At 49.3% G+C, this 282,796-nt stretch overlaps 5 protein-coding genes, 1 long non-coding RNA gene and 1 other non-coding gene across 16 annotated transcripts; 2 read left to right on the forward strand and 5 right to left on the reverse strand.

The window, feature by feature from the left end:
- Nucleotides 1-357: 357 nt before the first annotated feature.
- On the reverse strand, nt 358-28,262 carry Ncmap (non-compact myelin associated protein). Of its 2 annotated transcripts, none has more exons than XM_070036986.1 (4): nt 28,190-28,262; nt 6,731-6,816; nt 4,722-4,806; nt 358-1,949 (listed from the first exon to the last, which is right to left on the reverse strand). In XM_070036986.1, exons 2-4 carry the CDS (start codon nt 6,807-6,809, stop codon nt 1,814-1,816), a joined length of 300 nt encoding a protein of 99 aa, XP_069893087.1. In that variant the 5' UTR covers nt 6,810-6,816; nt 28,190-28,262; the 3' UTR covers nt 358-1,813. The 2 variants fall into 2 exon arrangements, with proteins under 2 accessions (XP_069893087.1, XP_069893086.1); XM_070036985.1 differs by lacking the exon at nt 28,190-28,262 and adding an exon at nt 11,988-12,074.
- Nucleotides 28,263-48,940: 20,678 nt separating this feature from the next.
- On the reverse strand, nt 48,941-71,885 carry Rcan3 (RCAN family member 3). Its single transcript, XM_070037621.1, has 5 exons — nt 71,657-71,885; nt 62,849-63,079; nt 58,313-58,486; nt 56,880-57,051; nt 48,941-55,775 (listed from the first exon to the last, which is right to left on the reverse strand). The coding sequence occupies exons 2-5, from the start codon at nt 63,038-63,040 to the stop codon at nt 55,591-55,593; spliced, it is 723 nt and encodes a 240-aa protein (XP_069893722.1). The 5' UTR covers nt 63,041-63,079; nt 71,657-71,885; the 3' UTR covers nt 48,941-55,590.
- Nucleotides 69,447-69,553, reverse strand: LOC138838465 (U6 spliceosomal RNA). Its single transcript, XR_011375604.1, has one exon. It is a non-coding gene; the product is annotated as a U6 spliceosomal RNA (small nuclear RNA).
- A 15,954-nt stretch (nt 71,886-87,839) lies between the features above and the next one.
- Nipal3 (NIPA like domain containing 3) lies at nt 87,840-128,003 on the reverse strand. Of its 3 annotated transcripts, none has more exons than XM_070037622.1 (12): nt 127,885-128,003; nt 123,103-123,397; nt 114,697-114,765; nt 112,887-113,058; nt 111,569-111,628; nt 108,501-108,646; nt 106,867-106,963; nt 103,109-103,244; nt 99,694-99,782; nt 98,219-98,282; nt 95,396-95,490; nt 87,840-91,422 (listed from the first exon to the last, which is right to left on the reverse strand). In XM_070037622.1, the coding sequence occupies exons 2-12, from the start codon at nt 123,205-123,207 to the stop codon at nt 91,226-91,228; spliced, it is 1,230 nt and encodes a 409-aa protein (XP_069893723.1). In that variant the 5' UTR covers nt 123,208-123,397; nt 127,885-128,003; the 3' UTR covers nt 87,840-91,225. The 3 variants fall into 3 exon arrangements, with proteins under 3 accessions (XP_069893723.1, XP_069893724.1, XP_069893725.1); XM_070037623.1 differs by lacking the exon at nt 127,885-128,003 and adding an exon at nt 127,756-127,839; XM_070037624.1 differs by lacking the exon at nt 127,885-128,003 and adding an exon at nt 126,845-126,863.
- A 148-nt stretch (nt 128,004-128,151) lies between these two features.
- On the forward strand, nt 128,152-170,595 carry Stpg1 (sperm tail PG-rich repeat containing 1). Of its 4 annotated transcripts, XR_011375581.1 has the most exons (11): nt 128,152-128,306; nt 129,448-129,686; nt 133,645-133,784; nt 134,397-134,515; nt 143,309-143,410; nt 148,703-148,873; nt 154,606-154,714; nt 158,336-158,501; nt 165,232-165,422; nt 169,505-169,729; nt 170,256-170,595. XR_011375581.1 is itself a non-coding variant. In XM_070037625.1 (10 exons), exons 3-10 carry the CDS (start codon nt 133,718-133,720, stop codon nt 169,579-169,581), a joined length of 1,002 nt encoding a protein of 333 aa, XP_069893726.1. In that variant the 5' UTR covers nt 128,152-128,306; nt 129,448-129,686; nt 133,645-133,717; the 3' UTR covers nt 169,582-170,595. The 4 variants fall into 4 exon arrangements, 3 of the variants coding, with proteins under 3 accessions (XP_069893726.1, XP_069893727.1, XP_069893728.1); XM_070037625.1 differs by having other exon boundaries at nt 169,505-170,595; XM_070037626.1 differs by having other exon boundaries at nt 129,520-129,686; nt 169,505-170,595.
- A 1,966-nt stretch (nt 170,596-172,561) lies between these two features.
- On the reverse strand, nt 172,562-205,427 carry Grhl3 (grainyhead like transcription factor 3). 2 transcript variants are annotated; one of them, XM_070037628.1, is made up of 16 exons: nt 205,171-205,427; nt 191,968-192,154; nt 190,044-190,105; nt 188,315-188,660; nt 187,745-187,818; nt 187,143-187,296; nt 186,875-186,986; nt 186,004-186,098; nt 183,793-183,951; nt 183,281-183,359; nt 183,021-183,154; nt 181,319-181,353; nt 180,329-180,414; nt 179,583-179,668; nt 177,243-177,307; nt 172,562-173,408 (listed from the first exon to the last, which is right to left on the reverse strand). In XM_070037628.1, the coding sequence occupies exons 1-16, from the start codon at nt 205,185-205,187 to the stop codon at nt 173,294-173,296; spliced, it is 1,806 nt and encodes a 601-aa protein (XP_069893729.1). In that variant the 5' UTR covers nt 205,188-205,427; the 3' UTR covers nt 172,562-173,293. The 2 variants fall into 2 exon arrangements, with proteins under 2 accessions (XP_069893729.1, XP_069893730.1); XM_070037629.1 differs by lacking the exon at nt 205,171-205,427 and adding an exon at nt 202,669-202,717.
- A 5,620-nt stretch (nt 205,428-211,047) lies between these two features.
- On the forward strand, nt 211,048-236,238 carry LOC138838299 (uncharacterized). 3 transcript variants are annotated; one of them, XR_011375582.1, is made up of 12 exons: nt 211,048-211,146; nt 211,998-212,067; nt 216,200-216,476; nt 217,720-217,794; nt 217,960-218,082; nt 219,992-220,142; nt 221,193-221,319; nt 226,527-226,741; nt 228,035-228,194; nt 230,048-230,112; nt 233,893-234,041; nt 236,000-236,238. It is a non-coding gene; the product is annotated as an uncharacterized lncRNA (long non-coding RNA). The 3 variants fall into 3 exon arrangements; XR_011375584.1 differs by having other exon boundaries at nt 233,919-234,041; XR_011375583.1 differs by having other exon boundaries at nt 219,992-220,070.
- The last annotated feature ends 46,558 nt before the right edge of the window (nt 236,239-282,796 follow it).

The following is a 282,796-nucleotide window of genomic DNA, read 5'->3' on the forward strand; positions in this document are numbered from 1 at the left end:
TCTGGGCCTGAGCGCTGTCCCTCAGCTCTTCAGCTCAAGGCGAGCGCTCTACCACTTGAGCTACAGCGCCACTTCCGGTTTTCTGGTGGTTTATTGGAGATAGGAGTCTCACGGTCTCTCCTGCCCGGGCTGGCTTTGAACCGCGATCCTCAGATCTCAGCCTCCTGAGTAGCTAGGATTACAGGCGTGAGCCACCAGCGCCCGGCGTCTTTTAGCTTTTGTCTCAGTCTCTGGCTGTCAAAGAACAGTTAGGGCTTCTCAGAATCCAAATAAAGAGGAACCGGGTTATTGATAATTGCTACCATACCAAGCTCTTGTAACTTTTCTTCTTTCCCTCTTTTCTTCTTCTCTCCTTCCCCCTCCACCCCTCCCCCCCAGTACTGAGATTTTAAACTCAGAGCCTTATGCTTTGCTAGGCAGGGGCTTAGCTGCTCTACCCTTTGAACCAAACCCCTAACTCTCTTGTAACCTTTTTTTTTTTTTTTTTTTTTGTCAGTCTTGGGGCTTGAACTCTAGGCCTGGGCTCTTCAGCTCGGCCTGGGCTCGTCAGCTCGAGGCGAGTGCTGTACCACTGGAGCCATAGCACCACTTCCGTTTTTTGGTTGTTGTTGGTTGTAAGGTTTGAGCTCAGGGCCTGCGCACTGTCCCTGAGCCTCCTTGTGCTCAAGGTATCATTCTGCCACTTTGAGCCACAGTGCCACTTCCAGTTTGTTTATTTTAATATATTTTTTTCTCTTTTCATTTTCTTTCATTTATGTGGTATTGAAGAATTGAACCGAGGGCTTCATGCATGCTAGGCAAGCACTCTATCACTAAGCCACATTCCCAGCCCTCACTTCTGATTTTTGAGTGCTTAATTGGAGCTAAGAGTCTCACGGAGACTTTTCTGTCCTGGTTGGCTTCCAACCACGATCCCCAGATCTCAGGTTCCAGAGTAGTTAGGTGTGAGCCACTGGTGCCCTAGTTTGTAACCTTTTTTCTTTCTTTCTTTTTTTTTTGGTTGTCATGGGACTTGTACTCTGGGCCTGGGCACTGTCCATGAGCTCTTCAGCTCCAGGCTAGCCCTCTACCACTTGAGCTACAGCACCATTTCTGCTTTTCTGGTGGTTAATTGGAGATAAGAATCTCACTTTCCTTCCAGGGCTAGCTTTGAACTGTGATCCTCAGATCTCAGCCTCCTGAGTAGCTAGGATTATAGGTGTGAGCCACTGGTACCCAGCTCGTAATCTTTCTTAAGGGGGAGAAACAGGGTGAACTGTCAACTCAAACTAGCTGTAGTCATCTTGTACTGCACCAGGTTAAACATGACCATGTTTGTTTTCTGAGTAGTTAGCTCAGGTTAGTTCTCTGGGCCCTGCTCCCCGCCACAGGATCAACTAACTGTCTTGCTCTGCATAGCTGGGCAGATGGCAGATCCAAGCTGGTCCCTCTGGCAGACCCGGAGTGCCTCTCTCAGGAGTGTTTGCTGACTCTTGAGCAGGAGAATCAGGACAATGTCTATCTGTCTTTCTGTTTGCCTGTCTGCTTGGTTGTTTATCTACCTATAGCATTTGTAGGGAGAGAACCAAAGCCATAGCCCCCACCTCATCAGATGACAAAAGAGCATTGTACAGCAGGGATGTGGACATGGCTGGGTAGGGTGGAGCAGAACCAGGTTAAGGGATGCAGTGATGGCATGAAGGATGCTTTGGCACAGCTGAACAGAAGGAACTCGTATGAAGCTGCAGGCAGAGAAGTATGCTTCGGGGTCTGACTGGAGAAAGCTCTTCGGATAGAGGTGGGGTGGGAATGAAGGGTCACACTGGGGCAGAGGTCACCGAGTCTCCGAGGGCAGGTCTACAGGACTGAAGGTCACAGTTGCAGGCTGCTGTTGGCTGTTGGGGTCTACGGCGGGAGGGGTAGCTGGCTTGGGGCCCTTGGGCTCCAGTTCTCGCCTGGTCCTCATTCTCCTGTAATGAGACAGGAACACATGGGTAAGTGTCTTCCCTCCTGGGTGGTGGGAAGCAGGCTCAGTGGCTACAGGGCTGGTGACAAGATTAGTGTAGATCCCTGTAAAATCACATTGATTCAATGTCACCCACAGAATAGTACAACTGTGAAGGATGGTGGGTGTCTCTAGTGTGACTCCTGCAACTATTTTTTTCCTCTCAAATCAATAGAATTATTGCATTGGTTTTTTTTGTTTTGTTTTTTGTTTTTTTGGGTCCGGTTGTGGGGCCTGAACTCTGGGCCTGGGCGCTGTCCCTCAGCTCTTCAGCTTAAGGCTAGCGCTCTACCACTTGAGCCACAGTGCCACTTCCGGCTTTTTTTTCTGCTTATGTGGTGCTGAGGAATCAAACCCAGGGCTTCAGGCATGCAAGGCAAGTGCTCTACCACTGAGCCACCTTCCCAGCCCATCTTATTGCATTGTTGTAGTACCACAAATTGGTATCAGGATCCTAAATGGTATTTCTGAAGCCAGGTTAACTTATGTCTTACTCATCAGCCCACTGATGAAACCATCCCACATTTTTCTGATAGCCTTGTTTGTAACTGTTGTTGCTTGCTGAATCAAAGCACCTGGGTTTGAAACAAGTTCAACCATCATTTCTTTTAAGGATGAATTCATCTTTCTGGGATTGAGTTACTACTGGACAAGCCACATCTTTCCTTATGCAAACTCTGTGGATATATTTCTCACCTAAGAAGTTTTGGATTTCAACTAGAGACTCATTCTCCTGAGTAACTATATAGATGGGGAAGCGAGCACACCCAGACCTCATTTTGTAACGGAAGCCCAGTGGAACACTGGCGGTTGTGTTGTGTACATATCTACAGAAAACCAGTTCCTTTTAAAAAAATTTTTTTTCTCTATTTTATTAAAGAAGGAAGGAAAGATAGAGGAAGGAAGTTAGGGAGGAAGGAAGGAAGGAAGGAAGAAGGAAGGAAAGAAGGAAGGAAGGAAGGAAGGAAAGGAGGGAAAGAAGCAATTTCCTGAAGTCTTTGTGAATGCTCTAATGTTGGGCTAGGTGGGGCAGTGGAACATCTGTGGGAATATATTTTTGTTGTTGTTGGTCATAGGGCTTGAACTCTGGGACTGGGCGCTGTCCCTCAGCTCTTCAGCTCAAGGCTGGTGCTCTACCGCTTGAGCCACAGTGCCACTTCCAGCTTTTTCTGCTTATGTGGTGCTGAGGAATCGAATCCAGGGCCTCATGCATGCCAGGCAAGCACTCTGCCACTGAGCCACCTTCCCAGCCCTTTTAAGATTTTTTTTTGGGTCAGTCGTGGGGCCTGAACTCTGGGCCTGGGCGCTGTCCCTCGGCTTTTCAGCTCAAGGCTAGGGCTCTACCACTTGAGCCATAGCGCCACTTCTGGCTTTTTCTGCTTATGTGGAATCGAACCCAGGGCCTCATGCATGCAAGGCAAGCACTCTACCACTGAGCCACCTTCCCAGCTCCAACAAGTTCCTTTCTTTCTCACCATTTTGTCAACCTGGAGGCTCTTCTTTTTCTTTCTAAGGGGACTGAGTTCCACATTGATGTGGTTGAAATACCTCTGGAGGGTTTTTCAGGGGCCTTCTTGATCACTGTGTGTCCCTTTAGAGGGAGATCATTTTCTGGAATGTGGACAGTCTGCTGAGAATAGAAAGAGGGCCTACAACTTTTTGTCTGAGATTTGTTCTTACTCAGGAATAAACTATCAGAAAAATGGTTGTATTCAAAACAGAATGAAGTTGTAATATTTTTGTTTTGTGCCTGTCCTGGGACTTGAACTCAAGAGCCTGGGAGCAAATCCCTGAGCTCAAAGCTAGCGCTCTACCACTTAAGCCACAGCTCCACTTCTGGCTTTTTGGGGCTTAATTAGTGATAAAAGTTGCATGGACTTTCCTGGCTAGGTTGGCTTCACACGGTGATTCTCAGATCTCAAGTAACTACAAGTAACTACAAGTGTGTTGAACCACCCGTCCCTGGCTTATTTTATTCTTTATTCTTTCCCTTGTTGGTCATGGGGCTTGAACTCAGGGCCTGGGTGCTGTCCCTGAGCTTTTGTGCTCAAAGGTAGCGCTCTATCACTTTAAGCCGCAGTGCTACTTCTGGTTTTCCAGTGGTTAATTGGAGTTAAGAGTCTCATGGACTTTTCTGGGTTGGCTTCAAACCATGATCCTCAGATCTCAGCCTCCTGAGTAGCTAGGATTACAGGTATGAGCCATCGGCGCCCAGCAATTTTATTACTTTATTCATATGTGTTTACTTATTTACTGGGGGGTTTGAACTCACCACTTCACACTGGCTAGGCAAGTGTTCTACCATGAAAGCCATGCCTTCAGCTAAAAAATGTTTAAAAATAACATTTATTATTATTAATATTATTTTGTTGTTGGTGGTGGTGGTGGCGCTTGAACTCTGGGCCTGGGTGCTGTCCCTCAGCTCTGCAGCTCAAGGCTGGTGCTCTACCACTTGAACCACAGTGCCACTTCTGGTTTTCTGAGTGGCTTATTGGAGATAAGAGTCTCAGGGACTTTCCTTCCCCAGCTGGCTTTGAACCATGATCCTCAGCTCTCAGCCTCCTGAGTAGCTAGGATAACAGGTGTGTATTATAATTAGTAGTAGTATTTCTACTACTGCTACCTCATGAATGATGGCAGTTTTTTCTCTGAAACCAGGTGGGTTTGAATCCCAACTCTGTTGAATAGGGCTGGATGACCAGACCAGACGGATCCCAGGCCCCATGGCCTCCCATACCTGTTATACAGCTTGAGCAGGATCAGAACCACGGTGAAGATGATGATGACAACCACCACAATGGCAGCAACGATGGCTCCTGAACCTATGGAGAGGGAGGAGCGAAAGTGTGGACAGGGAGGGGCCCCACTGTGCCATCTGACATTGTTTGGATATCAAGTGTCTCCTCAAAACTAGCATGAAAACTTGGTCTTTCACTGGTGGATCTGATCCTTGAGAGGTGACTGGATCATAAGGACTCTGCCCTGATCAATGGATCAATCTACTGGTCTATTGATGGACCCTCCCTGGGAGGGAGTGAGACCTGGAGCGTGGGACTAAGTAGAGAAAGTAGGACAGAGGGAGGGGGGGTGGTTGCTCTCAAGGGCTGAAGAGTTCATCTTTTTCTCGTGCTAGTACTGGGGCTTGAACTCAAGGCCTAAGCACTATCCATTAGCTTTTTAGCCCAAGGCTAGTGCTCTACTACTTGAGCCACAGCTCCACTTTCACCTTTTTTTTTGGGGGGGGAGGGTGGTGGTTAATTAGAGATAAGAGTATCACAAACGTTCCTGCCTAGGCTGTCTTTTAGCCTCCATCCTCAGATCTGAGTCTCCTGAGTAGCAAGGATTATAGGTGTGAGCCGACTTTTCTTCATGACTTTGGACGGCCACACAGTATTGTAATTGTTTGGATGAACTATAATCTATTCACTTCCTGTTGATGATGTTCTTGTTGTTTTCAGTTTTTTACTCTTAAAAACTAGCAAGGTAGGGAGTGGGGATGTGGCTTAGTGGTAGAGTGCTTGCCTAGCATGCATGAAGACCTGGGTTTGATTCCTCAGTACCACATACACAGAAAAAGGCAGAAGTGGTGCTATGGCTCAAGTGGTAGAGTGCTAGCCTTAAGCAAAAGCTTGGGGACAGTGCCTAGGCCCCGAGTTCAAGCCCTAGAACTGGCAAAAAAAAAAAAGAAAAAAAGAAAAAAGAAAAACCTAGCAAGGCAAGCCAGGCACTGGTGGCTTACACCTATAATCTTAGCTACTCAGGAGGCTGAGATCTAAGGATCCCAGTTCAAAGCCAGCCCTGGCAGGAAAATCCATGAGACCTTTTTTTTTTTTGGTCCTGGTGCCTGAACTCTGGGCCTGGGTGCTGTCCCTCAGCTAGTGCTCTACCACTTGAGCCACAGTGCTTATGTGGTGCTGAGGAATCAAACCCAGGACCTCATGCATGCAAGGTAAGCACTCTACCACTGAGCCATCTTCCCAGCCCCGAGTCCATGAGACTCTTATCTCCAACAAACCACTCAGAAAACTGGAAATGGCATCGTGGCTCAAGTGGTAGATCTCTTGCCTTGAGCTGAAGAGCTGAGGGACAGCGCTCAGGCCCAGAGTTCAAGCCCCATGACTGACCAAAAAATAAAACAAAAAGAGAGAGAGTGAGAGTCAGGCAGGGCACTGGTGGCTCACACTTACAAACCTTGCCACTGAGGAGGCGGAGTTCTGAGGATCACAGTGTAAAGCCAGCTGGGCAGGAAGAGTTGTGAGACTCTTATCTCCAATTAACCACCTAAAAACTGGAAGTAGAGCTGTGGCCCAAAATGGTAGAGCACTAGGTTTGAGCAAAAGAACACAGGGATAGTGCCCAGGACTGGCAAAAAATAATAAAATAAAAAGAGAGAGATTCAGATTTCCATTATCTTTTAGATGCCCAGATGCTGTAATGAAAACAACAGTAATAGCAGCAGCAGCAGCAATAATAATGCTTGTCGGTGCTTAGTGTGAGCTAGTGTCCATCTCCACCCTTCCCCTAGGTTACTTGGGTTCCCATAGTCCGTTGGGTGGCAGCATCCTTAAAACCCATCTCACAAGCTCAAAGCAAAGAAGCCTTGCATTCAATTCAAGGTCATGCAGTTGGCCAGTGGAAGAATTCTAATCAAACCCAGTGCTCTATGTTCTTGGCCTCTGCACAGCAGCAGCTGATGTGGCACTGACCTGTCCACCCACCCCCAGTGCCCTGGCCACACTGACATACTCTTATACAGGAAGTCTTCTCCCCTGGTGGTCATGTTCAAGGAGAAGACAGCATCTCCCAAAGTTGTGGCTGTGGTCATCTTGATCCTGGTGAGGACAAAGAAGAAAGCACTTAAAACCTTGGTAAGCCTTATTGACTCTTTTGGTGTCTGGCTTCATGACTGAACTATTCAAGACCCAGGCTGGTCTCATACTCGATCCTCCTGTCTCAGTCTCTCAAGTGTTGGGATTATAGGTGTGTGTTACCATGCCTGGCCAAGCATGTTATAGGAAATATAAGACCCATTCTTTGTAGATATTGGAGTGTGTGGGAGGGAATTGGAAGTAATACCTCCGATTTTAAAGAAAGCTGGTTCACCAAAGCGGTTTAGGTTTATCCTTTCCTCTAGGACAGGTTCGAAAACGCACAAATCTTCATGTTACACACGAAGAAGGGTGACGCAGAAGGTGTGTAGTTGGTGCGTTGTCACACCATTGCAAGGGAGTGTCAAGATTCCCCACCTCGCACAATACGCTCAGCACTCTGGTGCCGCGAAAAATGCTCGGAACGACAAGGAACCAGAAAAGAAGGGAAACAAACCAAGTTTTCCTTCACTATTTTGGGAGGAAGGGCTGCAGCTCACTGTAGAATATGGGCTTAGCATACATGAGAGCCTGGCTTCACTCAGGACCAAAACCAAATGCAACTCATTGTTCCTGAGTAGCATTTTTACCACAGCTGCTAACAATCTGGAGGCTTGGGAAGGATCTACAGCAAGTGTAGGTGGAAGCCTAGAGGTCATAAGGCCTCCATGAAGCCACACCTTGTGCAGACGGGACCTTAAATATACACTAAATAACTGTGCACAAGGCCCTGAGTTCAACCCCTGGTTTGGTTAAAAGAAACAAAACAATTATGTATATATATATTTTTTTGGGGGGGAGGGAAGGCAGGGACAGGAGGGGTCAGTTGTGGGGCTTGAACTCTGGGCCTGGGTCCTGTCCCTAAGCTCTTTAACTTAAGGCTAACTCTCTACCACGTGAGCCACAGTGCCACTTCTGGTTTTCTGGTGGTTTATTGGAGATAAGAGTCTCACAGACTAGGGCTGGGAAGGTGGCTCAGTGGTCGAGTGCTTGCCTTGCATGCATGAGGTCCTGGGTTTGATTCCTCAGCACCACATAAGCAGAAAAAGTCAGAAATGGCGCTGTGGCTCAAGTGGTAGAGCTCTAGCCTTGAGCTGAAGAGCTGAGGGACAGTGCCCAGGCCCAGAGTTCAGGCCCAGGACTGACCAGGAAAAAAAAAAAAAAAAGAGTCTCATGGACTTTCCTGCCGGGGCTGGCTTTGAACTGGGATCCACAGATCTCAGCCTCCTGAGTAGCTAGGATTACAGACATGAGCCACCAGAGCCAGGCATTTTTTTTTTTAGGTAAGAAATAAGAAGAATCAGGTTCATATAAGAGGAGTTCAGGGCTGGGAAGGTGGCTCAGTGGTAGAACACATGCCTTGCATGCCAGAGGCCCTGGGTTCAATTCCTCAGCACCACATAAGTAAAAAGAAAAAAGCCGGAAGTGGCGCTGTGGCTCAAGTGGTAGAGTGCTCGCCTTGAGCTGAAGAGCTGAGGGACAGTGCCCAGGCCCAGAGTTCAGGCCCCACGACCGGACCCCCCCCCCCAAAAAAAAGAGGAGTTCATAGCCGGGCGTCAGTGGTTCACGCCTCTAATCCTAGCCACTCAGGAGGCTGAGATCTGAGGATCACAGTTCAAAGCCAGCCCAGGCAGGAAAGTCTGTGAGGCTCTTATTTCCAGTTAACCGCCAGAAAACCAGAAGTGGTGCTGTGGCTCAAGTGGTACAACGCTTGCCTAGAGCTGAGGGACAGCAGCCTTAGAGTTCTTGGCCCACGACTGACCAAAAAGAAAAAAGAAAAAAAAAATACTTGCTATAGGAAGATCATATAGTAATGAGAGAGAGAGAGAGAGAGAGAGAGAGAGAGGGAGATAGACTAGATCTGATCTCATGGCTCACAAAGCAGTCCTTCCCCACGCCCCATGCACGCCTCCATCTCTAGTAGAGAAAGTCCTTTGATGGCTTTCGTCCTGTTTCTACCGCTCAGCCTCTCCCCTCTGCAGAGCTGCAGTGACAGCGGACCCATGCATCATCCCATGAAGCATTCCACTCTACATCAGACCATGGCTATCTCTGGCAATCTTTGGCATCTACTCTCCATAGTTAAGCTCCCTGGAAACTCATCTCTGGGCTGTAACTCCTGGCTCTCCCAGCGCTAATGTTAACGGAGATCCACATCCAGCCTCAGATGTCCACGGGGGTCAGACTGGGGGCTCTGCTGGCTGTGACCTGCCCCCCTCTTCCCTCCCCGGGACCTCTCAGACTCAGAAGGGTCCTGTGGGGCCAGATCCTAATGATTCATAGGACAGGCTCCACCTTCGCTTTCTCCAGTCCTGCCTCCCCCTCCCTAGTTCTTTCCTGTCCTTCCTCCCAGTGGGCCTTCCATGACTCAGGAAATCCAAATCTGTCTGACCTCCCTCCATCTGCCAACCCATCTTCCAATCCCTGGCGGGCACCTCTGCCACTTCCCAACCGTGAGAAGACACTCTTCAAAATGCAGCCAGCCTGCCTCATGTGACTCTCCCCCAGACAGACCTAGAGATCTGGCCCCTGCCTTCCCACAACCTGGACCTGCAGGAAACTCCCTCAGCAGGTGCGCTGGGCTCTGTCAGCTCACCGTCAGCTCATTGGGAGGAAGAGACTTTTCTGGCTCTTTTTCAAATCCATCTACCTCCCCAGATAAAAACGTCTGGGTCTCCTCATTTGTGCCACTGAAGGACTCCATCAAGGAACTGAATTCTTCCTGGCCCAGCCTTGTCCTGAGGGCGCTGAGTTTTAACGAGCTCATTCACTCACTGGAAGACCCATAGTAGCTATCTGTAAATATTTGCTGAACTAAATAGAGATAGGGGTTTAGATCTCAAACCAAAGAAAAGTTCTTTCCATAAAAATAAGCCAAGGCCAGGCACCGGTGGCTCACGCCTGTAATTCTAGCTACTCAGGAGGCTGAGATCTGAGGATCACAGTTCAAAGCCAGCCTGGGCAAGGAAAGTCCATGAGACTCTTATCTCCAAGAAACCACTCAGAAAACAGGAAGTGGTGCTGTGGCTCAAGTGGTAGAGCGCTAGCCTTGAGCAAAAGAGCTGAGGGACAGCGCCCAGGCCCAGAGTTCAAGCCCCACGGCCGACCAAAACAATAAATAAATAAAAATAAGCCAACCACAATGGCTCAAACTTGTAATTCCTGCTGCTTGGGAAGCAGACATCAAGAAGACTACAATTCCAGGTCAGCCTGAGCAAAGTGTTAGTGACATCCTGTTCCCAGCTCAACAGAAAAAGCTGGGCATGGTGGCGGGTTTCTGCAGCCTCCCTTATGCAGGAAGCCACCCACCCATAGGTGGAAGGATCCCAGTTTGAGGCTGGCCCTGGGCAGAAACAAGAGACCCTTCCTGAAAAATAAGTAAAGTGGGGAAAGGCTGGGGAATAGCTCAAGTAGAGCACCTGCCTAGAATTCATGAGGCTCTGAGTTCAAATCTATGGACTGTCCTCCCCCCCAAAAAAAAAAAATAAAATCCCAAAAGTGTGGTTAAGGCTGGGTGTGATAGCACACATCTATAATCCTAGCACTCAGGTGGACCACAAATTTGAAGCCAGCCTTAACTACACAGCAAGATCATGTCTTAAGAAAAGGGGAGGCGGGGCTGGCAATATGGCTTAGTGATAGAGTGCTTGTGTAGCATGCATAAGCCCTGGGTTCCATTCCTCAGTACCACATACACAGAGCCAGAAGTAGTGCTGTGGCTCAAGTGGTAGAGTGTTAGTCTTGAGCAAAAGAAGCTCAGGGACAGTGCCTAGGCCCTGAGTTCAAGCACCATGACTGGCAAAAAAAAAAAAAAAAAAGTCATGGAGAAACGAGAATTTGGAGAAAAGTCTTTTCAGCCCTATTGTCAAGGGGAGATGTCCACTGTCCATCTTAGCATACTAATAGTGCACCAGTTCAAACTGGCTTCCACCCCTCCAGTACCAAGGCCAGGAGGCTCTCCAGTGATGCTTTTTTTTTTTTTTGGTCAGTCGTGGGGCTTGAACCCAGGGCCTGGGTGCTGTCCCTCAGCTCTTTCAGCTCAAGGCAAGTTCTCTACCACTTGAGCCACAGCGCCACTTCTGGTTTTCTGAGTGGATTTTTGGAGACAAGAGTTTCATGGAGTTTCCTGCCTGGGCTGGCTTTAAACCAAGATCCTCAGATCTCAGCTTCCTGAGTATCTAGGATTACAGGCTTGAGCCACCAGTGCCTGGCTGCCAGTGATGTTTTCTTACAATCCTTTTGAAAATGAAAGGTAGCTGGGTGTCAGTGGCTTCTGCCTGTAAATCCTAGCTACTCAAGTGGCTGAGATCAGGAGGGGTAGAAAAGTTGACAAGACTCCATCTCAAAAATAACCAGCAAAAACCCTGATTGGAGACATGGCTCCGGTGGTAGAGCACCACCTGAGCAAGCACACTGAGCAAATGCAAAGCACTCCGTTTAAGGCTCAGTGCCAGCAAAACAATAACAATGCAAACCAGAAATGCAAATAGCCTCAGACCAAGGTCAGCTTAGCAAGAAAGATATACAATCACCAGATGACCTACACTGTACCCATGGAAACAGTTAAAGCAACATGTTCAGGGATGACGGAAGCCGCCCTGCAAGCCTTAGCCATATGCCACATCATTCTTACTGTGCACTGATCTAATTAGCAAAATGCCATGTTCCACAGGGGTTTCTGCAATGACACTGGGCTTTGGGGCTGCAGAACCTCCGGTCCAGAGACACGCTTGTAAACTGCAAGGCGTGCGTTCCTCTCACTGGGCCTTCTGGGCCCCCCTCCCCCAAGACGTACCTAGTGAGGTCATGACCAGTCTCTGCAAGAATACACAAGCAGCCTGGCACTGGTGGCTCACGCCTGTAATCCTAGCTACTCAGGAGGCTGCGATGTGAAGATCACAGTTGGGGGCCAGCCCAGTCAGGGAAGTCCATGAGACCCTTATTAACCAGCCAGTTCACCAACAAAAAGTTGGAAGTGGAGGTGTGGCTTAGGTGGTGTTGTGCCAGCCTTGAGCAACAAAGTTAAGAGGCATAAGAGACAGTGACCAGGCCTTGAATTCAAGCCCCAATATTGGCACACACACATACACACAAATTATACATGCACACACACACACGTGCACACACACACTGACCAGTAGTAGGCAACTCCTAAGGCCACAGGTCACAGCACACTGGTTGCTCCTGAGTGGCCGCTGAGTGCCAGGATCCAAGCACAGACTCCCTTTCCGCTGCCCCGGTCAGTCTGCTTTTCGGGAGAGCAGTGAGTGGCTGTATTGCAGGTCTTGCCTCATCTCGGGATGGAGGACTCTCAATTACATCTCTGTTCTGCTCCTACAGAGACGGTGGGAAGGTGGGCGGGCGGTGGAGCATCAGCGGCCAAGATTGTGGGTGTTTTCATGTGTGTTAACCAAGTGAGGGCCAGCAGGGAGGCTTCAGTGCCTGGGGCTGGCGGCCATGGCGACAGAAAAATGCAGAGTCCAGGGAGCGTGAGGCTGGTTTACACTGCAGTTAATTTCATCATCATCATCACCATCATCACCACCACCATCACTATCCTGTGTGATCAGTTGGGTGCTGCACTCAAGGCTTTTTGTGTGAAATCTCATCTTAACATCCTCCTCTTTATCCAGTGAAGTGGATGCAATCTTTGGGCCCTTTGACCCAGAGGAGGCAACTGAGGCTCAGAAACAGAGAGGAAACCTACTCAAGTTCACAAAGCTAGCATGAAAGCTGTCCTCTGGTTTAAGCTGATTGCAAGGCTTTTTTCCCCATACACTCTCACCAGATTGCCTACCCCAGGCACGCACAAGTACAGAGAGCCTGAATGAACATGGGGCTTTGCCGGGTGCTGGTGGCTCACGTCGTAATCCTAGCTTCACAGGAGGCTGAGATCTGAGGATCGCCATTCAAAGCCATTCCAGGTAGATAAAACTATGAGACTTTTTTTTTTTTTTTTGGTCAGTTGTGGGGCTTGAACTCTGGGCCTGGGCACTGTCCCTTAGCTATTCAGTTCAAGGCAAGCAGTCTATCACTTGAGCCACAGCGCCACTTCTGGTTTTCTGGTGGTTTATTGGAGATAAAAGTCTCACAAACTTTCCTGCCCAGGCTGGCTTTAAACCATGATCCTCAGATCTCAGCCTCCTGAGTAGCTAGGATTATAGCGGGGAGCCACCAGGGGCCCAGCACTATGAGACTCTTATATCTCCAGTTTACCAGCAAAAAGCTGGAAGCGGAGGTATGGCTCAAGTGGGGTAGTGCTCAGCTTTGAGCACAAAAAGCCAGGCATGAGTGCAAGGCCCTGAATTCAAATCCCAGTGCTGACACATGACAGAAATCAACCCCCCCAGCAAACCATGGGCTTTGATGAGAAAGCCCACACAAGCCAAGTAGGGTTCAGCAGACAGAGCCAGAGCACCCCGATCCTGGCTCCCACAGGATTGGCTCCTGCCCTTGGCCTCCCTCAGAACCTGGGGCAATCACATTTACAGTCTACAAGGATCCGTTGTTCCCGGGTTGTTTACAATGGCCCCGTGGGCAGGTCAGCCTGGGAGGCAGTGGACGTTTACTTATTGACTCATCCCTCTCCTGTCTCCCTGGGTCAAGTGGAAGAGCTGTATTTGAACACTACATGCTGCTGGCTCCCCTTGCCCTCATCCAAAACAGCCATTCTGCACCCCTGGGGCCCCCATCTTCCTGCTGTCCTGGCTTACAAACTCCTCTCTGGATAAGAGAGACACCTCCACAGACACCTCCACAAGTGACCAACCCTGCAAGCAACTTGTGAGAGACTTGAACCTAGTCAAGCACCGAGACCAATTTCTGCCAGTCACCCGTGGAATTCAGGATGACTTGATTTCCTCCACAAATAAGAGCCTCCCTTCCAAGCAGCCTCTCGAGTTATGAGGATAGTTTAGTCAGAAAGTTGACCTTCCTCTTGGCACCTTGTCAGTTTTAACAAATGTTCCTGATTCTCTTCTGCCATCTCCTCCCCATGACAACCTGCAAGGCTTAAGGGCTGTCTGGGTATGGAAGACTGAACTCACACAAGAGATGTAGAAGCTAAAGAGTAGCTGAAGCCAGGCACTGGTGTCTCATGCCTGTAATCCTAGCTACATAGAAGGTTGAGATCTGAGGAAGACTGTTCAAAGCCAGCTGGGGCAGGAAAGTCCGTGAGACTCTTATCTACAATAAGCTGCTCGGAAAAAGCTAGAAGTGGTGCTGTGGCTTAAGTGGTAGAGTGCTAGCCTTGAGTAAAAAGAAGCTCAGGGACACAGTGCAGGCCCTGAATTCAAGCCGCAGGACAGGCCAATAAATAACTAGAGTAGCTGATATCAGCCCAGCAATACTCTGCCAGCAGGTGGCGACAGCATTCATCTATTGGATGAATCTTCTCAGGTTCTTTATGATTTTTCATATCTGGGTTGACCTTCCCTGAATGTGCACATTTTCCCTCCTGTTCCCTTTGGCTTTGCAGGTTCATTTGTAAAAGGTTTTAGGACAGAGAAGAATTTTGGGACACGTGCTAGTGGCTTTCACCTGTAATCCTGGCTATACAGGAGGCTGAAATCTCTGAGGATTGTGGTTCAAAGCCAGCCTGAGCAGGAAAAGACACCCCAAACAACAAAAAACACAAAAACAACAACAAAAAACACCCCAAATCCAAAGTAATAGAAGTGACATTGTGGTTCAAAGTGGTAGAGTGCTAGCCAGCTTTGAGCAAAAAAAGCTAAAGGGCAGTGGAGAGAGGGAGGGGGCGGGGAGAGACAGAGATTACCCTTGGAGGCCCAATGTGCTTGTACTCTTAGCTACTTGAGACCGAGACTGGGCGGGCCACAGTTTGAAATCAACTCAGGCAATAACTCAGGTGTCTGTGACACCACTTGTTTATATTTTTGCCGGTCCTGGGGCTTGAACTCAGGGCCTGAGCACTATCTTTGAGCTTCTTTTGATCAAGGCTAGCACTCTACCCCTTAAGCCACTGTGCCACTTCTGGCTTTTTCTGTATATGTGGTACTGAGGAATCAAACTCAGGGCTTCATGCTAGGCAAGCACTCTACCACTAAGCCACATTCCCAGCCCTGTTCTTTTTTTTTTTTTTTTTTTTCTGTGTGTTTGTGTGTGTGTGTGTGTGTGTGTGTGTGTGTGTGTGTGTGTGTGTTCTGGGGCTTGAATTCAGGGCCTGGGCATTGTCTCTTAGCTTTTCCACCCAAGGCTAGCTAGCTCTCTACGGCTTGAGCTACAACTCCACTTCTGTGTGCATTACCCTCACATGTGACATTCTTCCTGAAGCTCACGTGTCCCCCTCCCTCCCTTGCCTTTCCCTTGGAAAGCCTGACAGCCAGGACCCCTGGGCTGGAAGTGAAGTGTCCTGGATTCGAACCTCACTTGGATTACTCACTTGCTGTGTGACCACCAGCAGGTCATTTGCTCTGTCTGGACCACCACTGGCTCTCGTTGTGACATGCACAGCTGGGTGCAGGGACCTCCCTTGGGCCAGTGACCATCTGTGCGGTGGCTGAGGACATGGCCTCTCACTTCCAAGGCCAGCTGTCTGCCACCCCGTCCATTCCTCAAGGAGCCCCGCACTCCCCTCGGGGCCCTGGCAGGCCTGCACTGCAGAGCCCGGGTGGGGAGCTGCCGGAGTGAGCTCTGGCCAGGGGCCAGGCACAACAGGCCTGACACACAGAGGGATGTTTGTCTGGGGTCCTCAGGCTCCATGGAACCTGCCGTCTCCCCTTACGGTCTAACTCCCTCGCCCGTGGGCTCAGGGCGCAGTGCCAGCTAGGCTCCATCTGAGGTGAGTGTCCGCAAGAACCGAGGCCCCTCTGGCAATGGACCTGGACAAAGGAGGAGGTGGAGAGCCAGGCTAGGGGCTCTGTGCAGGGGCCAGCAGTGAGATGGGGACAGTGGGGGACAGGAAAGGCTTTGCCCAAGGCAGGGGGGCCGCTTCCCAACCTCCACAACCTACAAGACCCCCAGCACCGGAGTTCATAAAGCTAGGACTAAGAAACCAAACCAAGCCAGGCTCCAGCAGCTCCAGCCTGTAATCTTAGCTATTTAGGAGGCTGAGATCTGAGAATCATGCTTCTGAAGCCAGTCTGAGCAGACAATTCTGAGGGACTCAGCTCCAATTAACCAGCAAAAAGTCACAAGTAGAGGGGTGGCTTAAGTGGTAGAACACCAGCCTGGATTAAAAAAGCCAAGTAAGGGGCTGGGAAGGTGGCTCAGTGGTAGAGCGCTTGCCTTGCATGCATGAGGCCCTGGGTTTGATTCCTTAGTACCACATAAGCAAAAAGAAAAAAGCCAGAAGTGGCACTGTGGCTCAAGTGGTAGAGCACTAGCCTTGAGCTGAAGGGCTGAGGGACAGTGCCCAGGCCCAGAGTTCAGGCCCCACAACTGGACCCCCCCCCAAAAAAAAAAGCCAAGTAAGAGCTCCAGGCCCTGAGTTCAAGCCCCAGTAGTTACACACACACACTCATACACACACAGGTCAAGTGTCAAGTACCTTGTCCAAGGTCCCCACAGAGGTGGAATAAAAGCCAGGAAACAGTCTGTATAAAGTTAAAGGTGGAGGAGGGGATGGAACTGGTCATTTCATCTGGGGAGACCCATGGAGGCGGCATCAGACAACCACATTCAGGAAGGGAAGGGCAGGATTTGGGGAGGGGAGGAATCACTAGGGTCCCAGCCCAGAGAAGCCCCAGAGAAGAGTGATGTGTTGGGAATCTAGCCTCCACAGCAAGAAGCCGGCAGGCTGATAGATCCATCGATCCATCCATCAATTGATCAGGGCTTTCTCAGATGATCGACAGCAAGTGTCAAACACAGATTGGCCTGGCCCATCAGCTGGGTGGCACAGAAAAGGTTCCTAAACCTCTCTGTGCTGGTTTCTCTTTTTTGATAAATCAAGGTGATAAGGCAAAGTTCTTCCTAGGAATGCAGTGTGGGAAGGGTTGGATTAATGTAAAGTAGCTCTTAAATCCATCCCATGTCCCTTCCCTTCCTCATTTCTAGAAAGATCTGCCAATCTCCAGTTACATTCGAATCAAGACAAAATCAGTGAGGGCCCCAAGGTGAGGGAAATGTCAGCTTACCCTGTTTCAAATTGTGCCTGACTGAGGAAGAAAAAAAAAAAAGAGTAATTTAATTTATTTCCTTCTTCCTGCCCTGTCAACTCAGGGTTATATAAGTGAACTCCTGGGTGAGGTACCTTGGGGGCCTGGGGAGGCAGGGCTGGCTGTGACATAAATAAATCCTCTGTGCTCCCTGCCCAGCCCTGGCCAGGGAGGGAGGGAGGGGGGGGTGCAGCGCTGGGGGGAGGAGGGGCTGTTCCACCATGGACCACCTGGAAGGAGAGGGACTGGCCTTGTTTACTAGGCTAATGTGACATGGAACATTCCAGTATGGCAGGGATCAAGGGAGCCCCTGGGGCAGGGGGAACGAAGCCCACACCAGCACAGCTCCCATCCCTGCCCTGTCCCAGTGCCCCAGTGCCCCAGGCACGGGAACACCCATATTGCCCCCTTCTATGTGGCCAATGGCTATCTGGATTTGGAGCATAGAGCTCTCTCTATATATAATTTTTTTCTTTTTGGTGGGTCATAGGGCTTGAACTCTGGGCCTGGGCGCTGTCCCTCAGCTCTTCAGCTCAAGGCTAGCGCTCTATCACTTGAGCCACAGCACCACTTCCGGTTTTCTGAGTGGTTTATTGGAGATAAGAGTCTCAGGGACTTTCCTGCCCAAGCTGGCTTTGAACTGTGATTCTTAAATCTCAGCCTCCTGAGTAGCTAGGATTAAAGGCTTGAGCCACCAGGCCCAGCTAGATCTATCTATCTGTCTATTTTTTGGGGCCGGTCATGGGTCCTGAACTCTGGGCCTGGGCGCTGTCCCTCAGCTTTTCAGCTCAAGGCTAGCGCTCTACTACTTGAGCCACAGCGCCACTTACAGCTTTTTCTCCTTCTGTGGTGCTGAGGAATTTTTGTGTGTGGTACTGAGGAACATATCTGCTTTCTGATTAGCTGGGATTATAGGCATAATCCTGCTACCTCTTCAAGTAGTTGTTAGATCAGTCACAATGACCTCGTAATATTCTTTTTTTCCTTCCTTCCTTCCTTCCTTCCTTCCTTCCTTCCTTCCTTCCTTCCTTCCTTCCTTCTTTCCTTCCTTCCTTTCTTCCTTCTTTCTTTCTTTTGGTGGTACTGGCCTTTGTGCCTGCTAGGCAGACATTCTGTCTCTTGAATCAAACTCCATGGGGCTGGGAAGGTGGCTCAGAGGTAGAGCACTTGCCTTGCATGCCTGAGACCCTGGGTTTGATTCCTCAGCACCACATAAGCAAAAAGAAAAAAGCCGGATGTGGCGCTGTGGCTCAACTGGTAGAACACTAGCCTTGAGCCGAAGAGCTGAGGGACAGCGCCCAGGCCCAGAGTTCAGGCCCCACTACCAGACTAAAAAACAAAAACAAAAAAAAACAAACCAAACTCCATGGTAGTGTAGTATGGAAAATCCTACTCCTATCTTTGCTTTACAACAGCGTGTAATTCATATATATGTTCAGTTCAGCATGTGCATACTTTATTTTTTTTTTTAATAAAAGCTCCTCTGACCAGCAAAATAAAATAATGTGTAAGATTGTTAGCAGAAGTTTTCTTTTTCTTTTCTTGGCAGTGCTGGGGAATTAAACCCCAGGGCTGGGCTGGGAGTGTGGCTTAGTGGTAGAGTGCTTGTCTCACATGCATGAAGCCCTGGGCTCGATTCCTAAGCACCACATAAACAGAAAAAGCCAGAAGTGGTGCTGTGGCTCAAGTGGTAGAGTGCTGGCCTTGAGCAAAAAAAAAAAAAAAAAGCTCAGGGATAGTGCTCAGGCTGAGTTCAGGCCCCAGGACTGGCTAAATAAATAAATAAAGTATATTAAAAACAAAAACATGCCAGGCACCAGTGGCTCACGCCTATAATCCTAGCTACTCAGGAAGCTGAGATTTGAGGATCACCGTTCAAAGCCAGCTCAGACGGGAAAGTCCATTAGACTCTTATCTCCAATAAACAACTAGAAAACCAGAAGTGGCACTGTGGCTCAAGTGGTAGAGCACTTGCCTTGAGCTGAAGAGCTGAAGGACAACACCCAGGCCCAGAGTTCAAGCTTCACTACTGACAAAAACAAAACAAAACACAAACACAAAACAAACCCAGGTCTAGCTCATGCTACTGAGCTATATCCCAGCCCCCTAAACAGAAACTCCTTCCGAAAATGGAAACCCAATGTCTCATCATTCAGTAATAGAAGGTAACAAGAAGTCAGGGCATGCCCCACTAGCTAGACGAGTTAGTTCCCAAAGTGTCTGAGGCTAGGCACTCTCCCTCTCTCCCCACTCCCCCCTGTCAGTTGTGGGGCTTGAACTCAGGGCCTAGGTACTGTCTCTGAGCTCATTTGCTCAAGGTTAATACTCTACCACTTCGAGCCACATCACCACTATAGTTTTTGTTTTTTTTTTTTGTATGTGTGTGTGTGTTTTTAGTAGTTAATTGGCAATAAGAGTCTCAGGAGGACTTTTCTGCCTGGGCTAGTTTCAAATTATGATCCTCAGGTCTCAGCCTCCTAGTAGCTAGGATTACAGGCATGAACCACCAAGGCCCATTTCTCCCCCACCCCACCTAGAACTACTGGAGCTTGAATTCAGGGCCTTTTACCTTTGCTTAGCATTTCCATTCAAGGCTGGCTCTCTACCACTTGAGCCACACCTCTACTTCTGGCCTTTTTGGTGGTTAATTGGAGATAAGAATCTCATGGATTTGTCTCTCCTGGCTGGCTTGAGGCACAATCCTCAGATCTCAGTTTCTGCACAGCTAGGATCACAGGTGTGAGCCACTGGTGCCAGCTCGGTGCTGGCTCACCCTCTATTTTTTTTTGTCCGTGATGGGCCTTGAACTGGGCCTGGGCGCTGTCCCTCAGCTCTTCAGCTCAAGGCTAGCGCTCTACCACTTGAACCACAGCACCACTTCCAGTTTTCTGGTGGTTTATTGGAGATAAGAGTCTCATGGGGGCTGGGAAGGTGGCTCAGTGGTAGAACGCTTACCTTGAATGCATGAGTCCCTGGGTTCGATTCCCCAGCACCACATAAGCAAAAAAGAAAAAAACCGGAAGTGGCGCTGTGGCTCAAGTGGTAGAGCACTAGCTTTGAGCTGAAGAATTGAGGGACAGCGCCCAGGCTCAGAGTTCAGGCTCCACGACCGGACCAAAAAAAAAGTCTCATGGACTTTCCTGCCCAGGCTGGCTTTGAACCGAGATCCTCAGATCTCAGCATCCTGAGTAGCTAGGATTAAAGGTGTCAGCCACTGGTGCCCAGCTTCACCCTCTATCTTGACAAGATGAGCAAGTGCTTTGGTGCCATTGGTGCCACAGGCAAGCAGACTGGGTTCCGGGATCTGGAAAGGACAGCGGGGGAGCTCACTGTCCTCAGGAGCTGGCCGATGTCCTGAATTCAGCAGCCCCACAGTTCCCCAAAGTCACTGTTACAATCATCCTCCCTCCCTCATCCAGCCAGAATGTAGGGAAGTGCCTGATTTTACAAAAATTAGCTCTTGGGGCTGGGAAGGTGGCTCAGTGGTAGAGTGCTTGCTTTGCATGCATGAGGCCCTGGGTTGGATTCCTCAGCACCACATACGCAGAAAAAGCCAGAAATGGTACTGTGGCTCAAGTGGTAGAGAGCTAGCCTTGAGCTGAAGAGCTGAGGGACTGCGACCAGGCCCAGAGTTCAGACCCCACAACTGACCAAAAAAAGAAGAAGAAGAAGAGGAAGAAGAAGAATTAGCTCTTTCCTAAAGTGCCAAACACACCATTTCTATCTGTCTGAGATTTGTACATCTCAGACATTTGAGCAGCTTGCAATGCAGTATCGGGTTTGTTTCCTATAGTATCTAGATATTTCCTCTTGGAGGGTTTTCAATGCAGGTTTTTGTGTCTCCGCCTTGAAGGCTTTATTTGCTTAGGAATGTTTTTATTCTGACCTCATCTTGCAGTACTGTGTGGCCGCTCTAGGATTCTGGATTGAGAGTTCTTTTCTTCCCATTCCTAACTGTGTGGTGAGAGGTGTGGGAATCTGATTGTGCTCCTTTTTTTTTTTTGTCTGTTGTTGGTCTTGAACTCTAGGCCTGGGCGCTGTCCCTCAGCTCTTCAGCTCAAGGTGCGGCTCTACCATTTGAGACACAGCACCACTTCTGTGTTTTCTGGTAGATAATTGGAGATAAGAGTCTCATGGGCTTTCCTGCCTGGGCTGGCTTTGAACTGTGATCCTAAGATCTCAGCCTCCTGAGTAGCTAGGATTATAAGAGTGAGCGCCCAGCGCCCAGCGATTGTGTTCCTTTCTAACCAATGCTCTGGTACTTTACTCTGGTTTTCCTTTGTCATCATTGATTCTTCTTCCTCCTCCTCTTCCTCCTCCTCCTTCTTCCCTCTCTCCTTTCTCCTATTCCTTCCTTCCTTCCTCCCCTCTCCTTTCTTTTCATTTTTTCTTTTCTTTTCTTTCTTTTTTTTTTTTTTTTTGGTCAGTCGTGGGGCCTGAACTCTGGGCCTGGGTACCATCCCTCAGCTCTTTGGCTAGCTCTGAAGGCTAGCAGTCTACTGCTTGATCCACAGTGCCACTTCTGGCTTTTTCTGCTTATGGGTGCTGAGGAATCGAACCCAGGGCCTCAGGCATGCAAGGCAAGCGCTCTACCACTGAGCCACCTTCCCAGCCCTTCAGGGGCAGTCTTAAACCTCATTCATCCTGGTCTCACCTTCATCAGTCTTTTTCTGATCAAGGCTAGCACTCTACCACTTGATCCACAGCGCCACTTCTGGCTTTTTTCTTTTTGCTTATGTGGTACTGAGGAATACAACCCAGGGCCTCAGGCATGCAAAGCAAGCACTCTACCACTTGAGCCACTTTCCAGCCCTTTCTTTTCTTTCTTTGACAGCCTCCTGCTATGTAGCTCAGGCTGGCCTCAAACTCCTGATATCATGTCTCATCTTACCAAGTGGAATAATGCTGGACTCATAGGCCAGTACCAGCCAGCTGCCTGGCTGGATATTTTTCATGTGTGTGTGTGTGTGTGTCATGGGGCTTGAACTCAGGACCTGGTCACTGTCTCTTAGCTTTTTCCCTCAAGGCTAGTGCTTTACCATTTGAGCCACAGCTTCACTCCCAGCTTTTTGCTGGTTAATTGGAGGTAAGAGTCTCATAGACTTTCCAGGCTGGCTTTGAACCACAATCTTCAGCCTGCTTAGTAGCTAGGATACAGGTGTGAGCCATCAGTGCCTGGCCACCAGCTGGATCTTTTTCTTTCTTGTCCATCAGCTGTATACAGATGGGTTCAAATTTCCCTGGGGAATGTGTATCATCCACAAACGTCTACCAGCTATCTGCTACTGAGCTTTGGGGAGTGGCCAAGGGGTCAGAAGAGGGGGAGGGAGGAGTCCCAGGGAAGAGAGGCACCCAAGCAATGCTGGCTGGCACTCTGTCAAATGTGCCTGTCTGCCTTTACCTGCAAGTCCCCAGGGAGAAGTGGGCTCACAGGATTCTGCCAGCGAGGTTGATGGGGCGGTGACAGGGCAGTGGATGCTGAGCCTTTGTGTCCTTTTGTAATCCAGGTTAGCCTGGACTTGGAGATTACTAACATTCCTGCCTGGTTTTTGTGGTGATGATGATGATGATGATGATGATGGTGATGGTGATGATGATGATGATGATGATAATGATTTGTGTGTGTTGGTCCCAGGGCTTATACTCAGGACCTGGGTGGGTGCTGTCCCTGAGCTCTTCTGCTCAAGGTTAGAGCTCTACCACTTGAACCACAGCTCCACTTGGGCTGTTTAGTGGCTAATTGGAGATAAGAGTCTCACAGACTCTCCTGCCCACACTGACTTTGAACTGCAACCTCAGATCTCAGTCTCTTGAGTAGCTGGGATTACAGGTGTGAGCCACGAGTGCCTGGCTTATTATTATTATCATCAATATCTAACTCCAACAGGACTTTCTGACTTTTGGACTGCTCGCTTGTAGTCTATAACTGCCAATTTCTACATAGAAGAGGCAGACACTGATGGCTGAAGGCAATTAGCAGAGAGCCAAGCAGGGAGGCGTCTCTAAAGCACAGGGCAGGAGGAACATTAAGAGCCAGGCCCTGGAGCCTGGTGCACATCCAGTCCCCAAGCAAAGCACATATACACTCAGGGTTGTGTACCTGCAGGTTCTGCGTGTACTGTTTCAAACAGTTATGAAAATATTTTGTGATAAAAGTACATCTGGCCGGGCACCAATGGCTCATGCCTATCAATCTAGCTACTCAGGAGGCTGAGATCTGAGGATGGCTGCTCAAACTCAGCCTGGGAAGAAAAGCCATGAGACGCTTATCTCCAATAAACCACCAGAAAACTGGAAGTGACGCTGTGGCTCAAGTGGTAGAGCGCTAGCCTTGAGCTGAAGAGCTGAGGGACAGTGCCCAGACCCAGAGTTCAAGCCCCACAACCAACAAAAGAATAAACAAAGTACATCTATTAGCTAGACACTGATGGCTCACACCTGTAATCCCAGCAACTCAGGTGGCTGGGGTCTGAGGATCAAGGTTCAAAGCCAGTCTGGGCAGGAAAGTCTGTGAGACTCTTATTTCCAATTAGCATTTTAAAAAAACCCTAGAAGTGGAGCTGTGCTCAAGTGGTAGAGCCCCAAGTTCAAGTTCCAGCACTGGCGCGCGCGCACGCGCACACACACACACACACCTATCCTAAGCATGTACAGACTTTCTTCTTGTCATGTTCCCTAAAGAACATAGTAGAACAATTTCCATGGCATTCACACTTAAGGATTCTAAGTCATCTAAACATCATTGAAAGTAGCCGGGAGGCTGTGCAGATGCTGCACTATTTATACGAAGGCTGGAACATCTGCGGTATAGATATCTGGGGGAGGTGGTGTCCTGGGGTTAACTCTCATGGATACAAGGGATGATTGCATATCCCAAAGTGCTGGGTAGTGAGGAGGCCATGGGCAACTGGGCATGGTCTCTGCACTCCAGCAGCTCATACTACAATCACAAACCGACTAAGACTCAAATCAAGTACTCAGTACTGCCTGAGTACTCAGTCTTCCTTCCTTCCTCCCTTCCTTCCTTTCTTCCTCCCTTCCTTCCTTTCTTCCTCCCTTCCTTCCTTTCTTCCTCCCTTCCTTCCTTTCTTCCTCCCTCCCTTCCTTCTTTCCTTCCTTCCTTCCTTCCTCCCTTCCTTCCTTCCTTCCCTCCCTCCCTCCCTTCCTTCCTTGTATGCCTGCTGCCTGCCTTCCATACAGTGCACTCAGACTACACAGCAAGGGTATGGGCTGGCCTCTCATCCTGGCCCCTCACCAGCTCCAGGACCAATGTCTCTGTCAGTCACTGCTGGTGTGGTACCTAGAAACGGCAGTATTTTTAGGTACTCTCCAAAATGTTTTCATTTCTTTCAACATCCTAAGGAAAAGGGGACTTTTAGGATGAGGAAAGTGTCTTAATATACCCAAGAAAGGCCACATGGCCTGGGACAGAGGAAAGCAAAATGCATCCCTGCTCATTGTATAACGGCCAATCAGGGGCCTCATCTCTCTGAGCCTGCTAGGGAACTTCACATGCCAAGTCTAGGGAGGCTGAGCGAGTCGGAGGGCAAAGTCGTGTGCTGCATTTGGCCTTTGGCTCCAGGGAGCCCTCCAGAATTTTTGGAGAGTTAGCCATTTGTTTGCCCCTGTGAACTGTGGACTAAAATCTCAGGAACTTCCAGAAGAAGGGTGGGCAGAGAGCAGGGACAGTAGCAGGGGGGCAAACTTTCATTGAGCTTTTTTATTGCAAAAGAAGATGAAGACACTTCCCTACACCTGAAACAGATGACAGCTTCAAAGCAAGGCTATTGGTCTAGACTGCAAAACTCCAGACAGGCAGTAGAAAGGGCTTCTTCTGGGTTCTCGGCACCCCAAGTGTCACATATACTGAAGAAACAGCCTAAGAGACCAATGAAGAGAGGAGGGGAGATGGAGAGGTGTGTGTGTGTGTGTGTGTGTGTGTGTGTGTGTGTGCGTGTGTGTGTGTGCGTGTGTGTGTGTGTGTGTGTGTGTGTGTGCCATTACTGGGGCTTGAACTCAGAGCCTTGCACTTTTGCTTGGTCTTTTCCCTTAATGTTGGTGCTCTACCTCTTGACCCACAGCTCCACTTCTGGCTTTTTGCTGCTAAATAGAGATAAGAGTCTCTAGGAATTGTCTGCCTGGCCGGGCTTTGATCTCCCAGCCTCAGATCTCAGCCTCCTGAGTTGCTAGAATTACAGGCAGGAGCCTCTGGTTTCTACTTTTGGGAGAGAAGAAATCTATTCTGTTTTCTATTATTCTACTTCTTTTCTGTTCTATTCATTATTTTGATGGTATAGCTCAGGCTGGCCTTGAACTTGAGATCCTCCTGCCTCAGCTTTCTTTCTTTCTTTCTTTCTTTCTTTCTTTCTTTCTTTCTTTCTTTCTTTCCTTTCTTCCTTTCTTCCTTTCTTTCTTTCTTTTTCAGTCGTGGGACTTGAACTCTGGGCCTGGGCACTGTCCCTGTGCTCTTCAGCTCAAGATGAGCGCTCTATCACTTGAGACACAGTGCCACTTCCAATTTTCTGGTGATTTATTGGAGATAAGAGTCTCACAGACGTTCCTGCCCAGGCTGGCTTTGAACCTCAGTCCTCAGATCTCAGCCTCCTGAGTAGCTAGGATGACAGGCGTGAGCCATGGGCGCACGGCTGGGGTCACAGCCACACACTCTGCTGTGTTTGAGAGGGATTTAAAACTCCTGAGGTTATGTGCACAGACACTGATATACTGACTCCTGAGGACTTGGTCACCTCTGGTTCACAACCAGGAAACTGAGGCATAGGTGAGCTGTGCAGTTTGAACTAGATGCCGGTTCCAAGACCCCAAGCGGGACAACTCCCCTAAGGCCCATTGGCTTGTGCGGGTTCCCGGAAGCCTCTGCTTCTGCCACCACACTAGCGCTGGGAGGCCCCTGGGAGGGCCCCACCGGCTCAGGTGTGTCTGGCCCAGGCAGGAGGCCCTCGGTGAGGGCCAGGGGACTGGCTGCAGAACAGGCCTCCAGTCTCAGAAACTGGCACACCCTCTTTCCTGTCTCCAGGCCAAACTGCTGCCACCATCTCCAGAACCTTAAACTACAGGGGCTGTTCCAGTGCCATCACCCCCACTTCCGTCCTCCACTTCAACCCGGCCCCACTCAGGAATCCAAGGAGCCCCTTCCCCCTCAACCTCCTGGGAAGCTTCTGCTTGGCTAGGTCTCCTTCCTGCCTTTCTGGCCTTGTGCCTCCCACCTAGGATCTATATTTCTCACCAGGAACTGTTTTCTTGGCAAACAAGGCAGGATCCATTCTACCAGACCCCCAGCAAAGAATGAGGTGCCAGGGCTAGGGATGGATGCCATCCACTATAGGAGGAGGCTGGCTGGGTGGAGATAGGCAAGAAGAAAGAGAAAGAAGTCCAGGTGTAGAGGCTTTGCAAGGCTGTGAACGTCCCCTGCTCTAGCCAGTGTTAGAGGTTCTTTTTTTGTCGGTTGTGGGGCCTGAACTCTGGGCCTGGGTGCTGTCCCTCGGCTCTTCAGCTCAATGCTAGCGCTCTACCACTTGAGCCACAGCAACACTTCTGGCTTTTTCTGATTATGTGGTGCTGAGGAATCGAACTCAGGACCTCATGCATGCAGGGCAAGCACTCTACCACTGAGCCACCTTCCCAGCCCTGTTAGAAGTTCTTTTTTTTTTTTTTTTTGGGTCCAGTCGTGGGGCCTGAACTCTTGGCCTGGGCGCTGTCCCTCAGCTCTTCAGCTCAAGGCTAGCGCTCTACCACTTGAGCCACAGCGCCACTTCCGGCTTTTTTCTTTTTGCTTATGTGACGCTGAGGAATCGAACCCAGGGCCTCAAGCATGCAAGGCAAGCGCTCTACCACTGAGCCACCTTCCCAGCCCTGTTAGAAGTTCTTATTTGCGGTCCTTGGCTTCAATGTCAAACATTTCTCTTTTAAAAACAAACATAATTTTATTGCTTTATTTTCAGCACAAAGTTTTTTTAAATAAAAATTTCAGTGTAGTTAGCTGGTGTGCTGGTTCACGTCTACAATCCCAGCACTCTGGAGGTAGAGGGAGAAGGATGCTGAATTCTAGGCTAGCCTGGTCTACAGGGTGAGTTTGAGGCCGGCCTGTACTGCACAGTGAGAACCTGTCTCAAACAAACCACAAATAAAATAAATTAAGCGGGCTTATTGGGCTACTTAAAGCCCACTTTACCTTCCTGTTTCTCCTTTCCCCACCATTATACTGGAAGACAGGATTTGCATTTGCAAATCCCAGAAAGGGCTGGGCTGTGGCTCAGTGGTGGATCACCAACTGGGCACACACAGACCCTGCGTTCTTTTCTGAAGATGAAATGCCTCCTAGGATTCATTGATGTGGAAGGGGGACGGTGCAGGTGGCTGACAGGTGAGAGGGCCAGGCTTCCCTTAAGTTGGAGGTGGATGACCACGGACCAATAGAAAATGTAGCTCCTGGTTGGTTTTGTCAGTCAGGAACTACTTTTCCAAAACCAAGAGCGGAGGGTTTAGGATCATCCCAGGCACTGGCTAGGGGGACGGGGCAGGGGACACAAAGCCACGGCGCTCCTGCCCCACCGCAGCGGCTCCGTCCGCAAGCGCCTTCACCCGGCCAGGCTCGCACCCGCCGCTCACCAGGGCCAGGCCCCACTCAGATGGAGGATTCCAGCAGCCGAGCCAGACAGACACGGTTCCCGTCCCAGGGAGCCAGCTCCGCAGAACGAATCGCTCGGCTGCACTGACCACGGACAGCAGACCCTCCGTGAGTTACCAGTCCGCGCACCGTCCCACAGGGGAATGAAGGGTTTGTCCAGGGCTAAGGCCGACGGAGGATGGACGGACGGACGGACGGACGGGACGCAGGGTCCGGCGGAGATCGCGACACCGGCCCGCAGGGGCTGATCGCCCGGGACCACTCGGACCCCTGCTCCCTTTCTAACTCCATTCAAACCCCACCTCCTCCGAGGAGCCCTCGGGATCCCCCCGCCCGGACTCCAGGCCTGGGTCTCCGGCCTCGGTCCTCGCCAGTGGCCGGTCCGGTGACTCCCTGCCACGGTCCCGACCCCGCCCGCGCGCGGACGCCGAGCGCTTCCTCCACAAGGTGGGGGAGACCCTGCGGGCCCCGCATCCCCACCCCGGCTCTCCGCCCAGCACGCGGGGCCGGTGGCAGCAGATCCCTCCGGAGCCCCGCCAGAGCCCGCCGCCCCGGCAGACCCGGCGCCGCCTACCTGCTCCGGGACCCCGCACCGCCTCCGCCAGCCGCGCGGCGCGCTACGCTAAGCGGGATCCGCGGCCGTGGCCCCCAGCTGCTGGCGGGGAGCCCCGCCCCGCCAGAGCCCCGCCCCTCCGGGCCCTCGAGGCCCCGCCCCCGCCCCGCCCTCGCAGTGCAGGTGATCCCGGGAGGTCCCGCCCTGCATACTGGAGGCCCCGCCCTCTCAGCGCAGGTGATCTCGGGAGGCCCTGCCCCCGCCACGCCTTCCCAGTGGCCCCGCCCCGCAGTCCTGGAGGCCACGCCCCGGCACGCCCTCGGGATTCAAGTGAACCCCGGAGGCCCGCCTAGCCCCGCCCTTCCCAGGGCAGGTGAACCCGGGAGGCCTCGCCCGCCGGGGGTCCCCCTCCCTTCCCCTCCCTCCTCCCCTCCCTCTCCCCCTGAGCCCCTCACAGGAGAGGCCCGCCCTCAGTACCCCCCACCCCCGCCCCGCTCGTTCTGGGGCCCCGGGCCTGCCGCCCGTTGCTCAGTCCCCGCGCACACCTTCCAGGTCAGGCCCTGCCCGGTCGACCAGGAGGGCCTCGGGGCACCGCGGCGGGTGACCCCGGGAGGACGGGACGAGGCCGGGTCAGAATAGCTCACACGGAGTCAGACCCCTTCCTCTCCCCCAGGGGGAGCTGTTTTGTTTTGCTTTTTTTTTTTTTTTTTTTTTTACAGGAGCTACCATGGTTTTAATGCCCAAGTATCACAACACAAGGAGGAGGCCCAGCTGGTGCTTACCAAGGCAGGACTTAAAAGTGAAACCAGGCTATGGGTGTGTGGCCAACATGGGGTCCCTATACAGAGACTAGGTTCCCCTGGGGCTACCTCACCCTCGAGACCAATGACTCGTGCCAGGCTTCTTCATCTCACCCATTCAGGAGCCAGCTGGCTGTCTGGGCTACTGGACACCATGGTTACTGAGGGGGCCTTGTAGAAGAACAGGTTCTCACAATACAGTGGGACCTTTGGATACAACAGAATCACAAAGCTGTTTCCAACCAATCCCAAAGGTTTTCACTTCAAATGCGTTAAGCCACATACACCTCAAAGCTGGCACACACAAACTCATTACAACACTGAACACTGTGTGGAAGGAAAGGGAGGTGGAGACCACATGGGGAGGGGAAACAAACTCAAACCAGTTTGCAAGCTTCCCAATCTCCCTCTTGCCTATAGCCACACAAGCTGATGGCAACACTGGGGAGGAAGAGGAGGAGAAGGAGCCACCAAGGAGAAGGCATGTTCTGGCATCTTCAGTGATGTTAAGAAACTTTGAACTCTGCTAACAACTTGGTGTCTGCTACTACTTGGTGTCCCTGGGGACAAGTGACTTGGGGGCTGCTAATGGGGCTGTGAAATTGCCCAGTAGAAATCATTTCTCTTAGAAAGAAGAAACCAGCTCTCTACTACACTGAAGTTCACATGACCCCCTAAAGGAAACACCATTCACAATGGTATATTTATAGCAGTCTATGAACCTGGGATGTCTTATATCACTGTCAAGAAAGAGACCTGAGGCAGAGGCTGAATCTAGGGGATCTGGCCCCGTGACCAGGGAGGGTTTGGAGGAGACAGATGTTTATGAAGGCCCTGTCCAGCCCTATGGTGCGTCTTTGGGGAAAGAGCTTGAAATTTAGCCAGACTTAGCATTAAAACTCATTCCAGATGGGTTCTGCAGGCCTCTTCTCCCTTTCTTCCAATGAAGTTCAAAGACATCTCCAGACAGAGTCCAAGGTATAAAAGCTAAGCATCTCTGCTTTGTGTTGGTTCAAGGTGAAATGGAAACCCCACAGAAACCCCAGAGCAGTAACACCCCACTTGCTCCAGACCAGATCCCTTGCAATAGCCCCATCCTCACCCAAAAGCCAACAGCATTCTGGGTTTCAAAGTAGACTTTTAATGAGACCCCCGAGTGTGTGTGAAGAGACTACAAAGTCATTTCTATGAAGCATATGAAATTAAGTGGGAGCGTCTTCGAGCTGCTGGCTATTCCTAGGAGGGGGCTACGTGACCCTTCTCAGTTGGACATCAGCTCCCAAATGGCCACACCTCCAACAAAAGCCCACATTCCAAACTTCAAAATATCAGCCAGTCAGCCCAGGATCAACCCAACCATTAACTTCATATTTTAAATCAACTTAATGCTATAAACAAACAAAAGAAAGTGCTGCCCAACGGAGCCTCTGAGGAACCCAGCTCCCTGAGGGTAGGTGGGAGGCCACTTAGACCCTCACCCCTGGGTGCCTCTCTAGAAGGTGAGCAGAGCTGAATCCTTGCCCCAGCTAGGCTAAGGGTATTGAATACTATGGGTGGTCATTCCCTGTGGAAAAGGGGTGACACTAAAGAATCTTCCCATACCCCCAAAGCTAAAGAAGTTAACACCAGTCCATAATTAACTGTCAAGGCCTGGTTTGCAGTGAAGACTCTTTCTGTTAACGCTCTCCACACTCCAAAGCCCTGTCACCTCTGTCCTCAGAGCTCTGTGTGAGAGCTTGGAGGTAGACTGGGAATCCTTAAAGAATCAACCGTGGCCAAAAAAGAAAGGAAAAAAAAAAGTCCTCCCAAGAAAGCAGGAGCAGCTCCTGGAAGCACTTCCTGTTTTTACCTCAACCTTGTAATAAGGGATAAGGGCAAGGTGCCCTCTGCAGCCAAGATGGCTGCCCCTGAACATCTGGTTTTGTCAGGAGCTCTCTCTGCAAGTCCCCAGAGGGCTCTTACATTCTAAGGCAAGGGAGAGGTAAGGAATTCCATCAGACAGGAGTCACCTGAACTACATGCTCCCATTTCCACAGGAACCTACATGATGCCTTCCCCAAGGTAACTAGACCCCTTCCTCTCCCCCAGGTGAAGCTGTTTTGTTTTGCTTTTTTTTTTTGTCGGTCGTGGGGCTTGAACTCTGGGCCTGGGCGCTGTCCCTCAGCTCTTCAGCTCAAGGCGAGTGCTCTACCACTTGAGCTACAGCGCCACTTCTGGTTTTCTGGTGGTTTATTGGAGATAGGAGTCTCACGGTCTCTCCTGCCTGGGCTGGCTTTGAACCGCGATCCTCAGATCTCAGCCTCCTGAGTAGCTAGGATTACAGGCGTGACCCACCAGCGCCCGGCTTGTTTTGCTTTTTAAAAGTCATTGCTGGGGCTTGAACCCTGGCCTCACACTCTTCCCTCGGCTTTTTCACCCAAGGCTGGCGCTCTACCGCTGCAGCCACGCCTCCACTTCCAGCTTCTCGCTGGCTAACTGGAGCGAAAGAATCTCAGGGATTTTTGCCAGGCGCGGGTGGCTTCTGCTCAGGCTGGCTTCAAATCTTCATCCTTCAGTCTTAGCGTGGGATAGCACGCGTGTGCGACCAGTGCCCAGGCCTGGCTTGAGTCGGGGGAGAAAGTGAGAGGTGGATGGGCAGGAGGATGATGGGCTCTCTCAGAGGAAGGCCTCCTCAAAGATGCCAGGGCCAGGGCAGCCTCCCCTGGGCACTCCCCTTCCTATGTGTCCTCGCATCCATTCCACAGGGGGTGTAAGGCCATGGGAAGGCATGGAGAAAGGCAGGACACTGTTGTGGCCAGTGATTTCAGCGGAACCCCCTGGCTGGCTGAGGAGGGCTGCACAGAGACCAGTGGTAGGCATAGGGAGGGGACAGTGGAAGCCAGGAGAAGCCAGCAGGTTGGAGATTTATCCTGGAGGAAGACAGACAGAAGGGGAGAAGAGGCCTGGCTGCTTATCAGCCAATTCCTGTCCCAGCACAAGGGACTTCTGGGACCGGAAGTCTGGAGACATCAGGGACAGTCAGTCTCCTCCCCCGAGCCTTGTGCCCACAGTCTGAGCCCAGAGATGCAGAAATCATGCAATGTCTCAGGCATAGCACGTAAAGTACTTCCAAGTTGTTACCAGATGCAGGTGAAGGTTAGTGAAGTTTCCCTTTAAAAGTAGGAACTCTAGGGCTGGGAAGGTGGCTTGGTGGTAGAGTGCCTAGCATGCATGAAGCCCTGGTTTCAATTCCCCAGTACCACATACACAGAAAAAGCCAGAAGTGGTGATGTGGCTCAAGTGGTAGAATGCTAGCCTTGAGCAAAAGAAGCTCAGGGACAGCCGCCCCCAGGACTGGAAAAAAAAAAAAAAAAAAAGTAGGGACTCTTTGATTGCAGAAAAAGAATTCCTGGACAAGTAACAATGGTAAGAAAACTTGGCTGTAAGTAAGCAAGCAGACAAGCAGTTAAGCAGACAAGCAGATAAGCAGGCAGGCAAGGGCACACTCACTAACCCAGTGTGGATTATCTCTAAGGGAGATAAAGACACACACAGCTCTTTATGGGTATTTCTATGATAAAGGCAAGGGGTCTGACTTCAAAGTTATGCAAAGATAGGTGTTTTATCTTTGCTCTAATTTCTCCTCATGTTACACTTTCTGAGTTTCTGGATGTTTTGGGCATTTCTTCCAGGTAAGAATGCATCCTTCTGCCAGGTGCTGGTGGCTCACACCTGTGGCCTGTGATCCTAGCTATTCAGGAGGCTGAGATCTGAGGATTGCAGTTCAAAGCCAGCCGGGGTAGGAAAGTCCGTGAGACTCTGATCTCTAATTAACCACCAGAAAACCAGAAGTGGCACTGTGGCTTAGGTGGTAGAACTCAGGGACCGGACATGTCCAGTCCCTGACTTCAAGCCCCATGATTAAAAAAAAAAAAAAAGCATCTGTTTTATGGAAGGATGCATGCATTTTTATTAAATTAATTTATTTATTTGGATCGTGGGCCTTGAAACTCAAGGCCTGACTGCTGTCCCTGAGCTCTTTTGCTCAAGGCTAGTGTTCTACCACTTGAACCACAGCACCACTTGCAGTTTTCTGGTGGTTTATTGGAGATCAGAGTCTCACAGACTTTCCTGCTTGGGCTGGCTTCTAACCGAGATCTTCAGATCTCAGTTTCCTGAGTAGCTAGGATTACAGGCGTAAGCCACCAGGGCCCAGCTAACAGATGCTTATTCTCAAGATAAGGAAGGTGTCCTGTTGTCTACATTTTGGGTAGGAGGTTGCTTACATTTTGGTGAGTATTTCTCTCAGGAGAATAGTATAAGCAATCTGGATGGAGGTTGAGGCAGGAGGATTAAATTTGAGGCCAGACTGAGCTACATGGTGAAACCCATTTTAAAAAGAGAAAGAAGGAAGGAGGAAGGAAGGATGGAAGGAGAAAGAAAGAGAAAGAAAGAAAGAAAAAAAGAAAAAAGAAAGGAAGAAAGAAAGAAAGAAGGAAAGAAAAGCAAGGAGGGAGGAAGGGTGGAAGGGAGGGAGGGAAAGAGGAGAGAGAGAGAAAGAGAGAGGAGAGAGAGAGAGAGGAGTGAGCTGCTTTGGCATGGGAACACCTAGGGCTGTATGATCAAGCTCTCTCTTTCTCATTAGCAGAGGCCATTACTGCAAAGCAGCCTGTAGGCTGCTATATTTTTTGTTTGTTTGTTTGTTTTTTAATCTCAGCCAGGATCGTCCATTTATGGCTTTGGAGATGGTTGCCGGGGAAACCAGTCAAATGTTGCGAGGATTAAAATGCAGTTTCTGTAGGAAGATGAGGCGCAGAGAAAGAGTCCTGAGAAAGTCAAGTCCACACGGATTGATCCAGTAGAGCAAAGAGTAGAGGCAAAGCTACAGCCGTGGACCCCACCCCTCAACTGAGGGGGTCAAAGGAGCTATTCATTTTTGTGCCCAGGACTAGGGCTTGAACTCAGGGCCAGGGCACTGTTGTTTAGCTTTTTCACTCAAGGCTGGCACTCTATCACTTGAGCCATAGCTCAATTGGAGATAAAAGTCCCATGGACCTTTCTGTCCTCACTGGCTTTGAATCGTGATCCTCAGCTCTCAGCCTCCTGAGTAGCTTCGATTACAGGCATGAACCACTGGTGCCTGACTTCCAGCTATAGCTCTTAGTTATGTATAGGTGCATCCTGTTGTGTGCCCAGTGGCTATTCCCACATGGGCACATGGCATATTGCCATGTGTGGCAGGCTGCCCTTCCCATCTGCACTCCACCTGCATGTAGTTAGCTTAGAGCATCTAAGGGTGGAGGATGAGGAGAAAAGAGGGTGGAGGACTTCCCACTCAGAGGTGGAACCCCCAGCCAGTTGAGTGCTCTCTCTGGGCCTCTGCGCTGTCATCTGCTAATGGCAGGTGGACTGCGTGGTCTCCTTGGCCTCAGCTGGCCTCATGATAAGTTTGATTCTCCCACAGCCCCTTTAAACAGCCAGCCCAGGGCTTCCTCATTTTTTATGATCTATGCTAGGAATCAGCACTAACCATTTTCAGGTAATCAAAGGGGGGGGGGGGAATGTCCATTCCCACAATTGAAATGAGAAGCTGTGAATGAAGTTAAGCCTTCAGCACTGAGGAGACCCTTCTCACTGATGTGGAATCTGTGTTTAAGCCAGGTGTGGTGGTGCAGGACTATAATCCAGGAGGATTCAAAGTTGTAGGCCAACCTGGGGCAACACTTATTACAAACAAACAAAAAAGCTGGGCGCCAGTGGCTCATGCCTGTAATCCTAGCTACTCAGAAGGCTGAGATCCGAGGATCGCAGTTCAAAGCCAGCCTAGGCAGGAAAGTCCATGAGATTCTTTTTTTTTTTGGGTCCGGTCATGGGGCCTGAACTCTGGGCCTGGGTGCTGTCCCTCAGCTCTTCAGCTCAAGGCTAGCACTCTACCACTTGAGCCACAGAGCCACTTCCGGCTTTTTTCATTTTGCTTTATGTGGTGCTGAGGAATCGAACCCAGGGCCTCAGGCATGCAAGGCAAGTGCTCCACTGAGCCATCTTCCCAGCCCCGAGATTCCTTTTTTTTTGGGGGGGTGGGTCCGGTCGTGGGGCCTAAACTCTGGGCCTGGGCGCTGTCCCTCAGCTCTTCAGCTCAAGGCTAGTGCTCTACCACTTGAGCCAAAGCGCCACTTCTGGCTTTTTTTCGGCTTATGTGGTGCTGAGGAATCGAACCCAGGGCCTCATGCATGCAAGGCAAGTGCTCTACCACTGAGCCACCTTCCCAGCCCTCCATGAGATTCTTATCTCCAATAAACCACCAGAAAACGGAAAGTGGCACTGTGGCTCAAGTGGTAGAGCGCTCGCCTTGAGCTGAAGAGCTGAGGGACAGTCCCTGGGCCAAGAGTTCAAGCCCCATGACCACCACCAACAACAAAAAATCCCCCCCCCACAAAAAAAACCCCGTGCTTACATCTAGAGGCTTCTAAGGGTACCCTCTGGTAGCAGTTGGCCCATTCATTCAGCTGCTACAGAGAGAATTCACAGGCACAGTTAATTCAGTAGCTTCTCATTTATCTGTTGCATGGCCCCAGGCAGGTTTCCTTTCTCATAATTTATTCACTGCTTCAATGAATATTTTACTAAATGCCTGTTGTGTGCCAGCAATAAATCAAAGCAGTGAGAATCCTTGTCCTGATGAAGCTTTCATTGCCATGGAGGAAACAAAAATAAATAAGCTGATGACACAGCCTGCTTCAGGGAGAGTAGTGACGTGTTCTGGAGGAAAACGAGAGGCTGGAACAGTGATATCTGCTTACGTCTCATCCCAAAGGATTGTGGGGAAGCCGGGCGCCGGTGGCTCACGCCTGTAATCCTAGCTACTCAGGAGGCTGAGATCTGAGAATCGTGGTTCAAAGCCAGCCCGGGCAGGAAAGACCGTGAGACTCCTATCTCCAATAAACCACTACAAAACCGGAAGTGGTGCTGTATCTCAAGTGGTAGAGCGCTCGCCTTGAGCTGAAGAGCTGAGGGACAGCGCCCAAGCCCAGAGTTCAAGCCCCATGACCGACAAAAAAAAAAAAACAAAAAAAACCCAAAGGATTGTGGAGAAGACCCATGTCAAATAGAAATGGCTGTGCAAATAGAAAGGGTAATTATAGCCCTGTAAATGGATATTTTGTTCATTGAACATGTCTGTAGTGATTTTGAAGGGCTAGAACAAAAGGTAGTGATCCAGGGAGACAGTTGGACAAACTTTACTATTTTTCAGCCCAACAGAGATATGTGTGTGCACACTCGTGTGTGTGTGTGTGTGTGTGTGTGTGTGTGTGTGTGTGTGTGTGTGTGTGTGTGTGTGTGTCCTGGTTGTCCCTTTGAATCCTCGAGACATTTCTACCAAGGCTGTAGGACATAGAAGCTGGGCTGTAGGATGGGTTCAGGGTGATGCCAATATAAGTTGGGTAGGGACCCTCTAATGGGGAAAGGACAACAAAAAAGTCATGAAAAAGGGGCCCCATTGGCTAGGAATTGTGGCTTAGTGGGAGAGTGCTCGCCTAGCATGCATGAAGACCTTGGTTCAATTCCTCAGTACCACATACACAGGGACAGTGCCTATGCCCTGAGTTCAAGCCCCAGGTCTGGCAAAAAAAAAAAAAGAGGCATTCTCTCTCTAGTTAGTCTCTTCCTCAGTATTTAGCTCTTCCTTTCCTTCCTTTCCCCTCCTTCCTTCATTCTACTGTTCTATACATTCATGCATCCACCCATCACCACCCATCCATCATCCATCCATCTGCCATCTACCACTCATCCATTGCCCATCCATCTACACATACATTCACCCATCCACCCACCCACCACCATCCATCCATATCCCATCTACAATCCACCATGAATCATCATCCATCCATCTGCCATCTGTCCATGTTTTCTTTTTGTTGGTCATGGAGCCTGAACTCTGGGCCTGGGCACTGTCCCTTAGCTCTTCAGCTCAAGGCTAGTGCTCTACCACTTAAGCCATAGCACCACTTCCATTTCTTTTTCTGCTTATGTGGTGCTGAGGAATCAAACCCAGGGCCTCATGCACGCAAGGCAAGCACTCTACCACTGAGCCACCTTCCCAGCCCCCGTCCATGTATCTACCATTATCTATCCATCCATCCATTATCCATCTACCCATCAATCCATCCAGCTATCCACTGTCCACCATGCATCCATCCATTCATCCATCTTCCAGAACTGACCTTATCAGAACCAGTATGGGCACTGAGGATGAAGTATAGTCCTAGTTCTAGAATTATAAACAAGTTACACTACTATCTAGTTCAACAGCACCAGATGATTTCCAGTGCCAGCTATGTGCCAAGCACCCTGGGAATATGGCAATGAACAAAAGAAACATGGCCCTGATGTAGTGGAACTTGGCCCCTTGTACCTTTGATAGATAATGCATGGAACTGAAAGAGGGCGGGGCAGAGCTATAGGGGTAGAAGCCAGAGGGATAGAGGCTAGCATGGTAACTAGGCCTGAAACCTAGCAATGGCAGTAGGCTGCAGGAGACTAGAAATGGTGCAAGCATGACAGCTTTTCAGAGTGAGACATCCTAATGATGTAGTTCTTCTGCTACTAGGCTGTGAATGGCCGGCATATTCACTGAACGGTTTAAACAATAGGAGTATATTGTCTCATAGTTCTGTAGGCTGGGGAAGTGCAAGGGTGCTAGCGGAGTTGGTTCTTATTGAGGGCTACAAAATGTCTGTTGCAGGAGATGGGAACGGATGGGAAGGGGAAACAAAGGAGGAGGCAACGATGCTTGATAAGAAATGTACTCATTATCTTGCCCATGTAATTGTAACCCCTCTGTACGGTATTTTCACAATTAAAAAAAAGTCTGTTGCATGCATTAGGCCTGGATTCTAGTGGTCTCTGGCAATCTGTGGAGTTCCTTAACCTGTAGAAGAATTATTATGGTCAATGCTGCCTTTATAATCACAGTGTGTGTGTGTGTGTGTGTGTGTGTGTGTGTGTGTGTGTGTGTGTGTGTGTGTGCGTGTGCGCACACACACATGCTAGTACTGGGGTTTAAAGTCAGGACCTCACACTCTCATTTGGCTTTTTTTGTTCAAGGCTAGCACTCTACCACTTGAGCTACAGCTCCACTTCCAATTTTTTTCTTTTGTCAGTTGTGGGGCTTGAACTCAAGGCCTGGGCACTGACCCTGAATTTTTCTGCTCAAGGCTGGCACTCAACCACTTTGAGCCACAGCTCTACTTACACTTTTCTTGTGGTTAAGTGGAGATAAATCTCAGTCTTTCTTGCCCACCTGGCTTTGAACCACAATCCTCAAATCTCAGCTTCCTGAGCAGCTAGGATTAAAGGTGTGAATCACCAGCCCCAGCCCAAGTATATTATTTTTCCCCCCATCCTGGGGCTTGAACTCAGGGCCTCGGTGCTATTCCTGAATCAATTTGTTCTCAAGGCTAACACTTTACCACTTGAGCCACAGTGCCACTTCTGGCTTTTTTGAATAGTTTATTGGATATGAGTCTCATGGGGGACTGGGAAGGTGGCTCAGTGGTAGAGCGCTTGCCTTGCATGCTTGAGGCCCTGGGTTCGATTCCTCAATACCACATAAGCAGAAAAAAAAGCCGGAAGTGGTGCTGTGACTCAAGTGGTAGAGCTGAAGAGCTGAAGGACAGTGCCCAGGCCCATAGTTCAGGAGTTCAGGCCCCACGACTGAACCCCCCCCCCCAAAAAAAAAAAAAGAGTCTCATGGGGACTTTCCAGCCCAGGCTGGCTTTGAATGGCAATCCTCAGATCTCAGCCTTCTGAGTAGCTAGGATTATAGGCATGAGCCACTGGTGCTATTTTTATAAGATGTGAGGTTAAGGGAAACTGAGGACCAGGCCTGAGTCTTAGGGCAGCTCAGAGATTGCTCACAGTGGAATTTACTGTATCTCTAGAGTTAGCAGCTGTGTTGGTAAATGCCTTTTACAAAGGAGATTCATCTTTGCAATCTTGTTACTACTTATATAGGTCATATTGGACATCAGAAGTCTGCTAAGGGATTTACAAGTGTTACTATGAACTCTCACCTCAAGGTGTTCTACTTGCACTTTGAAGATGAGGAAACTGAGGCATAAGAGGTCAGGATCCAGAAGCTTGCCCTCCTATATCACACAGTGCTAAATTAGCATTTGATCCCTGGGCCTGTGGAGTTATTAGAAATCCCAACCGTTATCAGATATTTCTAATGAGGCAGAATAGTCTCAAAAACAACTAAAGTAGTCATTAAGTAATAGAACACTTAGACAACTTGGTCCATAAAAGACTAGCTTCCTGGGCTTACTCTGCCAACCATGGAGAATGTATTTTTGTCTAATTTCCTTCTCTGGGAGCCAAGGAACTGATCAAACCTCCCAGCACGGTTGACTGTATAATTTCCCATTAAGAGATCTCAATTATTCAAAGGATGTTGAGGAAAGGTGGCACTGGGCCAAGAGTTAACCTAATTATTTCTTTGAACCAAAAAGGAAATTTTGACTTGAGTCAACTGGTATGCAGAGCTTATTCATTTGCAGCTCAGAGAGGAGTGAATAGTATGGTATGTTTTCTCCATCTGAGTAAGTTAAATAAATGAATAGTAAATAAAACAATAGTAACTAAAACCATTATATATACAGATCTAGTTGCAGAATTAGGCACTATGTAGTACATTTCCAAAATGTTTATCTTAAAAAAAATGGGCAAACATCCTCAATAAAATCTTGATTTCAGCTAAACATATCATAGCAAAATATTCTCCAGATTAACATATTTTCTTCCAAGGATCATTTGCATATTATTATTAATATTATTGCTAGTCCTGGGCTTGAACTTAGGGCCTGAGCGCTGTCCTTGAGCTTCTTTTGCTCAAGGCTAGCACTCTACCACTTGAGCCACAGCACCACTTCTGGCTTTTTCTGTTTATGTGGTACTGAGGAATTGAACCCAGGGCTTCATGCATGCTAGGCAAGCACTCTGCCACTAAGCCACATGTTCAGCCCATCATTTGCATATTTATATAACATCATTCCTAGGCCAAATGAAGTTTGGTCAAATATTTAATTATCTCACCTCTCACGTGATAGCTGAACTGCTTCTCTCTTGTGAGTCACATGATGTTAGCTAGTGAAATGTTGCTATTAGCAACTGTTTGTCTAAGTTTGGATTGGTCAAGAGGCAAGGGGTTTTTCTTTGTTGTTGTTTGTTTGTTTGCCAGTCCAGGGGCTTGAACTCAGGTCCTGGGCACTGTTTCTGAGCTCCTTTTGCTCAAGGCTAGTGCTCTACCACTTGAGCCACAGTGCCACTTTTGTTTTTTTCTGTTTATGTGGTACTGAGGAATCAAACCCGGGGCTTTGTGCATGCTAGGTAAGCACTCTACCATTAAGTCACATTCCCAGCCCCAAAGCAGCAAGTTTTGGAAAGCACTTCCCACAGCAGTAATTTGTTCTGAACACAGATGCATATTTGCGTGTACGGCTCCTGAAAATGGGAAATTCATTGTTGCTTATGTAATGTGTATAGAACTCGAGCAGTGGGAGGTAGTTGTACCTCAGTTCCGCTCATCCATGGCTGTGAAGCTGAGTGATTTTGTGTTACAGGGTATCAGGCACATCAGCTGGTTCCACAGGGGACTGTGAGGCAAAGATGTTCAATTCCATTTACTTACTTTTCACTTCATTGAATCTATCATTCAGTGCCTCATTAATTTCACATATTCACCGGTATAATCAAATGTCATAGAGATTTGTCCTTTCAGAGTAGGGAAATGCACTGTGTTATTCCTTTCAAGTTCCACTTTCCATAGCCTTAAATTCAGGGCCTGGGCGCTGTCCCTCAGCTCTTCAGCTCAAGGCTAGCGCTCTACCACTTGAGCCACAGCGCCACTTCCTGTTTTCTGGTGGTTAATTGGAGATAAGAGTCTCATGGACTTTTCTGCCTGGGCTGGCTTTGAACTGAGATCCTCAGATCTCAGCCTCCTGAGTAGCTAGGGTTACAGGCCGGTGTTAAGGTTCAATGAAAAGAGATCTCCGCATGGTTCAGGCAGAAAAGAGTTTGCTGGGGAGAGAGCAGACTGTTGGCCTGCACAAGATGGAGGGTGCAGGGGTGCATGGCATGCAGGGGAAGGGCGAGAGGGAAAAGGGGAAAGGGAAGGGAAACGCTGCAAGGGACAAGGGATAAAAAGGGGCAGAACTAATGATTGAGACTGATTTATCGTGAATGCGCAGGGAGGAGGTAATGCCCAGCGAAGACCTCAGAGCCTGGGGGACTTTCCACTGCTCCCAGTTGGGCCAGTTATCTAGGTTACAAATGCTGGGCAGGGGCTTCTAGGGAAAGGGCCACATATGCATGGGGGGGAACAAGGGAAGTGGCCATTACCTCCTCTCCCCTCCCCTCCCCCAACCCCCACTCCACCCCCCCTGCAGACCTAACAACATGAGACACTGGCGCCCAGCTCCACAGCCTTAATTTAGGTTCAGTGCTTTCACATTTGAAAGCAGGGTCTAGAAGCAATGTTGGAGCCGTCTTGGTCTGTGTAAGCACACACCATGTTCACACAACCACAAAATTGCCCTGTGATACAGTTCCCAGAACTCATTCCTATCATTAGCCACATATGACTGCATCTTTTTTTTTTTTTTTTTGTCGGTCGTGGCTTGAACTCTAGGCCCAGGCACTGTCCCTCAGCTCTTCAGCTCAAGGCTAGTACTCTACCACTTGAGCCACAGCACCACTTGTGGTTTTCTGATGGTTTATTGGGAGATAAGGGTCTCACAGACTTTTCCTGCCCAGGCTGGCTTTGAACTGTGATCCTCAGATCTCAGCCTCCTGAGTAGCTAGGATTACAGGCGTAAGCCATGGACTCCTGGCTCCTCCTCCTCCTCCTCCTCCTCCTCCACCTCCTTCTTTTATTGTCAAAGTGATGTACAGAGGGATTACTGTTACGTAAGTAAGGTAGTGATTACATTTCATATTCTAAACCCCACATGACTATATCTTGAGCCTAAGAATGTACATGTTTAGGGGCTGGGAAGGTGGCTCAGTGGTAGAGTGCTTGCCTTGCATGCCTGAGGCCTTGGGTTCGATTCCTCAGCAACACATAAGCAAAAATATAAAAGCCGGAGGTGGCGTTGTGGCTCAAGTGGTAGAGCGCTAGCCTTGAGCTGAAGAGCTGAGGGACAGCACCCAGGCCCAGAGTTCAGGCCCTACAACTGGACCCCCCCCAAAAAAAAGAAAGTACATGTTTAAACATTCCTAGTACACTGTAATCCAGAAACTTTAATTTTTCCCAAATATTTTGGACCATAATCCCTCCCCCCAAATTATATATACACATATATGCATATATATTCATATATATGCATATATATATATAGTCAGTCCTGGGGCTTGAACTCGGGGCCTGGGCTCTGTCCCTGAGCTTGTTTTTGCTCAAGGCTAGCATGCTATCACTTGAGCCACAGTGCCACTTCCAGCCTTTTCTGTTTATGTGGTACTGAGGAATTGAATCCAGTGCTTCATGAATGCTAGGCAAGCACTCTACCACTAAGCCATATTACTAGCCTTATATACTCTTTTCTTTCTTCCTTCCTTCCTTCCTTTTCTTTCTTTCTTTCTTTCTTTCTTTCTTTCTTTCTTTCTTTCTTTCTTTCTTTCTTTCTTTCTTTCTTTCTTTCTTTCTTCTTTTTTTTGGTCGGTCGTGGGGCTTGAACTCTGGGCCTGGGTGTTGTTCCTCAGCTCTTCAGCTCAAGGTTAGGGCTCTACCTCTTGACCCACAGCGCCACTTCCGGTTTTCTGGTAGTTTTTGGAAATAAGAGTCTCACAGATGTTCCTGCCGGGCTGGCTTTGAACCACGATCCTTAGATCTTGGCCTCCTGAGTTGCTAGGATTATAGGTGTGAGCCACTGGACCCTGGCACCCCATAAACTTTTGAAATACTTATCAAATGTCTGACCTAAGCCTGGAGCTATGGCTGGTGCTCCACCACTGGAGCCACAGCTCCACTTGCAGCTTTTTTTTTTTTTTGGTAGTCCAAGGGCTTGACCTCAGGGCCTGAGTACTGTCGCTGACCTTCTTTTGCTCAAGGCTAGCACTAGGGGCTGGGAATGTGGCTTAGTGGTAGAGTGCTTGCCTACCATGCACAAAGCCCTGGGTTCGATTTCTCAGTACCACATATACAGGGAAAGCTGAAAGTGGCATTGTGGTTCAAGTGGTAGAGTGAAGAACGCAAAAAAAAAATCATATATATATATATATATATATATATATATATATATATATATATATATATAATGACAGCACCTAACAGCCATTTTTGCTTCTGTATGAATTGCTTTGTACTGGATGATTGTATGGTTTTTGTATGATTTTAACTGTGACTGGTTTTAGTTACTTAGTAGTGGAATGTCAGCCTGGGAGCCTAGAGTTGCTTAGTAAAAGACTTCAAAGGGTTTACAGCCCTGACAAAGGGGGCAAAGTCCTCAGAATTATCCCCACAGCTGCAACGCCCCTCCTGGAGGCCAAGGCAGTAAGGCCCTAGGGAAGAAATATAATGTTTTAAGAAACCTAAGCAACTCCATTTTTGTTTAACACTCCATCTCAGTTCTACGACTTGACTCGTGACCCACTTTAGCCCCAATGCTTGGAATTTATGACAGAAAGCCATGCACAATTCTTGGAGCCATAGATGGCATTTGCTTAAGGCAGGTGTTAGCCCCCAAGTGGTGTTGCCCCCCCACCCACCTAGGACTAAGAGTTGTTAACCAACCCATTCTTCAGAGCCTGGGGCAAGACATGCCATGCATTCTGTTGGTCCGGGTGTGACTAGTAACCTTTTTCGGTCAAGCTATGGACCAAGGACATTTTTTCTGTAAAGATCGACCAATCATTATTTGCCCAGTTTAGCTTGCTTAAAATGTAAATGTTAACCAATCATGTAATTTCTTATGTAAAAGTTCCTTAAGTTGTTTGTTCAATACTATAAAAACGGCCCTGATTCTATGCTCAGGGCCTCTTAGCGTCACCAGTTACCATGTGCGCGGAGGACCAAGCTCGAGCTTGCAATAAACCGGCTCTTTGTTGCTTACATTGATCGTGGTCTCTGGTGGTCTTCTGGGGGTCCCCGAATTTTGGTATAACAAGAGTACTAACCTTGAGCAAAAAGAAGCTCAGAGAAGCCAGGTGTCAGTGGCTCACACCTGTAATCCTAGCTACTCAGGAGGCTGAGATCTTAGGATCATGGTTCAAAGCCAACCTGGGCAGGAAAGTCCATGAGCCTCATCTCCAATAAACCACCAGACAACCGGAAGTTGCACTGTGGCTCAAGTGGTAGCATGCTTGTTTTGAGCTGAAGAGCTGAGGGACAGCACCTAAGCCCAGAGTTCAAGCCCTACAACCAACAAACCAAACAAACAAAAAAGACTGGGGCTCTACCACTTGAGCCACAGTTCCTGAAAGATTATTAGACTTTTCTAGGTACAGATAACAAAGAAAGGCTTATTGCCACAAAAGGGGGCTGGCAAGACTCCTCACAAGGGAGAAGTGAGAAGTCCGGGATATGGTGACCTATATAACCTAGGAGGTTTAGAAGGGGCTAGAAGGGGCTAGGAATTAGAGACCCCAATGTGGACGTGTGGGTCAGGGGCTTCATCATGGTGGACTAGGATGTATGGCTGCCATCCAAATAGTAGATAAGGGTCCTGCAGCTGCCCAGACCTGAAGGTCACTCTAAGGGGCTCTTGTTGCCTACTATGGTGGTAGCTGCCCCAGAGAAGTGCCATCCCAAGGTAAAGGGGGTTGGAGGCTGATTATTTACTGCCTTTACTACATGGGCCTAGTGTTGCCTAGGAAGGGAGCATGCTCAGCTGTGGAGAAGGGAAGGAGTGGACTAAGCTATGGGAAGGGGGCTCACTTCACTAACAGTTCCACTTCCAGCGTTTTGGTAGTTAATTGGAGCTAAGAATCTCACAGCTATGAATCTTGCCCAGGCTTTGAACCGTGATTCTCAGATCTCAGCCTCCTGAGTGGCTAGGATTATAGATGTGAGTCACCAGTACCAGGCTAGTTTGCCATTTTAACAAAATCCTCAACTCAGCTAAAAGCGGATGTTAAGATTGTTCTGCACCACCCCTAAAGGAGGAGTTGAGTTAAGAGAGCTCTGGGCCCCAGCAGCCTGGAGGCTCAGCGCCCCCTGGAGGCGGCCCCGTCCAACACAGCTCTAACAGCATCTGGAAAAGCACCTCTCAGAGAAATGGCTCTAGCTGCTTGGCTTTCATTTCATTCAAAACAAAATGATCAAAAACTTTCCTCCAGAAAAAGATTCGAGCTTGTGAGAGGAGTGGAGAGTGGCAGAAAGAGCCGGGAACATCCTGGGCCTGGTTTTGACGTGGTCAGTGCTCATCACCATGTTCTTATACAGGTATGTTGGGGGCAGGGAGTGGGGGGAAGCCTTAGGCAGCTAACCAAAGCTCTCCCTGGTTGGAGGTTCTCTACCCCCCCCCTTGCCCTGAAGGGTCAAGGAGCAGCTGTGTGTGTGTGTGTGTGTGTGTGTGTGTGATCAATTTTACATTGGGTGTTATGTAAGATTTTATTTGAACAAAGAGAAGAGTTTGTTCTAGGGTTTAAAATAAATATTGGAGCTGGGCACTGCTGGCTCACACCTATAATCCTAGCTACTCTGGAGGCTGAGATCGGAGGATCATGGTTCAAAGCCAGGCCAGGCAGGAAAGTCCGTGAGACTCTGATCTCCAATAAACCACCAGAAAACCAGAAGTGGTGCTGTAGCTCAAGTGGTAGAGCGCTCGCCTTGAGCTGAAGAGCTGAGGGACAGCACTCAGGCCCAGAATTCAAGCCCCATGACCGACCCCCCCAAAAACTATTGGCACTGGGCAATATATACCTGCAATCCCTGCTACTTGGGAGGTAGAGGTAGGAAGATCTCCAAGTTAGTGAGACCATAACTCAAAACCAAAAAAGACAAAAAGACTGGGACATAGCTCTCCTAAGAATATCTTCTTTTGGTCTTACTGTGAGTATCTAGAATCCTGTATAATTTATTATATCTCAGTGCATTTTAGATCCAACTTCTGCATAGCAGAGAGAACATGTGCCATTTGTCTCTCTGGCTTGGTTTACCTCACTTAACACAATTTGTTCTAGTTCCATCCATTTCCCTGAAAATTACAGTATTCTATTCTTTCTAATGTCTGTGTAAAATTCCATTGTATATAGGTACCACATTTTTTGGATCCACTCATCTATTGTGAGGCATCTGGGCTGTTTCTATAACTTCATTATCATGAGTAGCGGGGCAATGTGCATGGATGTGCAGGTGTCCTTATATCCTGGCTCATGATGTTCAGGGTAGATGCCAAGGAGTGGTATGGCTGGGTCATAGGCAAGGTCTATGTTTAGCTTTTTGAGGAACCTCCAGACTGCTGTTCAGAACGGTTGTACTAGTTTACATTCCCACCAGCTGTGCGGTAGGGTTCCTTTTCCCCCACATCCCGCCAACATTTGCTGCTGTTTGAATTCACAGTATTGGCCAATCTTACTGGGGTAACATTGAAATCTCAGAGTTGTTTTGATTTGCATTTCCTTTATGGCCAGAAATGATGAGCATTTTTTTTTTTTTTTTTTTGCCAGTCCTGCTTGAACTCAGGGCCTGGGCACTGGCCCGAAGCTTTTTTTGCTCAAGGCTAGCACTCTACCACTTGAGCCACAGTACCACTTCCAGCCTGTTCTTGTGGCAGAGGAATTGAACCCAAGACTTCATGCATGCTAAACAAGCACTCTACCACTAAGCCACATTCCCAGCCCTAGTGTGTTTCTTTGTCATTCTTACCTCTTCTTCTGAGAGGTCTCTCCTTAGCTCCCTTGCCCATTTAGCGATTGGTTTGCTAGGTTTGGAAGGGGTTAGTTTCTTGAGCTCCTTGGATGTTAGGCCTTTGCCTGTTATATTGCTGGTAAACATCTTTTCTTAATTGATTGGCTGTCTTTCTAGTTTAGTAACTATCCTTCGCTATGCAAACCCTTTTTGTTTTGGTGTAGTCACACTTGTCAAGTCTCTGTTGTGCTCCTGGGACTCTATTCAAGAAGTTTCTACCTATAAGCTCTAATGTTTCTCCTACTCTGTCTTGCAGAAGTTTCGAAGTTTTGGGTCTGATGTTGAGGTCTTTGATTCACTTTGAATTGATATTAATGCATGGTGACAAACAGGGATCCACTTTTATGGTACCCAGTTTCCCCAACACCAATTATTGAAGAGGCTATTTTTTTCTACTGCTATGTCTTTGGCTCCCTTATCAAATATCAGATAACTGGAAGTATATGGTTTTATTTCTGGGTCTTCTAATCTATTCCATTTGTCTTTGGGCCTATTTTTTTTTGTCAGTTGTGGGGCTTGAACTCTGGGCCTGTGCACTGTCCCTCAGCTCTTCAGCTCAAGGCTAATGCTCTACTACTTGAGGCACAGCTTTACTTCTGGTTTTCTAATGGCTTATTGGAGATAAGAGTCTCACAGACTTTCCTGCCCAGGCTGGCTTTGAACCATGGTTCTCACGTCTCAGCCTCCTGAGTAGCTAGGATTCCAGGGGTGAGCCAGCCACCAGCGCCTGGCCTTCGAGCCTATTTGTCCCAATACTAAGCTGTTTTAATATTATGGCTCTGAGGTAGCATTTGAAGTCTGGTGTTATACCACTTACATTGCTTTTTTTTTTTTTTTGTCTAGAATTGCTTTGGCTATTCTAGGTCTCTTATTGTTCCATATGAAGTTTTATTTTCTGTCTCGGTGAAGAATGTCATTGGAATTGTGATGAGGATTGCATTGAATTTGTATATTATTTTTGACAGTACGGCCATTTTCACAATATTGATACTGCCTATCCATGTACATGGAAGGTCCTTCCATTTCCTGGTGTCCTTTGATTTCTTTTTTCACATTTTTATAGTTTTCACTATAAACATCTTTTACATCCTTGGCCAGGTTGATACCTAGTTATTTCATTTTTTTAGGCTATTGCAAATGCAGTTGTTTTCCTGATTTCCCTTTCTGCTTGTACACTGTTGGCATTTGGAAAGACTACTGATTTTTGTGGGTTAATTTTGTATCCTGCTACTTTGCCAAAGTGGTTGATCAGCTCTAGGAGCTTGGGAATGGAGGTTTTTTGGTCCTTTAGATATAAGATCATGTCATCTGCAAATAGGGATACTTGTTTTCTTCGTTGCCTATATGAATCCTTTATGTTCTTTTCTTGCCTTATTGCTCTGGCTAGGAATTCAGAACTATATTGAAGAGGAATGGGGGAAGTGGACACCCTTGCCTTGTTCCTGATTTTAGGGGAAATGTTTTTTCTCCTTTTTTTTTGTGCTTCTAGGGTTCAAAACCAGGGCCTCACATTTGCTTGGCAGGTGCTGTATCACTTGAGCTAGTCCTCCAGCCCATTTTGCTGTGGTTATTTATTTTTGGGTCTGGTCATGGGGCTTGAACTCTGGGCTTGGGTGCTGTCCCTCAGCTCTTCAGCTCAAGGCTAGCGCTCTACCACTTGAGCCACAGCGCCACTTCCGGCTTTTTTCTTTTTGCTTAAGTGGTGCTGAGGAATCGAACCCAGGGCCTCAGGCATGCAAGGCAAGTGCTCTACCACTGAGCCACCTTCCCAGCCCCTGCTATGGTTATTTTTGAGATGGGGTCTTACTTTACGCCTGGGCCAACCAGGGTTGTGATCTTCCAATTTGTACTTCCCATATAACTGGGTGTGCCACTGTCCCCAGTCACTGGGTGAGATGGAGGCCTCAAGAACTTTTCATCCAGGCTGGCCTCAGAAAACAATCCTCTCAATCTCCATCTCCCAAGTAGCTATGATTACAGGCCTGAGCCACCACCACCGGCCTTCTTGTTCTCAATATGTGTTGTTATGACCTAAATATAAGTGATATATATTACAAATACCACAAAGAACTCAGATCAATGGACTGATTAAAAAAAAACAACTAAACTTTATTTCTATTTTTTTAAAAACAAAACACATTACAAGTGATCACAAAGCTTTCCTCCAAATTACATTCTGTTTGTGGTCACCTGACAGGAGGAGGAATGTTCAGAGGTCCTCAAACCACAGGACAGTAAAAGCTGACAAAGAGAAGATTACAGTATGAGCGGTCACTTGCAGCACAGTAACAGTGGAGTCTGTGAACACAATTACCCACAGGTTTTCTGATGCATAGTGAGTACCTAGCACAGCTGACAATACTGAAAGGCAACATGCCCCAGGATAGGTACAAGATCACAAACATGTTCAGATAACGTGAGATAGTCAACTCCTGGATCCATCAGGATGGACATATTGACAGCTGAGAGAGAAGATGCCATGCCACACACAGGTGGGCTGTCGGCAGTGGGGGATTGGCACAGCATGATCAGTCACCTTCATCTCTCCTCTGCCCCCACCCTGAGTGACAAGATCAGGGCCTAGACAGGAAAACAGGAACGTGTATCTGTATATAGCTAGCTAGAAGTCTCCCTTGTGATGAGAAAGAGCCCTGAATCAAGGCCAAGCAGAGTTTTAAGTGTGTGCAGACTGCTTGGTTTCAGAAGAGAATGCAGGCTTCTAAGACAGAGCACAGGTGTGAGTTAGTAATAGCAGGCCTTTGAGTTGGACTCAGAGCCAAGTTAGTTCTTGCTTCTTGGTAATACTAGGACTTAGGGTTTTGTTCTTATTAGCAAGTATTCACCACTTGGACCATGCCCCAGCCCCAAGGTTAATTCCTAACTGTAGCTGGAAACGCTACTTAGAACATGATGGTTTTCATAATCTTGTGGTCAGGAACCTTAGCATTAGCTGCTGCTTCCCTTCCTCCCTGAACCTGCGTGGAATCCTAAGGGCTCCAAACTAGCCACTTGTCCCAGTCACCATCAAGGAAGCAGTGGGTACTGATTTACCTCACCACCCCAGGGGAGTTTAAGAAAACAAATGGTTCTTTGTGAATGGTTGGCCAAGGTCCTTCCGCCTTACTCTTTCCATTTAACTCTTAAAAAAGAGTCTCTACAACGTGAGCTTCCCCAGCTACAAGTAGGATTTTTCCTAGGTTTTTTTCCCCTTATAGTGTCACACTAAGTACATGTGTGCGTGTGTATGTGTTCGGAGTCAGGGTCTTACTATGTATCCCAAGCTGGGCTCCAACTCCCCATCTTTCTACCTCATCCTCCCAAGTTCTGGGATTATAGGTATGCACCATCACACCTTTAAGATGGGAAGATAGACATACAAATGTGCAAAAAAGGAAAACAAGAAAGAAGATGGACCACATCCATTTGACAGGCAGGAGGGCCAAGACTCTGGAGGAAAGAGAGAAATCCACCAGTGTACTTGATGCATCAAAGAATTTAGTACAAAATTTCCATTGCTTAATTATGTTTGAGTTTTTCCTTCTAAAATAAATTCATAGACTATAAAATAATCTATATAAAAGATTTCAATCTTGAAGAGAACTGATTTTGCAAGCATGGGGGGCAAGTATCATTATACTACAAACTTTAATTTCCAAATCTTATTAATCAGAATCACACTGTAACAGAGACCAAGCAAGACGCAGGATTTCAGTGCATGCCTGTAATCCCAGTTACTCAGAAGGCTGAGATCCAGAGAACTGAGGTTCAAAGGCAGCATGGACAGACACCTCTAATTAACTAGCAAAAAGCTGGAGGTTTAGCTCAAGTGGAAGAGTACCAGTCATGAATGCAAAGGCCTAGGTGAGAACTCTGAATTCAAACCCCAGTACTGGCACAAAAGAAAAAGAGAAAGAAGGATTTTCATATTTTAATTTCACTAACATTAAAATGTACAAAAGTCCACCTAATATATGCTAAAGTAACTGCTGGTTAGTGACATATTTTTGTTGTTGTTGTTGGTCGTGGGGTTTAAACTCTGGGCCTGGGCACTGTCCCTCAGCTCTTCAGCTCAAGGCGAGCACTCTACCACTTGAGCCACAGCGCCACTTCCAGTTTTCTGGTGGTTAATTGTAGATAAGAGTCACATGGACTTTCCTGCCTGGGCTGGCTTTGAACTGTGATCCTCAGATCTCAGCCTCCTGAGTAGCCAGGATTATAGGCGTGAACCACCAGACCTGGTACAACATAAAATTTTAAAGAGATTCTGACCCCCAAAGGACAATGGCAATGAAGACATAAAACATGGATCATCAAATTGATTAAAATTACTGAACTTATTAATCTTATTAATCAGATAAGTTTAAAAATCCATTTAAAAATTCATTAAGAAAATATCCATTTCTTTATTCATTGTATTCTGTCAAAGGAAAAAGGCTGCCATCCTCTCCCATCTCCGGCCTTTTAAGGGGCCAATGTTAAGAAGCAGAGAAGGAATAGGAAATGCGGAATTCTATCCCCTGCCACCCTGCTGGGGGAGCACAGCAAGCCCAAAGAGTGGAGTGAGCGCTAATCCGTGCAACAGGATTAGACTCACGATTTCCAGTCACCTTCCACTCTGCAATCAACATCCAAATCTTTTCACTTTATGACTTCTTTGGAGATCTGGTCTCACTAGTGGTAGAGTGCTAGCCTTGAGCTGAAGAGCTGAGGGACAGTGCCCAGGCCCAGAGTTCAAGCCTTATGACCGACAAAAACAAAACAAAACAAAACACTGCCATGATTATCCCGGAATGGCCGCACATGCTTGTCATGACAGGCGAGTGCTCTACCACTCGAGCCACAGCGCCACTTCCCATTTTCTGAGTGGAGATAAGAGTCTCATGGACTTTCCTGCCTGGGCTAGCTTTGAGCCACAATCCTCAGATCTCCTGAGTAGCTAGGATTACAGGTATGAGACACCAATGTCCAACTAATCACAGCATCTTTTTTTTTTTTTTGTCGGTCGTGGGGCTTGAACTCTGGGCCTGGGCGCTGTCCCTCAGCTCTTCAGCTCAAGGCGAGCGCTCTACCACTTGAGCTACAGCGCCACTTCCGGTTTTCTGGTGGTTTATTGGAGATAGGAGTCTCACGGTCTCTCCTGCCTGGGCTGGCTTTGAATGGCGATCCTCAGATCTCAGCCTCCTGAGTAGCTAGGATTACAGGTGTGAGCCACCAGCGCCCGGCTAATCACAGCATCTTTAAATGCTGTACTTAACTGGAACATTAAACAAAAAGGGCTGTCTGTACTATTAAAGAATGGATGTTCTGCCCCTGAGCTCCATCTCCTGTATCTCCTCAATTCAAACAGGCCACAGATCACCACCTCCACACTGGAGCTATGATGTGTTCTTAGTCACTGATGGTTTTCATGTGTGGCATTTTGAAGAAGGTGTAAAAGATGAGCATCTCATTCCCTCTCGGCTTTCAACTTCCACCTCCTGTGCCCCTTGGCACCTGAGACCTCCCACCTGCGCACAGGGATGCCTACTTGGTGCCATTGCTTTCATCCATGGGCGTGTTCAAATAGTTGAACGGAGGCTTTGAGCTGATGCACTGCAGTTCTGCAGCTGCCCTGGCTGGGCATCTGTTTTCCCTGTCCAGCCATGTCTTCCTAACACTGAGTACCATCACGTGGCCTCCCAAACTCATGGTTCAATTCCCAGGAAGAGGCTCCAAGTGCTAAAGAAATCACACTGCTCTCCTATCAGAGTTAATTCTGAGATAAAGCCCACTGCAGAGAAGAAAAATTTAAGAACTTTAAAAAAGATATAGGACACTCATCTCTTGTAAAATGGATATAAAATAGTCAAAGCAGACAGAGATCTTGAGATCCTGATGGATTAAGCATTAAAAAGTTAGGAGTATCCAGTAGTTTTTCTTGTAGAATTCACCTTAAGGAATACTATATTAGAAAGACAGTATATTAATACTTGCTATCTAGAAGTTTAAATAACTCTCCATATGCATGTACATTTATACTTATGCATGTACATGTGCACACACGTGTATATTGTCATATGATGTACACATGTGCATACAGATTCACACAATTTTTCATTAAAGTTTTCTTCAATTTATTCCTGACTACAAAATTTCTTTTTTTTTTTTTTTTTTTTTTTAAATTCAGTAGTTTGCTTGCCTTAAAGAAATTAGGAATGTTTTTGGTAGAACTGGGATTTGCAATCCTAGGCAGGCACTCTACTGCTGAGCCATTTTCCGCAGAAAATGTTCTGCCAGCTCTTTAACTGGCAGATAATGAAAGCTAAGCAAATATAATATACTGTGCGTTTTGATCACTTAGAAAATTATAGTGAATAAATGTTATACAATAGGAATTTCAAAATTTCGTAACTACTGAAAACATATACTTTTCCTGGCAGCTAGGGTCTATCATGCAATAAAAGAAAGAGAGAAAGAGTGAGAGAAAGAAAGAAAGGGAGGAAGAAATAAAGGAAGCAAGCAAGCAAGCGAGTACAGGTGGCTCACACCTGTAATTCTAGCTACTCTGGAGGCTGAGATGAGGATTGAGGTTCAAAGCCAGCCCAGGCAGGAAAGTCTGTAAGACTCTTATCTCCAATGACTCTCTCTCTCTCTCTCTCTCTCTCTCATACACACACACACACACACACACACACACACACACACACACACACGAAACTGGAAGTGAAACTGGTAGAGCTCAGTGGAATAGCACTAGCCTTGACCAAAAGAAGCTCAGGCCCTGAGTTCAAGCCCTAGGCTGGGCAGAGGAGGGAAGGAAGGAGGGAAGAATGGAGGGAAGAAGGAAGGGAGGGAGGGGGAGAGAGAGAGAGAGAATATTTAGAGCTGTGGAGTAGAAGTGGATGCAAGGGTATGCATCTGGAGTCCTTTGCTGGGGAGGACTGACTGAGAGCCGGGGTTTGACAGCAACCTGGCTGTCAAAAAGCCCACCTTAGAAAGAACTGTAAAATAAACATACCGAGTAGCTGTGGGTTAAGGTGACAAATGATGGTCTGAACTAATTGCATTAGATGTATTATAAATTTCAACTGAACTTAACACTGAGGATCACCAGTGGCAAACACAAGCCACCAGAAGAATTACTCATCTCAAAACTTCCCCTCGTCCTGGTCCTGGGGCTTGAACTCAGGGCCTGAACACTGACCCTGGGCTTCTTTTGCTCAAGGCTAGCACTCTACCATTTGAGAGCCACAGTGCCACTTCCACCTTTGTCTGTTTATGTGGTACTGAGGAATCAAACCCAGGGCTTCATGCATGCTAGGCAAGCACTCTACCACTAAGCAACATTCCCTGCCCCCTCAAGTTTTCTGAAGGCAAGGAAAATAAAGAAAGCGATTTTTCCTCTGAGCACAGTATCATTTGAATCCTCAGAAACAAACTCTACCATAATAAGAAGTAAATCAATCACAAAGCATGTTACTGAACACACAGACATCGTGGCGTCTGGGTTTTTCTCTGCATTTTCTTTGTGTTGGCTGCAGCCGAAGGGACAGGCAGCTGCTTTCTTAGGGTTTTACTGTAAGAAGGATCGCAGAATCTGAATAGACCACAAAGCGTTAAAGGTGCTGCTCTACTCAAAGAGGTTCAAATAACACTTTCTGAAGCCTGAGTTGGAAAACCATCTGTTTGAAGGGAAAGTGCCAACTTTAAGCCTAGGTAAAAATATTGCATCAGAAAGAAAAATGTAATCTACCTGTCATTATCCCCTATTTCATAGAAAAAATAGTCCCATGACTTTTCCTTCCAAGCAGGCTGGAAATGTTTCAATGGAAAAGTTTTGTCTTCTCACTATCTTCTCTAATTGAAAACTATGAAAGACATGTACCAATATACGCATAGCATAGAAAAACCTCAAAAACTAGCAGTTAACGCTGGAGGAGGTGGGGACAAAGGCTGGTGAGTGAGGACCGCTTGCCCCTGTGTCCCTACAGGTAGAAATGGTCACCCATGGCAGTCAAAGCTAGCCATGCCTCCTGGTGGTGGGCCTGCTCTTCTAAGGGAGCCCAGCTCAGGAGGGGCCAGGGAGGCACAGGCCCTGTGTGCACACTTCCCCACTTCCTGAGACCCAGGTGGAGGATGGGCTCTGATCTGTGCCTTACTTATGATAATCAGAGTAGATTTGGCATGTCTTCCCCAAGGTAATGAAAGAGATACTTGCGATAGAAATTATTCTGCATTTCAGGTTTCTTTTCATGCAAAAAAACATCATGTACACTGAATTACCATTAACCTTTGATCAGTGTGCTAGTTAGAAGCTATCATGGCTGGTATAAACCACCCCACACCAGATTAAAACTGTAGGAATATTTTAAAATCCGTAGAGATGGAAGTGCCTGGGTGCTATGGATCTGGGATTGGGTACCCATGCTGTATGGTCTCAGGAGAATTTAAGATCATTGCTAGAGGGAGAGGGCAGAGGTGGGAAGCCATGTTCCTAATCTGCTATTGACTGGAGCTGACACATCTTTGGGGGGAGAGGAGGGGCTGATTCTTTCATTTAAAGTGCCATTTAGAATACCACTCCAAATTCCAAACCAGTGGAATTCCAAACCACCTGCTACTCCTCCTGCGCAGGCCTGGTGAAGGCTCCAGCCTGGCTCCCTGGCAGCATGAGCACCCTGCGGCAGTGGGCATCAACAGGCTGGAGGGCCGGGCAGCTGCAGGCAGAGCGGTGGCCGGGCAGTGCTGGGCAGCGCAGCTCAGAGCGCACAGGGGAAGGTCTGCTGCTCTCTCAGCACCGCCGTGGGAGGGTCAGGCCGCCGCGTCTGGGTGATTTTCTGTTTGGGGTTTTTCATATCTTCTTCCTCCTCGGTCTCACTCTCGCAGACGTGAACCACCACGCTGGGTGTGGACTCTGTCCCCGCGTGCAGTTCATATTTCTCCCCTGTGAGGGTGAAGAAGAAAGGGGCAAAGGCTCACACGGGGGGCAGGAAGAACTAACTGTCTGGTCTCTAGGAAATACCATTTTAATTTTACAGTGAGGACTTAAACAATTCATTATGTGAACGACTACAAATGCATCACTATATTCAACGTACATCATAGAAACATTGAACTATTTCTTGAGGGTAGGGGTGAAGGGAAAATGGGAGAGACCAAGGGAAGGGGTGACACTGATCAACTTGCATTGTACTCATAACCTTGCTGTACAAGTATTTAATAAAATGTAACAGCTTCACATGCTATGATGTAACTTTATCTTGCTTTGGTGTTGGAGTTTGAGACTCTTCAGTCTGTCCTCCAGACTCTTGGGAGTTGAGTATAAATGCTAATTGCAGCTGGATGGATAACGGGCATGGATCTGCTTAATTTTATAATGCTTCCACTTTCCCTCGGGAAGAGCTGGTATGGCTGGAGGCAGCACTGGCTGGCTCTTCAGTCTGGGAACTCAGACATCTGAAATCTGCTCTAATGTCTAAAAACACCAAGCCACTTCTCAACTGCCTCTCTCTCAAGTCCACTACAAGAGACAGTCTGTGTTGGGCAGATAACCAGCAACAGCCAGCAGGGCATCAGCGTGTCAGGCTATCTTAAAGGATGAGAGAAGTAGAGAAAGGAAAGAGGAGGAAAATAAGAAACGAAGAAACGGGAGATAAGATCTGATGCCATGAATAATTCCTTGAAATATATTACAAGTGGTCGTCACCTGCTTGGTACCTGAAAGGCCAGGAGGGGAAACAACTTAAATTCACGGACTGCCTGGGTCAACTCTTAGTGCACTGTGTAATCATTATAACCACACACAACAGGAAATAAAGAATAAACCTGGCCGAGAAAACCGTGTCTGAGCAAGCTGCTGAGGCTCAGGTGGCCAGAAGACACCAGACTAGGATCTGTGCCCACCAGGCCAGAATCTGCTCTCAGGTAGAATCTGCTCTTGTTTAGACTGCGCCTGGGCTCACCACATTCTTCCCTTGATCATAGCACCGGCTCTGCCCAGATCACTCATGGCACTGGAGACAAACATAGGAAGGGGAGAAGTGGTTACCTGGCCCCAGCTTGGAGACAGCACAGAGTAAGTCGTAGTTGATCATGGGCATTGCATCTTCGCTCTGCTTCCACCCCACTGGCGGGGATGACGGGGGGGAGATGAGGAACTGCTTGGCAGGCTGTGGTGGCAGCAGGAAGGCCTTGCGCCGAGCCTCCCCTGCCGTCTGCACCTGCAGGAAGGACACAGCTGACTGGGTTTACTCATCCAAATGGTGATTATGTTTGGAGAGAATTACATTTCTCTTCAGTGCTCTAGGATTTCCTAGAAGGTGGGATTGGCTCTCTTAGCATACTGCACAGGGACCACACAGATCAAGTGCCGGCTCTATAAATACAAGTGAACAAAAGGGTAAGGGGATGCATGGAGGGACAAAGGAGTGAGTAGCTTTAACTTGGATGGCAAGTGTCCCCCAAAGATCCATGTATGAAGGCCTTCAGGACACAGGCCCAGAGGGGTATCACGGGAACACACTGTTAAGGGGCAGCAGGACCCTACGACCTTCCCTCTCCCTTCCACATGCCTCTGCCATGATGTGCTGCCTTGCCACAGGTTCCAAAGCAATGGCGCCAACAGACCCAAGTCTCAACAACTGGGAGCCAAAATTAACCTTCTCGCTTCACAGGCTGATTCTTTCAGATTAGCTGGGACAGTGGTAGAAGCATATTACTAGATTCTAATCCATGAGGAGTAAGAATAGTATCGTTACTTTAAACTCCATTGCCAAGAGACCACCAGGAAATGTATAGTTATCTTTCTTTCTTTCTTTTTTTTTTTTTGTCGGTCGTGGGGCTTGAACTCTGGGCCTGAGTGCTGTCCTTCAGCTCTTCAGCTCAAGGCGAGCACTCTACCACTTGAGCTACAGAGCCACTTCAGGTTTTCTGGTGGTTTATTGGAGATAAGAGTTTCACAGACTTTCCTGCCCGGGCTGGCTTTGAACCATGATCCTCAGATCTCAGCCTCCTGAGTAGCGAGGATTACAGGCGTGAGCCACCGGCGCCCGGCCTGTATCTTTCATTTGGAACATAAGACAACAAACCTGTCTTGATTCTCTTAAAAAGTGAAAGCGAGAGAAAAAAAATCTTTTTGAAAATAAAAAATGTATTTTATTCATGAGTAGAGATTTAGTATCTACATTTTTTCAATTCTTTTGAGAAAAAAAAAAATTGTTTTCACAAAGAGCCAGGCACTTGTAGGATTATTCTAAGGGCCTACGGGGCCCTCTGCATCTGATTTCTGAGCATTTTTGCGCCCCCTCCTGGCACATCTGGGACCTGCAGCGTCTTTTTCTTTTTCCACCAATCAATAAATAAAACTTCACATCTACAAGTCAAAGAACAAAACGTGCCCTCTCTGCTGATGAGTATTCACTCACAAAGCTACTGACAGCCTAACAGAGCGGGGAAGGGCAAGGTGGGGACCCTGATTGGTACCTGTGCGAAATACAGCTTCAGCTTCTTCCCGTTGAAGTCAGTCTCGTGGAGTTCTATCCGTGCTCTGGCCGCAGCTTCGGGTTTGCTGAAATTTATCCTGACTCTTCTAAAGCTTTTAAATAACTGAAACGTGGCTTGGTCATCGTAGAGGGTAAACAGTGCTTCAAATCTCTCCTGTCCGGTGAGGAGCAGGAAGGAGATGGTGGGGGAAGGAGCAAAGGTCACTTGCAGTTAACCAAAGGCAGCTGAAATCCCAGGTGAGCCTCGAGGCCTGTCACTCGCACGCGGACTGGCATCGAGGTCCACAGCAGCCAATTCTGTCCACTGGCAAGGCCAGTCTCTCCCCCAGTTACTTTCACTGTGGCTTCTTACTACTTTTTCTTAGAAATGAACATTAGCTGGGCACTGGTGGCTCACTCCTGTAGTCCTATTACTCTGGAGGCTGAGATCTAAGGATGGTGGTTCAAAGCCATTCCAGGCAGGAAAGTCAGTGAGATTCTTTTTTTTTTTTTTTTTTTTTTTTTGGGGGGGGGGGTCCGGTCGTGGGGCCTGAACTCTGGGCCTGGGCGCTGTCCCTCAGCTCTTCAGCTCAAGGCTAGTGTTCTACCACTTGAGCCACAGTGCCACTTCTAGCTTTTTTTTCCCTGCTTATGTGGTGCTGAGGAATCGAACCCAGGGCCTCATGCATACAAGGCAAGCGCTCTACCACTGAGCCACCTTCCCAGCCTGTCAATGAGATTCTTATCTCTAATTTGTCACCAAAAAGCCAAAAGTGGAGCTTTGGCTCAAGTGAAAAAGCACCAGCCCCGAACAAAAAAGCCCAGGCCCTCAGTTCAAGTGCCAGGACAGGCAAATAAATAAATAAATAAACAGCAAGAGAAAAGAAAAGGAATTTAACATTTGATCACCACTGAATATATCACCCAATTTAGGTGCATTCGCTAATTTAGTTGTGGGGTTTTTCCATTGTTTTGAGAGAGGGTCTTGCTATGTAGCCAAGGCTGGCTGTGAGCTAATCATCCCCTGCTTCAGCCTCCTGAAAGCTGGGATTACAGGTATGCACTACCCTGGCCAGCTTGGTTTCCTATAGCCATAGTTCTCCTATTACAAAAACTCCACAATAAAATGTTCTTATTTCTTTTAGGTCCAAGACCAGGACACTTTCACTCAGTGGCTGGTGCTCCACCAACCGAGACAGGCCTCAAACCCCTATACTAAAAATTTTATCTCAGGATTCATATTGGGCACTTGTCATCTCAAAGAGATAGCATTCTTTGGGAGTAGTAAAACTATATATAAATGTGTATATATTTGTGAGCATAAACTGCTAATAGGCACGTTGAGAGAACAGAGCAGGAGAGAGGGAGAGCAATATTTGAGTTATCTCATGAGGCTGAGGGGAAAAAAAAAAACAAAAAACAAACCACCTATATCTGCCTCTTCTTTCATGCCAGACTATGCAGAACACTCGGAACTGTCCGCAGCTCCTCTGCCTGACCAGCCCTCCTGTTCCCTCTGGCCAGCCCCAGCCCCACAGCTCCTCTCCAATGCCACCATGTTCTCAGGAGAGCCTTTCTTGTACTGGGCTGTGACTCCATCTCCTTGATACCTCGGTGTATTTACAAGTGTTTGTAAAGGCATGGAGGGTCCACATCATGGCCACCAACTGCTATCCCCCTACCACAGGTCTGCAGGCCCCATGGTTCACAAGCTATAGAAGGTGATTCTTGCTGTCCCCAAGCTGCTGGCGCAGAGCCTGACACATCTTACTCGCCACAGTACGTGCAAAGTCACATCTATGAGCGCTGCCTTCTGAAGTCACTGGAAGGAAACCATCTGGAGCATTAACCAGAAAACTAAGGGCTACCAGTGGACTTTGGGAAAAACTCTCACTATGAAGAATGTTTAACACATGGCAGAATACTTTAGCGAGGTCTGGGGATATAGCTGAGGGTTAGAGCACTTGCCTAGCACACATGAAGTCCTGGGTTCCAGCCCAGTACCACAAAATGAAAACAATACCTCTAGGCTCTTTCAGACCTACAAGGTCATAATGGAATGTCCTCTTTCACAAAAACATACCCATATGCAAGCTTCTTTCCAGATAAATCATAAATAAAGAAGAGGAACCTCAAAAACAAAAAAAAAAAAACCCTGCAAATCATTTTCCCATTAAGTTCTAGAAGGCAATGTAAGAAATGTTAACTGACCCTGTCATCACACGGAAGCATGATCTGTTCTAACAGGCTGCATGGTATTAGCCTCAGGGAAAAGCCAATTCCTTCTTTGGTAGGGAACAGGGAGTCAGGTGAAAAATCATGAGCTTTTCTTCAATTGCAGTCTCCAAAAATGAATGAATAAAAAATAGATTTAATAGGACTTAAGGGTTTGATAGAGCTGGTGCTGCTCAAACTCCGTGGCAGCCCAGCTCTCCAGATGGGAAGCAGGCCTTCCCTTTCAGGGGCTGAGAGCTAGCTGCCCACAAAAACCTGAGCAAACACTGCTGTCAAGGGTACAGCATGCCCAGCCCTTGCATGTGCTTTCATTATCAGAAGCAGCTGCATTCCATCATTCATGCTGGAGAACTCCTCAACAGGAAAGACATTCTTGGGACTGTGCATCTGCTGTTTCGGTAACTGCTGTCCATCTCCTATTATATTTAGCAGTGAGACACAATGTCTCCTGGGAGAGCGTTCATTATCACACAAGGTAAGGAGAGTTTAGAATGCTAAGCTGCTATTTTCTGTCTAGTTTCTCCCTTGGCAGGGTGTGTGCTAGACATGGACAGGGCACCACTAATAGTATGGAGGCTGCAAACACTTTTATTGAGGTTATCTTGTCTACCTTTACAACTGGTCCTTTATGTCTGTTAGGGACCGAACCCCAATGCAGGGCTGGAGAGCCACTATTTCAGAGTTGAGCCTGCAGATCACCAGTTTCTAGGGCGAGCATTTCCTGTCCTACTGAGATGGGAAATACATGGCAGGCATGGCATCTTCCTGACACTTGGAGTAACATGTGTCCTGGTTATGTTAGCATCCAGGATAGACTGGGACAGGAAGCAACTCATGTACCAAAGCACTTAGGAGAAGCAAAGGGAGAAGACAGTCCTCTGGGTAGGCCTGTGAGCACTATGCAGAAATGGGTAGGGCCAAAGCCAAGCACTTCTATTTATAGCACTGTTTTGTTTTTGTGGTATTGAGAACTGAATCCAGGGACTCACATGTGCCTAGCAAGTGTTCTATCACTTATGATGTGCCTCCAGCTATTTTGGGTTTTGTAATTTTGTTTGAGACAGGGTCTTGGTACCTTCTCCTGAGCTGGATACAAACACATGATCCTCTAGTTTCTGCCTCCTGAGTAGCTTGGATTATAGGTATGACCCCTGTGCCTGGTACAATGTTGGTTTTGTTGGTTTGTTTTGTCAGTCACAGAGTTTGAATTTACGGCCTAGGCACTGTCCCTTAACTCTTTTGCTCAAGGCTAGAGCTCTACCACTTTGAGCCACAGTTCCACCTCTGGTTTTCTGGTGGTTAACTGGAGATAAGAGTCTCATAAACTTTGCTACCCAGGCTGGCTTTGAACCATGATACTCAGATCTCAGCTTCTTGAATAGCTAGATTACAGGTGTGAGCCACCAGCACCTGGCTTTATTTATTTATTATTTTTTTTTTGTCGGTCGTGGGGCTTGAACTCGGCCTGGGCGCTGTCCCTCAGCTCTTCAGCTCAAAGCGAGCGCTCTACCACTTGAGCTACAGCGCCACTTCCGGTTTTCTGGTGGTTTTATTGGAGATAGGAGTCTCACGGTCTCTCCTGCCCGGGCTGGCTTTGAACGGCGATCCTCAGATCTCAGCCTCCTGAGTAGCTAGGATTACAGGCGTGAGCCACCAGCGCCCGGCCTGGCTTTATTTTTTTAAGTGTAGTTTCGATATGATATGACTGTAGGTTTTTAACTATGAACTCCCTGAGATATTGAACCTTCTGATTGAAATAAAATATTCACAGCAGACAAATATGTATAGTAGACAAAATTTGTGGAGTACCGATTTTCAAATATATCTTATCAGTTGCGAATTGATTTTTTTTGGGGGGGGGGGCATGAGGGAACGGTCCTGGGTCTTGAACTCAGGGCCTGAATGCTACCTCTGAGGTTTTTTTTTTTCCGGTCTGAGACTGAGATTTGAACTAAATTTGATACTTTCCACTCACTGGCTGACATTCTACCACTTAAGCCACATCTCCAATTCCTTCTGAGATTTTTTTTTCTCAAGGCTAGCACTCTACCACTTGAGCCACAGCTCAACTTCCACCTTTTCTATTGGTTAACTGGAGATGAGAGTCTCACAGACTTTCCTGCCTGGGACAGCTTTGAACCATGATCCTCAGATCTCAGACTCCTGAGTAGCTAACATTATAGGCATGAGCCACTGGTGCCTGGCTAGATTGATATTCTTTTAAAATACAATAAAAAGGTCTAAGTAACATACATTTTCTGTCTCATGCCAGAGGTGAGCAAAAGGCAGGACATGCACCTACCTTCTGCTCTTGGACCTCAAACACTGCTTCATGGACGCTGCAAGCAAAAAGTGAGGTGGGCAGATCGCTGAAATCCATCATCTCTTCCAAATCCTCTTCATTTTCACCAAAAACCATCTCCTCTTCCTCTTGGTCACTGCTACAGAGATCTGACTGGCTGTCATTCCAAGACTTCATGGTGTCCCTTAGCATTGTCCCGTTTTCAAACTTCAAGGTATCTACCTGTACCTCCTGTGATGGAAAGAAAAGAACAGAGATCAGCCCTTGAAGCCATATCATGTTGCCATCAGTCAGTTTCTCAGGACAGCAATTCATCAAGTGCAGCCATTTTATCCAAGAATGATCCATCAGCATTTAAATTAACTTACTTCAGTCCTCCTAAATGAATTCTTTATTGACAAGTTTGATTGGTGTAAGAATATTTTATGGGGTAATGACATAGTAAAAAAAAAAAGAGGATAGAATCAAATGAGATGACATCAATATGTACACTAGTTTACAAGCAGTAGGAGGAGAATGTGAGCCAGAACAGCCTTCACAGATTTGTTTTGCCTCCTGGGCTGCAAACACTGGAAGTGGCTCAGGAGAATGAAACCCACACACTTTGCTCACCATCTGCACCCCGGATTACGGTCTGTGAAGCACTCACTTTGCCTCTTGTAACCAACTTGTTCTTTTGGAGTACACTTTGCAAGAGCAAGTCACTTGGAACCAAAAGTTCTTCCCAGAGACAGTCTGTGTGAATACGTATTAGAAATATTGACAGCAGGCAAAAGCTGACAGAGAAGACAATCCAAATGACTTTTTTTTCTGATCTTCCAAACATATGTAATTTTAAATCCTAATTGTAAGAAGCAAAACCTCTCCTCGTGCCTGTGGATGTTCTGAGTGTTCCTGCTGGACATGGAGGAAGGAGCCCAGGTTCTTCATTGTCCTGCTCCAGGAGGAGCTACACCCACCACTTCCTTCTCCACCAGCTCCTCCTCTTCTGCAGGTGTGCATGCTCAAGATCCCCACATCTGGATGCCACAGGTGGCTCCTCCACCCACCTGCTTCCCCTTCCCCTTCCCTACTCTCATCTGGAAAGAGGAGGGCATTCTTGCCCCCTGCCAACTCCAGTCATCCTTAGCTTCATCACTCTGGGCTTCCGTCCAGCTGGGTTTCTGCCACCACCTCTTGGCTCCAATCAGCCTCATTAGAAGTGGCAATAGTTTCCTCCCAGTTGGAAGCTAATTCCAGGTGTGAGTCTGCCTGCTGCACCTGTGCCGGCTGCCCACTGTCATCCCAGGCCTCTCTGTGCTCTGGCTCCTCTTCCTCCCCCTCCTCCTTTCCCCTTTACAATCATGTCTCTGAGGATCCTTACTTGACTCGGACGGTCTGATTCACACTTCTTGGTCCTCAGCTCACTTCCAGCTCCCCTGTACCCCTCATGTGCTAATGCTGCCCCACACCACATAGGATCCTCCCTTGTTAAGCTAGAGGATGTACTAAAGCCAAGGGGGTTGAGGATGTATTAAAGCCAAGGGGGTTGCAGGACGCAGAATCTTGGCCATCCCTAAGGATAGGCAGTTTGGAAAAATTGCTGTCCCCAAGAGACTCAGTTGCCTCTGGGCCTTTCCTACCCATATACATAACCACTGATAGCAAATTGATGCACTCAGAAGAGGGCTGGGGCCTAGCTCAGCGGTACAGCACCTGTCCAACACACACAGGCTGTTCATCCTCAGCAACGAACAGATATTGACCATCCCCATCCCCATCCATCCATCCATCATCCATTCATCCATCCACCTATCCATCTATCCCTAGACTCTGTCCCTTTTCCTCAATTCTAGACATACTAGTAGCTTTCTCTCTTTCTTCCTCCCTTTCGTCTCTCTCTCTCTCTGGACACAGAATCTCACTATGTATCCCAGGGTAGAGATGGCCTTAAACTCCTGATGCTCCAGTTTCTACCTCCCTGGTGCTGGGATTACAGACATGCACCACATGCCTGGCAATTATGTACTTGGTTAGCTCAGGAGTCCTACAATTTTTTTCTTGCCAGTCCTGGGGCTTAAACTTTGGGCCTGGGCATTGTCCCTGAGCTTCTTTTGCTCAAGGCTAGCACTCTACCACTTGAGCCACAATGCCACTTCCGGTTTTTTCTGTGTATGTGGTACTGAGGAATCAAACCCAAGACTTCATACATGCTAGGCAAGCACTCTTACCACTAAGCCACAATCCTAGCCCCTACAATCATTTTTATCAGTTATGGGGTTTGAACTCTGGGCTGGGCACTGACCTTAAGCTCTTCAGCTCAACGCTAGTTCTATACCACTTGAGCCACAGAGCCACTTCCAGCTTTTTGTTTATGAGGAATCAAACCCAGGGCTTCATGCATGTTAGGCAAGCATTCTACCTCTAAGCAACCTTCTCAGTCCTATCTTACTGATTTAATTAGATTCTTGTGCCAGAATCTCCAGTATGCATAGGCTGGCAGGAAACAGTATCTCACTGTGGCTTTCATTATAAACTTTTCCTTTAGATGAAGATGTCAGAGTTTGAGCTTGCACAGCACTTTGCACATTTTTCTCCTCTATATTTATGAGTATTTGCTCACAAATCACTTGTAGCTCCCAGACTGGGAGTGGAGTGCCTTTGAATCCCCAGGCCCTGTCATGGTGTCCTGCCAGATGCTTAACAAGGCCTACTGACTAAAGCCAGACAGCACTGAGCACCAGCAGGCACAAAAGCAGTGCAACTCTGCATGGATTAGAGGCCAGCTCCTGAAAGCGGCAATGGAGGGGATGGTGAGTCTTGGATGAACAGTTTTAGCAGAAGAACGGGGTGCCCTGCAGGCAAAACTGGCAATGTAAGAAGCAAGTCAAAAAGGCAAAAGGATTAGCATCCCAGGCCCAGGCCCTGAACCCAGGTCTGTGAGCTGCAGGCCGTGGTGTATTGCTTGTAGGAGCAGGCAGGAGACCAAGTCAGAAAGGCAGGTGTGGCCCAGGCTGTCACGACAGCAGGGCTACAGATTTGATGTAAAAACCAGTCAGTATCACACGTGATGGTAGGTTTTCACACTGGGCAATGACAGAACCAACCCAATTTAACTTTTAGTACCATTACAAGTAGGCTGTCTAAACCAGGGTACTGGTGGCTCATACCTGTAATCCTAGCTACTCAGGAGGCTGAGATCTGAGGACTGAGGTTCAAAGCCAGCCCAGGCAAGGAAAGTCTGTGAGACTCTTATCTCCAATTAACCACCAGAAAACCAGCAGTGGTGCTGTGGCTCAAGTGGTAGAGTGCTTGACTTGAGCTGATGAGCATGGGGTCAGCACCCAGGTCCAGAGTTCAAGCCCCACCACCGACAAAAAGAAAAAAAAAGGTAGACTAAGACATGGGGATGTGGTCCAAGTGGAACAGTGCCAGATGAACAAGCACAAGGTTCTAAGTTGAATTCTTACTATCACCAGAAAAATAAGTAAATAAACATAAACTGTCTTTATATGGTATCTTTTAGAGACATGAATGTTTTTACTTCTCCATTTAAAAGAGATGAGGAAAATACTGGGGCTGGGAAGGTGGCTGGGAAGCGCTTGCCTTACATACATGAGGGCCTGGGGGTTCTATTCCTCAGCACCACATAAGCAGGAAAAAAAAAAAGCTGGAAGTGGCGCTGTGGTTCAAGTGGTAGAGCACTAGCCTTGAGCTGAAGAGCTGAGGGACAGCACCCAGGCCCAGAGTTCAGGCCCCAGGACCAGCAAAAAAAAAGAAAAAAAATACTGTGTCCAGTTTTGGAGGTTGGTGAATTGGGGAGCTATGAATGATGGAGTGAAATTAGAGTTAGTTCACACTGTGTGTGTGTGTGTGTGTGTGTGTGTGTGTGGTGCAGAGGATCAAACCCAGAGTCCTGTATACTGCTAATCACACACTCTACCATTGGGCTATGCCTCAGACTTTTTTTTTTGGTGTCAGTACTGGGGCTTGAACTCAGGGCCAGGGCACACTCCCTTAGCTTTTTTCATTCAGGGTTGGGACTCTGATCATTTGGAACACACCTCCACTTCTGGCTTTTTGCTGGCTAACTGGAGGTAAGAAACTCATAGATTTATCTGCCCTGACTGGCTTCAAACCTCAACCCTCAGATCTCAGCAAGACTTATAGCCATGAGCTACTGCATCTGGCTCCAGTCAACTCCCCCAGCCCCACCTGGGGCTCAAACTCTGGGCTTATACACTGTTCTTGAGCTCCTTTTTGCTCAAGGCTAGCGCTCTACTACTTGATCCATAGTGCCACTTCTGGCTTTTCCAGTGATTAAATGAAGAGTCTCAGGAACTCTGCTGTCCGAACTGGCTTTAAACTGCAATCCTCAGATCTCAGCCTCCGGAGTAGCTAGGATCACAGGCGTGAGCCACCAGCACCTGGCTTTTCAGTCAACTTTTGATGGGACTGTTTTGTTTCAAGTTCCCTCTTCCAACAAAATATACAGCACAGAAGCAATCTTTTACCTGTCTGAAAAATAAATTCTTACATTACACATTCACTTCCTGTTTTGTACCTTCAATTTGGGTGACATTTTTTTTTTCAGAAACTTCAAACAGAAGTTGTAAGACTTGCACAAGGAACTCCTGAATGTCTGCTTAGAGTTACCCATTTGCTCATTTGTTTTATCCATCTTTTCTGACATATTCATACATATTTTTAAAAAGGACTATATGCATATATACATATATGTATCCCTTTATTCCAAAATTACATCATTGTATAAGAACAGATCATTTTCTTACATAACCCGAAGTACCAACGCCAGCAAATTTAGCCAGGTGCTGGTGATTCACACTTGCAACCCTAACTATTTAGGAGGATCAAGTAGGATCAAGGTTAAAATCCAGCCCAGGAAGAATAGGCCTTGAGAGTCCATCTCCAAAATAACTAGCAAAAAGCTGGGCTGGAGGTATGGCTCAGGAGTAGAGCACCAGTTATGAGCAAGAAAGCTGAGTGAGGCACTGAGTTCAAAGACACTGAGTTCAAGCGCCAGCAAACCTCTTGCCCCCCCCCCAGCAAATTTAACAATTAATAGTTATCCCAACAATGTCTTCAACAACAATTTTTCTTTCAAAGTTTTAAAATTACCCTTCAGTTATTTGCATTCCCCCCGCAAGATATTTCACTCATCTTTATATTGCAGTATTGCTGCATTTCCTTCACTTAGACAGGTATGTCTAAGTGAACAACAAGTTTAAGCAGTGTTATCACATACCACCAAGATTCAGGCTCCAAAGTCAGTCTTAGATTTGAGCACTGACACCTCAGCACTCTACATTAGGAAAATTATTTTGCCATTCCCCATCCTTAACCATAAAATGACATAATAATAGTCCTTGCCCAATAAGGATATTGGAAGAATTAAATGAGAAATGACACTGAAATTAAGTGAGAGTCACTCATGAAGCTGAGATCTGGAGGAACACGGACAAAGTCAGTCTGTGTAGAAAAGTCTAAGAGACTCTATCTCCAAGTAAGCAGCAAAAAACCAGGCTGGAGGCATGGCTCAAGTGGCAGAGCACCAGCTGTGTGCGAGAAAGCTTAGTCAGTGCAAAGCTCCAAGCTCTAGTCCTGGTACCAACAAAATATTTAAAAACAATGTTAGATGGGAAGAGGCAATGGTGCCTTTTTATGGGTCTTACAGAATTTTATGTCATGCATATAGTTATCAGAGTGCCAATTTTTAAAAAAAAATTATGCCAACAATGTTAAAAATTTACTAAAAAATATTTTTGCGGGCTGGGAAGATGGCTCAGTGGTAGAGTGCTTGCCTCACATGCATGAAGCCCTGGGTTCAATCCCTCAGCACCACATAAGCAGGAAAAGCTGGAAGTGGCGCTGTGGTTCAAGTGGTAGAGCGCTAGCCTTGAGCTGAAGAGCTGAGGGATAGCGCCCAGGCCCAGAGTTCAGGCCCCATGACTGACAAAAAAAAAAAAAAAAGTTTTTGCTGTACTGGAAGGCATGGTTTCATAACTTTCTGATATCATAAATGCAGTCCAATTTGAATAGAGAACTACGTAAGTAGATCATAAAAGGCAACTTGGTGCTATTTAAAAGGGATCTTTGGTTTGATTACAGCACAGAAGGAAATGACAGAGGTGCACTGGACCTCCATGGCTACTACAGAAGTTGCTGCTTGCTGACACTGTCTTACTAGAGCACAGGCTCCCGCAGCTGACTTGGGAAAATCCTGGCCCAGAAGAAAAGGCTCAGCCCTCACACTTTAGCTTTGCTATGCAAAGGTCCGAGCTAATCAGGGCTCAGTATCATGCTTAACCTAACTGTGGCCGCAGCTGGCTTCTGGCAAATAAGTCCTTCATAGAAACAGCAGATGAGTGGAAAATCTCCCAGGAGCATAACCATCTGCTCTGCTCTGACCAGGAAATCATCAAGCAAAACATCAAGTATGTGGGGGAAAGGCAGATTCTCTCTCCTCCAGGATTGTTTAAAAACCATTTTAAAGAAGATAATATGCTGATCCAGATGCATTTGTATTTTTTATACATTCAAAATGCTACAAGAATACTGGAAGCAAGTGTGTACTTTGTTTGAATTTATAATTTAGACTTTTTTTATGGAATGCTTCACGAATTTGCGTGTCATCCTTGCGCAGGGGCCATGCTAATCTGCTCTGTATTGTTCCAATTTTAGTAGATGTGCTGCCGAAGCGAACACTTTTCTTTCGTTGTTTGTTTTTTTGTGGGTCATGGGGCTTGAACTCTGGGCCTGGACTCTGTCCCTCAGCTGTTCAGCTCAAAGTGAGCACTCTACCACTTGAGCCACAGCGACACTTCCGGTTTTCTGGTGGTTTATTGGAGATAAAAGTCTCACAGACTTTCCAGCCCGGGCTGGCTTTGAACCGTGATCCTCAAATCTCAGCCTCCTGAGTAGCTAGGATTACAGGCGTGAGCCACCGGCGGCTGGCTTAGACTAAGTTTTTATCAGAGCACTCAAGCCTGACTCTATGGGAGTTCTGAATGCCCATCATGCAGCCTCTATCTCCCATCTTCTCCTCATTCTCCATTTACAGGTCAAATTTGACCAGTTTTAAAAATAATCAAAAGCCAGCCAGGTACCAATGGCTTATGCTATTTAGAAGGCTGAGGTCTGAGGACCACAGTTTGAAGACAGCCCAGGCAAGAAGGTGCATGAGATTTATACCTCCAATCAACCCCCCTGAAAGCTGAAAATAGATTTATAGCTCAGATGTAGGATGTTAGCCTTGAGCATAAAAACTCAGATACAGTGCCCAGGCCCTGAGTTCAAACTCCAGAACTGGCACATACACACAAAGATAAATAAAAACCTTGGGGCTACAGTAAATAATTTTTGAATGTGTGTTTTCATGACTCATACCCTTTTAATGATAACCTAAAATTTGTTCTACGTCTAGGGTTTCTGCTCTACCAGGAGTAACATGTTGTGTGTTTTGGTTTTTTTGGTGCTGGACTGTCAGGAACTTAAATTCTCCTTTAGCTTGTTCAGCTCAAAGCTGAAGCTCTTCCACTTGAACTATACCTCCATTCAGGCTTTTTACTGGTCAGAGACCAGCAAATGAACTCTTTTATCTAGGTTAGTTTCAAACCACAATCTGATGATCTTAGCCTCCAGACTGGCTAGGATAACAAGCATGAGTTACTAGTGCTGTACATAACAGGGGTTTAGCATGGAGAAAAGGACAGAAATAACCACAATGACTGGTCAGAACATCACAGGACAAATCACCGGCTTCAAGAAGAGATAGAAGGAGAGCTGTAGAGACTGGTAATATTCGCTCTGCAGTCTGTAATTCATTTCCACCTAATCTCTGTTCCAGAGCAGAGTGACCCTCGGCCTGAGGCATTTACCTTCTGTGTGTGTGTCTAAGCAACAAACAACATTAGAGACCTGCCTATTCCACAGGCTGCAGACACCCCATTTTTTCATATTTTGCTTGTTTTCTGTAGAACATACAAAAACCGGTCTTATTTGTTACTCTAATACTCTCAATAGTGGGGGGGAGGTCCCACTGTTTAAAACAATGAAACGCCTTCCTTGGGAAATGGTTTGCAAAGAAGTCAAATGCAAAGCGGAAGGCCAGGCTTTTTCAAACGCCCCGAGGCGTTGGATCTTCCCGCAGGCTCCCCACGCCCGCAGTCCAGCCTCGAACCCCCAAAGGCAGGACCAGCACGGAGCCCCGGCGCCGCGGTCACAGCCCGACCGCACCGAGGCACCGGCCGGCCCGACACCTGGTCAGGGGCTGGCGGCGGCAGCCACAGGTGCGGCGGCGCCGGCCGCAGCGGACGGGGTCGGGCCCCGGGCCCTCCGCCAGCGCCGGGCCGCACACAGCCCCGGGGTGCGGCTTCGGTCCTCACCCCGGCTGGGGCCGCGCGGCGGGGAAGCGACCCGGACGCGGCGCCCAGGGCGGACGGAGGGAAGGGGCCGGCCGGGCCGGCCCGCACCGAGGGGACGCGGGGCGCAGGCGGGGGGCGGAGGGGCCGGGCTCCCACCCGCGGCCCTGCTGCCCTCGGCCCAGGTGATCCCTCGGCTTTCCAGAAAGTGCCGAAGAAGGTGGGGGGGGTGTTGGGAGGGTGGAGAGGGAGGGGGAGAGGGAGGGCAGTTTTCCAGGACGCCTGCTCGAAGGCAGCCCGGGGCGGCCCCGGACGCATCCCCGACGGCGGAGGCAGCGGCTTTAACTTTTCGGGCCTCGCCTCACTCCTCCTCCCCCGGCCCGGCCGAGGGCCGCGAACCTGCCCCGAGCAGCCGGGCGCCGGCCGCACCCGCGAACCCGGGACTCACCTGCGCGCTCCCGGCTTGCAGGACGGAAGTGGGGGGGGGGAGATGCTGCGCGGCCTGGGGCGGACGGAACCGCGGGGGCCCCGCAGCTCGAGGCAGAGCCGGCGCCGTAGCCCGCCACACCCTCGACCCCGGTGGGAGCGGCGGGGGAACGCGGGCGGCGACTGGGACCGAACCCGGCGGCCGGCGTCGCGCGCTCCCGAGCCCGCTCGCGCGCCCCCGCCCTCGCCGGATCCCCGCTCCTCCGGCGGCGCGCCGCGCAGGCGCACAGGCCGGGGCTCGGGGGCGCGCGCTGGCGGGAGCGCGCTCCGGGTGGAGGTCCCCCGCGCACGCGCGCTCGCTCGCCCGCCCCTCCCTGGGTCTTATCTCCGCCTGTGAGTTGGCTGGGCCGCCGCACGGGGTCGGGGCTTTCTGTGTCCCCGAAAACGGGATCGTAGGCCACCGTCTGGTCTCCCACCCTGGCTGGAAGTAATTCATCTGCTCTAGCCGCTGGCCCAGTCACTGGTGACAAGAAGAATGAGCTGGAACGGTATTAACCTTTGCTCAGGGCCGGTTATAACGTCCACCGCACGCCACTTGTCACCTGGCTCAGACCAGGAGGTTCCCGGCCGACGTTGTGCCCTCTCATCCTCCGTCTCTCTGGTCCCTGGAGCCTCAGGACACAGTGGGACATATTATGCCTGTTTTGCAATCGGGAGAACAAGGGTGGAAGGGTCCTGAGTTTCTCTGTGCAGAGATGGGTAGAGGTGGGTCATGCACTTGTATGGGCAGGTGCAATGGGAAGATGCTCCACATCATTGTTTGCAAAGCACCCAAGTCCAGCCTGGAAGGGACCGGGTGTGGCTTCTCTCAGAAGGGAAAGGGATGCAGAGCAGGAAAGACACTCAGAAGACACTCATAGGGAACCCAACAAAGTGAAGATCAGAGCCAAGGAAGCATTGTAGTCACCAAGCACCTGGTCATGGGGCGGGACCGAGGAGTAACGTGTAGCACACTTTTAATCGCAGCTAGATTGTGTGTGTGTGTGTGTGTGTGTGTGTACGCACATGCTAGTACTGGGGTTTGAACTCATGGCCTGGGTGCTGCCCCTGAGCTTTTCTGCTCAAGGCTAGTGCTCTAGTGCTTGAGCCACAGCTCCACTTCCAGGTATTTTGATGGTTAATTGGAGGTAAGAGTCTCATGGACTTTACTGCTTTGGCTGGCTTTGAACTGAGATCCTCAGATCTCAGCCTCCCAAGTAGCAAGGATTATAGGCATAAGCCACCAGTGTCGGGTGACTTCCAGCTTTTTGATGGTTAATTGGAGATAAAAGTCTTGTAGACTTTCCTGCCTGGGCTGGCTTCCAATATGGATCCTCAAATCTCAGCTTCCTGCGAAGCTTGGATTACAGGCATGAGCCACTGGCACCCAGCACAGCTACATTTAAACTACAGAAATGGGTGGGATTAGGACTCTAGCTGCTCTTATGACTGACACCCCCCACCCCCACCCCAAGCATGGGTTCAGAGAAATGCCCAACAGACCAGTTTCTCCTTCTGGCTTTGCTGCTCCCACCTCTGCAGCCCCTGCAGACTTAACTAAGTTCCACTCATTGACTGGTATATGTGGAGAGCCCCAACTTTGTCAAGATGGTCACTTTTCCTTCTCTAATGCAGCAAGAGGACGTTCTTAGATGAGATGGGTTTGGGAATTGCTTGGAGTTCTGTACCCTTGCCTAGGGGTTCCCAATGCCAGGGCACAGAAGGGGCTCTGAGCACTCCTAAGATAAAAGCCTGGCTTAGCCCTTTGTTTAACTCAGTTTCCCTTAGGCACAGTTAGGGGTTGGATTGCAAGGAACAGGCCAGAACAGATCTGCCACCAGAGAGCTCAGGGTAGCAGATCATGGTATTGTGTATGTGTAAAGGAAGGGTCTTGGGGACATTTGCAAAGGATTTGAGTGACAAAACAGAAAAGGAACAATCCTCCCTATGTGGGTCAGAAAAGGCATCACAGTTTTGTGTTTATGTGGATAAGAGTTTCAAAGATAAAATAGCTTGTAAAGAGCATTGCATAAGCTGGGCGCCGGTGGCTCATGCCTATAATCTTAGATACTCAGGAGGCTGAGATCTGAGGATCATGTTCAAAGCCAGCCCGGGCAGAAAAGTCTGTGAGACTCTGATCTCCAATAAACCACTAGAAAACTGGAAGTATCGCTGTGGCTCAAGAGGTAGAGCGCTCGCCTTGAGCTGAAGAGCGCAGGGACAGCACCCAGGCCCAGAATTCAAGCCCCATGACTGACCAAAAAAAAAAAAAAAGCAGTGCATAGAAATAATAGCCTAGAGACAGCACAGGTAATATAAATGCCTAGGACTGGTCTTTCCGGTCACTATTATAAAGTCTTATTCAAGATTCCCCTCTTTGTTTTTGCTCCCTACACAAACTGGGTTAAGCAAAGAATGGAATTCATTGAATGATAGAAAAAAAGCTTAGGGTTTCAGGAATGGCTAGATCCAAGGGCTTAAAGGATGGCCTCAGTACTGAAGTGTTTTCATTTCCTAACTCTGTTTTCCTGTGTGTTGACTTTTCATACTCAGGCTGCAATGAGATGGCAGAGTGGCAGCTTACAAATTCAGATTACGTCTTTGCTCAGCACTGTCATCAGATGTCCCAGATGTCTCTCTCTCTCTCTCTCTCTCTCTCTCTCTCTCTCTCTCTCTCTCTCTCTCTCTCTCTCTCTCTTTTTCTCTGTTTTTGGTCAGTCGTGGAGCTTGGACTCTGGGCCTGGGCGCTGTCCCTCAAGCTCTTCAGCTCAAGGCTAGTGCTCTACCATTTGAGCCACAGAGCCACTTCTGGTTTTCTGGTGTTAATTGGAGATAAGAGTCTCATGGACTTTCCTCCCTGAACTGGCTTTGAACCATGATCCTCAGATCTCAGCCTCCAGAGTAGCTAGGATTACAGGCATGAGCCACTGATAACCAGCTGCCTAAGGGATTTTCAATTGCTCCCTCCAGATCTATTTTTCTTCCTACTTGTACCTCCTGAGGGCAACCTGCATGCCCTGCTTTCCTAGGTCGCTGGGCCTCTGGCTCACTATTACATCCCTCAAGCAGCGGACACTGGGAGCAGCTGGGGTCTGGTGGAGGGGGAAGGGGCATCACTTGCCATAGGTTGGCATATATTCATGGAAGTCTCTGTCCGTGACCTTCTTCCTGCAGCTCCCCTCACCCAACTCTGGTAAAACTCTTGTCTCTCTGTCCCTAGAGGTGACAGTGTTTCCCCTCTGTGGCCAGCTTGGGTGTGCCACACCATGATCACTCCTGCTCCTTTGCCTCCACACACCTGTGTGTACCACCTTGGCCAAGTCTTCATGAGGTACCGTCTGATGGAATCCAATGGGGCATGTTTGCCAGAGGAAACCCAAACATGCACTAGCAAATGGAAGGGATGTACACAGAGTGGGTGACAGCAAGACAGTGGTCACGCTGGTCTGAGAGAGGTAAGACAAGACAGCCATGATTGGAGATGCCAAAGCCAGGAAGGTAGAAATAGGAGCGAGAGAAGGACCATAGGCTGAATCACAAAGATAAAGCTAAGGGCATCTACTGATGGGTGACCCGGACATGGTCAACAATAGAGAGCCTATGTGCTTGAGACCTGGCAGAGGGAGTCAGGAGAGGGCGTAGGGTCCCTGGATTCAGGGCTTAGATGGCAAACTGAATAATACTATTACTGCCCAGGATCTACCAACTCAACAATGAGCAACTTGAGAAGCAGAGGGCAGGAATGGAATCTTCCACATCCTTCCTTCCCCTTTCCCTCGGTGTCCAGCGAGGCTAAGGGCATGACGAATGCTGTGATGAATGAACCAGACATTGGTTCACCTTTCCACCATGCCTTCCCCTTCCTCATTGCTGGGAGTTTGGGTTACAGGCGGAGAGGAAGAGAGAGTGAAAAGGAAACCTGGTGGCTCAGTCCATTGAAACCGGAGCTAAGGTCAATAAGCGTGTTGCTGTCCTAGAAAACTCAAGTGGAGCTGGTCAGCTGATGCCAAGGACCTGAGCAGCACAGCGCAGGCAGGTGACTTCATTGCAGATTTTCCTGTTCTCATTTGTGTAGGAAGCATCCTTCTTAGGTGTATGCCAGAGGCAATTGAGGAAGCAGAAGATCGCTCCCTCCCATTCATGAGTTGCTGCTAGAATACAAAGGAACGTGGTTTCTTTGGGAAAATCTCCAGTGCATCAGGCTAAATGTACACCTCATTCCATTGTATGTACTCATGAGAAATGTAGGCAGATGTCCACCAAGAGAAAGGAGGGCCTTGCACAAGGATGCTTGATATCTTGATTCATAACATCCTCAACTGGAAATAACCCAAACATCCATCAATAGAAAAACAATAGCATGGGGCTGGGGGTTTAGCCCAGCAGAAGGGCGCCCGCCTGGCGCGCCCAAGGCCCTGGGTTCGGTTCTCAGCCCTAGTTTAAAAAAAAAAAAAGAAAGAAAAACAATGGCATATTCAGACAGTAGAAGATTAAATTATATTGAAGAAAGAACAGCCACATTCAGTGGCTCTCATTTGTAATCTCAGATACTTGGAGGTGGAGATTCAAGGCTAGCCTGGGCAAAAAAAAATAGTGAGACCCCCATCTCAACAGAGATATCTGTTCTCTGAGATACATAGGAGGCATAAAGAGGAGGATCATAGCCCAGCCTAACTTGGGCATAAAGCAAAAGAATTGGAGGTGTGGTGTATCAAGTGGTAGAGTGCCTACCTAGCAAGCACTAGGCTTTGAGTTCAAATTGAGGTATCACAACAAAATAACATGAAACAAATGAACATCCCCCATTACCCCCCCCACCACCACCCCCGCCATGGACTACTGATACATAAAACAATCAGCCTGAAAGAAAATTGTCAGCCTGGCTGGGAACCAGTGCCTTATACCTATAATCCTAGTTACTCAGGAGGCTGAGACCTGAAGATCACAGTTCAAAGCCAGCCTGGGCAGGAAAGTTTGTGAGACTCTTATCTCCAAATAACCATCACAAAGCTGGAAGTGATGTTGTGGTTCAAAGTGGTAGAACACCAGCCTTGAACAAAGAGAGCTGAGGGACAGTGCCTAAGCCCTGAATTCAAGCCCCATGATGGACAAAACTAAAAATAAAAAAAACGTAAGCCAGTACTGGTGGCTCATACCTGTAACCCTAGCTACTCAGGAGGCTGAGATCTGAGGATTGTAGTTTGAAGCCAACCCAGGCTGGAAAGTCCATAAGATTCTTATCTCCAATGAATTACCAAAAAAAAGCCAGAGTAGAGCTGTAGTTCAAGTGGTAGAGCACTACTAGATTTGAGTAAAGGCAGCTCAAGGATAGAATTCAGGCCCTGAGTTCAAGCCCAAGGACTGACGAAAAGAAAGAGAGAAAGAGAAAAAGAAAGAAAGGAAGGAAGGAAGAAAGAAAAAGAAAGTCAAGTTTAAGAGACATTCATGCCGAGCACTGGCGGCTCACACCTGTAATCCTAGCTACTCAGGAGGCTGAGATCTGATTATCACAGTTCAAAGCCAGCCCAGGCAGGAACGTCTGTGAAACTCTTATCTCTCATAAACTACTAGGAATAAAACAGAAGTGGCGCTATGGCTCAAGCAGTAGAGCACTCATCTTGATCTGAAGAGCACAGGGACAGTGCCCAAGCCCAGAGTTCAAGCCCCACAACCGAAAAAAAAAAAAAAAGAGTCATCTAGGCTGGGCATGGTCATGCACACTTGTAAGCTCAGCTGTATATGCCACAGAGGTGATGTGACTGTGGACAGAGCTTGAGTAGGTAGGTCAGGTGATCTCAGGGTAAGCTGGTCTCAGGGGCAGTTAGAGCAGCGGTCATAGCGAGATGAGAGCTGGTAGAAAGTCCATGGGAAATAAACCATGTGGGTCCCAGGAAGAGAGAGTTGTTGGCATGTATGAAGCCTAGCAGTTCATCACCAGCACCAAAACCAAAATCCAGTAGGGGAAACAATGTTGCACCATGGCCTAATCCCTAGCCTCTAGGAGCTCGGAGAGATTAATCTGGGTGTAAAAAAAGCATTATTAGCCAAACTCAAGACTTGCTGAGGCCTGGCTTCCAGCTGCAATACAGATTAGGTAGATTACTGATCTGTAATATCTGAGTTGCTATTCACTGACAGAAGTTTCCTCCTATTGTCTGTCCTCCGTCCCTCCTGCTGCTGGAAATTTACTCTCTCCCCTCAAACCCCCTTTTCCCTGGGAAAAGAATACCCATGGGAACAAATATGTGAAATCATAAAACACAACAAGATTATTGATAAAGGGCAAAATGTCTTGGTAAAGAAAAAACCCCTTCTCCATCCTTGCTAAAGAGCAAAAGAACATCTCTCCCTTACTCGTTTACCAAGCTGGCAGCTTTGCAGAAGGCTACTGACCACCGTGAGGCTTCTCACCAGCTGCACTGAGTTGCTGTGTTAGGGGCTTGTAATAAAAACCATTTCTGTAATAGTGTCAATAGCACTGATAATATTGGTCATGCTGACCAAATCAAGATTATGGTCTATGCTCCTGGGACTCAAGGCTATGTTTTTGCTATGTTTTGCTTCTGTAACCTTGCTGGCTTGCTTCAGTATCAAGGCCTTAAGCCCACCAGTTGAAGACTACCACCCAGTGGTCCCTTTATGGGCAGCCTATTGCAAATTATTATGTATGATATTTACTATACAGAACATATAACTATAACCAATGAAAATGTGCCAAACCTGCTTTGCATGGCTGTCTATGAACTCTACGTAACCTACCCTTTAAATACCCCAGCTCTAGGACTGCTCGGGGTCGCAGTCCCAGCTCCCGAGTCTGTGCTGCGTCCCTGGCTGGTCAGCTATCCTCTTCCTCACTAAATTCCTCATTTTGCATGAGACTATCTCTGTGTGGTGGACTCTGGTGAGACGTGGAATCCCCACTGGGAGGGACATGGAATCCCCTCCTCCAGACCCCATAACAGATCTGGGGGCCACTGGTATCATGAGCTATGGCTTCAGGTGACTTGGCATGGGGGAATCCACGATCAGGGTGGTGACATCTGTATTGTGTCACTTCACAAGCCCCCCCCCGCCCCCCCTGCCACCCAGGGTTTTAAAAATAGTCGATGTACCTCTTTTCCTGCTTGCCTGCCTGCCTTCCCTTCCCTTCCCTTTTCCTTCCTTCGTTCTTTCCTTCCTTCCTTCCCTCCCTCCCTCTTTTCTCCCTCCCCCTCCCTCCCTCCCTCCTTTCCTTGCCTTCTCTGTCACTTATTTTAATCAGAATTTACACCAGCAAGCCGGGAGCCAGCCAGTGTCTCACACCTGTAATCTTAGCTACTCAGGAGGCTGAGATCTGAGGATCACGGTTCAAAGCCAGCTAGGCAGGAAAAGTCCATGAGACTTTTATCTCCAATAAACCACTCAGAAAAACTGGAAGTGGCCCTGTAGTAGAGCACTAGCCTTGAGCTGAAGAGCTGAGGGACAGCGCCCAGGCCCATAGTTCAAGCCCCACGACTGACCAAAACAAATATTTTTATACCAGCAAGCTTCAGGAATTTGCTCCCTTTCAATGTGTTCCCCCCACCCCCAGTCTTGGACTTGAACTTAGGGTCTGGGCACTATCCTTGAGCTTCTTTTGCTCAAGGCTAGTGCTCTACCATTTGAGCCACAGCACCACTTCCAGCTTTTTTCTGTTTATGTGGTATTGAGGAATTGAACCCAGGGCTTCCTGCACACTAAGCAAGAACTCTACCATTAAGCCACATTCCTAGCCTCTCAATGACAAAATAAGGAGGTAGTGTGTGTGTGTGTGTGTGTGTGTGTGTGTGTGTGTGTGTGTGTGTGTGTGTGTGTGTGTCTGTCTGTCTGTCTGTCTGTCTGTCTGTCTGTCTGTCTGTCTGTCCTGGAGCTTGAACTCAGGGCCTGGGCACTATCCCTGAACTCTTTTTTTTTTTTTTGTCAGTCTAGGACTTGAACTCTAGGCCTGGGTGCTGTCCCTCAGCTTTTCAGCTCAAGGCTAGCACTCTACCACTTGAGCCACAGCACCACTTCCAGTTTTCTGGTGGTTTATTGGAGATAAGAGTCTCATAGACTTTCCTACCCAGCTGGCTTTGAGCCACAATCTCAGCCTTCTAGCTAGGATTACAGGCGTGAGCCACCGGCTCTGGCTTATCCCTGAACTTTTTGACTCAAGGTTAATGCTCTATCACTTGAGCCATAGCTCTATTTCTGGCTCTTGTGTGTGTGTGTGTGTGTGTGTGTGTGTGTGTGTGTGTGTGTGTGTGTGTGTGTGTGTGTTTTGTGTTTTGTGTTTTGTTTTAGGTCTGAGACCAGGACTTGAACTTGGTACTTGCCACTTTCACTCATTGGTTGGTGCTACAAACTGAGCCATGCCTCCAACCCTATTTTTTAATTGATATAAAGGTGATGTACAGAGGGGTTACTGTTTCATGAGTCAGATAATAAGTACTGTTTTTCTTTCCCTTCCTCCGTCTCTCCCTCCTTCTCTTCCTTCCTTCCTCCCTCCCTCCCTCTCTCCCTCTCTCTCTTTCCCTTTCTTTCTTTCTTTCCTTTCTCTTTCTTTCTTTCTTTCTTTCTTTCTTTCTTTCTTTCTTTCTTTCTTTCTTCCTTTCTTCCTTCCTTTCTTTCCTTCTTTCCTTCCTTCTTTCTTTCTTTCTTTCTTTCTTTCTTTCTTTCTTTCTTTTTTTCTTTCTTTCTTTCTTCCTTTCTTCCTTCCTTTCTTTCCTTCCTTCTTTCTTTCTTTCTTTCTTTCTTTCTTTCTTTCTTTCTTTCTTTCTTTCTTTCTTTCTTTCTTTCTTTCTTTCTTTCTTTCTTTCTTTCTTTCTTTCTTTCTTTCTTTTCAATTATCTTTAAGGAGTTGTACAAAGAAGTTCCCATTCTACAAAACAGTATAAGAGTACAATGTGGGGCTGGGAAGGTGGCTCAGTGGTAGAGTGCTTGCCTTGCATGCATGAGGCCCTGGGTTCAATTCCTCAGCACCACAAAAGCAGAAAAAGCCGGAAGTGGAGCTATGAGTCTAGTGGTAGAGTGCTAGCCTTGAGCTGAAGAGCCAAGGGACAGTGCCCAGGCCAGAGTTCAGGCCCCACAACCAAAAAAAAAAAAAAAAAAAAATACAAAGTGTCTGACAACATTGTCATCCGTCTCTCTTTTTTTTTGGGAGGGGGGGTCCGGTTGTGGGGCCTGAATTCTGGGCCTGGGCGCTGTCCTCAGCTCTTCAGCTCAAGGCTAGCGCTCTACCACTTGAGCCACAGCACCACTTCTGGCTTTTTTTTTCTTTTTGCTTATGTGGTGCTGAGGAATCGAACCCAGGGCCTCAGGCATGCAAGGCAAGCGCTCTACCACTGAGCCACCTTCCCAGCCCCCTCATCCATCTCTCTTAACCTGTCCCTTCTCTCACTTTTTTTCAATTGAGTTTAGGTGATTACATAAATTTCACATATTTCACAGCATTATGGAATAGTGATACTTAGAGTCGCAAGCACATTTTAACTTTCACAAGGCAAATTGTCATTATCATGGTCTACACAGTTTGTGAATTCTATGAGCTTTGACAATGCAAGTTATTTTTTTCCACATCAGGTGATGTTTACATTTCTTTCCTTCTGCTTAGTGCAGGCTGTTCCCACTTATTCTGTTCTTCCTCCTGGCTTCCCTCTGTTGTGTGCATATATCTACCATATATATGGTCCAGAACATGGAGTCATTTAGCAATGATATGACAAAATGGGTGGCTGTCCTTTGTTTCTAGAGTCCTGTTACTTTGCCATATCTTCTTGTATTTTGGCTTTAGCATCCACATATCCACCATGTGCTGTTTGTCTCTTTGTTCTTGGCTTACTTCACTCAAAATAAACTGCTCTAGTTCCATCCATTTCCCTGCAAATGCCATTATTTTGTCCTTTCTAATGGCTGCATAATATTCCATTGCATATAGGTACCACAATATTTGAATCCACTCATCAGTAGTGGGGCATCTGAGTTGTTTCCAAGTCTTGGCTATTGTGAACAGTGCTGCAATAAACATGGAGGTGCATGTGTCTTTGCATACTAATTCCTGTTGCTCAGGTTAGATGCCTAGGAGTGGTATGGCTGGGTCATAAGGGAGGTCTATATTTAGCTTTCTGAGGTATCTCCAGATTGTTTTCTAATGGTTGTATTAGTATACATTCCCACCAGCAATGCAGTAGGGTTCCTCTTTCTCTGCATCCCCTCCAGCATTTGTTGTTGGCAGGATTTAGGATGTGGGCCATTCTGACTGGGGTAAAGTGATATCTCAGTGTTGTTTTTATTTGCATTTCCTTTACAGCCAGGGATGATGAACATTTGCTCATGTGTTTCTTTTTTTTTTTTTGTCGGTCGTGGGTCTTGAACTCTGGGCATTTCCTTTACAGCCAGGGATGATGAACATTTCCTCATGTGTTTCTTTTTTTTTTTTTGTCGGTCGTGGGTCTTGAACTCTGGGCCTGGGTGCTGTCCCTCAGCTTTTCAGCTCAAGGCGAGTGCTCTACCACTTGAGCTACAGCGCCACTTCCGGTTTTCTGGTGGTTTATTGGAGATAGGAGTCTCACGGTCTTTCCTGCCCGGGCTGGCTTTGAACCGAGATCCTCAGATCTCAGCCTCCTGAGTAGCTAGGATTACAGGCGTGAGCCACCAGCGCCTGGCTGTCTCCTCATGTGTTTCTTTGCCATTTTTATCTCTTCTTCTGAGAAGTCTCTCTTTAGTTCCCTTGCCCATTTCATGATTGGTTTGTTAGATTTGTGAGGGGTTAGTTCCCTGTATATAATGTCTGATATTTTGCTGGTAAATATTTTTTCCTAACTAGGTGGCTGTCTTTCTAGTTTGGTTGCTATTTCTTTGTCTATGCAGAAACTTTTTATTTTAAGGTAGTCCCATTTGTCTAGTCTCTCTCCAATTTGTTGTGACCCTGGGACTCTGTTCAGGAAGTTCCTGCCTGTACTTATAAGTTCAAGTGTCTCTCCTACTCTGTCCTGCAGTAGTTTCAGAGTATCAGGTTTGATGTGAAGGTCTTTAATCCATTTTGAGTTGATGTTAGTGTATGGTGACAGGCTGGGGTCCACTTTCAGTTTTCCACATGTGGCCACCCAGTTTTCCCAGCACGAATAGTTGAAGAGGTTATGATTCTTCCACTGTATGTCTTTGGTTCCTTTGTCAAGTATCAACTGACTGTACATATGCTGCTTTATTTCTGGATCCCCTAGTCTGTTCCATTGGTCTTTGGGTCTCTCTTTGTACCAGTACCAAGCTGTCTTTGTTATTACGGCTCTATATTAGAGCTTGAAATCCGGTATCGTGATCCCTCCTGCGTTGTTTCTTTTGCCTAGAATTTCTTTGGCTATTCTAGGTCTTTTGTTGTTCCATATGAACTTTTGGACTATTTTCTCTATTTCAGTAAAGTATGTCATTAGGATTTTTTTTTTTTTGGTCGGTCGTGGGGCTTGAACTCTGGGCCTGGGCGCTATCCCTCAGCTCTTCAGCTCAAGGCGAGCGCTCTACCACTTGAGCTACAGCGCCACTTCCGGTTTTCTGGTGGTTTATTGGAGATAGGAGTCTCACAGTCTTTCCTGCCCGGGCTGGCTTTGAACCTCGATCCTCAGATCTCAGCCTCCTGAGTAGCTAGGATTACAGGCGTGAGCCACCAGCGCCCGGCTGTCATTAGGATTTTAATGGGAATGCATTGAATGTGTATATCAATTTTGTCAGTATAGCCATTTTCACTATGTTAATTCTGCCTCCAGGAACATGGGAAGTCTTTCCATTTCCTGGTATCCTCTATGATTCCTTTTTTTAGGCTTTTATAATTTTCATGAAATAGATCTTTTACATCTTTGATTAGGTTAATTCCTAGATACTTTATTATTTTTTTTTTGAGGTTATTGTGAATGGGGTTGTTTCCTTGATTTCCCTTTCTGCTTGTACATTGTTGGTGTACAGAAAGATGACTGATTTTTGTGGGCTAATTTTGTATCCTACATTGCTGAAGTGGCTTATAAGCTCTAAGAGTTTGGGGATGGAGCCTTTTGGGTCATTAGGTATAAAATCATGTCATCTGCAAAAAGAGATAGTTTAACTTCTTCCTCCCCTATGCAGATCCCTTTAATGTCTTTTTCTTGCCGTATTGCTCTGGCTAAGGATTCCAGAACTATATTGTATAGGTCTCTCTCTCTCTTTCTCTCTCTCTCTCTCTCTCTCTCTCTCTCTCTCTCTCTCTCTCTCTCTCTCTCTCTCTCTTTCTCTCTCTCTCTCTCTCTTTTGACAACAAATAAGAAATTTCAATAAGAATAAGACTTTCTCCAACAGATACAAAAACATATTGCAAGCTGGATGTTGGTGACTCAGGTCTGTCATTGTAGCTACTTAGGAGGCAGGAAACAGGAAAATCACTGTTCCAGGCCAATCAAGGCAGAGAAGTCTTTGAGACTCCATCTCAAAAGCAAGAAGCAAGGTGTAATGGTGTGGCCTGTCATCCTAACCATGCAGGGAAGCCTAAAATGGGCAGAATGTTGTCCAGCTGTATAACTGGGCCGGAAGTAAGACCTTATCTTAAAAATAATGAGGACAGCCCTGTGCCAGTGGCTCACACCTGTAATCCTAGATACTCAGGAGGCTGAGCTCTGAGGAATGCAGTTCAAAGCCAGCTAGGGCAGGAAAGGCCATGAGACTCTTATCTCCAATAAACCACCAGAAAACCAGAAATAGCGCTATGGCTCAAGTGGTAGAGTGCTAGCCTTGAGCTGAAGAGCTGAGGGACAGTACTCAGGCCCTGAGTTCAAGCCCCATGACTGACATACATACATACATACATACATACATACATACATACATAGCAAGTACAAGTTACATGCTTGTGCTATGAGCCAACTGTCATCCTAGCTAGTCAAGAGGTTGAGATCTGAGGCTCATGGTTTGAAGCCAGCCCAGGCAGAAAAGTCTGAGACTCTTTTATATCCAGTTAACTAGCAAAAAGCTAGAAATAAAGCAGTGGTTCAAGTGGTAGAGCACTAGATTTGAACAAAAGAAAGCCAAGGAACAGTATCCAGGTCCTGAGTTCAAGCCTCAGTATCAGCACAAAAGACAACCACCACCACCCCTACCGCCCCCATATGAAACAGCCATCACAGAAAAGGGCTGGAGATATAGCTTAGCAGTAAAGCACATCCTAGCAAGTGTGCAGCCCTGAATTGAAGCCCCTGTATCACCTTCCCCCACCCATACCCCTCTACATTGTAAAGCCTCAGTATCTTGAAGTATGTTACTGGTGAATAAGTGATGGATGGAGGGTGACGACCAATGGAACATCAGCATGTGGGAAGCACTCAGTGCCATGCATAAGGCAAGAGGCATCTGTGAGGAACGCAGGAGACATCTGCTAGCCACAGAACTGCACATGACAGGCACCTCTGTGGTATAAATAAATGAGCTTTAGGAGAGTGCGACAGGGGCTCTGTGGCTTCCTTTTTTTTTTTTTTTTTTAGTTAATTAAAAAGTGAGTCAGGCACCAGTGGCTAATACCTCTAATCCCAGCTACTCAGGAGGCTGAGATCCGAGAATCATGGTTTAAAGCAGCTTGGGCAGGCAGAAAAGTCCATGGGATTGTTACTTCTAGTAAAGCAGCAAAAAGCTGGATGAAGAGGTGTGGCTCAACTGGGAGAGCAACAGCCTTGAGCAAAATAGCCTCTCGGCCCTGAATTTGAGCCCTAGTACCAGCACAAAAATATTTCCAGGGCTGGGAAGGTGGCTCAGTGGTAGAGCACTTGCCTTGCATGCATGAGGCTCTGGGTTCAATTCCTCAGCGTCACATAAGCAGAAAAAGCCAAGAGTGGCGCTGTGGCTCCAGTGGTAGAGCGCTAGCCTTGAGCTGAAGAGCTGATGGACAGTGCCCAGGGCCAGAGTTCAAGCCCCACAACCAGAAAAAAAAAATATTTCCAAACCAAGAATTTAAATTTCCCATCTGTGCACTGCTGTGAGCCCAGCTGATGCTCTCAGCCCCACATCACAGCCATGTTTAAATCATTGTGTGACTTGAACGTTCTCTGCCCTTAATTTGGTGGAAATCTGCCTCTCCAGGGAAAGTTATGGAAATTCAAGCCAAAGAGAGCACACACTGTGTGCTTTATTTTAGCCATCAGTGAAAATTAAGAGATTTATTTGAGAGGTGTCATGTCTGTTGCAGAAGTTGGGCAGGGTTCCAGGAAAAATGAGTCAAATATCCACAGTCCTTGAGCTGAAGAAAACGAAGTAAGATCTAGTTTTTTGTTTGTTTTTGTTTTTTGGGTTTTTTTGTCAGTCATGTGGCCTGAACTCTGGGCCTGGGCTCAGCTCTTCAGCTCAAGGCTAGTGCTCTACCACTTGAGCCACAGCGCCACTTCCGCCTTTTTCTGTTTATGTGGTGCTGAGGAAGTGAACCCAGGGCTTCGTGCATGCAAGGCAAGCGCTCTACCATTGAACGACCTTCCCAGCCCCCAATCTATTTTTGTTGTTGTTGTTATTTTTGTTTTTATTTTGGTCATGGGGCTTGAACTCAGGGCTTGGATGCTGTCTCTGTGCTGTTCAGCTCAAAGCTAGGACTAGTTGTAAAACACCTGCTAGCTTTCTACCACTTTGTGCCACAGTGCCACTTCAATTTTATTGTGGTTAATTGGAGATAAGAGTCTCACAGACTTTCCTGCCTGGGCTGGCTTTGAACCACGATCCTCAGATCTCAGCCTCCTGAGTAGCTAGGATAACTGTGTGAGCCACCACTGCCTGGTAAGATTTAGTTGTTGATGAGCAGTGTGAATGTGTAGCCATTTCTGTGACAGAAACATCACCTACCCAGTGGCTGATGAATGCTCTGTCCTGCTGTATGTACAGTACAGGTGAACTCATGTAATTTTAGAGTACTGCACTCTGTGTATTCCAAGCATTTGTGGGCTTTCCTCATAGTTTTCTTGGGTCTGTATATACTCGTGGATATTGAGGGTTTACTGTTATTTACAAATGAAGACATTTTAAATAAAACATGAAACCAGTGCTTCAATATACAGTGTCCTGGAGGATGCTGATCATAGCTATAGAGCTTTGCATCTACTGACTCATCTGTTTTTGTTTTGTATTTTTGTTGTGTTTTTCTTTTTTGGTGCTGGAGTTTGAACTCAGGACTTTGAGACTGTTAGGCAGGTGTTTTACAACTTGATCCATGTCCTAGCCCCATTTTTGCTTGTAGCTCTTTTTCAGGTATTATCTCTTGGTTTTTCTTTTTGATTTTTTTTTTTTTTGGGTCCGGTTGTGGGGCCTGAACTCTGGGCCTGGGCGTTGTCCCTCAGCTCTTCAGCTCAAGGCTAGCGCTCTACCACTTGAGCCACAGCACCACTTCCGGCTTTTTTCTTTTTGCTTATGTGGTGCTGAGGAATCGAACCCAGGGCCTCAGCCATGCAAGGCAAGCGCTCTACCACTGAGCCACCTTCCCAGCCCCATATCTCTTGTTTTTGCCCAGGGCTGATCTCAGACCTTGGTCCTCCTCTCTATGGCCTCCTAAGGTGCTGAATGACAGGTGCATGCTACAGTGATAATTTACTGGTTGTGAGAGAGCTCACTAACTTTATGCCTGGTCTGATCTTGAGTCTGATCGATCCCATCTCTGCCTCCCCATTAGCTTGGATTACAGAGGTATGCCAGTGCACTCAGCTAATCCAACCTCTCTAGTAACCCTTAGGTATTTACTATTATTCCTGTTTCAAAGGCAAGGCACACAGAGGCTAAGTAGCTTGACATTTGCCACCCAGCTCATCAGCTGTATAGTGAGAATCTGCTTTCAGCCACTGCAGGAAAAACAAAAGTAAGTGTTCAATTCAGCCTAAGGTGAATCATGGCCACCTGTAGGCATATCCAGTTAATACAACACCCACTCACTCTGTGTGGAAGCATAACCTTAATTAAAATGAAAAAAATCCAGACTCTGGCTCACACGGGCCACATTTGAAGTGTGGGCCTATATGGGAGCTGCTATGGCAGGCAGCTCAGACCTTGGACATTTCTATCACCACAGGAAATCCCGCGAGAAGCCGTGTTCTAGGTAATGGTCCTCTAGACCTAGTGTTCTCCATAGCTAGTATTTCTAGTGTATTCTAGAAAAACAGTAGCCAGACAGAAGACTCACACTCAACAAGTACCGCATGGATAGACTTTAATTAAATATCACTTCATAACGTTATTTGCACACACTTTTGAAAAATAAGACGTGCCATGTTAGTTGTGATGTCCACAAAATAGAAGTATCCACACAGAATATGCTTTAAAGTGACTTCAGAGAAACACACAAACCACTCTTGCCTGTCAGCTTGCACTGCACCAGATTTGGAGTTCACCAAGTTACCAGGCTGGGGGTGGCCGTGTCCACAGAATGCCCATCCGCATAGGGTCCTGAAGCTGGCTGATTCCGTTGGGAGAGCAATGGCGACGCCAGGCCTCCTTTCCTTACCCAGCATCGGATTCCACACTGAGCTCTTCCCTGAGTAGCCCAAAGCTTAAAGAGAGGGCACCATCAGGCTGCAGCTTCCCGGGGGGGGGGGGGAGTTGGGGGAGAGGTTGGTGCCCTGCCCCTGCCTGCACTAATTCTAATGTCTAATGTTCTAATTTGAAAACCCAGAATCCTAGGATATAAAACAAGAAGAGCTACTGGGGTGGAAGATCAGAGAACAATTAAAGTTGAACCGAAGTCTGATGACTCTGAGGTGGAGACTTTCCATTTTATGCTGCGTGGAGTATTTAAGATGGCTTGGGTACCTGGGCCGAGGGCCGAGAATCAGGGTGTGTGACACTCTCCTTCCATCATCCTCACAGCTCATGCTGTCTTGTCATGGTTAAGACTCTCCATGTATCCCTGGGGTCAAAGGCCAGGAACATTAAGCCAGTCTGAACTCTGTGGGTCTAGCTCTCAGCTATTCCCTGGACACCCTAGAGACCTGCCCAGCCTCCACTTTGGAGGCTGTCACCCAGCCTTGTGCCGAGCTCTTGGTGGTACAGCTCTGCAGGATGAAGCCTCTGTCCCCAACCTGAAGGCAGGTAAGCTGCCCTAGCCCAGTGGTGGTTCCTGGGTGCTGTGGTCCCCTTGATCTGCAGCATGCCTGAAGTTACAGTGCAGGGCGGGGCTGCCCACTCAGCTGGCCAAAGCCACGTGCTCACAGCAACCCAGGAAAGGGCCCAGGAAGGCTGCCAGGGCTGACACAGCTAAAATGTCCCTGCTCATCTTGTTTTTGCCCACTCTCCGCTCACTTCAGTCTTAGGGGGAAAAAAATCACTAGAGAAATGAGTAGCTGAATAGCAGCACAACCTGATTCAATCCTAGGCTTGGAGCTTGACCATGAGAGGCACCTCATAACTCATTTCTTCCTCCAGAAGAGCTCCTTTCCAACAGGGGCTGATCCTGTCATCTCTTCCGCATGAACCATGCGGGCTCCTATGCCTTATACACTCCACTTTAAACTCTGCCAGGTATTTAAGCCGCTCTGTGGTTTGGCTTCTACCACTCTTTCTGTCCTATCTTGGTGCCTTTCCTAATGCTGGTCCCTCTGCTGTGTGTGTGTGCTCACGAGTGTACACTCACGCACACACTTATGTGATCACCCTATTCTCTGCTTTGCTCAGATCTTCACATTTGCCAATGTCTGTGAACAGGCTCAGCGCCCAGCCTTTGGCAGGACCTCCAGTGCTGTCCTTTTCTCTCCACTCTTACACTTCACACCTATGGTAGCCCACCTGCAGGAGATCTCTGGATATCTGTGCTTCGCCTGGAGCTAGGGAGCTATGTCGTAGGTTTGAGTTTCACCCTCCAATTTCTTAACACACAGTAATAAGTGATAACCTATCCTAAGAGGGGCAATCATTGTCCATTGCCTTCTTAGGCAACAGAGGACAAAATACAAAAGTGGTTAAGAGAAGATATGGAAGTAGGCATCACAGGTAGCAGATGGCAGAGATCTGGAGTCAGATAAGGAGTCGGTATAGAGCGCAAGGCATGAAGATGAGAGATGTACCGACACTGGGCTGTTAACACTGTAGTCTGGCCTAGTATATACAAGCTACCTAGGGAAGCAGGGGGCGTGGCTCTGAGGTGAGTGGAGAAATGTCACAGGTCCCATAGGGCTGTTTGACTTGCCCAGAGGATCCAGAGGACATAGAATGGGGGACTTTAACTTTCTGGCAGGGGTGGGTGGGCCTCTTAGAGTTTTGGTGGCTATGTTTTTCCTTTAGTAGGCTTCTGACTGGGGTATGATCTTGGGATGCCTACTAGTTAAGAATGCAGATTCCTAGGCTGCATCCCTGTCCTCCTAGGCCTCATCTCTACAGTTAGGGTGAGAAATCTGCATTCTAAATAAACTCCCGAGAGGGAGGAACTGTATGTATAAAGTTTGCAAACCTTTACCTGCCATCTCCCAAAACATACAGTCAGTCTAGGGGAAGACAATGCTGGGCACACACGCGGGCACCGTGTGTTGGAGCCGAGGAGTCTGACAATCTCCGCCGATTCCAGCAAAATGAACCCGTGGCTCGTTTGGTTTGTGTAGGTTTATAAAGGGGATGCTCAAGGATGGGAAGTGAGTGAGCTGTTTCTGAAGCAAGCACCCCAGGCTCTTCCCAAAAGAAAATGTGACTCATCAAACAGCCGGAGCATCTGTGGACCCTTTGGTAAAGAATGGACAGAAAAGCCAAATATGGTGGTCCACACCAGCACTCAGGAGGCTAAGACAGGAGGATCATAAGTTTGAGGCCAACCTAGGCTACACAGAGAGCTCCAGGTTGTCATGAGAGAGACCCTATCTCAAAAAAAAAAAAAAAAAAAGAAAGAAATGGACAAGATAGAAAGGGCCTTGGCTCCCTGTAGGGAGCCTCTCTTATCCTTCCCTTCTAACTTCTTTCCGGGGAGGGGAACAATCAAGTAGTTCTCACAGGGCCAGAGCCAAGTTAGTTTTCAGGGTAGATCCAATAAAAACACACTGCACATGTCTTCCCTGGGAGGCAGATGCTCACTGCCAAGCGGCCAGTGATCGCACATCCCGCTCAGCGTTGGCCCACAGTGCCACGCAAAGGGCGGGGAGAAGATACCACGGACAGGATTGTGGATGACACAGGTGGAGACAGGCATGCATGTGAAGTGGAGGAAGATGGCAGCAGTGGAGGTCTGTAGTCTTCCTCTGGAGTTGAGGATCTCCGCCTGGCCTCAGCTCTCAAGACCATGGCAACCGTTAGCCTGGGAGGCTCGGCAACCTCACAGCTTCAAACCCCATCAGGGCCCAAACCCGGCTGAGGCCGGATGCTGCAACACCTGCCACTTTCAGACTGCCTTCCTTCTCCCCATTTGAAATTTCCAAGACCAAGTTAACACATCTTTTGCCAGGGACAAAGATTTCCCAAGACCTCCTTCCGCAGAGTTCTTGGTTGAAAAACCTAAGACTTGAAAGGCAAGTCTGAAGGTCAAGAATGAAAGGGGAGACCTATTGTTGGGCTGGCCCAGCCAGTTAGAAACCAAGGGAAGGAGAGCTGGGCTCATGATGGCTCATTCCTTCTTGGTGTGCTCCAGGACCCGGTAGGGAACAGGGGTGCTCCTGGAGCCATGTTCTTCTTGCATGACTGGCAGTGTGGCAGGAGCGTAGATCTCAGAAATGCTGTCGTTGTTTTCCAGGGCCCCATAGGAAAAAGAAGCTTTGAGGTCAGGCTGGACGGTCATCCCTTTGTCGTGCATGCTTTGCATACCTGAAATGAAATCCATTTCCCAATGGGTCATTATCTGTGAAGGGAGCCAAGAGGCTACACTTTCCTCTATTTTGTCATGGACCAATCAGAGCTTGGGGGCTGATCACGTGCACTATCAATTTCCTGGATGCATCAGATTGAAAAGAGAACATCTATAACTAGTTCCTAGAAATTTTACAGTTGCTAAGCAACAGGGATACATCTCCAGGAGATAGGCACGCAGACCAGCCAGGATGAAATGGGAATGTATGTTTGGACCCCTGGGTAGAATGAAAGGGGCACTGTGCTTTGGGATGTGGTAGATGCCAATGTTTTACTATGGAATAACTCAGGATCTGAAAGGTTTATGCTGTGGAGGAAGGAAGGTGACTTTTGTAGTCAGGAAACCTGAGCAATGTGCTCAGAGGGAGGGCTTGACCTTTAACATGAACATCCCTGGTCCACATTTGGGTGAGGTGTGATCTTGCTCCATGATCATTGAGGAGAATGAGGCAGCCAGAGGGTAACATAGCAGACATCACCCAGTGTAGCCTGTACCAGGACTCCACTTCTGGAAGCTTAAACTCTGCAGCTTGTAGACTTAACTGGAATGCCTCTTTGCACACTTGCACTCAATCCCCAAGCTAACCTTGTGTCACCATCCCCATTTTCTGGTTAAGAAAACAGAGATTCAGAGCTGGAGCTAGTGGCACATACCTGGAAAATCTTAGCTACTCAGAAGGCTGAGATCTAAGGATTAGTTCAAAATCACACTGGGCATGGAAATCTGTGAGACTCTTATTCCCAATTAACCACCAAAAAGTTGGAAGTGGAGCTATGGTTCAAGTGGTAGACACTATTGAACAAATGAAGTCAGGGATAGGGCCTATGCCCTAAGTTCAAGTCACAGGACTGGCAAAAAAAAAAAAAAAAAAAAAAGAGAGATCTAGAAGGGCTGGGGGCATAGCCCAGTGGTAGAGTGCTTGCCTACATGCACTTGCCCTGGGCTCCATCTCTGGCAACACTAACAAAAACAACCCTCCCTCCAAACCAACCAACCAGATGAAACTCCTCAGAGATTCACAGGTCACTGCAATGACATACAGCCCTTGGAGCCATGGGGAACATGATGAGGGGTGTGAGGAGGACTTGGGATGGGATTTGGGCTTGGTCTGTGATGTGGGACAGGGTTCAATGAGGTGAGGCTATACTTTGGGTTTGATGCTGTCAGAAAGCAAGGATTCTTTTGTACCTGGATCTTTTTTCTTGCCAGTACTGGGACAGAACTCAGGACTTTAAGTTCTTTCTGGGCTATTTTGTTCACAGCTGGCACTCCACCACTTAAGCCATGCTTCCAGGTCCAGATTTTGGTGGTTAAATGGAGATGAATCTCTCTAGTTTGTCTGCCCAAACCAGCTTTGAACCTTGATTCTTAGATCTCAGCCTTCCGAGTAGCTAGGATTGTAGGCATCAGCCACTTGTGCCTCGTGGGTTGGTACCTGGAATCTTAAGTCTTTCTCTAGAAGATTCAATAGAACTCAAGCTGAGGCTGGAAAAGCAGCAGCCATCTCCACATAAGCCAAAGTGAGGGATGGCTGATCTTTCTTGGGACTTGGACAATGTTCAGGTGTGACCTGTGTTGAGCCCTGACAACAGAACGGTCCTGTGTGTGGCGAGCCATCCCAGTCAGAGCGGCCTCGGCTGCCGCTGGGGTTCTGTGAAATGGCTCTACTCAGGTGGAGAGCAGCAGAGCCAGCAAGGGCCAGGCAGCTCCTGGAGATGGATGGGGAGGCTGCTTTTCTCTTGCTTGTGTTTAAGAAGGCTTGGAAGGCTTCCGACGCAAACCTCTGAATGCTGCATGTGAATTTGGAAACTCTGAAGACCTCATGAAAAGCAGCTACTGGTCAGTCCTGGTGATACCAATGTAGGCAGACACTGGTCAGTTCAGGCATGACCAGGGAAACCAAAAGGACTGCAAGAATGCTCTAAGCTCAGAGCCCAATGCTTTTCTTCTGCACGTGCCGCCTGGCACCAGGTCAAACAGATCGATGTTGAAAATGTTCCAAGTTTTTCTTTTTTTAAGCAAAAAGGAAGTGCAATCAGATTTAACCAGGCATCTACCAGGTCCCAGACACTGTGCAAGAGCTTGAAAGAAGGAATTACAATTTAGGATAAGGATGAGCGGCCTTGGGAGGTCGCACAGCGAGCAGGTGGCAGAGCTGGGATTTGAACCCAGGTCATCTGAACTCCAAGTCCACGCACGCTCGTCACGGTACAGGATACCTATTTATTCAGAAGTGTCCTGACAACCACCACCACCACAGGGCAGGGCCTCTAGATTTCTAGATGTCCTTTCCCACTGGTCTAAAGGTACAACAAGAAAACCAAGAGCCACACTCACAAACAGGCCACAGCATGTTGGTGTCTAAGATTACCTGAGGTTACCTTCTATTGGCCACTAGAAAACAGGTCTGTATATATGTGGACATATATACAGATATTTGTATAGATACACACAGTTGATAAACACACACAAAAGCACATATACGTACACATACTTGCACACACAGAGTTGACACCTCACCTATCTGGAATTCAGCTATCCAGCGCCCTCATCTACTCCGGAACACAGCCGAGAAACAAGGAAGTAAGCAGAAAAGGCATCTCAGCAGCCAGATTAGATGTTCAGACGATGTCCATGCACTACAGCCCAGGCCCTTTCACTCCTAGGCCAAGCCTCATTCGTGTTGGGTTTATCCAGCATTTGAATAAATTGGGCCAAATGAAAAGACTTAAGGAGCTGCTACAGTCAGGCAGGCTGCTCACAGCAAGGACAGACAATAGCTTACCAGCACAAGAGGAGGAGGAGATACTGTAAAAAGGGGATAATAAGCTACCACTTTGGAGGCCATTTAATACAAGAGCACCTCGGTCAATCCCAAGAACACGCTTGCCTCATGCCACTGCAGCCGGGAGCTGCTCTTGAGTCCTGCACAACTGTATCGTCCATGTATTTGTATTTCCAGCTTTAGATGGGATCAATGAAGACTGAGTGATTACTTTTGGGAAAGAGTTTTGTCTTACATATTTAAAATAAAGATGAATTTTGCGCAATCACTGGTGATCTGTAGAAACTGAGCTTGGCAGACCCAGCCGGGGGCCGGGCTGGTCTTTCCTGATCTGCATCCTATTTATTTATTTACTTATCTATCTGTTGTAGGGTTTAAGCTCAGGGCCTGGGCACCATCCCTGAGCTCTTTGTCCAAAGGCTAGCACTCTACCACTTTGAACTACATTGCCACTTCCTTTTTTTTGGTGGTTAAATGGAGATGAATGTCTCAGGGACTTTCCTACCTGGGTTGGTTTCAAACTGGGATTCTTTACACCTCAGCCTCCTGAGCAGCTACGGTTACAGGTGTGAGCCACCAGTGCCTGGTGATCCGTGTACCTGGCAGGCTGGCCAGACATTCTCTAGTGGGACCTGTCTCCATCTCACACCTTACTGGGGCAGACAGCTTTACTTTTTTACTGTCACTGTTGGGGCTTAAGAGCATCTGAGCTGGTGCTCTTCAGTGTGAACCCTTGACTCCCTGGATAATTAGAACAACCCACTCCCTTGGTGGGATCAGGGAATGAGGTTATCTTGTTTGAATTTCACCCATTGTACCAGATGACTGGAGTTTTCCATTTGCAGCCTGCTGGGGAGATTATAGCACATCCAGTGTGAACCAGGATGTTCTTTAAAAGATCCTGAGACAGACATAGGAACTGGCAAGAGGTGCTCAAAACCAACCGAGGTGCCTCAGCCATTGCCTCCTCTTTTGCACAATGAGATTCAAAAACAAGAAAAAGGACAGGGAGAGAGACGGGATCACACCACAGCAGCGAGGCACATCTTTCCCACATCATGCCCCGCCCCCTGTCTCCATGACAACTGGAAGTGGCAGTCACTGTACTTGGGCCGCCAGCTGGGCATGTGGGGTTTTAACATTACCTGGCATGGCGTCCATGGAAATATAGGGCTCGAATGGAATGGCCTTCTTCCTGTTCCGTGTGATCAGGAAGACACCCAAGAAGGCGATGAGACACCTGAGATACAGAGGTGGATAAGAAAGGGAAAGAAATAAGGCCAGGAAGAAGGGAGGGGGATTTTCAGCCACAGGGGGAAGGGACAAGTTAAAAAACAAAAGGGGGGGAGGGTTGGGGCAGCCCTGAGACCCTGTAGGACCTGAGGCCAGCGGGCAGTGGATACTAGGGGGTAACAGACTCCACCTGTAATCCTCAGACCTGTGAGCAGAATGAGTAAAATTCTAAGGTGAAGGGCTCAAAGTTCTTCCACATCTACTCTGCCAGTGTTTTCAATATCACCTTGAAAAATGTTTGATTTAAACTAAAAATGTTTTTGTTTTTTTTTAAAATTCAGGTAACGGTGGCTCACATCTATAATTCTAGCTATTCAGGAGGCTGAGATCTAGAGGATCAAGGTTTGAAGCCAGGCTGGGCAGAAAAAGGACAAAAGAGTCCCTGTCTTAATTAGCCAGCAAAAGACTGGACTAGAGCCCTGGCTCAAGAGGTAGAGCAAGATAAACAAGTTTGAAGCCCTGAGTTCAAGCCCCAATACAAGAAGCTAAATAAATGAATAAATGAATAAATAAATTTAATCACTGCAGAAATATAAATAAGTAAAACTTGAAAAGCCCCCATCCAGTTCTCCTTCTTTCAGATTATTTTTTGTTTTTGTTTTCCTTTGCCTTATATAAACAAGAAAGCATCCAAAAACTGAGGTATAATTTATATGTAAAAAAATGTAAAGATTGCTGGGTGCTGGTGGCTCATGCCTGTAATCCTAGCTATGCAAGAGGCTGAGATCTGAGGATCGTGGTTCAAAGCCAGCCTCGGCAGAAAAGTTTGTGAGACTCTTATCTCCAATAAACTAAAACACAACAAAACAAAAAAACAGGTGGAGGTGTGGCTCAAGTGGTAAAGCATTAGCCTTGAGCAAGGAACTCACGGATAGTGCCGAGGACCTGAGTTCAAAGGTCAGGACTGGCAAACACACACACACACACACACACACACACACAGTAAAAAATTTAAGTGCATAGATGGATACATTTTGCTTGTATTTCCACTTTTTTTTTTGTCAGTTGTGGGGCCTGAACTCTGGGCCTGGGCACTGTCCCTCAGCTCTTCAGCTCAAGGCTAGCGCTCACCACTTGTGCCCCTGCACCACTTCCAGCTTTTTCTGCTTATGTGGTACAGAGGGATTGAACCCAGGGCCTCATGCATGCAAGGCAAGTACTCTACCTTCCCAGCCCGTGTTTCCACTATTTTTGTGTGCCAGTCCTAGGTCTTGAACTCAGAGCCAGGGTACTGTCCCTATGCTTCTTTTTTGCTCAAGGCTAGCACTCTACCATTTGAGCCACAGCACAACTCCAGCCTTTTCTGTTTATATGGTACTAAGGAATAGAACCCAGGGCTTTATGCATGCTAGGCAAGCGCTTTACCACTAAGCCACATTCCCAGCCCTTTGTGTTTCCACATTTGTAACCACCTCCCCAGAAAGTTGTCTCGTTGTGTCCTAACTCATGCCAGGCCACTGGGAGGGAGACCTACCTGATTTTTTTCATCACAGGTTAGATTTGTCTGGTCTCAAATTCTTATGAGGTAATTTTTTTTTTTTTTCAGTTGTGAGGCTTGAACTCTAGGCCTGGGTGCTGTCCCTGCACTCTTCAGCTCAAGGTTAGCACTCTACCATTTGAACCACAGCACCACTGGTTTTCTGGTAGTAAATTGGAGGTAAGAGTCTCATGGACATTCCTGCCCAGGCTGGCTTTGAACCATGATCCTCAGATCTCAGCCTCCTAAATAGCTAGGATTATAAGTGTGAGCCATTGGCACCTGGTTTATGAGGTATATTTTACATAAGGGTATCTGTTGTTGTACAAACAGGTCTTCCCATGGAGCTCAGGCTGGCCTAAGTAGTTGATTAGTTCTAACTGTCGTACAGAATCCATTGTCTGAATATTCTATTTTTTTTCATTGTTTTATTGATACTTAGGTTGCTTCAAATTTGGGCCATTATGCATAAATCTATTATAAATACTTGTGTCTGAGTCCTTTTGTCAGTGCACACACTCAATTCTTTTGTGTAAGAAGGCAGAAGTAGGATTTCTGGATGAGTGCATCAGCCACACGTTAGCAAGATGCTTGTAACTTTTCTCATTTAATGTATCCTGGACATGGTTCTGTCACTATCTACAGGCCGGCTTCCATTTTTCAAAATGGTGGCATGGCATTTTTCATGACATTGGTGTCTCACAGCTGATTTATCCTGTGTTCTATGTAGGCTGATTCTGATTGTCAATGTACGCCACTGAGTTAAAGGTTCATAAATAACCTCATCCATAAATGCAGCAGCATCAATGTTTTTTCAAGACAAATGATTGTAAGTAGGATTGATGAGATCAAGAAGAAGCTCCTTTAAATTTTTCATTCATGCTGACAAATTGTTCCTCGCACGACCACACTGCAGATTGGAATGGGGTTTCTCCCATCCATGTGGGATACAATCACTCTTCTTAGTGTTTACAAGATGATGGTGTCTTAGGCAGTGTGTCTAAATGAGGTGTTTTAGAAATGATAAGGAGATTAAAGCCTCAAAAGCGATGCGAGGTGGGAGCACGGTGTGTACCTCTGGGACACAGCCCCCCAGCCGCCTCTGGTGATACAGGGAGGGGGAATAGCTGGTATTAATTCTCCGCACCAGTCCCCAGCTGGCTCGAGCACCAGGACCAGGCAGGCAGGCAGGACTCACCCCAGGGCAAACATGCAGATGTGCAGCACATCCTCCCCAATGAAGTCCAGGTAAAAGATGGCGCCTGCGCAGCAAGGAACAGAGAAGGTGGGTGAGCAGTTTCCGGGTCACTGGCTCGCCGGGCCCACTAGGCTTCGGCTACGTTCTTCCCTGCAGGGAACCACTGACCAAATGTATTATGACAGTAGAACATGAGAAGGACAGACTGAAAGCCATTTGGAGGGACAGCAGGCTCCCACGCCTCACCTTGGGCTCCTCTTGTCTACATCTTTTTTTATTTCTTTCTTTCGGTCAGTTGTGGGGCTTGAACTCAGGGCCTGGGTACTGTCCCTTTGCTCAAAGCTAGCGCACTACCACTTTGAGCCACAGCTCCACTTCTGGTTTTTGGGTGGTTAGCTGGAGATAAAAGAGTTTCAAGGACTTTCCTGCCCAGGATGGCTTTGAACTGTGATCCTCAGTTCTCAGCCTCCAGAGTAGCTAAGATTACAAGTGAGCCACCAGCGGCTAGCTCTTTCCTGATCAAGGCTCTTGTTCATGACTTAGTTTAGCTTCCAGCTGCCTGGGTCAGTGTCCCCCTTGAGCCCTCGCGCTGCGCCCAGCACAGCCCTGGGGGGCCATGTGGCACAGTTGTCCTTTCTGAGGACAAGAACAGAACACCACCACCTGAGCACTCAGGGTCACAAGCCAGGCCTCTTGAGAGGCCTGGGATCTTATCAAACCTTTACTCAGGAGATTTTCATTCACTGTCATTTAAGAAACAAGGTGGCAGGTGCCTGTAGCTCCAGCTACTCTGGAGGCTGAGACAGGAGGCTCACAGGAGCCTAGAAGTTCAAATCTAGCCTGGGCAACATAGTGAGCTTCCATAAACAAAGGAATAAATAAATAAACAACCAAATGCAACAAACATAATGAATGTGCTTATAGCCTCTGAAGTCATTTCAGAAAGAAACTTAAAAAAAATACAAAAATCAACACTCTTGGGGTGGGGTAGAAGACTGGGGACTGACTACCACTGATCACCTACTGAGCACCTGCAAGTGGCTCGTGCTTCAGGTACTTTCTATGTAGAAAAATGACATAGAATGACTCGTGGTCATTCGGCCAGTAGAGGCTGTGGAGCTAGCAGATAATGACCAAAATTGCTGGAGAAACTTTGCCCAGGATCCAGAAACCGTATAAAGCAGGGGACATTTGGATTGTACACATCGCCAGTTATTACTCCCGTCTTAGGAATGTGGAATCAAGGCTCAAAGAGGTGAAGTAGCTTTCCCAGAGCCACACAGCTAGTATGCACCAGTGCTGGGAAGCAAGCCCAAATCTCTCAGGCCTTAAGTCCTGCATCCTCTCCATGAATCACCAGCAGAACCAGGCAGTAGAATGGGCCAAAGGACAGAGGCAGACCCCACCCCTCACCTGGGGCACAAGGTCCTACTGCTAAGGCAGAAGACGGAAATCCAGTGACCTGCCACCCTTACCGGCTGTGATGGCCACGGTGGTGGACAGGATGTAGCCCACGCTGGCAATCAGGGAAGAGTCATAGATCTGTGAGGCTTGACTTAGAAACCTGCAACATGCAACACACAGTGCTCAGGTCAATGGACTGTGGGGACAGCAGAAGGCTGAGGGGAAAGCCACAAGGATGGGCTTGGTTTGCAGTGTGAAGTGGAGGCACAAAGGCGGTCCCTGGTTTTATAAGACGTTTTTGTCTTGTTTACAGGGTACTGAGCACCTGAAGTCTGGGTTCCACCTGACCTCCCCACACCTGCCTTCAATCACATGGCTCTGACCCCCCTGAATGCTCTTCTCCTCTCCCTGTACCCTCAGCCCACTAAATACAGCCACTCCTGGGTCTGGCTCACAACCCAGACATTCTCTTACTTCTACTTGGCCCACCACTGTGATTACTTCCTTAAAACATGATCTGCCTAATTAAAAAACAATGTGATCACTGCAATAAAAATTGGAAAAAGATGGGGCTGGGAAGGTGGCTCAGCGGTACAGCACTTGCCTTGCATGCATGAGGCCCTGGGTTCGATTCCTCAGCACCACATAAGCAAAAAGAAAAAAGCCAGAAGTGGCGCTGTGGCTCAAGTGGTAGAGCGCTAGCCTTGAGCTGAAGAGCTGAGGGACAGTGCCCAGGCCCAGAGTTCAGGCCCCACGACCGGACCCCTAAAAAAAAAAATTGGAAAAAGAAAGCTGGGCACCAGCAGCTCACGCCTATAATCCTAGCTACTCAGGAGGCTGAGATCTAAGGATCTCGGTTCAAAGCCAGCCTGGGCAGGAACGTCTAAAAAACAGGGAGTGGTGCTGTGGCTCAAGTGGTAGAATGCTTACTTTGAGGTGAAGAACTGAGGATCAGCGCCCAGGCCCAGAGTTCAAGCCCCATGACTGACAAAAAAAGGAAAAAGAAGATGAAAATAATTTCTAATCTCTGCAGGCATGATGGAAACTACCTTAATTTGGGAACAGATTCTTTGCCCTTCTCCAGGTGGCATTCAGCTTGATACTTCATAGCTGCTCACTTTGTCTCTTTATGGATTTATTGTGCCCCCAGCTGCAGGACCACAAGTCTCTTTTGAGGACAGAGACCAGAGCCCTGTGAGCCGAGGATGGATGATTGGGAGATGAGAAGTTTCTAGGAGATAGCAGGCCCCCTGGTCTCCTGAGTGAACCCAGAACTCTACACAGAAGTGTGTACTTGGCAGGGGCTCCCAAGTATGTCTGCAATTTTGTCCCAGTACTAAAAAGAATAATAGTCAACAGGAAGTTGGGTACTGGTGGCCCATACCCGTGATCCTAGCTACTCAGGAGGCCGAGAGCTGAGGATTATGGTTTGAAGCCAGTACAGGAAGAAAAGTCTGTGAGAAAGAAAAAGAAAGAGGAAGAAAAGTCTATGAGATCTCCAATTAACCAGTAAAAAGCTAGAAGGAGAGCTATGGCCCAAGTGGTAAAGCACCAGCCTTGAGTGAAAACGCCAAGCGAAGGCACGAGGTCCTGAATTCAAGTCTCAGGACTGGCATACACAGAGCCAAAAAACAAAACAAAACAACAACAACAACAAAAAACCAGTCCACAGAGCAGTGATAACAACTACTGTGAGCGCCTCCAAAGCTGAGCTGTGAGACCCAAAAGGATTGGGAGGATGGGAGGCCTCTCCCAACATAAACTCTTAGAACGCTGAGAGTTTCCCAAAAAGGTCAACCAGTCCTGGCTTGAAGGGAATTTCCACACCAAATTTTCTGGGAACTTGTGGACAGACAAAAATCTATGCTACTTGTTAAGTCATTTACTGCTTACACCTGCTTCTGAAGATAAGTTATTCATCACTTGAGTGGGCATATACCACATGATTAGTGCTTGTTGACTTCAAGGACATGTGACCTCACTAGGCATGTACGCCCTTGTATCCTACTCAATAAATACGTTGTAAAGTAGACACAGGCCACCTGAGGCTGCTGGAAGACGTCAGGCCCCTGGTGCCTCAAACCTCAATTCCTCCATCTGGTGTCCATTACTGTCTTGTCCCTGACTGCCGCAAGTTGTGACAAACCATCATCACAAGAGCCATGCTGGGCTGCGCGAGTCTCCTGTGACTCTCAGGAGAGCTGAGTAGGGAGGCTGAGCAGCCGGGGAGGGGGCGTGGCCAGGAGCCAGCACCTGGGTTCAGCTCTCAGCTCTGCCACTTCCCAGCCTCAGCCTCTGGCTCAGTTCCCCATATGCAACTATGGGGACGATGTCCTCTTCCTCCACAGGGTGCTATGGGGACTGGATGTACAGATGAGCCCCTCGAGGAACTTCAGCCCAGAGCCTCCAACCCCCAAGGATGCTGGATGCTGAGCCAAGCCCGACCTTCCAGGCTGGCTTAGCCTCACACCCCATCCAAGTCCTTTGTACCTATGCAGGCTGCCACCTGCACTATTCCTAGAAGGGCTGCTGTCTTCCTGCCCCTCAGCCAGGTGCTGGGCTCAGCTGTGAGTACACACAGGTCCTGCCCTCGGGTCAGCTTGTTTTACTCTCCAATCTTGCTTAGAGAGAGAAGCAAGCATGCACTCTTCTGATGGGGAGATTCGGGGGAGATTTCGTGAGTAGATAAGCAAGTGCCTCTCAGAGGGCAAAGCTGTAGAAGCCACCGAGCTGGACAGATGTCCCCTGAGAGACACGAGGAAGGAAGGCTACCCCTGAGCATACAACTCTCACTTTTATTCCCTTCCCACCCCAGTACAAGGGCTTGAATTCAGGGTAGCCCCTTAGCTTTTTTGCTAAAGGCTGGTGCTCTCCCATTTGATCCATACCTCCATTTCTAGCTTTTTACTGGTTAATTGGAGATAAGGGTCTCTTGGACTTCCCTATCCAAGTCGGCTTCAAACCACGATCCTCAGATTTCAGCCTCTTGAGCAGCTAAGATTGCACACGTGAACTACTGGCACCTGCCCAATGCTCACATTTTTTTTGTGTATGTGGGTCATGGGGCTTGAACTCTGGGCTTGTGCGCTGTCCCTCAATTCTTCAACTCAAGGTGAGTACTCTATCACTTAAGCCACAGTGCCACTTCTGGTTTTCTGTTGGTTAATTGGAGATAAGAGTCTCACGGACTTTCTTGCCTTGGCTGCCTTTGATCCATGATTCTCGGATCTCAGCCTCCTGAGTAGCTAGGATTACAGGCGTGAGCCACAGATGCCTGGCAATACTCACATTTTGAAGCTGGTGGGGGGGGGGTGAAATCCATTGGGACCTTGATTTTGAAGCAGCCCAGCCCCTGGCTACTCCTCTCCCCACCCTGGATGCCAAACCCTGCCTGTTTTTCCTTCTCTGCCACTTCACAAGCAACCAGAATCAGGCCCAGGGAATGGGACAGACCTGAGTCCCACAGGGAAAGGATCTGGAACTCACGCGGCTTGGTAGACGGCGGTGGCCACCATGCACACAAACATCACGTAGAAGATGGGGTAGTCGAGCTGCAGGTTCCCTTGAATGGACAGGACCAGCATCCCAGCCACAGCCTTCACCGTCACCACCGTCATGGAGCCTACAGATGGCACACAGGTATAAGCAACCCCAGGGAAAGGCAGGGAGACAGGCCCTGAGAGTTGGTTTATCCTGAGGAAGCTGGTGTCAGATGGGAGGAAACCTTGGCATAGCCAGCCTGGGGATTTACACAGAGGGACGACACTGTACCTTTTCAGTGATGACCAGTTCCCTGTGCAGACCAAGAAGGCAGGAAAGCTTGTCACTTGTAAACGCCACCACAAGTGGGCGCTAAGTGCGCTAAGTGCAGGTGTGTGCTTAACAAACCCAGGCGCTGGTGGAGGCCACAAGAATCTTTGGATGGACAAGGGGGACTTCTTTTGAACACAGCCTCATGGCAATCATTGCAAAACCACATGGTGTGTGAAGTCGGGAGCTGGTGCTTGGTAATGCTTGCATACATACAGTTTTGAAAATATTTTGGTTGTTTTGTATGGGAGCTAGCACTCAGGGCCTTTTGTTCTCATTTGACTTTTTCGTTCAGGGTTGGCACTCTACCATGAGTCACAGTTTCGCTTTTAGCTTTTTGGTGGTTATTGGAGAGAAGAGTCTTACTGAGTTTTTGGCTGGCTTTGAACTGCTATCCTCAGATCTCAGCCTCCTGAGTAGCTGGGATTACAGGCATGAGCCATGGGTACACGGCTCTGAGAATACTTCTTAACTCCAAGAGGTCTCCAGTGTTTTTGCAGCATATCCCTATGGATACACTCATACATACATGGACTTATTTATTTCTAAAGGGTGGTCATGTGACACATGGACTTGAGAAAGATGGCCTGGAAGTGTAATTTCAAAGGGGAAGAACAATGATACAAATTTTGAGGCTTTTTCCCCCACACATGCAGTGGATGACCTTGCTCACTCTACATGGAGACCTGGCTTTGCCATGGGACAGAAATGGCTTCCACCTGCACCAATCATATCTCTGCCAAGCAGGAGCTAAATGAAGTGACCCCAATTGTGTGTGTGTGTGTGTATATATGTACATATATATATATGTGTGTGTACATATATATATATACACACACATATACATATGTACACACACACACACACACACACACACACACACACACACACATACACACACACACACAAAAGTCCCTCCCTGAGGTCACACTGCTTTGCTTCCCACTCCTGCGAGCAGCCCCCTGAGCAGCACCTTCTGGGACCTGAGGCCATTACACTACAGTTTCCAGCCCCAGCCTGACCCACATCACAGGCTGTCCCATGCATGGAAGGGGACGGGCCCACAGCCTCAGCACCTGCTGACCTTCCTACTCAGAAGAAGCTGCTTCAGAAGCTGGTGCTGCTGGCTCACGCCTGTAATCCTAGCTACTCAGGAGGCTGAGATCTGAGGATCACGGTTCAAAGCCAGCCTGGGCAGGAAAGTCTCCTATCTCCAATAAACCATCAGAAAACCAGAAGTGGCGCTGTGGCTCAAGTGGTAGAGCGCTGGCCTTGAGCTAAAGAGCTGAGGGACAGTGCCCAGGCCCAGAGTTCAAGACCCATGACCGACCAAAAAATAAATAAATAAATAAAAAGAAGAAGAAGAAGAAGGTGCTTCAGGCCACAGGTTCTTCCGACCACTCTGAATAAGTCTCTCAGGTTTAAGAACATTATACTCTGGGAGAGAAGTTGATCCATTCCATTTTTGTAAGATGTTCAAAAAGGCAAATCTAAAGGCACTCCATGAGTGGGTCTGGGAGGAAGGAGGCCTGCGGAGGAGCTATCATTGGGCACAGTGTTTATTTCTGGGGTGACAAAAATGTTCTAAAATTAGATTGGGATGATGGCTGCATAGCTCTGTGAATATACCAAAACTCACTGATTTGTCTATGGCACCTAAGTTTTACCTCAATAAAGCTATTTTTAAAAGTAAATTAAAGCCGGGTGCCGGTGGCTCACATCTGTAATCCTAGCTACTGAGGAGGCTGAGATCTGAGGATCATGGTTCAAAGCCAGCCTGGGCAGGAAAGTCCATGAGACTCTTATCTCCAATAAACCATTAGAAAACCGGAAGTGGCGCTGTGGCTCAAGCGGTCGAGTACTCGCCTTGAGCTGAAGAGCGCAGGGACAGTGCCCAGGCCCAGAGTTCAAGCCCCACAACTGACAAAAAAATAAAATAAAAAAGTAAATTAAAATAGTATGAGCCTGTCAGCCGTGACAGGCATCTGAGTGGTTTACAGGGTGTGGGGCAGGGAGCAAGGGGAAGATGGAAGACTCATACTGGGTACTGCAGCTCATCTCCCTTGGCCCCTTGCTCCTCTGCTGGCCTGCTGTTTTTAAGGTGAGTATGATGTGGCTTAAAGAGACAGAGCCCAGGGAGGAGAATGGAGTGAGCAGGAGGCAGCGCGGGGGACCCCAAGCCTATCTGGCTCATGGAGTGCCGGGCAGCAGTGTGTCCTTCCTTCAAACTGACCATCACCTCCAAAGAACCCATCCTCCTCAAAGGAAAGAAGAAACCTCGAGTCCTAATTCCTCAGGAGGCTGAGATCTGAGGACTGCGATCCAAAGCCAGCCCAGGCAGAAACGTCAGTGAGACTCTTATCTCCAATTAAACACCAAAAAAAGTCAGAATAGGAGCTGTGAGTCGAGTGGTAGAATGCTAGCCTTGAGCAAAAAAAGCTTAGACAGTGCCCAGGCCCTGAGCGTAAGCCCCAGGACTGGTACCAAAAATAAATAAATGAATGAATAAATAACCAAATAAGAAAAGGGTAGAGAAGGAGAAAGAGAATGTAAATCTACTAGCCTTGGACTCTGGGATGCTGCACTGTACGGCATGCTTGCTAGCTCTGCTCACATCTCTGAGATGACCTCTGACCTCGCCTCCTTGTTCTGCTCTTCCCTTCCTGTGGTTGCTAGGCTCCCACTAACACGTCCTGTACGTGCCACTCCTCCTTTCAGAATGGAGGTTCTGGAAGATGTGGGGGCATGTCCACCTCACTCACCAGTGACTGCAGTTCTTGGGGTATTGTTTTTTGTCGCCATGGGGCTTGAACTCTGGGCTTGGGCACTGTCCCTGAGCTTTTCAGCTCAAGGCTAGTACTTTACTACTTGAACCACAGTGCCACTTCCAGTTTTCTGGTGGTTAACTTGAGATAAGAGTCTCATGGACTAGGGCTGGGAAGGTGGCTCAGTGGTAGAGCTCTTGCCTTGCATGCCTGAGGCTCTGGGTTCGATTCCTCAGCATCACATAAGCAAAAAAGAAAAAAGCCGGAAGTGGCGCTGTGACTCAAGTGGTAGAGCACTAGCCTTGAGCTGAAGAGCTGAGGGACAGCACCCAGGCCGAGTTCAGGCCCCACGATTGGACCGCCCCCCCCCCCCCCCCCCCCGCAAAAAAAAAAAAATAAGAGTCTCACAGACTTTCCTGCCTGAGCTGGCTTTGAACTGCAATCCTCAGATCTCAGCCTCCTGAGTAGCTAGGCTTACAGGCATGAGCCACTGGTGCTTGGCAATTCTTGTTTTTGTTTTTTTTTTTGAGAAAAAATACTGGAATTTGTGGCAGCAGCCTCCTCTCATCAGGAACCCCTGCTGAGTGACCCTTCCCCTCCTCTCCCGGCCCCCAGGTTGGCCTTGAACAGCTTCTGTCTTTAAACCCCACTGGCCAGTTCCCTGCTTACCAAGTAAGGCCACCAAGAGGAGAATCACAATGATGTTGTTGGCATTCTTCTCCTTGTAGAAGTACAGGAGCAGGCAGAACAGCACGATCTCCACCAGCTAGACACAGAGTGCAGCAAGGGCTGGTTGATGGGTGCCCCAGGGAGGAGGCGGGGCTGCTGGGGAGGGCGGGGCACCAGGGCTGGGGGGGGGGGGCATTAGCATCAGCATCCACTGGAGCACCTGGCCTTTCCCAGTGAATGGCAGAGATAGGCTGGAGAGAGGGTGAGCTGAGAGAATCTGCCCTGGCACAGAAGGGTTCCCTGTCCAACTTTCCTAGAGCTGGGGGTAGGGATGGGGCAAACCTTCTGACTCAGATGGCTAGGACAGTCCCCCTTCACTGCTCCCCAGGTGTCCCCCTGAGACTGGGGAGGGGGGAAGGGTTTCAACGACAGTTGCTCACAGAGTAAATTGGTCAAAAATACACTCACAGCCCCTCTCCAGCCAAGCTTAGGTGTGCCCACTTTATAGTAGAAAGAGGAAGGCAATTGCTGGGTGTGATTGCACATGCCTGTAATCCCAGCATGTTGTGGTGGAGGCTGAGGCAGGAGGATTAAGAGTTCAAGGGCAGGGCTGGGAAGGTAGCTCAGTGGTAGAGCGCTTGCCTTGCATGCCTGAGGCCCTGGGTTCGATTCCTCAGCACCACATAAGCAAAAAGAAAAAAGCTGGAAGTGGCGCTGTGGCTCAAGTGGTAGAGTGCTAACCTTGAGCTGAAGAGGTGAGGGATAGCGCCCAGGCACAGAGTTCAGGCCCCACGACTGGACCCAAAAAAAAAAAAAAAAAAAAAAAAAGAGTTCAAGGGCAATGTGGGCTAATAACAAACCCAATCTCTAATGATGATGATGATGGTGATGCTGATGATGATGTACAATGGTTTGGAGAACCACAGTGACCCTGGATTTACCTCTAAACTAGCTGGGATAGTCTAGTCCTTGGCTACTTCCTTTGTGACTACAGGACTATAGTCCAGGCTTACACTGAATGAACTAATGTAGGCCATGCCTCATGCGTGCTATGCATTTTACCTTTGTTAAACTCATTACATAAGCACAGTAATTTGGTGATGTAGTGGCAGCCACAATCCCATGGTAGCAGGATTTGAACCTGGCTCCAGGGCCCACACACCTTCCCAGTAGGCCATGCTGCAGAAGCTCACTAGGAGAGGACTACAAGCTGCTTTGGGAACCTTCCCCACCCCCTATACCAACAATGTGTCCTTTCTACTGCTTAAAAGGCTTATCAGCACTGCCCTGGGCAGTGCCGTGGCACCAAGGTGGAAAGCTGATTGTGGGCTCCGAGTCCCTACCAACTCAGAAGCATGAATGGGCATTTTGAGGAGAAAGAGTTTTAAAATCCCTGGTAATTACAGACCAAAACACAGCTGTTTCATTTCCCTGTTTCTCCTGGGCTTTGTTCCAGGGAACACATATTTCATCTAGTTATCATCAGATGCAATTTCTTCTTCCTTTCCCCTCCCCTCCCCTCCCCTCCCCTCCCCTCCCCTCCTGTCTCCTCCCCTCCCCTCCCTGCCTTTTGTCCTTCTTTTTATTTGTGCTGGTACACAGCTCCAGGGGAGAAGGTTGGAGCCATCTCTTACCATGTACAGGAGAAAAGGCCAGCTCACGAGGTGCCTCGTGATATTCTCGCCTGTCATCTTCTCATGGCTGTTGGGTGCGAATGTCACCAGCAGGTAGGTGCCCACGATCGCCAAGCCACAGCCCACGAAGGACAAAACATAGCGTCCTGCAGGGAAGAAGGGGTGGTCAGAGGACCACGCAGGGGCAAAGCACGGGGCACCTGGCAGGGGAAGAGTGGCGTGCACTTGTGCAGTACACCAATACCAAGCGCTTGGTTTTTGTTTTGCTTTTTGCTGGTCCTGGGGGGTTGAACTCAGGGCCTGGGCGCTGTCCCTGAGCTTTTTGCTCAAGATTAGCATTCTACTACTTGAGCTATAGCTCCACTTCCAGCTTTTTTAGATCATTTATTGGAGACAAGAGTCTCAAGGACTTTCCTGCCCAGGCTGGCTTTGAACCATGACCCTCAGATCTCAGCTTCCCAGTAGCTAAGATTACAGCATGAGCCACCAATGCCCGGCGTTTGATAACCTTTAAAGAAGTACGACATGTGTACAAAAAGTGCTCATTGAATTCTCACAAAGTGACGTGGGTCAACACATATAGGTATAAGCGTATCCATCAGGAAAGAAGAGACTGAATTCCTCACTTGTACCCTTTCCAATCTCAGAGTACAGCCCAGCCTGAAGCGGCCTTAACTTCAACCTTTCTGATGGTTTTGTCCTTTATATAAATGGGGTCCATGTTCATAGTCAGTGTGTTTGTGGGGTGCCTCTTTGTTGTGTGTCGAGCTAGCTTATTCAACTCCACTACTGAACTGTGGCTCTGTGTGACTATGACACAATTTACACATTCTGCCATTGGCAGGCATCTGAAGGGCTACCAGTCTTGGGCTATAATGTTGCTGTGTGCGTTACCTGGCACTGTGTTTCCTGGGTCATGGGGTGTGTGCAGGTTGGGTTTGGCAGCTTTCCAATCTCCACTCCTGCAGGGAGCCGGGGCGAACGCCATTACAAGGCGCCGCCCACTCCCTTGCAGCTTTGAGGTCCATATTAGACAGTGCTTGGCGGGACGGCGGGTCCTGGGCTTTGCGCATGCGCGAGCCACGTAGAGTCCCCAGCCAATCCCGTGGCACCTGGTGACGGTGAAAGGCAGACGACCAATGATAGAACGACCCGTGTTCCTATTCCCTATATAAGCGGCCATGCTTTGGGTGCACGCTCTCTTGCGCTCAAGCTCTCCTACAAGTAACAAGGCTCTCCAATAAAGCGTGATCTGAGAAGACTCCTGGTGTGGTGGTCGTTCTTCCTCGCTGGTCGAGAAGGCGTTCGCCGCAAGTGGTGCCGAAACCGGACCCGCGCGAGAGGCTGAACAGGAGCCAGAACTCAACACGTGGAGAGGAGACGTCGAGTCAAGAAGTACCTCACTGGGTGCCAATGAGACTGACCAGGCTGGTGGAGACTGCAGAAGAACCCCCTCTTGAAAAAGAAGACCCGCAAAATGAAGATGCCATCCACTCATCTCCTGATGCAGCTGATCTTCCTGCTGTTAGCAACAGTGCTAATAGCAATCCCTGTGATAGCTAAACCAATGATGCTGTGGGCTGTTACAATTTACTGACTGGGCCTCTGCGGTGTCCTTTTTCAAAGAGCGGGTGGGAGTCGGAATGTTTTTAGCCTGCTGCCTGGGAGGATGCGTGGTCTGCCGATGGTTGGTCTGTCGCCTTCGAGCCCAAACCAGAAGGGACAAGGTTGTTATCTCGCAAGCATTAGCCGCTTTGGAGAGTGGATCCTCATCCCAGATCTGGCTGTCGGCCCTCAGAGGCAATTAAGCCTTACCATCCTGCATAGCCTTAGCACCCCGAGGGATCAGGGGATCCCATTGCACCGGGACAGGTATGCAATTTGCAATTTGGGACAGGGTGCGAGGCAAGTGCACTGCACTTGAGGAGGACCATCTCCTCAAGAAGAGCATGCTGGGTTGCAAGTGGGTTGATGCCCAAGATCCCACCTCTGCAAAAAAGGCATCGGACGGGCCTGGTCATCACTGGGGAAGGCGCCCCTCAGGCGAAGGCCAGTGCAAGGTCCTCTCATTAATGTTTTAGACAGAGGCCCAACCTCTACTCTTACCTGTTGCCAAAAACAAAAAAGGGGAACTGCAGGGAGCCGGGGCGAACGCCATTACAAGGCGCCGCCCACTCCCTTGCAGCTTTGAGGTCCATATTAGACAGTGCTTGGCGGGACAGCGGGTCCTGGGCTTTGCGCATGCGCGAGCCACGTAGAGTCCCCAGCCAATCCCGTGGCACCTGGTGACGGTGAAAGGCAGACGACCAATGATAGAACGACCTGTGTTCCTATTCCCTATATAAGCGGCCATGCTTTGGGTGCACGCTCTCTTGCGCTCAAGCTCTCCTACAAGTAACAAGGCTCTCCAATAAAGCGTGATCTGAGAAGACTCCTGGTGTGGTGGTCGTTCTTCCTCGCTGGTCGAGAAGGCGTTCGCCGCACACTCCCTTCAGTAGAGTAGAAAGTCTGGTTGCATCTCTCATTTGGGATGAGCTGGGGGGTTTTCTGTCAGGCATGGTGCTGGAATTCAGGGCCTGGGTGCTGTCCCTGAGCCTCTTTGTGCTCAAGGCCAGTCATCTACTACTTTGAGCCACAGAGCCATTTTCAGTTTTTGAGTGGTTAATTGGAGATAACAGTCTCATGGGGACTTTTCTGCCCAGGCTAGATTTGAACCACGATCCTTAGATCTCAGCCTCCTGAGTAGGTAGGATCACAGGTGTGAGCCACCGATACCTAGCATGAGATTTTTTTCTTTTTTCTTTTTTTGACAGTCCTGGGTCTTGAACTCACAGCCTGGGCCCTGTCCCTGAGCTTCTTTTACTGAAAGCTAGCGCTCTACCACTTAAGCCACAGCGCCACTTCTGGCTTTTTCTGTTTATGTGGTACTGAGGAATTGAACCCAGGGCTTCATGCATGCTAGGCAAGCACTCTACCACCAAACCACATAACCAGCCCTGAAATGATTTTATAACAAATAAAAAAGCAGGGGCAGAAAATGAAGACTGGGGTCATGGGCCTGGACTTACTCAGGAAGTCCCTAGGCTTCCATTTTTCCTTGATGAATATGATTCCTATGATGGCGCTTGCTGAAACAAAGCAGAGAGCAGAGAAGTGAGGTTGTTGTCTGAGCTGCCTCCCCCACCCACCCACACTCCTGGGGTCCCCCCCCCTCCAATGCAGACTGGCTGGATGCTTCCTAACCCCTCTCTCCAGCCCACTGAGCACTGTGGGCTGAACACCAGTGGTGTGGCAGGTGCAATTACACCATTACTTCGGGGACATCCACCCTTGGAAGTGGCTTCTAGTTAGTCCTATTTGACAGATGGGGACACTGAGGCTGAAAAGAGGTGAAGGACCCATCCCTAATTGTTTAGCTGGGCTGGAAAGGTAAGATTTGAACCCAGGGCTGTTGAAGTCAAGGGCTCTAGCGCCTTCCACTCAAACACCCAGCCATGGTTTTCTCTTCCTGACTTCTTCCCCATTCACAAGTGTGCTCCTCCAAGTGTCATGCAGGGCTGGTTAAACTGGCCAGGCCTCGCCTCCTCTGCGCCTCAAGTCTCTAGTCTATGTGGGAATGTGCTGCATCCAGCTGCTCTGGCTTACTGACACACAGCAAGTAACAGACAACTGATTCGCCACATAAACCAGCAAGCACTACAAATACTATACCCTTTCCTCCTTTCCCTCTCTCCATGCTTTCTTCCTCCTCCTCCTCCCAATCCGTCTTCTTGGCAGTGCTAGACAGGACCTCTGGGACTTGCCCTGGCTACACAAGCACTCTACCACTTACGCCACGCCTCAGACTCCTCTTTTTCTTCTGTCTCTCTTTTTTGAGAGACACTGAAAACTTCTTTGAGACACCACTGAAAACAACTACTTCTCTGACTCCCAGGAGCAAACTACTGGCATACAGCCAGCACTCAACATGAACTAGAACTATAGTGAAACATCTGGTATGTTCACGGAAGGGTCACAGGTGGCCAGTGAGTGGCCAAGGGGTGGGAGAAAGGAATAGAAATCTTGTAAGTTTTCTGGCTTTCACCCAAGTCTGGAACCAGAGGGCCAGCCCCTGTGTGATCTAGGGGAAAATAACTCTACCTCTCTGTGCCTGTTTCCTCATCTGGAAAATGGGGGTGGGGAGAGGACTGGTCTCTCCCTAGACAGGTTTCTGGAAGGGCTGGAAGGACGCAGATCTGTAAGGGCTCAGCGCAGGCTGGTGTGGTGCAAAGTTCTTTGTATGAGGCTAGCTGATTGCCAAAGCAAAAACCTTCTGTTCAGTGAGAGAAGGTTCTGGAAGGCCTCACACAGAAGGGGCGGCCTAAGGGCAGGATGGCCAGGACTTACCTATCACGGAGACGGCACTGAGGGGCACGATGAGCGAGAGCGGGGCGAAGGCGTAGGAGGCAAACACACCCAGCTCGCCCAGCAGCATGAGGATCAGGCCGAGCCACCATGTCTTGGTCTTGAAGTAGGCGCGAGGATCCTTGCAGCCTGCCAGGCGGATGTGGCAGTATTTCTAGAAGGCCGAGAAGAAATTTGATTTGCCCACGCTCTGAGAAAATAACTCGGTGATGAATGTACCCTGTCAACACCCCGGTTTTAAAAATAATTTGCTAATGAAGAGGGGGTGAACGAGGACGTGTGGGCTCAGACTGGTTTATCTGCTGTAGAAACCTGTTGAAATTGCTCTAAGAGCGGAGGAGAGTGGATGGAGTGGGAGGTTGATCAGGATACCTGGGTTCTGTGGGGGAACTTACAATGAAGCCCCTCTGGCATGACTAATGTAGGATCATTAAAAATACTTTGGGTGGGCAGGGAAGTTGGCCCAGTGGTAGAGCGCTCGCCTTGCATGCCTGAGGCCCTGGGTTCGATTCCTCAGCACCACATAAGCAAAAAGAAAAAAAGCTGGAAGTGGCGCTGTGGCTCAAGTGGTAGAGCACTAGCCTTGAGCTGAAGAGCTGAGGGACAGTGCCCAGGCCCAGAGTTCAGGCCCCACGACCGGACCCCCCCAAAAAAAATACTTCGGGAAGTTGGGCGCTGGTGGCTCATGCCTGTAATCCCAGCTACTAAGGAGGCTGAGATCTGAGGATCATGGTTCAAAGCCAGCAAAGTCTATGAGACTCTTATCTCCACTAAAACTATCAAAGAAAGCTGGAAATGGAGCTGTAGCCCAAGTGGTAGAGCGCAAGCCTTGAGCACAAAAGCTCAGGGACAGCACCCAGGCCCAGAGTTCAAGCCCCAGGACTGGCAAAAAAAAAAAAAAAAATAATGCTGGGAAGCCTTGCAAATGTTGTTAGAGTTCTCACTCAGAGGAGGAACAGCTGCTTGTTCAAGTCGGCTGTCCTCCAAATAGCCCAGCAGCAGCCACAGCAGCTTCTTCTTCTTCCTTCTTTCCTCCTCCTCCTCCTCCTCCTCCTCCTCCTCCTCCTCCTCCTCCTCCTCCTCCTCCTTCTTTCTTAAAATTTCCAGTTGTGGGACTTGAACTCAGAACCTGGGCACTGTCTCTGAGCTCTTTTGCCCAACACGAATGTGCTACTACTTAGAGCCACAGCTCTACCCTTTTTCTTTTCCTCCTTCTGCCCCTCCATTCTTCCCTCCCTCCCTTTGTTTCCTCCCTACCTGCCTCTCTCCCTCCCCTTCTTTCCTTAGAGAGGGTCTCACTATGTAGTGCAGACTGGCCTTGAACTCATACTCCTACACCTACCTCAGGCTCCGAGTTGGAGGGGTTACAGCTGTGAACCACCACGCCCAGCTTTTCTAATGCACATCACATGCTGTGGTGCACTCTGGCTCCTGGCTGTATCTTGGGCTGCTATGAGCAGACAGGCCCAAGGGCTGTAGGGTGGGGCCCCCTAGCTGCTGCTACAGCTCCATCAGACTAGAATCAGACTTGAACTTGACATGTTAACCATTGCAGCAGCAAGCATGAGAGTGGCGGGTGAGGCCAGAGCCAGGTTGCCCAGTTAGGCAGTCACTGTGTGGCCTGAGTGTGAGGGAGAGCTCATGGCCAGGGGGGAGTGGCACCAAATCCAGAGAGATTCTGGGACAGCCCTGGGGCTGCGGGTACAAACAGAGAGGAGGATGCTGGACCTGGACAAGATACCCACTTACCCGTTGTATCTGTGCCCCAACAGTGCTGGTGACAGGGACTCACCTGGAGATTAAGGGCAATGCTGACCACGAGGTGCCCGAAAATTGCCAGGAGGGCGCCAATCAAGTTTTCCTAGAAGGAAATTTAACACAGCAGATGTAAGTTGTGACTCAGCCAAGCAGACCTCTGGTGCCACATGTTTACTGACCCCCAACAATCCTAAAGAACAATGCCCATCAGCCCCCCCACCCCCCATCCCAGGCCCTCAATAGAGAACAAATTTAATACCTCAGGCTAATCCCGCTGTGTTGCCTGATCACAAAATAGCTGGGCTTGGTTGCATCCTCGCTATTCCACCTTTGGTCACAAAGATCTGATAAGGTCTTACTCGGCCCTGATCCTCCTTGCCACGTGAGGGTCGGCCACCATCTTGCATAGAGAAGTGGCACTTGCAAGAGAAACCCAGGCTGGTTACTTTGCATCAAGGGAGTCTTCATATTCCCAGTGGGGTGCGGTGACCTACTTGCTCAGGGGATTGTCAATTATTTAACTTCTAAAACGTTAATTCTGGTACTGGTGGCTCCTAATAGTAATCCTAGCTACTCAGGAGGCTGATATCTATAGGATTGTAGTTTGAGGCCGGCTTGGGCAGAAAATGTCCAGGATACTTCATCTTCAATTGACCAACAAAAAGCCACCATGAGCAAAAAAAGAATAAACAAGAGTGCACGACCCTGAGTTCAAACCCTGGAAAACTCAACTCATGTCATTATAGTAGTGATTTTAATCATGAGACTCTTTATCTTTAATTAACCAGCAAAAAGCCAGAAATGGAGCTGTGGCTCAAGTGGTAGAGCAGTAGCCTTGTGCAAAATAACTCAAGGACAGCAGTAGCATTGTGCAAAATAACTCAAGGACAGAGTCCAGAACCTAGTTCAAGCACCAGGACTGGTGCACCTGTGCACACGTGCACACACCCACATACCCCCCCAACCCCCCCAAACCAAAAAAAAAAAAAGTGGAGCAAGCCAGGCACCGGTGGCTCATGCCTGTAATCCTAGCTACTCAGGAGGCTCAGATTTGAGGATTGGGGTTCAAAGCCAGCCCAGGCAGGAAAGTCCATGAGACTTATCTCCAATTAACCACCAGAAAACTGAAAGTGGAAGTGGCACTGTGGCTCAAGAGGTAAAGCGCTCACCTTGAGCTGAAGAACTCAGGGACAGCGCCCAGGCCCAGAGTTCAAGCCCCATGACTGACCAAAAAAAAAAAAGCAGCGGAGCAAGAGCTTGAGGCCCTGAGTTCAAGCCCTAGTACTTACTCGCTAAACTCATGAGAATAATGAAGCCCAAGTCCTGGGTTCAGGGAAACAGATCTCTTTATTGTCACATGTCTCAGGGCCTCCAGCATATAGAAATCTCCCTCCTCCTTGGCAACCAGCCATATTACTAGCAGAATGTGTCGGGTATAATAGAGCTCAGCTGTGGGCTGGGCCAGGCTGGTCATACAGATTAGAAATGAGAAAGATGATGGTGATGACAAGCAGAAACACATACCAAGCACTTAATATATGCTAAGTCTATACACTTCATACATATTAACTCACTTAATCATCATAAGGCAGAGACTATTTTTATCTAATTTTACAGTGAGGAGACTAAGGCACAGGTGCACAGAGACTGAGCAGGTCTGGAACCCAGGCAGTCTAACACCAGAGGCCAGGCTCTTAACTATTATGTCCAGCTCTGGACTGTCTAAAGCTCTAGAATGGCGTGTGGACCAGAGCAGGCATGATGCATAGTGGGAGATGTCAGGGAAGGGCAGCTTTCTTCTTTTCTGCTTCTTTTTTTTTTTTTTTTTAGTTGGTCATGGGGCTTGAACTCTGGGCTTGGGCGCTGTCCCTGAGCTCTTCAGCTCAAGGCATGAGCTCTACCACTTGAGCCACAGCGCCACTTCTGGTTTTCTGGTGGTTAACTGGAGATAAGAGTCTCACGGACTTTCCTGCCTGGGCTGGCTTTGAATCATGATCCTCAGATCTCAGGTGTGAACCACCAGCACCCGGCTAGGGCAGCTGCTCTCTGAACCAATGTCTCCCAGACTTGTGCAGAACACATGGTGCCACGGCCTGCTAGGGTAAGGCAAGTCAGGACAGCATTGGGACGCTGTCCCACCCAGTGCCTTGTTTGTGTCAGGCCCTGTCCTTGTGCCCACATCGTGAATAGCAGATAATTAACTGTCTCATCTCACTGGGGTCAGCACACCCCAAGAGGCACAGGCCTACCTGACCTCAGATCTGGTGAAGGATGACTCTCAATGGAGACCGGAAGACCTATGGCCGGAATGAGCCTAGGCTGGGGTGGGGAAACTGACCCTGGAAATATGGGCTCTAAGAGGAAGGCAGGCCAGGGCAGATGGAAGGAGACCACAGCAGATAGAGAAGGCTCAAAAGGACATGGAGAGGACTCTTATCTCCTTTCTTCGAGAGTCTGGAAACAACAGGATGCTTTGAGTGATGCCATTTGGACCATCCATCTTCCTCTGCCTTCTCCTCTCTCCTCTCTCCCAAGGACAAAGGCCAGCCTCTTCTGACCAGGACCCCAGACTCCTGTGCAGGGTCTTTGGGGACACTGTCTTTAGGGACTGGAGCACACCACCACATTCTTTTTCATTTGCTCATATCTCACCTTTTACAATATATTTTCAAAGAAACATTTTATCAAAGAAGTAGTTGTCCCATAAATCTTCTTCTGACACCTTGCTCGGGGTTGGGAAATGACCAGGAAACCAAGTTGGAGAGTTTCAAAGTTTTGTGTTCCTGGGGGGTTTAGGACACCCACTGAAGGAATGACTCTCCTCCCCTCTGTCCTCTGAGGTCCTGCTGTGGTTTGATGTCACCATGGGACACAGGGTGCTGCTGGGAGGTTCTGCAGACTGACTTCACAGAGGTGCAGACAATAAGGACTAATTTGCTAATTAGATGATTTTCCAAATCTATTCTCTTAGTGAAGAGTGAAATCTGTGGCTATAAATAGGTTCAAAATAAAAGCATTTATAATTAAAAGCTTTATACACACACACACACACACACACACACACACACACACACACACACACACACACACACACACACACACACACACACACACACACACACACACACACAGACTTCAGCGGCTCATCCTCATCATCCTAGCTACTCGAGGCTGGTCCACAGGACTGTGGTTTGAGGCCAGCCTGGTATAAACAAATAAACCCTATTCAGGGCAGGAGGTGTGAATACCATTAGAGAGTATGCACAAGGTCCTGAGTTCAAATCCTGGTACCACCAAAAATGAGGGGGAGGGTAGTTTCATATGGTGCAACCCATACCTGCTAGCCACTATTCTTTTTATCCAGGGGCCAAGTTGTCCTCTGACATGGCTGACTGATATGGAGGAGCTCATACCATTTTTCTGGGAATGGATGGAGTGGAGGGAGGCTGGAATTGAAAGCTGTGAATCCCACAAGGACTGGCCAACGTCAGCAGCAAAAACTGCTTACCATGATAACATGGCTGGTATTTATAGTGCTCATAACAGGTCAGGTGTGGCCCAGGCCCTTTCCAGCATTTTCTTTGGACCATAGACCAGTTGAGGTAGTAGCTACCACAGGTCCTCTTGTTAATATGTAAGCTGGGAGGAATTACAGATGAACAGGGTCAGCCCCAAGGACATGGAGTAACCATGGTAACAAGGGTGAGGATGGGAGGATTTGAAACCAGAACTTCCAGGCCCCAGGTGACAGTGATACTGCTGGACAGTCTCCATGGTGACCTGAGGGTCATTCATGGGGCATGAAGTAAACTAGGAAAACTTTGACCCACTTTGTAAGCACTGGGCTCCTACTAACCACACAGGCAGCCAAAGTAAGATGTGTGTGTGTGTGTGTGTCTGTGTGTGTGTGTGTCTGTCTGTGTGTGTCTGTGTGTGTCTGTGTGTGTATGCTGGTAATGGGCTTGAACTTAGGGCTTCCCACTCTCCTTTAGCTTTTTCACTCAAGGCTGGAGCTCTATCTCTTAAGCCACAGATTTCTTTTTTTTTTTTTTTTTGGTGTTTATTGGAGGTTAGAGTCTCATGGGCTTTTGGATCCAAGCTGGCTTCAAACATCAGTCCTCAGATCTCAGCCTCCTGATTAGTTAGCATTACAGGTGTGACCCACCAGTGCCCGGCTCAGCTTAGATTCCCTGCAAAGGCGTTTCCACAGCACGGAGTCTCCACACATAATTATCAGTTACAGACAGACATATGTCATCTCTCCCTCCTTCTATCACCCAAGGGCCTTGGCAACGCTAATTATGCCCCCTGAACCTTGTGAAGTGGTGCTTGGCTCAGGTTTATGAGCATTTAAGCTGGGTGGAAAGGCTGCCACCGCCCAGGCCCCACCTCCAACCTCAGAGCTTGTGGCTGGGGTGTCCAGCTTGGGGGGGGCTTCCACCCCTGGAACCCCTCCTCCTTCTTCATTTTCTTCATTCACTGACCGGCCACTGGGACTCCTGGAGTCATCAGAGTGGCAGCATGGCCCATTCTGGAGCAAGCTAACAGTGTGGGCTTCAGGGCTGTCATGTAAGACAGGGTGCAGGTGGGAGGAAGTGAGGGCCAGGTGGGGCGGGAGCTCGGGCAGTGTCTCTACCTGGGCTACCTCTGTCCGTTGAGGTCTTCAACATCAGAAATGTTTGCTGGCTACACCTCGCCCCTTCCTGACTTTTCCTGGGCAGAGCTAGATCTCAGCCATTCTACACCCGAAGTCTGGTCACAAGGCATGAAGGAGGGGAGGGGGGCACATGCTTCCAGGGCTGCACCCCATGCAGACGGTTGGTACCTGAGAAGGCTCAAGTCCAGGCCAAGAGGCAGAGGGAGCCAGTGGTCGGACTGGTGGAGCCTGGGTCTCTCTCAGGCCATTTTGGATCCCTGTATTTTATGGTTGGAAAGGAGTGGGGTTTTCCGACTAGCCCACGTGGGGACACCTAGAGAATAAAGGGGTCCCCAGTGAGCAGATGGACATGTGGCACAGGCTGGAACTAGTGATCAGTCTACTCAGCACAGCCTCTGGATGGGGTGCATTCTGGGAGGGAAGCGGGGTACCTTCCCACAATGTCTTATGCTTACAGACATCCACACTGCATCCACACTGGCTCCAGGGTTTCAGTCCCACAGCGGTGGCTCCCACAGACACACACATATTAAGGAGAAGGGGCGGGAACCCAAAGGCACCCCTCTCTCTGCTGCTGCGTCCCAGTGTGGATGCTGAGTCCAGCCGGCCTGTGGGGGGTGGGGAGGGCCTGCTCAGCCACTTCCTTGTTGTGTGACTTCAGGGGAACCGTCTAAACTCTCTAAGCCTCAGCTGAGCAGCAGAGCCCATTGCAAGAAGGGCATAGGTCCAAACGGCCTCTTCTGTAGTCAATGCCATAATAATCTGAGGGCTGCTATGGGTCATCCATTATTGTCCTTGGAATTAGTTGCAACTCTCGGTCTCCGATCTTTCCTGATGGAAGAATTGATCTCTGACCTCCTATAATCCTGAAAGAAATTTCCCAGGAAGGCAGCCACAAGTCAGAGCAGGAAACCCTGGGTCCGTATTGGTATTCAAACGGAAGCTTAGCTTGGTCCTGCTTCTCCCGCCTCATGTCTGCTCCCATTTAAATACCAGCTTCCATTTAAATACCCCAGTGACAAGACTAGCCACCACTTGCCAATGACACTCATCTCCCACAATGCCTTGGACTTACAGACAGGATCAGACCTTGTATCCAGACTGGCCCCAGGCCCTGCTGCACCTGTGACCTGGCTTCCGGCCACCTCCCTGACACTCAGACACTTGCTGCCTCCAGCAGACAGGGCCATAACCTTCCCCAAGACTGTCATTTCCATACTAATCACCAGTGTCTGGAACAGAATGGTCCCCGCAGCATGTCTGACACCAAGTAGACAGCACAGAGTTGTGGCCAGGTGGTAGACTAAGGATCTGGATCTGAATCTTGCTTGACTACCTTACGGCTGTGTGTCCTCAGGCTAATCAATTAACATTGTTGTGCTAGTTTCCTCATGTGTAAAATGGAGTTATAACAGAGCCTACCTCATAGGACTTTTGAGAGGATGAGCATATCTCTGTTGACTTCTTGCCCACAAAGGTTAGCTACTCCTATTATTATGATTATGACTAATTGCTGTGGATAAAGGATCTATATTGTCCTGCCAGGAAGATGGATGAAGCTGGAGCTGGAAGGATGGGGAGTGTTTTCCAGGTCAGAAGAGAAAGGTGCAGGCAGCTTCGGTTTCCTTATCTGTGAATTCAGATCATCCTCATAACTACCCGACAGGACAGATCTGAACCTGGCCTGCAAGCGGGGTGTAAATGGCCTTCTCCAGGCTGCAATGCTAAAAAGCAACAAGGCCAGGGCTTGAAGGCAGGTCTGTCTGAGTCTGAACACCCTGCCTTATCTCTTTTTGAGTGCCAAGGTTTGTCTTGGCATGTGCAGACGTTTTTCCTGCCTCCTACTTGACTCCTTGAGGACAGATATATCTCAATTTTTCTCATAGCTCCTGCCAATCCAGCACCAGCAAGGATTTCTTCTATTCAGAAGAAATGGTGGCTTGAGTTTTCCAGGCTGAGGCAAAGAGCCAGTATTCTGCTGGATGCAGTCTCTCCTTAGTGCACCTATTCCCCAGGACAATCCCAGCTATCTCTTCCCAGGTAGGGCAGAGGGCAGGACTTCATCCAACTACGAAAGTCAAGCCAGCCTCCAGGACTCTCACTCCTCTGTAGTCTCCTAAGTCAGATGGCCTGCCTGCCCAATTCTTTGAGAAGTGCCCAGAATGCTGGCTCATCCCAAGACACTGTTTTTGTTGCCCCGCCCTCCATCACTGATTGGACCAGGATAGACACTTGATCCACATAGGCCAATCAGGTCTTCCCTTTGAATGTCCAAAGTCACTTAGCTAGGGTAGGGAAGGGAACTTGAGCCAACTGCTGCTCTTGACCCCACCCAGTACTTCAATGGGCTCCTAACCACCTGCTCACAGGATTGTCTCCTTCCTCAATTCTGGCACTTCCTGGAACCCTTATGCTGGCTTAATTATCTCTGTTCTGGCACGAAGATAGTCTGTAATAAGCAAATGAACTGAGTTTGTGATTCAAATGGAAGCCTATTAGAAATCTCATCATGGAGAATGTCCTGTATTAGATTCTATATTTGTCCTTCTGGCATCCATTCATCACAGGCCAACGGTGTTAACTACAGTTTCTGATTGTCTGCATTCTGGAGACTCGAGCATTAGTGACCTCCCCAGCAGGGGACATAGGGCCCTTCCCAGGGCTACAGAATTCTCTGACTCAGTGAAGGAGGCTCCCAGATGCAAATGACCCACTCTAGAGTACACAGCTCCAGTGAGCTCCTTCAGCAACCTCTCCCTGCATATCAAGGTGGCCCTGCCCCAAATCAACCCAAGGCAGACAGCTAAGGGCAGCCTCTATGCCCCAAACCAATTAGTAGATACTAAAATTCCCATCCTTCCTCACCTTTCCCAGGAATCCAGCCAAAATACAAACCTTATGTGCAATGCACCCCCAAATCTGTAACACAAGAGGGCACACAAAGGAGAAAGACTAAAATATGAGCAGAGCTTGCCTTTGAATAAAATCCTGTGGAGTGTGTGTGTGTGTGTGTGTGGTTGATGAGCTGGGTGTATGTGTGTGCCAGCACTGGGACTTGAACTCAAAGCCTTGCACTCTCACTTGGATTTTTTGTTGTTGTTGTTAAGACTAGCACCCTACCACTGGAGCCACTTCTCTACTTCTGGTTCTTTGCTGGTTAATTGAAAATAAGAGGCTCATGGACTTTTCCTGCTCAGGCTGACTTCAAACCATGATCCTCAGATCTCAGTCTCCTAAGCAGTTAGAATTACAAGTATGAGCCACCCACAACATAGTAGGTTATTTAAAAAAAAAAAAAAAAGCAAGTCTTCTAAGTGGGAATGCATTTTTTTTTTAATACCACTTTTAAGATGTTTCTCTATAGCTAGGCACTGATGGCTCACGCCTGTACTCCTAGCTACTCAGGAACCTGAGATCTGAGGATCACTGTTCAAAGGCAGCCCGGGCAGGAAAGTCCATGAGACTCTTATCTCCAATTAACCACCAGAAAATGGGAAGTGGCGCTGTGGCTCAGGTGATAGAGCACTGGCCTTGAGCTGAAGAGCTGAGGGATAGCGCCCAGGCCCAGAGTTCAAGCCCGACCACCAACAAAAAATAAAAATAAATAAATAAAAGACGTTTCTCTATATTCCTGTGTTCTAAGCAGCATCCATCCACTGTCCTGTTGTACATGGAGATGCTGCCTGTTTCTGCCAGTCTGGATTCTCCTGTCAGCCAGGCCTGTACTCTGCTATTGTCTCGTTAGGAAAATACAAAATCCCCAGCTCAAAGGAGAGCACTTGCCTTGTAGGAGAAGGAGCCCTCGCTGAGGCTCAGGCTCACTGACGTGGCCCCGCTAGTGGGCGGGAGCGGCTGCAGCCGCAGGCCTGCACTTTGCGCTCCATCCATGGCGTCTAATACGGCATCCTGTTCACCCGAGGCTGGGCTGGAGCTGCTGCTAAGCCAGGCTTATGCAGGCAGCCATGTCTGCTGGTGTTGACCTCCTTCCAGCAGGACAGCAGGATGTTAGGGAGACTCTTCTGGCTGCGTTACAGCTTCCTCCTCAGCTTCCCTGCAAGGGCAGGGTTCTTCCTGTGCTCTAAGGGGCCGAGAGGAAGATTAAAAATGCATGCATCAGCTTGGATACCTGAGAGAGCCTTCAGAACCAGAAGGGCCACATATAACATTGCATCATCCCTTTAGCCCCAAGAAGATCACCCACCTACTGCAAGGCTTCCTCTCAAGTTCTTCAGATTTCTCCTTTCTGTCCTCCACCCTCTGCCTTCCTCCCATCATATCTTAAACTAAACCTTCCTTTTGACATGGGCTCCTGAAGACAAGAATACTGCCTAGGTCTACTTCTCATAAAACAAAAAAAAAAAACAACAAAAAAAAAACAGAACAGCTGGGCACCAGTGGCTCACACCTGTAATCCTAGCTACTCAGGAGGCTGACATCTGAGGATTGTGGTTCAAAACCATCTCAGGCAAGGAAAGTCTGTGAGACTCTTCTCTCCAATTAACCACCAGAAAACCAGAAGTGGCGCTGTGGCTCTAGTGGTAGAGTACTAGCCTTGAGCAAAAGAAGTTCAGGGACAGTGCCCAGGCCCAGAGTTCAAGCCCCACAATGGACCAAAGAAAATAAGACCATCAAAAGTCAGCCATTGCTGGGTGTGGTCCTTCCCACCTAGAATCCCAGCACTCAAAAGGAAGATTGAGAGCTTGAGGTCAGTTAGGGTTATATAGTGAGAGGCTATCTAAAACTCTCCCACAAAGAAAAGTGATCTCCATGGCACATGGAGGAAATGTGCTGCTACCCAGATCAGTTGAGTGGCCATCAGCTTGCTTTGCCCTCTCAGAGACTCAGTTGTCTTATTTGTAAAGTGGGGGTAATCATGTGGTCTCAGAAACAGCAGCAACATTTATCCCTGTTCATGACACTGAACTACATTGTCAATGTTTCTCAAACTTTTCTCCCAAATACAGAAGAAAATGTGTCCCTTGTATTCATGGCCAAAACCCTACCACAGTGCTAAAGGTTTTTGGTTTCTTTTTGCCAGTACCAAGATTTGAACTCAGAGCCTCAAGTTTGCTCAGCTGGTGCTCGACCTCTTGAGCCACACCTCCTGGCCAGCTTTTTGCTAGGTAACTGGATGTGGAGTCTCTTGGAACTTTTCTGTACAAGATCCTCCAGATCTCGGTCTCCTGAACAGCTAGCATTAAAGGCATGAGCCATTGACACTAAGCTCTGAAGTCTTCTTATACTTGCAAAAAATAAAAATAAAAATCAATCCCCACCACTAAAGACAAAAACAAAATAAGAAAAAAAAAAGCCCACAACAAAAAAATCGTATTTGGATTCTATTGAATATTTTAATAAAAATGGTGTGTGTGTGTGTGTGTGTGTGTGTGTGTGTGTGTGTGTGTGTGTGTGTGTGTGTGTGTGTGTGTGTGTGTGTGTGTGTGTGTGTGTGTGTGTGTGTGTGTGTGTGTGTGTGTGTGTGTGTGTGTGTGTGTGTGTGTGTGTGTGTGTGTGTGTGTGTGTGTGTGTGTGTGTGTGTGTGTCTCTCTCTCTCTGCCAGGACTGGGGCTTGAACTTTGTGCCTCATACTCTCACTTGGCATTTCTCCTCAAGACTTAATGCCATACCACTTGAACCAAATCCACTTCTGGCTTTTTGCTAGTTAAATGGAAATAAGAGTCTGTCAAGGACTTTTCTGCCCAGGCTGGCTTTGGACTTTGACTCTCAGATCTCAACCTCCTGAGCAGCTAGGATTACAGGCCTGAGCCATTGACACCAGCTTTAAATCATTTCTGGGGAGCTGGGAAAGTGGCTCAGTGGTAGAATGCTTGCCTCACATGCATGAAACCCTGGGTTCCATTCCTCGGTACCACATAACACAGAAAAAGCCAGAAGAGGTGCTGTGGCTCAAGTGGTAGAGCACTAGCCTTGAGCAAAAGAAGCTCAGTGATAGTGCCCAGGCCCTGAGTTCAAGCCCCAGGACTGGTGAAAAAAAAATGATTTCTGATCTGCCATATGTGACTTTTGGGTCGGATCATTTTGCTTTTCGGCCAGCTTCCTCAGATATAAAATATGAATAACAATGTTTCCTCTCCTACAGGGTATGTGAATTCTTGATGAAATAAATCATATAAATGCACTCACAGCAAATGGCCAATGGATGTCAGCTGATATTAGTATCACTTTTTTCTTCTCTAGTTTAATCAAGTAATATATTCATGGATTCTCCCACAAGATAGATACTGAGGGTTCACAGACATAGATTAAACAGTCTGCCATACCCAAGCATCAGGAAGCTGTTAGCCCTTTGTCGTCTTGTTCTAGGTCCAGGATTCTGATTTTTATGTCTTAGAAATAGGGAAAACATATTCTAGACCCAGGAGCCATCAGATGCAAGCTTAGGACAGGAGTTGGCACAAGACCATTTGATCCAGATGTCAACTTGTTGAAGGGCCTCAGAGTTAAATTCTAGTTGAGATAGTATCCAGGCATGAGTACACTCATCAGGTGACTATAACTCACATCCCATCTCTTCTCTATGTGTAAAACTCTTAAAGAATATAGGTTTGCAAAATTATGAGGAAAGCATAATTATTCTTACTAGATTTTTTCTGTGCATGTCAAAATCATCCTTATACTAAAGTTTTGAGTCTCCTATCTTGGCATTTTGAGTTCAATGAGTCTTAGAAAAGGAAGAGAGTGTCTCAGGGCTCTTTCTACCTCTGCAAGGTCCAGGAAAGCCTCCAATCTAGAATTGAAGCCGCCCTGGAAAGCAAATTCCAGGATGATGTTTGCCAAATTCTCTCTTTCGTTCTTCTCCCAAGAGATCTAGGCAAAGCCTGACAAAGTGACTCAAAACTAAATACAGGCCTGTTGGGCTGGGTGTGGTGGCTCAAGCCTGTAATCCTAGTTATTTGGGTGGTAGGGATTTGCAGATTGTGGTTTTGAGGCCAGCCCAGAGAAGAAAGAAGTTGGCAAAACTCCATCTGGATGGCTGGTGGCATGCTTGTCACCCTTGGTATGTTGGGAGTGCAATGACTGAATGGAGTGGCATGTGCCGGTCATTCCCAGAGACAAGGGGGAAGCACAGGCTGGCCCTAGCATAAAGCAAATTCCTACCTTGAAAATAACCAATGCAAAAAAAAAAAAAAAGGTGTGGGGGGGATTGGAGAGGCATGGCTGGTGACTTAAGTGGCAGATCAACTGGCTTGGAAGACCCTGAGTTCAACATCACAACACAGCACAACAAAATGAAAACAAAATTGAGCTGGTGCTGCCCCAGATAAAATACATACACACACACACACACACACACACACACACACACACACGCCTACCAAGCACTCTGAGCTGTGGTCACTAAGAACATCTTACTCAGTCAAGAATGCCTCACTCAGTCCTAATCAAGCAAACCACAACTCTGGAGTGACAACAAAGATCTGCCAGTCTCACTCACAGGATGTCAGAGAAAGCAAACAGGCCTTGGAGACTTGCTAGGGGGTGGCAGGAATCCAGACTTTCTAACCTTTAGGCCAGCTGCTTTTCTAGTGCTGTTTCTGTTTGCCCCGGTTTTAATCAACAGCTGGTTTCCTTCTGGGTCTCCTGCAGACAGAACATGGCATTTTCTGGGCGGAGTAAGAGTTTGGCTTTGGTGGAGTCTTGGCCAACTGGTGGCCCTTAGAAGGTACAACACTCTGCCTGCTGATTCTCTCGACTTCCGGGAAATTTACTATATTTTATATATTTACTTATTTAGTGCCCATTATTAGGGCTTGAACTCAGGGGGCCTCACACTCCTGCTTGGCTCTTCCACCCCAACCATGGCGGCCTTTTGCCGGTTAGTTGGAGATAAAAAGTCTCGTGGACTTTCCTGCCTCGGCTGGCTTTGAATGGCCATCCTTAGACCTCAGCACCTGAGTGGCTAGGATTGCAGTGCGGTGGCCAGGGCACTTTTCTAGAACCAATAGATCGGTCCAAGGGGCCCCTCCCACTGTGGGCTGACAGTTACAGCTCTTGATCATGGACCCTGGAAAAGAAGAGCATCGCCAAGGCGCCTTCTGCTGCTCTCCTCTCAGTGGGTTATCCCCCCGCTCTCACACCGCAGGTTTTGCAGAGCAAGGGCTGTGGGCCGGTGGAGGTGAAGGGTGAGTGCGTTGAGAACGTGGCTCCGGCTGCACACGGGTACAACACGCCCCTCTCACCACCTGCGGGAGCCGCTGCGGCGGGCGGGCCGTGTCGGCCACGCGCCGCGCCCGCCCTCCCCGGGTCCCCGGCCACGATCGGGGGCCGGCAGCCAGCGCGGACGAGCCGGTCCGGCCCGGCCCGCAGACGACTCATTTTGGCGTTGACCGCGCTTCACTTCCGGATCTGGAGCAAGCCCAGGTCCCCCTCCCGTCACCCTCGATCCAAAGTGCAAAGCAAACAAGCAAAACCAACCGGAGGCAACGGGACTCGAACCGACCGGGCTGGCAACATGGGGGGAGGGGCGTTTACACCAGGGGACGTGAGGTGATGGCAAATGCACCGCTCTCCTGACACCCTGGGACTGGCCTTCGCCGGACTCACCCGCGGCGCTTCCTCTCGCGTCCACCAGTCAGAGGTGACTCGGAGTCTCCGCGCAATCAACCCGGAGGAACGACCTCCCAGATCCCAGATCCCAGATCCCAGCCCAACGCCGGGCTGCCGGGAGGCTGCAGTGTTTTGCTTTCCAAGATCGTGATATGATTTGTCCAGATGTCTGCCAGTCAGAGGCTGACGGAGATTGCGCGCAGGCGAGTGGCTGATAGGAGGGGTGGGCGGGACATCCTTCGAGGACTTGGCTGCGCCGTTAAGCTTGCTTGGAGCGTAGGGGCGAGACCCGGGCACTCGGCTGGGGCGCTCACCCCGAGGTCCCTTCTAGCGGCCACCGGAAAAACGTTGGGGACAACCCTCCTTCGGCCTCTGCCAGCGAGAACCCAAGCGATTGCTCACCCCCACCTACTTGACAGGTGGGCTCGACTTGAGCAGCCTCGCTTCTCATCCCCGCTCACCTCCCTGGTTTTGCTCCGGGCGGTTCCCGCACCCTACTTTCCCGCCAGGTGTTCAAATCCTAAACCTTGCTGGGCGCAGCTCGCTCACGCCTGCAATCCTAACTACTCCAGGGGCTGAAATCTGAGCACCAAGGTCTCTGAAGCCAGCCTGCGCAGGAAAGTCCCCGAGACTCTTCCCTCCAATGGCCCAGCAAAAAGCTGGAGGAGCTGTGGTTCAAGTGGTAGGGCACCAGCCATGAGTGGGAAAACTCAGGATGGCACCCAACCCCTGAGCTCAAGCCCCAGGACCAATACTTCCCTCCCCTCCTCCTTTTCCCCTCCTCTTCTCTCCCACCCCTTCTTCCCCCCACCTCCCCAAGACTCAGCTCTCCCCCAGAAGCTGGGCCAGCTGGGCCTCCTGGAGTGTTCCATGTCAGCTGGTGTAGAATTGCATTTCTTTTTACTTGGATGCTAATTCTCCGTGTGTGTGTGTGTGTGTGTGTGTGTGTGTGTGTGTGTGTGTGTGTGTGTGTGTGTGTGTGTGTGTGTGTGTGTGTGTGTGTGTGTGTGTGTTGTCCCTGAGGGCTTTTGTAATTTTTTTTTGTTTAAAGCTGGTGCTCTAAGGCTTGAGCCACAGCTCCACGTTTTTTTGTTGGCTAATTGGCTTTGGATCTTTGACCTCAGATCTCAGCTTCCTGAGTGGCTAGATTTACAGGCGTGAGACACCGGGGCCTAGAGAAGTAAGATTTTTATTTTTATACATATTTTGGTCGGTCATGGGGTTTGAACTCTGGGCCTGAGCACTGTCCCTCAGCTCTTCAGCTCAAGGTGAGCGCTCTACCACTTGAGCCACAGCGCCACTTTTCTGGTGGTTTATTGGAGATAAGAGTCTCAAGGGGGGCTGGGAAGGTGGCTCAGTGGTAGAGCCCTTGCCTTGCATGCCTGAGGCCCTGGGTTTGATTCCTCAGCTTTTTTCTTTTTGCTTATGTGGTGCTGAGCCACCTTCCCAGCCCCTCCCTTCCTCCCTTCCTCCCTTCCTCCCTTCCTATTTTCTTAGCAAAATCCTAAGGCTTTGGGTCTTTCCTACATTTTTAAGAAATCCCTTGGATCAAACCCACAGGTCCTGGAAGAACTTGCTGCTTTCCTGCGGATTTTTGAAACGCCTCTAACGATTGGTCAATAACTTTTCTAGCCGAAAAAAAATAACAGAGGATTCCATTGGCTACCGGCGTCCAATGTTAGGCGGTTGCCATAGCGACGCGGAGGCGCTTCGGTGGGAGGCCGAGTCTGTGAGGTGGCAGTGACGGAAGAGGACGGGGCGCAGCGCGTGGGATGCCGGCTGGGATCTCTGCTCCCCGGGTGCGTGCAGAACCCCCGCGCCCAGCTGGGTGGCGGTCCTTCCTGGGGTGTGCCTCCGTGTCCCCCACCGCCCGGTCAGTGGCCTCGGCCTTTGCGTGCTCCGCCGCGGGCGAGCGGGCGGCTGAGCCCAGCCCGGGGTTGCCTTGGCCCTCCTCAGCAAACGTACCTTGGGCCTCAGTGTTCCCATCTGTAACATGACAGCCTGAGACTGGAATTAGAGAGTCCTCAGCCAGTTGCTAGTTTTTGTGTGGTGTTTTTTTTTGTTTTGTTTTGTTTTGGTTTTTGTTCTGTTTTCCAACTTCTGTGACACGCTGTTTTTTTGGCCTAAGAAAAATACAAAACGGAGGACTTTGGAAAGTGTAGAAAGTTCCTGGAAAGCTTGATAACATTATAACGAAATCAATCAACACCTGTAGCCAAAGCTTCCTATGAGCCAGCTGCAGGAAAGTCCATGAGACTCTTAACTCCAATTAATCAGCAAAAGACTGGAAGTGGAGGTGAAGCTCAACTGGTAGAGCACTAGCCTGAGTGAAGAGACAGAGGCTAGGCCCTGAGTTCAAGCCCTCAAAACCCTCTCTCTCTCTCTCTCTCTCTCTCTCTCTCTCTCTCTCTCTCTCTCTCTCTCACACACACACACACACACACACACACAGACTATATAAACTATGGGAAATCATCAAGGTAGAAAAGGCATGAGGTTTACTTTTAGTTGGTTCCAAGGGTTGGAATTAGAATGGAGGAAAAAGAAAGAAGCAGCTCAGCCACAGGAAGGGAATTGCTGGCTATTAGAACTGCCCAACAATGAGCTGCAAATTTTCAAACTGTTCTGGGGAATTTTGTTTAAAAAAAAAAAAGGAAGAGGCGCTGTGGCTCAAGCGGTAGAGTGCTCGCCTTGAGCTGAAGAGCACAGGGACAGCGCCCAGGCCCAGAGTTCAAGCCCCACGACCAAAAAAAAAAAAAAAAATCAAGCCCATATCAAATATTTGCTTTGTAACTTTGAAAACTGTTTTCAATATCCTCATATGAAAACAAAACAAAACAAAAAAACAGGCTGGAGTTGGGCACTGGTGACTCACACCTGTAATCCCACTCAGGAGGCTGAGATATGAGGATTACAGTTCAAAGCCAGCCTGGGCAAGAAAGTCCAGGAGACTCTTATCTCCAATTAACCACCAGAAAACTGGTAGTGATGCTGTAGCTCAAGTGGTAGAGCACTAGCGTTGAGCTGAAGAGCTCAGGGACAGCGCCCAGGCCCAGAGTTCAAGCCCCAGGACCAACCCCCCCCAAAAAAACAAAAAACACCACCCAAAACAAACAACAAAAACAGGCTGGTAATGTGGCTTAGTGGTAGAGTGCTTGTCTAGCATGCATGAAGCTCTGGGCTCCATTCCTCAGTACCACAGAAACAAAAAAGCCAGAAGTAGCGCTGTAGCTCAAATGGTAGAGTGCTAGCCTTGAGCAAAAGAAGCTCAGGGACAGTGCCCAGGCCCTGAGTTCAAGTCCCAGGACTGTCAAAAAAATAAATTCAGGGACAGCATCTAGGCTCTGAGTTCAAGCCCCAGGATTAACACCAAAACAAAAAAGAGAAAGAAGGAAAAAAATGCTAATGTAAGACCCCTACAGTCAAAATAAATTAGAAAAAAAGTTTAAACTAGAGTTTGAAACTTTATAAAATAGCAAGACAGAAGGACATTGTAGAAAATATATACATTGATAAAAGGAAGGAAGCAGTTACTTTTTGTCCAAAAATTAGCATTAGATACCCACTTGTAAGGGTTTTGATGTGCCAAAGTATTCTTTTCAACAAACAGTGCTAGAATAATTGAGTATACAAGGGTAATACGATGCACTTGAAGGGTTGGGGACTTAGCTCAGTGGAAGAACAGTTGCCTGGCAACTGCAAAGCCCTGAGCTAGGTCCTTAGCTCTAGGGGGCAGGGAACTACAAAAGACCATGAACTTGGGCTGGGAAGGTGGCTCAGGGGTAGAGTGCTTGCCTTGCATGCATGAGGCCCTGGGTTCGATTCCTCAGTGCCACATAAGCAGAAAAAGCCGGAAGTGGTGCTGTGGCTCAAGTGGTAGAGCATTAGCCTTGAGGTAAAGAGCTAAGGGACAGCGCCCAGGCCCAGAGTTCAGGCCCCACAATTGACAAAAAGAAAGAAAAAAGATAAAAAGAGACTATGAACTTGACCCTTACCTCATTACCATATGCAATATTTAGCTCTAAAAAGATTCTTGGCCTAAATGTAAGAGCTTAAAACTATAAAATTCTCAAAGAAAACAGGAGGTATATTTGTTAACTTAGTAACATCTTAGGACAATGTGTGTGTGTGTGTGTGTGTGTGTGTGTGTGTGTGTGTGTGTGTGTGTGTGTTTTGCTTTGTTTTTTGTCAGTCATGGGGCTTGAACTCTGGGCTTGAGTGCTGTCCCTTAACTCTTCAGCTCAAGGCTAGCACTCTACCATTTCAGCCACAGGGCCACTTCTGGTTTTCTGGTGTTTTATTGAAGATAAGAGTTTCTGGGCTGGATTTGAACTGTGATCCTGAGATCTCAGCCTCCTGAGTAGTGTAAATATATATATATATATATATATATATATATATATATATATATATATATATATATATATCATGTATGCAGAATGTGTTAAGAACTTTTACAACCCAACAATAATCCAACTGTTTAAAACGTTCAGATTTGAAACTTTGGAGGTATGGCTTAAGTGTTAGAGCACCAGCCTTGAGTGAAAAAAGCCAAGTGAGAGTTTGAGGCCCAGAGTTCAAAGCTCCAGCACACACATAAATATTCAAATTTGAACATATTTTACCAAAGGGCATAACATAAATAAACCTGTGAAGGCATGTAAATTAAAGTGGCACAAGGTACCAGTATGCAGCCATTAGAATGTTTCAGTTAAGGTTTTAGATGCAGGTCACAGATGATGACAGATGTGTGCATGGCAGCAGGATCGCCATGGTGACTGGACGCCCTCTGGTGGCTGTCAGATGTAAAGGCTGGGAGGGGAAAGACTGCAAAAGAACGCGGGAACTTACGGAGTGGCGGATAAATTCACCATGTTAACTGTGAAGGCGTTTAACACAACTGCAAATATTTGCCCAAACTTAATTGTCTACTTCACACCAGTGGATTTTACTGGATCTAAACTCTTCTGTGTGTGTGCCGACACTGGGACTTGAACTCAAGGTTTGTGTGCTGTCCCAGAGTTTCTCTCTCTCTCTCTCTCTCTCTCTCTCTCTCTCTCTCTCTCTCTCTCTCTCTCTCTCTCTCTCTCAACTGGTACTGTAGTGCTTGAACTAAGCTTCCTCTTCTGGAGTTTTTGCTGGTTAATTGGACATCAGGGTCTCTCAATTTTTTTTTTCTTGCCAGTCCTGGGGCTTGAACTGAGGGCCTGGGCACTGCCCCTGAGCTGCTTTTGCTCAAGGCTAGCACGCTACCACTTTGAATCATAGCTCCACCTACAACCTTTTCTCTGTGTGTGGTACTGAGGAATTGAGCACAGGGCCTCATGCATACTAGGCAAGCACTCTACCACTAAGCCACATTCCCAACGCAGTCTCTCAAGTTGTTCTCAGGTTGGTTTCAAACCTCAATTCTCAAATCACAGCCAGCTGAGTGGTTAGGATTATAGGCATGAGCCACAAATGGTGTGGGGGGAGGGGTGGGAGAGGGAGGGGCACCCAGCTTTGCATTCCATAGAACAGAATCTAGAATGTAAAATTGAACTTCGAAGCATCAGCTCCACTGCCTGCACGAGACACTCTGAGCGTGAACAGAGCTCCCCTGCTCCCACACAGCAGTGCTGTGTGATTGGTCCCTGGGTGTGGGTGCAGGAGTGGGGGGTCTCAACTGCAGTCCCCCAAGATTGCTCATTCCCACCTGCAGAGTCAGTGGCCTCAGTGTGGCGTGGTGCTGGACCTCTCTGCATTTTGCCTTTTCAGGTGTTGAGGAGGGCAGTTAGCAGAGGTTTTCTGGAAACCAAAGGGTCATGTGACAGAATGTCACTTGGCTAACATGGACACCACCACCCCACAACAAGAGGATCAGCCTGCCAAACAACCGAGGCGTGTCTTACAGAAAGGTCTGGTGAACTCAAATCACACGTGTACATGTTGTGTATAATCGCATGTGGAAGAAGAGTATCCCCGGCCTACATTCAGGAGTCAGTGGGAATGGAGTAAATCAGGGGAGAGAGAATGCCTGAGGATTGTCCCCCCAAAAAAAATGGTTGAGGGGGGAATGGGAGCATCTCCTAGACAACAAAAAAAGCAGACTTGTGATTTCCATGTATCTGGCAAGAATAGCAGTTGTGTGTGTGTGTGTGTGTGTGTGTGTAGCTACTGGGCTTGAACTCAGGGTCTGGGTGCTGTTCCTTAACTTTCCCCTTCAAGGCTGGCACTTTACCACTTGAGTGGGATTTCTTCTTCCCCTCTCCATCTTCATGATGCTTGACTGACAGCTGAGGAAAGTGGGTACTGGCTCCGCCCTCTGCCTGCTCCTCCAGGCTGTCATCCTATTCCTGAGACTGAAGGGGCTTCAGTGTGTTCACTGTTGCTAGCCCGCAGGGGTGCGGGGGATAACCCCCAGAACTTATTACAAGGAAAAGAAAAAGAAATGGGAGCGTGTTGGTTTTTTTTCTAATTGGGTTTCATGTTTATCACTTGTCAAAATGCAAGTTTCTCTTCTGTTTAAGGTTTTACTGCTGCGTATCCAACACAGTCTTCCATTCCTTCTAAAGCCCAATTTGCAGTACCTCCTGAAACAGAGAAGAAAGGATTTAATGTGAAAGCAAAGAGATTTTATCACAAAAAGGTAAGGGCATTGTTCTTTTTGTCTGGATTGTAGCCTTGTGAGCAAGCTGTTCTGTCTCTCTACGAACAGTAGGGGGCAGTGGTGTCCCCAGGGATCCATGGCTGCCTCCAACTAGGTGCAGGGCAATACTGGAGTAGAACTCAGGCTCTGAGTTTGCTAGCATAGTGCTTAATGGATATTTCAGCCAAGGAGACATAAGGTGTCAAAAACAGGGAATACTGTGTGTGTGTGTGTGTGTGTGTGTGTGTGTGTGTGTTTGTCTATATATTTAGATTGGGTCTCTCTATGTGGCCAGGCTGGCCTCAAATACAAATTCTTCCTGCCTCAGTTTCCTAAATACAGAGATTACAGACATATACTGACATGCTCTGAGATTTAAAAAAATTCCTTCTATCTATGTATCTATGTATCTATCTGTCTATCTGTCTATCTCTAATCTATCTAATGTTTATAAAATATAACAATATACTATATATAATATATTTTAAATATAAATATATATACAATAATGAGAATATAAAGTCCTCCAATTCTATATGTATCAAGTAGAAAGTAATTCTTTCAGCACAAGAGGAAATTACCCGATTTTCTTCAAATAACACAAAGTAAAGCCGGGCGCTGGTGGCTCACGCCTGTAATCCCAGCTACTCAGGAGGCTGAGATCTGAGGATCGCAGTTCAAAGCCAGCCCGGGCAGGAGAGACTGTGAGACTCCTATCTCCAATAAACCACCAGAAAACCAGAAGTGGCGCTGTAGCTCAAGTGGTAGAGCACTCGCCTTGAGCTGAAGAGCTGGAGGACAGCGCCCAGGCCCAGAGTTCAAGCCCCAGGACCGACAAAAAAAAAAAAAAAAAAAAAAACCCAAAAAAACAAAGTAAAAAAGAACTAAGACATTTAGAATTACCTTTATGATGAGGAAAAACTCTTGGAAAAACTTCCTTAAGCACTGTCTTATTACTCCTGTTTGCATTCTCTCCATCCATACCTCCTTGCTCAGATCTCTGCCGCTGCTCCCTTCTGATCTACAAGGGCCTTAGCCAGGCTTTAATTTAATTTGGCATCTCTGGGGTCTGACCTTCTCCTCTCTCACCAGCAGGGGGCAGAAGAAACTTGCCAGTGTCTTTAGAGTCTAAAATTTTCATCCTCCGTTTAAGGAAGTCCTGGAGAACAGCACTCCTTTGGAGCTGTGTCTGCCTCAGTTACCTTTTGCTGACCCCTTCCACCTTGTCCAGGGGGCAAAGGGTCCTGAACACAGATGAGGCATGATGTTGGCGCCTTGGCAGTTCCCCTCTACCTTTGGCCTGGAGCCTGCCGGTGGGCAAGAATACACAACAGGAGGATGCTTTAAGTTACTTGCGCTTCTGTCTGGTGCTTTCCAGATCTAAGAAGCAAACACTAGAGAATATAGTGTTCACACACACACACACACACACACACACACACACACACACACGATTTTTAAATCATTTGTAGGTTTCCCCAAGGATGATAAATATTTGTTTAGGCATTTCTCTTTTTTCTTTAGTCTTCCCTAGTTGAATTGGAAGCCTCTCCCCCATTTCCTCCCTGCTTTTTCATTTATCAATTTGATGCTAAGCTGCTTTCTGCCTTCAGAGTCTCCTCAGCCCAGCTTCCAATCAAAAGAATGGCAGTCACCACTTATAATGGATCCCCCCCCTCGCCCCCCCCCACCCTGTGCCAAGCATTTGTGGACTGCGCTATGCAAAGAGGAAGAGTTCATTGTCCAAATTTAACAGAAGAGGAAATGGAGGCTTAGGGGCGCTAAGTGGTCCACCCACTGTCACCTAACAGCAGGTTTGCCACATAAGAGACTCTAAATAAATCACTGCTGAATCAACATCGAAAGAATTAGACCTCAGCCCAGGCTTAGCTTTCTGTAAATCTTGTACTGTATCCACACCGCGCCACACCTGCCTTTGTGACCCACAAAGCTACACCTTTGGTTGATGAAAGCCAGCCTTAGCAAAACAGACCGAGTTCCATTCTGAAGACTCAGGTCCAGAAACTGAAAGTTGGCATTTAAAATACTAACATTTTCCCCTCCCCAAAGAAGCCAGGGTAGCACCCAGCCATATCTATAGGCAGCATCAAATAGAAACTGTTCAGAAGTCTTATTCCAGCTTTTCAAATGTGGTTGCATTCATTTGAAAATGAGAGAAGCCTCTATTTAAGTATTTTAAGACATTTTGTTTAAAAAACAAAAACAAAAACACTCCTTTTTTCGGTTGTGGGTCTTGAACTCTGGGCCTGGGTGCTATCCCTGAACTCTTTAGCTCAAGGCAAGCGCTTTACCACTGGAGCCACAGTGCCACTTCGGGTTTTCTAAGTGGTTTATTGGAGATAAGAGTTTCATGGGCTTTCCTGCCCAGGCTGGCTTTGAACCTCGATCCTCAGATCTCAGCCTCCTGAGTAGCTAGGATTACAGGCATGAGCTACTGGTGCCTGACAACATTGTTTAAAGAGTGGAATTTCATGTTGGGACCCACAGATCCAAGTTCCCAGTGTTTTATTCTCTCTGTAACTGGGCACCTTTAGGTCAGCCACGTGACTTTCTTGTGTGCCAGTTTGCTCATCTGAAACCTCAGATTTGCATTATATAATTTCCAAGGTCTCAAGTCATAAAGGCAGGAAAATGAGGCCTTGCTCCATGCTCTTATTTTTCCTGAGGGAGATGAGCTTCGAGAAGTTAGAGCCACCACCTAGTGATTTCATAAGATAACACAAATTAGCAACAGCCTCTAGATCTCCTTACCGCCCTTCTGGAAGCCTGAGCCTCCAACAGCCTGCCCCTCAGTGACCCATGTGATCCCTGGGAACCTGTGCCCCTGGGACTCCCACTCACCTTCCCTGCTGGGCACCACGGGCCTTTCCAGATCTCAGTGTCTGGACAGGCAATTTGGGCTGCTAGAAGGAAAACATCCTAAAAGTGTTTATATACATATATATATATATATAATTGTACATATAATAATTATATATAATTATTTACCAGTCTGTGGGCTACTTTACCTTCATGGTGAGGGACAGGGTACAGCCCCCAAGCCTGCTGGACATTTTCTCTCTACCTCCCAGATTCTGTCCCTGAGTTGTGGTCATGGATTCCTGGGCTGTGTATAGCCCTAAGGACCTTGGCATCTGGTGTCTTTGCATCTCTTTCCTCTTCTTCAAAATGGCAGTATCAGCCTAGCCAGGCCTTTGCTAGACAATGCAAAGATCCTAAAGTGTATTTGCTCCAACTCTGGTGGAGTAATCTGTTCTTCCAAAGTCCATGATACTGGAGTGAACATGAGCTATACTCCCTGTGTGTCCCCCACAGTTTTTGTTTTTTGTTTTTTTGTTTTTCCCCAGTCCTGGGGCTTGAACTCAGGGCCTGACACTGTCCCCGAGCTTCTTTTGCTCAAGGCTAGAACTGTACTGCTTGAGCCAAAGCACCACTTGTGGCTTTTTCTGTTTATGTGATACTGAGGAATGGAACCCAGGGCTTCATGCTAGGCAAGCACTCCACCACTAAGCCACCTTCCCAGCCCTCCTCCACAGTTTTTTTGTTTGTTTGTTTTGGTTGGTCATGGGGCTTGAACTCTGGGACTGGGCTCTGTCCCTGAGCTCTTCAGCTCAAGGCGAGTGCTCTACCACTTGAGCCACAGCACCACTTCTGGTTTTCTGGTGGTTAATTGGAGATAAGAGTTTCACAGTCTTTCCTGCCCAGGCTGGCTTTGAATTGCAATCCTCAGATCTCAGCCGCCTGAGTAGCTAGGATGACAGGTGTGAGCCCAGCTCCTCCATAGTTTTGATACAGCTCCACCAGCCCCTTTATGAGCAGCTGAGAGGCTCTGCTCCCTGTCCCAGCCCCCAGCAGGGCTCTGGTGCACTGCGGGCGGTCCGTAGATGTCCGTGGAGCTGAATCTTCACCCACGTCCCACTTGGAGAGTAGAGAGTCTCATGGGGCTACTGAAGAAAGAGAGGGGGGACCCTGGGAAACAGTCTCACCGCTGCTCTCCCAGGTGAGCAGGCCTGCTTTTGATTCATGTTGCTGCTCCATCTGCTGAGCTGATTATATTTTTGACCTAGAAAGGCCAACAGTGGGCAAAGACCAGGTCCCTGTTTGTCTCTGCCAGGGTCACAGGCTCCCCATTTCCCCCTTACTTCCTCTACCTGGAAGTTCTGTCTCCCTCTCCCTCCGTCTCGGCCTCCTGTCCCTGGCTCAATCTCAGATGGTTGAACCCAAGGGCCCATACAGGAGTACTGGGGCCGGGAGGGCCGGAGCCTTGGGGGGCATTGCCAGCCCTCCAGCCTTGTGGCTGGTACTCCCATGACTTTAGGGAAGCTATGTAGGGCTGAAGAAGTCACTGGGGCAGGTGGGTGCTTGCTCCTGATACCCTAAGACTAACGCACAGGGAGGAGCTCGTTCATAGGAAAGAAAACACTTCCATGAATCAGTGATTTGATAAACATGAAAGGACTGACAACAATGTTTCTGAATCAGGGCAAAAACGAGTGTGTCTGAAGCTGAGCCTGGCTCCAGGCTGCACTCTGTGAAATCTCCCCTAGCCTGTGGGGGGACCTGGGGGTGAGGTGGTCAAGATCTTCTCCCCTTTTTGTGCCATTTCTGGGGCTTGAACTCAGTGCCTAGGTGCTATCCTTTAGTTTTTTTTTTTTTTTCACTCAAGGCTGGTGCTTTACCACTTCAGCCACAGCCTCGCTTCCAGATTTTGGGGTGAGTCATTGGAAATAAGAATTTCACAAGGGCTGGGAAGGTGGCTCAGTGGTAGAGTGCTTGCCTCGCATGCATGAGGCCCTGGGTTCAATTCCTCAGCACCACATAAGCAGAAAAAGCCAAAATGGCACTGGGCTCAAGTGGTAGAGCGCTAGCCTTGAGCTGAAGAGATGAGGGACAGCGCCCAGGCCCAGAGTTCAAGCCCCACAACCGGCCAAAAAAAAAAAAAAAGAATTTCACAAAGCCTAGCACCAGTGGCTCATACCTGTAATCCTAGCTACTCAGGAAGCTGAGATCTGAGGACTTCAGTTCAAAGCCAGCTGGGGCAGGATACTCTGTGAGACTCTTATCTCCAGATAACTGGAAAACGAAGTGGTGCTGTGTGCCCAAGCAGTAGAGCACTTGCCTTGAGCTGAAGAGCTGAGGGACAGCGCCCAAGCCCAGAGTTCAATCAAGCGCCACGACCAACCAAAAAAAAAAAAAAAAAAAAAAAAAAATTCACAGAGTTTCCTATCTGGGCTGGTTTCAAATCTCCATGCTCAGATCTGAGTGAGCTTCCTGAGTAGCTGGGATTACAGGTGTGAGCCCCTGGCACCTGGTCAGGGCCCTTCCCCCTCTCTTCTTACCTCTTCCAGCCTGTGAGATTGGGTGGCTGTGGGTCATTGTTCCACTCTTGGGCCTATGCAGAGGCTGCCCACCCGGGACTCAAATCCTTCTGATGAGTTCTCAGAGTGCACTTGATCCAAATGGAGCCAGGTTGTACACACCTGGCCGGGGGAGGTGGTGGGGGTGGGAAGGGGGGGGTCACCCCTTTCTCTGGCTCATTTTGAAGGTCTTTGCCTGTGTGGAGAGGTGGGTGCATTCCTGGCTCCATGAGGCTGTTGAAGGCAATGCAGTGAGTATGAGCAGGATGGCAGTGGTCATCCGGCTTCATATGCATCTGTTCATGTAATGGAGGCTGGGAGGCCAGTGGAGGCGGCAGGCCCCACTGGGATTCCATGGATCCCACTTGAGCTGGTCACCAGCTCTAATCCATAATCCATATGACTTCTCTGCTTCCCCTCCCCCGCCCCACCTCCATTTTGGTGTTATTTGATCCTTACCATCTGAGGTGATCTCAGCCAAGACATACCAATCCCAAACTGGATCCTTGACCTCTGGGATGTTCTTTGAGAGGCGTAAACTCACCCCTGCTGCTAGTCACATGACGCTCATCCTGTGAGTTGTTATCCCTCCAGAGAAAAGTCTTCCCCACGCTTCTCCAAGCTGCAGGAGCAGGGCTGAGTTGTCCGCAGTGGGATTTAACTCCTGGATTAAGTTAGATTAACTACTGGATATGTGCCTCCTTGTCTCTTGAAGTATAATAAGCCTTTCACATACCCACTTGGGTATTTCATGAGGTTAACCAGCTGCGGCTCCCAGCTGTAGCTTTGGCCAATGGCCAATGGTAGGTGACCACTAGCAAAACTTACGTCCAGCAGTTCCTTCACATGCTGCCTGCTGCAGCCTAAGGAGCCCTCTTTGGATATGCATGAAGAGCCACAGGCGGCACTTCCTTCCTGCAGGCTTCGTGGTGACAGGCCTCTCTGCCTGTTTGCTTCAGACTGGGGCCAGCTCACAGTGTGGCAGTTAAAATACGGTGGGGGCCCAGTGGGGTTGTTGGATTTAGCAAATTAAAAAAAAAAAAGTACATGAGGTTCATTTGAATTAGAATTCCAGGTAGATATAAACTAGTTTAGCCTAAGTATGTCCCAAATATATCACAGGATATACTTATACGAGACCAAGTATTTGTGGTTCATCTGCTATTCTAATGTAACTGGGAAAGGTCCCGAGCATTATCCTAGGCATCCACGTGCCCAGAAATTCCTGGGAGCCAATGGCAGGCTTGAGAGTGTGGGGACAGATCAAGGGCTTAGAGATCTAGGTCTTCTCTGCCCATGGCTATACCTCAAAGAGGCACATGTACCGTTCCTATGACAATCATCCCTAAACTTAGGGACTGTGGAAGCTCAGCGATATTCCAGAGGCCCACACATTGGATTTACAAGCAAGGAAACTGAGGCCCCAACAGAATTCCTGATTCATAACCCAGTGAGATATTTTTTTTTCTTTCATCCTATATGATCTCATCTGTTAGTTTGGTTCTGTGGTTAGGAGTAGGCCCTGGGGCCAGGTGTGGTGGTACACGCCTGTAATTCCAGCTAGGTAGGAGGATGAGGGCTCTGAGACCAGCCTGGGCAAAAAGCTGGAGACCTTATCTGAGAAACAAACAAAAAGTAAAAAAAGTTGGGATAAGGTTCAAGTGGCAGAGTACTTGCTTTTCAAGCTCCAGGCCCTGAGTTCAATCCCTAATCACACTTGAATGGATGGATGGATGGATGAATCAATCAATCAATCAATGAATAATAGTAGACTTTGTAGTCAGACTGCCTGACATTTACTAGTGGAATGACCTTGGATCTTCTCATCTCTAAAACAAACTGTGCTAGGCATAGAGCCTAGGAAAGAGTGGGCACACAGAAACCACCGCTTGCAGGCTCACACCTGTAATCCTAGCTGCTCAGGAGACTGAGATCTGGAAGATTATGGTTTGAGACTAGTCTGGGCAGAAAAGTCCATGAGACTTGTATCTTCATTTAACTAGCAAAAAGCAGGGCTTGGAGGTATGGCCCAAGTGGTAGAGCACCAGCAATAAGCAAAAAAACTGAGCGAGCACAGGGCTCTGAGTTCAAACCTCAGTATTAACAAAAAAAAAAAAAAAAAGGGAAGGAAAAGGAAGAGAGGGAAGGAGGGAGGAAGGAAGGTCCTTTTCTCCCATGGATCTTCACATCAGCACCCATAACACCAGGGTTCTGGCTCTAGTGGGCCTTCCTGCTGGCCATCCCAGGTCCCTGGAAGTCAGCTTCTGCCCACCAGGGACTGTGGTCACCCACAGCACAGGACCCAGCTCTCCTGATCCCACCCACCAGAATGGTGATCTGCCCCAGCCAGAATGGAAAGTTCTGGAAGGCGCTGGTGATGGCCCAAGCTTGCTTTCTGCCCCTAAAGAAGCCAGTAGGAGTGGTAGAGACAAGATACGCTTAGGTGACAGATTGGAGTCAACCAGGGCTAGAGCCAGGCTTCCTGAATGCAAATCCAAGGTTCACCACTTCTAGTTGGTGGGGGGTGAGGGTAGGCTCTAGTTCTGGGCCTCAGTTTCCTTTAAGTGGTAACACCCCCACGGCCCAGGGCTTGGTGTGTGAAGGGGTTGGGACCCCATGCATCAGGTTCTGCCCGCTTACAGCAGTAGGATAGGAAACAGACTGGTCTGCCCTAAACTGAGGGTGGCGGTTCCTTCCTCACTGGGTGATGGCCCAAACAAGACAAGTTTTGACAGGCTTGGCCTGGCACCAAGGTGGGCCCGTGAGCTCTGGAGGCCCTGAAGAACCCTCATTATTTCATGCCACTTGTTGACCAACTTCCGTCGCCAGTGTCCCCCTGGGAACTACCGAGGGAAGATGATGGGGTGGGTGTCCAGTGTACTGCGGCAGCACATGCTGCTCTGCGATCAGCTCCTGCCGGCCCCGCCTAGCGCAGCGTCCTGGCTCTCCGAGCACGCAGGCCCGTGGGCCGGCCCCATTTGGATGAAGGTTGTTATTTCATTTTGCTTTATAAACAGAAACACTCCCTTGCAGTCTCTGCGGCCAAGAAGGAAGCTGAGTCAGGTGGGGTGTGGTTAATACACTGATCCGTCACCCTTCCCTTCCCCAGGGCTCGGCTGGCCCCAAGCCGGCCACGCTGGTGTGCACGGCAGCCACACTTTTTAATGCTCATTTTCCTAATGACACAAATAAACAACAGTGTTCTGGTATGTGGGACAGCGTAGTGGAAAGAGCCAGGGCTTTCCTTGGCAGCCCTGGGCCTGGGGAGGAATTCCGGCTCCATCATCTGGTGGGAAGCCGCGCTGTCCGCTCTGGTGGCATGACAGGTGCCTGTCTGAGCCGTGGGATTTCAGACTTAGTGTGAAGCACGCTGGAACTGCATACATGCCTGACGCCGCCTTCTCTTCCCGTCCAGGATGACAGCCCGGGTCCTGGGTTCTACAATGTCATCCACCAGTCTCCTGTCTCCAACAGCGTCTCGCTGTCCAAGAAAGGCACATGCGCTTTTCCTTCCATGGTGAGAGCCCTCCTCTGGAGTAAGGTGGTAGTTTCCTCCATAGTCATAGGTTGGCCATCTGGGCCATTCTCTCCCGGGGTCTGTGTGGTCCTGATGAAGAACCAGTCCCCACCTCAGATCTCACGTAGGTAAACAGGGCCCTGTGGTGCTAAGCTGTATTATCGTCCCCCTCCCCCACCCCCTATGATACCCAGGTCAGAAGAGCAGCTCAGGGATATTCAGACCCTGCCACCAAACCCCGGTGTGACCACCCAGCTTATCAGGCCAGCAAGATGGTCTTCTCCCATGTGTGGCACCAAAATGATTTGTTTTTCTAGTTCTGAGACTTGAACTCTGGATCTGGGCATGTCCTTGAGGGTTTTTTTTTTTTGTTTGTTTGTTTAGTTTTGGTTTTTTGCTTAAGGCTAGCACACTACCACTTGAGCTACAGCTCCAGGGTTTTTTTTTTTTTTTTTTTTTTTTTTTGGTTGGTTAATTGGAGATAAGGGTCTCATGGATTTTTCTGCCTGGGCTGGCTTCAAACCATGATCCTCAGATCTCAGCCTCCTGGGTAGCTAGGATTATAGGTACGAGCCATGACACCAAGCTCCACAATGATTTTTATACTTGTGTAAAGTAATTGGGTTACACAAGTGATTGAGAAGAAGATGGAAGTGAAAAGAAAAGTAAGCTTTGCACCTGAATTATTCCCTGTGGGGGCTTTGTTCCCTGATGGTGCTAGTAATTAGATAGCTACAGGAGGAGATGACCCTGGCCCTGGCTTTGTGTGTGTGTGTGCGCTCATGTGTGCACATTCATGTGCAAGATTAGAACCCAGGGCTTCCAGCATGCTGGGCAAAAACTGTCCCAGTGAGCCACAGCCTCAGCCTGGTAGTCCTTTTCTTGACAGGGAAAAGAGCCAAACTAAGGAAGAAAAGAGAGAAAGAAGGCAAAGCCAGACTCAGTCACAAAGCATATGTGCCTCCTTGTCTCTTTAAGTAGAATAAGCCTTTCAAATAGATTTATTACGATGCCTGACATAGAAATTCACACACGTGCACGCGCATGTGTATATACACACATACACGCGCACATGCGCATGCACATATTTTTGTTCCAGTACCAGGGCTTTAACTCAGGACCTTGAGCTTCCACTTGGCATTTCCATTCAAGGCTGGTACTCTTCCACTTGAGCCACACCTCCTCTCCTGGCTTTTGCTGGTTACTTGGAGGTAAGAACCTCCTGGGTTTGTCAATCTAATCTGTCTTCAAACTGTGATCTTCCTATCTCAGCCTCCTGAGTAGCTAGGATTACAGGCGTGAACCACTAGCGCCTGGCTGAAATTGATATTGTAAAGCTACACAAATGAACTAGTTAACATACACTGAGTGTAGCTGCTCTGTATTGGACGCTGACTTGGGCAGAGTCGTATTCCAGGTCAAACAGGGCTTGCAGTTCACCCAAGGTTGCATGTGCCCCAAGCAAGTTCACAGGACAGACGGGCCTCCAGCCAACTTTCTGCCCCCGCCCCTCACCCCTCGCTAGAGAAAAACACCCAGAAGCAATCTGGGAAAAGAAGTGTCATTTCCCAGTGCGGGCCTAGGAGGAGAGACTCACACTGTGGCCCTGAGTCAGCGGTGGCGGCTCACTGTGCCCTGACGCACGTCCCCCTCCGTTCTGGTTGCCTCATAAAGCGGAGACTCCCTGGAGGCACTCCGCAAATCGCAGTGAGTCAAACACTCTGTGAAACTGCAAAACATGATAAACATGACAGCCTTGCCCAGTGGCGGACAGCTCCTCTGCCCGGTGACAGGGAGCCGTTGGAGGGAGCCGCACGGTCCCTGTCCTGCCAGGCTTTACCTGCAGCCACTTTGCAAGTTCCAAGGCTGGGCCATTTGGGGAAAAGGGACTCAAGAGGAGACTGGAGTACAATTGAGGCTAATCAGGCCCTTTAGGCCTTTAGAAAAAGAAAAATTCAGCCAGGCGCCAGTGGCTTCTACCCGTAAGCCTAGCTGCTCAGGAGAGTGAGATCTGAGGATCACAGTTCAAAACCAGCCTGGGCAGGAAAGTCCATGAGACTCTCATCTCCAATAAACTACCCAGAAGAAGCTGGAAGTGATGCTGTGGCTCAAGTGGTAGAGCACTAGCCTTGAGCACAAAGAAGCTCAGGGACAATGCCCAGGTCCTGAGTTCAAGCCTCAGGATATGGCGGGGGGGGGGGGGAGAGGGGTGCGGAAATTGAGGACCAGATGGGTGCTAGTGCCTCAGGCCTGTAATCCTAGCTACTCAGGGAGGATTGTGGGTTCCAGGTCAGCCCTGGCAAAAAGTTCTCTAGACTCTCTTCTCACTGGATAACCAGGTACGGTAGTATATATCTGTCATCCCAGCCGAGGGACGTTATGATCAGGAGGGCTGTGATTCCAAGCCAGCTGGCACAAAAAAAGTTTGAGAGTCTAACTGAAAAGAAGGCAGGCATGGTGGTACAGGCCTGTCATTCCAACTCAGGACCCCTAGGGGGAGGGCAGTCCAGGTGAGTGCCTGGCGAAAGGTGAGACCCTATCTCAGAATAACCCGTACCAAAGAAGGGCTAGCAGCGTGGATTAATGGTAGGGTGCCTGCCTAGCAAGCATGAAACCCTGAGTTCAAATTCCAGTACTGCTAAAAAAATATTAGAACCATCTGGCTGGGAAGGTGGCTCAGTGGTAGAGCGCTTGCCTTGAGCTGAAGAGCTGAGGGACAGCACCCCGGCCCAGAGTTCAGGCCCCACAACTGGACCCCCCCAAAAAAATATATATATATATTAGAACCAACGTCAGAAGAAGGGAGCCCCTTAGCTGCCCTCCATCCTATAGCTCTGGAACTTCACTGAACTTCTTACATCACTGGGCAGAGGCCTGAAGTGGTTGGTCAGATCTGGTAGGAGATGCCCACATCTGGCCTATTTCCTTTCTGACCCGGAAGAAAATGCCATTCTCCATGCCTTTCCTAGTGACTTTCACGTTTAGCACCTTCTCCATGTCCACATCCCATTGTCTCAGAGAATTAAAGCACCAGAGAGAAATCCCGATGGTCAGAGGGCTATGGTTACAGGGTGAGGCTGACCAAGAAACGCCGAGGCCCTATAAATCTCCGAAACTTCCTCATGGCTGTCAGTAGAGCTACACCCAGCCTTTTGAGAGGACCTGTCATCTCTCTAAGCCCAAATGATAGAAAGCACCTCGTGAATATAACTTCCAGATCCTTCCTCTGGGATTTTTCACAGGACTCCCTGGGAGGAGGCCGAGGGAGTCAGGTGGGTGGGGACTTGGGAGGCCCTCCTCCATGTCCGTGGTGGCAGGCGTGGGCCTGGAGACGTTCACACGAGCCAGAAAGAGGTTCATAAATGCCCGTGTGTGGCCAGGCTGGAGACCACAAGTTTGGCAGGCAAACCAGGGTGGGGTGTGTGGGTGAGTGAGTGTGGCTTTGGCTGTCTTCTGAAACAAATCCTATTACAGCATCTGATGTAACTGCTATGACTGGGGAATTTTGTTAAACATTTTTCCCCCCTAAATAAATAATTCTTTTAAGGCAAAAAAAAAAGAAAAAAAGTCACAGTTGGCAATTGGGACTCACACCTGTAATCCTAGCTACTCAGGAGGCTGAGATCTGGAGGATCTAGATTTGAAGCCCACTAGGACAGAAAGGTCATGAGATTCTAATCTCCAATTAACCTACCAAACAAGCCAAAAGTGGAGGTATGCCTCAAGTGGTAGAGCACTAGCCTTGAGTGTAAAAGTGAACTTGAGCCCTAGTGCTGGTGCGCACGCGCACGCATGCACACACACACGTACACACACACACGTACACCCACAACTTTCATGATGGAAAAAGGTTTCTGTGGTCCAGGGCCGTGCCTCTGCCTTGTTACCACTGCAGGGTGGAGGCAAGCTGCCCGGCTGAGAGAGTTGCCAATACCACTTTACCTGCAAAAGCTCAGTTTCCTCATCTGAAAAGCAGCGTTCACTATAACACCCACCACACGGGGTGACCATGAAAATCAAACGCAGCAAAGGCACTTGGAAAACAGTTGGTCAAAAGAGCAAAGGCAAGGCACCTACCAGAATGGGAACAAATCCTGGCCATGAGAAGGAGGCCAGGTTGGGACTGGAACCCAGGTTGGGCCCAGGCTGAGGACACTCCTCTGCGGTGAGCCCTCACCTACCATATACCCTCCCCCACCCCCGTGGGTGTCCACAGAGCGGGCCCAGAACCATCGCCACAGAGCACAGAGTGGAGTGGGGTGAGGGACCAGCACCCTCTCTCAACTCCCCCCCCTCCCCCGTGTTCATCTCGTTCCTGATCCCACAGGGCGATGTTCCCAAGCTTGAAGTCCCAGGCTGTGATGGGACATTTTCTTGTGCTTTCTCCGACTCCAGTGCCAGCCACACTCTCTGTGGGCGAGGTGATGTTATCAACGCCAGTTTCAATGGCTTTTGTCCCCATTCACCTGGCAAACATTGATTCTGTTTGTCTTTTGCCTGAACATAGTTTAGCATGGTGTTGGTTGTGTTGAAATGGCATACTCGTATGGTTTCATGGAAATGGTCATGGGGGGGGGTGCGGTGGTCAGAGTGCACTGGGCAGCCCCAGGCCTTTACGATGTTCTGAGGGTTGCTCTGAGAGGCAAGGCAGGAGGGTTCCCTCCGAAGAGGGCTTGGGTTGAGAGATCAAGGTTGGGGTGAAAGTCTAAATTATTCACTTAATTGGGCACCAGTGGCTTACACCTGTAATCCTAGCTACTCAGGGCTGAGAGCTAAGGACCATGGTTCAAAGCCAGCCCAGGCAGAAAAGTCCCATGAGACTCTTTATCTCCCATTAACCACTCAAAAACCAGAAGTGGAGCTGTGGCTTAAAGTGGTAGAGCACTAGCCTTGCGCAAAACAGCTCAAGGACAGCACCCAGGCCTTGCGGTCAAGCCCCACAACTGCCCAAAACAAAACAAAACAAGAGCTCAGGGACAGAGTCCAGGCCATGAGTTCAAGCCCCACATCTATCACCACCACCAATAACAAAATTCCCTTGAATAAATTACCCAGCAGCCGCAAGGTCAAGTGTAATTGGGTGGAAATGCATTAATTGCAAAATTATTTCAGAAGCAGAATAACATGAAGTATTTTACACAAGTCAAAGTAGGCCTGAACTTGCAAAGGTCCATCTATCTTCATGATGCGCTCAGCCTCACCTTTCAGAGAGTTTCCGAGGTCCTGGTATGGGGCCCGCCTCTCAGCTGCCTCTGCACCCCTAACGCAGCCTCCTTTGCTTTCCCCCTCCAGTGTGCCAGGCTGAAGACCATTATTTCTAAGTATCCTGCAGCAAATGCGTACACCCTCCCGTCAGAGTTTGTATCGAAGAAAGACTTCAGCACTTCTTGCTCTAGCATGTTCCAACTGCCAAGCTTCATGAAAGTGCTCAAATTTGAAACTCCTGCACCAAACTACTATAATGTAAGAACAGCCTATGCCTGCTGCATGCATGAATGCATGAGGATAGTTGACTGGAAGCAGGGAAGGGGTTGGGGGCAGGAACAGCTTCTGAATGTAGCTGGGCAGGCAGCGAGGATCACTGTCTACTTAACGGTGCCTAAGGCCAGGAGAGAATCTTGTAGGGAATTTCAGAACCCAGAGAGAAACAGAGGCCAGCGGAGAGCAGCAGTAAGCCCTGTGCCCTGGGTAGCGCTCAGGGCAAGCTCTCCTGTCCCAGCCCTGCTCAGCTTTCTCATCTGTAACAGTGGGACAGTGCTCCACATCTTCCCTGCAGACATTGCTCCTTATTAATTTTGTGTCTATATGTATGTGTGTGTGGGTATGTGTATACATGTACATGCATGTGTTTGCGCCATTAATAGGGCTTGAACTCAGGGCCTGGGTGCTGTCCCTGAGCCTTTTCACTCATGGCTAGTGCTGTATCACTTGAGCCACAGCCCCACTTCTGGATTTTTGGCAGTTAATTGGAGATAAGAGTCTCATGGATTTCTTGCTCAGGCTGGCTTTGAATCTAGATACTCAAATCTCAGTCTCCTGAGTAGCTGGGATTACAGGCAGAAGCCACTGGTACCTAGCTCTTTTCCTCTATCTCGTAATATTTCTGACTACAAAGACTGCCCACTTTGTCTGATTGACTAAATCAACTATAAAGTGCTTGAAGCACGTAACTGCCGGCCAGGCCAGTGCTGCAGTAGAAGCAGAATTGGAGCTAGCTATGTCATTTAAATTTTTCTAGGAGTCACACTTAAAAGCAAAAATGAGGTCCAGGCATACTGCACACACAGATAATCCAGGCACCATAGGTCTGAGACAGGAGGATTGAGAGGCTAGCCGGGGCTAGCTAGCCGGGGCTAAGTGGTGAGACCCAGGCTCGAAGTTCAAACCAGAACAAAACAGAAAATAGAGAGGAGGGAGTGAAATGGATTTCCAGTGTTTATTTAGTCCACTAGATCTAAAATACCATCACTGATCAGTTATTTTAGGAAGATTCTTGTGGTCTTTGAATCAGTGCATATTTTGTACATATTGCATATCTTAATTGTTTTTTTTTTTTTGTTGATCATGGGGCTTGAACTCTGGGCCTGGGCGCTGTCCCTCAGCTCTTCAACTCAAGGCTAGCGCTCTACCACTTGGGCCACAACGCCACTTCCAGTTTTCTGGTGGTTTATTGGAGATAAGAGTTTCACGGAGTTTCCTGCCTGGGCTGGCTTTGAACCGCGATCCTCAGATCTCAGCCTCCTGAGTAGCTAGGATTACAGGCGTGAGCCACCGACACCCAGCTTGTACATCTTAATTTTGAACAGTAATGTTTCCAGGGGTGAAAGCCATAGGCAGTTGGTGACACTCCTTGGCAGGGTGGATCTACAAGGTCCTCCTGGGGTAATGAGAGCCTGAAGATAATGATGGCCATGGTGGTGGTGATAAGGGTGGTGAGGAATGGTGGTGATGGAGGGTGGTGGTTGTAGTGATGGTGGTGAGGTGATGGTGTTGGTGGTGACGGTGGTGATAGTGATGGTGGTGATAATGGTGGTGATAGTAGGGATGGTGATACTGGTGATGGTAGGGATGGTGATAATGGTGATGTGATGACAATAGTGATGATGGTGAGAGTGATGGTGATGGTGAGAGTGATGATGATGGTAGTGATAATGGTGGAGATGGTAATGATGGTGATGGTGATGATCGTGGTGATGTTGTTGATGGTGGTGATAATGGTGGCAATGGTGATGATAATGGTGGTGATGATGGTCGTGGTGATGATGATAATAGTGATATGCTTCTCAGGAATCAGGCGCTGGTTTATTCATCACCCTTAATACACTCAAGCATCCATGGTGTGGACTCTCTGATTCCCGCTCTCATGGGAGAGGAGGCGCGGCCTCACGCGGCCAGCTGGGTGGTGTCATTTCCCTCGGTGGTCAGGTGGGAAGCTGGGGGAGGGGTCACGCTGACCTGGTCCCCTGGACCACTGTCGAATCTGCTTAGACAAAAGCCAGTAAAGGAGCAAACCAACGGCGATCAGCTCTAAAGGAGACAAACCTTCGAAGCCTGAGACAGCTCATGTAGGGGCACTAGGGGTTGGCAGTACCATGCCCTTGGTGGGCAGAGAAGCCTCAGAGGCTGAGACCCAATGACTGAGGGAAAAGTGGAGGGACTGGCATGTGCAAAGGTCATGGGACAACAAGGAACTTAGCTCAGAAGAAAATAGGGCTGGAGTATAAGGTGGTAGGAGGAGGGTAGGCCAGGCAGGCCTGTTCCTGAAGACCCTAGGGAAGGAGATGGAGCTGTGTCCTTGGTGGAAGTGTGAGTAAGGTACCTTACTTTCAAAAACCAGCTCCTGGGCTTAGTTGTGGTGGCTCCTGCCTGTAATCCTAGCTACTCAGGAAGCTAAGATTTGAGAATCGAGGTCCGAAGCCAGCCCAGGCAGACAGCTCTGTGAGATTCTTATCTCCAAGTAACTACCAAAAAGCCAGAAGTGGAGGTGTGGCTCAAGTGGTAGAGCACCAGACTTGAGCGGAAAAAGCCAAGTGGAAGGTCAGGGCCCTGTGTTCACGCCCCACTGCTGGCATACCGATTATGAGGGGAATGGCGGAAGCCTGGGTTTTGATCAGGCTCAGGGAGCTCAGCAAAGAGGCTGTCCAGGGGACAGTGTGGCCCGAGAAAGCAGTAATGGAGATGTAGGGCCGCTGCACCTCTGCCATTTGAGGGTCCCCGGGAGATAACAGGCAGGAAAGGTGCCGTGGCTGGTGACCCACCCACCCTCCCCCAGTCCCGTGTGCTCTGTAGGGCATCCCTGGTGTCCATGGTCCCCACAGCCTGGGTGCTGCCAGCCAGGGAGAGATGCCTTACCCTGTAGAAATGGCCACTGTCCAAGTCAGAGTTTTGTGCTGCTGAGCTTGGTACCAATGGCTTATACCCTTGTAATCCTACCAACTCTGAAGGCTGAGATCTGGAGGATCAGGTTTTGAGGTCAGCCTGGGCAAAAAAAAAAGTCTGTGAGATGAGACTCCCATCTCTGATTAAAAACAAAATGAAACAAAACCCAGGCTGGAGGCATGGCCCAAGTAGTAGGACATCAGCCAAACAACAAAGTGAAGCAAGCTGGAGGCCCTGAATTCAAACCCAGTACTGCTAGAAAGAAGGAAAGAGCGGTGGCTCACGCCTGTAATCTCAGCTACTCAGGAGGCTGAGATCTGAGGATCAAGGTTCAAAGCCAGCCCAGGCAGGAACGTCGGTGAGCCTTTTATCTCCAATAAACCACCAGAAAACCAGAAGTGGCGCTGTGGCTTAGGTGGTAGAACTGAGGGACTGAGGGACAGCGCCCAGACCCAGAGTTCAAGCCTCACAACAGAGAGAGGGGGGAGGGAGGGAGGGAGGGAGAGGGAGAGAGAGAGTTGTACACTTCTGCCAATAAATCAATTTTAGTGTTTGGGGTTTTAAAAAATCCATTATTATTTTAGTATGATCCTAAAAGTAACGCAGTTCATCAGAAAACATGTCCCAGGGGTAGATAACAGAAATCCTTCATAGACTTGCTTCGAGAGCCAGGTGTGATTTCTTTCAGGGACTAAATGCCCCTCCCTCCCGTCAGTTTGCCCTCCCCCCCCCTCCCAGTTCCCATCCAGATGTAGCTGCCTAACTATGCCTTCCCCCAAGGGCAGTGTGCAACCGACCCCGCCCCCCTTTCCCAGAGATGGAGAATAAAGCTGAGATCCTGTTTTGTCTGCAAGCAGTCCCCCTCCCCACCCCTATCACAGCGGGAGAGCCAGGGCAGCGCCCGCCAGCCAGGGGTAGAGGCCTAATCCTGTTAGCCACACCGCTGGCTGCTCTGAGCTCTGGATGCCTAGCCGCCTCCCCCCCCCTGCCAGGGCCCCCCTCCTACTCAGAGCCCTGGGAGTGTCCCCGGCATTGGGTGATTATTGCCTGCGACCTAGCTGTGCTCCCGTCCAGTAATTAGCCTGTCCACCTGGCCTCTTTATTTGCCCTCTCTGCATGCAGCCTCGTCTGTCTCCCTGCACCCTGGGAAAAACCAAATTCCTCCACCTTTGTCAATACAGAATCAAAATGCCATCTGCATTTCTCAAGAAACTTTTTTTTTTTTTAACCAAAGAGTATCACGGAAAAAAATAAAGCAAACCCTCCTGGTTCTATCAAATAGTTTCCCTCATTCAGTAAATACTCGCAGGGAGCGGAGCACACATTTTATTACCTCTGTTATCTAATGAGGACCGGAGGCGGCCTGCAAGCTGGCATTTGAAATATTTATAGTGATTCATGTGGAACAGAGGAACAATCCCAGCGGTTTATTTTTTTTTTCCCCTCTACTATTTTTAGAGTTCTGAGTGCAACGACGGATGATCTCGCAAATGTATATTGTGTGGACTGGCCAGAAATCTTATTTCCTAGAGACAAGGAAGCGCTTGCAACTCTGATGCCAATCTTAAACGCGGTGGCTCTCTCCTGTGTGTGCCTGATGCCACGTTGATAGGACTGTTTAAACAGTTGAGGAATGCAGCTGGGGAGTCAGGGTAGGGTCAGGGGGGTCAGAAATAATGGAAAAATAAAACGGTTAAGCACAACAGCTCAAGCCTGTAATCCTACCCACTTGGGAGGTAGAGATGGGGGGGATCATGGTTTGAGGCCAGCCTGGGCATAAAAGTTCATAGGACTCCATCACAACCAATGGCTCGGTGCCTACCATCCCAGCTATGCAGTGCTACACTCCAGTCTTTCCCTGCAACACAGGAAAGCACAAACAGGAGGATCACAGCTCAGGCTGACCCTGGGCTTAAAGCAAGACCTTCCCTTGATCACAGCCAAAAGCCAAAAGGGGTTGGAGGTGTGGCTTAATGCCAGCTTAGCAAGCATGAGGTCCTAAATTCAATCCTCCGTACCGCCCAAAAGCAAAGAAAAGGTAACGAAGATAATTTGTGCGCCGTGCATTACCCATGTGCAAAGCCCCACCCACCTTCCTGTGGGCAACTTCTATGGAGCACCCTGCCTGCCTGTGCCCTGCAGCCCGAGGGCCACGGGCTCCCTCTTACAGATGAGAAAATGCAGGTTCAAAAAGGCTAAAAGCCTGGGTTTCGGCCACACAGCCTGGCCTCAGCTGAGGGGACCCTGGAGGCCAGGGAATCTGGCTTAGTGTCTGGGTGCTGTCCTCCAGCCATAGGGATCACTGGGCCTTCCCTGGGGGGGAGGATCCCAGACCACTTGGGCAGGGGCAGTGGCGTAAGGTGCTGCCCAAATGACCTTTGTAGCTCATGTCAGAAAGACAGGTGAGGGCTGGGAAGGTGGCTCAGTGGTAGAGCGCTTGCCTTGCATGCATGGGGCCCTGGGTTCGATTCCTCAGCACCACATAAGCAGAAAAAGCCCGAAGTGGTGCTGTGGCTCAAGTGATAGAGCGCTAGCTTTGAGCTGAAGAGCTGAGCACCACTTCCAACTTTCTGGTGGTTAATTGGAAATAAGAGTCTCATGGACTTTTCTGCCCAGGCTGGCTTTGAACCGTGATCCTTAGCTCTCAGCCTTCTGAGTAGCTAGGATGACAGGTGGGAGCCACCAGCGCCTGGCTTGCTTTCTTTTTTTTTTTTCTGGCCCTAATTTACCACTCACTCAAACACAATGTGACCTAGACACGCAGGGCGGCCCTGGGTCCACCTGTGTGTTTTTCTCTCCCCTTCTGTCTCCCCCAGGCCTCCATCGCCTGCTGCAGGCAGAAAAACAATGTGTCTGCCCGGGCGGGGTTTATGTCAAAAACACCAAGAGAATTTTTCCACATTGCAAGACGGGCACCTGCCCCAGGTAAGCTGCCTGCCGCTGAGCGTCTGTTCTCTCTGGCCTCCCAGAGCGGGGCTTTGGGAGGAAGGAGAGGGACAAAGAGGAAGGGGAGGAGGGGGAGGAGGGAGAAGCAGGGGAGGAGGGGGAGCAGCAGCCGAGGGTTCCCCCCCAGGGAACCTCACCCCACCTCCCAGGTCCAAAGGGTACAAATTCTATGCCCCATCCCAGGCTGCTGAAGGGCTTGTGTGTGCGTGCGCATGTGTGTGCACGTGTGTGGGTGCATGCCTCTGTGTGTTGTAGCTGGGATGACCACACAGCCAGGTGCTTGGATGGGGCCCAGCCAGTCTCCCCACACAGAGGCTCTCCACCTCGTTCCCCCTTCCCCCCGCCCCTCCCAGGCCTACAGACCAGAGCCAGCAGGTGCCCTGGGCTGGGGCTGGGGAAGTGTGGGGGCCACCTGGGCTGCTAGGCATTCAAGCTGGAGCACGTGGCCCAGGAGGCCCTGAAGACCCTTCTGCTTCACCCCTGCCCCACCCCAGAGCCTGGGCTTCCCAGGCCATCACAAGGGCGTGGGGAAAACTGTGACTGATTAAAGTTGAGAGGATCCCAGTGAGGCTGAGAAACAAAAACAGCGCTTGAGCGGCTCAGCCTGGGGTTCAGCCACCGCCCACCATGCATCGCCCGCCCACAGCCCCTCCTCCTCGGTTTGCTTCTACCGGAGAGCAGAGGCCTGAAATGTGTGCACCCCGCACCAGCCACAGGGACCTGCTCCTGGACCCTGAGGGCTCCCCAAAGCAGGAGCGGGAGGGGCTTCCTGGCACCTGCCCAGCCTCGCTCTGTGCCAGGGCTGTGTGGGCGTTGGCCCTTTCAAGTGGCTTCCCCTCTCCCCCTCCTCCCCCCTCCCCTCCTCCCCGCTCCCCCCCTCCCCCCCCCCAGCACCCCATGTTCCCCTATGACTTTGTGCAGATCATAGCCCAGGGTCCCACAGCTACATTGCAATCCAGACGCATCCAGATCCACACTTGCTACTTCAAACCCCAAATATATATGTATATGTTTATTTTCTGGCATATATAAAATAGGTTTTTTAAATACATTGATCTATGAAAGAGAATGGGCCAATATTGTCAAGGATGTAGACATCTGGCATTAAAAATTTAAGCATATATTTTCACCGTGTTGAAAATCTTTCCAAAACATCATTTTTAGTGGCTGCATAGTATTCTATCGTGTGGTGATTGCATAAATTAGGGAATGAGTGTCATCTCCCTAGAAATTAGGTGGTTTCAAATTGAGCACTCTTGTGTGTAGATGTCACCAGGGCAGCATTCCTGGCGGCTAGCATTCTGTGCATGATTAAGATTACTTCCTGAGCTGGAGGCCGGGCTTAAGAGGGAAAGTGTTTGCCTATGAGTATGAGGCCTATGAGTATGGGTTCAATTTTCAGTACTAGGAAAAATTAGGAGAGAAAAACAAAAGGTGACTTTATGCTAGAAATATGTAACTCAGTGGAGCACTGGCCTAGCGTGTGCAAGGACCTGGGTTCGATCCCCACTGCAGCTACAATAATTTTTATGTAAATTTCTTCAAGTGGAATTGCTAAGGCATAGGTTTATTAATTTTTTAAAAATTTTTTGGTCAGGGCTGGGAAGGTGGCTCAGTGGTAGAGTGCTTGCCTTGCATGCTCGAGGCCCTGGGTTCGATTCCTCAGCACCACATAAGCAAAAAGAAAAAAGCCGGAAGTGGCGCTGTGGCTCAAGTGGTAGAGCACTAGCCTTGAGCTGAAGAGCTGAGGGACAGCGCCCAGGCCCAGAGTTCAGGCCCCACGACCAGACCAAAAAAACAAAAAACAAAAAACATTTTTTTGGTCAGTCGTGGGGCCTGAACTTGGCCTGGGCGCTGTCCCTCAGCTCTTCAGCTCAAGGCTAGCACTCTACCACTTGAGCCACAGTGTCACTTCCAGCTTTTTCTGCTTATGTGGTGCTGAGGAATCAAACCCAGGGCCTTATGCATGCAAGACAAGCGCTCTACCACTGAGCCACCTTCCTAGTCCAGGTTTATAAATAGCTAAAGATTTTTTTTTTCCCGTTCTGGGGCTTGAACTCAGGGCCTGGGCACTGTCCCTGAGCTTTTTTTTTTTTTTTTTTAAATTGTTATTCTATAGGAGACATCAGCAGGATTACAGTTATGTAAGTCAGGTAATGAATATTTTTTGGGGGGGGATTACAGTTATGTAAGTCAGGTAATGAGTATTTTTTTTGGGGGGGGGTCCTGGTCATGGGGCCTGAACTCTGGGCCTGGGCGCTGTCCCTCAGCTCTTGAGCTCAAGTCTAGCGCTCTACCACTTGAGCCACAGCGCCTCTTCTGGCTTTTTTTCTTTTTGCTTATGTGGTGCTGAGGAATCGAACCCAGGGCCTCATGCATGCAAGGCAAGCACTCTACCACTGAGCCACCTCCCCAGCCCCCCTTTTTTTTCTTACCCTGAGCTCTTCACTCAAGGCTGCCACTCTACCACTTGAGTCTCTGCTCTACCCCTGGTTTTTTTGGTGCTTAGAGATAAGAATATCACAAGCTTTTCCTACCTGAGCTGGCTTTGAATTATGATGCTCAGATCTCAGTCTCCTGAGTAGCTAGGATTACAGGTGTGAGCCACCAGCACCCGGCTTATACCTAAGGTTTTGATGTTTGTTACTAAACTGCCCCTCAGCACAGAGTGATTCTTCTTCTGCATCTCCTTCCTTCACACCGCCCCCCCTCCCCGCCAGGATGCCCCGCTGCTCTGACCCCCATCTTGTTCTGTGTACTTTGCAATGGAGAAGCAAACTCTACTGAGAACAATAAAAAGTAAATTTATAAAGTTTAGAAAATTGGAAATACTTTCCTCACTCAGTGCCATTATTTCCCCAAAAGGTTCTAGTTTTCTGCATGCACACATGCCATTTTAAAATGTATGTGTATATGTGCACACACGCGTGTGTGTATGTACACACGTGCATGTGTGTCTGATGGATGTTTCTGGATTCCAGTCTGTTTTAACCAGCTGTGTCCTCTGGCACACTGACCTTTGGGTTTTAATTTCCTGCTCTGTCTCACGGCCTGCAGGCTTCCCGCTTAGCCACCCCTCCCACAGCCCTGCCTTGGGACGTGGGCATCAGGCACTGGCACTGCCCACGCTGTAGCTGCTGCTGTGTGTGGCCTGGCATCTGGAACTTTCCCTTTACCATAATTACTTGTCACTTGGGCGACATCCATCCGCATGGTGTCCAAGAACACCTCCCGCTTCCTACCACTCGGCGTGGCCTGGAGGGTGGCTGTGGTGCGTGTGGGACCGGCCTCTGGGCCCAGCTGAGTGCCCCGTCCTGTCCTTGGTTGGTGAACAGCCTCTGGCATTAATAACTATTTAGTGCGGAGAATGGAGGGGGTGCCAGCCATGGGCTCCCACAGACACAGCCTGCAGCCCTACCATGGGGAATGTGACTTTGAGTCTCCCCTGGCCTTCTGTCCCCCCCATCCCCCGGCTCAGCCCTCTGCACCCTAGGCCTCCTCAGGGAGGCTGCCCTCTAGCCAAGGCGGCCTTGGATGTGTGGGGAGGGGAGGAGGCTGAGAAGAGCCCCTCATTCCGTGCTCCTGTTCCTTTCTGTTTAGGGCATTACAATGTCAACGAGTCCCTTGTGAAGCAGTCGCCCAAGACTTTAATGTCTTGTTTCAAATCGAAAACTGATCGTGGAGTCAAGCTGCAAACCTCAGGCCCGGGGCCTGGCTATTACAACCCGAATGAGCACACCAAAGTTCTGAAAAAAGCCCAGATTCCGTGAGTCCTGATTACTATTACTGTTATTATTATTATTCCTCCTCCTCCTCCTCTTCCTCCTCCTCCTCTTCCTCCTCCTCCTCCTCCTCTTCCTCCTCCTTTGTTTGTTTTTTGGCCAGTCAGTGCCTGGGGAGGAGGAGCCTCACATGGACAGAATGGGGAGGGATTTCTACCAAACTCTTGGGGCCCAGAGCATGTAATAGGTGCTCAGTTAATACTTGGTGAATGCATGGTGTGTGCTAGGAACTTAAAGGTTCGCCTAATTATCCTATGAGCCCTGCTGTAGGAATAATTATTCTTACTTGATAGAGGAAAAAGCAGAGGGGTTTTCCTGAGTCCACACAGCTAACTTAGGTACCCCAGGACCCTGCTAGGGACTGTCTGGAAGTTTCTCAAGTCATCATGAATCTGCACTTGGTGGGTGCTGGCCTTGTTTCCACTGCACTGTTCTAACCAGTCTGACAGGATACACAGAACCAGGGAGGCTGATCACACCTGCTGGACCTAAACTCTGGCTCTGATATATGTATTTGTCAGTCATGGGTCTTGAACTCAGGGCCTGGGCACTGTCCCTCAGCTCTTTTGCTCAAGGCTGGTGCTCTACCACTTGGAGACACAGTACCACTTCTTTTTTTTATACTAATGTCTTACTGAGATTAAATGATTACATAAGTTTCACAAATTTCACAGTATAATAGGATAGTGATATGTAGTTAAAGTTACAAACACATTACAACACCATTTCTGTTATTTTTTTTGTAATTTATTTTTTCTTGGTTGGTCATGGGGCTTGAACTTGGGGCCTGGGCGCTGTCCCTGAGCTCTTTCACCCAAGGTTAGTGCTCTACCACTTGGAGCCGCAGCTTCGCTTCCAGTTTGTAAATATTTTTAAATTGTTCTTGTATGGAAGTGGCGCTGTAGCTCAAGTGGTAGAGCGCTCGCCTTGAGCTGAAGAGCTGAGGGGCAGCGCCGAGGCCCAGAGTTCGAGCCCCACGGCCGACCAAAAAAAAAAAAAAAAAAAAAAGAAACACAAATAAATTGTTCTTGTAAAGGTGGTGGTACAGTTACACCAGTCATGTGATGGATGCATTTCCTTTTGGACAATGTCACCTCTTCCCTCATGCTCAGTTTTTCCCTCCTGGCCCCATCCACAAGTTGTAGAGTTCATTTTCAACACAGCGTCTAGTGAGGACCGCTGCTGCATTTGTTCCCCCTCCCCTCCCCCTCCCAAGACAGATAAACTACCAAACAAGACAACAAGAAAACAACAACAACAACAACAGAGAACAAACCTCTCGTTTCCTCTTCCTGGAGTTCATTTTGATAGATATTATTTTATATGATCAGACACACAGAGGCATTGCGCCTTTGTGTTCCTCCCCTAAGAGTGTCTTCCTTTGGTCTCACTGGGTGTGAATGAGTCCTATTGGCTCTGCTGTTTTTATGCTGTGTGACCTTGGGTCATGGGCAAACCTTTCTGAGCCTTCTACCCATGTAAAGTAAAAGTGTGAGCTATTTGTGTCTCGTAAGGTTGCTTTCAGAATTAAAATTATGTTTAGGTGCACGGTAGGTCCAAATGGTGACTTAATATTAACTCAGCTTAAAAAAAATAAAAGTGGGGCTGGGATGTAGCTCAGTGGCAAAGCGCTTGCCTAGCAAGTGCAACGTCCTGGGTTCGATCCCCAGTACCAAAAAAGAAAAGACAAAAAAAAATACAGTTAAAAAAAAAAAACCCAAACAACAAAAAATAAAAGTGGGGGGGCTGGGAAGGTGGCTCAGTGGTAGAGTACTTGCCTTGCATGCCTGAGGCCCTGGGTTCGATTCCTCATTACCACACAAGCAGAAAAAGCCGGAAGTGGCGCTGTGGCTCAAGTGGTAGAGCACTAGCCTTGAGCTGAAGAGCTGAGGGACAGCGCCCAGGCCCAGAGTTCAGGCCCCAAGACCGGACCAAAAAAAAAAAAAATGAAAGTGGGGACAAGCCAGGTGGCTGGTCACTCACACCTGTCACACCTGTGATCTCTCCCCCACCCCCAGACTTCTAGTTATTATTCTTAGTATAGCGGACATGACTCCATAGGCTGTGGATGTATTAAGACATGGACTGGTGGGACTTGAGTCTGACTCTGGAAATTTTGTCAAGGAAACTTTGAAATTGGGTAGGAGAGTGGACCACACTCAAGTTCTTACAGTTTTTCCAAGAGAAATGGCTTTTTGGCCTTTGCTCAGTTTGGAGGAGCAGTGGCGGTCATTGTCACGGTGCCGACTGCCCCATCAGCTGCCCTGTGGCGTCCTGGGTCAGCCGGGCACCCAACCTCTCAGCCAGGCCCTCCCGGGAACGCCCTCAGGAAAGCAGGCAGCAATGCTGGTTCACACAGGCCCCCAGGTCCTGGCCACAGACACCCCAGGGGTACCGGGTGGAGCAGTGCAGTGGCATGGCCTTTTTGAGCCATCTAGAATGAAGAGATCCTGGTAGTATGGCTGGGGGCTGTGGTGTACTGTCCACAGTCCCTGGGGTGGGGTGGGGGTGGGGGTCTGGCACATTAAAGGACCTGACAAGGCCTGCAGGAGAGGGTGCTGTGAGACCCAGTGTCTCCTAGCTCAGGTTCTTCGCTCTCAGGACCCCAACACTTGTCACAGAGAAGTCATCAGAGCCAGCCTGGACCACTGATGGGGGGAGGGAGAGGGGGAAGTGCACAATGCACATTTCAAAATGGAACCGGAGCCGTTTATGGCAGTGCACCTCTGTACAAATTGCAGCCCTCGGGAGGCAGAGGCGGGAGAATCTTTAAGGGTTACGAAGCAAGATCCCCATCTCGGGAAAACAAGACAAAATACATGGAAAAGAGGAAGGGGAGCAACCCCAGGCTTTACTGACAAAGCAAGAACATGACACTGTGGACTGCAAGAAAGAGACGCATCTGCCCTTGTCGGCCAAATGATGAAGGGAACGATGAAGACGCTGTCGCCAGCCTGGAGGGCGTCTGCCTCCAGACTTCATGTTTGTGCAGGGCAGCGAGGCCCCTGTGCCCGGGTGTCCAGCCTCAGAGGGCGGCTGTGCCCACGGCCACCCTCACTCAGACCCGGCCAGGGACCTGGGAGGTTTCTCCAGGGCTCCAGGAGGTCAGGTGCTGGGCCAGGGCCCGGCTCTGTACCCCGTGGCCGGGCTTCGGCCACCGCACTGACTCAGAGCAGAGAGGATTTACGGGCTTCCACGGTGTCTTTAGAAGCGGAGCGAGTGTCACAAGCTTTCCCTTGTGGAGGCCCTGCAGGTCCCCAGGACCCGCCGTGGTGACTCAGAGGCGGAGGGCGAGTCCTGCTCAGGGCTTTGCAGATGGCAGGCCCTCCCAGCTCGGCCCTCCGACTCGCTCGCAGCCAGGACAAGAAACGCCCTTCATCCACTTCCTGGAGGTTTAAGCCACTGGGTTTGCACGGGCTTGCTGTCCTGTCACAGCTGGAGCCCCGGGATCAAGCCCCGGGCTGGGCTCCAACTCTGGCAATTACATCATATCTCACACCCTCACAGTCCCTGCTCCCGCAGACTAATTACAAGCAAGGCAGGGGATGCATCTTCCCAAGAAAAGTCATCTGTCACCCACCACCTACCCAGGACCAGATACTACATCCCCTCCCTGCTGGTCCAGCTGCCTTTTTTTCCACTGCCTGCCCCCCATCCCAGGCCTGGGAACCCCTTCCCCATAGGGATCCTGTGTCTGGGAGTGTGTAACTCCCCCAGGATGTTTACTGGAAGCTTCCAACACCCTTAACTCCAGTGGGGCAAATCTGAGCCTTTGATGGATGCTTTGCTTCCTTGGGGCAGGGCTGGCTTTGCCCTTTGTCACTCAGCAGTGGCATCCTGGAGAAGACTTCTGGGTCACAGTGCCCCTGAGCTGCTGGCTTTTTTGTCTGTCTGACTTTCATCAGCTGCTGGCTTCTACTGGGACACCAGCCATCAGCCCCGCATGAGGGCCAGCGGCGTCTGGGACCTTGCTGGCTTCACACAGAGAGTGTGGAAATCTGGGGCTGGGAAGGTGGCTCAGTGGTAGAGTGCTTGCCTTGCATGTATGAGGCCCTGGATTCGATTCCTCAGCACCACATAAACAGAAAAAGCCAGAAGTAGTGCTGTGGCTCAAGTGGTAGAATGCTAGCCTTGAGCTGAAGAGCTGAGGGATAGCACCCAGGCCCAGGATTCAGGCCCCATGACCAACACACACACACACACACACACACACACACACACACACACACACACACACACACACACACACACACACACACACACACACACACACACACACACACACACACACACACACACACACACACACACACACACACACACACACACACACACACACGCGAAAGCATGGAAATCTGTGCTATGGGACCAGAGCCTTCACAGTGCCCCCTCTGGTCACCTCACCAGTAGTGACCACACTGGGTCCATCTCCCTCCAGAGGTCACCCATGGAGGGTCCCTGCAGGGGTGGTGAAAGAGTAGAGGAGGGTCTTGCTGGCCCTAGAAGGGGATGTGGGGGCAGGTCAGGCAACTAGGCTTCATGGAGTGGCCACACAGGAGCTTTCTGTGGTAGAGATGGGGGGACTTGAACATCCCACGGGTGATGGGGGCTGGAGGCTGAAGGTGACAGAGGGGCCGGGCGTCTGTCTCCTGGTGTCTGTCTGTCCTCCCTTCCTATGGGGCTCCCTCTTTCCCCGCAGTGTCCCTACTATGCCCTTTCTTGCCTGCTGGCCCTTCCAGGGTAGATTTCCAAAACTGCCCACCAGGAATTGGTCTCTGTGTACTCTCAGTGCAGAGTCTTAAGCTCTCTGCCAACAGAAGCCCTGTGAAGAGAGTAACGCGGGGCGAGCTGCTCATCTCCCTGACCGCCCCACGTCCCACCCACCACTTTTTGTTGTTGTTGTTGGTGGTGGTCATGGGGCTTGAACTCTGGGCCTGGGCGCTGTCCTTCAGCTCTTCAGCTCAAGGCGAGTGCTCTATCACTTGAGCCACAGCACCACTTCCAGTTTTCTGATGATTTACTGGAGATAAGAGTCTCATAGACTTTCCTGTCCAGGCTGGCTTTGAACCATAATCCTCAGATCTCAGCCTCCTGAGTAGCTAGGATAACAGGTATGAGCCACTGGTGCCTGGCATTTTACAAAGAAACTGAGGCTTAGGGAAGCCAGGGACACAAGGAATAAGGAAGGGACATCCAGACACAGCACTGTCTGGGAGCGCATCTGCACTGGGGCCATGGATACCCGGAGGACATCTGGGTCTGTGTCCTTGAACACAGCAGCCTGGACTCCCAAGAATGCCTGGTAGGCCCATGTTCTCTGAGGACCCCTAGCATTGGAAAGAGGGTGCTGAGCAGTGATGGAGTGCAGGAAGGGGCTGCTCTAGCCCATTTTGGCAGAGAGTGTGGGTAGGGCTGGGGCTTAGTCTGCTCCGCTGCTTGTTGACCATGCTTAGGGGAGCAGGTACCTCGTGGTTTTCATCAAGAACAAAGTGGGGGCTAGCATCATGGGCTGACTAAGACTGACAGTGACTTCATAGGACGATTCCAACCTCACACACTGGTCAGGGAGACCAGTCAGACACCTATCAAATTTCTGGGGTGCTTGGGAAGGGGTACCAGACCCAGACCATGGAGAAAGCAGTGCTGGTTTATGAGGAAAGAGGCTACTGATGAATCCTACCTCCAGTTCTTCCCTGGATCCTGGGGTGGGGCGAGTTCTCCCCTCCAAGCCTGTAGTCCCGCCCTCACACGCCCTCTTCAGTAGACTTCTTGGTCCCTGGCTCTTTGGGTTTGAGAAAATGGTGGGCCAAAGCAGTCAAGGGAGGAGGAATCAATGTGCGTCTTTTGTGCTTTGAAATGAGGCGTGCTCTCTGGGCCACTGTGCATTGAGAAGCTTCCATCTCCTTTCGGTGAGAAACCTTGAAGGAAGAAGCTGTAGGCGTGAGGCAGCCCTTCCCGCTGTGTGGTGGCCGAGGGGTCTGGGTGCCTGAGAGCCCCAAGGATGCCTGGTGATCTAGGGACCTGTGCATCAAGACCCAATACATGGTCATAGTTGAAAGAGACCCCAAAGGTCATCTTATCCAACTCCCTCAGTTAACAGGTGGGAAAATGGAGTCCCAGAATGAATCACTTAGAAGATTTAGACTCAAGTACTGGTTCCAGTGTTGATGTAGTTAATATCATGCAGAGACCACTACATTCCCAGCCCAGTGTTTTAGCAGGATTCCAGATTACCAATGCTGTAATGGTCTCTAGAGCTCTTCTCATTGTGGGATAGGGACCCTGCCCATGTGGGATGACTCTTGCCTTTCTCTGGCCATGGCAGACATTACAAGTCAATCACCAAGCCACCAGGTAAGTACTACCAGTTGGTAGATGTGATCAATGCTTTCTGATTAGCTCAACAGCTAGAAGGTATTATGAGTTCCCACTGAGGGCCAGGACTGGTCATGAGTGCCCAGTTTCATTCAAATACACTGTCTTATTTAACACTGACAACAAGCCACAAAGCAAGTACTGCTATGATCACCCTTGGGCATGAGAGGAAACTGAGCCCCAGGGGTCCCAAAGGTTCACAAGCAGTGGAAACGGCTCTGCATAGGTCCATGAGCAAGCCTCCCCCAGCCCTCTCAGCCCAAGTGAGCCTTGGCTGTGGTTCCATGTTTCTTCAGTAGACAGTGGTACTGATATCTTCCTATTTTGTCTTTTTCCAAGGCGGAATCCCATTCTGAACTTCTCAGCGCAGCCTCTGCCTCTGCCCCCGAAGCCGCCTCTCCCAGGCCCTGGTCAGTATGATATCGTGGACTATGAAGGCCCTGCCAAGCAGTATATCTCCAGTGCATCATTCGTGTCCAACACCAGCCGGTGGACAGAGATGCGGTCCCGGTCAGGCATGCCTGGCCCAGGTCAGAGAATTCCTCTAAATGATTGTATAGTCTAAATCTTCTGGGAATGTTTGTCATTTCTAGGTCATGGAAACCCGCTGACTTATAGGCTATCTGCCATAGAGGCTGGGGATGGGCTTTTACGAGAGCTATCAGTTCTCAGTCTCAGACTATAAAAGGATTTTGGATTTTTACAGTGAATAGGCTCTTGAAGATGATGCAGGCCAGGGATCCATGAGTGAGGCCTGTGAAGGTGAGCCAGTGGCTCATGCCTATAATCCTGACTACTAAGGAGGTTGAGATCTGAGGATCCAGCCAGGCTGGGCAGGAAAGTTGTGAGACTCCTATCTCCAATGAACCACCAGGAAGCCGGAAGTGGTGCTGTGGCTCAAGTGGTAGAGCGCTAGCCTTGAGCGGAAGAGCTGAGGGACAGCGCTCAGGCCCAGAGTTCAAGCCCCACAACCGACAAAAGACAAAAAAAAAAAAGTCAAAGAGTGGCTGGCTTTGGAGCAGAAGTGGTGCTGTGGCTCAAGTGGTAGAGCGCTAGCCTTGAGCGGAAGAGCTGAGGGACAGCACTCAGGCCCAGAGTTCAAGCCCCACAACCGACAAAAGACAAAAAAAAAAAAAAGTCAAAGAGTGGCTGGCTTTGGAGCAGAGAGAGACTGATTTGTCTACAAATTGGGAGTGGTTAGATAGCTTTTGTTTTTGTTTTTTATTGTTTTGTTTTTAGGAAGAAGACAGTAGCTTTTGTTAGTTTCTCAGGAAAGCTCTTATTCTTTAACATATGGCTGGGCACAGTAGTTCATGCCTACAATTCCAGCTACTTGGGAGGTAGAGACAAGGAAGATTATGGTTTGAGTCCAACCTGGGAGTCAGTTCAAACGTGGCTCCCTGAATGCAATACCTACTACCATATATAAACAAATAAAATGTGAAATGAAGTCACTGCTCTAGTGCAAGGTATTTCACCGACAGGGAAGACCTGGAGAGAAGCTGTGCACAGCTGCTTGTGGTATTAGTGGCCTGCCCAGCGCCCAGGCCTTGTCGGTGATGGAGTCCCGGGACTGTCTACCGGGCCACCACTCTCAGTGTGAGCTTCAGCGAACTCCCTTATAGATCCATTGGGATCTACCCTGGGCTAAAATCCTGAGCAGCACACTCCGAGGGGCGGGGCCGGAGCCGAGCCTGGGCCAGGGTGGGCGGGGCTGCCTGGGCCGGGGGCGGGGTCGGAGCCCGAGCCTGGGGGCGCGGCCAGGAACGAGGCGGGGCCAGGGGTGGGCGGGGCTGACAAGGGGCGGGGCCGGGGCGGGGCGGGCGGGCGGTCTCTGTACTTCCCCATAGGCCTGTAGCTAAGGCTCTAATGGCAATGGCAGCGGTGGAGCTGGTGGCCCTGACAAAGGCTTAGAACTGGTGACATCCGGGGCTGACAGAAGTGAAGAGTGAGTGCCTGAGGAGGAGGAGGAGGAGGAGGCCGAGCGCAGATGGCACTCGGGGCCCTTCAGAAGCAGCTAGCGCTGCCATGCTCCTGCCAATGGGAGGGCCGGGGCTGGCAGGCTCGCCCCGTGAATGAGACCCCCCTCCTCGTCCCAGATAAGGACAGTGCAGAGGCGAGAAGGCCAGTCTAGCTCTGACCTTGTAGATGTCGAGATGATAAAACAAAAATGGCTGCTGGTGACTCACTGTCAGCAATCCTGGCTAAGCCAGGAGGCTGAGGTCTGAAGATCATGGTTCCAAGGCAGCCTGGGCAGGAGACTCTTACCTCCAGTTAACCATTAGAAGGCAGAAAGTAGCATTGTGGCTCAAAGTGGTAGAGCACCAGCCTTCAGTAAAAGAGCTCAGGACTGCGCCCCAGGGCCCTGAGTTTAAGCTCCACAATTGACCCCCCCCCAAAAAAAAAAGGATTATTTTATTTTATTTTATTGTCAGTCATGGGCTTGAACTCTGGGCCTGGGCGCTGTCCCTCAGCTCTTCAGCTCAAGGTGAGCACTCTACCACTTAAGCCACAGGACCACATCCAGTTTTCTGAGTGGTTTATTAGAGATAAGAGTCTCATAGACTTTCCTGCCCGAGCTGGCTTTGAACTGTGGTCCTCAGATCTCAGCCTCCTGAGTAGTTAGGATTACAGGCGTGAGCCACCAGTACCCAGCAGTTTTCTTCTTAAGTATGATTTTTTTTTTGTTACTATGATAGAGAGGTTACCATTTCATAAGTCAGGTAATGAGTACAATTCTTTTTGGACAATGTTATCCCTTCCTTCACTTTCCCTCAGTTTCCCCTTCCCATTCCTGCCCACAAGTTGCATGGTTCATTTTCCATATAGTGTCAACTGAGTACCATGACTGTACTTGTTCATCCTTCCTCCTCCCTTTCTGTGCTTCCTTGCCCCTCCCCCCAAAAAAACCAAAAGCAAAAATAAGCACCAATACACGCCGCTCCCCCCCCCCCACACACACACTCCTGCATGTTCCCATTCCTGGAGTTCATTTGGATAAGCAGCATTTTAAACGCTCAGAGGAATTAGGCCTCTGGGTTCCTTCCCTGAGGGAACCCTCCTTTAAGGACTGCAGGGTTTTTACCTGAGTCCTTCTGGTCAGGGCAGGAGAGCATAGTTTGGTCCAGGAGCCTGGGGATGGGAGGAATTGCTGTCTGGCCCTGTGAGGCTGGGTCTTCTAGCAGCTGTGTCTGAGTGTGTGGCACCTGGCACATAGGTACAGCTATGGCTGCTACCATGGTCCACTCCGTCATGCTGGCTTTCCTGCTCAGCAGATGCAAGAGCAGGTACCTTGTCTTCATGGCCTCAAGACGGTACAGATCCATCCAGGCTGCCCTCCAGTTCCCTCACTGTCTCCTGAGAAGACACGAAGTTACCTCGGCAAAGTTCCCCTGCTTTGCTTGGTCCTGTCTGCTCATTTCCTAGAGACCCTTGTCTGCAATCTCCATGGCTTCTGCCACTCTGGAAATGAACTAAAGCAAAACAAACCCTGCTAGGGGCTGGGAAGGTGGCTCGGTGGTAGAGCTCTTGCCTTGCATGCCTGAGGCCCTGGGTTCAATTCCTCAGCACCACATAAGCAAAAAGAAAAAAGCTGGAAGTGGTGCTGTGGCTCAAGTGGTAGAGCGCTAGCCTTGAGCTGAAGAGCTGAGGGACAGCGCCCAGGCCCAGAGTTCAGGCCCCATGACCGGACCCCCCCCCCAAAAAAAAACCAAACCCTGCTAAACTAGCCCCTTGCTTCTTTAAGAATATGGCTTTATCCAGGAAATGGAGACATGAGTTGGTTTTGGTTGTTGTTGTTGTCTGTTTTTTTGCTTTGGGGTTTTATCTTTTTAGGGAGGGCAAAGGGGGGAGGGGGACACAGAAATGGGAGAGGATAGGTGAACAAATGAAGTCATGGTATTCAGTAGACACTATGTGGAGCATGAACTTGTGGGCAGGGACAGGAGGGGGAAATGGGAAAAGCGAAGGAAAGGGTGACATTGTCCAAAAAGGATTGTACTCATTCCTGACTTGTGACATGGTAACCCTTCTGTACAACACTTTAATAACAACAATAAAGTCATATTATATATATATAGTTATAGTTATATATAGATAACTTTAGCTAGACACTGGTGGTTCACATCTGTAATCCTAAGTAGTCAGAAGGCTGCGATCTGAGGATTGTGGTTTGAAGTCAGCCCAGGAGGAAAAGTCAGGGAGACTCTTATCTCCAATTTGTTAACCAGCAAAAAGCTGGACATGGAGGTATGGTTCACGTGGTAGAATGGCAGCCTTGAGTAAAAAAAGCTAAGGGAGAGAGCTCAAGGGCCTGAGTTCAAGCCCTCCTGGCACTTAAAAAAAAGAAAAAGAATATGGCTTAATTCCATGTTATAAAATTTCATAGAAAATACTTTTACAGATTCAATCGAACAAGTTAAAAAGTGTTAATGCCAGAGCCATAGTTCAAAGCCCTCCTTGGCCAGCTATGAGCCATATAACCAGCCAGTCCCTCCCCCTGTCTCCACAGGTAGGGTTTGGGGCTAGCGGGGGGCGGGGAGGGGGCAAAGTTGGAGTCTGGGCACCTGGGCCACCTTCTGCCCCTCTTCACGCTCTCTCTGTCTCTCTGCAGCCACGTACAAGCCGCAGCTCCCAGGGAAGCAGTCTTTCCTCTATAATGAGGACAACAAATGGATTCCAGCTGTGTAGCGTGGCAGCGCCCAGGCCCTGGCCCCTGCTCCCCAGGACTTTCTGCAGGAGAGTGTGGCCGCTTGCCCACCCGCCAACCCCCACCCAGCCTCGTCCTGACCTGCCTCCCAGAGGCTGCACCCATCCTTGTCTGTGGCCAAGGCTCTGGGTGAGTCCCCTCCGCAGTCTTGAGAGGCTGCTGAAATGCAGACTTGGAGCAGAGCTCCCATCTATCACAAAGACCACCAGTGGCAGAATCCCTGTCTAGAAACCTAAGGCCTGGTAGAAGATCTGGGGCCTCTAGTATGCCCCCCCACCAAGTGCCCCACCCATCTGTCCTGATGCCCACACTCTTCGATTTCCAAGAGCCAGCAAGTTCCAGGGGTGGCTGTGACAGAGACATGGGGTATTGCCTGAGCCCCTTGCCCCCAGCCAAGCCTCGGTCTTCACCTGGAGCCATGGGAATCCCATGCCCCTCCCCTGCACCTCTCAGTTTATGGGATCTGCAGGCTACAGAGCTTGTCCTGGAAGCTGGTCCCAAAGGGCCAGGAGGCCACCACGCTCCATGCCTGCAGGCTCCCCCTGCAACCTTTCCTCTGCTGGTCCTGCTCTCCCCACCTCCCACCCTCACCCCATCTGCTGCTCCAATATCCAAGTTGGACACAGACTTTAATGGATCTCTTCTGGCTTTCCAGATCTTTCCCCCTTCACCAGAGGAAGAGGTGATCAAGGAGTGGAGAAATAGAACTAACCGCCCCTTACCCCCCTCCTCCAGCGTTGGCGATGTCGCTTTACTAAATGAGAATTTCTCTTGTGTGGCTCCCCTCCCTTCCCCCAGCCCTCGGCACCCCCAGGACATCTGGGATGATGCATAAGGCCTGCACTTGCCCTGCCTCTCCTGTACTTTCTCTGGGAATGCTACATCCTGAGCCTCCCCCTCAGAACTGGCTGCTGATTGGCTCTCCCTTTGGGGTGGGAGGGAGAAGGAAAGTGAAAAATAACATATTCAATTAAAATGAGTTCTTGCTTTTCTCAGATGCGTTCCTCACATGCCACTCCAGCAGGGGTTAAAGGTAGAACCACTTTGTGCTTCTGTCTGCTCGGGACCCGACTCTGAGAGAAGCCAGCTAGCTGGAATTCAGGGCCTCCCAGGCCCAACACTGCCAGGGCCTGGGTGAGCGATGCACAATGCAAACAAACCAGCCGAGTTCGTGGCTGTCCACGGGGGGGGGGGGGGGTGGGGTGGGGGGGGTGGGGTGGGGCAGCCAGCCCCGCTGTAGCTCCCGGCTGCCTGAGGTGTGGACTCCTTGGCAGTCTGGGGAATCGTTGTACCCTGGATCTCTCCATGTGAGATGTGGACATCTGTAGTTCAAATTAATTAATTCTGTGTGTGTGTGTGTGTGTGTGTGTGTGTGTGTGTGTGTGTGTGTGTGTGTGTGTGTGTACTAGGGCTCGAACTTGGGGCCTGGGTGCTGTCCCTGAGGTGTTTTTTTTTTTTTTTTTTGTGCTTTCACTTGAGCCACAGTTTCATTTCTGGTGTTTTGGTGATTAAATGGAGATAAGAGTCTCATGGAATTTCCTGTCTGGGCTGGTTTTGAACCACCATCCTCAGATCTCAGCCTCCTGAGTAGCTAGGATTACAGACATGTACCACTGGTGCCTGGCTCAAACTTAAAAACAAAACAAAAACAGGTTTTGTTCAAACAAATCCTACTATGTGAAAAGCAGAGCTTCTGGGAATGAAGCTGGGGCTGTTCTGGGGTGTCAGCCTGGGCCTTGAAGACCCACGGGTGAACCTGATGCTCAGGAGATGATCGCTACTGGCAGAGTATACTAGGTCTTACTTTTTTTTTTTTTTTTTTTTTTTGTCGGTCCTGGGGCTTGAGCTGTGGGCCTGAGTGCTGTCCCTGAGCTCTTCAGCTCAAGTGCTCTACCATTTGAGCCACAGCGCCACTTCCAATTTTCTGGTGGTTTATTGGAGATAAGAGTCTCACAGAGTTCAGGTCCCACGACCAGCAAAAAAAAAAAAAAGAGTCTCATGGACTTTCTTGCCCTGGCTGGATTTGAACGGCGATCCTCAGATCTCAGCCTACTGAGTAGCTAGGATTACAGGTATGAGCTACCTGCACTGGGCTAGGTCCTACATTTTATAGGAAGAAACACAAACTGTAGCAGTGAAACGTGGGGAAAGGAGGAAGGGATGTAAATTGGGGGGGGGGGACGGCGAGGGCTGGGAAGATGGCTCAGTGGAAGAGCACTTGCCTTGCATGCATGAGGCCCTGGGTTTGATTCCTCAGCACCACATAAGCAAAAAGAAAAAAGCCGGAAGTGGTGCTGTGGCTCAAGTGGTAGAGCGCTAGCCTTGAGCTGAAGAGCTGAGGGACAGCGCCCAGGCCCAGAGTTCAGGCCCCACGACCGGACCAAAAAAAAGAGGGGGGGGGAAGGAGAGGGAGGGAAGGAGGAAACCCTGACTTGTTCATCCTTTAGAGGAAACAAAGGGCTTTCTGGTAGTCATTGATATCTGTGGCCTAAATACTCCCACCAGTAAACCCACGATGCCACTGGCACACAAGTGGGAAGAGTTGGGCATAGTGGCTCTTGGGAGCTGGCAGGTGCCTGGCTCCAGAGGAAGAGGCTGCCTGGAGGCTGGCTGGCAGGGCAGAGCTGGCAGAGGGTCTAGGTCGCAGGAATCGCAACCCTGGCCCTACCTGGGAAGTCCTCATCTCAGCTCTTCTGGAGCCTTTCTGGGCCTTTATCTGTCAGCAACCCTCAGCCTCATGGGACCACTGCTGGACCCAGCGGCCGTGCAGGGTGTCACCTCTTACCCCTTCCCCCCAGTCTGTGCTGACCTCCACCCTTCCTACGTGAGGCAAGAGAAGGAGGGGAGGAGAGGGGGGAGAAAGAGAGACAGGGGAATGAGGAGGGAGAGGCAGAAGGTGGGGGGAGGGGGGACAGAGACTTCATGTACCCCATCCTTTCAGAGGAAGACTCCCACAGCAGGTGCAGTGACACATCAGAAGGCTTTATTACTAAGTACATCATGTATCATGTTTGTTAGGGGTGTACAAAATGCATGATTGAAGAGCCACTAAAAAAATAGTCCAAGAAATGTGAAACACACATTCTTTGAAATGATAAAAACATATCCATGAAAAATATAAAACGTTGCATATGTATATATACACAATATATTTATAATATATATATAACATACATGAAAACTGTAAATAGGAAATGTGTACAGTAGTAGTGGCAAGGCAGTCGTTTTACCCAGTGGTGGCTTTGATCCAGTCAGCTCTGCTATTTACACCCAGCCTGCCTTGAGGAAGCAGGCAGGAAAGACATCTCCATGAGCGGGTCACGGGTCTTTACCAAGTCCTTTGTGCTGAAAACCAAGTCTTCCAGGGACTTGGCCACAGGGTGGGAAGTCCTTGGAGTGTGGATAGAAGAGTCCAGTAGGGCAGCGTGTCCATGGGGAGTGAGGCCTTCGCCCTCTGAAGGGCAGGGGCTTCAGCGGGGGACTGTGAGGAGGAACCCAGATGCTGGCTCAGGGGAGGGGGAGTGGATTCAAGCTGGATGGGGTTCCGATCAGGGGACCTCCGAGGTCCCTTCCTGGATCCAACACAGGTGGGTCTGTGACTCGAGCAAGACAGTCCAGTGGCAGCCCTGAGACCCGTGGGGAGGTCGTGTGTGGTGTGGGGCCCACCCGGGTGCCAAGGCGTGGGCTCAGACCTCACAGCTCCTTCAAGGTGATCTGGATCTTGCCGTCCAGCTCGCCCATGTCCAGCAGGAAGGCCACGTGGTTGCTGTAGTGCTGAATGATGTTGTTGTCCATATTGACCAGGATCCTGGAAGAAAAGAGGTGCCGTGGTTGGAACGGACAGTCCCTGTCCTGCCCTCACTCTGAGCGACGCGATGGGGACATGGCAGGTGCCTCGCCAGCCCCTCCCTGATCCTCAACACCAATCTGCAGGGTTGGGGCTCCAAGTTCCCCTCCTAGGAGAGTGGTCTGAGGCTACCTCAAACCCCGGCCTGCCAGCTGATGTGTGTGGCTGTGATCGCTTCCGAGCAGCCCCTATGGCCAGGAGGAGCCTCCATCTGGCTCACCAGGAGGCTACAACGAGCTGCTCAGGCATGCCTGCAGAGCTAGAGACTCTGCAATCAGCTAGAATCTCAGGCGCTGCAAGTGGGGGCCGCAGGGGAGCTTAGCTTCTCTCTCTCCACTCTGTAGGCAAGGCCCTGTCCAACCTGACAGACACAGATGACCTATGGCTGGCCCCTGGTTTATGCTAAGGACCCCATTCCGGAGCTGTGCCCTGATCACAGGCCACCAGCAGGGGGCCTGAGAGGAGCATTTCTGCCCCTTCCTGTTAAGCTTCCACTGCCTCCTATCTATCCACCCTGTTCTCCAGCTTCCTGTCCATCCCTCTAAAGCCTCAGGGTTTGCTGGGGTCTTTCTGGGATTTGAATGCAAACCTCTCTTGCTAGACTAAAAGGTAAAAGCCCTCAAAATACAAGTTAGGAAGCGGTAGATAACAAGAAGGTGAACTATAGGGCTGGGTATAGTCAGCTAAGGGTGGATCATCCAAAGGGGGCTGGAGTGGCAGGTAGATGTATGTTCTCTTGAGGACCCAAGGCAGGCAACTGTGGTGAGCTTGGAGCCTGTTGCTGACGGTCGTCTGTCCCTGGCAGCATCAGCCAGGCTATTTCTTTTAGGAGCAGATCCCAGCTCAGGATCCCAGAGGTGCAATGCAGACAGAACAGAGCACTGTGCTTCAACACAGCGTCCTCTCACCCAGAGTCCTGCTGGAGTCCTGGATTGCCAGAAGGATCTATAACTGGGGGCTGGGGGCTGGGACGGGCCAGGTGATGCCAGGGCTTGGCAGACAGAGGGCATTTTGTCTATATCAGGGTGGGGGTGGCATTGATCATTGTTTCTAAGTGCCAGGCACTGCCAATGCCCTGTGAGCAAGTGGCTTGAAGGCCAGCTCTCTCCTCCTTATAGCAGGGCCAACCAGGCCCAAGCCAGGCCACAGACTCTCCCCTCGGGGGGTCAGTGACAAGTGGTCCCTGGGTGGCAAAGACCTGTCTGGGAACTGCTGCCACAGAAGAAAGCTTCTAGTCCTGAGGAGCTACACCTCTGGCCCGCTGCCAGCACAAGCAATGTATTTGTTCATCTTTCAAGCATTCCACGGTGCTTGTAAAACAAGTGATTGTATCTCCTTTTGTCCCAGGGACTTTCGGGAGAGTTTTGTGAGAATAAAGCTGGCCACTAGTTAGAATTTCTTGTTGCTCCAATGAGAACCCGGCGGAGGCAGCAGAAGGGCCTGTCCTCCCCTTCCAGGAGCAGCTGGAGGAGGATTCAGACCATCCTAGGATTTCCAGGGCTGTAGGGACATGGGGTAGGTGATGCTCCTGCAAACCACTGAGTGATGCCGTGGGCTCTGGCACGGGGCAGCCTGGCTACAGCTTTTATTTACACACTGATTTAGTGGTTAGAGGCACGAGCAGTAGGCAAGAGAACAGTCAGCTGTGGACAGCCAATGGCATCCCTTCTGCCAGTTACTAACTTAGGACCCTGTAATACTCCAGACCCCACTTTGTTCCCATAGCAACAGAGATGATCCCACCTTGCTCCAGGGACCAATGAGCTGGTTCCAATAACTGTGTTGCTTGAGGGAAGGTACTATGAAGCTGCCGGAAATGCTCTGCCAAGCAAGTTACTAAAATGACCATTTCCACAGCTGTCTGGGGCTGAAGGAAAGCCTCTGGCCACATCCTTGTATGCATCCAGCCTCCCTGGTCAGACAGGTGGGACCCTCGGTCTGGCCTGGAGTGAGATTTGTAGGGGAGGCCTGAGCAAGCGGTGCTGGCACCGGAGGACGTGAGTGGGGCACAGAGGGGAAGAGGGACTGGGCTTGTCTGGACAAGCAAAGCCAGGAAGCAGAGTGCACTGGGGGTGTATGCACCTTGTCTGAAACCGAAACTCAGAAACACACACACACACACACACACACACACACACACACACACACACACACACACACACACACGCACACACGCACACACACACATGCACACACAATACTCTAGTCTCTCATTCAACCCAAACGAAATGGGTCCTTTTTCTCAGATCTCCCCATCCTGTCCCTACACCCCAGCCATCTGGGGGAGGCCAGGTGGGAAGGGGGCAGGGCCTGGGGCTGGGTAGGTGGGCCCCACTTTGCAAACTGATCTGAAAAGGACACAACTCAGTCCCTGGACGTGGGCAGGTCCTGACCTTGGGAGGGGGGCATTCACGAGCACAGCAGGAGGGAGACTGTCTGGAGAGGGGCGAGTACCCCAGGCTCTCATCCTGGGTCCTCTCTGCTGGGGTGGCAGTGACAGAAAAACTCCTCCACCTGGGAAACCCTAGTGGACTAGTGGAGCGGCCTGCTCAGGGAGGCCTCAGCCATCTGCTCTCTGAGTCTGCTTGGGGGCTGAGGGCTGGGCGGGCAGGCTCCATGCAGCCCTGTCCCCCTATAACTAAGTGTCTCCTGGACAGACAGCAAAGGGTGCTGCTGTGCTAGATGGCCTGGCTGGTCCAGCCTGCGGGTAGAGGGGCCTGTGAACCATCCCTGGCTGTGCCCCTTCAACACGATCCCAAGCACAATGCCCTCTCTGGGCTCATGGCAGGCACCCCTGCCTGCTCCTGACTCCACCCATGGCAGCTCTACTGGATCTTTCTGTCACTGTGACTTTACTCCATGGCTCTTGTCCCTGACCACTGCTCATCACCTCAGTTTCCCTGGCTATGCAAAATGGGTAAGAGCCGTGTGCGATGGCTCACACCTATACTCTTAGCCACTTGGGAGGCTGAAATTGGGAGATCTCAATTGATTCTTTTTTTTTTTTTGGGGGGGGGGTCCGGTCGTGGGGCCTGAACTCTGGGACTGGGTGCTGTCCCTCAGCTCTTCAGCTCAAGGCTAGCGCTCTACCACTTGAGCCACAGCGCCACTTCTGGCTTTTTTCTTTCTGCTTATGTGGTGCTGAGGAATCGAACCCAGGGCCTTATGCATGCAAGGCAAGCGCCCTACCACTGAGCCACCTTCCCAGCCCCTGGGAGATCTCAATTGAAAGCCAGGCCAGACAAAAAAAATTCATGACTCTACCTCAACCAATAAAACGCTGGGCAACGCTATGTGCCCCTCATCCCAACCATGTGGAAATTATAAATAGGACTGTGTTCCAGGTCAGCCTGGGCAAGAAGCAAGACTCTATTCGAAAAGTAACAAAAGCAAAAAATGGATGGAGACATGGTTCAAGGAGGAAGATTGCTTGCTAACAAATGCAAGACCCTAAGTTCAAACTCCAGCACTGTCTCTACCCCAGGCCAAAAAGTGTGCAGTGGCATCTGCTCTTTATTGTGGTGGTGGGTCAAGGAGCCATGCCCAGCCCAGCACCCGACACACAGCATATCCAGTGAATGGTGGTCACTGCCATCACTATCAATATAATCAAATAAGCTGGCTATCCGGTGATCCAGGCCCTTCCCCCAGGGCCTGGGCGGTCACCTATGAAGAGCCTCCCACCTCTCCCCTGCAACCATCCCCCCCAAGAGCAGCCGCCTCTCTGAGAAGACCACGTTCACACACTCTCCAGCCCTGACCAGCCCGCCATGGGCGGCTGAGCCCAGGACTCACCCCCGCTTGCACTTCTTGTAGACTTTGTGAATGTTCTCTTCTGGGAGCCCGTACTTCTCTGAGATCTGGAGGAGAGGAGCGGGGTTCAGTGCTGTTGCTCACACAGGGTTTGTTCCCATCTATTAGGGTACATGCCTACGACCCAGTAATCATGAAACTGAGGCAGGAAGACTGAAAGTTCAAGGCCAGCCTGGGCCTTATAGAGAGACCCTGTCTCTAAAATAAATGTAAAAACAAACTCAGGCTGTATGTACACTGTGGAGACCAAGTAAATAAGAAATGACAGTCATCCACAAATCCTGCTTCCCAGAGATGAACAATGCCTCTGAATATAGACCTTCCCCTCTTCTGGCCATGAGTTTGGGTATTTTGATCTCCATATAGATAGCAAGCAGCTTAGCGGCTGTGACATATCTTGACTGGCATCTGTTTGGGATTTTTTCTACTATGTAGGGTGCTACCATTTCCTGGCTGGATGACCCTGGCAATCTCCTTGTGGGAACTGTAAGAGGGCTTATCTCACAGGGTAGATGAAAGAATTAAACGGCTTGGTCCACGTGGAATACTAGGATAGCTCCTGGCTAGCATGTACCCAAGTCTTTGGGAGTGGCTGATGGCATTATGTTGGAAGCAAAGCAAGGGGGAGCTCCCTCCCTGCCTCCCTGTGCGCTGCTCCTTCTGGGCAGCAATCTTAACCATAGCCAGTGGCTGTGCGGGCTGAGCTGTAGGAGCACAAGCTGGATGCCAGGCCTGAAGGCCAGGTCAGCTGACTCCATCCTGCCCCATAAAGTCAGAGCCTGTTCTGCAACAAGGAAACCATGGCTCAGAGGCTTCTCAAGGGCCTGCGCTCATGCAGTCAAAGCCACGGGAGCTCCCCAAGCTTCCCCCGCAGCAGAAGGATCCTGTCTGGCCCCCAGATCCACCTAGGGTTGCAGAACTGTGAGGAAATTTCTACTTCTTTGAGCCTCTGTTTTTGCGATTGCAAAATGGGCGCTGTCACGGGATGAACCCGGGAGAAGTGGAAGGGGCTAGGTGGATAATCACAGAAAGGATGTAGCCAGGGCCCACCCCATGGTGAGCACTCTGTCAAATGCTGGTGCTTCATAGTGCTGGACACCTAGAAGCTGCAGCTAAGCCTGGGCCAGGTGGCCAGGGGAAGGCTGTCTACTCTGGGTATTTTAGGAAGAGGACTGGGTTCAGTTCCTGGTATTCTTGATGAAGACCCTTCCGGGCCAGAAACAGTCATAGACTGTTTATTTTAATGGCAATGCAGCTGAAAGCTTCTGAGATCTCAAGTCAACCTAAGGAGGAGCTCAGATTCTTTCTGAACACATGCTGTACAAATTGTACCAAGAACATGGGCTGCCCCAGAAGGTGGTGAGTTCCTGGTCCCTGGAACAAGTCAAGAGTGGGTGCCACACAAAGGGCCTCGCATGGGAAACGGACCCCTTCAGGTGCTACCCAGTCCAAAGACAGTGAGTTTATGTTCCTTTTGTGAGCACGACTTCCTGGGGCTGATGCCAAGCAGGCTGGTGGCATGTAAAAAGCAGATGTCATGGAGAGGGGTGGAAGTCACGGGACCTCAGTGGGGAAATGTGAACAGGGCCCACTGGTCAGGCCTACTGGGAGCTGGCAGGGGTAACAGGCCTGGCAGAAGGCCCCGTAGATGCTGAGCCTTCCGTGGAACAACTACCTCACTGATTTCTCCCTTCTCTAGGCACACATCTTGGAACTATCTCCAGGGTTCCACCTTCAAGCACAGCCACCTGGTGGAGCCTTGTTTGCTCACTGTCTGCCGGGCCCCTGTGGGCTGTGGGTTTTGCTCAGGGCTAGGCTGCTCTGCCTGCTCTCTGGAGGCTGAGGGGCTGGGAAGGGCTCCTGGCCTAGGTAACTGCCCTCAGCTACCCCAGCCGGCAGTATGCAGGAAGAATGAGGTTGTGTCTCCCCCCACCCCCCTCAGAGAGGGGAACAAAAAGACAAAACCAGCATGGCCTTTTTGGGTTTCATTCCCATTAAAACAGGAACAGGTTTGCAAAGCCAACAAAAGCTCTGGCCTGTCAGACAGCAGCCATCAGATTAAGGAGGATTTATGGTGTGTGCGACTCTGAGGGTGGAGTCGGTGGGGGGGTTCTGGCTGGGAGCTAACATCATGAGGCACCCCCTCCAGGAGGGCCCCAGGTCCCCCCAGCGGGGTGCGACAACTTGGTTACCAGAAACTAGAGAACTACGGCTTCCCCCCCCCTCGCCGCCCCCCACGTTCCTTCTCAGAGCCCTCCTGTTAGGACTGCTAGGGGAAGGGGAGGGGATCTGGCAGTGTGGGCGGGGCCACCAACGCCTTACCGCATTCCGCAGCCCCTTCAGGTCCGGGGTCTTCAACATCAGCGCGTCAAATACCTCCTCCGTCTCCCTCCGCACGTACAACAGAACTGGAAAGCAGTGGGGGTGGCGGGGGGGAATAGTGAGCCTGGAATCTGTCTCTCAGGTGCGGGGAACCTTCACAACTATCACTTTAGTATAAAGTCAGTTTCTGCCAAGGGGCTGCGCCCAGCTGGGAAGCACGCATATTCTTAAACTGTCCTGAGTTTGGTGGGTTTCAATCCCGCTCTCCTGCCTGCCAGCAGTGACCTTAAAATAGATGGTTAACATCATTGGTATATAAGGTGGGGGTCTTCCCCCCACTTCACAGCTGATAGGGGAATTACAGACAGTGTTGGAGACAGCAGTGCATGGCTGTCACAGGCTTCGGATCTCAGCTGCTGGTGAATTCTTTCTCATGGTCAGCTAAGTCCCCAGCGCATGCCCCCCTCCCTCCACGTTATGATTTCCAGTGTTCAAGTGAGCCAGACACTGAAGCTGCCACCACCCCTAAGAAAGAGCCCGAGGCCTTGCCCACTGCCCCAGAACAGGGTCAAAGCTGGCAGAAACGCGCCCTCCCTCCCACCCGTGAGATCAAATCTCCAAGCACCTGGTCTTGTCCCAGACCAACTCCTAGGAAACAAAACAGCCCCTGTTGCCCTCCTGGGAAGTTGGGGGAGGCGCCTGGGGCACCCTGGTGGGGTCTGAGCACATGGGAAGGAGGCGGCTACCTCTCTGGAGGTCGGCTTCCTTGGCCTGCTTGGCGGGCAGTGGTTCCAACTCCTCAGCAAAGGGTGAGCAGGTGCGCTTCAGGGGCCTGTGAGGACAAGAGGGGGTGGCTGGTGAGGACCAAGGGAAGCACAAGGCCACAGGAGGCTGGGTGCAGAGCAGCAGGACTTCAGGGATAGTAGGTGTGGAGTGAGGCTGGCTGGGTTCAAGTCCCACCTACAGAACGAGCCCATCCATGGAGTGGGCCCTGAGAAAGCGCCACAGCCTCTGGGCAGCCCTGTGCCTTGGAAGAGAACCAGTGCAAGCATGCATGTGGCGTCTGGAGTAACACAACTTTGGGTTCTAGTCCTGCCTAGGCTACTCAACGCTCTGTGACTGTGGGCAAGTCAATTCACTTTCTCTGAGTTGCAGCACAAGGACTCCTGTTTGCCTGACTCACCAGGGCTATGATGTGGCAGCACCACATGTAGTGTATGCCTTATGTACAGGGAAGAAGTGGACACCACCACCACCAGCTTAGGTATCTTCCCAGGTAGATTCTGCACTTGCACCCGCTGCCCTCTCCTGCCTGCCTTGGCTCGCTAGGCTGCTCCCATCAGAGACTCAAGAGGCCTAGGGCCTGCAGCAGGCCCCAAGGCTGGGGCTGCCAGGGGGGCAGGGCTTGGTCTGTGGCCTCTGGTGTAGAGGGGGTGGTTAGGGAGGGAAGCAGGCTCTACTCCCCCAAGTCCTCCAGCACAGCCCCGCTCAGTGCTCTCCTAATCTGCACCCCCATCTCACAGGCTTTGTCTTTGCCTTTTTACAAGCAGTGTCTCGCCCAAGATTTGTCAACTTTCCACATAAAGCAAACCCATAAAAACCCAGGCAGTTTCAGTGAGAAAGGAGACGGATCCAGCTCGGGGCTGAGGAGAATCTCTAGGCCTCTTCCCCTGGCCCAGGCCCTGGCTCTGTGGGGAGTGGAGGAGTGGGAGGGAGCCCCTTGGCCGTTCTCTTACCTGTCAGAGCTGACGTGTCCAGCCGAGGGGATGGCCTGCAACAGAGAGAAAAAGTTATTTCCTGTCATGCATGGGAAATGAGAGGCACCTCTGTGCTGAAGGCTTTGTGGGAGGGCCTTCCAAGGCTTTCCTCATCCATTCTGCTGAGACGAATCCCTAGGTGATGGGGGTCCTGAGGCTAAAGGAATTGTCCAGCCCAGGCTATGAGGGACAGTGAGCCTGGCTGAGCCCCACAGCTCGGCGGCTGGGAGCCGCGGCCCGTCAGTGCCTGGTCATTGGGTGGGAGGAGTTGAGGCAGGGCCAGGAGTGGGCTGTCTGGCGCTACAGCTATGTGCTGGGAGGTTAGCTCAAGCCCAGAGAGGGCAGAGAGCTTCCAGGATCACATAGCAGCAGAAGGCAGGCTCAGAGCCACACTGAGCTCTTCCGGGCTTCTCCTTCCAGCCTGGGAGGAGCTATTCACCTGGCAGGACACTAATCTTACTGAGTGGGCATCCTCCTACACAGTACCTCCAGCTGGCAGGCGGAACCCAGAGACAAGGTCCAATGCTGCCCCACGTACCATAGAGGCTACAGGCTGCTTCCTGGGCAGCGGAGAGGACAGTGACTAGAGAAAGGGCTTTTCAAGTATGCCAGGGGCTGCCCCAGCACCCGCTCCATGATATACTACTTGTCCTAAACACATCTTGGGCACCAAGGCCCATGCTTGCTCATGCTGTCCCTGAACTAGTAGGGAGCTGGGCCTCAGAGGAAGGCAGTGGCCAGACCATTAGAATGGATGGGAGACTGGCTCAGTGGTCTTGACTCTGTCCTTGATCTTGGAACCCTGTCTGGTTAAGGAGAGGAACACAGTCTATTTCAAAGGATCACTGGCTGTGCCTGACCTCACAGGTACTTAGTGATGACTCCCCTGGCCTGACAGGTGAAGCCGCTGGTGGTCAAGGGCATGGGTCCTGATGCCAGGCTGTGCGGGGGGAGAGGGGGGTGTTGAAACGCTGGCTCTCCACTTACTAGGTGTGCAATTTAGGAAGGGTTTTTTTGTTTTTATCTTTTCTTTTTTCTTTTTTCTCTTTTTTTTGGGTCCGGTCGTGGAGCCTGAACTCTGGGCCTGGGTGCTGTCCCTCAGCTCTTCAGCTCAAGGCTAGCGCTCTACCACTTGAGCCACAGCGCCACTTCCAGCTTTTTTTCTTTTTGCTTATGTGGTGTTGAGGAATCGAACCCAGGGTCTCAGGCATGCAAGGCAAGTGCTCTACCACTGAGCCACCTTCCCAGCCCCTGTTTTTATTTTTTCAGGTGTGGGCTGTTGTTTCTGGCCCTGGGATCCAGGGCAGCAATACTATTGTCCTGCTGACCATACAGGAAGCACTGGGCCCAGGGCCTGGTGTATAAAGAACACACAGAGTGTTGTGGGAAAATTGTTACCTGCCATGCAGCTGCAACCGAACTTGTGGCTTAGATATTTTAAAAACAAAACAAAACAAAAAAACCCTGCTTCATGTGGGCCTCAAGTACAAACATCTTGGTAGCTACAGAGTCCATTTCCTCATGAGCTTTCTGCTCTTCACTACAGGCCATTGAGTACAGGCCCACAGAGATGTTTCTTAGCTCCTGGGGTTCGGTACAGGGAGTCGGAGTTGAATTTTCTGAGCAGCAGGACCTGGGAACACCTCATCCAGCTGGCACCCACCAGGGACCCAGGCCTCACCCCTCCGGGGCGCTGCAGGCTAGAGAAGTGCACGTTGGGGATGAAGAGCACAGGCGGGGTCTCCAGGTCAGCCTCGGGCCGCAGGTAGGTGGTCTCGTTGCCTCTGAAGCCAGAGAGCAGGCAGCCCTTGATGCCTGGTGGGAAAGGCAAGCCAGTGTCCCTGGCGTCGCTCCTCTCAGGCCCCCAGCCTCCCGCTCCGGGCTTCTCCGTGTCTCCCCAGCCCAGCCCAGCCTAGTTCTGCCCGGGGGAGGTCCACTGACCATTGCTGTTGGAGTCTGGGCACTTGACCTTCCTCCGGAACTGCTTCCGCTCGTCATCTCGCATCTTCCTCTCAGCACCCTGCAAGTGTCAGGGGAGGCTGTCACCCAGGGCCTCCAAGGGAGAGGCTGGCTACTTAGACCAGGCTTCTGGGCCCACTTTCTTCCCACTGGGAAGCCAGAAAATCAGAAGGCACTGACACATCTGTGCAGCCAGACCAGCCTGGCCCAGCTTGCCTAGACAGCACAGGCCAAGAGAGGAGAGAAGCAAGATGCTCAGACAGCCAGAGACCGGGAGTGGTAGGGGAGCAGGGCAGAGAAGAAGAGGAAGGGAAAGTCAGACAGGTAGAAGTGAGCAAGGCTGGCATGGAGAAAGAGAGCTAGCTGTAAGGAGGTGTGCAGAAAGAGGAGACAGAAACGCAGGGAACGCACAAGGGACGTGCCCAGGATACAGACACCTGAGAGGCCAGGAGGGTGAACCCGGAGAGAGGCAGGGCCGCCCACTCCTTACCCACCTTGTCACAGAAGATCTTGATCTGGCAGACCGCACGGTGCACCAGGCGCTCGGGCCCTGAGCCGCAGTCGTAGGTGTCAATCTGCAGGTTCAGAGGGACGCCCTTCACGCCCTTCTGTGAGGAGAAGTCTGTGCTCAGGCAGTTGACACCGATGAACACCTGGGAATACAGTGGGGAGTGGGTGAGCGGCCTGTCGCGGTCTGTCTGAGGCATATATCACAGGCATCTTTTCACAGATGGGACAGCTGATGCACAGAGACATGGGTCAGCTTTCTCAAGGCAGCACAGCACTCGAGTCCAGGCCAGCATGCTCCCATTGACTTGCAGTGGGTGGCTCACCTTGGGAGGGGTCCTAAGTCCTATAGAGACTACATATCCAGAATTGTGTGTGCAAAGAGCCAGTTAATGGCTGACTTTTCCTGCTGGCTCAGGGACACGAAGGCTGAGATCCAGCCAGTGGAGGCTCTGAGTAAGAACAGGGTGCTAACATCCTCCAGGGAATCGGGAAAACGCACCTGGACATGGGCAACTCCTATCTGTGTGAGAAGCTAGGTTCTATAGCTTTGGGCAAATCCTAGCATCCCATTCTTTTTTTTGGCTGGTCATGGGGTCTGGACTCTAGGCCTGGGGCGCTGTCCCTCAGCTCTTTAGCTCAAGGTGAGCGCTCTACCTCTTGAGCCACAGTGCCACTTCTGGGTTTTTCTGCTTATGTGGTGCTGAGGAATCGAACCCATGGCCTCATGCATGCAAGGCAAGCACTCTACCACTGAGCCACCTTCCCAGCCCCAAGCCTCCAATTCTTTATCTGCCTTGTATGGCCAAGAGAGTGTGCTGTCTTGTGCTTGGCATGCAGAGATGGTTGTTTCTGTATGCTATGCCCTCCTCATGGCAGCTGAGGGCCAGTTTACCTGGGCCAGCCCTGGCTGACTGTCTGGTGACCAGATACCTGCTGACTCCTCCACAGGGCTCAGGGTGAGACCTCATCTCAGACTGGTTTTGGGATGTCTGCCTTGAAAGTGGCCCTGAACTGCACAACGGGGTTGGGGTGGGGGCCTGGGCAGACCCTTGTTCCAGCCAGCTCCAGGCACATGCTGGACATTCCTGTCTCAGCCAGTTCAGCCCTTGAGCAGCCTCCACCCGGCTTGCCCCTGAGAGACCCAGGTGGAGGGTGGCTGAGACTATGAGAAAATCCCACCGAAACCAGCTCTTCCTTCCCATGAAACTTGCCCAGCCCCTCCTGCAGCCCCTGGCTCTGTTTGAATAATAACCATCCGGCCTGGGGCCTCCCTTTGTTTCCTGAACTCCTTCCCCCCAGTTTCTCTGCAGTCTGGCTGTCCCTCAGCCCCTCAGCTTGGGGGGGAGGGGAGGTGTGTGTGGGGGGGGGCAGAGGCCTCTGACAGGCAAAGACCTAGCCCTGGCAGTGAGACTCAGCTGTGTGTGGTGGTGGGACAGCCAGTCAGCCCTTGACTCCCATACAAGTGCCCTTTCCACATCAACTCTCCAAGCAGAGACCACCAGGTAGCCAGGTACTGGGGCTGGGCTGGAGGAAGGTCCATGGCTTTCGCTAGCCTGAAGGAAGCCACCAGCCTCATCTCCCTGGCCACCCCTCTGGGCCCGAGGATCTACGTGTTCCAGCTGCTCATACACATGTGTTCTTATGCAATCCTCCTCCCACTTCCCCCAAACCCAGCAAGTACAGCGGTGTCTTACCCAAGGGCTCCAAGAAGTGAGGGCCTGGGACAGAGCCCTCATCTTCCACACTCCTGAGCACTTTGGCAAACTGGTACTGGCCTAAAAGTCACACGCTACCAGGGACCTGTGGTCACCTTGCTCTAGGCTCCATTTTCTTTCTGGTAAATGGGCTGGGCTGGATGGATACCCATAGCCACGGTGTATGTGCCAGGCCTGTGTTCTACCATGTCCTTATCTTACCTGATCCTCACCACGCGGGTTCCCTGGCACTGTGGTTATATTCTGATAGCTAATACACGGAGGCTCAGAGGGACAAAGTCACATGATTGGCCAATGGAAGGGCTGGGCTTCAACCTGCCTGTCTAGCCCAGAGCCCTACCTTCTCACTACTCTGCATGCTGCCTCCTCACCAGGGCCCTCATCACAGTCGAGGCCACAATCCTGGCTGCTGGTAAACCTTTCTCTGGGGCCTGGGGTTTTTCGGTGGCCCCTCCCCAGCCCACTGACGTCCTCACTGACCTTGGCCTCCTCATTGACATTCCACACGAAGGACAGTGCGTTGTAGGCCACCTCCTCAATGTGCTGTACAGTGTTGAAGTTCTCTTTGCAGTCAGCTGAAAGTGCAGGAGGCCATGAGAGTCAGGAAGGGATTCAGGGCATGGAGAGAAGGGCATCTGTGGGCCGGGCTTCCCTTTCCCCGGGGACCTCGCTCTGGTTCAGGAGTAACAGGGAACCTTGTGTCCTAACTTGTAGAGTGGAAGATGTCCAGCCTGGACAGTAGACTTACCTGAAGGCCTAGCCCCACCCTCAGGGTCAGGACCCCCAGTTCGTGAACACATACGGTACAGCAAGCTCTGTTACCCCTCATAACTTTTCTACAGATATTGAGCTTACACATGAGGAAAATAAGCTCAAGAGAGGTGTGGTTACTTGCCCAAATCACACAGCTAATAAAAGGCAGAGTAAGGCTGGAGCTCAGGTCTCTCTGGCTCCAGAACACTGTGTTGTCTGACTTCCCGTTTGAGCCACAGAACAGTCCCTCATCTGTTCATGTGCTCCAGCATGCACAGTCCCAAGCAGTGATCGGCACTGCGGGGATGCGTGGTCAGTAAGTCTCTTTCTATGTGGAAGGCTGGACAAACTGAGGTTCGAGAAAGGGAGGCAACACAGGCCACATGGCCAGCGAGAGAGAGAGATGGAGCCAGAGCCTGGACTAGGCCTTCCATGTGATTTGGGCAGGCCAACACAGGGCCATCTGCTCCCCCTCCCCAGCTGACGGAGCCCCAAGCATAGCAGAAAAGAGCTGCCGCTTTGGCAGCTGATGCCACCCCAGGTCTGACCTGGGGCCCGGCTGGGGCTGGGGCGGGGGCTGGGCAGGCTCTGGGCTCACCTACGTCGATGACTCGCTGCTTGGCCGTGGGCTGTCGGGAGTGCCAGTGCTTCCAGAAGCGTAGCTGCTCCACTGGGACCTTCTCATTGTCGAATACGACCATTACCACGCTCTGCAGACCAGAGGCCACGTCACCCTCGAGCTGGGGACCCTGACTCCCACTCCCTCCCCAGAGCCTGGTCTGGAGGCCTGGCCCTGCAGCCTCTGTCCTCCAGGGCCCTGGTGATCTCACCCCACCCAGTCTCCAAGCTGCTCCAGGGCAACACACCTTGACTTTGTTGGAGGACAGTGCAAGGCCTTTGCCTCCCGCTGGTGTGCGCAGGGTGACGGGGTAGAATTGGCCCTTGTTGAGGTAGGCCATGGGTGACTCTCCAGACTTGATGTGGATGGCCTTCGGGGAGCCCAGGCTGTACTCAAAGTCACTGTAGGGAAAGTGGGGAGGGGAGAGGTGGTTTAAGGTAGGTTCCAGGGGGGGTTGGGTTGGGGGTACTAGGACTAGAAGCCCCAGTCTCTGTCACAGCCTTTCTCCATGACCTTCTAAGTCTCCTTGGTCCCCCTTGTGCCTTAGTTTATATATACACTTTGGGCTTTTTAGTGGCATTGTTGAGCCACGCTCCTGGTGAAAGAGAGATGTTCAAAGCTACAGGGGACAAAGAACTACAGAACTTCAGCATTCTATCAGTGCTGGGTGCACAGTTCCCTGACCCAGTCTGTGAAGGAATGTGGGACTCCTCTCCTGCCCCGGCTGCCTTTGTTCCCTCCTTTTATCTCCTGGCCATGCCGGCTATGTCCTGGGGACTTTTGGGAGACTCCGTCTGCAGCCTGGTGCCTACTTTCCCAGGTAGCCAAGGGTCCAGGGGGTCCGGTTACCTCTTGAGGCTAGGATAGTCCTCTGGACAGGAGGGTTCCGGGGATGTTTTCAGGATATCTGGGAAGAGTGGCAACTGCAGAGAAACACAATCCAGAGAGAATGAATGACTGTGTGTGTAGGGGGGGGGCTGTGTGTGGGGTGTCCTGAGGCATGAACTCAGGGCCTGGGCACTGGCTTTGAGCTTCTTTTGCTCAAGGCTAGTACTCTACCACTTGCGCCACAACTCCACTTGGAGCTTTTTGGTACTTAATTGGAGATAAGAGTCTCAAAGGCTTTCCCGCCTACAGTGGTTTTGAACTGCGATCCTCAGATCTCAGCTTCGTGAGTAGCTAGGATTACAGGTGTGAGCCACTGGCATCCTACTAAATCACTGTTTTTTAGGCCGTAGAGGCCTCAGTCCAGGGAGGCACAGGTAGCTGTACAAAATGTTTAGTGCACAACTTGGGACAACCAAACATGGAAGCCCTGCTTCAGCTCTAGGACTCTTTCTCCTGTAAACTGCAAGCTCTGACCTTCTCCCTATCCTCTGTCCTGTGCATGCATGCACATATCCTGGGGTAGGCCCTCACCTCCTGTGCGTCGTCTTTGAAGGTGCTGTCTGGCTGCCAGCGCTGTGTGGGTGGCACCCCATGAATGCTCTCAAACAAGGAATTAAGTGAGTTGCTGTCATACATATCACTGGTGGGCAAGAGGTAACTGTCCACAGAGCTGGCTTCTAGCTTGCTGGGGCCGGCGGGGAGAGGGGCTGGCCTGCCAGGGGTGGGCCCGGCCCCCTCCAGGCTCATCAGTGTGTTCTTCTTGAGCAGGTCTGGGTAGTCTGGGCTTCCAGACACATTCTCTGTGAGGAACTTCATGAGGTGCGTGGGGCTTTCGAGAGGGGCGAGGTCCATCTCATATTCCACGCCGTGATAGTGCCTGGCAAAAGGGGGAACAGGTAAGGGTGCTTCTGCTCTTGGGGGAAGGTGGGGTCTTTGGCTAGACAGAAGGTGACCATTGCTGACACACTGACCCTTTTCGATTCCCAGCTACAAAAAAGATTGTGCAGAGGTTTGATTGGTCACAGGAATGAGAGGAGGAGGGTGCAGGAAGTGGAACCCCAGACAGACTGGGGGTTAAAGGGAAAATGCCTTGTTTAACTACTATGGGACTTTTAGTTAAACAAATAACCTGAAAGTTTAATCACTTATGTCTTAGTCAGAATCAAAACTGCCCACTTGAGAACAACTGTAATGAGGCAGCCTCTGGGCCTGCATGGAGGCCCCGTCCTACCTGGGATACAGTTCATGTATGGTGAGGAAAAGGGCTGCAAGGATAGACTCCAAACTGCAAGGGGAGAGGGGTTAAGGGAGATGGGCCTAGGATTGCAGGGCATTTTTACTTTTAGGTGTTCTTACAGTCTGAATCGTTTTCAGGAAATAGGTGTTGCTTTTGGAATCAGAAGAGTTACTAACACTTATAAAACTAGTTTTGAGAAAAGCTCCTGTGTGCCTCAACCTACCATTCCAGTTGTACTTGGCAGTGGCCTGAGCTAGCTACACAGTCACACTGAGCCCCCAAGAAGAATAGCAATGCCCCTTGGTGATCTGGATTTTCTAGAAGGCATGGAAAGACTCAGCAGGGCCAGCAGAAGCCCTCACAACATCTCTGAGATGGTGGCCAGGAAGGAGACAGTGAGGGCAGGGACGAGGTTCCTGGCCCACCTGGCTATGTACACAGCCTGAGCCTACACTGATGCCATGAGGCACGGATGCCAGACATAGGCCAGAGAAGCCCAGGAACTCAGATGTCCCTTCCCCAGAGGGGTTGGAGCTGTGACAGAAAATCTGCCTTCAGGGCTTTTCCACTACTGTAGCTTTGAGGTTTGTTTTCAGTAAAGAAGACCCGTTTGTGTGTGTGTGTGTGTGTGTGTGTGTGTGTGTGTGTGTGTGTGTGTGTGTGTGTGTGTGTGTGTGTGTGTGTGTGTGTGTGTTTTCAGCTACAGTTTCACTATAATGTGTGTGTGTGTGTGTGTGTGTGTGTGTGTGTGTGTGTGTGTGTGTGTGTGTGTGTGTGTTTTCAGCTACAGTTTCACTATAATTTTCCGGGGCCTGGCTCTTCTGCCTTCCATACCCCTTCCAAAATAGTTTGAAATATTTTATACATATATATCAGTAAAAAGACAGATTAACCAGGCTGGCTTAGAATAACACTTTTCTTCTGGTTTTAAAAGAAACTAAAACACTTCCCTGAGCCCTGGTGGTACCCCGGGAAGTCCACCAGTGCTGAGGTGGGGTGGAGGGAGGGGTGCAGTGGCCTTACCTCTTTCCTTGGTCGGTCCGGTTCCCCGGGCTGGAGGACAGTATCCGCTTCTCCTTGGGGCCCTGAAAAGATGGAAGGAAGGATTTACTCATGGTCCTTGGCTACAGCCTGGCTGGGAAGAGCCTCAGCTCCCAAACTGTGCCTGCAGCCAGGCTCTGGGACACTTGGAGGAAGCTCACGGGCCCCTCATGTTGCTCTAGCCACCATTGAGTCTGAGCCGCAAGTTGGGATGGGAAGAGGTACACAAGCTTAGCAGTTAGGGAGCGTGGGGTTTGGAGTGAGGCAGGCTGGGCTAATGTCCTAGCTTTACTGCTTCAAAGGCCTCTGTGACTTTGGACAAATGACTACATCTATCTGAGATACAGTTTCCTCAAAAGTCAAGTAAGGGAATGGAACACCTACTTGAGGAAATTATGAAGATATACTAATAAAAAATAATACTTGAAAAAGCAAGTACTTTCTATATGCTAGACCTTTTACTACATACTTCTACCCACTCTCTAAACCACACACCCACTGAGGCATTTACAAACATCATAACTTCATGGAGGCAGGGATGAGGCCCAGAAAGATTCTACCATCTTGGTACTTAGGAGTATGGGCTTGGCATCTAGATATCTTGGTTCGATTCCTAGGCCTATGTGGGCTTGGGCCAGATACTTGGCCCTTGTATGTCTTGCTCCCTCATCTGTAACAGGTGGGGAGATGGGAGGGGGTGTGCTGTAAGAATAGCAACCTCAGAATTGCCCAGAACAGGTCCTAGTGGCAGAGAGCAGGCTATGGAAACATGTCCTCTGTGATTATAACATTACTCTATCTTCAAACACTTACTTGTCCCTAAGGCCAAAAAAAGTCTCTATCAAGACTCCAACCCTGTTTAGTGACTCTTAATCACATACCTCTGGTGAGGACAAGGGAGGAACCTAGTGTCCAGCAAGAAGCAACATTGGTTACCATCAGTCCTACATGGCCAGAGTCACAGTGCTGGTTTGTAGCCTGACAAGGCCTCAGACTCCCCAGCAGATGGACTGGTAAGTTTAGCTTGATGGGTCAGGCTGCCTAGAGCCCTGGGCTGACAAAGATACTGGAGCCTTCTATACACTCCATGAAGATGTAATGTCTGGCACAGGTACTGGGTCTGGGAATGGCTGTGTGTGTATCATATTTTGGTTGCTAACTAATTCCTGTTCTCCGGAGACATTAGTTTCCCAGGTCAGAGTCAAGACCCTGAAAACAATTAGGGAACAGTGAATGTCAGTATGGTAGCAGAGGTAGGAAGCACAGTGAGACGCTCAGGGGAGAGAAGGGATGTGGGACCATGGCATCTGAGTGATCTAATGGGCCATGGGAGATGCCCTGAAGGAAGGGCACAGGTTCAGCGCAGAGGGGATGCCTTAGATGGGCTGGACAAGTGGGTTAAGAAGGCTGATATATCCAAGGCTCAGGATAGAAAGGGGGGTGGGTTGGTTGGTTGCTGTGTTGAGTGCACTTGGCCAAGCCAAATCAGGCATCCCTCTAAGCAAAGCTTGCTGTGCAGGCTGAGTGGGCTATGGTGACTTAGTAATGCTCACAGGTGTGCCTGCCTCCAGGAACATTCTCAGGGTCATTCTCAAGAGGAGAAGGAGAAACCAATGAGCATGCAGTAAGTTTCTAAGGATGGAGGCAAAGAGGACAAAGACTGCTGGGGATGTCAGCAGGAGGCACAGAATACGGTCCCCCAAAAGCCTTCTCTCCTTCCACAAAAGGATAAGGTAATATTTAAACTAATACCCAGCGGGGAAGTAGGGCTTAAAGAAGAAAGAGGAAGAGAGCAAAAGATGCAAAGTTGCAGAGATGAGGGGCTGGCGATGGTCATGGTGGGCTGCTCAGCCTGAAAGCAGAGACCCACATTCACCAGAGGGGCCACCAGGGGTGGTGAAGGTACCATGTAGTAATCGTAGAGGAAGCTCAGGGCCGCAACGCTGTCATCGTCTCCGTTGACTCTCATCATGGCCTTGGTGGCAGCTGTCAAGGGGTTTTCCAGGTATGTCTTCCAGGCCTCATCCTCATTAGTGTAGGGAAACTTCTGGAAGTTGATGGGGTCATTCTTCAGCAACCGCACAGACCTGAAACTGAAAGCAATAAGGAGAGTCCCAATTAAGTTGTCTCGGAGGAAGGTCTCTGAATGGAGCGCAGGAAGTGAGTTCCCAGTCCTGGAAACTGGAAGCTGCTGCTTCTGCCAGCGTTAGGCCACGCTGGGGCATGGAGCAGACGTAAACAGTGAAGCTAGATCAGTGCCAGTGCTGCCAGGCTGAAACCTCAGGCCTGGACCTCGGTCCCCTCCCCTACAACACAGGACTGCGAAGCCAGCCTTGAGGCAGTCAGTGAAGCACTGCCACTGTAGATGTTTGTTCAAGGGGAATTACCGAAGCAGGATGGGAAGTGACAATGGACTGCCACTGGGAAGAACTGAACTTCCACATCACCCAGCATGTGTTCTTCTGAAGTCAAGACCATGACAGAGCTGGAAGGCCACAGATCAAGGGAAAGCTGGCCATGACAGGCAGAGAGCACCAGGACCAAGAAGCCCATGAGAAAGTTTGGTTTCAAGAAGTGTCTCAGACCAACACGGACCACAGGGTCTTGATCAGCTGCTCTCCTGGCATGAAGGAGAACAAAAGTTGCAGAGTACACGGAGATAGAAGGACCTGGGCATGGTGCCCAGAAAGCCTGGCCAAAGGCAAGGTGGAAGCTAAGAGAAAAACACAAGGGCCCAAGGAGAGGGGCCAGGAAGAGTGTGCAGGAAAGAGCCTCAGCTGGGGACACTCAGTGCTGGGAATCTTTTTGATCAGAAATGAGGGAGACACCTCCCTACCTCTTGGCTCAAAGTTTCCACCCAGTATCTGTTACCTAGGTAACTGGCACACCTGGAAGCAGTCACCTCCCCCTTCTGCTAGGTCACATCTAGATCTGATGCAGCCACACCTTTCCTCCACCTGGCCACACCTCTTCCTGTCCCTGGCCTAGATAAGTGCTGGCCTGGAGGTGGGTCTTCCCTTTTTTCAGCCATGCCTCTCCACCATGCATGATGGGGGCAGCAGTTTGATAAATAAATTTCTTTTCCTGCCTGAATAGCGCGTGGTGTTCTCTTCACCAGCTACCTAATGAAACCTACCTACTTAATATATCTTACAAATATATCTCAAGCCATACAGCGCTGGGCACCAGTGGCTTATGCCTGTAATCCTAGCTACTCGGAAGGCTAAGATCTGAGGATCACGGTTCAAAGCCAGCCCAGGCATCAGAAAATCTGAAATGGTGCTGTGGCTCAAGTGGTAGAGTGCTCACCTTGAGCTGAAGAGCTCAGGGACAGTGCCCAGGCCCAGAGTTCAAGCCCCAGGACTGACAATAAATAAATAAATAAATAAATAAAAATACATTAATTAATTAAAATAAAAAGCCATACAGTAAATATTCCAGACTTTGCAGGCCACATTGTCTGTGTGACTATTACTCAACTCTGCTGCTGCAGCTCAAGAGCAGCCACCCATGGCAAGTAAATGAATGAGTACACCCGTGTTCTAATCCACACTTTATGCATGCTGGAAACTGAGTTTCATATCATGTTCTGTGACCTCTTTGTTTTGGATTTTTGTCTAGTCACTTTGCTGACTTCTGCTTTAGTTCATTGATTCTGTATTATCCTTATTCTTTTATTTTATTATTTTTTTTTTTGCCGGTCCTGGACTTGAACTCAGAGCCTGGGCACTGTCCCAGAGCCTCTCCACTAAGGCTGGCACTCTGCCACTTGACCACAGTGCCAGTTTCAGCTTTTTCTATATATGTGGTACTGAGGAATCAAACCCAGGGCTTCATGAATGCTAAACAAGCAAGCACTCAACCACTAAGTCACATTCCCAGCCCTTATCTTTATTCTTACTTCTGCTTCTCTTTGGTTTAATGTGTTCTTTTATTGACGTTCATAAGATAAAAGCTTATCCTTATATTAACCATTTTGACCTTTCTCCATTGTGAAAATAAACCTTTAAAGCTAAAAAAAGTAAAAAAAAAAAAAAAAAAAAAAAAAGAGGGAGGAGAAGCTGGAACAAGGACATAACAGATTTTAAAAAAGAATGAGAAAAATAGCATCTAATCTTTCTTGAACACTGACCATGTTTTAGGCACTGACCTAACTACTTGTCATGAACTGTCATCTCACTGAATTCTCCACTACAGGTTCTGGTTTCTCTTTGACAATGGAGCACATCAAAGCACAGAAAGATAGGAGGAGCAGCACAAGGTCCCAGTAAGGGAGTGGCCCAGGCTCCAGCAGGAGACTGGGAAAGTCCTGGATAGTGTTTGCAGAAGTGAGCTATGTGAGGTTACAGTAGGCTTTTTACCCTGACTACTGGGCCCTAAAGTTTCTGATTCCCTTGGTGTGAGGTAGTTGAGACTTAATTTCTAGTAACTTCCCTGGTGCTGCGGCTGGTGGTAGTCTGGAGACTACACTCTGGGCATCATGGGTAAGTCCTGAGTGAAGTTCTAGTCAAGTTCATTGCAAAGCAGAGTGTGTGGAGGAGGCAGAGAGAGGATGGCTACAGACAAAGCGAGCACCATGACCTCCTTTTCTACCTGGGCCCAGACAAAGCGAGCACCACAGCCTCCCTTTCTACCTGGGCCTGACCGACTTACCAATCAATGTTAGGGACACAAGGACAATGTGGGTGCCATTTATCACGACATATACAATGCTGTCCCTTGGTTAGCTCTGCTCCTTGCGGACCAAAAGAAGGTAAAAATCAGGTGCTGAGACTCACAGTAAAGAGGCTAAGACTTGGAGAGGACAAGACAATGCCAAGATCACCCAGATGATTCACTGCACAACTGAGACTTAAACTTGGTTTATCAAACACCAAGACACTTTTTGCTCAGCCACACTCTGTTTAGACACAAGGAGGGCATCTCCACCAGAGAAGGCAATGCTTTAGTGCCAGAGTTTCTGGTGACAGACCAGTGGGTGGGCAAGGACCTTCATGAGCCATGCCCAGTAGGAAGTGCCCACCTGCTACCCAGTGGCTTGGCAGCTATTCTCTGAATCACGGTGGCAAACAGAGGCCAGGCCAGACCTAGGCAGACAGTGGGTTCTGAGGAGGGCAGCTCTCCTGGAGGCTTCACCCAGAAGAACAGCACCCCTCCTTCCCCTGGGTCTCAGGTATAGGCTGTGAGCCCTGAAAGGGAGGCAAGGAGTTGTCATTCTGGAAAAAGACATAATAGAAGCCTGCCTGCTCTAGGGGCACAGAGAGAGAGGCACAGCCCAAGTTTGTGCCGCTATAAATCAAGACGCCTCAAGACAGAGAGGTGAGGAAAGACACCCCCCCCCCCTTGTTGCCCTGGCCTGGGGTTAGAAGAACTCATTGAATAAGCCAAGGGTGGCTGCCCCTATCCCCACCCTGGGTTGAAGGGAAGTCCTAACGTAAGGAGGTCAGGAAAAGCCAAGGGGTGCTTGCTCGATAGACCCCATCTGTCCCCCAAACCCCCACATTTCAACAAGAACCACTAGGACTCAGCATTCCTGTCATTTGCAAATAAGTCTAATAAAAATATCCATTATGTAAGGTTATGAGGACTAAGCATCTTGACACTTGAAGAATGTTCATACTGGGTGCTGGCAGTCATGGCTATAATCCTAACTGGTAGGGAGGCTTAATTTGCGCACTGAGGTTTGAAGCCAGCCTGGGCAGACAAATCTGAGATACTCTTATCTCCAACTGACAAGTGAAAAGCTGGAAGCGAAAAGCTGTGGCTCACCTTGAGTGAAAAAGGCAAGCAAAAGTACAAGGCCCTGAGTTCAAGCTGTAGTACTGGCACACACACCAAAAAAAAGCAAGAGAGACACAGAGAGAAAGAGAAAGAGAAAGAGAGAGAGAGAGAAAGAGAGAGAGAGGAAGAGGAAGAGGAAGAGAGAAAGAGAAAAGGAAAGAGGAAGAGAAAGCGAAAGAGGAAGGAAGGGAGGGAGGAAGGAAGGAAGGAAGGGAGGAAGGAAGGAGGGGAAGGAAGGGAGGAAGGAAGGAAGGAAGGAAGGAAGGAAGGAAGGAAGGAAGGAAGGAAGGAAGGAAGGAGGGGAAGGAAGGAAGGAAGGAAGGTCAGAGTTGTACCTGGCACACAAGGAGTACTGAATGCCCACATGCTACCACCACATTCCAGGCCTGCTCTGAGCTGGATATGGGACTACAAAATGTTTAAGACGTGGCCATGGGAACAGGGGAAGATCTGAGTGTCTGTTATGATCTGCTGGCTGGTAGAATAAGTTATTATCAGTGGTAGGCTATCAGTTAATCTGGACCTTTATAAAACTAAGTTTTACAAGACAATGGTAAAGTCATACCCTAAGCAAAAAGATCGATTTTTTAATGTTTTAAATTATTATTATAAAGGTGATGTACAGATGGGTTCTGGTTATGTAAGTCAGGTAAAGAGTTCATTTCTTTTGGGACAGTGTCATCCCCCTCCATCGCTCTCTTCCCAGTTCACCATTTTTATTTTTTACTTTTGTCAGCCGTGGGGCTTGAACTCAGGGCTTAGGTGCTATCCCTTGAGCATCTTTGTTCAAGGGTAGTGCTCTACCACTTTGAGCGACAGCTCTATTTCTAGATGGAATGTTTTCTGTTCACCTGGGACACTATCTTGATCTGCTGGGGTTTGCAACAAGCCCTCCTAGAACCCCAAAGCCCGATTCCTTAACGGATAGCTGCTACCATGTCTTAAGTATTTTACCAGCAGACACTGGACCAACTGTTTTTGCCTGGCATCTCCTCTACCATACACAACATCCCTGAAAAAGAAGAATTAGCACCTGCTTTTAGAAAATAAGAAACTGAGGTTCAAAGGAGCAATATCATCTGCTGAAAGTCACTCAGCCAAGTAAAGAATGAAGGCTCAGCTTGAACCCAGGCCTGCTGGATTCCAAGATGCCGCTCTTTACTCTGTGCTACCCTCCTGTCTAGATACCTTTCCTAATCTGGAAATTTCCTTCCTCTGGAATACACTGAACCAATTCTGTTGCAAGGCAGAAAGGAATTTCCCACCCACACCAGGCAGGAGGGACTGAGAAGGAAGGCAAGATGATGACTGGCAACTTCTGGCCAGGAGCCAGGAGCTCTGGTCTCCAGGCCTGGTTGCACTGCCTGTCAACCTCATATGCTAAGATGAAGCATTCAGAAAGCCTTGGCTAAGACTTTCAAGGTTAGCCTTGAATTGTGTATCCAACCTTGAAATCCAAGGACTTTTTTCCTCTCTGAAAAATCAGAATGAGGGCTGAGAAGAAGGCCCAGGAGTTGACCCAGGATGGATGTGACAAGGGTTTGGAAAAGGAATTGAAGGGGAAACCAGGTGTTTCTGTCTTATGAGGTCATCTTCCCTAGGGCCTACACAAAGTCTTTGCTGTTGTCCAAGACAGAACTCCTGAGCCATCAGAAGATGAAAGCAGGATGGGAAAGGGCAGTGGGAGGAGATATCTTAGCCTCAGGCAACCTTTTTGACCTCACATCTTTGGTGTGGGGGGCCGCTGCACCATGGGAGAAAGTCCAACGACACAGCCCATGAATTCGGTAATTGTATGTCCTTGAGTAAGGCACTTAGTTCTTCTCAGTCATTTCCTGGCTAGTGAAATGGGTCTATTGAGTGACTCCTGTGTGCTACTCAGCTACGAATACTGGGAACTCAGCCAAAAACAAGATAAGGTTTTGCTCCCATGGAACTTCCAGTCTAATTGGAGAAGACAGACTATAAATGAGTAGGTAAATGAGTTAATTTTAGCTCATGATGAGAAGTGAAGAAGATTAGAACGTAGGATATAATGGGGAGTCAGGAGGAGTGGCTACTTTAGAGTTGAGTTCATGTCATTGGTCGTTAAGAGAATTAAGTACATTAGTGTAAGCAATGTGCTTAGCCTAGAGCCTGTCAGAAATAATCACTCAGTAAATAATGACCATCATCTCCACCAACATCCTAGAACCCCAGTATGAGAGTGAAGGACAGACTCTGCCCGAGGTTCTTAAATTACCACCACGCTCCAAGCCTTCTGTCTATGAACCCAGTTCTGAATCAAAAGCAAAGAGATAGTCTAATAACCCCCTGACTTGACTTTCATATTCATTTTCTCATGGAGCCTCCCAACATACAGTGTGTTATTATTGTACCTTGCAGCTCAGAAGCAGACAACAGAGACATTTGGTGACCTGGGGATCTGGCCTGGGAACTCTATAACTAGTCACTTTTCCACCAAGAATGTAGGGGAGAGAAAAGAAAAGCAAACACACACACACACACACACACACACACACACACACACACACACACACACACACACACACACACACACACACACACACACACACACACACACCTTCATAGCACCCATCCATCATTCAATAAATACTTATCAGGTAACTACTATGGGCCAGACTGTCCCAGGAGGGTAAGACAAGGCTTTCCTGGCTGTCATGGAGATACGCTTCAGTGGACAGGAGAAAAGACATGACCACAAAAACAAACAGTGAGTATGAGATAGGTGAAGAATGCTATGGAGGAAAAGCTGGAAGACCTCTGAGCTGCCCAAGCCCTGGGATGAATGTTTGTTGAGAAGACCAGTAGACAGGAAGAGGTGGGAGAGACATGGGTGGAGTGTACCCTGGACCTTACAGAGGAAGGGAAGAGCAAAAGTCTATAGTGTTGGACAGCTCCCAGAGCTTGTCCGCCTACTGTGTGTCAGATATGAGCCAGATGCTTTGCATATGACAGCTTGCTCAAGGAAGGCCAGCCCACTGAGGAGGCAACTCAAGTCCAAGATTTGATAATCCATTGCATTTGCATGGTGTGTTATATTTTTCAGCATATTATATGTCACACATCTGTCATACCTAGATCCTGCAACGCCCCTGAAAGGTGGGGAGGAAAGGTATGACTATCCATATTTGATAACAGAAAAATAACCATGGACAGAGATACTGACTTGCCCAAGGCCACCCACCTAGCTGGTTATCTTGATGTCTGCATATCCCAGTAGCAAAACCCCACACACAGCTGATGTGTGTTGGTGGATCATGCTTGTTATCCTAGCTACTCAGGAGTCTGAGATCTAAGGATCACAATTTGAAGCCAGCCAGGACAGGAAAGTCCACAAGACTCTTATTTCCAATTAACCAGCAAAAATCTAGGAGTGGAGTTGTGGCTCAAGTAGCAGAGTGCCAGCCTTGATGGAAAAGCTAAGGAAGATAGCATCCAGGTCCTGAGTTTCATACACACACACACACACACACACACACACACACACACACACACACACACACACACACACACACGAATCCCACACAACGCTGCCTCCTTGGAGCTTCCCTCCATCTAGGAAGAGTTTGGAATAAGTTTGAGAGACAGGGGAGGAACTCAGAGTCTAGCTGCTAGGCCTGGCTTGCTGAGGGACATGGAAACTGTCCCAGCAGGGGTATCAGGTGGGTGGGGCCTTTCCCCAGCAGTTTCCTCTGGGCCTACAGCTCGGAAGGGGTGTGGTGCCGGCTGCTGGGTGTTCAGTCAGCCTCAGCCTCCTGACTCCAGCATGTATCACTGTGAGCACCAGCAAGGAGAGGACTGGGAGTGGAGAGGCAGGGTTTCATCCCAGCAGGTGTCTGACCTCAAGGGCTGCTTTGAACTCCTACGGAAACTTCTGCCTCAAGACCCTTTGGGATCATTTCCTAGCTATTTAGGTAACAGAATTAGACATGGAATCCCAGAGACGGGGTATGACTTACAACCTAGGCCAGGAGGATTGGGACTAAAGTCCTAGGCTTGCTATCCCGAGCTTTTTTTGTTCATTGTCCTATGGCACAGGCATCTGTAGACTCCTGAGACGGACAAGGACAGATACAGAAAGGGCAAGAAAGCCCACCACCAAAAGGAGTTAACCTCAAGCCCTGCCTACACAAGTGTCTGGCCCAAGGATGGATTTGGCCAGCTGGGTCTACCTTCCCTCCAGCACAAGGAGGAACAGTTCTGGGGCTACCTGAGCTGGGTGTTGACACCCAGATACACCCAGTCAGCAACTTGCCAAACCCGCCATGAGGCACCAGCCTCATCAGCAGTGATCATCCACTGGGTGGCTCCACCACAACTGCTCCCAGAAGAATCAAATTTTCAGTGAGCCCCATGCAAGGTGTGTCCCAAAACGAGAGGGACACTTGGGGGCTCGTGTGCCTGCCAGTGGCCAGTCTATCTGGCTTTCTGGATGCACAGGTCTGTAACTTGCCACCTGGGCTGAGGGTTCCTTGGTGGGGGGTGGGGTTAGAAACAGTATGGTATAGGACATGGCTCTGTGTTCTACCACAGCTCCGCTGCTTACCAGCTGTGTGACTTGAGGCAAACAACTTGGCATCTTTGTGTGCCTCAGTGGCTTGCCTATAAAATGTAGGCAGAGGAGAGTGCTAACCTCACAGAATTATTATGCTAGATTAGCTACCTTTTGTTAAGGGCTGACCAAAGGCCAACACCATAATTCCTAGCCACTGTTGTTGTGAAGCTTTGCAGGAACTTTGTGAAGTGTGAGGATACAATGCATTCATGCAGATAAAGCAGATGTGTTGCTTGGACACTCTGAGCCAAGATGGCAGGAGCCATAGCTTCTTCACTGGAAACAGGCAGGCAAGTTAAGGATGGTCAGATCCCAGCAGACACTTTTCATAGTGTGTCAGTTAATTAGGTGCCGTTTTCCAATTACTCTGGAAATTCACCTGCCCTTGCCAAAACTGTCTGGTGTGAGACTTCTCTATTGCTTCTATCTCCTCTCCATGACTTGAAAGAAATCTACCTCTAAAGCAGAGTGCCACATCCCTTCATTCATTCCCTCACTGGCTCATTCATTCATTTGCTCACCAATTCCTCTGATGAAGGTTCACTGAGGGTTACTCTGTAACAGGGCACGTACTAAGCAATGAGGACACAAAGGTAACTGCCACTTGAAAGTTCCCAAATCTTGCTGACCCCTTGGAAAGGCCCAGTGAAATAACACCAAACATAAGTGAGATTATTTCTCTTTGAGTCTTTCACTAGGTCAGCTGTTCTGACCCCTTTAAAAGACACACACATAGTGAGTACTTTTGCTGCATTTTACAAATGGGGAACCTGAGTTTCCATTCCAGAAAGGGAAGTTAAAAGAAAGGAAAAGAACTGAATTAGTTAATACAGTCAAGCCATGCACCTTTTCCTTTGTACCTGTCCTGTGAGGGGTTGTTGTTGTTGTTGTTGTTATCACTGTTTTATAAACATGGGCACAGACACTTAAAAGAGCTGTGGGAAAGTCACTCAATCCATGGGTAGCAGAGTTGGGCTTTAAACACAGGTGTCACCCTGTAGCGGGGCTCACAGCCTGCTGACTCAATAACTACACCCTGAGTCAGCACTGGATCTGGGGACCTTCTGCCTCCTCGTTCTCTGCCTGATCTTCTAGGGCAATAGTTCCAAAATGTAAACTGGCACCAGAATCACCTGGAGGGCCTGTTAAAACACAGAATGCCGAGCCCCACCCCCAAAGTGTCTGACTCAGTGGGTTTAAGGTAGGGCTGAAAATTTGCATTTCCAAGTTCCCAGATGATGACGGCAACATAGGGAGCACACTTTGAAAACACCCTCTTGAGTGAACTAATGATTCTCTTCTTAAAAAAAAAAACAAATTACTCCCTCTCTTCCCCTTTCCAAAAGCAACAGAGGCTTTCTAAAATACAAGTATATAAAATGTGGCACCTACAGTAAACTAGGAAACAGCGAAGAGAATTCGCCGACATGTTTCCACTCTGAGAAAACTTTACAGATTAGCCTATCTCCTTGTCTTAGTTCAGTGTCTAAGTACATAAGAATCAGCATATTGATGTGGCTGGTGACTAAGACCCAGTGAGGCCTCCTCTTTTAGATGTTAGGTAAACCCAAGCAAAAATCCCACTTCGGGCTATTCAGAGAGATTAAAGCCATGAGGGCAGCAAGCATTTGTTATAGTATCAGACTGAGGTCAGAACTCAACTAGTGTTCTACTTTTGATTTAACCCAACAGAAAGTCCTGAGGAACTAAACTGTTCAGCCCTGTGGCCTGGGGGGGGGGGGGGGGGACGGGTTGGGGTAGGTAGGGGGTGGGGGATGGCTCTTAGGAGCGACCAGTGGCCCAGGCTCACACACTTGCAGACCCTGGGGCTGCAGAGACTCCCTCTCTGCCGTTATGGTTGTGTCCAGGCTTCCCAGTTTTACAGCCCGAGCTTAATGAGGGCTTTTAACTTTTCATTCACCAGCAGCTTAATTCCGACTTTTAATAACACACCTTGTGCATGACAAAAATTTGCTCCTGGCAATCATGGTTTCGACCACAAAACCGCAGCGGGGCGTTCCTGGTTAACTCTTTCAATGCTCCAGGCAGTCTGGAGCCGACTGCAGGGAGATCAGATGAAAGCCTGGGCCCAGGGACGCGTCCCCAGCCGCCCCGCCCCCCCCTCCCCGGGGTTTGGGGAGGTGGGGTGGGATTCAGCGCAGCGGGGGCAGGCGGGGCCGGGCTGCTGCTGGCTGCGGGAAGATGCCCGGAGGGTTCCACACGCCACCTCCCTTGGACGGGACCTACTAGGTGCCAAGTCCCTCAGTGAGGCGAAGCAGTCCTCTGCCGGGTGGGAAGGTACAGGTCACACTGGAAGGCCTCAGGACCCTCAGGACCCTCAGTACAGCACTGGGGGGGCCGGAAGTCACTGCTGCTCCTATCTGGGGGGGGGTCGTCTCGCCTGCCCCTCACAGGCCACCACAGGGCTCTAGCATGCAGCCCACTCAGGCCCAGGGCAGGCAGTGCGCAGGCGCAGCGGGCATCACGCAGGCGCAGGCGGTTTCCCCGCAACACAGGCTGCAGTCCCAGCGTCCCTTGCGGCCAGGCGCTGGCATGGGGCACGGCGAGGCTGCCCGGCGGCAGGCCTAGGCCTGGGGCTGGCTGGCTGGCAGAGCACCCGGCGCTGGGCCCGACCACATGAAAGGCCTGGGCGCTCGCCACCCACCGACTGCCTCGAGCAGGTTTCTGACTACACCTCCTGGCCTCGGTGCTCCGCCGCGCCGGGCCTTCCCAGGGCCGCCTCCCACCCCAGGCCTAGCGATCGGCCGCCCGGCCTCGGGGACGCGCCGGTTCCACACAAAGGCTCCCCAGTCAGGTAGGTGCTGGTAGCCCTGTCACAGAGGAGGAACTGAGCGCCGGGAGGACAACACATTCACCAGGAGCTTGCAGTTGGGAAGTGGCAGAACTGAGTCCGAGGCTAGGATGACTACCCCTGAGGCCCCCAGGACTGAAAACCGTTTAGGCCACTTTATCTCAACTCTAGATGCTTGTTAGGACCAGCCCTCCGATCGGAAATGCCGCTCGATCAAGGCCACCACAGCAGCTCAGAACATTCATAGGGTGGCTGATCTCAAAGGGTGGCTTTAGTGTTAGTCTGCAATTCATTGGAACCTAACTTCAAGACACATACAACCTTCGAGGAGCAATAAGAGTAGTTCCTGTCTGCAAGCCCGTGTGGTTTAAACCAACAGATCTATGGAGGATAGAAGCATATCTCAAAGTTTCTTTTAAGTTCAAAGTATGGAAAAATAAAAGCAGGAGGGCTCAGAAATACCCAACTGCTGATTTTTTTTTCCCCATGAAGTTATTACCTTGTCCCCTATGAAAACAGCAGCCAGTGATTGTAAATTGTTGAAATCGCTGGCAACTCCATGGGGGTAGGTGAGTGCCACTGCTGGCCAAAATTGATAGGGGAAGGGAACACAGCCTCAGGTGAAGTCACTTGCCCAAAGTCAGACAGGTAATAAGGGGCAGAGCTGGGATTTGAACATCAGCCCAAATCCCTACCCTCTTCTAGCCAGTGTGCAGTTGTCACCCCAGGGAATTTATTTAAAAGACACTTGATACCTGTGAACCCCAGTTTTTAGTGCTTTAACCATAGTAGTGGGTCAACCCAGACAAACCCAAGATCTATCTAGTATCTTGGAATCCTATCTGCAGTCAGGGCCCAACAACGGTTCTATCTGTAGGTCTTTTTAAGTTTGTGAAACAATCTGTGAGGAAAAGCTTGAAAAACAAATTGTCCTACTCATGCCTCTGCCCACTCACCTCTGAGGGTGGCAGGAAGAGAAGAGTCAGTGTTTAAGAGATCTGGCTTCTTTCAGCTCCCTGAGCTTAGTCTAAAGCAGCCTTATTCCACTTTCTTTATCTGAGGTTTGGACCTGAAGCAGGGAACTCTATAATGAAGGTCTACATCAGACAGTCAGGACTCTGAAGCCCAGATGTGGGCAGGAATGCACCTGTCTTCTGCCAGCAACAGAGATGACCTCACTGAAAACCACTCAGCTTCCCTAGCCTTAGAACTGCCGCTGAGTAAAATTGACCTCATTTTATTGAATGCATCTTCAGACATTGGCTCTGCGCTAAGCGTTTTATATCCTTTAGACCTCTCTCAAGACTTACAAAGCACTCCTGTTCCCATTTTCCAGATGAGGAAAATGGAGATCAAATAAGTTAAAGGAGTTTTGTCCAAGATCACATAACTTGGGAGGAACAGAGCCTAGATTTTAATCTAAGGCAAGCCCATGGCCAAGGCTACACATGTTCAGCCACCACACTGTCACCTTCCCGCTTGGGATTGTTCCAACGCAACAAAACAAGTACCTTTGATGAAACCCAGCACTGCCTAAGACAGCTCCTAGAACTACCTCAGAGAAGTTCCTTTTGGCAAGAAGATAAGAGAATCTCCATGGGGCTGGGGCTGTCTGATTTCCAAAGCCCCTTTAGAGTATCCAAGAGTGGTGCCAAAAACCTTCACAGTTTCTGTACTGTGTTTTTTTTCCTACGTGGCTCGAAACTGCTCAGCAGAGAGAAGGAGAAGAACTATTTTCCCAGGGAAACACTCAGCCCTACCTCGAGACCCGGGCTTGCCTCCACACGCCAAAGCAGGATTGTCAGCCCATTCATTTACCCTTACAAATTGCCGTGTGAATCCTGGCGCCGGCCTCCCTGCTCTCCCTCCCCCCTCCTAGAAGCCCCATCCAGCCTCCACGCTCTGGGAGCGCCAGGCATCCGCTGATGTTTACTCACTCAAGTTCATTCGACATCTTCCTGCTCCCAGGCTCCAAGGAATCAATCGGCACCGAGGCTCTACTGACCGCTGGTCTCTAATTCTGGCCTGACACAGACATTCCCTGCCCAGGGAAGTGTTTGATTTATGTTGAGGTTTGGGTGTTGAGATTTTGCTGACAGTAAGTTCACGGCAGCACTGGCGCTGATTGGCTGCAGGTACAGGTGCCGGCAACTGCAGGTATACCTCAACAGGTGCAGCTGTTAACTCTTGGCCAGCCAATGGAGGCGGAGCCATGGGGGGCTGACTGGGTGGAGCTGACCAATTCCTTCCTTGGTGAGGGGGTGGAGGGCGGGGATGAGAGAGAAGGGAGGAGAAAATAGGTTGGAAAGAAGCAACATCACTAGAGGAAAAATACAGGGACAGAGATTTGGCTTAAGGGAAGTCTCGACCCCTGTTTCTATTTAACATTCTGGATTCCCCAAACAACCCCCACACACTAAATTCCTTTGCCCCCTTCTTCTTGGCTGCTGGAAAACCTCAAAGGAGAAAGCAGATCTTCCTAGGTGGGTCTCCGTACCAATTCCCTTGCTGTTCTTCAGGAATTTCTCCCTTAATATTTATGAGCAGTATTTTACAGTTATTCAAGTAATTTCTTTCGCTTCTTACAGAAACAGGATGGTGGACTTAATGTCACCTTCTCTTGCTCCCTAGACACGCCCTTTGCAGATGAGGGAGGAAATGGAAACAAGTGGCTTGCCTAAGGGCACAAGCTAGTGAGTGTCAAAGCCCAGATCCCAATCTTCAGTTGTCTCACCGGGAGTCTAAGCTATTTCTTGAGCTAAAGCCAGTGGCCTCAATTCAACAGACATTCACTAAGCACCTGTTAAGTGCAAGGTGCTGCTCTGTGTTCTGGGGAAACAGAGGACAACAATCCTAGGTCTGGATTTTACCTTCTAGGTGTGTGTGTGTGTGTGTGTGTGTGTGTGTGTGTGTGTGTGTGTGTGTGTGTGTGTGTGTGAATGCGTGTGTGTGCACATGTATGTGGGTGAGAGAGATGAGGTGGGGGTGGGGAGTAGGGCAGGGGTAGCCTTTTATTTGGTGTGATACAGATCTGCATGTGGGCAAACCACATGCCTCTGAGCAGCACAGAGAGGATGGAAAAGTTGAGGTTGGCCACCTCTGCAGCCTTACCTGGATGGCCATGTCTCATTTCCCTATTCTGCACTGGGAACTTGGGAGAACCAGATGACTTGTTAGACAAAGTAATTTTGGAATAACTGCAGTGAGCCATCCTCTTTAAAGAACAAGGTTGGTAAACCCAGAATATCCACACACACAAACAAAAGAACACGAGAGCTTTTTAAAGAGCTTCCACTAGGATTAATTTCGAAATTGATTCTAAGCCAAAAATCTCGGGATCTTATTTTTCCATCTTTCTCTCCTCCTTCCCCTCCCCCACCCTAGGCAATTATGCCTTTGCTCTGTCTTCCTGGGAGCCTCACCTTGACACATGCTTTGTCCTCTCGGGGGAAAGGCTGGTGCGGTTTCAGCTACTCTTGCCAATTAGATGAAGGTTTTCAGGGTAAACTCAGAATTCAAAGGAGCCCTCTTGTGGTGGGGTCAGGCCTGTGGAGAAGGGGTGCTAGGTTTGAGAAATCGAGACATTTGTTCCTCACCGGAGAACCCACAGAACCCTAATAAACCCTAATAATAATAGTTGCTAATAATGCCCCTCCTCATTGAAGCCCTCTGCAATCATTGTGACAGTCATTGTGTGCAGTATCTGTCCCCTAGTACCATATACCACAGGCAGCAAGTAAGTATTGTGCTAAGCCTCTGTACCACCTCATCTTACAACAACCCTGTGAGATAGGCACTCTTGTTACCCCCATTTCATAGATGAGCAAACCGAGGTACAAAGTGATTAGGTAAGCTATTCAGGGGTAGTATGGCCCCTGGTGGAGCTAGAGTGGGTTTAATGAGAACAGACACTCAGAGGCTATTGGTGCCAACTGTAATTGCAGAGATCGCTACAGTCCAAAGGATGGCACACTTCTCTGTGTGCCTGCTCCCCACCTCGTGGAAGGCTGTGGAGTTTCATCAGCTGTGTTGCAATGGCTATGGGGTGATTCATGCTGGGGGAGGAGGCTGGGATTCTAGGTGGCATGTCCATGCTCGCTGGGCTTTTAAAAATGGGTCCTCTCCCTCGTCTCTGGGTGCTGCCTCTTTAATCACCTGTACTCATCTTCATAGATCAGCAGAGACCCAAGTCATGGGGCAGAGGGTTTCTGTGGCCCCATTCACAGGAAGACTCCAGAAGCTGCCGAAGGTGAAATGGAGGGCCAAGTGGCCTGAAATAGGTACACAGGGGCGCTGTGAACGAGCATTCAAGGTCACTAGACCCCTCCCACAGGAGCCATGCCTCCCAGTCGGTGCAGGTCTTCGACCCCACAACTCAAGAGAGGCTATGGTTTTGAAGAGACAGTAACCAGGCCTTGTTGCCACCCTTCTCCTACTGGTGAATAGCCCAGGGCCACACAAAGCTGGTATCTCTTTCCCCTGCTTGGACAGCCCAGATCTTGTTTTTTCTGTTGAGGAGATTAAAAACTGACCAGCCAATGACTTGTGATATAATATGTTCAAAATATGGGGCTCTGTTTAAATTCTAGCCCATTCTCATCGTGGGTCCAAATCCTAGCCCATGCACTTAGTACGTCTATGATGTTGAAAGTGACTTAACTCTGAATCTGTTACTTCATCTGTAAAATGGATATAAAAGTAATACCTGTCCCTCCTAACATTATTATCTTAAGTCACATGAGCAAGTGAAGCACATAGTGTTGGACTGTTAGAAAACTTTTGTCCTCATTGAATCCTTATTTAACCCACTGAGGAAGATGGTATTTTATTTTACAACTGAAGCTGAAGTGGGGATTAATTATTTGTTGAAAGTAAGCACTGGGACTTGAACCCCATCTTCCTAGGCTTATAAAACCTGACTAAGTTGGAGAGTCTCCTGAGCTAAGGTTCTGCCTCCTCTCTGGCCTCTTACTCTGTGATTGACTAATCTCCTCTCAGAACCCCAGTTTCCCTCCCTGTGATACCAGATTCATGAATCACTGGACAGGTGGATTTACATATCCAAATCACCTAGGGTTTTCTTTTCCAGGGTCCTCTGTTCTTCCTCCAGACACAAGGCACAGCCCTTCACTCCCTTCCCTCCTGCCAGGAAGTATGACTCTCCTGGTCCTTGAGTGGACCATGCCCCTTCGCATGTTGGAGGGTGAAGTTGGGACCACTGAGCCGAGTCAGCACGAAGGGCTAAGGCTGCTTTATGTGTTTGTGAAGGGGGTTTCCACACCCTTCCTTCTCCACACCAAGATTTCATGATTAACCAGCACTTTTAATGGGAATCTGTTAGCCTACGCAAAAATACTGAAATGACATATTCCCAGCAGAGCTTCGCTGTGGATGCTGAAATGAGACCATGTTTTCCTTTCCTCCTCCCGTCTAAAAATTCTGCATTAAACTTGCATTGGCTCTCTTAAGTAGGAATTGTCCTCAAAGCTGTGGCTTAAATATCATTCAACTGGGCCAGGAGTGTAGGGAGTGACAGAACACCTGTCTAGCAAAGCAAGTACCTGCTGACTACATAGATGGTGTGTCCCTTCATCCTGGGGCAAAGGTAGAGATGAAAGATTCAGAGTCCTTGGTAAGACCTCCACTGGGAAGGGGAGACAGGGATGGGGAGGAAGGCTGGCTGACTTACAGGCTCTAAACAGTGAGCTGAGGTATTAGATCTGATTGCAATTTAGCACAATCACCACTGTCATTTATTGAGCACTTACCTCTGGTGCTTGCTTCAGATGATTTATCCCATTCCTACCTGTGAGATGGGGGTGCGTGATCCTCCCCTGAATGGCCTGGATTCTGACAGTACTGTCTGAGTTACTGAAGGTGGTGGTAAATGCTGGGCCAGTCGGTCTCACTGTCGGAAACTAGCAACTTCAATTATCTTTACCCATTTCCCCCTCAGTGGAATTACTGTCATGAAGATTAAACAGGACAATGACATGTCCTCCAGATGTGCCCACATCTGTGGCATGGCATGTAACTCCCTCAGGAGTCATGCAAGATGGTTGCCATAATTATCCCATATTATAATTTTACCATGTGTGTGTTGGTCCTGAGCTTGAACTCAGGGCCTGGGCACTGTCTCTGAGCTTTTTGCTCAAGGCTAGCGTTCTACCACTTAAGCCAGAGCTCCACTTTAAGCTCAGCCTCAGATCTCAGCCTCTGTAGTGGTTGGGGGTTACAAATGTGAGCCAGTGGTGTCTGGCTATAATTGTACATTTCCAGATGTCACATCTAAGGCCGCCTGGGTGTCTACTAAGCAACAAGAAATCAAATTGAGGTTTGCCTGTCTCCAAAGCCATGGAAACAGTCCTTTGACTTTCCTGATTTCTAATGTGGAACAAGGCCAGGATGGATTGACAGGCAGAGGAAGGAGGACAGAAAAGAAGGAAGGTTGATAGGTTGGTTGATAGTTCTGTATGATGTAGATAGGGTTTGTAAGCACCTGGAGAGCAGAAACTACAAAGAAAAACCTCACCTAGCCCCATCCCAGGGCTCAGTGTAGCAGGTGCCCAATACATACTTGTTCAATAAATGAAAAAGGCCAAATGAGCATCGACTGCAAGATGTCCACACTTTTTACCCCCTGTGGAAGACTGGTGGATTTTGAATCTCTACCCTGGCTTACTAGCACTTCCCAGTGACTTTACTCTGGGCCTGTGATTTCACTTCTGAAAGGGCTTTCCCCACAGTCATCCCTGAGGGCTGTTAGCTGGGATCTTGATGTAAAGTCACTAGCCAAGGTAGGTACCCAATAAAAGACAGCTGGTGTCATAGGTGAGCCCTGCCTGAGAATGGGGTCCTTTTAGTTGCCTTGCCATTCCCAGCCTCAACACAGAGAAGTGCACAGCATCTGGGCGCAACCTCCCTTTAAAACAACCCATTCTGCACATAGAGCTCATGCCCAGTGTTTGTCTAGGCATATCCGCCCCGGGAAGACAGGGCAAGAATGTGGTATTGGCTCCATGTGATCTCAAAACAGGTTTCCACTTCCAGTTAGAAGATTTTAAATTGGAACCTGGCCTTTTGGAGGAAGCATCATCCTACACATCCATGTGTACCCATCCAGGTGTGGTGTGCACCTCTAGCTCTTGTCAATGTTTACTACACTTTTCTCTTCATACCACTGGACTGAAGTGGAGGGATAGAGGACGTGGCCTTCTTTGGAAGACTTGGATGGACTTGGAAGCTGTGCTCCTGGACCAGATATGGCGTGGGCAGCTGCTGGGCCCTTTTACACTCTGTACTTAAGAATCTTATCATGGTTCTGCCCATGACACCACCTACATTCTTTATTAATGGTTCCTTGAACATTGGGAGTATTATAGGGTCTAAGCTTACCCTGAAATCTCCCTTAAAAGGAAGTGAAGTCTCTTGAGTACCCTAAGAACAAGCAGCTACTTTTCCCGTTTATCAAGCTGATAAGGATGAAAGAAAATGCTGCCCCAGTATTGGCAAAGGTAAGGGGAAACAGGCTCTCCTTGCTGGGAAGAAAGTGAGCTAGGCCTAGCTTTGGCTTTCAGTTGTAGCCCATCCTATGATCTAGTGATTTCACTCATAGGAACTTAGTACATCATCTCTATTTTCAGAGTTTGCTACAAAAACATGTGGCGGGGCACCCTTCATAATCATGGAACTAAGAATTGATATAAATGCCTTCAGCAGGGTTTCTGGGGATACTAAATGCAGCTGGAGACTGGGTGACCAATTAGAAGGATGCAGAGGAAGTCACTGCCTGCACTTGCAGTATGATTGTTAACACTTCCCCATTTAATCCCAGCAAGGACTTCATCCAGTAACTGCTATTATCTTTATTTTACAAATGAGGAATGGCCCAGGAATGACACAGCTCACTCCAGGTAATCTAAGCAATGCTTTCATTGACTCTTCCCATTCCTATTTTTAAAGTTTATTTAGAGGAACAGAGAAAGAATAGACAAGATGTAGGGATACCCAAATAAGTTAATGATGGTTTATATTTTATTCTTTTTGCTTATATGTGGATATTATCTCTAGTTAGTAGGAAAAAAAGAATTTTGTACTTACTAAAAAGTAGCAATGTCGGGCGCTGGTGGCTCACGCTTGTCATCCTAGCTACTCAGGAGGCTGAGATCTGAGGGTTGCCGTTCAAAGCCAGCCCTGGCAGGAAAGTCTGTCAGACTCTTATCTCTAGTAAATGACCAGAAAACTGGAAGTGACACTTGTGGCTCAAGTGGTAGAGGGCTCTCCTTGAGCTGAAGAGCTGAGGGACAGTGCCCAGGCCCAGAGTTCAAGCCCCACAACCAACAAAAAATAAGTAAACAAATAAATAAAAAGTAGCAAGTCAGGGAAGACATCTCTAAGCTGGAGAGGAAGCAGCCAAGTGATGGTTAAAAGATCCTTCCTCTGTGACCAGAAGTTCATTCCTCTGGAACCAGCCAGAACAGGAGGCAGCCAGAGCGAGGGGTGTCAGCTAGAGAAGGCCTGCGGAAAGGGCAGAGTCCAGTTGTATTGGCCCTAGAAAAATTCTGGGGTCTGCCGTATCCAGGGACGGGTGCCTCTGACCTTTTCAGCCCAAAGCTTTATTGGTATTGTTGGATCTATCACCATCCTGGGCCTTAAAGGGCTATTCAACAAGACACTGCTCATTTGTAAACAAAAGTGCATCCCAGAGAAAAATCCCCCCACGTGGCAGCAGCACTGACGTGGACATGTGCTTCCTCCTCTGCAGGTGACAAGCTCTGTCGTGGAGGACCTGGAAGAGGCTCCTGGAAGAACTACGCAGGGGGAAAATGAACAAGGTATGGGACTGACCGGGGGAGCAAGTGGCCAGGGTCAGCGATGCCATCCTAGGTCAGGGTGGGACATAGTGGAGCCTGCTCTAGAGAGCCATCAAGAGCCAACCAACTCTGTTCTAGTCATTTTAGCCCTCACAGGTGTTCATGAGATGATTTTTTGTTGCTGTTAGTAATGGGGCTTGAACTAAGTGTCTGGGTGCTGTCCCTGAGCTTTTTTTTGCTTAGGGTTAGCACTCTACCACTTGAGCCACCGCACTACTTCAGGTTTTCTAGTGGGTAATTGGAGATAAGAGTCTTATGGGGACTTTCCTGCCCAGGCTGGCTTTGAACCTGGATCCTCAGATCTCAGCCTCCTGAGTAGCTAGGATTACAGACGTGAGCCACCAGCCACCGGTGAGCTGATCTTTCTTGCTGGAGTGGGAGGGTTTTACTGTGCTCTCCACTGGGTCCTGCAATTCTTCCCACCCTTCACCTCCATCCCCACCTCTACCCCCAATCCCAGGACAGTAGAAGTCATGTATTCAGAGGTTAAGTGCTCAACCTTGGGCCTGAATATTCAGGAGAGAGATTTTCTGAATCCCAGGGCTGGCCTGCCAAGAAGGTTTAAAAAGCCCTCAATTTGGGGTAGTGGGAAATGGGAAGGGGACAGTTTAGAAACTATGACCTTTGATCCTGTGGCCGGAGTACTAGTCCAGGGAGCAAATCAAGGCCCTCTGGCTCTTCTGTTAGGAAGGCGACTGCTCAAAGTCACCATCATTATCACCACCTGTTACTTGACACTGCTGACCTTCCAGCCTGGACTCCGGACAGCAACACTGCTTCCATGTACTCCAGGCCTACATCAACTGCTTCTAGGCTGGTTCATTTATTTGGTCCTATGCCCCACATTTTCTATTCTCCAGAGCTCTAAAATCTATACTCATTATGCACTCTTTGTTTAACTTACATTCAGTGAATATGGAGATTTATTTTCTTTTTTCTTTTGAGATTTACTTAATTATCATCAAAAATTACAATAAAAGGGGATATATGTGTGTGTATATATATGTATATATATATATATACATATATATATATAGTTCAGTTGTAGAGTACATGCTTAGCACCCTAAGCACATGCTAAAACCTCATTTTTTTTGAAAGATAGAGAAAAGAGATTGATGATGCATGGAACAGGCATACCACAGGAAGAAAGCACTTTAGCCTACCTCCAGATTATAGGGGGAGAAAGCTCTCATGTTCTCAGCACTTACTATATGCCAGGCTTCAGGCACTTGACTTGTCCTGTTTTCTTTAGTCCTTACAATTGCCCACATCTTATTTATACATGTGGGAGCCAACTATGGAGCTTTAATAGGTCATACATCTCTAGAATAACTGCACTGGAATTGGAACCCATCCATCACCTTATGTCAGCTTAGTGCATATCATTTAATAACCGTGGGGAGACATCCTCAGGTCCAGCATCTGTACTTACCTGCAGTAAGTGTGCTTTTGCTCACAAGTAAGCCCACCTTTACGAAGCCCCTTCGCTCTGGAAAGCTTTCCCTTTACCTACCTGTGGACTATTAGTTTTGTTATCAAGTGTCACAGAACTCATGTAGGAGGAGTCCATAAGAGATTGCTAATCTCACTCTTCAGTGGATACAGAGATCTCTACTGTGGACTGATCACCTGCTCCAACACACACACACACACACACACACACACACACACACACACACACACACACACACACACACACACACACACACACACACACACACACACACACACACACACACACACACACACACACACACACACACACACACACACAGGTGGTAGAGAACAGCTAGTTGAGACATTCTGGGGTTCAAATCCAGGTTCTACAATTTATTGCCGTGTGATTTTCAGCAAGTTCTTTGATCTCTGCGAGCCTCAGTTTCTTCATCTGTAAAGCAGGCCCAACTCTTACTTGTAAGGTGTTTGCAGATGGGGTAACATGGGGTAACATTCAGCACCTTCTGCTAACTGTCTGCTGTTGTTTTGTCTAAGGGATGGCATTTCTTGCCATCCCAGTGAAACAGTGAGTCCTTGTCTTGTTCCTTCTTTGTGTCTGTCCCCCAAGGCACTCAGCCCATGGCGGATGTCCCTGGTGGTAGGATTAGTCACCAGGCTCCCCTGCCCCAGACAACATGGGCATGACTGTTGCTCTGTGCCTAGGTTCCTTAGAAATCTGAATCATTCCAGGACAGCTCTCTGTGAAGAGCCTGCAGCCTCAGCCCTCTCCCCTTGCACAATAGGCTCAATCATCTGAACCTTCCTGGTTTATCACATACTCCCACCCCCAGGATTACCCACCTCTAAGAGGATAAGAGGCTTGGTGGGCTGGTGACAGTGCCTTGACTCTCTAGCTCCACCCAACTTAGATAGTTTGGCCATATTTCAAAATTACTAGTGGCCTCTGATGTGGCTGACAACCCAATATAGGGTCACACTATGTCATTTGGCTTCTCTTGGTCTAAGGCGACAACTCAGACATAGCCCCATCTGGTTGGGACTAGTCCTTGGGGGTTCCCTGAAGCCTGTGAGGTAGTTTGGGGGTGTTGAAAGTTAGGGCTCTAACTTAGTCTTCTTATGCCTTCAATCAGTGTTAACGATTACATACTCTAGACTTTGGGACAGACCTAGGTTTAAAATACAACTCAGTTTTTGGTAATGTGACCCTGAGCTTCATAACTCATTTTTCTGGGTCGGTCGCTTTAACCGTAAGATGGAAATGAGAATAATATTTCCTTCCTGGGATGGCTGCAGTATTAAACGCATGCGCAGCACTGTGTTCCACAACTGCTTGCAGTACTGTTGTGCAGTAGGGCCAGGACCAAGAGTTGGTCACTGGACCAGAGTTTGACTTCCAGCTCTCTACTTATCGGCTGTGTTGGCTTTAAGCAAATCACTTCCTTTCTCAGCTGGTTTCTTCAAATGTGGCAAGAGTGGTTTGAGTTTTAGGTCACCTAGGTTCTTAGCAGCTGGCTAAGATCTTTGGCTCTGAAGGTCCTTAAAAAAAGAAAAGGAGGCTGGCAGACGTGGGAGAATGATAGAAGGGGTGACTTTGATCCAGATCCATTGTGCTCATAAACTGACATGTTGAATTGAAATCCATTTGTATAACTGCTTAACTATAGTCTATATTTGTGTGTGTGTGTGTGTGTGTGTGTGTGTGTGTGTGTGTGTGTGTGTGTGTGTGTGTGCGCGCACATACGCTGGACCTGGGGCTTGAACTCAGGGCCTGGGTGCTGTCCCTGAGCTTTTTTGCACAAGGCTAGTGCTCTACCACTTGAGCCACAGTTCCACTTCTGGCTTTTTGATGGTTAATTGGAGATAAGACTCTCATGGACTTTTCTGTCCCAGCTGGTTTCAAACCTCAATCCTCAGATTTCAGCCTCTGGAGTAGCTAGGATTATAGACAGGTTTCATGAACCCCAAGGGTTTGACCTTGTCTTCAAAATCCATGGCCTCCAGGAGTTTCTGAGCAACCAAGTAAGACCCCAGGAAGCTTCCTGGAGCCACAGCCAGGCCTCAGAGGAGATAGAGGCTAGAAAGCACGGGCTTGACACCAACAGGGCAGGCCTAAGAAAACCAGCCAAGCCCCAAACATCCAGAGAAGGGGACTCTGCCCATGGTACCTCGGGCAAGAGGCACCCCCACCTCACCAGAATGGATTCATTTATGGCTGGCTCACGTGTTTCCTCGGAGCCTGGGAGCCTGGGATATTCTGCTTACTCATAAAAGAGCCTCACCTGGGAAATAAGACATTTAGCTCAGGGGTGGGGGAAGCTTATTGACCTCCAACATCTCTTCCCCCTTCCCCCGCTCCCCGTTCCTGACCCTCCTAGCAATGCAGCCACCCCAGCAGGTGACAAATGATAGCTGAGGGGTGTTGGCATCTTGAGAAAACAAGGCCCTCCTCACCAGTCTCCTATGCAGAGCCCCGCTGAGTTATTCTTCAGTCCTACCTGACCCCAGGGGGATGACATGGTGGGATTTACAGAAAATAAAAAGCAACTCGTTCTACCAGTTTTTACCCCTACCGTAAAAAGAAAGAAAAAAAAAGTCACTTACCCATTTTAATGCTACAAATGTTCCTTTTACAGAGACAATGCCCTTTAGAGGAACTGAGTCTGCTGACTAAGAACCTGCAATGTTTTGCTGTGCTCTCTGTGCACAGCACTGGACCACACCAGTACCCAGGATCCTGGCTTCACCAGGAAAAGGCTGAGATGAGGATTTTTCAGATGGGAAGACTGAGCCCAGGGAAGTAGAGGGACTCGCTCTGGATAAGCAGTCTCCCTGGTCACCATAGAATCTCAGCTACTCTCATGCATGGGACCTGCCCAGAGACATCAGGAGGCCTTCTGATCTGCTTACCACGTGAGCAAGCAGCTCGGTTCTGTGCGGAGATAAAGTCCCCCAAATACAGCGAAGGCCACCAAGCATGGATTATTGGGATTATAGAGAAGGGTAACTGCATGGCCAGACTCATAGACAAACCCCAGATCATGGAAGTCGTGGTGGCCACTCAGAACACAAACCCCACGCCTGGTGCCACCTCCTAATCTAGGCAGTAATAGCTTCTTGGTTGTGTTTTTTAATAGATCTATTTCCTTTATCATCACTTCAATTAAAGACTTATGAATAGCAAAAAAAGAAAAAAAAAAAAAGAATCTCAGTTGCTCAAAGTGACTGGAGCCCAGACAGTGAAGATAGGTAGACCCACCCACCTTCCCTGGGATGCTCAGATTCTGAGGTTTTGGCAGTTCTACCTGGCTGCCTTCTAGTCCTCTCACAGCTGGGGTAACCAATGCCCAGAGAGAGGAGGTGGCTTAGCCATTCAGTGAGGGGGGCAAGGCACAGTGGCCTTCATGATTCTGTCTTGGGAAAGGGGCCAGCCCCAGTGTCAGATCGGTAGTGGGGGACCTTGTTTCCCAATCCATCTACCCATCTAAGAGCCAATGACCAAAGCCATCCCTTTCCTCAGGGTCTCTCAGACCCCTGCCCGTATCTCCTCCTCCCTTCTGTGTGCTTCCTGAGGAAGCAGCTCCCTCTTCACAGCTCCAAGTTCTTCCCTGCTCCAACCCAGTCTCTCCTGGACTTGAATTTTTGAATTCACTCCTATCCTATTGGGGACTCCCATAAGAGGAACACGTGATAGCCTCATGCTTCAGAAAGGAAAGGCTCTGAGGTTGAACCTTTTAGAAAACCCTTCACACTTGACCCTCTTAGAAATTAACAAAGCATGGGAAAATAGGGAATCCTTTTCCTGTGGAGGGGAGCAGGCAGGGAGAAGAGATAGATCTGAGCAGTGCAGAGGTTGGCAGCTCCCCATTTAGCAAGGATGTCTTAGCAAGTGAGAGTCTTGGCTTTATAATCCTAACTGTACCATTAATCAGCTGTACACCTTGGACAAGATATTCAACCTCCCTCAGCCTGGGTGTTCTCCCTTTCACCTGTGAAAAGGCCTACCTCATAGGCTTCGGGAAAGGGTCAGTGAACTAATGCATGCACCTCCTTGGTCTGTGGAAGTTCACACTGTTTATTAGGGTTTGTTATCATTACAGTCTTGTAGTTTTCACTATGATTACAACTACTTGTCCTCTTCCTCACCCCTCAACAGCCCTCCAAGAGTCATTGGGATGAACAGTTTCATCATCAGTGGTTACAGCAACCTGTCAGTCCTACTAGTAAAGAAGTAAGTTAACTCCCTAGGGGTGTGTGTGTGTGTGTGTGTGTGTGTGTGTGTGTGCGTGCGTGCGTGCGTGCGTGTGTGTGTGTGTGTGTGTGTGTGTGTGTGTGTGTGTGTGTGTATGGGGTCCCAACCTGGTTTGGAAAAATAGTCTCGCCTTTGTTTTTACAGAATCCCTGCACCTGCTGTGGGCTTCTTCTCTTCACCTCATTCTGAAATTAGATACTGAGGAGGCTTCTAACTGGAGGAATGGGGCCACAGAGCCCAAGGTACCCACCTTTGAGTTGTTGAACAGTAAGTCCAGGCCTGTTGTACTGAGGTGGGTCCAGGGGTCGGGAGATGGGGAGGAGAGGGCACCAGCCTGCCAGCTGGGGCCTTTCTCTCTTCCATCTGAGGTCTGCGGGATCAGAACCAGGCATAAGTGTCTTCTGTTCTCACTACCAAACAATATCTTGGCAGACTTCGGAGGGAAAAAAAATTCCTCTTTCAAGCTGTTGGGTTCAAAAGGCAATAGTATGTGAAATAAAGTGACATTTGAAATTTTTAATTGTATGCTTGTGGAGAGAGAGAGAAAAAAAACAATGTAAATGCAGATAAACTTAAGAAAAAGCCTGAACAGCCGTGCGCTGGTGGCTCACGCCTGTAATCCTAGCTACTCAGGAAGCTGAGATCTGAGGATCGCGGTTCAAAGCCAGCCCAGGCAGGAAAGACCGTGAGACTCCTATCTCCAATAAAACCACCAGAAAACCGGAAGTGGCGCTGTAGCTCAAGTGGTAGAGCGCTCTCCTCGAGCTGAAGAGCTGAGGGACAGCGCCCAGGCCCAGAGTTCAAGCCCCATGACCGACAAAAAAAAAAAAAAAGAAAAAGCCTGAACACTCATAACCTTCCATGTAAAGAGAAGCATCCACAGCTGTTCTTCCCGCCTTTTCCTCTGCTAGGAGCAAAGTGCCCAGGGCTAATGCCCAGACTGTCAGAGCTGGATTCCCATCCTGGCTGAGTATGTATGGGTTAGTCTCCCAATTTCCTCAACTGCAGAATGAGAATAAAAACATCTATGATATTTGAAGATTCATTATACTTTTTTTTTAAGAGACCATCAGTTACAGTATTGAAAAGAATGTCTGAAAGTGAACCAGCAGGTGTTAGCTCTTACTCCAGCAGGTATACATCCTCCTCCTCCCCCACTAGACAACAATAGGATCCTCCCTGCAGCATTAAGTACTCTGTGACTTGTGTGTAAGACCTGTCCCTCAGGTTACCAGCCCCCCATTGATGGAAGCCATCACGTCGAGTGTTGCTTCATTATGAAGAATGCTATGTGAACGTAACTGTGGCTAAATGTTCTCGGCCAGCCATATTTATTTCCTTGGGGTCAATTTGAAATACAATTGTAGGATTTTAAGGGGAGAATCAGTTGTATACCTTTTTAAAGATACTTTAAAATATTACTTGCACAAAATAATAGGTTACATTGTGATATTTCATAGTACATATAATCTACCCTCCTCCCTTCCTGTCCTCTTCCCTGAGCATGTATACTTTTTATGTGCCAGTAGTAGGACTTGGATTCAGGGCCTTGTACTCTCCCTTGGCTTTTTTGCTCAAGGCTGGTGCTCTATCTCACTTGAACCACAGCTCTACTTCTGGTATTTTGCTAGTCAACTGGAGAGATAAGAGTCTTAAGGACTTCTCTGCCAGGCTGGCTTGGAACTGTGATCCTCAGATCTTAGTTATTTGAGTAGCTAGAATTACAGGAATGAGCTACCAGCACCTGGCCCAAAGGTATAGACGTTGGATACTTGATGTCAAACTGCCTGCAGAAAGATGGTTACTCAGGCCCATTCCCACCACAGGGATGAGAGTGACTGTTGTTTTTTGTGTTTTTTTATTTTTATTGTGAAAATACTGTACAGAGGGGTTACAATTACATGGGCAAGATAATGAGTACATTTCTTATCAGGCATTGTTGCCTCCTCCTTTGTTTTCCCTTCCCATCCCTTCCCATTCCCTGCCGCTCCTCCCCCCCCTCCAGTGACTTTCCTTGCACCATTGCAATGACTGGATTTTAACATTTTTGTCCTTTCTTGGGGGTTCCTGTCTTGGGGCTTGAACTCAGGCGCTGTCCCTGAGCCTTTTTTGCTCCAGGCACTGCCACCTGCTCTATCACTTGAGCCACTTCTGGCTTTTTGGTGTTTAATTGTAGATAAGAGTATCATGGACTTTCCAGCCTGGATGGGATCTTCAGATCTCAGCCTCCTGAGGAGATTGGATTTCCACCGGAGGTATCTTGACAATCATGGAATTCTGCCTCTTTCTCCCTTTCAACATTTGTGGAGGACACATCATGCATGTGGGTAAGGGGACAGACTGACCCCTGGGGCTCAGAATCCCTACTGTCCCATTCTCATGACAGAACTTTGAACAGTCACACCTGCCTCAGAGGGCTGAGAGCAGGGTTAAACATACTGATTGCAAAATGTTACAACTCTGTTCCGTACAGGGAAGCAATGGTATCCTAAAGCTTACATGAGGTATCTGTTTATTATTTAATCCATTTTAAAGGTAGAGAAGTGAGGTGCAGAAAGACCCAGAATTAGTAAGGAGAAAGCCAGGAGCGGATCCCTGATCTGCCTGACTCAGGATTATTTTCTGAACCCTAAGAATGTTGAAGCTGGTAAACACAGATTACCTCATCCAGTTCCCTCACCTGGTTTACAAGAGCATCAAGGCCCAGTGAGCACAAGGAACTTGCCCAAGGACACACAAGTTTGGTGACTGAGCAGGGACTTGGTCCAGCCTCTGGTTGGCAACTCAGGGACCAGTCCCTGATGCCCAGAGGCAAGGAAGCCTCTCACATCCCTGCCCTTGCTCCTGGGTGAAGGGGAAAATGGCCTAGAAGCCTATGGGTCCTTCAGGAAAAAGAGCCAACTCTGTAGCCTGGCACAGGCCAGGAATCAGGACAAAGCCGCGATGTCATCAGCTACTCCAATTACTCCTTTTGTCCAATAATTCTAGTCCCAGGTCCCCTCCCATCGGGAAGTCATCACCCAGCTCCTGCCTGGACTTGTGCTTTCTGCAGCTCCCTCGGTGCCAAGGCAGCATGACTCTAAGAGTGGCTGCTACTCCCAGGCCCTGCCCTGCCCCTCACTTTGGGTCCACTTTGAGGTCGGAAAATAAGCTTAACAAAGAGGGATGTGGGTCTGGGGCCTACCTTCCTCCAAAGCCACACCTCCTCCTCAAGTTTTCAGCCTCACTTAATGATATATTTTATTTAATCCAATATATACAAATACTAGTTCAGAGTACGAATGAAGCAATGGATAATCTTTTTCTATACAAACCTTTGAAATCTACGGTGTATTTTACATTTAGAACACATCTCATTAGAATGCTTCATTTTTAAGGGACAGAAGCCAAATCATGGAAACAAGCCAAATGTGCATCACCTGCTGAGTAGATAAACAGAGGAGATGGGATGTGACTAGCCACAAGAAGAAGCAGAGCACACAAGGATGAATCTGCAAACTCATGGTAAGCGAAAGCGGCTCAACCCCAAAGCCCACCAATGGAATGATTCCACTGTCCACAGAGACAGGAGCTCAAGTGGCTGAGGGCTTGGGCAGGAGGGCAGGTGTGAGGCTAACAAGCGTGGTGTCTTTGGAGGTTGATGAAGTATTCCGCAATGAGGCAGTAGAATAGGTACAAAACTTCATACACATACTAATGTCACTGAGTTGTACACTTGAGAATGGGGATTTTAATCTATGTGAATTATACCTCGAGAAGAAAGCTAATAATAAAATAAAATGCAGTCCTGCCAGCTAAATTGCATTTAATAGAAAAATATTCAATATCGGGTGCCAGTGGCTCATGCCTGTAATTCTAGCTGCTTAGGAGGCTGAGATTTGAGGATTGCAGTTCAAAAGCAGCCTGGGCAGGAAAGTCCATAAGACTCTTATCTCCAATAAACCAGAAGTGGTGCTGTGGCTCAAGTGGTAGAGCACTGCTCTTGAGCTGAAGAACTGAGGGACAGCGCCCAGGCCAAGAGTTCAAGCCCCACTACCGATAGAGAGAGAGAGAGAGAGAGACAGACAGACAGACAGACAGACAGAGCGAGAGAAAGAGATTTGATACTGTTTTGGTTTGTAAATTTAATTGTGAGGAGAATCTTAAGGAGGTTCTATTTAGAATTAAGTTCCTTGGTTGCAATAGCCCCCTGTGGCCAGTGGCTCTGGTCTGGTGATCTCCAGAGGACTCCTTGCTCCTGGTAGCTTCTGCGGCCACCCCCTGGGGAATCCTGAAGAAGCTGGAGACAGGCTGGTGCTAAGGCTCTTGGGAGGAGAGAACAAAGCTATGCAGACCCCTTCCCATCCCATCATGGTGTAGAATCATATCAACTGTATCATTCTAGCCTGTGTCAAAATCAGAAGGAGAGCTAGGCACCAGTGCTTCATACCTGTTACCTAGCGACTTAGGAGGCTGAGATCTGAGTATCACAATTCCAAGCCAGCCCAGACAGGAAAGTCCACAAGACTCTTACCTCCAGTTAACCACCAGAAAACTGGAAGTAGTGCTGTGGCTCAAAGTGATAGAGTGCTAGCCTTGAGCAAAAAAGCTCAGGGACAGCACCCAGGCCCTGAGTTTAAGCCCCAAGACCAACAACAACAAAACAAAACAATAACAACAACAACAAAAGAAAACAATAACAACAACAACAAAAGCGAAGGAATCTTTATACAGCCATAGTTTTAATACATATGAAGTACTGTTCACTCTTTGTGGTGTATAATTCTGTGGGGTTTAACCAACAATCAAGATACAGAACACTGCCATCACCCTCAAGTGTGCCCCTCCCCCTCCATGTGTTGCCTACTTATTGCTTCATTTCTTGACTGCTCAGCACTTTCCAGGCCCCTGCTCTGTACCACCAACAGCTTCCTCACATCCTGGCCACCCTAGGTTGTAAGAGCCTAAGGCTGGGATGTGGACCCAGATCCCCAGCTTCACAAGTCTTTTTTTTTTTATCGGTCGTGGGGCCTGAACTCTGGGCTTGGGCGCTATCCCTGCACTCTTCAGCTCAAGGCGAGCACTCTACCACTTGAGCTACAGTGCCACTTCCAATTTTCTAGTGGTTTATTGGAGATAAGAGTCTCACAGCCTTTCCTGCCCGGGCTGGCTTTGAATCATGATCCTCAGATCTCAGCCTCCTGCGTAGCTAGGATTACAGGCATGAGCCACGGGCGCCAGGCCCAGCTTCACAATTCTTATTCTAATTTCTAGTCTTCCAATGTTGATTCCTGTTCTAGAAGCCAACTGTGGACATGACATTCATTCAAATACTGATGGCACACCCTTGGCATGTGGCCTAGGATCAGCCCAGCCCTGCCTTGCTGAATGCTGTAGCTTCTGTTGAGATGCTGGGGTACAGAGGTACCCTGCTCAGTAATGAAAAGCATGGCCTGTTTGTCTCTTGCAGCTGCCCTTCTGTTGGTTCTCTCTGGGAGCCAGGCCTGACAGCTTTTTTACCACAGGAGCTAGAACACTTCTCTGAAGGCTCTTTTTTGTCATCAGGGAGCTGAGAGCAGGTCTGCTCCATTATCCAGCCTTCTTCTCACACAGGCCTTCCTCGAGGAGGCTCACCCCTCATCCCAAAGGGCAGAGAACAGCAGGCCCAGGGAGCAAGCAGCTGGGCCCTCCCCAGACCACAGTATATGGTGAGACAGGTAGACATGTAGGCAGACAAGTGAGAGGTGTGCACAGGGACCTGCTTAGGATCCCTGATCAGCAGTCACATGCCAGCTTGGGGCCCAAGCCTCTTTGCTCCCCATTCTGTGGGAATCTAAAATGTTAAAAGTCAATTTCTAAGTTCCATCAGCCATCAGTGGTATTTTCCTCTCAAGGGGCAGGTTGTCATCCTGCTGTTCTTCTAGATCTTTCCACAAACACATCCCACTCCTCAAAGCTGAGATGTGAAGACTTTTCAGACAGGACTCAGGTGGATAAGAGGGAGTCAGCTGGTTGTGAGGAAAGCCCAGAGGTTTGACAGTAGCCTCAGACCCCGTGTTTTGTGCTGTGCTTGCTCCTGGCTCCTGCTGAGGAGCAGCTGCAGGCCTGGAAGGCTGGGAAGAGAGGATGCAGCCTCTACTCCAAGTCCTGTTGCCTCAACTGAGGTTCAAAGAGCATGTATATATCTATAAAACTCCCTGAAAACTGTAAAGTAATTCTAATCTCTGTCCTTTCCGTGCAGAGAGGAAGTGAGGGGGAGGTAAATCTTTTATGGCAGCTACTCTGTCCCCTCATACTTCTGTGACAGCTCTCACCATGTGAAGAAGACAGGCCCAGAACATCAAATGCTGTGGTGTCTAACACCAGTGGCAGTGGCTTCTCCCTGGGCTCGAGGGGAGGTGGGCTGATGATCCGGAAGGTGTAGGAGCAGAAGTCATCACTGACATCTTGTTTCTGGGCTTGAGTTAGAGTCACCAGGGATGTTATAGGATATTACTTTGACCTATTTTTTTTTTAATTTCAAAATATAATACAGACTGGGTGCTGGTGGCCTGTAATCCTAGCTACTCAGGAGGCTGAGATCTGAGGATTGTGGTTCAAAGCCAGGCCAGGCAGGAAAGTTCGTGTGACTCTTAACTCCAATGAACCACTAGAAAACTGGAGTGGTACAGTGGCTCAAGCGGTAGGACGTGCGCCTTGAACTGAAGAGCTCAGGAACAGAGCCCAGACCCAGAGTTTAAGCCCCACAACCAATAATAATAATAATAATAATAATACAGGTTTGCTGAAAACATTTTTCAAAATAACCAAAGGTAATACATAACTGAAAATTTAAAGACCACATTCCTTCACCATTCAAAGCGATATTTAAACATCTTTCAAATTGTTTGACAGTCAATAAGTAAATTATTTTTTGCAAAAATGATATCACACACAAGAAATGATGACTTCATTGCTTTTTAAAAAAAATCCTGTGTCAGTCACTTCTCTGTTGGTTACTAGTTTTAATGACCACATCCACCTGGTAAAAATATTAATAACCAGCCGTGATCTTGCCCCTAGCTTCTGGGAGATGACCACGATTAAGCATGGCAACTCCAGTGGCTTGTTAGGGAGATGGCTCGTCCATCTCCCCTTGTTAACCACAGCTGTTAAACAGCCAAAGCCTGAGATGAAAGGCCCGTGGCACAGCTGACTCAGCGCCTGGCCCTGCCCGCCGTGCCTGCCACCATGCCAAATGCTGCCACGCGGCCGAAGGAAGCGTGTTTTTATCCACTAGGACCAGCCTTTCCAGCCCTTTCTTTACACACCTCTCCTGGAGGCAGAAGAACATGACGACTCTGAAAGCAGGAAGCCCCCCAAAGTGGTCAAGTACTACTCTGGGGATGGGGGTACAGCTCAGTGGTGAAGAGTTTGCCCGGGCAAGGCTCTGGGTTCCATTCCCAGCATGGGGGGAGGGGAGGAGAGGAGAGCGAGGGGGGGATTATGAGGGGGAGGGGGGGAAGGAGGGAGACTATTTTGCTATCTTTGATGACTGATTTCCAGGTCTCCTAATTTTTTTTTAAATTTTAATTTGGTGGTAGTAGGGTTTGAACTCAGAGCTTGGCTTGTTCCAATATTTGAGCCACAACTCAGATGAATGTTAGCAAAGCTATAGATAAAAATACCTCTTCTGTCCCTACTGGTTGTGAGTGTCATGTTGACCTCTGGGGACAGGACAGGATGAGCTCAGCCATGGTAAGGCCCATTTTGTCTTGAGTGAGCAAGAGCCAACAGCTCCATTCCTCCACCCAGCCTTCCCCTCCCAGTGAGGAAAGCCAGTTCCTGGTCCAGTGTCAGACCAGCTATAAACGATCTGTACAAGTCTTAAGGCCCAACACCGGGGAAGATGGAACCCCTTGTTAAGGAACTCTTCAATGTCCTCGGCCTGTTCCTTAATAAGAGGCCCAAAGTAACAACCAACGTACAGAAGCTTATAAACCAACCCCCCAGCTAAGCCCCGTGCGGTGGGGGTGGCCCACACACAGGAACCCAGGACTCACTTCTGGGGTTAATGGAGCCCTGACTGGGCCCCAGGATTGCCCAATGTGAGGTGCGGCAGGGGTGAGTAAGGGGAGGGAGGGGACCGTCACACAGTCACCCACAAATCGGAGTGATACTTGCTCAGGGCCACAGAGGGAAGAGGGTCACTGGGTCTTGGGATGTGTGCCTATCTCAGCACACATGGCGCATCTCCCCTCCCAGAAAATACTAGTAAATGCGGGGAACTCAGACAGGACCCCCCAGGACTTCCAGACCTCAGCCGCTGCACTGTTGTCAGTGAGCCTCGTGGCAAAAGAGGAACACACTCAATCAGAGAACCGGGAGACTTACTGGCTGGCTCCCACTCACACAGCAAGCCAAAGTGGGCTCACTTTGGCTCTCCATTGAAGACGTTGTTTCTTACCATGGATCACATGGTGATGACTTAGTATAGGCAAAATGGAAGCCCTGTGACTCAGGACCTGGATGAAATTGGAAAATGTGTTATCTGGTGTCCTATGAGCCTTCCTATTGCCCTGACATTTGTAATCATTGCCTACCAAATAAACCATCAATAAGTCATCAATAACAACAGTTATAATTTAAACAACAACAACAATAGCACAAGGTGGTATCGTATCTGGCTCTCACTGCACCCTGATCTGGCCAGACACTTTTAGACACATGTTTTTCTCTTCTTGCTGTCATAGTAAACTCTGGAAGAAACCCAGGCTCTGCAAGGTGACATGACTGCCTAGGGTCGCGGTGTCAAAGCAAGGCCAAACTCAGGCCCATTGGAGCCCAGAGCCTTTTCCCAGTTGTGTGATTGCAATCAGATCTTGTCACCTTTTGGATGTAAACTGGAGTAGTCACGAAGCCCAAAGCCCGGAATATCTCAGAGCCTGTCCTGGCCACTTCTGTGAGGGTGAGTCACTGACCTTCCCTGTGCCTCGCTTCTCCCATCTGCAAATGGGGGGAGTAAATGAGATACTTTACAGAAGGGGCTCAGCACAGGCGGCAAGCCATCAGTCACAGCAGGCTGACAAGGCCTGGGAGTGACAGCTTCAGGGGACAACCAGGTGGGAAGGGTTGGGGAGGGGCTCAGAAGGGCCTTAAAGGAGCCGCACAAAGCACAAAGCGGGTACTAGTCATTTCCACAATTTGATGAAACCTGTAATTACAACCCCTCCTGCCAAGCCCAGCCCTGGGGCACTGATAGCATCTTGCTGCTGTCTGAGGTCAGGTCAAATCTCTGCAGGGATGGGCAGGCATAGGTGGGAGGGGGTACTGCCCCTGAGTTCCAAACAACAGAACACACCCAGAACCACACTGTGAGCTCCACAGGGAGAAATGTCACGACCCCTTTCCCAGGAGGCTGCACAGTAAGATCACAGCCCCAGAGTCTCTAGGCCGGGTTTATGTGGTGATTCCTCTCCCTGCCCCCTGAGTGCTCATGTGTAATATGCTGAATTTGAGCCAAATTCATATAAAACAACAGCTCCTCTCAGTGGGGCTCTTACTGGGAATGATGGTCAACCAGCTCCCTGGGTGGCTCAGAGTGTTTCTGTATGCCTGCTGTTCCTCTAAGCACTTCCTGTGGATTAATCTACCCAGCCCTCCCTGGGGAGTAGGGTTACTAGACCCTTTTTACAGCCAGGCAAACTGAGACAAATTCAATGGGCTGCTAAAGGTCACAGAGCAGGAAAATGAGGGAGCTGGGTCACAGAGTGGGACATTCGGGGCTTGGCTGCATGTGTGGTCCCTGTGCTATGACTTTTCTACCTAATGAGTGCAAACTGAGGCCTGGATCCCGTGCAGAGCCATGTTCCTTATTCTGGCAGACTGTCTGCCTTCTGAGGCAGTGGGTACCGGTGGCTCGCTGAGTAGCTCCTAGCTACTCAGGAGGCTGAGATCTGAGATCACTTTGCAAAGCCGCGCTTGGGCAGGAAAGTTTGTGAGACTCTTACCTCCAATAAACCACCAAAAAGCAGGAAGCAGCTCAAGTGGAAAAGTGCTAGCCTTGAGCAAAAGAAGCTCAGGGGCAGTGCCCAGGCCCTGAGTGCAAGCTGAGGGGCAGTGCCCAGGCCCTGAGTTTAAGCTCTAGGATTGGCAAAAAAAAAAAAAAAAAAAGTGTAGTTGGGGGACCAGGGAGAGGCAGACAACCTAACACCTAACATTAACATGATGATGCCTTTGCTAAGTTTTTCTCATTCTATAGTTGTGAAAAATGAGATCCTGAGAGAAGTCCCTGCCTAAAAAGAGAACTGTGGGGCCCAGGCAGAAACTGGCTGCGGGGAGAAAGCTCAATCATCCCGCCTCCCGAAACAGGCATCTGAATCCACTCTGAGGAATTCGTTCTTTTGTGTCAGGTCCTGAAGGTGATTAGTCTTCAAATCACTTTAAAAATATTTCTTGAGCTACATACAGCTTTACTTTAAGTATCAAACTGAATCAAAGGTTTTCAAACTGGGGTTGAGTCTCAGGGTCATGGGCAGGAAAGGCATGAGCTACAGGCCGGGGCAACCTCCTGCCTACTTCCCATCTATAAAGAGCCAAACCAGGAGTGGTGGCACATGATTGCAGTCTCAGCACCAAAGAGGGGGAGAGGGCTGTGATAGGAGGATCTCAAGTCTGACACCAGCCTGTGCTACCTAGTGAGACCCTATCTCATAAAAAAGGACCCCCCCCCGAAAAAAAACAACCTTGCTTTCCTCATGTCTGCTTTCTACTGAGATATGCACAGACTTTTCTTCTGAAGGGAGTTCCACCACCTCAGATGCTTTAAAGTCACTGTGTCTGGTCCTGGAGACACAGAGATCATCTAGCAGGGTCCTGGCCCTGGCCTCAGAAAGAGGACAGACAGAGAGGCAGCCCCCCTGCAGCACCGCAGTAAGCTCAGTAGCCACCCACGGGGCGTGCAGTGCTGACAGCTCAGAAGAGGCAACTTGCTCTGTGACGAAGGAGGCAAAGGCTTTCTAGGGAAAGGGACGTGGACCCAGAGCCAAGGTTGGAAAGAAAAGATTCTGAGTGACCAAGGAGGGGGAAGCCATGCCAGGTGGAGGGAATGGCACAGCAGAGGCACAGAGATGAAAGGTGGTGTAGACTGAGGAGGGCTTCAGGAGTCCCGGAATGTAAGGTTTGTGTGCAGGGCTAGAACATGGATTCCTGAAGCAGACCACGCAGAGCCGTGCCTTTGCCGTCAGTATACTCGTGCCAGGGACTATGAGCTAGCCACCGCTCCCTGCCTTCCTGACCAGGATACAGCTGGGCAGTGGGGATCTCTTAGGATAAGATGTAGAGGGTGGAGGTGTCAAGAGCTGGTTATTGAAAGCCAGTCTGGCATATATGAGACACCACATAAGCATAGCTAGAAGGGCTTTCTGGGCAAGGGGCATCCAGGGTGGACTGGAGAGCTGGGAGGGTGGCAATAGGCAGAGAGGGTGGAAGGAATACTGCAGGAAAGGCCTAGAGACAGGATGGTGTCAGTGTGCCAGGAAGCAGGGAGGAGCTGGGCTAGGTGCAGTGTGGGGTACAGGAAGGAAGCGGAAGAAGAGCGGCTGAAAAGGCTGTGTACAGGGAGTGAGGCATGCTGCAGTTTACACACCTTAACAGGTCTCGTAGGATTTGATGTGAGGATCAAATTAGCTAATACATTCAAACTGCACAGAGCAAAACAGCACCACGTGGTACAAACACCCTTTATGCAAGCACTTACTGTGTGCCAGCCAGTTCCTTTCCCAGAGTGCTAATTCTATCCATGCCTTTCTGCTCATGTTGGGAAGGTTTGGGAGGAAAAGCTCTACCACTCTGGGTCTCCATTTTATTTATTTTTCAACTCAGCCATATGTAGGTTGCTGGTTGGTGACAGGAGAGAGGAGAAGTCTGTCATTTCAAAGGAGAAAAAAATCTTGATTTGGCCTGGTGCCCTGAAGTTATCTTATTATCTACTATTTTCAATATTCACGTTGTTGTCTGGATAGCTAGGGAATGGATGGGACGGGGGGCAGGGAAATGATGCCAGCCTGGACTTCAGTGCTAATAGCTCTTCCCAAACTCTGACATAAGCAGAGTAGCAAAACCTTTGGGTCCCTGACTCAAACCCCATTGAGGTCAAGCAAAGCATCTCTTTCTTTCTCTTTCACCAAGCAAATGGTCTTTCTGTGGCTTATGTAGTTCTTTCTACATTCTTGTGCTTTTTGTTGGTGACTTTGCATTTTAAAATCATCCCCAGGTGTGATACTGAAGTGTTATCCAATGTCTCTAAGCAATGGATCATACCCAGAAGATAGATGTTAGGTAAGTTTCATATATACAAGCATCACAGCATCATGTCTGGAAAAGTCAGTGTTAATGCAGCCACAATTTAAAGAAAAACACAAGCAAAACATAAAGTTACAGATTGCTCAGTTGACAAACATGTGATGTCCACTGGCTTTCTTTCTCCAAAGAGCAATGGCTTAGAATTTGCTAGTTGAGTATTTACAGCAACTGCACAGAAAGACAGCAGCCACATCAGAAAGAGAATCATTGTCTTTAATAAAATGGAAATTCCTAGCTAGAAGTCACTCTCAGGGCAGGGCAGGGCAGGGCTCAGTAGAGTTCCTGGGCCCCATCCTCATACCCCAGAAAAAAGCAATGTACTTCTCACACATAGACATACACCAACACATATTATCTTAGGCAATTCAGAAGAAGCAAATGTCTACTTCCATTCACCATCCCCACCCCCAGACCCTGGCTCTTTAACACAAAACTCTGAAGGATCCTTCAGACTGTTTTATAAAAGAATTCATTCATCAGGTTTCTTTGACCAAAGTGCAATCATTTTTCCATCTTCTTCGAGAGGAAAGGCTTATCTTGGCCCTGGTTTCAAAGGCTCAGTAGGTATTGGCTTGGATCTGTGGTCTTGGGGAGAAGGATGCCATGGTGGGGGAAGCATGTGGCAGGAGTAAATCTTGGTCATACTCTCATACATTTACGATCATCCCAGAGGACCTGTGCTCCGATTCAGGGTGTTTTCCAGTGAATCTCAATGGGTCCTACTAGGAATTTATTTTGCAGTTACTTTAAGGTTAGCAGTAGGTTGTTGATGCTTTTGTACTGGTGGGCCTACAGACCTGTCCTGGTCTGCCAACCTCTGCATGGTGTGACTGTGCTCTGTGATGGATATGGTAGTCATTTCTGCTCTCTCTCTCTTTCTCTGTCTCTGTCTCTCTGTCTGTCTCTCTCTCTCCTCTCTCTTTCTCTGTCTCTGTCTCTGTCTGTCTCTGTCTGTCTCTCTGTCTCTGTCTGTCTGTCTCTCTCTTTTGTTGGTTGTGGGGCTTGAACTCAGGGCCTGGGCACTGTCCTTGAGCTTTTTAGCTCAAGACTAGTGCTCTACCACTTTGAGCCACAAAGCCTCTTCTGGTTTTCTAATGGTTAATTGGAAATGAGAATCTCACAGATTTTCCTACCCGGGCTGAATTCAAACTGTGATCCTCAGATCTCAGCCTCCTGAGTAGCTAGGATTACAGGCGCGAGTGACCAGCACCTGGCCTCTAGTGTTCATTACTACAAATGTTCTTTTCCCTCCAGTGCTGGGATTAATCACCAGGCTTCACACATGCTGGGCAAATGGTCTACCACTGAGCTGTCCCAGCTCTTAGACTTCTGCTTCATAACGGCAGAGGTGCTTTCCTGAATAAGGGTCCTGATCAGTGGCTTCTTTCTTCCGTAGAGGGCTTTCACAGAGGCCCAAGGGCCCAGAGCCTCTAGCACCAGAATCGGGGCAGCTCCAGTTCCGTATGAGAGAAACAGGTGTCTGCGAGGGCAGGCAGGTGGCCGCGGGCACAGAGCCTGCTCCTGGCAGCGCGTGTGGTCCCATTCCTCGGGCCTTGTGCAAACACTAGCTTTGTCACTGGCTGAATAGAAAGTCAGCCCCAAATTAGCACTAATGTGAGGGCATTTAACCCTCTTGTGAGGCCCTTTGAGAAGCACAAAGAACTTTTTGGGGCTGGGCTGTCCAGCCCAAACAGGTCTGACTCGGAGGCACATGTCCAGCAGGAATGCTGGGCCTATTGAGATGACTCCAAATCTGCTTCCTTTGTGGCCCTTCAGAAAGCCACAGGTGGAATTCAGAACACAAGTCCTTATCCTAGAGGGCTGTGGCCAGAAGGGCAGACTATGTGATGGGGGGCTGGGGGGGTGGCGCAGAGAATCCTTAGGCTTCCACATCAGGGAGCCCTGGGTACTAACTGTAGCTCTGCCCTTACAGATAACACTCCCAACGCGAGTCTGGGCTTCAGTGACCTCATCCGTCCAACCAGAAGAGTAATAGCAATAGAGCTGGTGCAGGGGTTCCTCCACGGTCTCCTTGATCCACACCTGCTTTCTTTCCTTCCTAAGGCTTGTCACCTTCCAACCTGCTGCAGAAGTTACGTGTACTTCCCATTTGCCATCTGTCCCTCTGCCAGCCATGAGCGGCACAAGGGCAGAGATTCCCTTTGTTCACTTATATACCCAAGAGCCCAACACAGGCCCAAGCACTTAGTAGCCCCTCAGTCAACATTGGCTGTGCACACAGCACGTAGCACAGTGCCTGGCCCAAAGCAAGTTTCCCATTAAAAAGTGCTCAGTCAGCTGCTGCTGTTGGCAAACCTCTGATTTTCACTGTGATTCCCTGGGGCACAGGGACTACCAGGCCCCGGGGCACGGGGCTGGACTGCTCAGGGTTTCATCCTCCCCAGCCCAGAAGTCAAGAAAGCAGGGCTCCTGACCAGTCCTCGTTCCTTTTCTCTAACATGGAGGCCAGGCGTGCCCCGGTGGGGAGCAGCTTGCCATATTTCGCCAGGCGAGTAGCAGCCTGCTTGTGCACTGAGGGCCAGGCAGCCTGGGTGAGGCCCAGGCTTACTCTGCTCCAGCAACCTGTGCTTCAGAACCGGCCTGTCTGGGCCTGTCCACCCTTAATCTGACCACAGAATCAGGGAACTGACTGAACCCCGAGTTCTAGAGGAGCTCAAAGTCCCAGAGCCATGAGGCTGAACTCCAAGGCTTCTGCGCTGTATCCCCAGGGCCTTCACACAGGCGGTGAGTTTCAGAACCACAGGCTGCTGCTGCCTGGGCCTGGAAGGGGCACTGTTGTCAGGCGAGCGCCCTCCAAGTGTCAGCCCCACACGAGCTGCGCCACAGAGACCAAGCCCTCCCTCGGAAGTTCCCAGTTCGGCCCCAGGGGGCGGACATGACATGAAGAGTTCTTGAAATTACAACTGTGAGGAGGCTGAGAAGGAAAAGTACAAAGGACTGTGGGTGCTTTTATTTGGGCATTGAACCAGGCTGGGAGTGTCTTCTGAAAAAAATGCTGGAAGGACTGTGGGTGTCAACCAGATTGAAGAGCAGGGGTTGCTGTGGGTGGAGTGGAATGGTGTCTCAGAAAGAGGGAACAGCATGTGCAAAGGCACAGAAGCCTGGTCCACACTGAACCCTGCTACATACACCCCAGAAAGAAATGCCTTATCTTGCTGATGAGGAAACCAGGGCTGGAAGTTAGTGAACCTGCTTGCGATTCCACAGTTTGCAACCTGATCCCGCAGGAGTAGCCCTGGGGCCTCACTCTGAGCCGCCCATCGCTCCAAAAGATCAGTCTTCTTGACCTATGGAACATGTCCCCAGAGAACACAGGTTACCAAGGTTTCTGGGCAGGGAACTTCATGCTTCCCAGGCAATTCTGGGGCTGAACATCCTTTCCCTCGCTCTGCTTTGGATGCTCTCCCATCTGATGCAGCTCTCCTGAAATGAATCACAGTGCAGTGCTGGCCAGATGTGTGCCGATAGGTAAATAAATAAACCAAGCACGTGGCCATGCTGCCTCCTCCCAGAGCAGGCAGCCCAGCAACCTCAGAGGCAGGACAGCGAGTGGTGTTTGGGCTGGTTGGTTTTCCGTGGGCTGTGAATAAGGACAACTGGAACAGGTAATGATGGTACTAATCCGATCGGCCCCAAGTGAATAGACAGAAGGCAGATGTGGAATCCTTGGGGGAAGGGAGGTGTGGGTCACTTCCTGGGGCTGGCTTCATGGTTGGTTTGTTTTTTATTTCCAAGCCCAGTGAGCTATCCCTGTCCCACAGTGAACAACCTCGACTTGACTTCCTGGGCTGGAGAAGGTGGTATCTGTTTCCATGAAGCCCGGGGGTGAGATCTCCCCTACTTCCTGACAAGGACATGAGGATGATGACTGGGGCCTCCAAGTGGTAAGTGAGACCCTGATACCCACCTGTCCCCAGGTAACCACACCTGTCCTGCCCAGCATTAAGTAACCTGACATGAGCCGCCCATCTGCATCGGTAATTTGTGCAATCCCCCATTTGCCCTGGTGAGTCAGTGTCTACCTGGTGCAAACCTCAGGGGCCCCAACCAGGCATCTCCACAGGGAACAGGGCAGTGGGACTTGTGTGAAGACCTTGCACCAGCTTAGGCACATGCTTCCCAATCCACGAAGGACAGAGAACATTGAAGGCTGGAGCCAGGTGAAAAAGCCCTCCAGGAACAAACACCCAGAGTGTGGACTACAGCTGGGTGTGGACAAACTCCACAGTCCTCTTCTCTTCTTGGGTTAATGTCTTCCTGTCACTGATATATAAGGGAAAAGGGTCTGGAAGTGCAGCCATCATTGGACAGTCCTTTACAGGTGGGGAAATAGGTGGGAAGGAGTGCCATTCTACCTACTTTCAATCTTTCACAGTCACGTACTGTTCTCCATCTATCCTGTTTTTTCATAAGATGTATTATTTTATATTCAGGAAAATGCAAAAAGATATATATTAACGGGGAACTCTAATTGAATAGAATTTGTCAAAGGCCCCAAACAGGGGATGTTCACAGGTAGTCCGTGGGATCTAAGCTGGTTTCCAGAAGCACTGCTCTTGAGCCCACTGCTTTACCACCTGACATAGTTTTTTTTTTTTAAGCTTTGCATTTTATTTTATTTTTTTAATTTAATTTAATTTTATTTGTGAACATACTGTACAGAGGAGTTACAATTACATGGGCAGGATAATGCGTACATTTCTTACCAAGCATTGCAGCCTCCTCCTTTGTTTACCCTTCATATCCCTTCCCAGCCTCCCCCCTCCCCCCCATCCCAATCCTTATCCTTCCTCCCCCTCCCCCCCCTGCACCGACGTTGTAAAGCTCGTTTTGGACATGACAACTTGTACTTCTCATTGTTGCAACAGGTCCACCTGTATCCTTAAACAACTAGTTTTTCCCCATCTCCTCCACAAGTTATACTGACATCAAATATAGTGAAAGCAGGGGTTATACTGTGGGGGAGGGACATACAAAGCAACAAAGAGATAATCTTATAAATGCGTTAGAAACACATGCATGAAAGAAAAAAACATTAAAATACACATCTAAGGGTTCATTTTCCTGATATCACATTATCTGACCTTTTCCGCTTGACTCATAGATATACTAGCTATTACAAATAAGGGAAACCATGGGACCTAATGTTTCTTTGGGCCTGGCTTACTTCACTTAATATAATTTTTTCCAAGTTTTTCCATTTCCTAACAAATGGGGCAATGTCATTCTTTCTGATGGAGGCATAGAAAGAAAAACTCCTGACATAGTTTTTATGTGGTCCAGATGTGGGAGATATGTTGCTGGGACATTATGCAGTCTTCAAGAGTTTCAAGTTGGGTGTAGTAGCACACATTTGCAATCTCAGCTTCTTGGGAGGCTGAGGCAGAAGGATCACAAGTTTGAAGTCAGCCTGGATAACATAACAAGATGTAAAGTTCAATACAGAAAAGAGAGTATGCAGGGGGGAGGCGGGGAAGGGAAGTGAAGGGTAAACAAAGGAGGAGGCTGCAATGCTTGGTAAGAAATGTATGCATTATCCTGCCCATGTAATTGTAGCCCCTCTGTACAGTATGTTCTCAAATAAAATAAAATACAATTAAAAAAAAAAAAGAAAAAAAAAAAGAAAAGAGAGTATGCAACTATACATGCCAATTATGATTTTCTAAAAATCTGTATAGGCTGCTGGACTAGAAAAATGTCTACAGTATTAATAGTAGTTACCTTTGAGAGGCTACTTTGAAGTAAAGATGTCTCTCTGAGCACTGATTTCTATTTGCTGAGCGCAGTGGGGAAGGAGACCACAGGCAGGGTTGCCATGTACAATGAAACAGATTGTGCTTAGTCCACAGAGAACAAGAATTCTGCTTAGTACTACTTGTATATAACCCAAGAGGTCCCTTTTCATGGAACTATGAATTACAACCACAATGAGATGCTATTACCTGAAGACAGATTGAAGACAGCAAATGTTGACCAGGCCATGGAGCAACTGGAACTCTCCTTCATTGTTGTTGGTAAAATGACACATTGTTAATGGTGTAATAAAATGATACAACTACTTGGGAAAGGCGTGTCCATACCTTATAAAATGAAGTGAAACATATGCCCACCCTGTGACTCAGTCATTATACACTTAAATATTTATTCAAGAGAGATAAAAGCCTATGCTCACAAAAATGCTTGTATAAGAGTGTCAATAACATCTTTTTTCTAATAGTCCCAAACGGGCTCAATGGAACAGATAAACAAAAATGTATATTTCCACAAAAGAATACTATCCATCAATAAGAAGGAGTAGATTACTGACATGAGGACAACAGGAACAAATCTCAAAAACATTGTGTTGAGAAGGAGGAGCCTTATGCAAGTATGCATACTGTTTGATCCCATCTACATCAACTTTCAGGACAGGCAAAATGATTCTATCATGGAAAAATATCAGAACAACAGGTAGAAGGGTGGAGAGGAAAGTATGAATGTCTGGAGTGATGAGAATGTTCTGTGGTCTGTGGTCCCACAGATGTATGCATTTATTTATTTATTTATTTATTGTCAGTTATGGGGCTTGAACTTTGGGCCTGGGTGCTGTCCCTCAGCTCTTCAGCTCAAGGCTAGCACTCTGCCACTTGAGCTACAGCACCACTTCCAGTTTTCGGATGGTTTATTGGAGATAAGAGTTTCACAGACTTTCCTGCCTGGGCTGGCTTTGAGCCATGATCCTCAGATCTCAGCTAGGATTATAGGCATGAGCCACCGGCACCTGACTAGATGTATGCATTTATAAAAACTGAATAAGCGGGGCTGGGAAGGTGTGGTGAAGCACTTGCCTTGCATGCATGAGGCCCTGGGTTCGATTCCTCAGTACCACATAAGCAAAAAGAAAAAGAAGCCGGAAGTGGCACTGTGGCTCAAGCAGTAGAGCACTAGCCTTGAGCTGAAGAGCTGAGGGACAGTGCCTAGGCCCAGAGTTCAGGCCCCACAACTGGACCCAAAAAACAAAAACAAAAACAAAAACAAAAAACTGAATAAGCATGGAGATTTGTGGTCTTGTTATAGAAATTTTACACCAAAATGCATATGTGCACACTAAATCTAAAAGGAGTGTTTTTTGATTCTGCAGTGTACTTTGAAATGCACAGTAAAATGGATGCATTAAAGAATGGATAGAGGGGTGGCTTTATATGAAGCAAAAGCACATGCAGCAAAATACTGATCAAATTTAGGTGGCAAGTTTGAGAGTATGCCTTAAACTTTACCAACTTTACCAAAATGCTGGGAACACTTGCTATTCACAAACACAATGTTATATGAAAGAAGCAAAGCACAAAAGAACACATGACCTATGACTGCATTGAGCAAGACAGACGAAAACAAGTGGATGGAGTACATGCCAGGCTCATGGTCAGGACGAGACAAGGGGATGGTGAGGTTCTTGGAGAAGTTCTGCTTCTGGATGGAGGTGTCGATGGTATTCAGGCTGAAAATGCATGCTTGATACAGTGTTGTTGTTGTTGTATTTGTCGGTCATGGTGCTTGAACTCTGGGCCTGGGCACTGTCCCTCAGCTCTTCAGCTCAAGGCTAGTGCTCTACTACTTGAGCTACAGTGCCACTTCCGGTGTTCTGATGGTTTATTGGAGATGAGAGTTTCCTGCCTGGGCTGGCTTTGACCCATCATCCTCAGATCTCAGCCTCCTGAGTAGCTAGGCTTATAGGCATGAGCTACCGGCGCCCAGCGATACAGTGTTCTTGAATGTATGTTTTCCTGAACATAGGTAAAGAATATTTAATAAACAGGTCTTTAATTAACAGGCTTGCCATGTGACCCACTCTTGCTTCAATACGTGCGTAGTAACAACTCACCATGGATCTTGCCTCCCCTGGCCTTTTCCCTTCCCCCCTTTTCCCCCGCATCCCTGCCTCTCCCTTGCCAGGGCAGCTGCCACTATGCCTCTGAAAAGGCCAAAAGCTGAAAGCCTTTTCCCCAGGCTCTATAGCACTCAAAGCACAGTAACATGGAAAAGAAAGAACCCCGCTTCAAAGCTATAAACACTGAGGTGCAAATTCTGAGTCTGCTACTTGACAGCCATCTTCATCAACTTTGAGGAAAGGTAAAGCTCATGTACCACCAATTATAAATACTCTTGTGGCCCTGTTTCCTCTTCTACTAAGAAACACAGTGACCAACCTATCTCCCAGGTCATCCCTGAGGCCCAGTGAGACAGCACCTGCCACACATGCATGCTTTCAATTCATTCCCACACTCTCCTCTTCCAATACTTCCAGGAGCATCATGGCTGGCAGCAAGAGGGACTTTGGGGTCAGCTGGGTACCTGTGGGACTCTCACTAAAACTTCACCTTTTACTCTGAGGCTCAGTTTCCTAGAGTAGCAGTAATAACTCTTGCCTGGCAGGGCTGCTGCCCATTGGCTGAAGACCTCTAGGGATTTCTGAGGCTCTGCCTCTTCTTGAAGTTTGAGCACATTTTTATGCTGGACAATAATGGCCCTTTAGCACCTGCTCCTGGAGTGGCCCAGCCTGGCTCCTGCTCCCGTTATTATGTGGATGATTGCTCTTGGTGAGTAACTTGCCACTCAGAGCGGTGACCTGCTGCTGCCAGGTCACACAGGAGAGCCCTCTCCATTCAGGCAAAACATCTGTTCAAAGAGCCAGCAAGAGCTGAACCTCCTCTGAGCCCCAGACACGGACGGCTGGATGCTCCACCAGGCTGACAGGTGGGCCTCCGCTTTCCCAAGGTGCTGCTGAGGCCAGCACCATGAGGACATATTCCTGGAACTGCAGCTGAAACAGTTTTCCTGGGAGCAGCTGATCATTTGGTGTGGAAGAGTGTCATTCTGGTATCAGAGTCCCTGGGTCCAAACCTAGTAATCCTCAGCTCACCTCATGCCCTAGCGGGAGGGGTGCTGAGGACCAAGTGGGCTTTTGTTAGGTGTGCACTGGGTAGTACAGGGGCGAAGGGCTGGTTGCCAGGCTGTGCATCAAAGTATCCACACACTGGCACATAGGTGCTACCATTAATCCCTTTCTGAGACGAGGAAACGGGTTTGGAGAGCTTTAGTCACTTGCCTGGGAAAGCATGGAGGAGCCCTGGCATCTGGCTCCCTCACCGCCTCCCACCTTGTTATGCTAGAAGCACAGGGTGACACCAGAGATACGTATTAATTAAGCACAGATGGTGTAGGTGGGTCATGCAAGTCTGAGTGCACCAAGCACCAAGGACTACCCTGAGAGTAGGTAACTAAATACATGCATGGCTGCTAGATGTGTCCTGGCTGAGTTGTGAAGGATGACTGGCCAGACTGACTTTAAGCAGCTGAGTGTAAAAATACCTCCTGTGTTTTGGAAGCCAAGGTGAGTGCAGATGAGGTACAGCTGCCCCAGGCCCTGGTTCTCAGGGGCAATGTCACCTAATGATAAAGAGCAGGGGGCGCTGGAGCCTTACCTCTGGCCAGCTGTGTGACTTCAGATAGGGGGCTGAATGTCTGTGTACCTGCAAAGTGGACTTGGGGAGGACAGCAGCCTGGCAGTGGGGCCACAGGATCAAAAGAATTGATGCTTAGGATGGAGCCTGGCACACCGTTCACGTTATATAATAGGTGCCTGTGATTCCAGCCTTGAGTTAGGCAATGTACCCAAAGCACTTTAGTTTTGCTACATGCGAAAGTATCTTTGCTGAGTTGCATTTGATGTTATACTCTGGTTTTTATAGATGGTGGGTGTGACTAGCAGCCACTGGAGAATGTGTCAGTATCTCTGGCAAAGCCCAGGACATTGTTCACATGTTGCACAATGCCCCTTATCTCCAGATTCCCAGGCCCTACTCCTCCTGGAACTGACATCAGAAAGACTGTGTCTCTGACCAGCACCACGGGGGATGGGGATGGGGAAGGGGAGGGAGATGCTCAAGACTCCCTTGGCTGTCAGGAATTTAGAGACAAAATGAGATGAGACAGACTCTGGCCTAAATCCAGGCTCTAGGTTTAACAAGCATTCTCCTTTTCCTGCTGATTGTTCTATTTAAAAAATCATTTTAACCTTGATTTTGTTTTTCAAGATAGAAATAGTTTCAAGGAGGAGGGGCAGAAAAAGATTGATCGATGTGTATTTACAGTTAGATAGGAGCAGGAAGTTCTGGTGAGCTATTGCACTGTAGGGTGCCTATAGATAACAATGATGTACAGTTTCGTTAATTTTAAAAGATAGGAGAAAAGATTTGAGATCTTTCATCATAAAGAGATGACAAATGACTGAAGACAAAGGTATGTTTAATCTGATTCAAATATTACACAATATGCACCTATATAAAAACATCACTCCATACCCCAGTCATATGTACAATTTTATGTTTTTATGTGTCAGTTAAAATAACCTAAAAAAAGGATTCTTGTCAGGCATTAGTGGCTCATGCCTGGAATCTTAGCTATTCAGGAGATTGAGACTAAGGTTTAAAGCCAGCCTGGGTGAATAAATCTGAGAGACTATCTCCAATTAATTGGTAAAAATGCTGGACTGGAGGTCTTGCTCAAGTGGTAGAGTACCAGCTGTGAAAGAAAAAGCTGAACATGGCATTCTAAGTTCAAGCCCCAGTGCCAACACAAAAGGGCAGGTGTTTTTGTTGTTGTTGTTGTTGTTGTTGGTTGTCTGTCGTAGGGCTTGAACTCTGGGCCTGGGCACTATCCCTCAGCTCTTCAGCTCAAGGCTGGTGCCTTACCACTTGAGCTCCAGCACCACTTCTGGTTTTCTGAGTGGTTTGTTGGATATCAGAGTCTCATAGACTTGTCTGCCAGGGCTGGCTTTAAACCATAATCCTCAGATCTCAGCCTCCTGTGTAGCTAGGATTACAGGCGTGAGCCACCGGCGCCCATCCAAGGCAGTTGTTTTATAGATTATTTCTGATTTGAAAATGCATGTTGATTATAAGCAAAAAATTCAATGTTTAGATGTACCCCATCATAGATATTCATACATGCATTTGGTCATGTGCAATCTATGTGTGTACATTTTATCTACATACATGTGCATCTGTGATATGTGTGCATATGCTTCTTTTGAGAGAATGCTGGGGATAGGACCAAGGGCTGGGCACATGATAAGTGGACACTGTGGACACTCTACCCCGAGCAACACCTTTAATCCCATGAACTATGGTTCCATTTTGAAAATACACCATTTTCTCTGAGCCTACTGTAGTCATCCTAATATGTTAACAGCAACAGTCATATCACCTCATTCACTCACTGACAAAATATTTTTGATATCCCTAAAGTTTTTTAGGCCCTGAGAATACAGACACAAACCAAATAGACAAGCCCTCCCCCTTCCAGAAACCATCACACTATAAAACACTAAAAATGTTCATTTTAGTGCCACAAAGAGAGAGGTGACAACATGAAGGGCCGCTTGTGGAAGGCCGTCTTGGAAGAGGTGACATCTGAGCCTGCGCAATGAGAACAGGCCTTGCGTGCTCCTGGCAGAGGCACCGGCAGGTGCGAAGGCCCTGAGGTCGCAGCAGACTCCCAAGGCTGCTGGAGCTGGCACTGAGAGGGAGGCTGGGATACAGCTGGAAAGCTAGGAGGGGGCAGATCTCACAAGCCAAGGGAAGAGGTTTGGGTTTTGGCTTAAATGTGCAAACCAGGACCACTCTTGCTGCTTGGAATAGGGGCAGTACTTAGACAATGGAAGGACCAAGAGGAAAAATAAAGGACAATTGTAGGTATGCAGATGGCAGGTACTAGGGTTACAGCAGAATCACAGTGAACTTAACGCTAAATTTTAAAGGAAGTCAGTGGATGCCTGTACAGAGATAAAGGAATAGGGGACCAGAGTTAGCTTTGAAGCTTTCAACAACAGCAAATGTTATTATTTATGGAGCATTTTCTAATTCAGAGAACTGGGACATATTCATTTATAATGAAAATCTATGTTTCCCCAAAGTAGTTCCATGTTCCCTGGCATTAGACCTACCCACAGACTTGCTGAAATCCTACCCATCCAGCCAACCAGCCACTCATGTATCTATCCATCCATTATTGCAGGGATACTGATGTTGTACCAATCTAGAGGATTCTAGTGTTCATCTAACCTTGGACAAGCCCACAGGGAGGACCTTTGCCCTTTGTTTAACACGGGGAAAACAGAGGTTCACATTACCTCACATGCTGCCCTGACATCACGTTTGTGTACTTCAGCACATCAGTTAAAATACTGGCAAAAACTGCACCACGGGTTGACTTAAGAATTGCTCAGAACTCTTATTTTGTGAATTAGCTTGCAGTAAACACTAGCTTTTCTTGTGTGTGTGTGTGTGTGTGTGTGTGTGTGTGTGTGTGTGTGTGTGTGTGTGTGTGTGTGTGTGTGTGTGTGTGTGTGTGTGTGTGTGTGTGTGTGTGTGTGTGTGTGTGTGTGTGTGTGTGTGTGTGTGTGTGTGTGTGTCCTGGAGCTTGAACTCAGGGTCTGTAGATTGTCTCTGAGCTTTTTCTGTTCAAGGCTAGCGCTCTGTCACTTTGGTCCACAGCACCACTTCCAGTTTTACGGTGGTTATTGGAGATAAGTGTCTCATGGACTTTCCTGCCCAGGTTGGCTTCCAAACACAATAGATCTCAGCCTCCTGAGTAACTAGGATTAAAGGTGTGAGCCACTGCACCTGGCTTATCTTTATTATTTTTATGTGCTCTTTGTATCTTTGTGTTGGACTATGACATGGTCTTGGGCTGGAAATCATGGGCCACAAATCCTTTCTAGCTGTAGCCAGTTCATTAGCTTTAATAACCATTGATAACACTAATAATGACAGTTCTCAGTTATTGAATACGTAACCACAGACTGGCTCCGGTGCTTAAGGCTCTGGGTCCATCATCTCCTTTATGCTACCCAAGTATGGGCTGGGGATACTCAAAGCACCCTGGGTTCCTCCCTTCCTCCCAAGATATCTACCTGGAGACAGATACTATCACTCTGCATGGTGATTAAGCATCGTAAGCCTTTACTCATTTTTCTAATGAGCCAGTGGCTTTTGACCCACTTTCTAGGCCAAAACCAGCCTCAAGGCTTTGCCTTCTCATAGGGATTTGGTGACTCTAGTGGTAAAATCTGATGTGTGGCCTGTCTCTTCATGGTCAAGAATAAGAGTACAAGTTGGGTGCTGGTGGCACATACCTGTAATTCTAGCTACTCAGGAGGCTGAGATCTGAGGATCTCACTTCAGTTAGCCCAACCAGGAAAGTTAGTTGGGAAGTTATTTCCAACTAACCACCAAAAAGCCAGAAATAGAGCCGTGGCTCAAGTAGTAGAGCACTAACCTTGAATGAAAAAGCTCAGGGTCAGTGCCCAGGCCCTGAGTTCAAGCCCCAGGAACAGCACCAAAAAAAGTTTTTTTTTTAAATCAGGGTCTATCAGGGAAAGGGGAAGGAAAGGCTAAAGCATGAATCAAGCTCTGGTCCCATGCTTAATAGTAACCCAGGAAGTGTGGCTCATCATGATGCCATCCCAGAGGGCAGCATGCCTGCTGCATCCGAGTCTACTGTTGCATGACGCCCGAGAGAGGCTCAGTGTCACATGGAGTGTCTTCTTCCCCCACAGTCTTTCCCATACTCAGCCCAGCCCTAGGGCAATCCCTGGAAAAGGGGAAAGAGATCTATTAGAAAAGCCTGGTATGCAAAGTATTTCATCTTGGGATGCTTCTGTTCACTCACTGGGTTTTCTACCCATCCATCCATCTGTCAGTCCATCTGTCCATCTGTCCACCCCTTTACCTACCAACTCGTTCACTCATCCATCCTCTAGTTCAACCATCCATCTATCCAAAAACACTTTATCCATCCAGTAATCCAACCATCTACCAATGCCCTTGTCCATCTACCATCATCATCCACCTACCCACCCATTTGTCCATCCCCTAGGCCATCCATCCATCTACTTACCTACCTGTCCATCCATCCATCCATCCATCCATCTTTCAAAAATCTATGTCAAAGACACATTTGTAGATACCTTGTGGTATCAGAAACACAGAAGGATTAGACATAGTACCTCTTCTAGGGGAAGCTTATAGTCTCGTAGGAAACAGAAGTAAACTGACAATGATGTAGCTGTTAGTTTTTAGTGGACTTGAAGCCCCAGTGAAGCTGAATTGGAGCCAATTTGATCTTGAAGCACCTACCCCAATTATTACCTGCACAGCCTTGGATTATAAACCTATTTCTCTGAGCCTCAATTCCCTTATGGGGAAAGTGTGAGTGATTATAATACCTGCTTCATGAATTGTGAAAATAAAGAGAAATTTGAATGTGTGCACCATGTCTGACATATGGCAATCATTTATTTCACCTGCACTTTTCTTCAATAAGTTCTCTGTGAGATGCTAGAATGGGTCGGATCTAGTTCCTGTTATAAAGGGACATGAATGCAGTGAGGGAAAAGGCTACCTAAGACATGTCTGTGTCTGTTTGCCAGACACTGCAAAATGCTTCATGCTTCTTTTCACACGTAGTTGTCCAACAGAACTATGAGGGAGGTTTTATCATCTCCAGTTCACAGAGGCCGGAACAGAGGCCCTGAGGTTGGTGGCCAGGTTGGGAGTTAGCCTGGTGTATCGGTAGAGCCTACACACAAACACCAGGTGAGAATGTCTATATCCAGCCATAAAGAGCAAGAGGTAACCGGCATCCTAATAAAGTTTCTGAGAATATTATGGAAACTTTGATTTCTTCTAGATTTCTCTAGATTTCTTCTAGAGAGTAGTATTTGAGTTTCACCTTCAAAGGGGAAAAGAAATCTGAACTATTATCTCACAGCCATTGTGGGTGTCAGTTGCTCTCCAGACTGAGAGTACAGCCAGGAGAAGCATAGCAGAGAAGAGTCCAATGTATTTGTGGAGTAACCTCAGAATCCTCCCATGTATACAGCCTGAATCCAGCATCTCATAGATGTCAATGTGAGACCCTGAGCAGCTTAGGGTATTTGCTTTGTTTTGTTCAACACCATATACCAGGCACCTACTAGGAACCAGGCAGCGGTGACTACAGTCCATAAGGCCCTCTTTACCTGATTGACAGGTAAAGCACTACAAAAGAAGGCAGTTCTGTGAGGGACAAGCTGTCTTTGGCACAAGGTTGCCTTGGAAACAGGCAGGATGGCCAGAGGAGACCCACTTTCCTGACGCACTTCACCTGGTCTTCCTCCATCTGTTGGAAGGTATAGTTTAGAGGACAAGCACTCCCAACTCTCAGACATTTTCTCCCAAAGCACATGCAGCTTTTGGTGCAGGGGGCAATGGATTTGGAGCCACCAATAGCATTTGTGGAAGACACATCTGGTTCTGAAGACACAGACAGACTTAGAAATAAAGCCTGAAGCCTCCAGCATCCCACAGGCTGAGCTCTACTTGAGTCTAAGAGAGCTGTGGAGGTTCCTGTGGGTGTTCTGCTTTGCATTACTTTTTTTTTTTTTTTTTGCCAGTTCTGGGGCTTGAACTCAGGACCTGGGCACTGTCCCCAAGCTTCTTTTGCTCAAGGCTAACACTCTACCACTTGAGCCACGGTGCCACTTCCCACCCTTTCTGTTTATGTGGTACTGAGGAACCAAACCCAGGGCTTCATGCATACCAGGCAAGCACTCTACCACTAAGCCACATTTCTAGCCCAAAAGGTTGTATGTGTGCTAGTTGACTTTTTTTTTTTTTTTTTGGTCTTTTATAACTTTTTTTCCCAGAGCTGAGGACTGAACTCAGGGCCTTGCACTTGCCAGGCCCTTCCACTGAAATAAATCCCCAACCCCTGCTTTGCATTGCTTAATTAACGAGGTGAAGCATCTTCTACATTTCCTGGCCATGTGGGTTTCCTGTTCTGGGAGGTACTGGCACATAGGCTTTTTAAAAATATGATTTCCTCCTCATTTTCCATAGGAGGAAACTAAAGTTGAATAAGTCACATGGTTTGCCTGAGGTCAGAAAAGCAATACATAACATTATAGAAACCCATGTTACCCATGGTATGATGCCTTGCTCAAGACCTACCTGTTGAAATGAATTTAGATGAATTGAGAGGCACAATGAGAAGCACTCTCATTGGTGGTGAAAGAGCATGGCCCCAGGGTGAGGGGCCTGAGACAGCTCCTCATGCTCTGCCCTGTTCCTGGGATGTGAGGAAGGACCTGCAGCCTGGACTTTCTTCCACAACTGCACGGATCAGGCAAATCAGAACACCTAGCACTGGGGCTTGCTCAGTAACCACAAGGTCCTCTCATCCCTTTCTGGAGGGTACAGAACTGCCAAATAAATAAAGGTATGGATGCAAGGACAAGGCAATGAGGTCTGGATGGTGAATGGTTTGAATGTGTCTCGCAAAGTGCATGCATTGGTAAGCTGGTCTGCCAAGCAAGTGTTAAGAGATGAGTCTGGTAAGAAGCCATTGGTCATGGGGCTTTGCCCTCAGGCAAGGATTAACATTAGTTTGGGAATAGGTTAGTTATCACGAATGCAGTTTTGGCCTTCTTTTGTTTCCTTCTTCACTTTCCTACAATGGAGTATCTCCAACCATGTTAGAAGGGAACATAAAAAATAAAGTTCCTCATCAGATGAAGCCCCTTCCCAACTTCTAGAACTGCAAGAAATCAACCTACTTTCTTTATAAATTACTCAGTCTGTAGTATTGTGTTCTAGCAGCACAAAACAGACTTAGATAGATGTTAGGGGAGGCCCGCAGAGCAACCAGACCTAGTCCCCAGATGCTGGGACAAGGCTGGTATGCCTGGTACAGGGTACTTTGCACAAGTACCTAAGGATCTTAAGATGGGAAGTTATCAGGGTAGACACAATGCAGTCATGATGGTCCTTTAAAAAAATGTGTTTCTCACACTTCTGAAATTTAAAAAACAGATGAAATAAAAATAGAAATTAAAATAGAGATTGTTGCTTTGGTTTGATCTCTCTGAAATTTGTAGTGAATTATAACTCTCATTATAAAACATTAAGAAGGGAAATCAAAGCCAGTGCCAGTGGCTCACACCTGTAATCCTAGCTGGTACTCAGGAGGCTGAGATCTGAGGATCATGATTTGAAGCTAGCCCAGGTAAGAAAGTCCATGAGATTCTTATCTCCAATAAAACTACTCAGAAAAAGCCAGAAGTGGCACTGTGGTCTTGAGCCCAAAGAAGCTAAAGGATAGCACCCAGGCCCTGAGTTGAAGCTCCAGGACCACCACATACACACCCAAAAAAAGAACTGGGATCAAGTAGGATTTATTGTGAAAATACGGTACAGAGGGGTTACAATTACATGGACAAGATAATGAGTACATTTCTTATCAAGCATTGTAGCCTCCTCTTTCGTTTCCCCTTTCCATCTCTTCCCATCCTCCTCCCGCCCCCCATCAAGTAGGATTCTTAAGAGCAATTATGTCCACAAGGATGGGTTAATCCACTAATGCCATTAATAGATTAATAAGTGAATAGATTAATGGGTTGTCTTGGGAATGTGCTGTTATAAATAGCCATGTGATGGGTCTCCCAAATGCTCCCAACCCTTGCCATCTAGTGAGTATACTGTGCTGCCCTGGAACCTTGCCAGGAGGAAGGTCTCCACCCAAAGCAGCTCCTTCACCTTACATCAGAGCCAAAAAAAATAATCCTCTTTTTATTTTCATAACTTTCCTAGTCTGTGGTATTGTGTTATTAGCACAGAAAATGGACTAAGAAGCTAGGTATAATCCCAGTTTACTCATGCCTGCAGAGGCAGGAGGATCATTTCAAGGGACAGCTTAGACAAAGTTAGAGAGAATCTGTTTCAAAAATAAAAAGAGGGGCTGGGAATGTGGTTTAGTGGTAGAGTGCTTGCCTAGCATGCATAAAGTCCTGGGTTCAATTCCTCAGTACCACATATTCAGAAAAAGGCGGAAGTGGCACTGTGGCTCAAGTGGTAAAGTGCTAGCCTTGAGCAAAAGAAGCTCAGGGACAGTGCCCAGGCCCTGAGTTCAAGCCAAAGGACTGGCAAAAAATAAAAGGGCTGTGGATGTGGCCCAAGTGATGAAGTGCCAATATGCAAGAAGTTGTGGGTTCAATCTCTAGTACCACTGAAAAACAAAAATAAGAAAACATAAAAATTAAAACATAAGAATTAGAGAGATGGGAAGAGGCCACTGTTAAGGAGGACAAAGTCTGGAGAGGGGATGGAAGAATATTGTCCAAGGTTGTGGCAGGAATTCTAGGAGCTATCAGAGCCCCATCCGGAGTAAACTTACGCAACTTCCTAAGAGCTGAAGCCTCTAAGAACTCAATGAAGGACAAGAAAGTTTAGGAAACAGGAACAATTCACAAACACGTGGAATGATGTTCCTTCTCATTAGTTAACAGAGGAATGAGAATTCAAACAAGATACAAATATTTGCCTACCAAATCAGCCCCGATTTGAGAAAATGGTAACACCTTGTGTTGCCAGGGTGTGGCAAAGAAGGTGCTCTCATTCATAGCGGGTAGGAGTGGAATTAGTACAAACTTTTGGGAAGGCAATTTCACAGCGTCCATCAAAGGCTTCAGTATGTGCACATCCTTTGATGCGGGCCTCCTTCTGGGAGGCAAGCTGAGGGACTGGAAAAGTAGAGAAAATTTTTATGCATGGAACGCTCACTACATCCTCTTGTATCCACAGTAACAACCACTGTGTCCAAAAGGACAGTACCTAGTGAAATACGATAATAAATTTGAGCCTTTATACATCTATAAACCCAGCACTTGGAGGCAGAGACAGGAAGATGGAAAGCTCACGGCCAACCTGGGTTGGCCTGAAAGCCTGAACCAAAAACCACACCTAAAATGTTTGTTTGTTTTTTTACATTATTAGGTGAACACACACACAAAACTGTATACATGATATAACAAGTATGTTTTAGACTATGGTAAAAAAAGCCTACATAATGTAAATTTATCCCTTAGATATTTAGTCCAGTACTGCTAACTCCTATGTACACTGTTATACAGAAGACTTCTAGACTTTCCATCCAGCATTCCTAAAACTCTGCTTTCTATTCCCTCCTTCCCCTATGATCTAGGGCCCTCCATCCCTCTCTGATTGGCACAATTGATATACCTCACATCAGGGTGTCGTGCAATGTGTGACTGGCTTACTTCATTTAGCACAATGTCACAGTATTTTTTTTTTTTTTTGGTCAGTCATGGGGCTTGAACTCTGGGCCTGGGCGCTACCCTGTGCTCTTCAGCTCAAGGCTAGTACTCTACTGCTTGAGCCACAGAGCCCACTTCCAGTTTTCTAGTGATTTATTGTAGGTAAGAGTCTCACATAGTTTCCTGCCTGGGCTGGCTTTGAACCACAATCCTCAGATCTCAGCCTCCTGAGTAGCTAGGATTACAGGAGTGAGCCACTGGTGCCTGGCTGTCACAGTATTTTTAATTGGTATTTTTATGATGATATTTTTATTTTACTTTTGGTGGTATTGAGGTTTGAACTTAGGCCCTTTTGCTGACTAGGCAGGCTCTCTAACACTAAGCCACATCTCCAGTTCATCTGTGTGCTGGCTATTTTTGAGACAGGGTCTTCCTTCCTGGCTAGGCACCCACTCAGATTATAATCTGCCTATTTTAGCCTTCCTGTGTTGCTAGGATGACAGGTACATGCTGCCACACCCAGCTTGACCTTACTCTGACTGGCCTTAAACCAAGATTCTACAATTTTTTTTTTTTTGGTCAGTCGTGGGGCTTGAACTCTGGGCTTGGGCACTGTCCCTACACTCTTCAGCTCAAGGGGAGCACTCTATTGCTTGAGCCACAGGGCCACTTCCGGTTTTCTAGCGGCTTATTGGAGATAAGAGTCTCACGGAGTTTCCTGCCTGGGCTGGCTTTGAACCTTGATCCTCAGATCTCAGCCTCCTGAGTGGCTAGGATTATAGATGTGAGCCACCGGCACCCAGCTAGATTCTCCAAATTTTAACCTCCCAAGGAGCTAGGATTATAGGCATGGGCCAGGCTTTAAAAGGCATTTTTTTTTTTGGTGGGAGGGTTGGTCGTAGAGCTTGAACTCTGGGCCTGGGCACTGTTCCTCAGCTCTTCAGCTCAAAGCTAGCACTCTACCACTTGAGCCACAGCGCGTACCTCTGACTTTTTCTGCTTATGTGGTGCTAAGGAATCAAACCCAGGGCCTCATGCATGTGAGGCAAGCACTCTACCACTGAGCCACCTTCCCTGCCCCAAAAGGCACTTTTTAAAAGAATTTAAGATATAAAAGAAGACAAAAAGAATTAAGATAAACTATACTAAAACTTGTGGTTGAAGATAAAGACAATTTGTCTTGTGAAGGTTAAAATGTGTTTGTGACTTTAACTAAGTATGACTATCCTAAAACTTGTGGTTGTTTTGGTGTGATTGATAGAAGGTTTTTAAATTTCTTTCTACAGCCTTGAGCTGAAGAACTGAGGGATAGCGCCCAGGCCCAGAGTTCAGGCCCCACGATTGACAAAAAATAAATAAATAAATAAAAATAATCTTTTTATATTTCCCTTTTCTGAAATGGTTTAGACTTGTGGGTTTTTTTGGTTTGGTTTGGTTTTGGTGCCAGAGCTGAGTTTTGAACTTAAGGCCTGGGTGCCATCCCTGAGCTTTGGTGCTTGAGGCTAGCACTTTACCACTTGAGCCACAGCTCCACTTCTAGCTTATTGATGGTTAATTGGAGATAACAGTCTCATGGACTTTACTGCTTAGGCTGGCTTGGAGCCTTGATCCTCAGATCTCAACTTCCTGAATAGCTAGGATTACAGGCGTGAGCCACCAACACCCAACATGTCACTCTTTCAATAATGAGGCCCATTCCTTTTTAAGAAAATAGACAAAGGTCTAGGAAGCAGAACAATGTCAAGTTTCTCCTATTGAGGTAATAACCTGGGCTGAAGGAGACTCTACAGTCAAGAATCATCTCCACAGAATTCCAGCTTCTGCTTTCATCTCTTGTTCCCAGAAGCCTGTTGTCTTCTTCCCTGTCAAGTTCCTGAGAGCAAGGAACATGGTGGCTGCCCTCATTTTCTTCTCTGAGAGTTCACCTCTCACCAACAGGACCCATAGACACTCACCATCCACACCAACCGTGATTCATTCCTCCCTCTCTTAGGAATGTTAAGTCACTATCTACTCTTGGCTCTCAGAGTTTAAACCCACCCAGCCAAACAGCCTTGGGACTTCAGGAAGTCCAACTCCACCCACTGCGTGCAGACTTTAAAGGAGGGACTGAGGCTGATTTAGAAAGAACCTTTGCAGGTATGAACCAAAGGTGGGTGGAAGGAACAGGACTGTTTCCTGGGTCCACTGCTATATCAGAAGATCCTTGCGGGCCCAGATCTTTTTTTGGCCAGTACCTCCACCCTCCAGCCCTGATTACAGACTTGTCAGCCAGGCAGAGACTTCATAAATATTCATTCACTGGATGAACCAAGAGCATCCTATCATTTGGGCAAACAGCTCATTTGAGGTGTGGTGCACTTGTCTTGGGAAATCACAGAGGGACTGGAAAGTTACAGTCAAGGGACTGGCAGGGAGCAGACATGAGGCCAAGGTGCCAGGAAGGTACAGAATACATCAGAGGGGCTCCTGGCTCCTTCTGCCCTTCTCCCACCCACCCCCACACCCCACCCACTCCACACTATCATATTTGAATATTGGAATGCTCCCAGCCTGGTGCCCACTCCTCATCCTTGATAAGACCCCAGAGAGGCCAAAGGCAGCCCATGGCACTTTGTCTACTGTCCACCCTATTCAGGCTGGCTCATAGCTTCCAAATGGTATAGTCCGTAAACGCAGGCCAAAAAGAACTGCATTTGTATTAGACCTAAGGGACCTTGTCTAGGTCAGGCACTCAACAGGCCACAGATAATCATTGTGTAAGTAATACTTTATTTTTTTAGTAATCACTTGGATTCTTAGAAACTTATGTCACCTGATTCCCACTCTGGAAAGACAGAACTTCTTACTACTGAAGCCCAGATCTTAAGAGGCTGAGAAAATTCCCCAAAGTCACAGGCTGGGACTGAACCAGATCTCAGACAAATCTGATGACTTTATGACCTTGGCCGGCTGCCTCCTATCCACACTTACAAAGCACTGCTGTGAAGCTTGAGAATGGGTCCTGTGTATGAGTGTGTTGTGAACGCCAACACACCAAAGACTGTTAGACTGGCTGTAGAAACGGTCACAGGACAGGGAGAGAGGACTATAGAATTTCATGACCACCTACCTACCTGCCTGTTATCTGTCCCAGAAGCCCTCAGGATTCCCATGAGGGTGTCTGGCCCTCAGGCAGCCCATCCCTCCCAAGGTAGGCAGGAAGGAATTTTCCTTGCTCTGGAACAGAGTAGTTTCACAACAAGGGCTGTATCCCGTGGGGCCCTGCACCACCTAACTGCTCTATTCATCAGCTGACAAAGAGACCAGAGTACCTACTATGGGCTCAGCGCAGCACTGAGCCTTTACTCCTCAGTAGGGCAAAGGGAGCACGACAAGCTAGAGACATGTCTTGGTTTACAAGAACAGCACGGGGAGAGTCTGATAGAGAAAGGCCTCTTCCATTGTCATTAGAGGCAAGAAAGCACCCATGACAAAGTCCCAAACTGTGTAGCTCCAGCCATCTGCGTTGGCCACTGACTCAGCTGTACAACACATCACCCATTCATTATGGTTACCGAACAGCTGCTCTGTGAGGCGGGGTGACACAGGGATCCACTACATGGGCTTCTGAATCAGATGGACCAGTGTTGGAATCTAGAACCACTGCTTCCTCACCAGAGGACTTGAACTGAACCACTTCAACTCTCTGACCCTCAGTTACCACATCTGGAAGATGTGGCTGATGTGAGCCAGTCACAGGATTTCTGTGAGGAGTGGATGAGGTGATGTCCATCATGACTTCAGTTCAGTGCCCAGCACATAGGAGGTGTTTAGTAAAGGACCAGTGGCACTGGGTGGATAACAGGATGATTAAGAAAAAGTCTCATTTTCAAACAGTGTGCATTCAGTAGCTAGGGCAGAAATGATGATGGTGTCTGACACTAAATTATTTCATTTAATCCTTGTCCAAGGTCAGGAAACAAATACAGAGACAGAATTTGAATTCAGGTCTTGGGGGAAAAGGATGGAATCCAGAGTCAAGAGATTTAGGGATGTGTGCCTCCTGCTCTTTTAGAACAACTTCCCAAGCTGTAACACATTTATAAAATAAATAAAACAAAAAACAAGTGAGGTAGCAGTGGCTCATGCTTATGGTCTTATTATTCAGCAGGCTGAGACCTGATTACCTTGGTTTAAAACTAGTCCTGACAGGAAAGTCTGTGAGACTCTAATCTCCAATTAACCACCAAAAAGCTGGAAGTGGAGCTGTGGCTCAAGTGCTAAGCATTAGCCTTAAGCAAAAAAAAAAAAAACCTAAGGGACAGAGCCCAGGCCCTGAGTTCAAGTCCCAGTACTGGTACACACAAAAACACACACAACAAATTTGCAAAGAAATTTATGCTTTTACCAGGTTGATAATTGTTACATACAATATAAGAAACTAGAACCAGACATGGGCCTGTAGATGGAAAATTTAAGAAGCAAGGTCTGAAATGTGCTCTGCCTCTTGAGCCGTGTGCTCACTCCCATGTGCCATGCTACCCCCCAGGCTTGAAGGATGGAAAATTCACCCCAAGTCACCCGTAAAGCAATATGCTGACCCTCTAATGTTCTCAAACATTCACTCTTTAGAATGGATGGATTTGTACTAGGGCAGTGATGTCACAGCTTGAGGACCTACTGTTCAGTGAAACCAGAGCACAAGAAACATTCTGATCCACTGTGTTAAGGGCAGGTCCGTAGCTGGTAAGAACACGCCAATCCTAGAAGGAGGCCCCCAGGTCACCCGGAGAAGCCGGCTGTGTGCCCCAGGCATCCTGACGGGGGTGGAAGACGCAGAGCAGAAGCTTCCGGCGGGAGGGAGGCGGCAGCCGCCAGGACCGGAAGTCCTCATCCCGGAAGCGGACCAGGCCTGGCCTAGGCCGAGGAGCACACTCATGGCGTTCAGACTGGAAAAGAAACAGGCTCTGGGGGTGGCCACTACCTTTGCAACAACCCCACAGCCTCGCGTGGGAGACCGGGGTGAGAGGAGCTGAAGAGCCGTCGCGTCCAGCGCAGAGGAAAACGGAAGCCCAGAGCCGCCATATTTGGAGAGTGTGACTTTCCAATCCCAGAGTACACCGCACGGAGCACGGGGGGGGGGGGGGGGCGTTGGAGGCAGCATTTCTTGGCAGGCTCTGATTGGATCCCTTGTCCAACCTTGAGCTTTCTTACTGGGGAGAGGCTTCACAGACCCGCCTCTTCCGGGCACTCTGACCCAATCAGCTGAGGGGAGACAGCTGGGCCCGAGCCACAGGAGGAAATTCAGGCCGTTTTTTTTTTTTCAGAACTTCCAGTACTCCTGGAGCGGGCGGTTTGAGCAGGACGAAGTGCCAGTTCCTCATTGTTGGACTCCTCGGATGGACTCCGGCCTTCCTCATTGCCTGTGCTTATGATGTACTGGCCAGAGGGGTGTCCGCTGTGGCCCTGGAACAGAATTTGTGTGCTCAGCTTTGTGACCAAGAAGAGAATGGCCATGATGGTCAATAACTGGGGGGGGGGGGGGGGATGGGAAACCCTCACTGGGGTTTTATGGATGGCAGTTGAGAACTAAGGACCATCAAAGTGATGTAGAGGCTGCCTGTGTCTACCAAGAGCATCTACTTTTTCCTCGAAGTAGGAAAGTGATACAAGGTAGAAAGTATCTATGTCCCCCCGCCAAGGAGGAAAGACAAATCTTGGAGTAATGTTGGCCCTTTGGAGCAGAGAGGACAGAGGAGAAAATGGCTCTTAGAATAATGTCACTATGGCCACTTGGTCCTCCCAAGACCTCGCACAGTGAGAGGCCCAAGGAGCACAGGCCCACTTGATTTCAAATTCCTGTTCTGCTACTTTCTAGCTCTGTTGTGAAGTTTAAATGAGACAGTGAACACAATGGCTTGGCACACAGGAAGAAATGGTTATAATTCATTCTCAAGTCAGTGATCGCATACCTTCAACACCATACAAGCTCCAGAATCCACAAGGACAGTTCTGGAACCCTGGTCTGTTCTCATCGCCTGAGTGACCTGCAGTTTCCCCCTAAATGGTGAGAATAGATGATGGAGCCAGACAGACCAACACAGGCCTTCTTCAACTCTCTGGTGATCCCCAGAGGCCAGCCATCCTCCTGAAATCCTAGTTTACAGGACACTCTTGATGAACAGTTCCTGCCTTCCAGAGAGCCCTAGTCTGGGACTACTTTGCACTGAATAAGTTCATTGGTTGAGAAAAAGAGACTGACTCCTGCCCTCGGCGTTGGCCTATTTTTAGGAGACAGCCAGCCTAAAGTCAGGTTAATGTCTCCTGTCCTTTACTGGTGTTTAACTTCTCCCATCCAAATCTCGCCTCGGTATCTTGGGAACAGAGGAAGCTTCCAGTGTGACTCTAGCCTCTCCACAATCAAGATAGTTTCATGGAAGGTTGACATTCCCTCCCAGTTGTGTTCACAACTTCACTCTCATCCATGAGAGAGCTTGTTTTTTTGGTGATGGGGCTTGAACTCTGGGCCTGGATGCTGTCCCTCAGCTCTTCAGCTCAAGGTTAACTGTCACTTTAACCACAGTGCCGCTTCTGGTTTTCTGGTGGTTTGTTGGAGATGAGTCTCATGGACTTTCCTGCCTGGGCTGGCTTTGAACTGCAATCCTCAGATCTCAGCCTCCTGAGTAGCTAGGATTACAGGCGTGAGCCACCAGCGCCCAGCTAAGAGAGAGAGATTTTAAAGCTTCAGCAAGGAAAGAATTTCTGGACTTGCTTTATTGTTGGTAGTTACCTTTAATTAGGACATTTTAAGGTCTAGATTTTCAAGGTCCAAATTGGTGTCAGATTCATCTCTGTGTTCCCAGAATTGAATCAAAGGCCTGGTACAGAGCTCATCCATTTGGCTTCTACACTGGGGAACTTACCTCCTAACAGGAACCAGTAATGAACATCCTCAGATCCAATCTAGGTGATTACCTGAATTCACCATGGCCCTCCTTGGCTTTGTAGTGCTTGACTTCTCTCTTTAAAAAAAAAAAATCTGTTAAGGGTTCTTAACCTGGGGTCTGGAGACTTTTGAGAGGCTACTGAGTCCTCCATGAGTGAATGGAGAAAGGAGAAATCGTTTTTTGATGGTAAGGTTTATCTCTAGTCTTCCTTGGCATCCACAAGGGGCTCCAATGAAAAGGAGAAATACTCATGTGGTCATGTAGTGATTGTCAAATGGATACATTCTGGAATTCCTGACTCCTCCATATCCCTGTAGTGTATGCCCACAGTCCTCTCCTTTACCAGGGAGAGAGAGCAGAATCAGCTCTCAGGGTTCTTGTGTGTTTTAGGCTATGTGAATCAGGTTGGGTTTCCTGCACACACCCCTGCGTGCACTCTATAACTTTTTAAAAGGGCTTCCATTATTCTTGAAGGCTTCTTAGGGAACATGGGCCCCTCTAGGCTCTTCACAACCTTCTCCTTTGCAGCTGCAGTGCTAGGAATGGAACTCGGGGCCTGGCACATGCTAGGTAAGTGCTCTGTCAGCAGCAGCACTGCAGTGCCAAGCCCAGCCCCAGGCCCAGCTCCAGCTCTTCACAGTTCCTTGGCCTGACTTCCTCACAAGGCAGAATCTCTTCGGTTGTGTGTTTTCCTAGAGCACATTCCTCAGAGGTGCCTTCTCACTTTCTCTTTGCTAGACACCTCTTGCTTTCCAGTGAGCCCTCTGTTGATCCTGCTCCATCCCTCTTTCACTCATCAGAGCACCAGGCACTACTTCATTTCACTGCTGGGGTAACCAATTCTATAGGAATTCCTGAGATTCCTTCATTGGAACTTTAGGTACTGAGCCCTGACTGCCACTGTACTGTACTGGGGTGTTCAGGAAGGCAGGAACTACATGTGTTTTTCCATTCCATTCCACTTCCAACACCATGCATGACCTGTGCACAACATAGGCACTAAATAAGCATGTAAGGAATAAAAAAAATGGTTTTGTCTTCACAGATAGGAGCAGCCCTAGGTGTGCAAGCTCTGCCATGCCTTTTCATTGTGTCTGTACAGAATTCACCTGCAGGGCTGGTTCTTCACATGGTGGTGCAGAATGGTTTTTCTGGGTGTAGACTCTGGAACCAGATGGTTTAAGTTCAAATCTTGTCTCTACCACTGGCTAACTCCATTGCCAGAGCAGGTTATTTAATCTCCCTGGGTCTCAGTTTTCCTCATCTATAATATGGAGAGGATGATATCAAGACAGCCTCTATAGAATAGAGTACTTGTTTCTCCTCTTTGTGGCATTCTGAGCACCTTGCATGATGTGCACACATCTAGGTGCTAAGTAAGCATGTGAGGAACAAGAGCTCACATGGCACAGGACAGTGCTCAGCCCGCACAGAAGCTGTCACTGGCCACACAGCCAAGTCCCACCTGCATTTGGCATTGGATCCTTGAATGCACCTGAAACTTAGGCACCTTCCCCCTTTTTGATTTCTTCACTCTCATTTACTTTGCCAGCTCAAGTCCCAAGCTCAAGACAAGGCCGCTGCCAACCCTTAGAACCCCAGTGGTTCATCTGGCTTCTTAGCCCCAGACCCTAGCCTTGCCCTGCATGTGGTTCAAGTCTTAGTGCCAGAAAAATAATAAATAACTATGACTTGGATCTGGGAGAGTGTTTACTAAGAGATCAACACTGAGATTTTATATCTGCAGGCACAAGCCAGCCTTTGGAAAGGAGGATGTATGAATGGTCCTAGGCCACTCTGTTAGTTGCTACTCACGTTGGTTGAGCATCTAATATATTCTTGACACTTTGCAAACATTATCCTTTAATTCAGTCCTCATCTCTATCCATTATTTTAGAAATGAAAATAAGGTTCAGATTAAACTAGACATCCAAAGTCACACAACAGGAAGATTTAGGATGTGTGAATCATAGATCAAGGTCTTCCTATTAAAACTGGCATTTTTGTTAGGGAAGAAAAGAACCTGTAAAAAGTTTCTTTGTGGTGGTAGGACAATTCTTGATTATGGGTATGGTTATGAAAAGCAATACATGTATGTGTAGAAAATGTCATAGAAATATGTGTACATGTAATCCCCAAAGATTCATTTTTGAATTACCTGTTATTATGTCAGTGTTGATGTCATGGTTTCACCATTGTACTGTGGTTGAGGAAGCTGGGGGAAGGGTACTTGAGAACTCTCTGAACATACCTTTGCAACTTCTTGTGTGTGTCCTAAACCATTCAGAAATAAACAGTACTATTAAAAATCTAACAAGATGGGCTGGGAAGGTGGCTCAGTGGTAGAATGCTTGTCTTGCATGCATGAGGCCCTGGGTTCAATTCCTTAGCACCACATAAGCAGAAAAAGCTGGAAGTGGCGCTGTGGCTCAAGTGGTAGAGCACCAGCCTTGAGCTGAAGAGATGAGGGACAGTGCCCAGGCCCAGAGTTCAGGCCCTACGACCAGCAAAAAATAAAAATAAAAATCTAACAAGAGAGGGTGGAGGGGAGTTGGAGTGCCAACAAACAATGGGCTTCCCAATCTTGCATTAGGTTGCTTAGATCAAGAGAACAGTGGCTCAGAAAGAGGCAGCATTTCCCGGCTACCCCAACCCCAGGGCTATCAGTGAACATGATTGACAGCCATGCTCATGACACAGACACACACTGACCCATCTGATCCACAAGTCACAGATCTGTGCTGTGCTAAAGCCACCTACCTCTCCTCCCAACTCAGCAGATGGCTTGCTTAAAGCCAGGCATGGAGGTGTCTTCTTCCACATAGAGAGCAACCAGCACTACACACCAGAGTGGATCTATATTTCCTAGACGGTGAGCTTCTATACCCCAGTCCCTAGCATGCACTCACATGCAGCTATCCGAAGGGTGGGTTCCAGCATCAGTCCAGCTTTGAGACTCTGACAAGCCAGAGGGAAATGCCAGCTACATAGACAAGCCAGGTAGCTGGCTGAATGTGCCCCCAGCTGTAGTTTGCAAGCGCTGCCCTAGGCTGACACCAAGAGTCAAACCCTAAGCCTGACAGGGGTGAGAACCTGGGTTCCCCCAAAACACAGCACACCATTCGACTATAGCTGGAATGAAGAATTTTTTTTAAAAAATCTGCTTTTCCAAAGACAGACAATATTGAGAGAATGAATAAAAATATAAAAATAGAAATGAAGTACAAAAAAAGTACAGAAGTAAAATACAAGTGGTAAAGTATTTGTAAGTTGTATATTTGATAAGGGACTTTTATTCAGATTATATAAAGAATGCTTACCAAAAAAAATCCTCAAGAGGGCTGGGAAGGTGGTTCAGTGGAAGAGCGCTTGCCTTGCATGCATGAGGCCCTGGGTTCAATTCCTCAGCACCACATAAGCAGAAAAAAAAGCCAGAAGTGGCGCTGTGGTTCAAGTGATAGCGCGCTAGCCTTGAAGTGAAGAGCTGAAGGACAGCGCCCAGGCGCAGAGTCCAAGCCCACGACCAGACCCCCAAAAAAAATCCTCAAGAAAAAAAAACCCTCAAGAATAATAGGCATCTCAAACAAAAATGGTCAAAAGTTTTGATCTTCGCTCAACGGGATGCCCTGATAGCAAGTGTATGATGTTCAGAACTAAGTGTGGTGGTATGGTGGCTCATGTCTGTTATTCTAGCCATGCAGGAGGCACACATTAGGAGGATTGTGGCTTGAGGCCAGCTCAAGCAAAAAAAAGATTTCAACCAAGAAGCCAAGCATGCTTGTCATTACCTCAGCTGCATGGGTTGTGTAAGTAGAAGGATTGTAGTCCAAGCTAACCTGAACAATACTCCGACTCCCAGACTGAAAAGTAACAAACCATACACCCCATACAAACAATGCACAACCCATCTTCTGCTTTCAACTCTCTCCTTGAACACGACTCAAGCAGGTCAACCTACACTCTGAAAAGCCTAGCTGGCAGAGGGGTGGAATGACTTTTATGACTCTTCCTTGGTATAGTCCAATTCGCAACAAAAAGAAGGGGGACTGGAGGCATGGCTCGGATGGTAGAGTGTCAGCCAGTGAGTGAAAACATCAGATCGAGAAGAGTGAGATCTCAGGAAATCAGCATCTGAGGTGACTGTTGTTCTTGCTCCTTTCATTCATTCCTACTCTTTCAAACATCCCATAGTACACACATGTTGTTGTGATCATAATAAAACACTACTATGAATTCATGTTACTGTAAATATGTGTATATATATCCGTAAATATGTATATATAAAAAACAGCACAGACCAGAGCCCTCCCCATAGTTATTCTGACTCTGTGCCACTCTGAGAAGAGCCTGGGCCTTGGTCTTGATCCCAGCTGAGCTCCTCTCCCCATGGCTCCTGAGTCAGCTGATAGTGGCCTTTGCTAGGTCCAGGCCACATAACATAAAGGGTCTGCCACTTTCTTCAAGGAGACCTGCCAGGATGAACTTCAAGGACATCTTCAAGTGCAGTGGGCAGGCTCACTAAGGGAGCAGCACAGGGGCCCATGACAAAGACTCAGATGATGGCAGGGATGGGTCCCGCTGCCTCCCTTCCACACAATGGTCAGCTAAGCAATCAAAAGCCATCCGACCACAGGCCTGCCCAGATGCCTCCTGTTACCCCAGCCAAGGTGGACAAGCGGCCTGCAGCCTGGGCTCTCTCTAGGCCTGGTTTCTGCTGCTGAACTACCTGTGGTTCCTCTAACCCAGAACTTAGACTTGGGGTCATTTCCCTCTCAGCTACAAAAGACTTTCTTTCCTTTGGAGAACTCTCATTCCTTCATGAAGCACAGGGGCTCAAATGATAGATAAGTTAGTGCCTAAAGTCAAGATCCAAGCAGAGTTAGGTGCCGATGGCTCAGAGGAACTCAGTTTGAAGCCAGCCAAGGCAGAAGGGGAGGTCTGTGGCTCAGGTGTTGGAGTGCCAGCCTTGAATGTTCAGGTATTGAGCTCTTAAGTGTTCTGTATTACTTTTGAAGTTTGAGGGTAGGTATTTTAAAGCAATAAGAAATCACTTCCTGCTTAAAGACCCTTTATGCCAGCCCTTCAACCAGCACCCCCTGACAGCTGCTGTCCCCCCACCCCGGACAGCGGCTCACATGGAAACACTCCTTGCCTTGTTTGGGGAGGGGAGACGGGGAGAAGGAGGCTGGCGCTTGCCCAGACATGCTGGGGCTGGCTTTCCTTTGGAGCCCTGCCCCTGAGTCACATGGGAAAACCTTAAACACCTGTTCTGGAAACTTCGCTCCCACTCCCTCTCCCACTGCTGTTCTCTCTCTCAGAGAAGTGTATATAGTTTGTATGAGCAATCTCTGGTAGGTAGATAAGGCTCAGACAGACTGGAAGGAGGTGGTTTCCCCTGGTGCAGGAAATTTCTAGTACGAAGGAAATAGGTGCAGAGGGGAGGTTGGTCCTTGACATCAAGCTGTCGGAGTTCCAATGTTGACTCTGTTCCTTACTTGCTGTGTGACCTCAGGCAGGTTCTTTAACCTATCTGGGCCTCAGTTTCCTCATCTAGAAAATGGAATGTGACCAGTAAGGAGGCTGTGGGATACAAAGACAAATTAACAAAGCATCACACAAAGATTAAAATAATGCCCATTCCCTTCATAAATGAAAAAAAGTTATTGAAACCCACGTGATTTCACAGAAGCTCTTCATGCCCGGGCCACATGGTTGAGCCTCTTGACAGGTGAATATTCTAGGGCCACAGGATTAGCACCCTCCCCATATCGGAGGGTGGGGTCAAGCCCAAGCCCTTGCCCACGCTGACCAAGTGCTTTGCCACTGTGTCCCCAGCCCTGTCTAGGAGTCATTTGGAGCTTTGTTGAAAGAGTTTCTTTCACCATAAAAAAAAAAAAAATTTGCCTGGGCTGGGAAGGTGGCTCAGTGGTAGAGCACTTGCCTTGCATGCATGAGGCCCTGGGTTCCATTCCTCAGCACCACATAAGCAGAAAAAGCTGGAAGTGGTGCCGTGGCTCAAGTGGTAGAGTAGTAGCCTTGAGCTGAAGAGCTGAGGGACAGTACCCAGGCCCAGAGTTTAGGCCCCATGACTGACAAAAAAAAAAAAAAAAAAAAAAAAAAATTGCCTGCGGCCGGGCGTTGGTGGCTCATTCCTGTAATCCTAGCTACTCAGGAGGCTGAGATCTGAGGATCGCGGTTCAAAGCCAGCCCTGGCAGGAAAGTCCGTGAGACTTTTACCTCCAATTAACCATCAGAAAACAGGAAGTGGCACTGTGGCTCAAGCAGTAGAGTGCTCGCCTTGAGCTGAAGAGCGGAGGGACAGCGCCCAGGCCCAGAGTTCAATACCACAACCAAAAAAACAAACAAACAAAAAATTTGCCTGCAGATTGGAGGAGTGGCTCTGTGGTAGAGCAGCAGCCGATGAATGAAAGCATCCGGTATGGAGTTTGAGCCCTGATCTCAGCCCTAAACTAATTTTCTTGTTGCCTGTGTCTCTCAGGATTGTCAGATTCCAGTGAGATACTTTATGTCCTGTTCCTAGGCTTGGTATCTACTATGAAAAACACATTCAACAGATAAACGTCTGCTTATAAAGAGCTAGCCTCGCTTCCAGACGGGAAGGGGCTGCGATCACTCTCCCCACGGGAGCCCCTTTGACTCTCCCCCTAAAGTGATCATACCTAATCAAATGCAAAGGATCGCGTGAACTTGGGGGTAGAAACACTGTAACTCTTCCCAGGCCAAGAAATTGTGTCTATCAATAAGTGAGAAGTGGGCACAGGGTCCTAAGCCACTATTCCGCTAACTCCAGAAGATCCTCTTAACTTTGGCCTTCCGTAGAACCTCTTCCAGGAAGCCCCTGGCTTTCTCGGAATTGACTGGGCTCCGCTCCTCGGCATCTCTGGCTCCCGGCACAGGGCTGGGAGTGGGTCCGTGCTCGGCCTTCTGTGAGGGCACGAGGCTGGGAGCAGAGCAGGGAAAATGTGGGAAGTGGCCTTTGCTTCCAGACCAACCTCCATTGAGTCCCTAGTTGTCAGCATCTCAGCTGACAAGTTCTTTCCTCCTGGGCTTTGTGGTTCTCGTGGATGTCACAGGAAAAAGAACAAATCCCTGCGTACAGGTCCTTACGCCATGGACACGCAGCAGGTGTGCAGATCTGCACACAGCAAGCACGCTGTAAGTGACCCTCTCTAAGTACCCTTCGCCTCTACAAGACTGGTCTAGAACCTACTGTCCTCTTCTCCCAGGGTCATGGACAAGCGGAAAGGGTGGCCTCGAGGGAGGCCCGCAGAGCCCGAGTGCCCAGCCTCTTCCCCAGGGCCTCAAAGGCCAGGCCTCCCTTCTCTCCTTGCCAGAGATCAGCCTCTCACTCCCTGTGAAACTCTGGTGGGTGACTCAGGCAGGCGGGCCACTTTGATCATTGTTCCCAGGGCTGGGCTCCAGGCAAGGCCAAGGTGTGGGCCCTCTGCACACACCCCCACACACCCCTCAGGGACCCCAAGGCAGCAGAGAGCATCCTGTGCTCCCTCTCTGCCCATCTCCCCTCCCCTCTCATCCCTCCCTTTCTTCTTGTTCCTTTATTCCTGTCTGGCTTGTTGTCCCCCCCCCTCCCCTCGGTGAAATGTGAGATGTGTCATTAGAAATTACCAGGACCATCTAGCTGACAGCAGAATGCAGGGGGCAGGTGGGAGAAGGGAGGGAGGGCTTGGGTGTTGAAGAGGAGTGTCACCCTACACACTCGGCCTTCCACACCTATCCCCCTTCTCCCCCCACTGTCCTCCCACGACAACCAGGTAGATGTTCTCACCCACAGCAAACTGTTTCTGGAAGGATCTGGGAAGATCTTCCCCAAAGCTCCCAGAGACCTTCTGAGGGGCCATGAAGTCAGACCTCCGTTCCTTGTCTACTAGGCTTTCTTAGTACACAATGGAGTTTTCCAGAACTCTAGATGTGGGCTATTGCAACAGAGAGAGAATGCAGAAGTAGACTCAGGACTCGGGCCATCTGCATAAAAGCCAGGCCTTGTAGCCATCTGCAACCACCCACAGCAGGGCCCCACCCCTTCCTTAATCTGGAAAATACCATTTCTTCTAAGAACGCCTTCCTCTGCTCACGGGTGGCATTATTCTCTCATCCCGATGGGTTTCTGAGCTTTGTGCACCAGTGCTGTGGTGGACAGCTGACTCTGTTTTGGGGCCAGGATTTTAATGCCTCCCTCAAGCCTCTGCCCTCTAGATGCCAAGAAGACACACACACACACACACACACACACACACACATACACACTCTCACACACACACACACACACACACACACACACACACACACACACACACACACACACACTGCCTCATTCCTAATCACAGGAAACGCAAACAAGTGTCCCTGAAAGGCAAAACTAACCCTCAAGGTTACCACACTGCCGTAAATGAATGAATACATGAATATTAGTCAAATGCCTCAGTTTCCATTTCTAATCTGAAAATTCAAAGTAAATATAAAGACAGAAATCCTTCATGATTTCAGGCATAAAGATTCTTGACATGAATGGATCCAACCGCTGTAGCCTTCAGCTCCACCCAAGCACTGGGCCTGGGCTCTGGCCAAGCACCTGCCAATCCCGGGCTTTCCACAGCTCCTCCTCACTGTGAGTCTGTGGCACCGTGACTCAGTGTCCCCAGACGGAGCACACTCCCTTCCCTCGCCTTCCTTTCCCTTCCCTTCCTTTCCTCTTTCTTCCTTTCTTCCTTCCTATCTTCCTTCCATCCATCCTTCCTTCCTTGCCTCTCTTTTCATTCCCCTCGCCTTTTATTTTTTATTTTTGGAAACAAGGCCTTGTTATGAGCCGAGATGGTCCGAAACTCACAATCTTCCTAACTCGGCCTGGGATCTTTTATTCCTTTTAAATAATATTTATTATACTTCTAAACAAACAAACAAACAAACCACCACGGGCACAGATGGCTCATACTGTAATCCTAGCTACCCAGGAGGCTGAGATCTGAGGATCAAGGTTCAAAGCCAGCCCAGGCAGGAAAGTCCGTGAGACTCTCATCTCCAATGAATCATCAAAATACTAGAAACAAAGCTGTGGCTCAAGTGGTAGAGTGCTCTCCTTGAGCAGAAAAAGCTCAGGGACAGCGTCCAGGCTCTGAGTTCAAGCTCCAGGGCTAGCATTAAAAAAACAAAAGAAAAAAGAACACCCAAACGAACACATATTCAAGTCAGAAGACATACACAAGGCACAAAAGGGGGTGAGGGAAGCCCATGGACCCCCCCGTCCCACGGGGAAGGCCCTGTCACCCCTGGCCCTTTATCCTCATATTTGCCAGTCTGGTGTGACAGCGAAGTCCATTCTAACACTGGCACTGTGAGACGCTCCTCTCCCAGGGTAGCACCGGCCAGGGGCCACGTCTGCTCAGCCAGGCTGCGGGCTGCAGCCAGCAGTGGGTGTCAGTGGGCCCTGGCGGAGTCCACCGCCTCACAGCGCACCCCAGAGCCTCGGTGGGACCACCAGCGAGGGCTTGCTGGGAAGGGTCTCCCCCCAGCAGACCTCCCAGGGGGATACAGTAGGTCCTTCTTAGCACCCACAGTGTCCTGACTGTCATGGAGTTGAAGCCCCCACACCTGTGCCGATTCCACATGTATGCTGTCTACATATGAGTGCCTCATATCCACTCCCACCCAGCCTGGTGATGCAGCTGTACATCACTGCCCCATTTTACAGAGATTTAAAAAAAAAAAAAAGCACAGAGAGGCTGAGCCGCATGCCCAAGGCCGCACAGCCCCCCTAGTGGCAGGTTGGATCCACTCTTGATAGACCCCCCAAAGCCTAGCTGGCACACACTGCCTGTGCACCTGTCCCTCTGTGCATCTGTCCCTCTGCGCACCTGTCCCTCTGTGTACCTATCCCCTCTGTGCACCTGTCCCTCTGTGCATCTGTCCCTCTGCGCACCTGTCCCTCTGTGTACATATCCCCTCTGTACGCCTGTCCCCTCTGTATGCCTGTCCCTCTGTGCGCCTGTACCTCTGTGTGCCTGAACCCTCTGTGCACTTGTCCTCTCTGACAGTCTGTCTCCTCTGTGCACCTGTCCCTCTGTGCGCCTGTCCCTCTGTGTGCCTGTCCCTCTGTATCCCTAACCCTCTGTGTGTCTGTCCCTCTGTGCGCATGTCTCTCTGTGCGCGTGTCTCTCTGTGTGCCTGTCCCTCTGTGCACCTGTTCCTCTGTGCGCCTTTCACTCTGTGTGCCTGTCCCTCTGTGCACCTGTCCCTCTGTGCACTTGTTCCTCTGTGCGCCTTTCACTCTGTGCACCTGTCCCTCTGTGCACCTGTTCCTCTGTGCGCCTTTCACTCTGTGTGCCTGTCCCTCTGTGCACCTGTCCCTCTGTGTGCCTGTCCCTTTGTGCACCTGAACCCTCTGTGCACCTGAACCTCTGTGTGCCTGTCCCTCTGGGCGCCTGTCCCTCTGTGTGGCTGTCCATCTGTGTGCCTGTCCCCTCTGTATGCCTGTCCCCTCTGTGCTCATGTCCTTCTGTGTGCCTGTCCCCTCTGTATGCCTGTCCCTCTGTGTGCCTGTTCCTCTGTGCACCTGAACCCTCTGGGCGCCTGTCCCTCTGTGTGGCTGTCCCTCTCTTTGCATGTCCCCTCTGTATGCCTGTCCCCTCTGTATGCCTGTACCCTCTGTATGCCTGTCCCTATGTATGCCTGTCCCTCTGTGTGTCTGTGCCTCTGTGCACCTTTCCACTCTGTGCACCTGTCGCTCTATGTGCCTGTTCCTTCTGTGTACCTGTCTCTCTGTGCACCTGTCCCCTCTGTGAACCTGTCCCTCTGTGTGCCTGTCCCTCTGGGCGCCTGTTCCCTCTGTGCACCTGTCTCTCTGTGCACCTGTTACTCTGCACCTGTCCCTCTGTGCACCTGTCCCTCTGTGTGCCTGTCCCTCTGTGAACCTGAACCCTCTGTGCACCTGTCCCTCTGTGCACCTGTGCCTCTGTGCACCTGTCCCTCTGTGCACCTGTCCCTTCTGTGTGTCTGTCCCTCTGTGCGCCTGTCCCTCTGTGTGCCTGTCCCTCTGTGTGCCTGTCCCTCTGTGCGCCTGTCCCTCTGTGTGCCTGTCCCTCTGTGTGCCTGTCCCTCTGTGCGCCTGTCCCTCTGTGCACCTGTCCCTCTGTGCACCTGTCCCTCTGTGTGCCTGTCCCTCTGTGCACCTGTCCCTCTGTGTGCCTGTCCATCTGTGTGCCTGTCCCTCTGTGTGCCTGTCCTTCTATGTGCCTGTCCCTTTGTGCACCTGGACCCTCTGTGCACCTGTCCCTCTGTGTGCCTGTCCCTCTGTATGCCTGTCCCTCTGTGCACCTGTCCCTTCTGTGTGCCTGTCCCTCTGTGTGCCTGTCCCTCTGTGTGCCTGTCCCTCTGTGCGCCTGTCCCTCTGTGTGCCTGTCCCTCTGTGCACCTGTCCCTCTGTGCACCTGTCCCTCTGTGCGCCTGTCCCTCTGTGTGCCTGTCCCTCTGTACGCCTGTCCCTCTGTGCGCCTGTCCCTCTGTGCACCTGTCCCTTCTGTGTGCCTATCCCACTGTGCGCCTTTCTCTCTGTGCGCCTGTCCCTCTGTGCACCTGTTCCTCGATGCGCCTGTCCCTCTGTGCACCTGTCCCCTCTGTGTGCCTGTCCCTCTGTGCACCTGTCCCTCTGTGCACCTGTTCCTCAGTGCGCCTGTCCCTCTGTGCACCTGTCCCCTCTGTGCACCTGAACCCTCTGTGCACCTGTCCCTCTGTGCACCTTTCACTCTGTGCGCCTGTACCTCTGTGTGCTTGTCCCTCTGTGCACCTGAACTCTCTGTGCGCCTGTCCCTCTGTGCGCCTGTCCTTCTGTAGGCCTGTCCCTCTGTGCGCCTGTCCCTCTGTGCATTTGTACCTCTGTGTGCCTGTCCCTCTGTGTCCCTGTCCCTCTGTGCACCTGAACCCTCTGTGCACCTGTCCCTCTGTGTGGCTGTCCCTCTGTACACCTGTCCCTCTGTGTGCCTGTCTCTCTGTGCTCATGTCCCTCTGTGTGCCTGTCCCTCTGTGTGCCTGTCCCTCTGTGTGCCTGTCCCTCTGTACACCTATCCCCTCTGTGTGCCTGTCCCTCTGTGCACCTGAACCCTCTGTGCACCTGTACCTCTGTGCACCTGTCCCTCTGTGCGCCTGTCTCTCTTTGCGCCTTTCCCTCTGTGCGCCTGTCCGTGTGCTTGTCCCTCTGTGCGCCTGTCCCTCTGTGTGCTTGTCCCTCTGTGCACCTGAACCCTCTGTGCGCATGTCCCTCTGTGCACCTGAACCCTCTGTGTGCCTGTCCCTCTGTGTGCCTGTCCCTCTGTGCACTTGTACCTCTGTGCGCCTGTCCCTCTGTGTCCCTGTCCCTCTGTGCACCTGAACCCTCTGTGCACCTTTCCTTCTGTGTGGCTGTCCCTCTGTGTGCCTGTCCCCTCTGTGTGCCTGTCACTCTGTGCCCCTGAACCCTCTGTGCACCTGTCCCTCTGTGTGCCTGCCTCTCTGTGCTCATGTCCCTCTGTGCGCCTGTCCCTCTGTGCGCCTGTCCCTCTGTGTGCCTGTCCCTCTGTGTGCTTGTCCCTCTGTGCACCTGTCCCTCTGTGTGCTTGTCCTCTGTGCACCTGTACCTCTCTGCACCTGAACCCTCTGTGCACCTGTCCCTCTGTGTGGCTGTCCCTCTGTGTGCCTGTCTCCTCTGTATGCCTGTCCCCTCTGTGTGCCCGTCCCTCTATGTGCCTGTCCCTCTGTACACCTGTCCCTCTGTGCACCTGTCCCTCTGTGCACCTGTCTCTCTCTGCGCCTGTCTCTCTCTGCGCCTGTCCCTTTGTGTGCCTGTCTTTCTGTGCTCATGTCGCTCTGTGCGCCTGTTCCTCTGTGTGCCTGTCCCTCTGTACGCCTGTCCCTCTGTGCACCTGTCCCCTCTGTGAACCTGTCCCTCTGTGCACCTGTCCCCTCTGTGCACCTGTCCCTCTGTGCACCTGTACCTCTGTGCACCTATCCCCTCTGTGTGCCTGTCCCTCTGTGCACCTGAACCCTCTGTACACCTGTCCCTCTGTGTGCCTCTCCCTCTGTACACCTGTCCCTCTGTGAGCCTGTCCCTCTGTGTGCCTGTCTCTCTGAGCTCATGTCCCTCTGTGCGCCTGTCCCTCTGTGCGCCTGTCCCTCTGTGCTCATGTCCCTCTGTGCACCTGAACCCTCTGTGTACCTGTCCCTCTGTGTGGCTGACCCTCTGTGTACCTGTCCTCTCTGTATGCCTGTCCCCTCTGTATGCCTGTACCTCTGTATGCCTGTTCGTCTGTGTGCCTGTGCCTCTGTGTGCCTTTCCACTCTGTGCACCTGTCGCTCTGTGTGCCTGTTCCTTCTGTGTACCTGTCTCTCTGTGCACCTGTCCCCTCTGTGTGCCTGTTCCTCTGTGCGCCTGTCCCTCTGTGCGCCTGTCCCCTCTGTGTGCCTGTCACTCTGTGCACCTGTCCCTCTGTGCACCTGTCCCTCTGTGCGCCTGTCTCCTCTGTGCACCTGTCTCTCTGTGGACCTGTCCCTCTGCACCTGTCCCTTTGTGCACCTGTCCCTCTGTGCGCCTGTCCCTCTGTGCACCTGAACCCTCTGTGCACCTGTCCCTCTGTGTGCCTGTCACTCTGTGCCCCTGAACCCTCTGTGCACCTGTCCCTCTGTGGGCCTGTCCCTCTGTGCGCCTGTCTCCTCTGTGCACCTGTCCCTCTGTGCACCTGTCCCTCTGTGTGCCTGTCCCTCTGTGCACCTGAACCCTCTGTGCACCTGTCCCCTCTGTTTGCCTGTCCCTCTGTGCACCTGAACCCTCTGTGCACCTGTCCCCTCTGTTTGCCTGTCCCTCTGTGCACCTGAACCCTCTGTGCACCTGTCCCTCTGCACCTTTCCCTCTATGCACCTGAATCCTCTGTGCACCTGTCCCTCTGTGCACCTGTCCCCTCTGTTTGCCTGTCCCTCTGTGCACCTGAACCCTCTGTGCACCTGTCCCTCTGCACCTGTCCCTCTGTGCACCTGAACCCTCTGTGCACCTGATCCCTCTGTGCACCTGTCCCCTCTGTTTGCCTGTCCCTCTGTTCACCTGTCCCCTCTGTATGCCTGTCCCTCTCTGCACGTGTCCCTCTGTGCAGCTGTCCCTTCTGTGTGTCTGTCCCTCTGTGTGCCTGAACCCTCTGTGCACTTGTCCTCTCTGAGAGTCTGTCTCCTCTGTGTGCCTGTCTCTCTGTGTGCCTGTCCCTCTGTGTGCCTGTCCCTCTGTGCGCCTGTCCCTCTGTGTGCCTGTCCTTCTATGTGCCTGTCCCTTTGTGCACCTGGACCCTCTGTGTGCCTGTCCCTCTGTGCACCTGTCCCTCTGTGTGCCTGTCCCTCTCTGCACGTGTCCTTCTGTGCAGCTGTCCCTTCTGTGTGTCTGTCCCTCTGTGTGCCTGAACCCTTTGTGCACTTGTCCTCTCTGAGAGTCTGTCTCCTCTGTGTGCCTGTCCCTCTGTGTGCCTGTCCCTCTGTGCACCTGTCCCTCTCTGTGCCTGTCCCTCTGTGCACCTGTCTCTCTGTGCACCTGTCCCCTCTGATCCCTGCCTGCTCCCTCTTCCCCTGGGAGCATCCACCACACAGGCTTTGTAGAGAAACTGGTTCCAGTCTTGGTTTGGTTTTGTTTTAAACAGCTGGGTGACCTGAGGATGGGTGGTGGAAGAAGGGGCCACTGGGCCTCTCTGGGTCTCCATTGTCCCATCGGACAAAATAGAATGAGACAAGCACTCACTGCATAAGCTTCGGGAGGACCCAGTGACACAAACACATTAAGCCCCTCCGGCAGAGCCTGGCCATGAGTAATGTTCAAGGAAGGAAAGAAGCCACACATGCCTACCACTCCAAGATTATTATGTTTTCCTGAACATTCTATTCTCCCTAAGGCTATTGGGACTTTGTTTACACTCTCCTTTCTACCTGTAAAGTCCTCCAGCCCTTTGCTTTTAACTCCTATTCATCCTTCAATACACTATTTGCATTCCACTTTCTCTCCAAAATCTTTTTTGTTTTGTTTCAGTGTCCAGGCTGGTGTTGAACTTCTGGATTGAGCTCCCAAGGAGCTGAGACTAGGGGCCAACACATGGGTCTCCTTTCTTCTTCCCGGAACTTCCCACCTTCCACGCAGCTCAGCACTCTGTCTGTCACCCACATCAGCGGCCCTGGATCCACTGAGCCTCAGAACCCTGGCTCATGTCACATCTGCGCATGTCCAGCCCCCCTCCTCAGCTGAATCACAACTTCCAGGGTGGAGGCTGGAGCTGGACTGAGAGAGGCCAGTGCACACCCTGGAGGCCCCAGCGGCCATCCTATAATTACTTCTTTCCAGGACGCTGTTGTCTCCCTGGGCCTGGTCGCCCACAGAGGGTGGGGACGGCCTGGAGGGCAGGATGGGGCCTCTGCACGTAGCTGAGCACTTAGTTATTCCATGCCAGGCTCTGTTCTAAGTCCCTGCTTGAATTATCTCATCAAACCCTCAAGTTCCCCTAGGAAGCGGCTATGGTAACCGGAATGGGCTCTGCACAGCGATGGCTCAGCCTCTGTTCTGCTGTGGGGCAGCCACAAGCGTGTGCCACGCAGGACAACGCCCCAGAGGCCTCCACATGCTTTGAAACCCACCCTGTGGGACGATCTCAGTGTGCCTGAATGAAGCAAAGATGCTCATTACTGTGGACCATGGAGCTATCCCAGAGGCATTGGCCAACCCAGGTGGCTTTGTGGAAATGCCCCTTCTTCCCTCCCTCCCTCCTTCCCTCTCTCCCTCCCTCCCTCCCTCCTTCCCTCTCTCCTTCCCTCTTTTGTTCCCTCCCTCCCTTCCTCCCTCCCTCCTCCCTTCCTTCCTTTCTTCCTTCCTTCCTTCCTCCCCTGCCTTGCCTTGCTTGAAGTCAGACTGGATTTGTCATCTGGCTTTTCTCCCTCTCTCCCTTCTCCCTCCTCCCTCCTTGTCTGGCTCAGGCACTTCATGAACTCCTTGATTGCTGAGTTCTGTCCTTGTGCCTGCTTCTGCTTCTCCAAAGACCCACGACACTCTGTCTCTGTCTCTGTCTCTGTCTCTGTCTCTGTGTCTGTGTCTGTGTCTGTGTCTGTGTCTGTCTGTCTCTCTCTCTGTCTCTCTCTCTGTCTCTCTCTCTGTCTCTCTCTCTCTGTCTCTCTCTCTGTCTCTCTCTCTGTCTCTCTCTCTGTCTCTGTCTCTCTGTCTCTCTGTCTCTGTCTCTGTCTCTGTCTCTCTCTCTCTCTCTCTCTCTCTCTCTCTCTCTCTCTCTCTCTCTCTCTCTCTCTTTCTCCCTCAGTGTGAAAAGGATGGGAAAACTAACTGCTAGGAGTCTCAGCTCCTTTGCTCCTACCTGTCTCTTGAGAGTTCAGGATAGTAAGTAGGTTCTGCCAATTCCATGCTTTTAGGTGACATTTGTGCATGGAACCAAGGACTGGGCCTCTTTCCCTCTCCTTTTGCTTAGTTCTGCTGCCAGCAAAGATGTGGAGCTTTTCCTCCAGGAGACTCGGGTGCCTTGTGCCCGGGTGCTGGAAGGCTTCCACGAGCTTCCTGTCCCCAGATGGTCAGTGTGGATAATGTGTGTGTCTGAGCCAAGCCTCAGCAATCCCCTGGGATCAGTTCTGGACATGGCTCTTGGAGGCCTAGTTTAGCGCCTATTCTCTGAGCTCTTCAATGATCCTGGAACTCTCTAGTTCCCTGCATTACATCTCTCTTGTGGAAAAGACCTTGAATAGTTCAGTCCCAGACCTGAAATTGGCACAGTTCTGTGTGTGTGTGTGTGTGTGTGTGTGTGTGTGTGTGTGTGTGTGTACACACGCATATGCTTGTGTGCCCATGTGTGCACACCCTTGAGAGTATCTGTGTGCCAACCCTGGGCCTTAAACTCCAGGCTTGGGCGCTGGCCCTGCAAGGCTAGTGCTTGACCACCTGAACCACAGCACCACTTCCAGCTTTTTCAGTAGTTTATTGGAGGCAAGCGTCTCACAGACTTTCCTGCCTAGGCTGGTTTCGAACTGTGATCCTGAGATCTCAGCCTTCTGAGTAGCTAGGATGATAGGCGTCCAGCCGTATGGTTCTCTTTTTAGTGATGAGAAGACTGAGCCTCAGGTGCTCAAGGAAGCGCCTCGCTGTGCCTGAGTGGAAGGGGACAGCAGAACCAGGAAGGGCAGCTTGAGAACAGTGTTCCGGCCCCTGTCCCCTCTCCAGCCCTGGCACAGCTCTCCCTACAGACCCCTGGACATCATTTGCAAACAGACTCTGCTTTGTGTTTGTAACACAGTCTGTGTGTGTGTGTGTGTGTGTGTGAGAGAGAGAGAGAGAGAGAGAGAGAGAGAGAGAGAGAATATACTGGGACTTGAACTCAGGGTCTGGGCCCTGCCTTTTAGCTTTCTGTGCTCCAGGTTAGCACTCTACCACATGAGCCACAGCTCCACTTCTGGCTTCTTGGTGGTTTCTTGGAGATAAAAGTCTCACAGACTTTTTTCCCAGGCTGACTTCAAACTGCAATCCTCAGATCTCAGCCTCCTGAGTAGCTGGGATTACAGGCGTGAGCCACTGGCAGCTAGCTGCAAGGTCGAGATTTATTTGTAAACCAAGAGTGACCAGGTTAAGAATGAAGGCCAGAGGGTGCTTCTCGAAAGATGGTTGTCATCTTGGGAGTGAACTTTGCACAGGAGGCCTCAGTGCTCTTCTTCCTGGTTCACAGATGGGGCCACCCGTACCCATGCTTGGCTCTGTGGAGCTGAGAAATAATCACCTCTGGATAAATTCTCTCTGCTTTGGAATGTATTGCATGATTTTTTTTATTGTCCCTAAAAACGACTTCCTTGAATTGGACTTAGGAGATTTTTTTTTTTCAACAAATACATACAAGGTGATCAGATGCCATGAGTTGTAGGGGGTAGAAAAGCCCCTGTAGGATTTGATGTGGGGATACACTCAACTACTAGTAGTCATTCAGCTATTCGCCCATTAATCAAGCAAGACCTATCTAAAGCTGGGCTCTGATGGCTCACGCCTGTAATCCTAGCTAGAGGCTAAGATCTGAGGATCTTGCTTCAAAGCCAACCCAGGCAAGAAAATCCATGAGATTCCTATCTCCAATTAGCTACCCAAAATGGGAGCAAAATATTTAATAAACTCCAATGTGACACAAAGATGGCTCCAGATCTTTCATCGAATTAAATCCTCTTGACTTCAGAATTGCCAGGCAGGTTTGGCTTAGTGATGTCCATCTGACAGATGAGAAAACTAAGGGTAAGAAATTGCTTGTGCAACATCACAGCTACAGGAATGGGTGGTGTGGGCCTGTCCCTCAGCCCTGCTCTTCCTCTGCTTGTTTCCTGTACCCTCCACCCCCATCACAGGCTGTCCACTCCATTTGTAGCTGTTCTCCAAGAACCCTGCTGGGAGCTCTTGGCCAAAGGCTGGCTCTGTGAGCTGGGGAACAGGTATTCATTAAGCTCCTTACAAACTGGAGTGGTTCCACCCTTGAGAGATACCCGAGTGCCAGCCTCCCATGACAGAAGGAGAAGCCCAGCAGCTCTAGGGCTCTGGCGACGCTGGCCTGGTGCCAGCTGTCCCCAGTCCCACACAGCACAGCCGGGCCTGTCATCAGGACTGAGGGCTGGCACCCATGGAAGGAGAGGGGAAGGGCCAGAGATCAATCAGAACAAAGGAGTTCAGAAAGCCTGAGGACAGCTTTGCCTCTGGGGAGTCACTTGAGTTCTTGCCCAGTTTTGCTGGGAAAATATGGACTTTGAGGTCACAGACCCTCCTCTGCCCTATCTCAGTGTCGGGATCTTAGGCATGCTGCATAATCAATCTGCTTACTCTTCTCTTCAGTCCTCCAGCTTTCTAAAATGGAGAGGATAAACCCTACCTGAGAGGATTCAATGAAATCGTGTTTGTTTACCCTGACATACAATTTGCTAGGACTATGGAAAGTATGGCCCAGGTACCTCTTGATTCTAAACCTGTGCCTGTGGCAGACATCACTAATAGATCACAGAACCCTTCCCCACCAAACCAGCTCCAATCCCAGTTTTAGCTGCCTGCCCAGGGCAGCATCCCAGGCAGCCATTTCCAACAGGTCAGAGTTGACATGTGTCCTAGTAACCTATTACAAAGTTGGTTTAAAACAAGCATTTTATCACATCTCGTGATTTTGTGGGCTAGGAATTTGGGCTGGGTCAGCTGGGCAGTTCTTTGGCTCCACGGGGTGTTGACTGAGGTTATCTATGGTATTTGGCTAGCAGTGGGCTCACCTGCATGGTCCATGGCCTCCATTCACATCCTGGCAGCCTGGGAGCAGGGCTTGAAGTTGGCCTCAGCTGGGCCCCTGGTCCCTCCAGCCTGGTGGCCCTGTTCTCACAAGACCTCAGAAGACCTCCAATGACAGGACATGGCCTAGATCACTCTAGCTAAATTCTCTTGATCAAGAGAGACACATCTCCTCACCCCCATTCTCTGGCTGATGGAAGAATTGTGGCCATCTCTAACCATGGCTGCATAGGAGATAAAGCATGAGTGGCCTCTTAAAAGCTAGCCCTAAGCAAGGACGCTGGTGGCTCACGCCTATAATCCTAGCTACTCCAGAGGCTGAGATCTGAGGATTGTGGTTCGAAGCCAGCCTGAGCAGAAAAGTCCTGTGAGACTCTTATCTCCAATTAACCACTCAAAAACTAGAAGTGGAGCTATGGCTCAAAGTGGTAGAGTCAGAGCCTTGGACAAAAGAGCTTAGGGACAGCACCCAGGCCCTAAGTTCAAGCCCCTCCCCCCCACCACTAAGCTAGCCCTTCTCACTTCTCCTAAATACACATGGACCCTGTCTATTTTTACTGTAGTACTTCAGTCATTTGTAGGCCCTGCTCCGTCCTCTTCTGCCATGCTGGGGTTCACTGTGGATTTGGAGGAAAGACAGCCTGACCGCCTGGAGGCTTCCAGGCAAGAGAAAGAGTAGGAAAGGCACCTGGTAAGATGGGCAGGCTTTATAGCTGGCACCAGGCATTCCGTGGGTGCCTACTGTGTGCCAGGCATTGTCTTCGGCTCTGAGGCAGCAGTGGTGGACAAGACAGGGTTTCTGGCGGGAAGAGCCGACTGTCTGGTCAGGGAAGGCTATGAACAGGCAAGGAATCAGTAACGAGCACACATTCCTCATAGTGATGAAAAACAAAACTGAGGGAAACAGCAGTGTGAAGGAGCAGCAAGCTGCCAGCTTGGGGTGAATGTTTGAGGTGGAGGGGGGCAGTCAGGTGGGGTTCCTCAAAAAGAGAACAAGAGATCAGGGACATGTGAAGGCATCCATGGGTGGGGTCCGCAAGCTCCACAGCCCGGGTGGGGCCGGTATCACTACTCTGTCTGAGAATCAAGGCCAGTTAGGACAGTGCCCAAGGGGCAGGGGAGGCCAGGGCCTAACAAGGGGTGAACGGAGGGTTGTGATCACCCAGCCTCCCAAGCGTCGTGTGGAGAGTTCTGGAGGGACCTGGTGTCTGCGATGGGGCCACAGCTGCATCCTGGGAGGATGTTGGGCGGAGGACTAGATTTCTGATGGTTTTGAAGGTGGTGTCTAAAAGCATGTGCTGCTGAGCACCAGTGGCTCAGGCCTAGAATCCTAGCTACTCTGCAGGCTGAGATCTGAGAATCTACTTGAAGTTAACCCAGGCAGGAAGGTCTGTGAGACTTTTATCTCCAATTAATCACCAAAGATAAAAGGCTGGAAGTGGATCTGTGGCTCAAGTGGTAGAACACTGCCTTGAGTGGAAAAAGCTAAGGGACAGTACCCAGGCCCTGAGTTCAAGTCCCAGCATTGGCATGGGCATACACACACACACACACACACACACACACACACACACACACACACAAACACACACACACACACACAGCACAATCATGTGCTGATAGATGAATGTGGAAGTGTGGCCATCAAAGAGAGGCCCAGAGTTCAGAGATACCCATCTGTCCTTGCTTAAGGGGGGCACACAGTGGAGGACATTTCCTGGAATAAGGAACTAGGGAGGAGAATTAGCACATGTCAGATTGTGGTCAATTGAATTTGAGCTTCAAGTTTTTAGGCACCCACTGTGAGCGAGGCAGTGATCCCTGACCAACGTCCCCCAGGGAGCCAGCTCTGTGGCCAGGGTAGCCAGCCCGGGCAGCTCTATGTAGTGGTAAGCCGAGTTGAATCAGAGCACTGCCCAGTGGGCGACGTCCAGAGCTGCTTTTGTTTGTCACAATTGGAGAGAGTTGGGGATGCTGAAATATCCTGTGAGGTACAGACAATGTCTCCAGCAAAGCACAATCACCCTACCCCAACTGTGAGGAGTGCTGTGGTTGATAAATCCTGACACAGACCACCTCCACCAGTAAGAGAATAGCATGGATGGTGAAGGGGGGGGGAATGCCCCGCCCCCTGCAGACCAGCCTGGACAGCCCCTGGTGGGTGGTGGGGAGGGTGGGGGGAGGAGTAGTATAAGAAGAGGGGGGAGAGGGGGGGTCTACAAAGAGAGACCTGGGGAGGGGGGGAGGTCTAAAAAGAGAGGCCAAGTGGCAAAGCCTTCTCCACGCCCCCCTGCCCTCTCCCCCTCCCTTCTATCTGCATTTCAACCAGAGCTAGCTCTTAAGGAGAGCTGGGTGCTGAAGGCTCACCCCTATAGTCCTAGCTATTCAGGAATCTGAGATCTGAGGATCTCTTGCTCACAGCCTGGTGGGGCAGAATGTCCCCATGAGACTCTTATCTCCAATTAACCACAGAAAACCAGAAATGGAGCTGTGCTCAAAAGTGGTAAAGCACTAGCCCTGAGTAAAAGAGCTCAGGGACCTGTGTTTAAGGCCCATAACCAGGCCCAAACAAAAACAAAAACAGAATGAAAAAGCCTCTTAAGGCAAAGAAGCAAGCCAGGCAAAAACAGAATGAAAAAGCCTCTTAAGGCAAAGAAGCAAGCCAGGCACGGTAGGATTTGGGCCTGTGTGCTGAGTCTAGGTGAGAATCGGCCAATGAGGCGGAGGCCTGTGCAGGGGTTCACAGTGGTGGACATCCACCATGCATGGAGCTGTACCAGGCTCAGGGGCCATGGTCTCACAAACCCACTGAGGGCGGCCTTCAGAATGGAGTGGTGAAGAATGGGGTGGAATCTGAGCCTCCCCTCTGCCCCCCATTTCCCTCCAGGACCTTTCCTCTTTGTCTCAACCAAGCCCAGGGAAGTCAGGGATTGTTGGTTCCTTGCTCCCAGGCCAGCAAGGCTAAGCTTTTGTTCATTCTCCATAGCAAAACCCCAGAAGTAGGCCATCTTATTCCTGCTTTATAAATCAAGAGAAGCAGTACAGAGGGAGAAACAACTTTCCTGAGGCCACACAGCCAGCGGACGGCCCTCTGCTCTGAATAGATTCACTCCGGAGCCCACTGCTGCTCCCCGTCATTCTGACAAGCTAGTGAACGGAAGCCTGGAACTTTGCAGGAGGCATCTGAGGCCCAGACAGCAGAGGCCAAGCCAGGTTTCCTAGCCCACACTGGAGATGAACACACGGAGCCTAAGCCAGGGGACGGGCACCCCGGAGAGGGGCCAGGGGAGAATAATGCAGGACACATTCTTGGCTTGGGGCCAATTGTGAAAGTTCAAGAAAGAAAACAAGAACTCTCCTGGGGGCGCGGGGGCAGTGCTGCTCTGCAGGATTGCTTTACTTCACTGTATTTGCTTTGCCAAAGTGGGGCATTTTGTTGAACCCAGCCAGGCTGGGAGGCCCAGGTTGGGAGTGAAGAGCAGAGCTGGGCAGGGGGGTGGGGGTGGGCAGGGCTCTGTATTCCTCCAGACCCCCACCCCCACCCCGCTGCCTGCTCCTGGGGGTGAAGGAAAGGCAGGAAGAGCTCTGGCGTGGGAGCCCCATTTCTGCACGATGGCTCCCAGATGCGCACACCTGTCCACAGGTGACGTGTAAACCTCTCCCCCTCCATGGATTATGGAACTGCCAGCCCACCGCACTGCACAGGTTTGGATGTCTCCCTATTGGTCCATGCTTAGCCCCCAACCCAGGCTCTGGCCACAGCCCCATGAGTCTGTTCACCCCTCCAGCCTTCCCATCCCATCCCAAGGGCTCGGAACCAAAGCCCAGGACTGGGCCGGGTCCTCCGCTTTGCATCCTGCCCAGTGGTGGCCGCAGTGAGCTGCTGTCTGACCACATTCCCTCCATCTGCCAGCCCCTGCCACCAGTCACTTCCAACCTGCTATCCTGACCACCAGCCTGGTGCACTCCTTCTGCACACGGCAGACAGGGCAGCATTTTAAGAATGTGAATCAAGCCCGGCACCGGTGGCTCACGCTGTAATCCTAGCTACTCAGGAGGCTGAGATCTGAGGATCACGATTCAAAGCCAGCCCAGGCAGGAAAGTCTATGAGACTCTTATCTCCAATAAACCACCAGATAACCAGAAGTGACACTGTGGCTCAAGTGGTGGAGCGCTCACCTTGAGCTGAAGAGCTCAGGGACAGCACCCAGGCCCAGAGTTCAAGCCCCACAACCGAGCAAAAAAGAAGAAGAAGAAGAAAAAAAAGACTGTGAATCAGATTGTGTGACTGCCTTACTTAGAACTTTCCCCTTGGCTTCCTAGCCCGCTGGAATCAAAGCTGCTCTACCCAGCAGGGTCTCCAGGTCCTTCCTGCCTGCTCTGGCCTCTGCCCACCTCCGGTGGCAGCCCTCACTGCCAGCCCTGCTCGCTGTGCACGGCGTTCAGGAGCCCTCTCCCTGTGCTATCTGCTTTAATGATGTTATCTCTGTGGAATGTCCCCCCCCAGAACTTCCCACCTCTCCTTCCTTCCACTCATTCAGATCAATCCCAGAGGCCCTCTCTGGTTACTTTCTCCATTTTCCTTTGTTCAAAAGGCTTCTTCATAATCTATGCCACTTTCTCAGATGCGTGCATGTGTGCATGCGTGTGCTGTGCGTGTTTGTGTGTGTGTATGTGACCGCTCCCTATAGATTGCCAATGCTAGGTCAATGACATTCTTCTTGGCTGTGTCCTCAGCACTAGGGTCAATGATCCACACACATCTCCTCCATCACCTTCACCACACCCTCTTCCATCACCTCTGCCTCATCCATCACCTCAATCACTACCTCCACCACCTCTGCCTCAATCTCCACCTCCATCACTTCCTCTATCACCTTCTTTTCCATCAACTCCTTTATCACCTCTTCCATCACCTCCTCTTTCATCTCCTCCATTACCTCCTCTGTCATCTCTTCAATCCCTACCTCCACCATCCCTCTATCACCTCCTCCATCTCTTCCTCCACCACCCCCTCTGTCACCTCCATCACCTCTTTTTTTTTTTATTTTTTATTTTTTTGGTCAGTCATGGGGCTTGAACTCTGACCTTGGGTGCTGTCCCTGTGCTCTTCAGCTCAAGGTGAGTACTCTACCACTTGAGCCACAGCACCACTTCCAGTTTTCTAGTGGTTTATTGGAGATAAGAGTTTACTGCCTGGGCTGGCTTTGAACCTCGATCCTCAGATCTCAGCCTCCTGAGTAGCTAGGATTACAGGCGTGAGCCACCGGCGCCCGGCCTCCATCACCTCCTCTGTCATCTCCTCAATCCCTTCTTCCACCACCCCCTCTATCACCTCCTCCATCCCTTCCTCCATCCCCCATCACCTCCTCTGTCACCTCCTCCATCCCTTCCTCCACCACCCCCTCTATTACCTCTTCCATCACCACCTCTACCATATCCTCTATCGCCTCTTCTATGACCTCCTCTATCACCTCCTCTGTCACCACTTTTACCACCTCCTCCACCTCCTCCACCATCCCCTCCATCACCTTCACCACTGTAGCCACATCCATTGCCATACTGCCTCATTCACTAGGAGGTAGGCAGTAAGCCAAGCACGTACCCAGCTCTATCCATCAGGAATACAGTGCAGCCACACAACTATACTTGTAAGTCTTCTTATAGCTACATTAAACAGCAGCATGGGAAAGGTGAGGGCTAGCTGGCCACTCGCATGGTGATGTACTGTCACAGCAAGTGGCAGGCCACAAGTTCAATCTCCAGCACGGGGGAGGGGGAGATAATCTTAATATTTCAGTTAATTCCATTTCAATGGTCTAAAATGACATTTCACCTACAACCTGCACAACATATAAATGTGATGTTTAATCATCTTTTAGTCATGCAATTCTTAAATCCTGATGTATACTATACACCGCCACCACAGCTCAGGGTGACCAGCCCGTGTCTAGCGCTCAGCCTCCACACGGCTGGAGCCTCCACATGGCTGGAGGACCCCCCCACCCCCACCCCCTGACAGTCTGGCTCTGCACCCAAGTCTGCATTCCATCCAATCCCAGCTCAGACACACATGGCTGTGCATCTGTGGGAAGGTGACTTGACCACTATAGACACAATCCCCTCATCTGAAAACTGGGCTAAGACAGAGCATGGCAAGGAGAGAACAGATGGTCAGAAATGGAGGAGAGGCTCTGGGTTCTGTTCCACAGGTGGAAATCGCCCAGGGAGAGGGCATCTCACCAGGGCTGGCATCATCAGAAGGGGAGCAGAAAGGAGATTACCTTGATGGCTGGGTAACACTGTCCCAGGGAAAGGAATGTAGAGTCCCTGGAGGGGGAGGCAGGAAGAGCACAGGCTCAGGGTGGAGCCTGGTCTGCCTAAGAAAGTGGGTGTTACCAGGCATGTCTGTGATCCAGCTACTCAGGAGGCTGAGATCTGAGGACTGCAATTCAAAGCCAGCCCAGGCAGGAAAGTCTGTGAGACTCTTAGCACCAATAAACTACTCAAAAAAACCATCAGTGGTGGGGTGGCTCAAGTGGTAGAGGGCTAGCCATGAACAAAAAGAAGCTCAGAGACAAAGCTCAGGCAAGAAAGAAAGAAAGAAAGAAAGAAAGAAAGAAAGAAAGAAAGAAAGAAAGAAAGAAAGAAAGAAAGAAAGAAAGAAAGAGAGAGAGAGAGAGAGAGAGAGAAAGAAAGAAAGAAAGAAAAAAGGAAATGGTGTCAACTGAAGAACAGAAGAGAAACTGGACAGATCCAGGCAAAAGAGGGGCCTAGAAAAGCAAAGACCCCAGCAATAGTGTCCCAGTCCCCTGTACCACCACCTGACACCACATCTGAAACCAGGAAGAGGGTGGAAGAAAGGATGGAGCCCCGCCCTTGGGGCCTTCTGCCTCTTAAGCTGATCGTGCCGCCCGCCCCATGAGCAGAGCTGGGCAGCCATAGGTGGCTCTTAGCCACATCAAAAGCCCCCTGGAACTAAGAGCTCCCAGCCCAGGCTCCAAGAAACCCCAGAGAACTGGCAGTCTTCCTTGAGTCCAGCCCAAGTGCCTCTGACTGCTGTCTCCAGGAAACGCGTCTCTTCATACCTACAGAGTGGGCAAAGAGACTGGCCTTCAGGCTGCAAAGGCCCCCTGGACCGTTACAAGGCAAGAGTTCATGCCAAGGATCTCTGGTCAGTAATTAACCAGAACTCATCTGGGCAGTGATCAGCCAGGTGGGCCACTCTCTGGGAGCCCCACACCCCCCTCTGCAGGCTC

The sequence above is a fragment of the Dipodomys merriami genome, unplaced genomic scaffold (assembly GCF_024711535.1).
Source record: "Dipodomys merriami isolate MVZ:Mamm:240054 unplaced genomic scaffold, mDipMer1.0.p SCAF_28, whole genome shotgun sequence".
NCBI lineage: Eukaryota > Metazoa > Chordata > Mammalia > Rodentia > Heteromyidae > Dipodomys > Dipodomys merriami.

Bases quoted from the DNA above. Each gene is read 5' to 3' on its own strand.
- Ncmap (XM_070036986.1), bottom strand. From the start codon at position 6,809: ATGACCACAGCCACAACTTTGGGAGATGCTGTCTTCTCCTTGAACATG. The intron at 4,807-6,730 runs GTATGTCAGTGT...CCCTCTCCATAG, and splicing joins AGAAGACTTCCTGTATAAGA to GTTCAGGAGCCATCGTTGCT. The intron at 1,950-4,721 runs GTATGGGAGGCC...GTCTCATTACAG, and splicing joins CTGCTCAAGCTGTATAACAG to GAGAATGAGGACCAGGCGAG.
- Rcan3 (XM_070037621.1), bottom strand. From the start codon at position 63,040: ATGCTAAGGGACACCATGAAGTCTTGGAATGACAGCCAGTCAGATCTC. The intron at 58,487-62,848 runs GTAGGTGCATGT...CTCACCGGACAG, and splicing joins TTGAGGTCCAAGAGCAGAAG to GAGAGATTTGAAGCACTGTT. The intron at 57,052-58,312 runs GTACCAATCAGG...TCCTTCCTGCAG, and splicing joins TGAAGCTGTATTTCGCACAG to GTGCAGACGGCAGGGGAGGC.
- Nipal3 (XM_070037622.1), bottom strand. From the start codon at position 123,207: ATGGATGGAGCGCAAAGTGCAGGCCTGCGGCTGCAGCCGCTCCCGCCC. The intron at 99,783-103,108 runs GTGAGTTCCAGA...TGCATGTTGCAG, and splicing joins ACCGCCGTCTACCAAGCCGC to GTTTCTAAGTCAAGCCTCAC. The intron at 95,491-98,218 runs GTGAGTCCTGCC...TCTGTATCTCAG, and splicing joins ATCTGCATGTTTGCCCTGGG to GTGTCTCATCGCCTTCTTGG.
- Stpg1 (XM_070037625.1), top strand. From the start codon at position 133,718: ATGGACACCACCACCCCACAACAAGAGGATCAGCCTGCCAAACAACCG. The intron at 134,516-143,308 runs GTAAGGGCATTG...CTTCCCGTCCAG, and splicing joins AGAGATTTTATCACAAAAAG to GATGACAGCCCGGGTCCTGG. The intron at 158,502-165,231 runs GTGAGTCCTGAT...TCTTTTTCCAAG, and splicing joins CTGAAAAAAGCCCAGATTCC to GCGGAATCCCATTCTGAACT.
- Grhl3 (XM_070037628.1), bottom strand. The intron at 183,360-183,792 runs GTGGGTAAGGAG...TGACACTTGCAG, and splicing joins TCAAGATCTTCTGTGACAAG to GGTGCTGAGAGGAAGATGCG. The intron at 180,415-181,318 runs GTAAGAGAACGG...TTGTCCTCACAG, and splicing joins GGACACGTCAGCTCTGACAG to GCCCCTGAAGCGCACCTGCT.